At 37.5% G+C, this 280,760-nt stretch overlaps 5 protein-coding genes and 1 long non-coding RNA gene across 12 annotated transcripts; 4 read left to right on the forward strand and 2 right to left on the reverse strand.

The window, feature by feature from the left end:
- Nucleotides 1–34,941: 34,941 nt before the first annotated feature.
- TTLL7 (tubulin tyrosine ligase like 7) lies at nt 34,942–112,096 on the reverse strand. 4 transcript variants are annotated; one of them, XR_009959140.1, is made up of 23 exons: nt 112,047–112,096; nt 111,343–111,439; nt 92,361–92,519; nt 92,054–92,185; nt 90,291–90,412; nt 89,548–89,615; nt 82,917–83,075; nt 80,947–81,163; nt 77,917–78,081; nt 77,217–77,375; nt 66,029–66,123; nt 64,952–65,099; nt 64,792–64,865; nt 61,638–61,773; nt 60,727–60,813; nt 56,177–56,372; nt 54,886–55,166; nt 52,009–52,143; nt 50,130–50,210; nt 45,099–45,259; nt 40,316–40,489; nt 39,833–39,950; nt 36,754–36,838 (listed from the first exon to the last, which is right to left on the reverse strand). XR_009959140.1 is itself a non-coding variant. In XM_062581784.1 (22 exons), exons 3-22 carry the CDS (start codon nt 92,383–92,385, stop codon nt 36,718–36,720), a joined length of 2,736 nt encoding a protein of 911 aa, XP_062437768.1. In that variant the 5' UTR covers nt 92,386–92,519; nt 111,343–111,439; nt 112,047–112,096; the 3' UTR covers nt 34,942–36,717. The 4 variants fall into 4 exon arrangements, 3 of the variants coding, with proteins under 3 accessions (XP_062437768.1, XP_062437769.1, XP_062437770.1); XM_062581784.1 differs by lacking the exon at nt 39,833–39,950 and having other exon boundaries at nt 34,942–36,838; XM_062581785.1 differs by lacking the exons at nt 39,833–39,950; nt 111,343–111,439; nt 112,047–112,096 and adding an exon at nt 98,209–98,254 and having other exon boundaries at nt 34,942–36,838.
- Nucleotides 112,097–112,618: 522 nt separating this feature from the next.
- LOC134143467 (uncharacterized) lies at nt 112,619–129,970 on the forward strand. Of its 2 annotated transcripts, none has more exons than XR_009959120.1 (4): nt 112,619–112,676; nt 124,104–125,151; nt 126,982–127,115; nt 128,669–129,970. It is a non-coding gene; the product is annotated as an uncharacterized LOC134143467 (long non-coding RNA). The 2 variants fall into 2 exon arrangements; XR_009959119.1 differs by having other exon boundaries at nt 127,039–127,115.
- Nucleotides 129,971–133,522: 3,552 nt separating this feature from the next.
- Nucleotides 133,523–213,316, forward strand: PRKACB (protein kinase cAMP-activated catalytic subunit beta). Of its 2 annotated transcripts, none has more exons than XM_062580993.1 (10): nt 133,523–133,614; nt 186,226–186,287; nt 187,183–187,311; nt 191,690–191,788; nt 193,637–193,719; nt 194,277–194,403; nt 199,087–199,182; nt 200,736–200,858; nt 205,543–205,707; nt 209,952–213,316. In XM_062580993.1, the coding sequence occupies exons 1-10, from the start codon at nt 133,569–133,571 to the stop codon at nt 210,075–210,077; spliced, it is 1,056 nt and encodes a 351-aa protein (XP_062436977.1). In that variant the 5' UTR covers nt 133,523–133,568; the 3' UTR covers nt 210,078–213,316. The 2 variants fall into 2 exon arrangements, with proteins under 2 accessions (XP_062436977.1, XP_062436978.1); XM_062580994.1 differs by lacking the exon at nt 133,523–133,614 and adding an exon at nt 169,179–169,365.
- Nucleotides 213,317–228,320: 15,004 nt separating this feature from the next.
- SAMD13 (sterile alpha motif domain containing 13) lies at nt 228,321–241,480 on the forward strand. 2 transcript variants are annotated; one of them, XM_062581525.1, is made up of 4 exons: nt 228,321–228,453; nt 230,350–230,434; nt 234,619–234,730; nt 240,316–241,480. In XM_062581525.1, exons 1-4 carry the CDS (start codon nt 228,330–228,332, stop codon nt 240,457–240,459), a joined length of 465 nt encoding a protein of 154 aa, XP_062437509.1. In that variant the 5' UTR covers nt 228,321–228,329; the 3' UTR covers nt 240,460–241,480. The 2 variants fall into 2 exon arrangements, with proteins under 2 accessions (XP_062437509.1, XP_062437510.1); XM_062581526.1 differs by lacking the exon at nt 228,321–228,453 and adding an exon at nt 228,782–228,884.
- Nucleotides 241,481–250,415: 8,935 nt separating this feature from the next.
- Nucleotides 250,416–257,066, reverse strand: LOC134143514 (uricase-like). Its single transcript, XM_062581623.1, is given in 9 exon segments — nt 250,416–250,577; nt 251,638–251,721; nt 252,134–252,257; nt 252,773–252,959; nt 253,781–253,859; nt 253,987–254,103; nt 254,997–255,270; nt 255,697–255,979; nt 257,009–257,066. Coding segments are annotated over 9 exon segments (1,368 nt in total).
- Nucleotides 255,825–267,325, forward strand: DNASE2B (deoxyribonuclease 2 beta). Its single transcript, XM_062581421.1, has 7 exons — nt 255,825–255,919; nt 257,215–257,340; nt 261,396–261,573; nt 262,990–263,071; nt 264,052–264,213; nt 265,477–265,674; nt 266,242–267,325. The coding sequence occupies exons 2-7, from the start codon at nt 257,228–257,230 to the stop codon at nt 266,595–266,597; spliced, it is 1,089 nt and encodes a 362-aa protein (XP_062437405.1). The 5' UTR covers nt 255,825–255,919; nt 257,215–257,227; the 3' UTR covers nt 266,598–267,325.
- Nucleotides 267,326–280,760: the final 13,435 nt, after the last annotated feature.

The following is a 280,760-nucleotide window of genomic DNA, read 5'->3' on the forward strand; positions in this document are numbered from 1 at the left end:
AGGTTGCCACTGAGTATGTCAAAATCTCCATCATGGGTAGAGTTATGCAATGTAGCTTAGTTATGTTATAGAGATGCTGGTAGCATACTTTCTTTCGTTATCGAATTTATATGAAAATTTACAGGGATTACCTGAGGATTTGCTGACTGCCATTTAAACTATGGGAGGACCGCAATTTTTAATCTGCCGTAAGAGAGAGGCTGTTTGGATTGAGTTCTCCATAAAGCTTTTATGCCTTCCTTCTAACAAGAACCACCTTGAAATGTTTCTATATTGCATAATTTAAGGTCCCAAAAATACAAAATAGAAGACTCAACTAATTATTAATATTAAAGATGTAGTTTACTGATGACATCCAGTTCTGTTTTTATTTAAACAAACAGAATCTTTTAAGCTGACAAAAGATCTTTTTTCTTTTGTACAAAACTAGTCTAAATTCATTAATATAAGTGTGCTGCTCATGTTCACTATAGATTCTTCCACTATTATTTAATCTTGATATGCATTTATTAAATACCTATTCATATGTGAAAGCTAGCCACCAGAAGCAGCAGTGTAGATTTCAAAGGTTCATTTTTAAGTTGGGAAATTTAAGTTACGAAAAGGAAAATAGTAAGACTGCAAAACACAATCCTCTAACATCTACTCTAATTGTTATTTCAAAAGGGTATTTTTTAAAAGAAAAGGAAGAGACGATCACACAAGCAAGAGGCTAAGATAATGTGGGTCTGCGCCTATGCTGGATCCTCTGCTAGCAGTCCTGGACACAACAGGACTCTGATTCTCAGAGACCTTTTCTTTTACTTTCAGTTTACAGATCTATAGAGAATATATAATACATATATCTGTCTGTCCTTTGGGAATGACCCCTTTCATCATTAGAACATACTCTTTCCCTCATATAGAATCGGATTTTGTTTCCTAATACATAACAAAAAGTTTTCCCTCTCACAATGTAACAGACAAGAAAGTGTTATTTATGAAACTAAAGCAGTTAAGGAAACTCTACAGCCCTCTGATGCACACAGTTGCAGAAGTCCCCACAGAGCCAGCCATGATGCAGAACTTACAGATGCAAAAATTGTCTGTGGAGTATCTTGTAAATATGTGCACTCCACATCTGAGCACATCTGCTCATTCACTGCTGGCAAATGTTGAGCAAAGGGAGACTAAAAAGCTACATGTTTCTCACCAGTAGTTAAAATAACCAAGTCAGCATCAGAGAACACCAGAACATCCCCAAAGAATCCAGAATTATTGAAATGGTGCATTGCTGGCTAGGAAGCACCATGGTCAGTTTAGCATTTATCTACTCTAATAAATGTGGATCATATAGTTGAGTGTATCTCTGCTACATACATTTATTTAACCTGTTGAAAAGTCGTGTGGAGAGGAGAATGAGTTCTGAATGCTTTTACACATTTACAGTTGCTGGGGAAAACATTTCCTTGAAATCCACATGTTCAATATATCCATCTCACTTTGAGTCTGGCCTTCTGAAAGGAAAATTCACTACCTGGCATCAGGAATGAAAAAAAAAAAAAAAAAAGAAAAAAGAAAATCCCTATTGACACATTAAATTAGACATGTTTGCAGGACTGCCAGAGATACCAATTACTCTGCTGCAGCTTCTGCTGATGGATTATAGGGAAAAACACTGCTACCAGGTAATCTACCTGCTAATTACTTGGGAAAATTCTGGTACTAAACTGACCTGAATGTTTTCATGGGTTCTGGGACCTATTAAAGAACTTTAAAAAGCCACACAGTAATGCAGACAGAAGCTCTGGAGCTATTTAAAATATATCAAAAATAATCTTGCAACATAATGATTAGAGTTTCAGTCAGCCCCCGTCTGCCCAGACATTCAAACTTCCCAGCAGTCACACAAAAAGAAAGGTGCGTTAATGGGATGGTGAGGCTTTTTGCTTTTTTTTTTTTTTTTTTTTTTTTTTTTTTTTTTTTTTTTTAATTATGACTGTAAAAAGCCCCCACTGAGATGTTTTTGGTGTCTGCCAAGTGGCCAGTGCGCAGTGAGCTGCAGCTGAGATGTTAGACAGTCTCGGGATTCTTTTAGTTTGAAACAGGGTGTTTAATTTTGCCCTCTAAGCGAAACAGATAATCAAATAGAGAAAATTAAAAAAATAATAAATTAAAAAAAATAAATAAATTTAGGCAGTTTCGCAGCGCCACCTGCCGCTACCCGCCGCCGTGCCGCCGGCAGCCCACCCGGGGCTCCGGTGCCCGCCCGGGGCTCCGGTGCCCGCCCGGGGCTCCCGGTGCCCGCCCGGGGCTCCCGGTGCCCGCCTGGGGCTCCGGTGCCCGCCCGGGGCTCCCGGTGCCCGCCCGGGGCTCCGGTGCCCGCCTGGGGCTCCCGGTGCCCGCCCGGGGCTCCGGTGCCCGCCTGGGGCTCCCGGTGCCCGCCCGGGGCTCCGGTGCGCGCCCGGGGCTCCGGTGCCCGCCCGGGGCTCCCGGTGCCCACCCGGGGCTCCCGGTGCGCGCCCGGGGCTCCGGTGCCCGCCCGGGGCTCCGGTGCCCGCCCGGGGCTCCGGTGCGCGGTCCCGCGGTCCCGCGCCGCTGCCCGGGGCTCCCCCGCCGCGCTGCTCGGCCGCCCGCGGCCGCCGGCTCCACAGCCTCCACGGGAAGGCACGAACCGCGTTACTCGCCTCAAACTGTCGCGTTACTGTGAGTAGAGAGGCAAAAGCTAAAATCTGATGTTGAGACCTCGTTTCATGTCTAGGCTTCATTTCTACACACACAGTCCCTTAATGCAAATCAACTCAGTGTCTCAAATATGGAATAAAAAGAAAAGAAATAGCCCTCTCTATGGACGCAGGATAGCAGAACAGCCCCCCACTTTTTTTCCCCCTCACTGTGCAGGATGAGTCAATACCGTGATGAGATACGCTACATGGTAACATCTATAACGTGCAGTTTGAAAACTCTGCAGTAGGACTGCTCTGAGCTATCAAAACTTCTTTTTGTGGGTTGCTGCACAAAAAGACATGAGCTCTAACACTGCTGGAAATGGCTAGTTGTGAAGGATAAAGTAGATTATCATATCCAAACCACTTACCCTCTCAAGGGGTGACGCTGACTATTTGCCTTGCAATTTTTCTGTGCCATACTGAGAATGCACCAGCAAAGCTCAGAACTGGGCTCCCAAGTCAGAGAACCTTGTACTTCGGCTCTCTCTAACTCTCTGCCAAAGACGACTTTGGTCAGAAATCCTCCTTCCTTTGGCAGCTATTATTAAAAGGGACCCTAGGCTGAGGGGTCCAGACCAACGACACACAAAGATGCCTCCTTTATGGAGAAGGTTCTGCATGCATTTGTCACGACAGAGAAAGGAACGGAAGGAAGAAGGCAGCTTTCTGTAAACAAACATGCATCAAACAACATTTTCCACCCAGTACGCTCCCCCAGTGGAGGACAGCCGTTGTCCATTGCAAGAAAATAAATCAGGCTAAGGTGTCACAGTCAGGAGCATGTAACAAACATAAAATGTAATATTAAAAAAAAAAAAAGTCTCTTTGCAGCATTTCTTTTACTGTCTTCTACAGTATAAAAGGAGAATGGAAAAATCTGACAGAGCTGCAATGCACAGGCAAAGCCCAGATAATCCAGGACCCACATAATCTGCATTTCACATCTAAAAATTCAAATCTTCTACAATAGAGACAACCTGCCGTTTGTCATTCTGTAAGAATTTGGGTATAATTAAACACTGCTAGAGATGCAAGGAAGGCTGTGTTATTTCCTATGAGGAGAAAAGGTGACTTAGAGGTTTTTAATATTATAGTTATTGCTTTTCAGAAACTCTCCTCAGGAAATGTTGGAAAATCCCTTCTCTCCAAATAGACAAGCCTAAAATTACAAATTCATTAAATCAGTGTGTGGGTAAGAAGTTTCTTCATGTAGTATCACTAAATTTAAATCAGAGAGAAAACACAACCTCCTTTCATCTGTGAAGAGAAATCTATAACAAAGAGGGAATATATAAACAAAGCACACTGTTCCTTGGCACAGCCTTTGCTGTCAAAAATTCTTCCTGCTCAGGGTCCTTTTCCCCATCCTATCTACCTTTAAACTCTCACCATCCCAAACTGTTATTTTCAGGGTTGCATTAAGCACTTCAGGATTTACTTATTTACTGAGCAGTCATGTCACCAGCCTGAGCTTGACACCACCACCACCTGATCAAGGCTCTGTGCAAGAGAGTTTAATCCACTAGATAGCTGCCTAACGTGAGAAAATATTCTCTATACAATGCTTCTCATCACACACTTCTGAACAAAAAATATCCTCTTTATCATACCCAACAAAGAGTACACTAAACTTTTTCTGAGATCCTGGCATACATAACATTATTAGGAACAGTGCAGCAGAGATGGAAAATAATAAAGGCCTATGGGTCAAATCGGTTGAAAATTACTAGATATACTGCAGTTTAGGTTAATCTGGGCGTCTTCTAAAGAGTGCAACTAAACAAAGTGAGCAGGGAGTAAATACTTTCATAAGCTTAAATACTTAGAGCTGCACTAATTTATCTATTCCATCAGCCTAATCTAATTTGTCCGAATCAGTAAACAAGCTGAGCTATTCGCATTTTCTCACAAATAATATTCTACCAAGCTGACTGTGGCTGAGACAACTCTCAACTGCATTCCACCACTTTTTCCACAAACACTACCACTATGAACTATTTTTTCTCCTTCAGGCTTCACCTCTTCTGTAAAACTGGCAGCTATTACTGACATGCTAGTTCTCCAGCTAGAAAGGGAACCAGGTGGCCAAATCAGGGCTCCCTGGAAGACAGTAATTGTGTAAGTCTGCAGGTTCTCTAGTTTAGCGGATCTGTACCACCTCCTGAGCCAGTACAGACTCTTGATAATGAGGCACAGAGGTAGCAGCTGCCCTCTGGCTCAGTACCTGTGTAGAGGTGCAAATCTCTTTACAGCAGTTTTGTTAAAGCTGGATTTTTAGAATGTCTTGCCTATGACTATTGCTTGCTTCAAAAAGGTGCTTAGCTTTGTAAGCAATTTTAAACAGGGAAATAGTCCCACCAAAATCAAAGGTTGTGCGCTGAAGTTCAGTATGTTCTTCAGAAACTTGCTCAGCTGTTGCTTCTTTTCATAGCTCTCCAGACTGGTCTCCACTAGTCAGACTGGCCAGAGCCGAGAACCCAGACTACTTATAAAGTACAACGTGGTGCAGTATGGTGAACATATAATACGTTGGTGTCATGCTGCACAGATATTTTGAGAAATTAAAACTGGGAAAGTTCATCTTAACACATCTGTGAATGCAGGATAGGGAAGCAGGAACCCCTAAGAATCACTTCAAGTTTCAGCAGTGATTTTCTCCATAACTGTGAGCAAATCATTTTGTGTCTAGTCTCTTGCCCATATATAATGAGAGACTAATACTTACCTCACAGCATTTCACTAGCTCACAGAATATGTAAACATTAATGTCCATAAAGCACAATGAGCAAAAGACTGATAAGACTTACCATTCTCATTCCAAGATCACCTTCAGTCACTCATTAGCTGTTGACTTTACAGTTATACATGTAATTTTCCACATGGGTCACCTTCCAGGGAAAGCAGATGCGAGAAAGAAAATCCCTTCCCCTTATCACCAAAAGAAGTTATTTCTCCACTCTGACAGCTGTTTCCCTCCATTAATATTTAACTTCACAAAAAGAAAAAAGCGTTGAAGTAGTTCGAACAAATAAATACATATACTCAGGAGGGATCAACACGTTGAAAGTGAAAGGAGAAACTTCTGGGTTTGGCACATTATATGCTTGGCCTTGCTTCTTTTTTTCCTTCTGGGAAGTCTACCAACTGTTAGAGCCATATCTGGTCAGTGCTTTCATAGGACTACAGTATATTTATTACTGTACAGTAGACGAAATTATCTTTAATATAGAGTTGACAGATACGGTCCAGATTCTCCCCATTCTATTCTTAGACACACAAGAATATGAGGGAATAAAAACTCATATCTAGTTCCAACATTACCATTCTGACTCTTACATAATACTCAAATAAAACTGCACTATATAAGGAGGTAATGGAGAATTTCCTCTGTTATACCTCATGGCAATGGTCTTAATGTCAAGGAGGTCAAATAAAGCTTCGTGGTCTTTCTCTCTCTCCTCTCACAATGCAATAATAAGTATTAGGAGAAAATGCATTACAATCACTGGACTCTATTTGCTCCTGACATAGAGATGTTGATTTTGATAAAGCCAGAGAGACAAAGCTTCCTTCTTCAACATCAATGCAAAATATTCCAAAAGGATATTGAAGGGGAGAACTATCTACTTCTGAAAGGTGGAGAAGTTTTCCCCTAGTCACCCACATTTCATGTCTGTTGCTTTGCCTTGTGTAGTAGCTGATCTAAAGGTAGTTTAAAAATATGTAAGTGCAGGTATTTTATTTGCAAAATCTACTATGTTGCTTCTGAGAACTAACTGCTGATACCTTCTGAGTGGAAAAGGAGGCAAGGGGACCATCGTAGGTCTGACACTCTGAGAACTGTCTCACTCAGCAGCCCAGTAAACTGCATTCATATGCAGAAGCATATACACTAATGAACTGGCTAGCTCTTCAACAACAGCTGATTTATATAAACTACAATGGTTTCTACTGAGTTTAATGTATTTATAACACATTGCAACATATAAATATGCAGCAGGAGGGGACCCCATGCTTTGCATGTCTTTTGATCAGGCACTGTGTTTATTGTCACTCATTTTGAAATTAGATGCCAGAGTGGAAGAGACTTCAATCACAGTAACCCTATCTCATGGTGGTTTCAGAGAGCACCCTCCAGCAAAACCTAATTAGTAGCATTTTCTGCAGATCTGGGGCATCCAACTTGAGACAATCTGCATCTGATTTCCAGAAATGCTGAACATTCATAGCTCTCATTGACATCAGCAACAGGAGAAGGTAACACAGTCTGAAAAGCAGGTCAGAGGAGCTTCAGTAGATAAGGCATTACAAGACACATAATGGGTGCTCCCTTCAGTCTGCACATGTGCCCAGCAGCATCAGAAAACATTACACTTTAGCTGATTCCATCAACATAAAAGCAAGATTCTTGTTAAAAGACACATGAAATGAAAATGAAATCCCCGTTGCGTATTTGAACTGCTGTTTTGAAGATCACAGAATCTGTTGCTATGTACGTGCTGTAGAGCTAAGCAGGAGCAGCATCCCGTGCACATTCGTATTCATCTAGGTACTTCCTCTAAATTTCAAATTCCTTTTAATTTCTATCTTTTTCTAAAATTTCTTATGTATAGAATTGTAATTTTGCAGTCATAAGCACATCTATGCACTACTTTAAAGTATTCCATATAGCAAGGATGAAATTCAAGAAATTTAGATTGACTTACATAATGCCTTGATAAAGCCAGAACTAAAAGACTACAGAAACAAGAATCTCTTACTTCAAGGTGTTGCAGGCATTAAAAAAATACACATTCTTTCTTTTCTTTTTGGCCAGGCAAAGTGCAAACAAGGTGTCAAGACAACTAAAATGGCCAGAACAAAAAAGGTCACATTCCCCTTACTGATAAAGGTGCCACAGCATAGGCAGTAAAATCAAGATTTCTAGTACTGCTCTATTTAGGGAAGCGAGAAAAAAACATGCCTAGTCCGGACACCATGTTTTGTACGGGTGGGAGTGGGGAAGAGGGTTGTTTTGAAAGCCTAGTGAATATTATTTTTGCTTTATAGCTTTCTATACAGCTGCTAGTTGTGCAGCTGACCTGACTCTCCCTGTCCAGAAGACCTTGCACTGATTTTTATTGATTCAGAGTACAAGCATCCAAAGGCTGGCCCAGACAAAATGATGTAACATTCACATTTGAATTTTTAAATGCTTGTGGTTTCTCTATGCATATTTATTTTTTGGCTACAAGCTGATGTAGAAACAACGTTAAAATAGAGCCAGATTCAGAGCTTGGGGCGGGGGGAGCACCAGATCTTTTAACAGTGGTCTCCAGTTAACAACCATTTGAGCTATTCCAGACATTTACTGTGGGAAAATGAGATAAGCCTCAGATTTCACACAACTCTTACCGAAATGAGCTACAGTTTATCTAGGAGATTTATTGCCTTAAAGGCAAACATTTCCAAATCTAACTTTTCCTAACTCTGTGGAAGTAAACAAACACTAAGGAAACAGAAGTACAGTTCTCAATTGTCTTAATAAGCACAAAACTAAAGTCTGGTTCAAAATTTTGCACAAGCAAAGTTTTACCTCAAGTTCCATTGCTACAGTAAGTGATTGGCAGTAGGTTTATACCATCCACAAATAATCAACATCCCATGACACCATCATCAAAGGATGCTGTTAACAGGTAAAATCTTTTACTGTCTGTGAAAGTAAAGGAAGGATGAGAAACACTGTTTGCACTTGCTCTAGTAAATAAAAAGAAAGAAGCTGCCAGTGTCCATAGCTGTTAATCTCATCTTCTCAAGAACTATGAAGGGAAAAGTAACATAGACTGTGAAGTGATATAGACCCAGCCTGGGACGCTCACTTCAGCTGCACTCCATGTCCCTCGCGTGGCTGTGGTGGGATTTGTTAACAATCTTTATGGGACTCCTGGGCAGGGGTCAGGGTGGGGGGGGGCAAGTTCTCCAGGCAATTCACAATCCCGGAGCATCTGGCAGCTTTTCATTCTCTGTATTACATAGATACTTTATAAAAATACAGCCTCAGTCATAAGATTTCTCCTCACTGGTTGCCAAATGTTTGATAAAAGTTGATCCTTGTCTAGAGAGAAGGAGCACACGGAAGGCATTCATTCCACTGGGTTACCACAGTGCGGTCGTATTTTCAGTTGCGCAAGCGCAAAAATAAAGTGACAGTAAGGGTCATGTACAGAAGATAAGAAACTCCAACCGGGAACCTCCTTCCGACAGACAAAACTGAACAAGTGATTGCTACAAAGATCTAAAGCAGTCTGCGAGGTGCCCTAAAACGCATCTCTCTACTCACTGGCAAGGACATCTCCATACAGCTGCATTTTTCTTTGGATTAGCTCCCCAGCCAGTTCAAGCAGTCATATTGACTTCTTCCTGCCCAATTTTCCTCCTCCAATGTAGTTCTGCTTAAACAAGCTACACCTTGTTGGTCCACAAGGTAAGAGGACAAAAGCCTGTCCTAAAACAGGATTTCTAGGTTTGAGTTGGCAGAAATGCTGACTGGAAAAATGCTGCTGTTCTGGGGCTAGCGCTAGCCTTCGCTGGGAGAAACTACCCGAAGCTGTATGGCAGTTTGGTTACCTGGGAGGCCCAAATCAAAGCACGAACTTGATGCTTGCTGTTCAATCTCATAAGAATTAAAGAAGCAAGTCAACGTTCCCTGGGAAGCAGCAGCAGATCCTCTACATTACAGCTACAAAGAGTAGAATGAGAGTTTTGAATTCACATTAATGCCTATGATCTGAATTAAAAAACAAAGGATGCAAAAGATCACTCTCTATACTGCACATCCATGAACTGTGAGCAGAAGGGAAAATCCAGTCTGCATTGCTGGGGAAAGTTATGAAAAATTCAGAAGTAATTTACACAGTTGGACCACTGACCTTAAAAGTTGTGTTAAAAAATTAAGAGCCTCAAAGGAAAGTTATTCAAAAATACAGATTGTCCTCAAAATAGATTATTAGTTTCCCTGAATCATCAAATATGACTGAAGTTAATAACAAATGATGTATGATCTCAATTACACATGTAAGTATGTGTGACAAGATCTGCGAACTTCAGAGTGTAGTTATGCAGCATCAAGGTAGGCAGTCGAGCAGCTGTGACACTCGCTTAACCGCCGAGGCAGTAACAACGCTAATCTTCGCTCAGCTCGTGTCTGGCATAATACTGACAACATTTTCAGCTAGGCAAAATATTTATTAGGAAACTCATTTGAATTTAGATTTCATTATAAATTAGAAAACAATTCCTTTCTCCATCATATCTCATGTGTGAAAAATTCTCTAAATGCCACATTCTTGCCCTCCCTCTTATTACTCCCAAAGTATTCACCACTTGGGCCAAGATAAAACATCATTTGAACAAAAAAAGTATGAAATATGTGTACAATCTGAAGAAATCCAGGTATAAATGAAAATGAATGTGTTAATTTTCAATTATAGGGCATTCAGTGGAGTGTTAATATGCTAATCAAAAAAAATTCAAGGTTACATTGCTAGCCTAAAATTTGATATGTAATTACATATCAAATTATGAGGAGAATCAAATATCAAAAGTAGAGAAGATATTGTTCATATCTCATGAAGTGTATTACACAGATTGCTGGTACAGAGTGCCTGCATTTTGGATGGTTGGCCAGTGAGTAATTCCTAGATATACATGCTGTAAAGCACTTTATGATCCTCTGTGATGAAATGTGCTCTGCACTATTATTTTGTTGCACACACTGCAAAGATAACAAGTCCTTCACTTGAGAGAAACACCGTTTTGGGTTTCAGTAAAAAAAGAAAGTAGCGTTAACCTGCATGCATGAGAAGTGCATCTTTGATTGTCAAGTGCTGAAATATCTTGCTCAAATTGCCTTGACTCGGGAAGTGATCTCTGATCTCAGACTGTTGATGCTAAGAAAAAGAACATTGTCTTAAAAGAACAAAGCAGACAGGACCATAAAAATAATGAGCTGGGAAGATCCTTAAGCCTTTTACATAACAGAACCTCCTACTACCACTGAGGAAGATTCCCTCAAGGCCCAGTGAAGCTCTCTCCTTTTATTTCACCTTAAACAGGCAAACACCACAGCATCAATTAAAGAGGCTACTTATTTACTAAGTATTCAAAGTCTACAGCAGCTAAGAGGATTAATTGTCTTCATGCATATAAAATTTCAACATAAGAGATTAAAGACAAACCAACCTGGTCACACACAACTGACTTCAATTAACCTATCTGCACTTCCAAAACGTTTCTGTTGATAAGCAGAGACCACTGGTCCCTTTTCAGATCCTGATCCTGCAACGAGTTTTTTCTATGTGAATTGTGACAGATGGAGCACTGTCAGAAAAGAATTTCAGAAGAAGAGAAAATTAATGACTTTCTTAGGAATAAAGGAGCAGCTGCAATAGTATGCCAGCTGAACCACAGTGGAAGACATAAGTAGAGATACCGTTAGTGACCTTCAAAAAAATTTAACAGCATCTGAACATCCAAACGTTGGAAGTAGATTTACTTTAATCTGAAATATGAGATCAAACATGACTGAATGCTGATATTAAGAAAGGAAAACATCTGATTTTATAAGCCATAATTATTCCAGTCACTTCAACTGAACTATTATGCTGAAGTGATTTACATCTATTACATTAACTACCCCAAAATGGGAACTACTTTATCCTTATGTAATTAAATTAATGACAGTCTTGAGCCAGTTTATTCAGAATTCACTGCACAGGAGCCTGCCATTAGAGAGCTGCCTCAGTAGTCAGGCTTGCTTAGTACACACCTGTCAATATTGGTTTTCAATATTAAAACTCCAGTTCAGTTCTTCTTAGCGAGGCCTTTTCCATAACAAACTATTTTCTTCAAATCTTCCTGTGTTGTGCTACTTGCTATTATGGCTACTGACTAAGACGCTAGGAGTGTGTGGGAGCAAGGGAGGTTGTTTCAGACTGCCAGTGCTTTAACCATGATGTTAACTTACCCAGACTGAACAAGATTTGGGTATAACAAATAAAAGAAATTCCATTTAACCATAAGAAAGAAAACTTTTTTTGTTTTAAAGTGTAAGGACAATTGAACACTTGAACAAGTTGCCCAAAGGTTGTGGAGTCTCCCTTCTTGGAAATATTCAAAACCCAACCAAATGCAGCCCAATTTGCTCGAGCTGACCCTGCTTGGAGCAGGCAGATGGGATGAGACGATCTCCAGAGAAGCCTTCCAGCCTCAGCAGTTCTCTGATTCAATGACAGCAGTTAAATAATGTCACCCACTGCTTCTAGTCTCTGGGAACGTGCATCATCACAAAACAAGTGTAACATAAAGCCTGCTTTCCCCAAAGCCAAAAGCCTCTGCTAGCTGATTCTTGGGAAGACTCTGTACTGTGCAACTTCCAATATTTCTTATCCTTTCTGATTTCAAGCTACCATCATCAAACCCCCACAAAGTGTCACAGTCACACATTCAACACAAGATTTGGTATTTTTTCCTACAAACAGATACCACTGATAACTGTCATATTGTGTGGCTTCCTAATAAACAGCAGGCTAATTATATGGCAATTAGGTAACAAAGAAAAATCTAATATTTGTGGCTTTACTGATTAATATTTCACTATAAGTAGTCTTGAGAAAATATCAGTTTTAACCAATAGCTTAATTTGCAAAAGTGACTACAGAGGTAAAAGTTTTTCCTAGTCTTACTCCTATTAGCCCTGTGCAGATAATCAGTTCAGCCAGCTGTGAATGATTTGTAAATTTTATTCCTTCTTCTGAATCACTAGCAGAATTATTGACTATTTTACTAATTTCCAATCCATTACAGATGGTTCCTGTACAGATCCACAGACTCTTCATAGATGCATACAATATCAGAATTTGGCCTGATAAATTTTTAACACTGGTGATCATACATAAAGAATATCACAAAGAAAGTTTGCAGAATTGCCAGGTTAGAAGGAGATGCCCGGTTGTTGCACCTTGCCTCCTCTGGAGGCAGGCTTTTCCTGCTACATAGTTTTCATGCCACAGATCATCTCAGTTTTGATATCTGGAGGAATCCACAGCTCTAGATTGAGAATCTTTTTTTTTAATTATTTTTTTGGTCAGGGTAGATAGAATGTTTCTCAAATATATGGGGTTTTTTTTTTTTTTTTGTTTTGTTTTGTTTTTAAGAGGAGGAATGTAAGTCTTTCTCTTCTAAGTAGCTGCTCCAATGTCTGGTGTTGAGTCTCCTTTTTTGGCCCTAGGAACAATGAGTTCATTTGTTCAAAATCAAGGAGTTTCAACATAAAAAATGTGTACATATGTTCTCCCACAACAATTTACAGCCAGCCGGTTGATTCCATAATTTTCATGTATCTAGGTTTTGGATTTAGAAAGATAGCAAGGAATCTAATTGTGGACAGGTGGGCCATGGCACATTTCAACAGTTTCTCAGTGATTGTACCTCTGTAATGAATAAATAAATGCAGTAAATGAGGAAAGCTCTTTAAAGTTTTATATATCCAGTGGAATACAGACCTAAGACATTGGCACAGCCGACGTACATCTTTCTTTATTTAAATACTACCATAACCCTCAAAGTTTAGGTGGATACAATGTATTTTGTGTCCCATTTTCAGGGGAACAAGGCAACATGCTGTCCAAAGGCCCTGCCTCCTCATCCTCAGGTCCAGTTTTTATCTGTCCTAGAATTCTTTGTTTGCGTTTGCTTGCTGAAGGCCCCCTCATGATCCCAAGTCATGAGACACGAGGGTTAGCTCAGCTGGTTGTAAAACAGTACATGTGCTAACATCTGAAAGTACTTGTAACAGGATTCTAGGATCAAGGAATCTTATTTTATTTTTAAATGTGGTGCTCCAACAGGACTTTACTTCAACAATGTAGCAAACAGTCCACAAAAGCATAAATATAATATTCAATTACAATAACACATCTCTCTCATATTGTTCATACCTGCAAACTCAATATCTTTGATGTAAATATCACTAACAGACTGAAAAAATATAGGACCCACAGAGTCCACAGGACCCACAGACCAGTTCTTTTTCCCAGTTGAAATGCTTAATCATGGAGGTATGGTCTCGTATGTTATATAAACCACTTCATAAAATGTATGTCAAAACGAAGAGAAATAAAACAAATCAAAACTAAGTTGTGTGGAATTCTGCCAGTTTAATGCTGCTTTGCAGTTGGCTTTGGGAATCCGTTTCACCCTTAGCAGGAATGCCTGGATGGCATTACTACTAACACACCCTACTACTACTATTAATATATTACAGTATCTGAACACCTCAGTCTTTAATGTACAATGCTTACGTGACAAAGGTTGCTGCTATCATCTCTCTTTTACAAGTGGAGAAGAGAGGTGCAGATAAATGAGGGGCTAGATCCACAAGTAAAGCTTATATATCTAATGTTGAGTTATACTCCTCCCAGCCACTATGCATTGGCCACCAGTGGCAATGCTAACACTGATCAATAAGTTCTGAGTAGCAAAAAGTGAGACGCATGGTAAAGGGCCCAGTTTCGGGTGATGAAGCATGACAGGTCAGCAGAAATTACTTACCTAAGGCCCTGCAGACCAGACCATTCAGTTACCTGTTAACCACTTGCTAGAACTAGAGAGCTAAGCTCCATTTCTCCACCTGCAAAACCCCACCATAGCTTTACACAACAAACCCACTCCTTAGAAAAGGATGTGTCACAACAGCTGGTCAGGAGCCCAGAATGAGTGAGACAACCATTCAAACCATGGGGGTGAAGCGTGAATCAAAATCCTGCTCCTCCAACCTATCAGATATTCTGAGACAGGATTTTTTTTTCTTGTTGAAAATCATCTACTTGATCATATCCATAACAAGAAAGGAGATTCTAGGTACATCTCAGTATCCTAAGATATGTGAGACCCAAATTCAAGTTCCTACTCCAAAGCAAGAATCTGAATCCAGAATTTTTCTTAATTCTAGCTCTAATCAGAAACAAATTTCAGCCGGACATAGTACCTTTACTCTCAGCTTTAGCTGCTTTTTATGTGAGCAGCTTTTTGCTGTAGTGACTTCAGAACATACTTCTGAGATTCAGCTTTGCTGATCATCTTACAGAGCTCTGGCTTCAAGTTAAGGTTTCAAACAACTGTTTGGCTGTGAGGTATACATAATGTATTTATAACTGGTAGAGGTAGCAAGGATGGCATGATTTACCGAATGATATTGTCACCTAAAAAGGCAAAACAAATGCCTAAAGAGCTAGAGAGTTGCTCAAGCACATTTGAGAATTTGAGCTTAAGTTATCATTCAAAAGCCATGAAGAAAGCCTGAAACTCCAAAAACCAAAGCACCTTAATCACCTTTTCCTTTCCTTAGCATATCATACACGAGCAGAAGGCATAAATAACATTTTAGAATGACTGCAGAACTTGGCAGACCGCACACCCTGCTGTATACTGCAGGGTGGAACCCTACAGTGTTCCCTTACCTGGTAAAGAGTGCTCCCAGCTATGGAGAAAGTGCTAGGCTTCAGGGCACATCAAGGAAGTTAAATTGACCAAAATAGCTGCTGCAGAACATACAATAGATATTCTGCAACAATCCCCCATACGGGAACTCTACTGCAGAGTAACAGATATTTTGTTTCAGAATAATTAGGAAAAAGTAGTATCAAAAGCACAGGTATAACAAAATAAACTCACTAATTCTGGAATGAAATGGTTCCATGAGAAAATAACTCTTATTTTTTAAAATCTTTTTCCTTAGGAATTATTATTCAACAGACAAAAAAAAATAACATCAAAACAACCGATGTTTTCCTTCCTTTAACTGATCTGAAAGGAATAGAACATTTTTTTCTACTATGTTCTATATTACTCCTTCTTTAATGTACCTGAACAGTCTATTCAGTAAGGCTCCATGAAATTTACCTGGACTGCAACATTTATTCTGTATTTTCCTCTCAAATTATGTTTTAAGTGTTGACGATGAAATGAAATCCACTATTCATTCTCAGCAGTGTAGGAGAAATACAAACTGTAGGCTGCTGTAGTAGTAAGCCTAAATGTTAACTGCAGGCATCGACATTAAAAAAAGAGAGAGAGCGCATGCACAAGAGGGAAACACGGTGATTTGAAAATCAGTGCATTCTGCACAAAGACACAAAGTACAGATTAAGCCTGACTTCACAAGAAGGGATGCACAACACACAGATAGACCATCCTTAGATAATACTGTGACCTACACAAAGAAAAACTCTTGTCTATAATGCACAAGTGGTATTTAAATAACGAAGTCTTGCTTTACTTTTTTTAAACCTTATATTTCATATTTGCTAGACCAGTGGAATCGATTTAACTTAGAAGTCTTTCTGTATTATCTTCATTTCTTGTCTGTCCTCTTCTGGTTTTTTATCTTGCATTTTACGTATAGACAGCTGGAACCTTAGCCTAAAAGAACTGAAGATCACTGAGAAATCCTCAATGAGAAAGAAATCACTGCATTATAGGATTAGTCTGTTGAAAAATACTTTTTCTTAGAGCTGTGAAAAATTTAGCAACTGACCAAGTGTAAAGTCAAGGTCAGTTGCTGAATTCATGAGAAAAAGAAAGAATGCTTTGTGTCATCAGAGAAGAGATTATTAGTTTCTCAGTCTCAGAGTGTCATTTCACAGATCTTTGATAACCTACCTCATCAGGTGAGATATCTCAAGTCAGTTCTCATTTAATAGAACAAGCCCTAAATAATAGCCTTACCAAAAGCAATAAAGATAGTAAGAACTAGAAAGCTATAATATTATCAAAATAAACATTAGCAACATTTTTGAAAGAAATTACAGAACTAGATGCTCTTATATATTATAAACAGTCTTTTTCCATCTACGCGTTAACAAGATACTGTACTTTTGCAAATGTCATGAATCTCAGACAAATCAGATTTTTTCTAATCCTTTGTTTAAGTTTGGATACAAGTTCAGATTCAAGCCCCACATAGGAGTGCCTAGCATGATTTTTTAAATTATGCAGAAAAACAAATCTATGACAAATGAAGCAGCACCGTGATATTAATTATCCAAACCTCAGCTATCCAAAATTCCTACTAGCTGAAATAAGGTTGTGTTTTGTGGTATCTAACTATCAAGGGAATTTATTTAATATGATTAACTGAAACCCTGATCCTCTGAATTCCTGTTCCCTGTGACATTTGGATTATTAAAGCTAAAACTGTTCTGAAAAAGAAAAGGCTAAAATGAGCTAAGAGGCAAAGAATAGTCTGATGATGATGTTATTTTTAAAAGTACGCCAGGTGCTTACCTAGACAAGCATAAAACAGAGATTCCAGTTTTGAATGGCCTATAAGATACTCAGCTATGGTGCACTAAGGGAACAGAAAGGTGCAAGGTGAAAAAGTACAAGAGTTACAGTAATATGATTGCATGGTTGCACAGTTAAGGAATGTGAAAATCTTGATGATTCAGTTGTAAGTCTGCTGGTCATTTTGTGTGTTTAATTATTATTGATTTATATTTTGATAGAATCACAGAGGAAGCACAGAAGAAAGATTCAAATGAGAAGATCCAGATCTAAATGTTTTCACTTGACATTAACTCTTTTTAATGTTTTTTTTTTTTTATTCTCTGTTTAAGATGCAACTTTTTTTTTCCTCTTGCCTTCAAGTCATCATGTCCACTGCGTTAGCAAAATAAGGCGATCGAGTGTGGAATGGGAATTGAAGGCAAAGACTCAATAAAAGAGCAGCATGCTTTTCAATCTAGCCTTTTAAAACATCCACTATCAGAGAGCTTTGGAGGTTTAAGGGATTAGATACCATGACACATCTGTCAGATTATTATGTAAGAAAACTCTCCTGCTGTTTTCTGTTGGTAGAATGCCTGCTGTGGAATATTTAAAAATAGTTTAAAAAACAAAAACATACCAAACAGGCAATATTTCAGTTGCCTCAAGGCATGCTTTCATGAGGGAAAAAAAAAAAAAAAAAAAAAAAAAAAAAAAGTTACTTTTCCTAGCCTGAAAACAAGTTATGTTTAGTGCCTGACTGCAGGTTGCATCAGAACATGGATTAGCAGAATACATGTGCTCTTTCTGTTCAAAATAAGAGATTGTGCAAAAACAACAGGATTTGTAGGTTAGACTAATTCAGCTATAATTTACAGAGCTAGGAATCACTGACAGGATGTAAAGAATAGTAATGAAATATGAAGTAGTAATTCGTGTTATATTTCAATTATATGCTTAAAACATTTCACATGACTGCTAATCCTAGGAAGCCTTTATGTATAAAGCAGAAGCCAAAAATAATCTCGGAAAAAATATCTGATGTCCTTCTATGGCTCACGTGCTTTGTTTTGGTAACAGAGTAACATCTTTACACTTAGGGTAAAAGGCGTAGGTTAACTCAGCAGTGTGGCAGTGGCGAGCACGTCTTGCTGCAAGGGGCACTGCAGAGCCACGACCAGTCTCCAAATTCACATCAAACATGGCTGAAAAGCTGTAACTTCATTAAAATAACTATGAGAAGCAGAAGTGTGAAGCCATCATCTACCAGCAGTTGGATACTGCAGATTTAAGCAACTGCTGTAAATTCAGTGTTGGCCAATTCCGATCTTCAAGTTCTGTAATCTTCGAGCTCCCGCTGAGCTCTGTCAGACCTTACAGCTGGGGACCTGGTGATGCAGAGCTGCTTAGGTGGTAAGAGCTACAGCACGGCGTAACACAAACAACCCATGGAAGGACACTGCTGTTCCAGTAATTTCTCTGTCCTAGCAATCATGCTTTACCTCTTCCAGAGATTACACTAACAGTTACCCAAAGCATTTTAGCTTCCACTTTGCCTAGACCGATGAGGAGAAAATATTTGATGGAAATGAGAGAGGCAGGCAAAAAACAGCAAAGCCCTGGAACACCTCTACAGTTTTGGACCACTAATAAGTATGGTCAAGATATGGGAGAAGAGATGCCAGGACAGTCCTTTTTATGTAAAATTTGTGTCCTAGACCCGACCTTCACACGCACACAGTACAACCCAGAAAAGATGTTCCTTGCTTAAGGTTTCAATTCTAGTTATTTTTTATGCTGACTTACCACAGTTTGGAGCATCAGGGCTCTAGTGTAGAGCACTGGCCCATTACTCCCAGAGGACTTGATCCAAAGCAAGAAACCTCTGTACAGTCTATGAATATTAGGGTCCTTCTTGAGTTCCTGAGCACACAAAGCTGTCAGTGCAGTGTCAGTCGCTTAACACTTTGGAAATATCTCCCACATACACAGTAGCCCCGTTTTAAAAAGCCATTTCCCTTATTTTCAGCCAATGGGAACCTAAAGTATGTTCTTGCCAGCACAAAGTCATCTGACCAAAACCTCACAGAACTTTTGATCTGTGACCAGTAGCATCACTGTTACGTTCCTGCAATCCAGAGCATCATGACTGGAGCCTTTCTGCAGGAGAACAAGAACTGACGGGGCAGTAACAATCGCGGGAAAATTACAGACTTCGCCCTGAACGAGAAAGGTTTGGTAACATCATTGTGGATATTACACTGATCAATATATAACTTGCTAGTAAAAGATAAGCACCTTTTATTCACAGGAGTTTTACAAACTTTGACTAGTAACATTAAAAGCCACATTTTACCTCTGTGCATATGACTGAATTTCACATTGAAGTCAGTTTAACAACATTGATAAATTTACACAACTTAATAGTTAAAATACAGTTCCTGATTATACATATATATGCACAGACAACAATTACAGTGAGTCAGAAAAGCAGTATGTGATTCCTGACATTAACACATGCCATTAAAAACTATTTTTCTAGTAAAATCAATATTTTTTGTTAAATACTGTGTACAAAGATCCATTAAGGTATCACATTCAGATGCCAGTGTCCAAATTCTCCTCTCTTCATAGCCTGACTACACAAACCAAGACATATTTCAGTAACTCAGTAAGACAGAACACTGATAAATATTGAGTTGGTGTCTAAAAAAGGAGTTCCTTCTATGAGGTAACTTGAATAAGGCCCTATAGTATTCTTTCTGAATTAAACAGTTTTAACTGGCAACTTCTAGCCAAAAGTTTTAATTTTAAAATTTATAAAGGAAAGTGAAAAGTGGCTATGAAATATATATTTGTGTGTGTGCATGCATGTACTTGTGAAAACACCCCATCATTAATAACCTTGACGGAGATCGCAAAACTTACATTTTAGCAGACCAACTCCCTTTTGGATAGAATCACCATACCTCCCACTCCGCTGAAAACTAACCAAGATTCTTTTGCAAGGGCCCATACTTTTGAAATGGGAGTTTCAAGTAGTTCTACTTTAATTTCGGATGTGAAGCTTCCAGAGTCTTAAATCTTGAAAGCTTAGGCAGCTTCAAAATTACTACTCCATGCTCCTTTCAAATATTCACTTAGCCTTAAAATATTTGGAAAAGGGAGAGTGTCTTGGCTCACAGTCTGAAAATACATTTGCAATGAATATTCACATCTGTCAGAATTCTGGGTTTAAAGAATTCCAAGCAAAATTCATTGGGGGGGGGGGCATGGGTATGTGCATACATTTATAAATACACATTTCTTATATATATTTGTTTGCCTTTTCTTTGCATGCAGTCCTTACATTTTAAGCTTTGAGTTGCTTATACAGGCTTCTCTTCTAATAGGAGTAAAAAAGTAGGTTCAGTCTAATGCTTGTACACAGCTGTGGAAGGAGATGTGAGAGGGGCTCTTCTGGAGCGCTGTCCACCTAGCACACATAGGGTCATTCCCCATGTACGGAGGTGAAGAGCTGTTTTTTCTAACAGACATGCAGCAACAAACAAACATAAGCTCAAAGCCTCAGGCATAGCCAAATTTACTTGCTGTATCTTTCCTTAGCTCTCCAGAGTCCAAACCTACTCTCATTCCCACAATAAGCATCTAACAGAGCTACCCCTTTTGTTCTTTGCAAAGATCTTTCACAGAATACCAAACTCTGAAATCTGAATCAACTTTTTTTTTATTATTTTTAAATAAAAAGTAAATAGAGGCACAAACATTCAAAATTACAGAGTATTAAAGAACACAATTTTCTTTCCAGTAACCCACAAAACTAGCAATTCCTGAGTCCAGCAAGCCTTTAAAGTGAAGATTCTAACTGCTAAAAAAAACATTGTAATTTGCGTTGCTTCTGGCCATGTTTAGATTCAAACTCATTCCTATTTTATATACATCTCATATTTCATTTCTGTTACTGTGAATCATTCACATTAGGAAAAGTGACTAATAAACCTGATGGGATGATACTTTTGCTACTGAAATTCTTTAGAATTCCCATTTTCCCATCTTCCTACACTCTGCCGTAGGCTGGGCCCGACCGACAAAGGCCGACAGCACACAACCTCACACGAGCATGTGTTCTCCATCCTTCAGCAGGCTTCAACTTTTTGTTGAAGTCTCTTAAGTGAATCCTAGCAAAACCATTTAGACCACAGGAATCTTTTTAAGAGTTTTTCCAAAGTTCAGGACTTGCCTGAAGGCATCCATGCTGCTGAGCTGTGGACACTAGCACAGACTGTGGACTGGACCTTTGGCACTGTAGCAGCTTGAGGGCCCCTGTCCACAGTATGTCCTCTGAAACACAGATCTACAGGGATTCAATCACTGTTATTGAAGTGTCTCTTTAATGGGACATTGGAACTGAGCAACTGGAAAATTTACAGCACTTAGTTCTACTGGCCTGGCAGAAAAAGAACTGCAAAGAACCTGGATCTGCTCCGTCCCAACTTCTGGGCTAGACAAGAATTAGAACAAGAAGAGGAGTCAAAACCATTTCCCTTACTCAAAAGGGAGAGAAGAAAATTACTCTTCTCAGTCTGGCACAAGACAGATTTTGTCTTTCCTTTCCTCTTCTCCTTCCCTGTTGTAGTAAGGGCTTCGTTTCAATTTATGTAGCTCCTAGAACAGGACCTGCAGCTGCTTAAATTAGGCCACAAGACCATGACCCCCAACAGCTTTATGCCAGGGAAGGACTGCAGGGTGTAGTAATAAATTCCACAATGAAAACAATTAACTTGTTAATAAACGATTCCAAAATCAAGTTTTTAGAAATGTTTTAGAAATGTTTTGGATATTGTAGATAAATATTTGTTGTTTGAAAATGACCTTGTGCACTACAAGTCTTTACTTTTTTTGTTGTGAGGATCACTTATCTCAAGTTTTGTTTAAAAAATTAACATTTACTAACTTAAGCTGAATATAATACTTAAGCAAATAGACTTTAAGGAACTGCAACATGCTTAGCTAAATAAGTTTCTTTACATATCTGAGTGTGTTTATTATCTTGGGTCTAGTAGGATTATTCAACAGAATAAAATTGAATGTAAAATAAAATAAAACAAAACAGTCTCTACGTACTCAGGACAGCTACAATCATTAATACTAAAAAAAGTATACATATTTCTGGGCTTATGAGATTTTTTCCAAGTCAACCAAAAAAAAAGTAACTTATCATTCCAAAACATCTAAGAAAACTGAAATATTAAGTTCATTTTAATTACTTTAGCCAAAGAAAACTCACAAATGCAAGGACTACTGTTGAAAAAGTTTCTGATAGGAAGAACAGCAGCAATGCTTCAGCAAACATATAAACTTTATCCTAAATGAAATCATAATGAATGAGGAAAACTATTGTACATAAACATCTGATAGACAAAAATATGATTCATAAAACATATTGTCAATAGCCATAAATCTAACTAATAATTGCACCACATCCATCACATTCAGAGGCAGGTAAAATATAGATTCTAAAACAGAGGCCAACATGTTCCTGCTTACGGTTTAAAATGGCCACTTGCTTTAGGTTTGTACGGTGTGCCTATGTTGCTCTCTTTTGGTGAACATGCAGTACTGACAAAAATTTCCATGCTACAATTCCAGTCCTTAAAAAAATATGTATTTATTCAATGCTAATTCCAAAACTAATCTTTGTTACAAATAACCCTTAGCTTCTGAAAGGATGACTATTTTTACTATTTCATTAGACATACTTATTTACACATACATCTTAGCTAGAAATGGCTGGTAATGCAGCAAGCTAGCTGCTCTTGTCCCAAGATCCTTCATCAGACGTAAGTCTCGCAGATTACAGGGTATTTTATCAAAGTGACCAATGCACAAAAATCTTAATTAGAAAGTATGTATGTAGAAAGCAATGAATGACTTTTAGAAAGAGATTATGGTTAGCTGCTTTGGTTCTTTTATAAGGGCAATGGCAGTCATACTTTGCCGCTCAAGGTTAAGGCAGGAAAATCAAAAACCAGCGAACAGAAGTACTCAGTATAAATACAATTATTTATGTGTAGTGGTAGAATAATCAGGATATGACAATTGAAACAAACTGATCCATTTTCTTCATCCTATAGCTCATGGAGCGAACTCCATTTCTATTCATGCAGAAGAGATCAAACACGGCTTCTTAAGACAGTTCCACCCACTCTGTCGAATATCTCACATCTTATCCTCAGTGGTCCTTCCTGCTCTCCCAAACCCCCTAGTGTTAATTCTTCCTGACACTCTCACCAGTGTTATACCCTTGTTTTCCTCAATTGTTGTTCCATTTTGTGTCCTCTGTGTTAGACTATTTGCATGTACATCTGTTGTGCTATAAAAGTGTTTAATAATAATCCCTGTCCTTTCCACCTGGGCTGTGCAGAACTGCAGTAATAATGTTTATAAGCAAATCCATGTGGTAGTTATACAGGCCAGATAACCTTCAGGCTATTTTTCACTTGGGGCAAATAATCTAAATTAAAGAGATTAATCCTTAGGGTATACATGCACTTACAGGTACTAAAGGAGGGCAAACACTTTGTTTCCTTTAATTTTATGAGTCATCTTAACAGACAAAGGACAACCTTCTTAAAATAACCTCCTAAAATAAAGGCATCTAAAATAAACAATTTCAAACCTACAAATAGACTACGTGACTTATTTCTTGTTAGCACAGGAGAACAGTTACAGTTCTCTTGGACTTCAGTGGCACTTCCAAAATGCTTAGCACTTTTAAGAAATCCTTTCTTTTTTACTGAGATGTATTAACATGGATTTTGGCATATGCTTTTTGTCAACACTGTTTGACCTTCTTTTTCCCCTGAAAAACAAATAAATAACAACACAAATTTTGCATAACTATATAATAAGTAGCTATTGACTCAGCTTAAGACTTACTGATAATCTGCAAAATCATCATCTTTTAATATCTTCGAGGAAGCTGCTTATCTTTTATGATATTGAGGTACCTGCCCAATCTGTAACTCAATGGAAATCACATCAGTAGGCAAGGGAGTTAAATCAGATGAGAATTTCTGAACATCTCTAAAACTCCCCTAAAAATTCTATGAGGGATCTTGTACACCTAAATTGCTGTATCTATAGACAGTACGGAATATTAGGAAGAGAATTATTGTGACCATGTCATTTGATTAACATTCCCACTAGAGCTGGTGCCCCAGGACTAACCAGATGATGTTATATTCAGTGTAGCAGTCCTGATGAGTGGAATTTTAAAAGTAATTATTTCATATAAATAATGAAGGGAGAGATTAATGGAGCTTTACTTCAAATGATTCTGTCAAAGTCATAAATGGTATCAATACAAACTGAGTAACTTATAAGAGCACCAGAACTCTTAGGCAGAAATTTAGTTATTTTAGATAACTGCACCATGTATATCTTTACAATATGCAACAAAAAGAAAGCGTACTGCAGACAGAAGGATATCAGATAAACTGTAATAATGGAAACAGCTGTAGCTGGCTGTTCATTATCAAGAGTACCAGAATGAAAATCTGATGGTGTAAAAGATTAAGGTTATAAAATTACTGAAGAAAATAGGGAGGATAATCATATCAGCAACACAGAATAAGAAATTATCACACTAAAAAAAAAATCAATGGGAGTATAATCTCTATGTGATAAAAATGTCATAAGAACAGAAGACACATGAGAAGCAATTAATTTAAATATAAGAGCTAACTACTATGTATTTAAAAACATAACCTTCATTAAATAAAAACAAAATTAATTACTGATAATTCAAGTCCAAGTCAGATATCTAACAAGCATCTCTAACACGAAACTTTAAAGTGTCCCCAAAACAATAATCTTTATTAGAAACATGAGCTAAATAAAACCTTGAAAATACGTCTGTTGTGGCTCTTTTCACCTCTACTCTGTTTCTAAATTGTCTCTGTTGCAGAACATTTGTACTGGGGAATAAATCTGTCCACCATCTTGCAACTGTAGGACCTCATGTATCAGTTCACTAATACCTCACACTGAGTACTACAGGGCAGCAGGGCAAAACACAGGTACACAGCTACAACTCAGTGCAAGGACAAGCCCTGTGGATCACAACTTAAGTATTTATTTACACACACTATTCATTTGCTTTCACTAGGTATCCTGCAGTCCACTACAGAACCGTAACTCGCTGTGCTTCTCGCTTGAATACCGCCTGCCGACGGCTTGGTTGGGGTTATGCAAAGACTTTGTGAATCAGGCAGAAGACAGAGACTGCCGTAAAGTACATAAATTCCCACAAACTGATGGCAGAACAGACCTTTCGCCTTTCTGCTACCCTCAAATACTTAGACAAATCACTGTGTCACTTGTGAAATCAACTACAACACAAGCAAGCATCTTTTAAAAATGCACTGCAATATGTAAGACCTGGATCTTTCAAACACTTGCCATAAGTCTAATGCTTGCTAAGATGTGAAAAGTCATGATGGCATGTGCTCTGCTGCCCCACACTGAAGGTAGAAACTCACTACTTGCAATTCCTGGATACATTCAATATATCTGAGAGCAACTTTATACCACTAAGGTTTTATTAAAGGTTACAGAGACTATGTAGCCTTTTAATTTACAGCTTACAGAAAAAAATGCAAGGTTAAATACTAAATCCCAATAACCCACAGTAAGTGGGGGGGAAATCCTGAAATAGAGCTTAAAATTTTTAATTAAAAATATAAATAAATATATACCCAATCACTGTTCTTATAATTATTTTAACTCTGATCTTTAGCTGATTTCTATCATATTGTTAAAGAAATCAATTTTTTTTGTAGTTGATAAACACTCGATTTACTAGTAAATTAGATCCTTTCAGGATTTTTTCCGCTTTCAGTTTTAACAGAGAATAAATTTAATCTTTTAGTAGTAAAATGGTGCTGCATTAGATTTGTCTTTTACCTGATGTTCTTAGTTGCAATTACTGATTTAAACTAGAGTCCCCTTTGGGGAGAGCTTAAGAAGGATTTGGGTTTGTCACTATATATGGCACTGTATATCACAATAATTAGTAGTAGTAATTAGAAAATACCTTGGTTTTCTATACACCCGATAATCTGCCCTTGTCTCTTCCAAACAATTGCAAATTTCCCATATCTTTAGAATTATATGAATTATACATGCACATTCATCTCAGAATTATCTGATACATGTAGTTCATACAACCTTCTCCCACATTACTGACACTTCAGGCTTCAGTATAACACTGATATTTTATGTTGTCTTATAAAAAGACTCTGAAAGCATAATTTCCATGTGGTACCACACAGCTCAAAATATGCAGTAAAAGCAAACCACTGTTAAAAATAAGTAACTTGTGTTTCTGTCTTTGATTTTTATTTTCTATATATGACAATTTTAGGCTTGATCTTGAAAATATTTTCTACTAAGCGCAGTCCATTGCAGTTAATAAGAATGAACTAGTATTAGCAACTTCTCAGCCTCAGCAGCACTGCAATCCAGCAGAGCCTGACTAAACTTGGGTCAAAGCATACATTTTTTCCAGTAACCATCATGTCAGTTTTCATTGCATCCTGCCAGCCTAATACTGATGGCTTAAACCCATTCACACCTACTGCTGAAACCGGTCTTCTCCGCAGCTTCACGAAGCTGATGGGAAGCAACATTGTGACAGTGTAACAGCAGGGTTGGGGTTGTCTTTGTTTACCTGTGAGGGAAGAGAATATCAAACCAAAGGGTTTGTCAAATGCCTCCTTGTCTTCTGTTTCCTGTAGAAAAGTGCTTCTCAAACTACTGTCCCACAAAATCGAATTGAATAAACAGTTTTGTTGCTTATATTTCACCTACTAAAATGACATAAATAAAAATACAGATAATAATGTGATATTAATTTCTAGGAAAGAAAACAACTGTTATCTTAACAATTGCTACTCAGTTGTTAAGCGTGGTAGTTTGCACTATTTGCATAAAAGCAAAGAATGTCCATAGGCATTAAAGCTTCCAAAATAAATTCTTCCACTAACTGATAATTACCAGTACAGAGACACTGGGGTAATTGTTTCTATGCTGCTTTCTCACTTGACCTTGACCACAAGATGACAAAGTTAAGATGTGAAAAAGTCTCTTTTCCTCCCTCCCTCCCTCCAGCGATTTTGTAGAAAACAGTAGCAATAGTGCAGCACTACTGGTGATGATTTTTCTGAAATGATTCCTTTATGGCCATGGTACCACAAAAGTCTCAGTCCTTTAAAATGAAGGACTTGAGATTGGAAATTGATTATTTCACCTGTGTTTTGAACTAGTCATATCCTGAAGGTTGAGATATACCTCCCTTGTCACGCAGGAGAATCATTCGTGATAAGTCTGCCTATACAGATTTACAGAATACAAGCAGAATCAGAGGGGTCTTAGGAAGGAGACAGGGCTTACAGAAAATTGAACTCTGGTCTTCTAAAAGTTCATTGATTATAAGGAAGGAAAAAAAAAGAGCCTCAAATTTATGCTGTGGCTGGAAAGAAAGAGTAGTTACGCCTTCATCATGACTTTCACAGATTTTTCTGTTGGTGGATTTGTTTTGAGCAGAAGATTTTGGCTAGCCCTGCACCTGTCTGCTGGGTGGACCATGCTCCATTGAGAGGCACAGTGTCACTTTTTTTCTGAGAAAACTCAGATTTTGACTAAGCTGGTTTGAGGGAAACAGGATAGTACCTTAAAGACACAAATGTTACATTGCCTCCACCTTCCCAAATGGTGCTCTCTACTGGAAAGAGTCAAACAATCTTTTTCTATAAATCACAGTAAAAGAACATGACCTTCTTGGCTGATAACAGCTAGTAGTTACAGGGCCCAGAAGTGCTAGGCCTAAATTTTTATGAAAATTGTCCATATCTTTCCTAATAAGACTAGTTTATGACTTGTTTTACAAATCATTAGTATAAATTTTCCTCAAAATGGAAAAACGAGCAGGCAGAATCATCAGTGATGCTAATGGGGTAACGGTAAATCTGTATTAACCTCTCATAGGGAAGACAGTTGGGTAATTGCAGCATGGAAAGTCTGTACAGATTCCAAGTCACTACTGGTTTCAAAGACTGGTTAGAATAATTTGTTCTCATTTGTTTAACACCAAAAAGTTGAAATTTCTGTCTGACACAGATCTTGATACCAGTATTTGCTAGTGTAATGCTGAATGCATTCTCACCGGTGACATCACTTAAACCCGTCGAGAAACTGTGATGATCCAGAATCCTATGCATTAACAGGCTATCTCCAATATATTCATTCTCTGTCATCTGGCTCAGTTGCTGTCAGATTTCTAGGACTGAAACTATACTCAAACCTGAATAGTCTAAGATCAGCCCAACCTACCTGTAAAGTCACAGAATAACAAAACTGGATACCAAATTTTATGGTGGCATGGATGCAAGAAGGGAGCACAGCCGAACTCCAATTTCTAGACTATACTGAAGAGCGATGCCTTACCAGTAGACATACAATGAAATCAAAGTTGCTTTTGAATGACACACTATTTTCTAAAAGCAAAGAAAAAAAAACTAAAAAGGAAAAACAAAAACCCATTAAAATACAAACATACACACACACACACAAAAATCACAATGGCACAACACAGGAAACTACAGTTTATTGTTGTTTATGTTATTACAATACAGTGTTATGCTTCTTGCTGAGGCTCTGCAAGCTAAACTTCAACTCAGGTGAGATACAAACTCCTAAATAACAAAACTGTTGACACATCAATATGTATATTAGCAGTACTGGGTGTTATCATTGATACAAAATGAAAAACACAATTATCCTTCTAGAATTTTATAACAGGTTATACGGCAGTCAACTAAACCAAAAGTGTATACCTATTTCATTTACTTGACTTGACTTTAATAGCCAGTAAAGTTATCCCCATAGCATTGTTGCAGTCTATACAGAAAAAGAAAATTACCATGAAATGTACACCCTCATTCCAAAAGCTTAATTTGGAGCCTAGCTTCTTCCACATGTGGGTGTTTCTAAAATAAGAGTAACTATTTGATTACTTCAGCTCTGTAATGCTAAATAGGTTTTCCACTATCATTAGTAACACATGTATCTGTGCATTTGAAAGAAGATTTCTATGCATATATATCACGTGGTGATGTTACAAAGTATGTTAATTGCATATTTTTTGGACAATTCAAATGTATTTTCTGTAAAAACATTTGTATTCAAATACAAATAAGAAAACATACTGTGACAGTCTGAACACTGTTTCACATGAACTATTAATTTCCATTGCTATTAAATCTTTTCCTCAGAACAGATTTGTTAATATTTTGAAGCTATAAGACATACAACATCTACTGTTTCCAGCACCTGATCACTCGGCAGGTGGAACTGGCAGGAGAAAGTCCTCCGAACTGTTGCACCTCTAAGAGAACACTCAGCCTGGCTATTGTGAAAACTGTTACAATGTGAGCAAACAAGATGCCAACACTTAGCAAGCTGGTAAGTATAGAATACTGCACTACACTCTACTTTCTCAAAAAAAATCACTTATTATCTAGGTTTCTAATATTCAGGAATTAAGATCAAACTATCATTAAACTCAGTGGTCTATCTGTGGAGCAAAAGGCATGTCACAGGCAGGAGAAGTGAGTCATCTCTGGCTCATGTTATATGTTAAAAAAAAGGATACAGTGACAGGAGAGGAACACATTCTGAAACAACTGTGGGCAAAGGTATACACTGATGCCACATTTGGCACATGATATAGTGAAGTTTAGTTCACAGACACACTGGGTATAACACAACAACATAGTTTTAGGAAATTATGCTGATTTTTCTTACAAACGTTCCTGCAAATTAAATTTAAGTTAACACAATGATCGAAAAGATGCTGTCAGATCTAGCTTATCAATGCTGATAGAAATTAAGTGTCAGAAGATCTTATTTTCCAAATCTAAAAATATGCCAGTAAACTTTCTCAATTGTCCTGAGTTGCATAATGTATTAAACACTAAAATAAGTGACAGTAATGTGACTAAACTTAAACTGCCCTTATAGCATATCTGTCTAATACTATGTCATTTTAATGCAAGTACTTTATTCATCCTCTGAATCAGAAATTAAAAAAAAAAATGGCTTGAACCCTAAACAATTGTGCAAAAGAGGAGTTCACTCCCATTAACAACACAAACCCTACAAGAGGAAATAAAACACTGTATTCCCAATTATTTTAGTTAACAGAATGCCTCCAAACGCCTAACAAACAGAGTTGAATGGGAAAGGGTAACTGGTGCTGGAAGAAAGCCAGCTCTCACAAACACGACGTGTTTCTAAGATTGCTGACCATTTATCAGCATGGCCCGTTACTGAAAAGGAGTCTGCATCGCACACTGACAGCTACTAATTCAGGTACCAGAAAAAGCACAGCTCTCTGCACAGGACAATCTCTCCCACTTCTTATAAACTCTTAGTTGTTCGACCAGTTTGCTGCATTTGTAAGGAATACTGCATACTAGTTAGATAAATAAATAAATAAACGATGAAAAGCTTGTACTAACGAAACCTGTGGCTGTATGTGGCACACAAGAAATCTCTAACAGCAAGCAGCTTCAGAGGTGTAAGGAACTGACCTCAGTGAAAGCTGAGAACATCCAACACTCAGTAGAAATGGGTCTATGAGCAAAGGCTGCTTGGAGTGCAGGTGCATATCCCTGCAAACATGTACTGAATTTTCACCTCCATTTACTCCTGTGTCACATATGTTATTCAGTATACTACTGAGTACAGATGTGTACCACTCAGACTTGCATTTCTCTTAGCAAAACAAATTAATCTCATGGAGATCTCTTCTGCTATGACAGTCAGACCACTTCCAATTCCTGCAGTCAGATCAAGAATCTATGCAATACATAGCAGTTTGCAATACAGATATAACCTGACTTTTCTTCTTTTTTTTTCTTCTTCTTTTTTTTTCCCCCTCCTTCCCTCCACCCCCCTTCACATTGCTTAGGAAAGCTCAGATTTAGGATATACAGGCTCCTCTACACCCAGGTTAGAAACTTTTTCTAAGAGAGACAGCAACTTGTGGAGAATTGTGGCAGAAACAACTGAATAAGTATAATATTACAGACACCCAGATGACATAATGCTGTTCCATTAAAAGTCATATATAGCATTAAATGAAATAGTCTTTTGTTCTGCTATGACTGAGCAAATTATTTCCCCAAGAATGGGCCCAAGAAAAATCTATAATGCAGAAGGATGCATTTTCCCACCAGACATCCTGACTTCTCTCAGCTGTTTTGGACTTGACCTTACTTCATGACAAGCACCTCCTCAGCTTTCAGTGTCAGTCCTTCATGGCAACAGCACTGCGTACGGCATCAAGCCCCGCTGCAGCAAGGTGCCCAACAGAGCTCAGCAGAAACTGCACTGCACTAGCAGTGACCAGTCGCTTGATCAGAGCGCAGCAGGAAAGGCAGCTATGGGTCACTTCCTAACGCTCTCCCACCCTTCGTGATGTGTCTGCTAACTTTTGACAGGAGCAGCTGCAAAGGGTGACAGAGTGCTGTGCTGGAGCCAACACGGAATACAAAGTAGACGCCCAGGGATCAGCATCAGACACCATTTCAGTCAAGGCCAGGCTCCGTTTTGCTCTTTTCCACTAAGAACAGATGAAGCCATCCAGAGGGCATTTAAAGGCCACACACAGCACTTTTAACGGTACTATTTTACAAGTTTTACCATGTTTTGTGAAAGGAGGGGAATTTTAAGGTTAGTAAGTATAAGAGTTCTCCTCACTAAGTAAATGCTATTTGTTTTAAAGGAAAAAAACAATTTTTTATATATATATATATATAAAAATATATAAAAGAATGTATCAAGTCTTGGATCCTTACAAGCCAAATCTGCCCCGTCCACAGTGAGATCAACCATAAAATTACCACTGAATTCTCTATGAATTTCTTAAGTGTCCTAAGCGCAGTATTTACATCTCAGCAAAGGCTCTTCTGAGTTAACACAAGACTTGAGCGATACAGGAAACTGCACAGAGGTGGCTGATACAGAACAAAGAGCACTGAAGCCAAATAGCAACTAATGCATAGGAATTTTACCACATACAGAAAAAATTACAAATGTTCTTAGTAAATGCTGAAGTGTAATTTAGCAGCAAATTATCTTCTTCTGAAAATGGCAATAATTGCAACACCTTCAAGTTAACTGTTTTAACATCATATGCTTGCTCATATTTTTATTTTAACACCACTAGCATGCAAATATTCACATTCACTAACATCTAAATTAGACATTATGCAACTGTCAATATAATTCAATCCTTATCCTTAAAGATATGGAGCAAGTTGTAAACTGTGTTTTTTATATTTAAGAGTGAATTTATTCCAGGTCTCCTAGCCCAACGAAGAAATCACTCAAATGAACTTTTAGAGCCCCATGTACAAGTTTATTTTCCTATACAGTGGAGGAACAACTGAAGACTATAATTTTTCTATAATGAGGCAAGACATTCCCTGCTAGATGGACCGTTATTCCAAGGCTGACATCTACCAATGGGTGCCTTTATTACGTGCTTTAAGTGATGTTTCCTTTAATATTACTTAGGCAAAGCATTGCTTTCAAAAATGTATTTTCTGACTTTGTACTTCGACTCCCAAGTTTGTTACCAAGAATTGAAGCAGTTTTATATGCTCTTTCTTTCAACAGAAAACTAAATATTCCTGGGCACAGATCAGATACAGGGGTATTCACCACACCAAATAACACCAGTGGCTTTTCGTTACAGAGAGCAGCACCCCTTGGACGGGCCTGGAAGCCGTTCTGCAGCCCTCACAAGCAGAACCGCTGCGGACCTCCGCGGGGATTTGCCTCTGCTGAAGACCAACAGCGCAGATGCCACCAGGCCGCTCTCTCGCAGGGCAAGAACTGCTTCTCACCACAAACAAAGCGCGAATTCTTTTTAAGGTGTTGTAATTGGTATTTCTGAGTCCAACCCCACTGCTGTTCGTCCCGCTCTAAAGTGAAAATATCTTTCACACAGTGCGAGCGCCCATCGAACGAGGCCGTGAATCGGCTTCTTGGGGCAACGCTCGGGGCGGGCGGTAATTCGGGGGTGCCGAGGCGTGCACTGCGCCGCCGGCGACCGGCCAGAAGCCCGCGCGGCGCACCACTTCCGTGAGAAAAACGCAGTTGCTGGGATGTTATTTTACATCAGCCCAGTGAGTTTCTGGCTCCTTTTGGACACCCGCTCAACACGCTAGTTTGCTGTCACTGTCTTTGCCGTTATCATCCCGGGTTTTCTCTCCACATAGCCACCTCAGTGCTAACCAGGATTACCCGCTGTCCCGCTTCTTGTGTTTTGGCGGTACTTAAAGAGGTTTTGCAAGAAATTACCACAAAATCAATTCTGGGAAAGCCTGACTAAAAATTGTGAGGAAAAGTGACTAAATTACCTCTGGGAAGGTGACCCTGCCGTCTCGAAGCACCGCAGAGAGCAGGCCCCTCGGCAGGCCCCGCCACCGCCGCCGCTGCGCAGGGAGGCCCTGGAGGCCGCTTCCCCCGGCGCCTGCCCGGCCGGGCTACCCGGGCTCCCCCACCGCCCCCTGCCCACCACGATCAGCTCCCGCCACCGCCAGGCTGCGAGGCTCGCGGCCGGGGGCACGGCGTCGCCGCCGCCCTCCCGTAACGGGGCATTAACGTCGCGGAAGGGAAGACTCTCCAGTAAAGGTAATACTGTCGGCAGGATTCTGGAGATTTAGGTTATCAATCAATAAAGCCTCGCGAGGGAGCCTAGGGAGCGCCTGCCCCCCGCCGCGGGCCGGCGAGGCCCGCGCCCAGCGGCGCGCCGCGGGGACGCCGCTCCCCGGTGGCTGCGCGCCCCGTCCCCGGGGCCTCCCCGCGCCGGCACGCCTGAAAGCGCCCAGCTCCTGCGGCGCGGGCACTGCGCGCCCTACCTCCACGGTGGGGGGGCTCCCTCCTCAGTCCATCGTGTGCTGTCACAACACGCTAACCCTACTTCAGGCACCGCGTGCAGACTGATCTCCAGTACAATTTTATCTGTGTTCTTTTCCTTCTCATTACGATACCAGTTTAACTTAGAAACACAGACGAGACCCTGTTGTATCACGAAAGGCATTTAAGAGGTTGGCCTTACCTCCGGCTCTGACCAACTCGCTGCTTGCCAAGCCATGGCGTGATGGCAGGGCGAAGACGACTGGCCGGGGGACCAGCTGGGCATCAGGCAGAAGGGCTTCAGCCACCGAGGAGCTTGCGAGAGACCCAAGACCAGAGCTCATCAAGCGCAGTCAGCAGGCCCAGCTGATCTGTGCGATCTCTGAAGGACAGGACTAAAATGCAGCTGTTTGGTGGAGTGAGGGGGGTAAATGCCTGCACCGGCGGTACTGCAGAGAGCGAGCCTGCAGGGGCAGCCTGCAGTTCACCTGCAGAACATACCCAAGCGTTCAGGGGAGCGGGGCACAACGTAGGACTACACCTATTTTAAACAGTGATTTACACATTATTAGAGCATAGTACAGTGGTACTATAGCCAGGAAGAGCTATCAGAAGTATGAACATACTAATATCAGACATAAACTACCTGATTTTTGAAAACTCAAACCAACCACCTGGTAAACTTTTGTACATGCTAGATATATATGAGACTTTTTTCCTAGATCTAGCCATACTGTACAGCTATACTTAGCAGCACACTTTCTGCTGGCAAAATATTCTGTACAGCACTTGATTCTGAGAATACTGATGCAAACATAGTTAAAAAGGCATATGAACGTACTATCCTAAGGCTCCATTTTAGTTTGGCAGACTAAGCTGGAAGCTGTTTTTCTCCCTATGGCCAAAAGTAGTATACAGTGGAAGCCACTCCCAAGAAGATAGAATTTTTAGATTTTATTAGATCTTACAGATAATCACAATATGCTTTATCAGTAGTCAGTGTATGGGCCAAAAGAGACATACAAAGTGAATTGATGTGAACATACTATATTACAAAACTACTGTTACCTTGAAAATGGAAAAGACTTAACAGGAACAGAGGATTGCTGATACCTGATTAACCTCAGAGTTTTTTTAATTGTTTACAAATAGTCTTACTATGATGTATCCTGCAATTCAAGAGCTGGGGCACTACAACACAAGCATCAAAATCTCACCAAAATTCCCAGTTTGACGCATGCTCTGACTACGATTTAAAAAAATTAAATTCTGGACAACTTCAGTCTCAATTTGTCTTAAATCTCTGGATATCAAAAACCTAACGTACTCACTCCTGAGGACAATTATCTCCTAAATTATTATTTTTTAATTACCTGAAATACATTGACAACTTCCAAACAAAATTTCAAGGTTACATTATTGAAAAGTAAACAGGTCTTTGGTAAGTAATAACTACCCTCTTCTTTACTCTATTAGAGAATCTAATTCATTTTTAAATCTAAATTAACTTAATTTTTAATAGTTATATATATAATGAGTAATGCCCACATGGTACAATGCTGAACGGGATGAATGGGTGTATGTAGCAATACCTGAATGAGGTTTTGCAGTTACAAATCCTGTTAATACTGGGTTCCTGCTCTGGCTTTGATTTATGTCATTTTCTTATTGCACCCTTCAGCCAAGCCCAGTAAGCTGAATTTGAAAAAGAGCTTTCCAATGAATCATATTTCCAGCATTTAGAGGAGTCAGCAAGGCTAGAAAATATTGTCCTTTCCAGGACACATTCCACAGCACATACCGAATTGTATGCTAAAAATTACATCAAACCAATTAGTTTAAGGTTCAATAATGTATTATAACTGCAGTAATTTCTAAAAATATCTGCTTTACCATTTGTGCAGTAAAACAGAAAAACTATGCACTATGCATGCTTGTATGAGCTGCAGATGGCTGCTTGCTCCCAAAGGAAACTTAAAGGCACAAGACATAGGTAATGTGAATGAAAGTCTGGTAACAAACATTGGCTTCCGGTTTATTACAAGAATCCAATTAGAAACTGAATGCCAGAACTAATATTTTTAATATTTGCCTATTGGATTGGCTTGACTTTGACTAAAAGATACTATACCATCTCCTTAAAGAAAGATAACGTGAATAAATATCTATTGTAGTTTCAGAGGAGAAATAAGACAATTGTCTGCTTTGATTTAGCTTGTAGAGTTTGAGGGATTTTTGCGTGTCCTAGAAATGAGCAGACTACATTCAATGACTATTACTGTTCTACTGTTCTACTACAGTTTTTTAATCATCCATCTTGTTAAAGGATCAATTACATATGAGACAATAAATAGTGTATTTTACAATAGATATTTAAGTCAAAGTATTCTACTTATAAAATATTGTAATACTGTAATAAGATCTTAAGGTCAATTCCATTTTATATATTCTTCAGCAAAAATAACATTTCTAATAGGAAGGAATTCCTTATAAACCTACTAAGAGCTACACATTCACATATGTGTGTAAACAACTTAAAGTTTATCATGTTTCAGGAAAGGCTATGCTTTTGCAACAGGTTTTCAGCTAAATGTTATCATAATATGGTAGTAAATATAACAATACTTATGTTCCGCTCCATCACACATTTTAATTTGAAAAAAAAAAAAATGGAATGCCATTATTTACAAGGAACAGCAATTCTCCTTTTGTTTCACAAGTGGCTATATCTGTGTGTAAACAAAATGTTAGGACGAGGCATTCCAGACGAACTGCAGCTAAGGTTGGATGAAGATGATTTCACGAAGAATTGAGAAGATCCTGGCAATAAATACCTAGAAATGATATGAAAAATAGAGCAGAATTTATATGCAAAGTAACATTCAAGAGCAAAAGAATTAGTTGTTCATGTGTTATACCTTTTAATTGTTGTATGCAAGAAATTATGCACAATAAATATCATTTCTGTAACGTACAGGACATTAGGCATTAGCTAATTTAGGAAACAGATACTTAGCTCAGGCAAAATTACAGAATGCTGTAAGACAATCAAACATCTTCCCAGTCCTTTATTTTTAAAACAAGCCAGTAAACAAAACAGTAGTATCCTGGTAACACTGCAGTCAAAAGCTAGATTTCACTCACTGAATGAAAACACTATTAGAGTAATATTTGTTCAATTTAAACTGTGCAAAAACTGCAATTTATGTTAACTAGCTTATAAAAAATTAAATTGCAAAAAAAAAAAAAAGTCATTTAAGGGGAAGAAAAAAAAGAAAAAAAACCCTTCACTTTCCAGCTCTGATTCCCTAAAAAGAGACATCCCATCATCACCACTCTAGTTAAACAGGAAACAAGGATGCTACAACCTAGTAAGTCACATCAGTGACTATTTACTTTTCAAAATCAGGCAGCAATGTAGCCTATATTTTGTATAACACTACAAAAATTAATTTATTGTATGTCTAATATTCATTCTTAATTCTATTTTGTATTATCATTTCCTAACAGTTAATTACAGAAGTCATTAGATGAGCCCAGTAAGCGTGCAAAAATAACATCCGTACTAAATCAGAATTTCATAAGGAATGATGTGCAGTGTTAGAATGGAACACAACACATTGTATAAATTATTGCTTAAAAATTGTTGCATCATTCTATTAATAATGCAATTATAAATTAATCATGAATAAGTTAAAGGAGTAATTCTACTAAATACATGGATAGGAGCAATGTCACAACTCTTAATAGGAAACAATGTATACACTGAAAGTGTACATATTTGGTTTGTTTACCTCTCGAGAAAAGCATTTATTATCAAATGCTAGTCACCAATTCAACTTTATCTTTCTTTTTTTCAAATCAATTTATCAAAAAACTCTACCAAGAAAGTCTGGTGGAGAGCTGAGGCTTGACAATTCAGTACCCCACAAAACTGAGTCCTACATTTGCTTGACAATACAAGTAAAAAATTCTAATGCTTCTTAGAGAGTATGCTATGCATAACATTATTTAGCAAGCTGTAAGAATCTCAGAGTAGATGGCAGTTTCCATGTATCTTATATTTTGTAATACAGGTGAATTTATCATAATGTGAAAGCTCAATCTTGTTTTTTGCTATTATTTTTAAGAGATTTTGGTATAGTTTGGGAGTTCTCATTTTTTATTTACATCTTAATTTTTTTAAGAAAAGAATTAATCATGTACATTAACATTCCTATTCATTCTCTCCATCACATCCATTGGATTTACCATTAGGAGTTGAGATTGAGAATTTGAAAAGTAACAAAGAAAGAAGTTTGTGTCTCTATTTTCATTATACCTGTTTTTCTCTCTCCCTATACAAATAGATTTTCCCATCTAAAGAGCTATCAATTTGCAATTTTTGAAAATTTTAGTCATAAAAATAAAGCTTAAAAATAGTTTTCTGCTCAAAAAAATCTACAAAAGTTCTACAAATTAGATTTTTAGAAGTCTTGAAAAATCTTGTACATTTGTTAAATTATACTCTGCTCTCTTCTTGCGCTTTACACAATTTTACTTTCAGACAAGAAAACTATCAGTAGTAGTTGAGATCCTTATATAAAATTTCCTTGAAAAATTAAAAACAAACTTCCATGAAAAGCGAAATGGTACTGTAATTTGCCCATTTCTAGAAAAATAGTTCATTATCTTACATATTGTGGGGCATAATGGGCAACAGCATTTATTTCCACACACATATTCAGTTTTATAAATTCAGAGTGTCATGGTTAACTACCATAGTGCTGTATCCACAGGATAGCTGTAACATTCATGGAGATTAATATGAAGACTATAACTTTTAATCAATCATAGTTGTCATGACAACTGCATTGACAAAAAATACAGATATTTAGTGCATAGATCCTTCTAGCCTTTCAAATTTATGAATAAACTTCTGTTCGGCATCAGAACACAAACTGGAGATGAAAAAGTACCATTGGATCACCCATTTCACCACCTTGCAAATGCAACACTGCTAGCTGCAGGACATTAGAGTAATTTGATCAGTTTGAAGAGTTTGTGGTTGTCTGTGATGAAAAATTTTCTGCAGTATTAACAGTAGAAGCAATAAAGACTTCAAGCTTGAAGATTTTCTAGTCATAACCAAATGATTTTATCAAACTTTTGCTATAGTTCAATATAGATTAATATTGAATATGACTTGTCTTGTGGTTAAGATGCTTATACTTCTGCTGTGGCCAAAAACATTCAGTTTCTAGTTGGTTGTAAATCATGTTTGAGCACCTTAATATTCATATGATAGTAACAAATGAGTTTAGTATATCAAGTAACTAGTCTGAGATACAGCAAGTAAGCAATTAAGTCATGTACATTTAACGGATAATATATCAAAGGTTTGCTTCTCATATGATATTCTTAATTCAAAGTCCTTCTATGAAATGATGTTTGTAAGATGTTTCGTATAAACACGTGTAAGTTTATATATATAAATAATCCAAATTGCCATTATGAATAGAATCTGGAACCTAAGTGATTTGAAACTTATATTTAATTCTCCATCTAAGACTGTTAAATTGCAGACCACCAACTCCTGCATTTGGAGCACTTTCAGTAATCCCTGTACTGACAACATGATAATCCTTATTGCATTCAGTTGGAAAACTAAACCAGCCAATGGAGAATCGGGTAAGTGCCAAATAATTTTTTTTACTATATAATGCTGTTTTGCAAGGTTTAATATATTTTGTGCTCTGTAAGATGAAATAATAAAACCTTTTAAATCTGCAGGTTTTGGAAATCAACTTTGCAAAACTGTGCAATACAGTAAATCAGATGGCACTTACCTGACCCTTGCTGGAGCTGTACCCCTATAGGATCCAATTGCGAATGTGAAGCCCGAAGTATAATACACGTTAGGATACCTCTAGGAATGCAAATCAGGAATCAGTGACTTTGAGGGATCTGAGAAGGGGAAGAAAGGAAATTTTCAGTTCACTTAAATACCTTATGTCCTTTTTGCTGTGACTACTTGGGCAATTGCCAAGCAAGACTTTAATAAGCGTAGTTTTACACAAAATACGTATAACAAGTCTCCTGTTAGTAGTACTTCATGAATGAGCAAGAGATATTAGAATGGCAGAAACTGAGAATTAAGGGAAACATTGGGTGGGTTTTTTTTGTTTTGGGGAGAGTTTTTTTTGGAACATACAGTCAACTACTCCAATGGCTTTTCTCTGGGTTGTAGCAGTAGAGCCTGAAATCAGTCCCATTATTATCCTTTATAGCTATAATTTAAGGAAGGGAATAGAGAATGTTGAAATGTGTACCTTGTATCATCCCAGTTGGGGCTAATTCCAGTCAGGGAACCTCTTGAATCTGTTGAGTATTTGTACACCACTAGCAGGCAGTGTTTGCAAAGCTGTACTACTCGTTGGCAACACTGGAGTTGCTCAGGAGTCACCACCTCTGTGCTTTTACTGAATATGGTTTCCCAAGAGCTCCTGTTGACATGGAAACAGACATGACTTTATGCTTCTGTCACAGATGGCAATCTAAGAGCTTTACAGCTTTTATCAGATTTAACAATGGAGAAACAAGAGAAAAAGCACGACCTTGCCTGTTTACAGGAAAGGCCTATACTATTTAACACAAACACTGGCAGATGCTCAGGGTACAAAACACAAATTAAAAGGTTAATCTTCATATTTGAATGTCCACAAAGTATTTTTTTTCATTTGGTCTGTCCCCTAAAGCATTTATAGGGCCATTGTTTAGGTTTAACACAAAGATTTACCGTTAGAAATTTGGTTTTGGTGCCTTCCAACAGGAATAACAGAAAACACTGATTATTTTTAACATGCTACCTCCTGCATGTGAATATGGTGTGATACTAAAGAAATTAATAAAAGTAAAAAATTTCTAAGTGCCTGTACAGCATAATATTTTAATTTTAATGCAAGTCCATCATAATAATAAGAGAATACTAAATGCAAAGTATATGTTAAACAGTGTTCAAAATGACTGCTTAGTTTCATGCATTCAGCCAAAAGAGGAATAGAAACATATCACATTCCTGTTCTCCATATGAGCTATCAAACAGTGAAAAGAAGAGAGTTCTTCATTTTAGTCATTAAAATACTACTTAGTATTCCATCTGGTCTTATGGGGCTGATCATTTAGATGAAGAAATGGAGTTGGTCTTTTTCAAATAAATGCAAATTCCAAGGTGTATCTACAGAAGCTTTCCTTTTTGCAAAGTAGAAAAGCGTGCTTTGGCCTTCTAAAAAGCCATCTCCCTTTCCAAAAAATCCCTCCAAATCTTACCACATTGATGTAAAACTATGTTTTATTACAGAAGATGACAATAGCCCTTTGCATAGACCTTAACACTTGTTTTTGAACATTTATGTTATGTTTGGCACAATATTCTGATAAGATTACAGATCATTGCATGTGTTTCAAAGGCAGCATGGCCCCTGTGAAAACCTTTCTTGGTCAAAACATTACTGAGTACCACAGATGATTTGTAAGCATGAGTTTTCATTCTGTTTATGAAAGAATCACTTCACACAGTAAGGAAAATTCATTGTACCCATTGTCCGGGTTCAGCATGGCATTCAGGATATTTAGCCTTGTCCCACTGAGATCAATAGTAGATTTCATATCACTAGGGTTAGGATTTTATCCTTAAGTCAAAGAATTTTAGTACACAATAAAGAACTAGTATGTCTATTTCAGGCCAAGCGAGATTTAAGAAATCATGCTGCATTAGGATACAAATACGAACACCGATGAGTAAAATATGCTCATGCATACTTGAGCTACATGTATATCTAATTGATTTTTCAGCCTGCTTTCCAGTCTAGATAACGTGTTCCAGCTGAAACTGTTCAGTTCTACCTAATTTCCACTGCCCAAATAATTTTCAAGTGATAGAAGCATTCACTCATTACTTATTATCCATGTAATGAATTGTTTAAAATACAGACTATAATGCATCAAAACTGTTTTATCTAATAGTAGACTAATTCTACTACTTGAAGAACTATTTTCTTTAACGTATGTTTCCCATTAATTGTTGTATGGGAACCTCCAAATTTATTTTAACACCAAAATTAATCTCCTGTCTTCATTCTGTCCTCTATGACGTGATATCCAGAAGAAAGCAGCAGAATAAAGTTCAAAGTATTTCTTCACCAGGTTTACAGCGCTACACAATTATATTCTAATTCAACCTATAAATCACCAACATCCCTTGATAGAAACTTTCCTAATAAATTCCTTAAGTTTTGGGCTTTGAGGTCTGTGGTCATCTTCCCATAGTTATGAGGGATTTTATCACTGAAGAAGAGTATGTAGCTCACTATGCTTATGGCTGATTATGAGCACAGTGGTATATGATTACCCTGTTAGAATATACTACTAACACCACAATAATAAAGATTGAGATCTGGAAATATGCATGTGAATTTTAATGAGGTTTCATATAAATGTGCCTGTGCAATCTCCTCTCCATGCTACACAAATTCAATCCATACTCTATAATACTGCATTCAGCAGGAATCAAAGTACTGTTACCTAAGAAAACTTAGTTTGTTAGGCTATAACTTTATTTTCCATATGTTAATAAGAAATTTTTGAGTTCCCACAAGATTCAGAAGAGAGTATCATGCTTAACTACATAATATCATAAATTATGCACTATTCTTTTTTAAAATCTTTTGAAGTCAGCTGGGTTTACCCATTTCCCATTATTAATTGTTTACCATATAGTAAAACAAATGTAGCTTTATGTAAGCATATACATCAAGATTATTTCACTGATTTTGGGGGGTTTATTTCTTTGGGGTTTTTTTTTTGATAAAATAGCATACACCTAGCAGAACTCTGAAGTGGTAAGAGGAAACCTTAAGTCTGCTCTTCTCCCAAGGTATGTATCTAATTAACAGATGAAGTATGATACTCCTCAATATATTTTCATATGTTCATGTTGTTTCTTAATTAGCACATCAACACTCCTTCCCAACATGTCTCCCAAATTCTACAAATTCCCACTGTTTCTTCCAATCTGTTTTTAAAATGGCACAATTAGCACTAAAGAAGAGTGATGAGAGCTTTGCCTTTCTGCTGCAGAGGTGTTGTCATGAGTTCTCTGCTGTGGACATGAACAAGAATGGCAAGAATGACGTTTGTAACTGAACAAACAGAATACAGGATAGGTACAAAAAGGCCTTCTGTTTTCTTGCTTCTGCGTGTTCTGTATTAGGTATATTATGGATATTTTTATATTATTTTCACAGTATTTTTAGACTCTCTCACATAGCAACCCCCTCTTAGAAGGAACTGGCTCTTTGTCAGATAATTTAGCTCCACTCTGGAGTTAGCTGAGTCTTGTTCCGCATGAATGAAATTACTGCTACATGGGAAATCCTGCTCTTCATTAAGCTCTTCTGCTGGCTCAAGCTGTTCTCCTGAGCCAGCTGAACAGCAGAGTTGTTCAGAGATTTTGAGCAAACAACATTCTTTACAGAGGAAAAAAAAAAAAAAAAAAGAAAAAACAAAATCTGAAAGGAAAATTTTCATGCATATTGAAAGATTTGCAAAAAGGAGACACTAGAAGTAAGATTCAAAATAATTAGTGTTATTAAAAGAGAAGCTAATTATAGTATTTTACGACAAGAGAAATTCAAGTTTGACTCATTACTTCATATACCTCTACTTGCATGAAGACTCTTCGTGCCAGTAGAGGTATATGAATCTTGTCTGAATATTGCCACCCTGCAGCTGTTGAGGATTAGGCAAAGAAAATGCTTCAGATTGGAAGCACGGAGACCTTTTTCTCACCCTAGTTTTAACTTTTGGATAGTTAGGGATTGTGCTACACTCCCAATAGCTATCTCTAGCACACCTTAAGGCTGACACGATCTCCTAAGTGGGAACTTGCAAAGCCCATCTCTGCGAAAAAACATGAAGACTCTTAAGTGGCTTGAGTTAAAACAATAGTTAACAACAACAAACCTTCAGTAATGATAAGATAATCCTAAAATAAAGTAACTGACTACAATATAAGATACTCTCAGATCCGAGTCTCTTATTATTTTTAACATGTGAGTCTATTTTGTTGTGAAACAATTAGTTCTTTACATGCATTCTTTACATGTGACAAATGCATGAACAAGGGAATTGGCTCTCTATGTTCTTCACATACAATATCCATCATCATATCATGTGTTTTTGTTGTAGTTCGTTCTTAATAAATTTCCTAAATCACCTTATGGTAGCTAATCAAAAACCTTGCCATTATTTATTGGGTGAATAGGTCTACAGAGAAAATGAAACATATTGCACACAAAAAGATGTATTTTACATTTGTATTTTTGTTTTGTGAAGTAGTTTAAGGCAAGAGAAGATTTTATACCTATAACCTACTCCTCCAAACCTATTCTTACATAAATGCATTCCATTTCATGAATGTAGATTTTGTGGAGTAGGATACTGAACTTTTAAATATGACTTCTCTACCCCCCTTTAAAAAACTTTTATTTGCAACCCAAACCAAAACCTTTTTCTTGCTTCAGTGTGGACACTTCCTTCTTTGCATGTATCTTCCCCACTTCTGTGACAAACAGTGAATGTCTTCAAAGAAAAAAATTGAACTTAGTATTTGCAGAACACAGAACTGACATTGCATTTGGCATAAGATGTCAGCTGGACCTGTCCCTGAATTCTTCCCTTGTAAATCTTGGGATCAAATGGATATGGCAATGATGATTGTTGATGGTAAGTCCAAGTTAGACATTTACAGTGGCCTGGCTTCAAAACTGCAGAGCATCCAATTGAAGGAGTTGAACTAGAGCTCAGCTATTTTGAAAATTAGATTGTTTCCTTAGATTATTAGATTTGGAAACAGACTCCTAAATGTTTTTTTTTCCCATTACTGAAATGATTTGCCTAGATTATTAGATTTCTAATTATACTTTAGATTTTTTTAAACTAGTTCAATGTAATACAAAATTTTCTTGAATGAAAATGAGGAGTAAAGTATGCCAGCCCAGACTGTAACTGCGAAGTTATGAAGGCAGATTAAGATAATAAATGTAATAGGCTTACCCTGAATTACAGAAACAGTTCCACAGGCCTTGGCCATGGCTCCAAAGTAAGCGATTAAATACTCGGTTAAAAAGACGGTACAAATGTAAATTTTCAATGTCTGGAGCCTTCCAGACATGCTGCAGAACTGCACGAACACTTGTCTTGACTATATCTAAAACCTAGAATAGAATATTCCAAGCAAATCAAAGCAAAGGCAAAACCTAAAACCAACTGTTCTCTGATTCACTGCATATATACACACACAAATACATACACAGATGACTGCATAGTTATAAATTCCCACAGCTGTCTACATTTCACTTCTGTGCGTTCATCAGCAAACTTTCATGATATGCTTTTTCCATCAGTAACATTTTGCAAAACCAAATCAAAATATTTTATTACAGAAGAGTTAACTTCTATTTTTTCCCAATCTATTCAGTACTAGCTAGTTAAAATGATAGAAAGAGTTTAAAAAGAAACAATATTGATACCATTACAGGCAACCAGCAACATAATTATGGACCCAAATATTACATACCTTATGTCTTCTTTTTACCCTCCCTTAAAACAAAACCTTTTATAGAGAATTGAAATAGTCTCAAAAGCTATAAGCTGCTTTTCATTTAATGTTTGTTGAGCTCAACATTACCCTAGATCAGACTATTTTAGTTTATCGTTCTTGCAAGAAACAGTGCAGTGAAATAAAAACAAAATAAAATAAACAGTAACAAGAAATAGCAACTTGAAACAGCAACCTTTAGAGAAATGCAACAGATTTATTTTACGCAAATTGTATACAAATCGGTAAACATGTGGACAAGGAAAAGACAACAATTCTAAGTTGTATTCAGTACAGACTGTGAATTTCTATCCAGAAAGTCTTAACTATTCAGAGACTCATACATACACTCACAGATAGTAGCATATCCAGCTCCTCAGGAAGCAATGCTCACATTGCTCCTCTTTGACAAGCCTTTGCAAACCCCACTGAATTGGGATGTAGAAGGCGGAATTCATCTTGCCCAATTTTAAACATCCTAAATTTAAAATCTTCACATTGTTTATACGTTGCATATACTTACAGAGAAAAAGTAGCATTTTGCATGCAAAAGGACATATATGTGTACATTTGTGTTTTTACGTTATGAAGACGTTTAGGGCAAAGAATTATTTTATACCTATGATGTGATCCTCCAAACCTATCCTTACATGAATGCTTTCCATCTCAAAAACGCAGATTTCGTAGAGTAGGATACTGAACCTTTAAAATATAGCCTAATTTTTTTCCTCCTCAAGAAACTTTTATTTGCAACCCAAAACAAAAGTTTGCTTGTTTGTTTTTACTTCAGTTTGGACACTTTTTTTTGCATATACTTAAATGCCCATTGCTGTGGCAAACAGTGAATGCCTTCAATCAAAAATTTAAACTCATTATTTGCAAAACAGAACTGGCATTGCATTTGGCATAAGGTGTCAGCTGTAAGTTCTCTAAGGCAGTACTAGGCCTCTCACTGGCACTCTGAAGAGAGTAAATTCCATTCTAAAATAAGCCTGTGGTTCATGTAGCCTGCTAACAAAAAAGTCAGTCAATCAACATGATTTCCTGTAAAGGAGACACCTTTATGGCCTCTTTAGCAAAATGGTATCTTCAAAAGACACTGTCGTCAGACTTAAGTGGGTGGTGAATTGATGAACATATTCATTGTTTTTGTATGAGATGTTGAAATTTCAAAAATTCAGAAAATGCAATACTTTCCCAGGAAATTTTTACGTGTATAACAAACTGATTCTTATGGCTAAACATTTGGCTCTCAAAAGCTGGAAGAGATTTAGAAGTAACTAAAGTTACTAAAATATAGAAACATGGTGTAGAACTTCATTTTTTTGGTCCCACATAATAAATTGTTGTTCATAAATAGTCTGATTAGACCTAATGGATGTAACAAAGCAAAAATAAATAAAACGCTTGCAATAACAAAATGAAGCTTTGTAAAGAAAAATGCTTAGTAGGAAGAAAATCTGTAGATGCCTAACACTAACAGCCTGGATGAAATGTCATTTACATGTTACATAAGCTATTTTTTGAAGTCTTAGGACCTATGTGCATAGGTCTTGTGCTAACTCCACGCACGCTAAATCCACCTAACGTGAATATGCTGTCCTCTGTTGGGAATCTTTGTGAATTCAAGTGTACACTAAAAACATACATGTGATTAGTGAGATATAAACCATAGTAAATCATAAACTAACCATAATGGCCTGTTTAGTGACTGCAGGAGCTAATCCCAGGTTTTGAACTGCCCTACACCTGCAGGATGAATCCAAGCAGCATTAGCTTTGTGCCTTGATCCTGCTCAAGTAGCCTTTTCCTTGCCCCTTGCCTTCCCTACCTAAGGTTTTCCCACAAAAATGGCCACCACAGCAATCACTGCGTACACCCTTCTCAACCAGCTGAGACCCTAAATTACATAAAGGATCAACCATACATTTCTTTACAATGTTACACTAACTAGTAGCAATTTGTCTAAATACATAAAATAGAATAATTTTATCATGGACAGATTCTCATACTAATCCAAAAAGCACATACTAAGAATTGTGCTGCCAGTGTGCAATATTTGCTTTTCCTTTAGCACTTAGATTTGAAGAAACCTAAAGTCTGAACCTTGCATCTTAGAACAAGCCACAGACTGCTAGATACTCTGGAAAAAAAAATCTTACTGTTTTATTGTGTTGACATCACCAATATGACAGAGGAGAAAATGTCTGTATTAACAGATCTTAGTTTGCAAACATGACATCAATCTTTCCTTTAAGAAAAGAGACAAGGCATTGCACAAGGGCCCAGATCTTCATGAAACCTTCATCCGCTTTTTTTTTTTTAAAAAAATTAATTTCTCTAAATTGCCTTCATCTTTGTTTGCTTTACTTCTTCAACATAACCAATTATCTAGGTATATCAGAACAAAATGTTATATAAAGTATGTATTCAAAACAAGATGTATGGATCTTCTGGTAATCATCATAACAGATTTCAAAAAATTATGTAAAGTGAGATAATATAGCAATCACAGCTCCCCCCATATAACAGTCTCTTTTTCCCCTAAAAGTCTCAGGAGACTAAATCATATTTTAATTCCAATAGTTTATTCTTAACTTGTTCCTAAATACCTCCTGTAACTCTGCTGCAGTGCTGTAATGGTAGACATTATTAATATGAGCAAGAGTTTAATTTTTCTACAGTATGTTGAATAATTCTTCAGAAAACTTATCTGTCAGGGATGAACACTTGAAATCTAGTACACTGCTTAGCACACTGCCCAGGTATTTTCATCTCATATTTTAGAACTTCCTTGTAACTATGAAGTATAGCAAGGAGGACTAAGTTTCTGTTTTATATTTCACACAGTTGCAGAAGATACCTTTGGGATAGATTCTTTACTTGCAAAAATACTCTCCACCTTGAGCTGCTTCTGCTTTACCTCACCTCACTCTGCTATAATATAAAACACACTCCTTTCAGATCCACAAAAGCATACACGTTTGGCAGTCCCAATGTCATTGTCAAAATTAATCCCTTTGTATAAACTACCTTTCTAAGCATAACTAGCTGATTGCTTGAAGGGATTGAGGTTAAAAGCAGTAAGGGGAAAAGGAAAAAAAAATACAAATCATTTCTAGTGCAAGCAAAGATGATGTGCCCACTAGTGCTTCAGGAAGTGTTAGTCTGCTAAATTGTAAGAGGTGTCTTCACAAGAATAAGAAGAAATCTATATTTCTACTTACGCAGTTGGTATTAATAATGACCTGGTATATCAATCTGTATCATCCTGACTTAGAGAATATGCCCTTGGTTCTACACGACTGACAATTACAGAAAGTACAGACTCAACCTTTACTGTAGGCTTTCTAAAACAATTTTACAGGAGAAAATGACTGGGTTGAAAGAAAAAGAAAACAAAACAAAAAAAAAATAGAAAACAGACAAAGGTAAAATTATCCAGACAGCCAAAAGCACGACTCTCCAGTAGCAGAAGCTAAGGCAGGGCAATCTTCTATAACAATCTACCAACCTTTTCTAATTTATCATGTATGCAGCACTTTGATTAAGTTGCTTTCTTTTATGGTCTATAAAAATAGACTGTGAAGCTAAGACATACAGAGTTTAAGCATCTCAAACAGAAATGTTTGACATAATTAGTCAGTGGCTGGGGTAGAGAAAGATCCAAAATACTGCTTTCAGGCCACCAAAGTATTACCAAAAATCACAAATAAAACTTCTGGCACATAAAGGAAAATAAATGTTACATTGGAAAGGTGATTTTGACTGATATGACATATTGACTATATGCTGTGACACACAGATGACTGACATACTACAGTATGTCAGTTTTTAAACAGATTAAAAACTTTTTAGATGCTACGCACAAGAGTAGCTCCTAGATAGGAAGTGAACTGAAGACAGCATGATAATAAATCTAATTAGTCCTTTGTAAGACCAAACCATTCAGGTGAACAGTAAAACAATGCAACTAAACTTTGCTTTGCAGGTGTACTTTTTATTCAGTATGATCAGTGGCATTACTGTAGGTCATAGATTCAAATAAGCAAGTGTAACATCACTAACTACAATGGTGTTTAATATGTCTAATCTGAAATTGCTGACTGATTCATCCTAATGAATTAGGATTAACTAATTAACTATTAACTAATAATCCATATTAGTTAAATCTGTTGAATCAATACACTCAGAATGTTCGCTAAAAATAAAAGATCTGAGGGCTAATCATTTATTCATCTGATTTTCTTTTGGCAGCTTAATTTTTAAGAAACTGTTTTTGAAATTATATTCTATGAAAATTATGCTCAACTAAATATGGAGCATCATTTCCTTCAATAGAATTAACTCATACATATTGCTAGTATTACCAGCCAATATTCTAGCATCTAGTATTACCAGCCAATATTCAATATTAGCAACTACTAAACACAGCGCCATATGTCTATTTAAAAATATTTTCAGAGGATGAAATACATGTCACTTACTTTTCGTTGCTTTACAGAATCCAGTTTTACCAACCAATATGATGCCACTTTTGTTTTGTGGTGTTTCCAATTATCCATAATCTGTAGTAATTGCAGAACATAAGATAAATACATAATAAGCAACAGAAATCTGATCGTTCATTCACAGACATTCCTCATGTCAAACAGTGTGAGTATCAAAGCAAACCAGATCTCTACGAGAGCTTATTCTCAAAAAGAAATAGAAAAATATTTGAAAATGTATGTGTGGGAGCATTTGCAAAGAAGTACGCAGTCTTTCAGTCTAATCCTACCCTCTTTTCCACTTGATTCTGCAACTGTACACTACAAAGCAGGTAGAAACTTGTCTTGGCTGACATAGTCGAGATTCCTTCAACACAGCAATAGTTTGATAATGCAGAACTGTTAATCTATTTAAATAGTAAGCTTTTTGCTTCACAGAAGACACTAAATATACATTGAAAACATCCCTTCTATAAACAATCATGAGAACTGCAACATTTTCCTTCAGTGATGTCTAAATGCTCCCAAAACAGCTTGATGTCTGAACATAAATTTTTATTTTCGCTTTATCTTTCTATTCTATTCCAGTTCAGTACCTGCTGAAAGTTCTGCCTTACTGACAACTAATACACCATTTCTTATTTTCTTCCACAATGAAATACTATTTTCCAACAGAAATTGGTGTTCTGCAATACAGAAATGCATTTATAATCACAGTAATGCTGTATTAGAAAGCACCACTAGATGGAGTGCATACACACAGACATACATACGGACATATGCATACACAAATACACAGGCATATGTATATAAGCACATACATTTCTGAAGGAGAAAATCTAATGAGGCATTTTATTCTACTTCTAAGATGAGGAATTCAGTATGCTAGTTATGAACACTGTCTTCTAGAATCACTGAAATCAACCATCAGAATAAGGCAGCCACAAATAGCACAGACTACTAGAGACATAATCAACATGTTTCCAAAATTTTGAAAGCTCATGAGACAATGGATATTTTCAACTGGATAATATTCTCAGTTGAAGAATGAAGAGATAATGTCCTCATGCGAATGAATGCAGAATTTATCCATGAGAATGAAGCACCTGTTTCCACTCTCAAAACATTTGTTCAGCTCACTACAGGCTGTGCTTACTACATTAGAATACACGTGTTCATTTAAATGGCTTGTTCTACCAAGCTGAGAAGAAAACTTCTATTTTATTTTTTATTTTCCAAGCTGATGTTACTTTCTTAGCAGTTAGATATTTAAAAGGGATCTAGATACTGTGTATTTTCTGTTTATATATATGAATATTAGGGCTTGCTTTTTAATTCCTCTTTACATCAAGCATAGTTTCACATTTCTTTGATACCAAGTGATGAGGCTCACAACAATGTTGGATGTGAGGAAAAACTGGCAAACTAAAAAGCCAAAAAGAGTATGAGTAGTACTCTTTGACGCTAACAAACCTCCATTTTGCCTTACATACCATTCTGAATTTTCCCATATGCTTATTTCAGAGCAAATTAAACATCTCAAGATCAGTATTAACAATATCACATGAAACAAACTTAACTGTAACATTCTTCTTAGCTCACTCAGAAGTTTGAACTTCCTACACAAAAAAAACCTGAAGTTTCCTAACCTTCCTGATTGTTTCTCGTGTATTCAATGAGGACATGAGAATATTTTCACTATTGCTCCCTTAAGGCCAGCAAGTATATAGCTCTCCAAGATTTTGAAATCTTTTGCATTATCCTGAATTATGGAAGTTATGAGGCATAAACTGAACTTCCTACTTTCCTACATTTTAGTGGCCTAAGTAATGATTATCTAGCCTGTATGTAATTCTTCTTTCTTATTGATACTTACATCTTCTATAATTAATTCTGTCTCTTCATCTGTTTTTCCTGGGAACTTCATTCTCATGTCATTGAAAATGAGAAGAGCCTCTTTTGTCAAAGCATCTTCTTGCTCTTTTGTTTTCTGTTGCAGCAAAGATTCAGTCTAAAACCAATACGAAACAGATGTAAGATTTCAGCTGCGTTATTAGATTATCATTGCAAAGATGTTTCCTTGATAAAAATATTTTTTTCTAAACAGGGTGACATAAAATATTTTTAACAGGCATAGACATAATCATCTAAAACACATTTAAAATACACGTCTACATCTCACATACACCAATCTATCAGAAGTATTTATGGTTTTCAAGAAACACAAGAAAACAGAGTTTGAAAATAAGTTTGTTTGAAACAAATTAAGAAAAAAATATATTAGATATTTATGACGCCTGACATTTAAAATATAAACTTGAAATTTAAATAACACATTTTGAATTTAAACTCAATATAATAAAGCAAAAGGGAAATTAGTAGTCATGATAAACTTCATTTCCGTTCTGCAACAAACTCAAGTTAGAAGTTAATGGAAACTGTCTATCATACAACATTGTGTCTAGCTTTCACAGAAACACTAAAAAGTAAAGGATGCCCCTCTTCTCTGGTCAGTGGAGATCCTGCCATTGTCATCAAGAGTAAATATTTTGTTTATAGTTTCAGTGTTTTTTTTTTTTCTTTCTTTTGTTTTTTTTTTTTTTTTTTTTTTTTTTTTTTTTTTAATCAACAGCAATTTGAATCTCTACAATGTCTGGATAAGACTCTCTGAAAGGGGTGTTTTGGGTTTGTTTTTGCTTTTATTTATTTATTTTTTTTTTAATCTTAACCATTAGTTAAGGGTATTTCTGATCGTTTTTGTTTTTGCATGTCATTGTGTTTGGCTTAGTTTTATGTTTTTTTCAAAACTGGAAGGTTATTTCAGAATTATTAGACATTTCTATATTCATATTTTGCGAGAACTAAAACACTTACCTGAGGTCATTTTTGTCTTAAGATAGTGATAAATATTGTCAAGCGTACCAAAATATTTTGCTACATAATATATAATAATGTGGCTGAAATAATGAGGTAGCAGATATTTCTAAATTCATTGTTGCTTATTACTGCCATAATAATTGTATGTAATTTCCAAATGTAGATGCCACTTTTAAGCTTAGTTATCCATACCTTTAGTGCATTTGGCTTTTACCAACCTCAAAAATGGCAACATATTGCTTTCTCCTTGCCAAAAAGATTGATACACTATCATATATATACATATATATATATATATACACGATTTCTGAGTATAGTCATAGTTATACTTTAACAATTTTGATTTTATCCTAGCAGTAATATATATTACATTATTCTTAGTTACAAAAATAATTATGAACAGAATTCCATTCCCAATACAGTGCTGAATTATGGGCAGATTTTTTATTAATCTATTCTGTAAGTAATTTTACTCACATTATTTTAAGAAACATGACCTACTATCACCCAATATAACTGTTCTGTACATCAAGATCATTTCTGTTGCAAAGTATTCTCAATGCGAAAGTAAGTATAGTTTCTTACTAATGTTCATTTGAGTACCCCATTTTTAATGTCACATTGTGAGAGACTAGTTTTAATCTTTCAGTAATTTGTATTTGCTACAGACTTAATGTGAAGAGAAAAATTTATATTAGTCCTGTCTCATTAAACTCTCAGAATACATTTTGATAATAAAAGGATACCTTTTAATCTTGAGATAGTTAATGTGACAAAAAATACCTCAACACTCTGAAGCAAATTAATTAGGATTACAAAAGGATTTCTCATATTCAGATCTCACTGCAATACAGAAAGGGTGCAAATGTGGGTTAAAAGTGTCAATTCTCTTGCCCTTCCTCCCTGCTCCCATCTTCAGGAGAATTATTTGCATGATATAATATAAAGATCAGCCACACAAACATGAACTGAAACACACCACCACTAGCACTCAACACACACTGCCTAAGCAAACACATGCTCTGCCATAGAAACACAGGAGACATGGCTTAGTTGTTAAGATATCAAAAAGAATGACACTCTGGTCACAAAAGGAAAAAAAAAATGTATGGTTCAGAAACACACTGGGAACTTATAACTAACAAACAATTAAATCTTTAATCTCATCTACTTATTAATTCTTTAGTTAGGCTACTTGAGCTGTTACTCTCATCCACTCCAGGGACAAGCTTCAAAATGGAAGTTTTCAACCTTACTTAAAAAGCCTGCTCAGATACTTACTTATCTATAGTTTCTAAATTGTTGTTAACTATTTGAAAGTGGAGTCTTATTGCAGTGGTATAGGGTTTATTTGAAATAGCTTCACTAACCTGAAAATGTTCTACAACAAAGACCCAGACAAAGTCTTAACAGTGGCAGGTAGTGCTTTATTCTGGCACAATATACTGACCCAAGAAGAATATACTGATTTTGAAATATCAATACATTTTTGTTAGTGTAAAATTTTTGGAAGGTAGGCAAATCCTTAATTTAAGAATCAGATGTCTCCAGATAAGTCACACAACCTTTTCATGAAGGATAAAAACACTCTCTACCTTCAAGAAACTATTTTGGAGATTAAGTTTTTCAGTCAAAAAACTCTATTGTTTCCGTTTTCATAAAATGTGACATCTGTATGGCTGCACCAGAAAGACAGATCACAGCTAGCAGTAAATGTTTAGTGTAAAGGTCTGGACATCTTACAGTCTTGAGTATCTGTTGAAATAGATTTGACTATAGTACATCAGCATTTCTGACACTATAAAAATTGGTGATGTACGTATCTAGTTTTAGAGAAACGGAACAAATTTTGAATGCAACTGCTACGTTAACTCACCCCTGAAGAGTTCATAGTTCCCAAGCTGGGTGTCTGAGAGGCTCTGGCTGAACATGGGCTGCGATTTAAAGAATGGGACCTGCTCACAGAGGATGCACGCTGGATTTGCAGAGATGCCTTGGCTGAAAGGGGACGTTGCTCAGCTGCTTGCGACTGTGTAGTCAATATTGATATTGAACGAGGACAACTTACAGAACGTCTTATTGGACCTGAGGATGATGTGGAGGATGAATGTGATGGAGCTTTTATATTTTTAATTGAAGGTTTCCAGTTCATTCTACCTGCAGACAAATTAAATGGATGAAGCAACCATTTATTATTCTTTTAACACTCATTTTTCAGTCTTTGTGACTAACATACATAACATATGTATACATATGTGGTACCATAATGTATTTTGACTAATGACTGGATATGCAATAGTCAGTCATGTCAGTATCCCTAATATATATTTTATACACTCCATAAAACACCTATTTCTTCCTCAAAGTCAGCTTTAATCTAGTAGGTTCTATAATATACATCAGATTTATGATAGAGCACATATTCCTTATAGGTTAGAAAGACAGTGTGTGGCTGCTACGTGTGGCTTCTTAACTGGAAGAATATGGAGAGAAAATCTGTTGATGGATTCATTTGTATACCAGCCCCCAAGTCTGCTCCTGCACAACTGTACAGTTTTTTAATTCAATCTCCTGCTAAATAAAGGACACTGCTATGAAAACTAATTTTTTAGAAGTATTCTGTGTAAGCAGTTACATGATGAAATTCTTCTAGATAATACACTACTAAAACAAAAAAATAACGTACAGTATAAATCACGTTCAACAGATCGTGGTCACACTAATGATCTGCAACAAGCAACAAAACCATCAGCAACCTAATGAAAAAAAAAGTGTGCAGGGATTTCATCTGAAATATATTATCTTCTAATATATACTACTCCTCCTGATACATTTCTTTATCCTTACTATATTCCAGCAAACTCAGACTTAATAAAGAATTTCTTTTCTAGGGAAAGAACAGTCTTCTCAAAACAGCTAACAACAAAGAGGAATATTCACAATATTTCACAGTGTAGCCCATGTGTGCAAAAAAATCATTCACTTTTTCCTTTTTTTAAATTAGTTCTCATTAATTTAGAAAAGATTTTAAAGAAGATGAAACAAACCACACCACTGTTTAAATCTGAGTTACAAATGTTGATAGCAGCTACACTCTGAAATACTGAAGCTTTTTATATAATTCATTGTGTGCCAGTCTTAATTGGAATTACTGGAATTTAACTTACCTGATCGTTCCAAAGTTCTATATTTATTTTCTTCAACATCATATGATACTTTTTTCTCCTCTTTTTCATTGTGATCTTCCTTTTCAGTATCTTCCTCTGATTCTGACACACCACTACTGCTATCACAGCTACTGTCACTATCGTAGTTCCTAAGTTTTCTTAAGGTCTGTGCACTTTCTGGCATAGAAAACAAGGGCTAAAGAGGGAAAAAAAAAAAAAAAAAAAAAAAAAAAAAAACACATAATCCCAAAAGAACACTTTATTATCAGACTAGGTTCCTGATTCAGGGATGTTCATTGGTACATATTTAAGACCTCTCAAATTAAACTGGAAGTTTGTGCTTAATTTTCCAAGAAACGCTTAAGTATTTTATTAACCTGATGACATAATAATCCTAATCTTTCTCACCCTAGCTGAGAGCAAAGTACTTTATATAATGAGGGGAAAAAAATTGTGATTTTATTTCAAGTATGGCTTACGTTACCTGGCATTCTGCATCTTAGTTTGAAATCATAAACCAAGTGATATAGAATGCCATTTTCCATCAGTTTAAATCCCTAGTTGATAATTTAATAACTGAAGCTGTGGTTTAACAATGATCGGTTTGAAGTAAATAAGTACATTTGGGAACTTTGGCTGCTACACTTCTGAAAGAGAAAGTAATTAATTCACATCGCATGGAAAGCAAAAACTGGAAGAATATAGCAAGCTTTCCTAGGTGTCTTAGTGTTCTGTGTGCGCGTGGGATTCAGTGCCATTAGGTAATTAATCTTGTGCTATTATCAAGGGTACTGTGAGATAAAAAGCAAAAAGTAGGAGACAGAACACCACAAACACAAGAACAGAAAGTACAACTGAAAGTTCCTCTTCTTCTATCAACCATCAGCCATATAAGAAAAACGCAATGCTAATAATATCCTCCATTATATCTATTATCCTAAGTAGTCTTCTGTGGTCATTTCTTTTTTCTATGTTTCCTACCCAGTAACTCTCAGCTATAAGGAGCTATGTTGATGGCCTCATCTTCCTATTCCTCTAATGGATGCAACTAAAATTTGAACTACAAAAATTAATATTGTAATTCCTGAACATATTTTGGATTAGAGTGGAATGGAGACCTCTTAGAATGAATTTAAAGTGTCCTATTATTTTAGTGCAATGTAATTCACCAGGACTTATTCTGAAGGGTAGTAGAACAAAGCCCCAAAAGTACTATTCCTGCAAGATGCACTTTATAACTGAACATGTTCTACATAAACTTCTATTCTAGCCAAGGAGGGAAATGAGATTTCTGACACTAACATAGCAGTGACAGCACGTTTACGTGGCCCAATCTTTTAAATCAGGTAAGACAGAGTTAAAGAAGTATATGCCATTGTGAAGACCCCGGCAAATGTTCAGATTACACAAAGAATATTTCTATGTCTATCTACCCTCAAGGGGCAAATTAAGGTGCCCCAACACTTACTGCTTTCTCAAAAATAGCTGTCCTCATCATAAAATGCAGTGTAACATGGGAATATGTTGATTAGACGTTGCTAATGAGTTGTACAAGGATTAATACACATTTCTGATCAAAATTCAGAAGGGCTTTAAAGTAGATCCCGTTTCTGTAACCACTTACTTGTACATATATTCCTGACACTTTTCACCATAAACAGTAAGAACATCCTGACCAAGACTTCATGTCAACTAACCAACAAGAATAAAAAAGTCAAAAAATTACTAAAAGCAATGATGACAAATAAGTTTGATCTGAGTTTAAACTGACCTTTTAAAATAGGAAATGTTCAACTGCTTCTAATCAGCTTAATTTTCTCCTTACATTAACCTAGTTTTTCTTTAATTAAACCTATCTGGTTTTACATCAGAAGAATAAAACATAAAAATAATTGCTCATTTCCTTTAAAATATCTGTGCTATTTTATTTCCTTTGTTCTTTTTTTCCTGCACAAAGAACAGGTTCAACACAATAAACACGAGAGTAAACCTTACAGTGTGCAAGTATGAGCGGCCCTCTACAGGCTACAAATAAACCAGGCAGAATTCCAGAATGTATTTCTCAATCTAAATTGAATTCAGTAATATTTTAATTGCACATAAAAATGCCTTTATCTTGAAAAATTCTCAACTCATTTTCTAGCCTGAGATCCTAATTACATTAAAATAAAAACAAGGTTGAAATTCCTAGTAAACATAGTACAGTCATTATATGCAAAGCCTATTACAAACACACGCATATAGGTATAGGTATGGAGGAGAAAGAAAACACTTCTCTGTTAATTCTTCCAACTCATATATATAACATTTTCCAAGCATGCACTGTCATCAGGTTCCCTTATGAAGGCAGCGTGTCCAAGGCAGAGTGTCTAACTCCCTAGACAGTAGCTTTCGTCAGCAGACCAACTAATAAAGTTTAAGAGAGGACAGGACTTGATGACCTTCTGAAAAAAAACTTTCATGTAGCAAAACGCGAGGTGAGAAGTACTGTTCCTACAGCTTCAGATCTGTTTTGTCTGTCAGGCCTATTAGGCGTTGTATACGTTAACTTGTTGGATACCGTAGTGGATCTTTACTTTGCAGGACTTTTTGAATACCATAAAATGGGTTTTTACAGTTAGATTATTTTCATATCTGATAGACTGACTGGCAGTTCTACCCCCTACCACACTCACCAGATTCATATACGAGATCTCACAGTAGACCTTTTAAAAAGAAGTGTCCCATGAAACACACATCATTATCTACATGCACCTCACCCCATAACAGAAAGTGGTGATGTTCTTTCAGTACAAGGACCATCCACAATGACACCTCTGTTTTAAAGGTAACGCACAGGATGTTATGCAACCACGGAAGTCCCAGTACTCTGCTGTCACAGTAGGTACGCTTTAAAGGACTGAGAGGCATATCAGGACTCTAAAAGAATGCAGGAATAGAGATGTCGTAGAACATGGCATCTGAACACTTCAAGTAAAAGAACTGGGTAAACAATCTGCTTGGGTAAGCTAGTTTCATTGTCCTCTCTTCCAATCTCCCATTTTTATGGGCACAAAAGGAATTTTGGTCATATGTAATTTTTTATTTCTCTTACAAATGCAAATATTGTACTGGTAGAGCAGCTTATGAGCTGCAGTATTCATTTGTTTGCTATACGAGAAGACCATGTTACATGATCTCACCCATAAATTGATCAAACTTCATCTAAAGGCTAGTTAAGAGAAGTTGCTCAGTTTGCACTCACTACCCTATTAAATGTTTATGGCCTCCAGCTTAGAAATGGCTTGTGTGCAACCAGTAAAGAGCTAGTATAAATCAAGTCTGAGTGCATGCAGTCAACCAGATGATGCTCTTTGGGAGAAGAGAGGGTTCTGGAAAAAGGAAAAATGTAATTGAGATGTTAAACTTGAATTAAGTAATCTTATTTTAAAAAATTGAAAACAAAGCTTCAAGAAGACTCGCTAAAGAATGTGGGTTGTATGTGTTTCCAGAGTAGTCTGAATGGGTTCTTTGCTTTAAAGGAGTCCATTGCTGTTAAAGCACTGCCTCACAAAATCCCTTTATTTTTAATAACATTAGTGCAAAAATCTGTCTTAATAGATGTACAGATAGATGTTTGAATGTATAGCTCTAACTCCAAAATGCACAATTGTAAAAACATATAGCTCTGCGGATTCTTGCATATGTATAGAGCACCACTGCAAGCTCAGGACAATTGTCAGCATTCATTTGGTAAGGAAATTCACATGTTTCCAGGTTGTAGATCATGTTCTCAAACATAAAATGCTGATGAAACTTTTACTTGTTTTTTAAAATGAATTCATCAGGCCTCAGAAACCTAAATGTGGGCTTTTTCAAACAGATTTGACCTAAGAAGTTCGTAGAATGTAGAAACATACTACTGTTTCCTAAATTATTTACTAGCTTGTAGAGATACAGACTGTGTGTAAAGCAAAGGCCTGAGTGAACTACGTGTGTAACCATAAGGTATTAAGCTAGAAGCAATACACATTCAAATAAATTCTGATTCTGGATATGAAACAGGCTTCAAAAGATATTATGCAACCCTTTCAGCCACTAAATAAATTGCAGATACATCACAATCAGAATTAATTCTTTGAGCTTCCATAGTGCCTTTTATCCCAGGATCTCAACACTCTTTAAAGGCACTAATCAATTAAAATTCAAAGTACTCTTCTGAGATAGGCTATGAACATAAAAGATCATTTCACCCATTGAAATCAAGTAATCTCTTACACGACAGTTGCTACCATGCACAACAATGCTTCAAAGTAGTTTAGACTGGAAAAAGAATCCTACATCCAGTTGAAACTATAATGGTATTTAGTTGGACAAAAAGTAATTCCTGGGGCCTGAATTATCCTTCTTTTCAAATTTCAAAAAAAAAAAAAAAATGGCTAATGGAAGCCTGAAAAAGAAAGTTTCTTTCAGGACCAGCCAGCTAAACTCCCCAGAGTGATGAGTGGGTGTACAGACTGTACCTCTTTATAGAGTGGCATAAAAATGTGTTATTTAAAACAGTCAAATACCTTAGGTCCTCGCTGTCTTGTGGGTTTTCCCATTAGTTTGTCATCATCTATTTCACATTGCTCCAGAAGATCCAAAATATCCTCTTCCTAGAAATGCAAATGTCACTATGATTAATTCAAAGTAGGACATATTCTATCCCTCCAAAGGTGAAGGGGCAACTTGTAAGAATTGAAAATTATTCCCATTACTAACTCCTGAAATAAGACTATGAATGCCTCTACAGAAGAATGTAGAAGTATTTCCTCTGACGCATGTATCTCTGTTTGCAATCAACATGATATTGAAAGGTGAATTCAAGCTTTAAGATTACTAAAGATAAAAGTCTGAACAAAGGGCTAAAGATTCCTGTAAAACTGCTGGATGATGCCAACTAGAAAGATAGGAAATAATTTCTCAGATTTTAAATTAAATCACATTACTTGGTTATTTAAAGTACAGCTGGTTGTCCTACCATTTATTTTTGACTACTTAAGTAGGCAATAAAGTCTTCAGATAAAATCATCTTCACTAGTTTAAGGTAAGACATCTCTGAGGCTATACAGTTAAAATCTTCTAATCCATATAAGTGGATAAAAAACTGGAGGACATTACTGGGCGAAGGAGGAGGCAATTACCAGCCTATAAGCAGTTTCTGACTGCGTTCGATTTGGCCATGGATAAGGCTGAGGATCGGGGAAATGGAAAAGAAGCTTAAAGGCATCTAGCCTGTCTCCACCCTGGAGCCACTGTAATTTAACAAGATTCAAAATCTGGCCCACAAGCTGCACAAAGAGTAATAATAAAACGATGGAAATATTATCAAATACTATTTATTAGCCACCACACATGATTATGGTGAAACTAATCCACAAGGTTACATTAGAATTCCAAGATAACCAACTCCAAACCCAACACTTCTACGCTTCAGTACCTTCATTCTTTTTAAAGGGTTATTCATTTCCCGCTGAAGGGAAGCTGCTCTCCCGGCAAGGAATGTCTGGAAAGCAGTGGCTAACAAACTCTCATACTTTTCAAGTAAAGTCTTATCATCAGGAGGGTAAATTCGCCTACAATCGGGAAAAAAAAAATGAAACTGAGATTATACAAAGCATAGAAGCAGAACTACTTATCACACTGGGAACACAAAACTAATGCAGTTAATTCACAAAGTTTTCCATGATGCACCACAGACTTTTCCATGATGCATATTTACCCTGTCTGTAATTATTATAAAGCACATACTCTGAGCAATGCTCTTTAATCTAATTTTAACTCTGTGAACACATACTTACTTAAACTTGCAATTAGCTAGTCAAAAGAAAAAGAAAAGAAAAAAAAATAAAAACCCCATGCAGTTTATTCTACAAAAATATCAAAATTGAATTTTGCAATACTCCCTGAAATTTCAACAGCAGGTCTGAATGATGTAAGAAATACTAACAAAACAGTGTATTTCAAATTCAGTGGCATAAAACAATTTGGTTTAGTAATAAAATGACACAAAAATCTGAACAGTTGATTTGATTTAATGGGTAAGACATAAATTAAAGATTGAATATGCACTATACTTGAAGGCTACATCTTCCAATATAATGGACAGAAGGAAAGAGTCACTATAAGGAAATTTTTATGCGGTTCATGGATGCACAGACCAACACTTTTTTCATTACAGTAGCTATGCCATTATTCTCTAAAATTGCATGTAAAGAGATTATGACAATCTGAAAAACAGGACTTCATGATTTATTCATGCTCATCAATGAACAATACGCTTTGAAGAAAACCACTCCAATTCATTTGTCATGAATACTTAAAGCATGGCATAAAATGATGAAGGTGGAAGGAATTACTCCTCACTTACTGTAAGGAGTAATCCATAAGCTAATTCTGCCTGCACTGTGCAAGGCCTAGGAGTCAGCTTTATATCAACTGGCATAATGTGGCTTGTATGTTTTTGCTCACTTTTTGTGAACATTAACAAGGTTCTCTTCCTTTTCACTGTTTTCCTTCTCAAAAAACTTCTTTCGCAGTGCAAGGGAGAAAAGGTGGATGTGCTCCCATTAGACTATGGGCAAGTCCACAAAAAACTAAAAGATGACTCTACTTTGCACAGATTGTCCATACCAGCTTTAATCTAGTTGCATAGTTTTAATGGTGTTGATTCTACTGCTAGAAGAGAGACATAGAATAATTATTTTAAAGATAGAATATTCATTTTAACATATGTAGAAAAACACTGCAGCTAAATGCAATTGCAAAGTCATATACATTATTTTCAGTTTCTCAGAAATTCACAAATACTTAAACACATGGTTCCTACTTTGAATACTCAAGCAGTCCTACAGAATTCAACAGATTAGTTGTGCTTTAAGAGAAATACTTGGTTAAGCCACTTGCTGAACTGGTATTCATAGATATAATGTCTAAAGCAAAACCTATTGAGGTACAGAAAGAAGCTGTTCAAAGGACTGGTATTTAAAAAGTTAAATAAAAATAAAGTTTAAAAAGTATTTAAAGGTTGTGCAGACAGATGACTTTCTCTGGATTTTTATTCAGAAAACAGTATTAACCCATGAAGCAATAATAACGCCCAATATTTCCATGATTCTATGACAATGCCTGAGAGATGCCAGTCCTGCTTGCAGGAGGACAATTACACAGGGAAAATATTGCACAATGCTTACATAAAATTTCTCTGCCTCTCTAGCTAAGATTCCTTGACTTCTCAGGCCATGCTGATCCTTCAGCCTTTTTGCACATGCATAGTCACAAGAAAACACACAGTTGTTCTTCCCTTTTACATGTGCACATTTCTCATGAAAAAATATTTCACATTTTTTCCTGAGAAAAAAAATAAAAACGTTTTGTATTTGTCTCAATTTAGATTTACCAAAAATCAAAAAATAAAGGAAACTCTGGCTCAGTTTCAACCCAGAATAGAATTAGCAACTTCAAATGGAATCAGTTAAAAAGTTAGTTTTTCAATTACATTGAAGTCTAAGTGTATTAAAACATCATGACATTTCTCTTTCTTACAGCCTAAGTAATATGAAAACATCTGCTTCATTGTGCAGGTTTTTGATGTAATCCTTCAGCTTCATATAGATCAAGAAAGGATACAATTAAAACTGGGAATGTTACAAAGAAATAATTTTTGTAAACAAAATGTTAATTCATCAAAATCAAATTTTTTCTCAGATACACGTTTCAATGAAATTCTTACTGAGAACTTTATTGGGAAATACAGAACATCTGTTTAAAAAGCAGAGACAAAGAACAGCAGTAAAGGCGTTCTGACTAATTCAGAATAAAGTATGTAAACCCCAGACCTCCTACATCCTAGATGAATGCTATAATGATTGGGCATCAGTTCTTTCCAGCTGTTCCCCCCTCTGCTTTACCAAATGTTCATAGGCCTTGTTTTCACTTCTCATTGAAGCAAATGTCAATAAAAATAATTAGAAAAACATCATAAAACAAAATTCTTGTTTTCTGGCCAACATCAATTACAATCAACGAGTTAAAGCTTCCTTCTGAATGTATTTCACCACAGAATCTGGAGATGCTTAGGTTTAAGCCTGCTAAGATCCAAAATGAAAATGCAGAAATACGAACAAAGTATTTCAAATGTCACTCTTTCAGAAGTGATGGAGGAGCCAATAAGGTTTCTGAAGTTTTAGTCAAGATTAAACTTAACATTCAGATCTAATTTTTCATCTTCTGTAGATGAATGCAAGAATACTCCCACCCCAAAATGGTCCCCTATGGATATAAAAAACACCAACACCAAGACTGGTCCAAAATGACAGTCATGGTTCTGGGTACATTGAATGTGAAAAATCATGTCTTTCAAGTAAATACATTGCACAAATACAAGTGACTGATGCCATATAAGTATATACAGAAATTATGAATCAGAAAAAATTACCTGAAGAAAATTTTACTACCTGGTGTACATATTTGTATTTACTATAAATGCCTACACATTTCTGGCAGAAAATTACCATCTACCCACAAACACTTGCTTCCGTTTTTCCTAATGAAAGCCATGAATACTTCCTACTACTACAGTGAAATACAATTACCTGTAGTTCCCCATGTGTCTATTTTCATGCTCCTCTTTAGAAATCTGTTTACGCACTTGTGCAAGTCTTTCTTTCTAGAAATCAGGAAAATAAGCTAGTTATAACTAAGAGAGTAGAAACCACAGCAAGAAAAACACAGTACAGTAAATTTCCTTTATACCAGTTCTTCTTTTCTCCTTTCCAGTGTGTGGCGCTGTTTTTCCCAGTCTGAGGAACCTGGCAACAGTCTTTTCATAGAGCCTTGACCATACAGTCTTTTTTGAGCTTCGGCTTTCTGTTGGGCTAAGTTTCTCCTTTTATCGCTTGTTCTGAAACACAGAGGATATTAAGATGTAACACAATCCAAAGAAAAGTATTTTTTCCACTAGAGTTACAAAAAAGCTTTTACACACAGCAGAATATGTTACAGTTCAAGACCTTTTATAACTATATACATTGCAAAATATATCTAGAACATTCATTTCCATGGAACTCCATGCAAAGCAGGTTTTGCTAATATTGTAGCAGTAGGAATCCAGGAGTCATTTTTTGGAACTAAAGACTTATTGTATTAAATCTTTATGTTAAATCTTGCATGTTAAATTGTCACTTATAACACGACTGAGATAGCCTTTCACTTCAAGGAAACCATCTGCATTTTTCTATCATTCGTGTAGTTCAGGACATACAAATAAAATTCAAACACTCATTGAGAAAATCTATTTTAATGTTAAACTTTTATGGCTGTAAATCTTTACATTTTAAGATGTACTGTAACTACTCTGCACTATAATTTACATACATATACATATATGCACATATAGTGTACAAATATGACTGAATCTGTTTTCTCAAAGTTTGGATTTTCTCCAACATATCCCAACTCCATGTTTTCCTATAAAGGTCTATGGCTTTTGACTGTGCGTGCTACTATTGCCAAAGCAAATTTCCTGTGTGGCCACAAGCCAATGCCATTGCTCATATCCCCAGTTTGAGACCTGTTTAAAAACTCATTAAAACAAGTACTAAAATTACTTCTGTCACTTTGTTTTTGGCAGGCATGTGAACAAGTAATAAAATTAAATTTGGGTTAATTTCAATAGCAAAGCTGACAACAAGGGAAACATTAACATTCTGAAAATATGAAGGTAGAAAAAAGGTTGCCATTTTCTACTAGTCCAATTCAAATACAAAACCCTCCTCCCACATTCAAGCTAACAGAAAGAGAATCAGAGTGAGGATTAGAGGACTAGTTTACCGTATGTTGAGAAGCTTTAATGCATTTAGCAGAACACCTTTTTTTACATCATAGTCTATTTTTTGATCAGTTCCAAAGCTTGGGGCACGATTAATCTGAAAAAAATGAGATACAGAAGACTCAGGAATTTTAAATTCAATAGATATACCTATACTGTAACAGGCTTTGGAGAATTCATTCTATCAAATATAGCAGAGATTTGGAGAATATATGTTGAGAAGCTCATGTCATGTTTTTTATTTTCAAAAATTAGAGCATCAAAAAATCACAAGTATTAGGAGCCAGGAGCTCCTAATCTTTCCTTGATTTCTGCTACCAGGAAGTTTACCATGCAAAGTGCTGCTAAACACATTATAACAGACTATTTGTCATGCTACAGGAAAGAGTTAAAACTGTTCTCTAACTCTCTCCAGTCTGAAAGCAACTTTGAATATGGTTCTTCTCTGAAAAGTAGTAACTATGCAAGAACAGAAAGTTCTAATTCAAGGTCTTCTGAAGTATATTTAAATAACGATTCAGATATGCTTTACAGGAACACCCAGAGGTGTAAGTTGTTAGATCAGTACATAGTATAAAAACATAAAATAACTGACAAATCTCAGCAACAAAACCTTATGATCTAAGTAAAAGTCAACGTTATTCTTCGAAATAATGTTTCTAACATTTTGCATGCACTAAAAATAGCTGAGCAGACAAATATATTTATCAAAACTTTCACAAAAATAAATCTATTGAGTTAGATATGGCCATTTATTTGCACCTTTGTAAAATGTTATCTTGGTCCAATTTTTTAAAGGCATAGAACTCCTAGAAATACATGCATGCACGCGCGCACACACACACACACACACTTACAGAGCACTGAAGCATCCAACTTGGGGCCATACAAAACTACATACTGCTATATTTACATCTGTTTCAGGTGGTACTTAAATTTACAGTAAAATCTTGGTCATAAATTTTGCATTAATAAAGAATGTTATAAAATAATATATGCTACTTATGAGCAGTTGTGGGAATTAACTCTCTGAAAAGTACAAAATAATTTAAATAACTGTTTCTCTTCTATAATGTGAATTTTGGCAAGAAAACTATCTATTACACTTCTGAGGAAACAAATCCATGCTGACTGCACTTATTATGGAGAAAGTTCAAGTGGGGAAAGGAGAAAGAAAATTGTAAGGTGGCATGTGAAATGCTGTTATGAAACCAAGTGCTGTTATGAGACATCGTACAACCACTCCACTACGGCTTCTCTCACTGCCACTTTCATGCATTCATTTAAGAGACTGAAAAGCATTTACAGTTCAAAACGGAAGCCTGCTTTATCACTTGTGTTCTCTAATTTTTGGATGTCATTTATGACAGGAGTCTGAAATCCCAGTCCTACTGTAATCACAGTCCTGAAGAGTAACCAGAGAACCAGTAAAAATCATAGTCCACTTCTGGATAGCTATTGCAAATTCAGGGTGCTAGAATATATTTCTGGTAGCACTAGATGCAAGTCTAATAGAATACAATGAGTGACTGGGTACATTAGAAAGTTAATATATAGAACACAAGTGTGAACGATAAGGGCATTAGTTATTCCATAACAACTCTGTACGTGGATATTTAAATTGCTTCTCAATTTAGTGTAACTTTGTGCAAGGAAGCTTCACTATCAACCCACTCTCTTTAACCTTTCTCATCCCTCCCCCAAAACTCCTTCGTCACAACAGAAAATTTCAAAAGGCAGTCCTTACAGCCAAAATCAGCTAACTAAAGCTGCCATATCGTTTTACTATCCTTTAAATACCTTTTCAAAGTTCCATCCAGTTTTTCTCAGTGGTAACTAATGCCTTTTCCTTTGAGAGTGTCTTCATATTAGAGATTAACAGAGATTTTACTCAAGAGTAAAATAAGAGAAAGTTCAAATAAAATATATTGTTGATCAACACACATCTACGGAAAAAAGTACACTAGGGACTTTTCACTGAGTACAGTACCTGACTTCAGAAGGCCCTTTTGTCCACCTTGAGCAAGGTGTGTGAGTTAGAACTTTCACAATCTTTCACCTTCACCTCTTTCCCACATGCTTGATCTAGCTGGATATCGTCCTTGATTAGCACCTGACTGGTTGAATCTACTCATGATAGATTTTACAAAACAAACCGTAGAATTCTGGCAGTGTCACACATTAGGTTTCTTTGAGTAAACTATCTTCAAAATTTCCAAACAATGCACAGAAAAACTGCTTTATACATAAAAACAGCAAAGATAGGCTCTTGGACAAAAAAAAATCCATTCTTATATCTATTATTTTTAAAATGTCACAGTTTTACCTCCCAAATATCTGCTTTTGCTGGTGATGATTTTTTAGTTTCTTTGGTTTCTATGATTTTTTTCAGTAGCTACAGGATAGGATTGTTCACATAAAGCCTTCAATTTCCACAATTAAAATTTCTGAGTATAGCACAACTGAATTGCTTGTGAGCACTACAGTTGTGCAGCTCAATGTATTTCATAATTACATAGTTGGTAGTGAAAGACTCTTACTGTCATATCTGTGATACTTAAAGTAGTGTAAACTAAAGTAGCTAAGGCTCCCACCCACAGCTAGATTTGCAAAGGAATCTGGTTTTACAAAATGAAGCTCTCCAAATGCATAAAATATCCTCTAGAATGAAATTATAAAACTGTAACTCACATTTTCAATGACATACAGGATAAACTTCAGCCTAGCATTTCATTTCTTTACCACAACAGTCAGAGAATATATTCTCACCTCCCACTACTGCAGCCTATTAGCATGGTTTGGATAAGAAATATTTCACAATCACAATGCTGTAACACGTATCTACTGAAAAGAACTTTCAAATATAAAGAGAGATTACAGGAATGACTGTATAAAACTAAAATCAACCAAATAAAGTATCCTTTCAAAATCAGGGATTTAATCTCTGTTCAATCTGTAGGATAGCATGAATGTTTTGAAAGGAATCCGAAGCTGATGGAGCTTTCGGCTAACTATCATTTAAAAACCAAAAGAAAATGGTAAGCCATAAAAAACACTATTATGCAGGATGCTGTTAATGGCCGTTATCAAGTATATCTTTGACTAGAGACAATCATGAAATTCATTCTAATCATTCATTGCAATTTGTGAGAATTAAAAATGCTATCCACCTTCTTAGTGTAAGCAGGCGGTATTTCCATGGCATATCAAACTAATACAAATCCAAACTGTCCTACTGCACCTATTTTGTCTTGGGCACTGGCACTCAGGAGTTCACAAGGTCAAGAAGTTATCCCAGTGATGTAATTGATCCATATGGAAATTAATTATTTTTCACTGGAAAATGATGATTTTTCATCTCAGGAAAGAATCAGAAGAGTATCAGGGCCATCACAAGGAAGGGGACAAGGAAAACACATTCACATTGAAGAGAGGGTGAGCAAAGATCCTGTAGCCTGCACTTAGATCAGGTCAGGCAGCCACAGCACTGCATCCTACAGGTGCAGTTTCACATTTTACCTAACCTGGTTCACATTTTACCTAATCTAGTGTGGCTGCAGCCTGCCATGGAGGACTGGTGCTGCTCTTCTTTATCATGCATTCATGTCCCTTTCCCCTTCCTTGCACAAAACCAAGCGGTTGTGAAATCCAAGACTGAATAAGTTTAGCAGGTAGATTTAGTGGAAAATTATATTTCCTTTGGAAGGCGAATCAGATTTTCATTCAAAGAGCATCCTGAAACACTTCACCCAACAGACACATGACTGTCAAGTAGATGTAATTGGTTAGACCAGCTCTTTGGCCAAGAGTCCACAGTTAACACCATACTACATGTAGCAAACTGCACTTTTTCTCTCTTCATGCACTTTAAAAAGTTATTAAGACTAAGAGTTACCACTAAAGGCAAATCTTCAGCCAGCTGGAGCATATGGACTGAATGGATTCATTGGTAATGCCTGCAACAGCAAAGAGAACCAGCACGTAAGTATAAGGGACGAGAAAGCCAGCAGACAGCAAGGGAAACAGAGCTGAGAATACCCCTCCGTGGAAGCGAGGGAGAGGCTGCCTCTCCTCTGAGACCGCAGTCTCATTGGTTGCCCTTCGGAACGGAAACCAGGAAGGTTCTAAATATTGCTGATCTCTTCGGCCAAAGGGCAAGTGAGCTTTTAAAACTTTTTTTCTTTAAATATATATCCATCGTATACTTGAAATGTTGACCTTGCTGAGGACGTGAGGGCTGAGTTTATGGCTCTCCGTGCTCCCCTAACTGAACATTAATGCCTGTGCTCTGCTTCTTTGCTAGCATTGCCTCACCAACTGTTACGGAAGCACTTTGTGAAACATCTTCAGTACAGTTTTTACTGAAGAATGAGTAAAATTGGTGCTTTCTGCTGTAAAGCTACAAAAAAATCCAAATATTTCTTTTCAGACTAACTTGCAATAAGCTCCAGAAGAGATTTTAAGAAAATGATCAATGAATATTTGAAAAATTAGATGCTTTTATAAAGATGTATTTTCAGGTTTCATTCTGTTTTTACATATTTTTGAGAGCTGAAAAATAGAAGTTTCTCAAGCTTAATATTTATTTACACAGTTCAGGATTTCCTTTGTTAGAGTTATTAACATTGTCTGCAGAAACACATAGTTAATTATATTTTACACAATAATTATTTTAATATTATTTTTCATACTATACTTATTTGAACTTCATACAACGTAAGCAAGACACTGGTCTGCCCTTCTCAGCAGGGTAACAGTGCAGGCTGCTCGCCCCAAAATAACAGAAAGATTGCTGGCCTGTGCTTCTGTAAGAAACAAACTTTCTTGAACCCTGTTTATGTTTTTTAAATAAGTTGAAATATGGATTTGCAAAAGTTTTAATACACATAGTTTGAAATGCAGCAGAAAATTTAACATTGAGCTTCTGTTTGGAGCACAGGAAACATCATGGTTCCCAGTTAGATATTCATTTCATAAAGACACCTACTCTTACAAACGTAGTCCAAGAGCTGTTCCCAATTTTATGACGTGATGAGCACTTCCCTGAAATAGAATGCTTTTAAATCCTCTTAATTTTTGTGACTATTGAGAGCAATATGCATATTGCAGGAGATTGTCAGGACTCGCAAGATGTTCTCTGTCAATAATTAGAATATAACTCATGTGCTCTATGGAAAGCTGACACAATGGTTAGACCTGACAGTTTTTTTTTCCCCTTTAAGATTTCTAAATTACATTTGCAGCAATCAATATATTTCTAATTATATAGCAATATTAATCCTTCTTTACAAAATACAGTTCAGTTTGGACATTCAGCTCAGAATTTGAAAGCAACAGTCATGATTTCCCTTCAAAGTTGTGTGGGATTTTTTTTTTTTTTTAAACATAAAGATAGATATCTGAGGAAGAGTTAGCGCTCTTCCACACACAACCTTTTTCTGTTGCAAAAGTGTAATTAGTCAACTCAAAGGTTGATTTCTTCCTTTTTAAGGAGAAAAGTGTTAGGAGGAAGTTCACAAGTAGACATATTCTCAAGAATATTTATAGGGACCAGAGTGATGACAGCAATATTTGTGTTCAATTTCCTAAATCCTACACATTTAAACATCACTTGTAAAGTTTAGCACAGTAATTCTTATGACAGTCTGACTGTCTGCATCCAGTCTCACCAATTAATTTGATATTTGTCTATTTTCATGGACATGAATAAGACAATTATAAAGAATCAGTCAGATACTTTATCTACTAGAAAACGTACTTGACGGACTCAGAAAATTTGGATTCCAGCTCTACCACTGACTGCACAACCCTGTTTCCCTTTCATTTATCCACTACTTAACTTATGATCGGCCAGCTATAGTTACAGGAGTGCCTGATACAGTAAGACTTTTCAGGTTCATAAATACAATTTAATAATAAAACTAACTCATAATAACAACTGTGCCAAACACACTGTTATATAATATTGGTTCCATTTTTTTCATTTTGTATTTGCTGTCTTCTCAAAATTCACTCAGTCTCCTCTTGTTGTGAGGATATCTTGAAGATGAGGGGCATGCATCTGATTCCAATGTTCACATTGTGCAAAAACACAGGGGAGACGAACTGAGGGGCCTAGGCTCACCCACAGGTCAGTGCTGTCTTGACAACCCTTGCCATCAGAGCAATCCAAAAGTCACTGTGATGCAGTCATTTATGCTCCTGGCAGCACACAGAGGAAAATGTGATTCCTCTGGAAACAGAGAGCTGCAAAGCAGCCACCCATCACAAGGGAGAATTCATTTCAGGGCAACCAGGTATTAAACTGGCAAGATCACAACAAACTGATCGACCACAACAGTAAGTGCATAAATAACCTGCCTGACATTTCAAGCCCAAAGAACAATGGCCACATCTCATAGTAAAGCCCAAATACATTTACACTCTTATCGAAACCACAGAGGCATAACAAACTTGGACATCCACAATGCCAGTCTAGTCAGTTTTCAGAAAAGAATCTCACCTGAAGTTCTCTGTTTGAGGAAATATTAAAGCTTTTTACCCTTGCCAAGTAGCTTGCTGCATATTTACTTTGCATTGCCATCTATTTGCATTTTCCAGAGAAACAGCAAGGAAAGTATTTCCCTACTAACAGAAATCCCAACATGCCATGCAGAAAACATATACAGATATTTACTTTTCTTTTTCTTCTTTCAGGCAACCTTTCTACATCATGCCATACGCACTGTTCCTGAATTTTCTCAGACACTGGAATTTCCCCTGTTCCAACTTGTAATTGTTGCCTCTTGTCACTCCACTATGCATCTCTGAGGATAAACTGTCTTTGTCTTCTCTTCAAGTCCACTTTCAGGTTGCAGTTAGATTCTCCTCAAAGTCTTCTCACCTCCAAGCTAAGCAAACCCTTTTCTCTCAGCTTTTCATCATGCATCCTGTGCTCCAATCCCTTGAGCACATTAGTGGCTTTCTGCTGAATTCACTATAACTTGTCAATGTTTCTAAACATTGATAAAACTGGACACAGTATTCCAGAAGTGGCCTCACAGGTGTCAAGTAGATCACTGCCTTCAACCTCCAGATGAAGGCTAACATAGCCCAGCATGCACTTCATCACTGCAAGTGCATATTGACAACTCATTTTCAATTATTATGAGTACTCATACCTCAAGACACACATGAGTGGCTGAATGTGGTTTATTTTGCTGAAGGTTGTTCACTTTCCACAAAACATGTTGCTGATAGAGCTGAAAAACTTGATCCCAAACAAGATCACATTTATGCAACAGCTTTATGAACAACAGTATCACAGAAATACTTCAAATGCCAGTGAAATGCAGCAAGATACAGTTGAAAAGTATTTCCGCAAGGCTCTAGTCTAAGTAGACTAGTACGAGAGATGTAAATATAATAACCCATATGAATATCAGCATATATCTGTGCAGATATCTGCCTTTCGGTATCTGCACATCATTTTACCCATAAAATGGGTTAAATACTGGATATAGGGAACAAAGTGCCTTCTTTTGTGAAATGTGACCATGAGTGAGAAATCTCAATAATTCTCAGAGAAGACATTATGTTAAGAAAGTTGTTTTCCCTAAAATATCCTTTAAGAGAAGATGCTGTCCCTTTTTTTTTTTTTTTTTTTTTAATGTGGCTATCCCTTATTTGCAAACAAGAAATATGATTGCTCACTACTCTAAGACATGAGCACTGTAAAGCAATCTTGATAGCACAGCAGCAATACTGTCATAATAGATATTAATAACAATTAGTTACCAAAGCATTGTATCTGTTAGGAGACAGCTCCTAACCATTTTTTTTTTGTAAGAATTCAGTGACCTAAGAATAAGGATAAGACTTCAAGATCTAAACACAAATCACAGCGACCAACTACAGCTCAGTACAGGAGTAGGGTACTGGGTAAAACTAGTTTTAGGGATAAAAAAAGAAAACACAAACCAGAATGCTGCAAATGTAAAATATACCATCTATAGTAATACTTAAAGCCAATGTAGAATTGTTAGTAGGTAAAGAAAAAGCCAGTAGTGTCAGTGGAGCCAGTAAGCTTGTGTTAGTAAATATATAAAAATGATATTAAGCGGAAGCAAGAACAAAAAGGAAGAAAGCAGCAGCACAGTATCCTTCCCAGTGAAGATGACCACTTGCCATGAACTCTCACTTGTTTTCAACAAGAGGTAGCTCTCTGCTCCCCCTTGCTGGCCTTTGGATCCCAGGGACAGAAGATGGACAAGCAGGACACGAGAAAATGGGACAGGTACCAGAAAGCTTGTGCGTACAACTTTTAACGACTTTAGTAATAGGAATTAGCAGTAATTGCATACTTTGAACTATAGGTGTTATCATCACTGTAACTAGAATTAAAATAATTTTTTTGATTAGATTTTGCTAATACTTTAATTAGACTGAATCATAATAATTTTGTGGGTTTCTCTCACCCACATAAATCACAAGGGAAGCATGGTCTGGTACCCTACGCTTGCGGCTTTGTGAATCCAACTCCCAGAAACAGGCAGTGTGAGCTTAGTTTAGGAGGAGGAAGAACAACGGCTACATTATTAAAAGATGACCTTTTTCTCAAGGACTTTGTGATCTCAACTGGATACAATGAGGCTGAATAAGGCTGGAGTCAATCCAAGAATTTCAACTGAATGACTCCACTATTTATGTAAAATAGCCAGCTTGGAGGTTTGGGTCAAAAAATAAGAACTGGATTTCCTAGGAACAGAACAAAGATCTATGTACCAGTTGCTACTCAGAAAGGATCAAGGTTGCCGGGACAGCACAGACGCTTGCCGCCACATTTGGTGCCACAAGGTGGCAATCGCGCCTTTCCCAGAGCCAGTGCCTTGCTAGAAGGTTCGGGAAGTTTGGCAGCACCAAGGAGCAGGAGAGCTACATCACATAACAGGGAATATAAGGAAAAGGCATCTCAGGAAACAACAGTCATTATAACATGGCACAATTTATTTCCTATAATATTTGATCAAACTATTTTTATAACAGAAAAGCTCAGTGAGCTATGGAACTATAAAACTAAATTTACCACCCTAATCCAATTTTGGCAATATTCCCATAACACTGAGAACAGTCAGGGCCTCGTGATCAGTACTCATTACCTCTGCGAGGTGGGGCTTTGCCAAGAGGACATGGGGGAAGAGGTGACAGTGGGAAGCTGGGAAGGAGCCAGAACTGTTTCAGGAAAATGTATATACATGTACATATATATATATATATATATACACACACACACACACACACATAATCTTTTATTTTTAATATAAATACACACACATATATAAAGTGTGTGTATAGAGCATGTTTGTATGTTCGTTCTAAGAGTGCTGCAAAGAGATAAAAAAGCACAATAAACAGTTGTGGATAAGAGTAGGAAGTAAGTTTCAAAGTTGGAATTTTCTATTAATTGAGTCCAATGTATGACAAATTAAGTTCAAAAGTACCTCTATCACTGAAAGCAGAAGAGAAAATAATAAAAAATAAACTACACAGCTCTTCAAGGCCTAAAGTAATATTCTTCAACAACCCGAAGTACCACAGCAGCATTTACTATATTGTTACCAGATCCCTCCCACACAGACATGGAACCTGGGAAGAGTACAATTGTAGTCTGAGACCCTTTATCATAAACGGTAAACTAAAAATGCTAAAATTTCTGTATTACATGCAAACATCTGAGAAGGTAGATGAGTGTTCTTCATAAATAATTCACCACAGTTTTCCCTGATAATCCTGCACTGACACTCTAAACTGGATTTGACCGCACTCTTGCGAATGACAAACACCACCTTGATGTCATTTGCCACAAGACCAGATGAAATGTGCAGACAGACCAACCTCAGGCTACTTAAACTACAGACACCTACAAGCAAGCTAAAGATACCATAGGGTATCACAGAATGGTAAGGTTGGAAGGGGCCTCTGGAGATCATCTAGTCCAACCCTTAGCATAGCCCATACGGGGACTGAACCCATGACCTTGGCATTAGCAGCACCATGCTCTAAACATCTCAGCTAAACCTGCCCCCGATCCTATAAATCTTAATCTGAAAGCTAAATCAAAGAGATATTAGGCTTTGCTTGACAAAGGGAGGAAATGTAGATGTAGTTAAGTCCAGTGATGATAAACAGACGTTGCTTTTGTAAAGTGCAGATTAAGTTCATGCCACGTGTTGTTTTTGGCTTGTATATAAAAGCTAGCAAATACGCTTAAGTCTGCATGGCAGACAGTGAGGGAACTTAATAGCTTTCTAATTAAAATTATACTGAATCCCCGAGAGAAATAAGAGGGACAAAACGACTGTTGACAGTATAAACAGCCTGAGAACAAGGTTGTAATTCAGTAAATTAATTGTGTACATCTTGCTCATCAATAGCCAAATCATATTCATGATTTATTGTCAATAACTAGATTTTTAATATACTTTGCATTTTTTCTTCAGCTGTACAGTTAACAAAATGATAAGACCATCTAAAAGAGACAAGTGAGATCCACCTATATATTAATAGTGTAATTAAAGACACACAGTAAACAGACCTCAAACATCCCTCAGTGAAAAGCTGTACAAGTACCACTTAAGCTACTAGTCCATTAACATACCAGAAGAGAAACATTTCTTTAAATCCATTCATGCTGATTGTTTGACAGCACTTCACATATACCAAGTTAGTTTCCTGTTTATATGACTGTTTTTAAAAGCCACAGAACATATATTTAAAACACGAAATACGGACAATAAATTAACAAAAGTTGCCAGAGTCATACACAGAACCATACTGAAGGAGTAAAGTTAAATAATATCCAATTTCTGTAAAAAACGTCCTTCAGTGAGAATGCATTTGGAACACCCAGAATAACATCGTATTTCTCATTAAAAGTGTTGCTTTAAACTTAAATTGGACAAAACCTCAATTTCACAAAACGTGAAATGCAATGTCTCTCCAGGAAAATAACTACCTTTACCCCAATCTCAAAAGTCACTGCAAGGCCAAGTTTCCATATACTTAAGAAAAAGTGCCTTCTATCTAATTAACAGCAGTACTTCCTGCAAGGCAGATTTTCTTTAGCAGTTTTCTAATTTAGATACAGATTCAGCTAAGGCTTGTTTAACTTAACCATTAAAACTTAATCTACATTCTTTGAAAGCTGTTTACCTCCAAAAGCCATGGTTTTAGTTTTCTGTCCAGCAGAATATCAAATCCAAGGACTTCAAAGCAGACACTTTCACTTCCTGGTGCTTGCCCAGGCCTGCACATGCGATAAGCATGAAGAACATGTGGCTCTGCAACTATGAGAGTCTTCACTACTAACTCCTGTAGGGATTTTTCAGAAAATGTTATCAGGACAGACAATACCAGGATATATTAAAATAATTTTATTACTTTAATTAAATGCAAAAATAAATAAATAAATAGATGGTTTATAATAAACAAACTATTCCTATTGCATAACAGATAGATATATTTTATATATAGCTACAGTATATAGTTATACTCAGATACAAAATTCACTTTAAGCCCTAGAAAAGTCTCTACTAATTTAAATAGAACTGTTTCCTTGCATAATATTAAAGTGAATAACCGAAAGGCCTTTTGTGTCTCAGACAGAAATAGTTTAATAACTAGCTTTATAATCAAACTCAGAATCTATCCTTTTAAAAAATATAATCACCATTTGTATAATCATCATCCTCATCTTTTACATTACCCGCTTTGTGGTGCACATTGCTAAGAATTTTAGATTAATAAAGTTTCAAAAATTTTACTAGATTCCAAGCAAAATGGATGGCAGAAGCTCTTAGTTTCCTAAACATATACACACAATATAAAGAAATGTGTATTAGTTTTATCTTACTGAAATATCATTCCAGAATTTGGAGACATCAAGGTTATTTGTTTCAAGAAACTCAGTAAACCATTTTATGGATCGTTTACTTCCTTTGTCTTCTGTTTCATCCCGTTCAAAATGTTCGTTATGTTTATTGACAGAGTAGTTAGTCAGATGCATATACAACTGGCTCTAAAAACAGGCAGAAAAGACATTAAAAAAAAAAAAAACTTAAATACAGTTCAAGAATGGTCAGTTCAGGAAAAACACACACTAGATCATTGATTACTTAGTCAAACAGTCCACATTTTGCAAATAAATTATGCACAGACTTAGTACTTCTGCTTCTTTGAGATTTTATGCACTGAATATTCTGGCCTTGATAGAGCATAAGACTTGTGCTCATGTTTAAGCCAGTTGTAGTCAATGGATCTACTACTCAACATCTGTTTAAGCATTAGAATACATTTGCCATTTTTTACATGTCTATACACAAACAACAACAATGTGAAGAATAACTATCATAACCTACAGAACGGTTACATTTCACTAGAAGAAAACAATGAAGATGCTTGTAGAACTGTAGATTAAAGTGCTACTTTAAAAATACTTTAAAATCTCTGGCATCCATTTCAAAGAAAATCTCCAATTTCAGTTTTTCCTGTAGTTTACTTATGAGAAATGTTCTCCCAATAGTGAACTTTAAAATATCTTTTACTTACGAATTTTTCCACCATATTCATATCTGCCAGAATTGCACATTTTTGAATGGCTGATAGCCATACATCTTATTCATTACATAAATGAGTGCGTGCTATGGTTCCTTTACAAAACAAAACATAAGCAGCAATTGATTCATGTTATCAGCTGCATTTTAACTCATCTAGTATACTATGTACAACAGATTAAAATAAAGGGCCTTTCCAAGGCCAATGCATTTACAAATTTACATAGCTTCCAGTGCAGGTGTTAATCCAGCTTTCCATCTACACTGCCAAAATGATTCTCCTTATCATAGTGACAGTTATTTGCCATACTTCACTCCTTACTTCAGTGCTAGTTGATAAAACCACACATTTTCTATTCTAGTTCCTTTTTGATGAGATAGCCAATAGATAACACAAGCCTTCTGCTGCCACTGATCTCACTACACTTACTTTTGTTTAAAAAAAAAACTTATTGAAATTAACAGAACTGAACAACTTAATCACAGGCTAGTTAACAATATATTGTATTAGTGCTACAAGTAATGAATTTCTTCCATGGCTTCTGATTACTGCTTTTATAGTTTTGAGTAGTTATAAATATCATCTTTCCATGAAATTCAGGTTCTCAGATAAAGGTAATTATTTTTCAAACTACAAAAAACAAATGTGTTTTTGGACATTTGTTAAACATATGAACTAATCTTTTGTTCCAAGTTACTTGGAACAATGTCAGCATGGAACAATGTCATCAATGATAAACCAGATTATTTACTTCTACAGATTAATTACTACATGAACAGTTATGAGAACATAAAGAAAACTGCCAGGTCTGCTGTACTGTTTATCCACTCACAGCATATTTCAGTGCTGCTAATACTGTTAGTACTAACAATAAAAAATATTAATAGCAAACTATTCCAAATACAACTTTGATAATCATACTGAAAAGATAAGGCAGCTATACTTACTAATGAATACTAATCATAGCAAGGGCCAAATATCCTTATGCAATAGTAAATAAGGAAGCACGCAACCAATACCTAAATGTCTGAAAACAGTAACACGCAAGTGATAGTCTCAAGAGGGAATATCAGAAGATAAATAGCTAATATTGAAAACAAACATTTTCATTAAATCCCCAAGCAAAATTCTATACTCTGCAAGAGCTGTGGTTGATTGAATAGAGGATGCCTGTGGAAAGTCTTAAAGGCTGGAAACAAATATTGTAAATACAGTTGTGGCTTATGCTTGTCTCACTGCAATCCTATACTGCAAAGGACAATTTCCTCTGGCTTCAAAATTACACCTGCATTCTTCAAAAGAGCAGTAAGAGACACACACAATGTTAAATGATAAGTAGGGAAAAATGTCTCTGCATTGCCTATTGTACAATTATGCTGAAGTAGCTCTAAAAATATATGCAGTTGCATAAAGAAAGATACAGTAGCAACAGCGTACAAGAGTGAGATACAAGAAACTCAAATCTACTGGTGTTTGGATGCTTCACATTTACTTCTTTATTAATAACCATTCTTATTTTGTTCTGGGTCAGAACAAGAGTGATTACACTTCTCAGTCCAGAAGGATACTGTACAGTAAACAGAAGGATTAAAAAGTGCAAAAACATTAGCATGCCCCTTACCATTTGCTGGTTCTCTGCAAGTCCACAGGCTGCCTGCTTTATAAATGCTAAAATTTTAAATAGTTGAGAATACATCATGAATAGATGATGTAATTCCATACTCCTTTCCACACTGAAGCAGTCACTGACAAACACCACCTACAGTAGATTCCTTCACTTTCAAGGATTGTGGTGATCGCTCAGATACTAGCTCTTGTATCTTTGTTTTCTGCATAGGTTTCCAACACAATGGCAGACACACTGCAAGTCCCTCAGTAGAAGCCCTAAACTTCAGGGATGTTAAATAATGATCTTGCAGGAGAAAAGCTCACTTTTTTTCCTTCTCCAAAAAATTTCAGTCTTAAATAACTATGAAAGCAATATAATTGTTCTTGAAGCAATTCTCTTTTTCTTTGTTCAGGTTTTGAATATTAAAAATTGATTTCTTTTGCTTGCTTTTAGGGAATTTTTAAACTCTTTAGCATACATATATAAAAGTCATAAAATTTGAACACATAAATGAGGCTACAATTGCAATTTTGACAGGAAAAAAAGAGTGCAACATCTGTCATTTTGATTTTTTCCTCTTTAGTAACAATGAAAAAGTTCTGCCATACAAATATCAAATTAAATTTCATGTCACATACTTATCTTTTTTTTCCTCCTCCAAATACTACTCTGGTAAAATTCTACACACACAAGCATAAATCAGAACGAACATCAACTTACCAAATTTGAATCACTGGGTGGATGATACTTCTCTGTGCCCATTCTCACAAGTCCATCATGATATAAAAATATTTTTAATGGATCACAGGAGGTTACAAGAATATATATGCGTAAATCAAACTTGTAGCCTTCCATAAGAAAGGGCTTGTCAAGATATTCCTGGACAATCAAGTGATCCTGGGCTTGTAATTTTTCTCCATTTCTTATTAAAGAGATTCTGGTTAAAAACAAAGGTTAATTTAAAAACAGGAAACTTAGACATAACTCTGAAGTACATTTTCATGGTCACACAACCAGGTAGGCAAAAGTCTATGGCAAGAAAGAAACATGTATCTGATTTGCAGGGTTGAGAAAAAAGTACCATTCACTTATGTGGCTTTTATTTTCCTGTCCTTCATGATACTTCACTGGATGAGTGAAAGCAATGAGCCATTTGAAAATAACTTCCTACTTCCCCTGATTCAACAATTTGTAATAATGCATTCCTTCTGCAGTTAGAAGTCACTTGGCAGAATGATCAGTCTCTAGCTTCTGCCATTAGTCTTTCCCGGGCAGCTCTAAAAATAGGCTTCTGCTCCCTCTGTCATAACTTCTGCCTGAGGTACAGATTTCAAAGAATTTTAGGAGTAACCTGACATAGTGATACCATTTGCAGAGCAAGATATCAATTGGCATGAATATGGATGGTAGGATTAGGCTCAGTATTTCTGTATTCCAGTTTACCCACATCAGAATGAAAAATCATTTATATGGAGAGTGTAAACTGGCAGTCCTAAAATACAGAGGCTTTCAAATAATTGCAATAGCTAATATTTTTCAGTGTATCAATAGTAACTCAAATCTTGAATTCTCATAGCTTTGTTACCTTAATTCTATCTTTTACTCTTTTACAATACATTTTAATGTTCTGGTGCTGAATACCTGTATTCTGAAGTACTTCTGAGACATTTCTCTGAAATATACTGCTATCTTTTCAGCTTATCTATGTTTTTATCAACAGGACAATAAAATGAAGAAATACTTTTAGTGTAATTCTGGTATGTTTTTCATAACCAAGATAGAGCTTGACTATAATGTATAATCCAAATCGATGTGAAAAGCAATAAAAATAGCAAAACTTAAAAACCTAAGTCTAAGAGAATAGAGAGCTAAGAATGAAATTGCAATGCAATTCCCCATGTATCTCTGTCTTGGGCAAAATAGTCTCAATTCAGCTGCAGGATGCAGTTCCTAAGGGACCATCCCTGCTCCAGCATAGGTCACCTCCTTCCAAAAGCACATCTCCAGCCATGTCCCCAACAGCATCTCCTTGTCATTTGCCTCCTCTTTTTTTTTTTTTTTTACTCCATTTCACAGCCCTTGCTCTTTCTTAAATGTGTGATCTGCAGTTTTGGCATGCAATGGCATGTTTGGATTGGTTTCTGAGCTGGCTGGAACAAGCACAGGACAGTTCCTGAGCTCCTTCCCATGCAGGGCACCCCCACAGCCCATAGCTACCAAAACCCTGCCATTTATGCCTAAACAATCTCACCTCATAAGTCTAAGCACAACAGATTAATACATACATCGTTTAGATAGTTTTGAAATAAAAATAAACCTGATCTTAAAACTTATTTGAGTCTTGTAAGTAAAAGTGCCCTCTAATTATGCCACATTTAGAACACTAAATTACCACTTCTATTTAACTTTATATTTCAGCATTTGTCCAATACATAAGCTTTCTTATACTGATCATATAACTTTTAACTTCTACAGCTACAAACTTCTTACTAACACACTGTTCCCTTCCTCACAGTATTGTAAATAGCACTGGATTTAAAAAAAAAAAAAAAAAAAAAAAAAAAAAAAAAAAAAGGCTGTTTTAATCTCAAAATCTGTAATCATTTGTTTGGTTTTCTTTATTTCCTTTTGGGGGGTTTTAAGATTTCACCATTTGCAGGTAGGAAGACTGAAGTTAATATGCAACTTACCCATGCCCCATTGCACCATTAGCTGGTTTGACTATGAAAGTTTTCTGTCTACGTTTCTTCTTCAGTTCTTTTACATAGTTCTGAAACTGTGTATATTCTGCAGGGAAGATCCATGTTCGAGGAATAAAACTGTACTCCTGAGGCTGACATTTGATCATTCTGCAAGAAAGTGTAATAGAGTTGAAATCTTTAAGCTATTTTCACGTATTAGTCCTCAAGATTAAACAGCATTTATAAAATCTGACAAGGAGATTTTACTAGCAAAGTAGTGTAACAGGAAAGCAAACATCTATGATTAGTTAAGAATAGTTAGTTCTCTACAATGTACTCATATGCCTACTTGAAGAACAACAAAAGCTATTTAATGCATTATCACTTATTATCGTATCTTATTATCTTTCTATTTTATTCACATCCATCTCAATTCTGTTACAACTTTTGTTCAGTTAGTCAGATGATTTAATGATATTCCTATTCTTAGAAATAAGAAACAGACCATGTGTTTGCAAATCTTTCCCTTCCTAACAGAAGCTCGTTCTCTGTATTTTTTTTTTTTTAAGTAGTATTTTGGCACATGTTTTAATTTTTGTATTGGTATAGATTTTAGGAGTTGCACGTTTTTTTGGATCCTCAGCAGAGCTATTTTTGTTTGGAGGGAGATCCTGAATATAATGCCAGAATACTTCAAAAATTAAAGAAAAAAAAGCATCTCACTTCACGGGTCAAACTGAAGAGGAAGGGAGAAAGCTAATTTTGTTCCAGATCACAAAACGAATCTCTAATATTAGTTAAAAAAAAAAGAAAAAAACATGCCCCTTTTGGGTTGGAAAGGCCCAAAAGCCAAATTAAAGTCTCTGGCAAACAAAGATTAAATGTAAATAGGGACCAACCTAAAAAGAGGATGTAGGGTTTCTTCGTGGGTATAAAAAATACTAGTAACAAAGACTGATCTTAAAAGAAAGTGGAAGTAATTCAAGAAAGATTTTTTGTTCATTTCTGGTCTTTGAAGATATTTCAAAAGTACAGAAATGTTGCAAATTGACCTTGACATAGGCCAAGCAAATGCACAGGCACCTCTCCAAACTAGAGCAATGCATGCTAGTTTGGACTGATGCTTGGTACCAACATATTGTGACTAAGATTCCCTGAACACCTTATTCAGTCAAAAGAATGTAAAGAAATGCAAGACAATACAACAAAAAAAATAGAAATACTAACTGAAACAAAAATAAGGTTAAGACATCTTAAACTAAACTTCATTGAAGGAGTAATTTCTTCACTGTGAGAGTGATGGAGCACTGGCACAGGCTGCCCAGAGAGGTCGTGGAGTCTCCTTCTCTGGAGATATTCAAGGCCAGCCTGGATGCAACGCTGTCTAACATGCTCACCCTAGGTGACCCTGCTGAGCAGGGGGGCTGGACTAGATGATCTCCAGAGGTCCCTTCCAACCTGACTGATTCTAGGATTCTATGACACAACAAGGTCCTGATCTCCCAGCTTTAATAGGTGGGGGAGCTGAGGTGGCAAGCATACCAAGCAACAAGCTTGTGGCCTGAATACAGCAAAGAGGAATAAAAGAGGCAGAACACCACAGAATCCAATGACCACTGTTAGCAGAAGTTTCCATTACTCAAAGCAGCAGCAAGCTGTACCTCTGGCAGATAGCAAGCATTTCTGGCTGGGTACACTCAAGTTAGTTTTAAATAAGATAGCTTGAGTAAGAGCCAAGCTACAGAGGCAATGTTGATTTGCTGCTACAGTGTGGACTAGTATCCCATAGATCACAGCACAATAAATGACTCCTCATTAAATTCAACACTAATGCATTTAGCCTGATTCTCAGAGAACTCAGAGTAGCTTCTATAAAGTTAGTTTCAGTAACTTGATACTACTCTAACACACAGCATGGACACATCTAAAATACAAATATCCACAGGCCAACAGAACATGAACGAAAGTATTTTTCTTTTTTTTTTAAAAAAAAGAAAGGATCTGACATAGCAAGGTGCCCAAACTTTGATTTAAAAAAATACCACTCTGATGAATTTTAACAGCTTTTATTTCATTGCAGATTTAGGTACACTTCTAGTCTTCTAATGGAAACTAATAGTATCAGGGTAACTTAAATTCAAAAGAGACAATTTTATTTTAAATTTTATTTCTACTGTGAGCCTATACAAACTCCTCATGCAGCAATAAGCTAGTTTTTCTTTAAGTGGCTTAGATGCTAACAGAAATTACAGAACTGCCAACCACATCTGGTAGGACTAGGAATGTAGCCAAGATTAGTGGTATAATAGATATACTGTTACCAAACCGTTTAGCTAACTATCTAGCAAACACTCTGTCATAAACTACAATAGCTACAGTAGTTTTGAAGAACTGCATGAGGTTCAGCGCTTCTACAGCTTCACTGAGATATGGTTTGATGCAAACAATTAAATATTCACATAAGTTAAAAAAAAATAGGTATTATAATTCATCATTCATGCATATTTCTAAACCATCCTCTACCCACTATATATTACTACCTTGCTAATTGAATAGCGTATTTAGCCAGAACTTGCTCTATTTTTACACAATAAGAGATTGTGTTAGAGTTTACATCCCTATCCAAATTACTTGTATATACATCCTGAAGTGTGATACATGACAGCAACTTGACATTTACCTCATTTACAGATTTCAGTACTTATATTCCCTACTCAATGAATAATTTCATGGTATTATACATATATTAATGTTATTTTAAAATTCTAAATACATCAATACTATATGTTTTTTTGTATCTTACACATAACTGAATAAACTATGAACACTTAATAGTATGAAGCTGAACACTTCTTATCGTTTACAAATTCTGATACTCACTAAAACTTTTATTAAAAGAATTCAGTGTTGTTCTTTCCCTGTCTGGCCCTCTTCAGAAAATGGTTTAGGATCATCAAGCAGCTTGCTGAATCAAGACCTATTCCATTACAAAAACCTTATTTTCCAACACATCTGTTACCCACTACTATGTTTAACCACTTCTTTACTGTGCTGCTATATCCTGTTGCCTCTGCAGTCCTTACCAAGAGGTCTGAGAATTAAACAAGGAGTTATTGTTCCTTTGAGTGCTATTCTAACTCAAGAATGCAGTCAGACTGTGCTCTTGTCTCTGATAAGCACACTTGTCTGAGTACTTTCTGTGCAAAAGAATCAAATGTTTTGAACAAAACATGAATTACTGAAGACAAACTTGTCAATCTAATAACATGGGTTCACTGCCTATGTTTCAAGTTCTTCTGACTTTTCAGGTATGAAAGGAGGTTAGTGGGGAGGTGTAGAAGAGAACAATTCTTGAACCATGATCAGTCCACAAAGCTTTTAAATATAAGCAATAAAGGTCATGCATAAAAGACTATCCATGTTCATGTTCTCTTTCCCATTCATCCTGTATGCCTTCTCACCCACTAACTGCATCCACAACTTTCGCTCACATTAGGAGGATCTCTAAGAGACCACTCACTAGAAATCAAAATCCAGTTAACCCTACACTACCACTTAATTTTGTTTTTCTCAGTATGTTGACTATTCCCTTTCAGAAGTGATGCTCATGCCTCCTTTTGTTCCCAGCTACATTCCTGCTTCTCTCTGTTCAGTTACTCTGTGTCCCTACATTTTCTGTTTGGTTCTCTTCTCACATGCTATATGTTATACTGCTCCTTTCCACCCTTCTGCATGTAAGGGCCATAGAGTCCTCCAACTGGGAAAGGCCTGAATGTTGGCCTGTAACAGCACTTCCACTTTCTCCTGAAGAGCAGTTCCTCCTGAATAGCATTTACCTCTCAGATGCAGGGGGTTTCACTCTTCCACCCCATTCTCAACAGCTTGCACAAAATAAAAAAAGTGGGACCAGTATGATGACAGGGAAGAAGTAAAAGAAAATGAAGAATATACATTGGTCCACTCCATCAATTTTCAGTAGTTGTTTCATGAACATTTAAACTCTCAATGATCCACAAACCACAGCCTTCTGTAAGAGTCAATATCAGCAGTCTACTCTTATTATTTTCCTGTCATTAGAGCAATGATTTAATTTATACATGTTAAAAATAATTTTTAACTGAACGTACAGAACTATACTGTAGACTGCACTTATTTTAATCACAATCCTATAACTGTTGAAGTAAACTGATCACAGTTACTTGAATACAGTACGTGATTAAAATAACGCTTTGAAACTTGCCAATAAAGGTCAATAAGCTCTAGTTTTCTATTACAAAAGTCATTATTAAATTTTTTGTTTACTGAGAGGGCATTTTATCTCAGCACATCAAATCTTCCTGGGGCACTCGGCTAATAAGGCTCATTAATTAGATCTCATGATGACTGCTGTGTGGCGAATGTTATTTAGCACTATACTCTTTATTGACAGACAAACTGAAGGTATTAAGTGCTGATGTTCAGTTTCAAACTTTGAAATAGGAATTTACAGCAGATCCTGCACAGGAATATCTCCTCAGAATGGCCCAAGGAGTATAATTGTTCATACCTTTATCATCACATCTGTGAGACCTTTGTAAAGAAATCTCTTAACAAATTCCTTGTGCACCTCTGCATCTTGATTTCTAGTCATCTCCTTCTCTCTGTTTATAACCAATGCAACTGGCACAATATGCTACCGTGCACAACAGTGCTAAATATGCAAATGTCTCCTACATGCAGCTCTTTCAGTCTTAAATTATATATCATTCTATGAATAAAATTTTATTCTAAATCCTTTCCTTGCCACTTTATGTTGTTTGTCTACTTCTCCAAATGAATGAATGTAGAGATAAATAAGTAACTTCTGGACATTTGCAGCCTCTCTTTGAAAAAAATGAAGAACTCTGTTCTTGGTTGTCCTGATGTTTCATTGCTTCATCAAAACCCAAGAGCTGTACTTGATAATACTGAAAATGCAATCGTTTCTAAAGGAGCTAAGAGAAATAAAAAAGATTTTTTTTAAAAAAAAAGTCACAAACAATCCAGCACTCTCTCAAGGAAAACTAGCATAGTTCAAATGTGGGTTGATCCAAAAAGAGCAGTATACGCTGTAAATAAGGAAAAAAGTAAATAGAAAAGACTGTACGCAGCAAAGCAGGAGAACAGGATTAGTTTCTAAGCTATCCTGTTCAAATAAATATTAAGCCAGAACAGCAGCTATGCAGAACAAAATCCTCTAGTCCACGTCTTTCCAACTACATATAACTGACTTTTTACATACATATCTATTCCACAAGCTGTCTTGAAGTATATCACTTTTTTAAAAAATTACAAATATCAAGTATTGAATTGTGAGACCAATATTATGAAAAAACAGACTGATAAAACTTCAGTGTATTTACTGATAAAGTGAGCTCATAACACATATTTGACCCATAGTTATTGTATCAGAGAAATCATTCCAGTTTATGCATAATACGTGCAATTCCCATATTCAGTACCTTCAGAATGTGTCCCAAACTAAGAATTCAGCAGGTTGAAGGAGAGATATCAGACTATATTTGAATATAATGTGAGCATGATAACATTTCAAAAAAAGAAAATAGGCAAAAAGCTTAACCATTATAGAACTGTAGCAATATACAATGATACCATTGCTTACCATGCTGACCAATATTGTTCCATTGTTTCCAGGATATCTCCAAATAGCTGTTTGCATCCAGGTATTATCTCTATGTTTTTACTTAGTTTTGTTCTGGAAGGGGCAGTGAGAAGTGCCTGTATAGTATTTATTGATGCAATGGGGTTTTGGACCACAAGTAGGACATATGAGCAACATAGCAATGCAAATAATATTTGCATCAGAATATCTGTATACATTCTACATAGTATATTTAGCATTTACAAAAGGGAGAACGAGAGAGAGAAGAGATATCACACTAACTATATGAAAAAAAAATTGTTTTGGTAATGCTGTAGTATAAGTTAGATTTAGGCCAAAACATTAACTTATTTTTAATTGCTATTTGGAGCAACTTAGGTTGGAAGAATCAAAATATTCACATAGATTTCTCCCTAAACTCTTACTTATTACTAGGCAGGTGAATCACTATTTAGCATTGTTTTCTTACAGGTCTTACTCACAGATTGTTGGTAATATAGTTCCTCAGAACCCAGTTATTTCACTGGAGTCAGGAGAATTTACTGAGACAAATGAGTCTGACTCTTCTATAAACAGTAAGACATTTCACACTTTTGCATTTGATATATACAAAAATATACTCACTAATTACTTTAAACAGGTAATATCCACTCAGGTATTAGTCATTTCTCCTGTTCCATCATTACAGGATATATGCCTGGGTGTATAATGTATTATGTGTATTATCTAATAATTTAAGGTCCTATTTGGAATTACTGCAGTATGTAGAAAGAGAATTGAACTCAAATTATTTTCCACTGAAGTCAACAGAAGAGATACAATAGTCCATTCAAATGCTACAGATCCAAGACCAAAGCCAGTTATTAAGGAACCTTGGAAATTATCCTTGGTTTTATTACAGCCTCTCAGTAAAAATAAACAAACTGCACAAATGGTAAAGTAGTATTGCATTAAATAACATTCCTGAAGAACTTCTTAATAGTAAAAGAAAAAGATTACTTAGTCATGTTTCTTGCCAGGAAATCCTTTCTGCAGATCTCTCCCATTCCTGGAAAATGGTTGATTCTCTGAAGTAGGAGAGAAAAATGAAAGGAAGTTGAACTTTTTAGTATTCCTGTCACAGCTATTACAAGCAATCCCTTAAAACATTCAACTACATATACACACATAGTTAATACTATATATAAATCATCCAAGAGAATATCTTATGTTAAGCTGGGTATCCTCTAAAGATACTATAAATTGTGTTCTACAACAGATTTTCACCTGAATACCTCCACTGATTTCACTTTATATGAAAGGAGGATCTATCATTCTTTTATTCAAAAAGTTATTTAGGAACAAAGAATGCTGTCAAAAAGTAATGATAAAAAAGGAATTATTTATTCACAAAGACTAGGGAGAGAGGCTTTGCTTAACTCACTGCTTAAAAGTTTACGAGCAGCTTATAAAATGATATTTTGCATCTTCTTTCAAACTCTGAGCATTCACAACACCCAACTAGCAGACAAAAGCATGAGAGAACAGCCTCAAATATTTAAACACCAGATTCCAAATAGTATGAACAAATAACTCTGGAAAAGAAAATAGGATTTAAAAACACGTAGTTGGCTTTGTTGCAGTCAGGTTGTTTTTGCTTTGTTTTGTGCTTTCTTTCCACACAGATGTAACTGACCAAGACTGACATACGTTTCAGCATGAAACAGTTTACTGACTATTCAGAATGCTATCTCCCACTCTACCTGGTAGTTCCGAAGCTCAGCAATCTTTTCTTGTTGCACAGCACAATCACTCCAAATAAGATTTGCTGTTTCATCCTCATCAGCTGTTTTCACAAATCCCATTTCTCGTATTACTACACGTACTACAAAAAAATTATATAGTTTAGAAATATTCCAAATATTTAAAAGATATTTATTATTTTTTAAAAAATTGAATATATTTTGAACATTTTCAATATTCAAGCCTTTGTCAGAAAATAGCATTAGTAAAAAAGTTGTTATTCTTGTAGTATTTCCATCGGCTTATTGCAGATCTGTCACTATAGGACCTTTTACTGAGGCTGGAAGCACAGAGCAACCACTTATACGAACTGTAAAGAGAATCTAGGCATTCCACAATGATTTAGTCAAAGTCCACTTGCACCTCAATGGCTTTACAATTTAATCTTAGCTATCATAGAAGTTAATTTTAAAAATGTGGTGAATATAAGTTTCACTACAGACAGGAAACAAGAAGCCTTCTCAAGTTAAGGTACAGTAGTTGCAAGAGCAAGTGCACGCATTATGTGAACATCAAAAAGAGAAGAATCGGAAAAAGAAATAGAAAAGTTTGGAAAAAGTTGAGGCACTGCTCAAGGAGAAAAGACTTTTCTGAAGAACTCACAAAACTAGTATTTATTCTTCTACCTTAAACTATCCCTTCTGCTATTTGCATAGTGAATTTGTTTGATACCTTTCCCCAGAGAGGCCGTATCTCTGGCTTTTCACATATTCCCCACCTGGTAAAGTCAGTAAGGTCCATTTCAGTATACTATGTTTAGAGTTTGAAAATTTGTCACTACTTCTGGCTCAAAACTTGAGCCAGAGAGAAATCCTAGAACTGCTTCCCATCTAATCAATCCATACAGAACAGATGCCATTGCAAGTCTCAGAAATAATTCTTAGCTCTGACTTCTCTGAAAAAATCCTTGAACCATTTCCAGAGTTGGAAGGAGATAAGGCTGAAGGAGGTGTTATTCTTCAGGCATGAATAAGTATTCCAGTGAGAAGGAAAAGCATTAACACTGAGACAGTTGGCTGTGGTTTTTTTTTTTTTTTTTTTTTTTTTTTTTTTTTGGAGTTATCAGAACAAACTCATCATGCAAATTACAGGCTGAATAGAAACACAGAAACATATATTCAGTGTCATTGTGTACTGTTAAACAAGAGTCAGCAATGATCCCACCTCCCAAATTCTCTTCCCATATTCCACCAAAAGCTTGAATTATAATGTTGTTCCGACAAGCCTGCTATTTAAAACGCTGAAGCCAAATTATATTATTCTAGTTTTGTATGCTTTTTATTCTACAACAGAAAGACAAACTACAAATTTAGTGTGATAGTAGCCCTAAGCATCAACTTAAAAACACAAGCAGATTTTATCAAGAAAAATCTCTATAAGGGATCCCTATAGTTAACATTTAACTTAAATTTTTCATCTTCTAAATCTTTAGGTATACTCCTCAACATATGCAACCCTTAAGACTTTTTTTTTAAGCTTCTTTGATTCAGTTTTTGCATTTCATGGCCCTTTCTTGAGTAACAAATGGATAGTAATAGATGCACAGTGTGCAAAACTATCAACTAAATGTTACAAAAAAGAACAAAGGCTTCTTAGAAAAGAAAATCCTTTGGAAATGACTCATTGTCAGCTTGTTGCAGAATCCATTAATTCACCCCATTAATTAGTAATTCATTCACGTCAATGGCTATTATGATAAAAACCAAAATATGTAGTTTCCTACCAATTTCATATTTTGTGCCCGCAACATTTGCGGTGATGACTCCATTCTTCTTCTTCTTTCTGACTTTTCTTTTAATTGTGCTTTGATAAGGTTGTTCTGAACTCAAAGTCAGACGACTGGTTCCATGGTTATCTTTGAAATATAATGTTGTAAAAATCAACATGATTATACTTCAAATAATGTACAATAATGAACAAAAAGCACCACAATACAAAGCAACATCTGAGCTAATCTGTTAAAAACATTTAGAGGTACAAGTATACTAAAATAATTAATAGGATATATTAAAAATACATAACTCTCATACCTCCCTCATTAGGCAAGGATGGCATTATAATCTAGGAAGGTACGGAAGCAGAGTCCAAATTCCGTTCCAAGTTCTCAGAAAACGATGGGGCTATCGAAGCCAAATTATTTAAAGGTCTAGTCATACCATTTTAATCTCTGGTTGTAGCAAATATTAATTCTGAAATAGACAAATATCAGCATTAAAAATAAGAGAGAGACTGTTACAGAGAGATTATGAAGAAATTTAAACAGCAGAAAAGCAAATATGAAACTATTTTTATTAGCAAGTTAAAAGTCATGCTTCTTTTAAAGGATTAATCAAGTTATTGAAAATATGAAACTTTGTTTGTTACAATTCAATCATGTTGTTTCCAGGAAAAATCACTTTGCAGTACACATTTTCAGAATAAGAATATATTATCTCACTTTCTTATTTTAATTTGCATGTGGGAGATTTGGAGATGAAAAGATCTAACATTGAATTAGATCATTGTCTCAAACTTTCTCCAAAAATCTCATTGAATTTATGGTAACTTTAAATCATAAATAAAAATTTAAAATCATACATGCATGCATAGTATACATTCTAAGGTATCAAAAGGGAAACAATTGAAATTACCTTAATGATCATTTTTTCACTTTTTCATTTTTGGAGGGTTTTTTAATTGATTTTTCAAGAATCACTTCATGACACCACTGACATAATTTCAAAGATGTATTAGGCTGTCAAGTATCTAGAATTGTCAGCTTTTAAAGCAAGTATTCACATAAAATGTTATTTTTCATGCCCATATTACTGGTACAAAATTCCAACTTTTTTTCCTATATAGAAATATAATGCAAGATGCGAAATCCCACATGCTAAAATGTTTTTAAAATCCCACTTAACCCCGTAAGAACAACTGGCTAAAAGATTAAAGAAACCCTCAGGAGTAAAACACTGTTCTAAATATAACACTAGACTGGATTCAGACATGCAGCATTCTGTTATTAACAAGCTTGCAGGGAAAAAAAAAAGGGGGTAATTTTTGGCAGGCTGCCTCAAACTAACCTAGGATTTTCTTATGAAACTTATATGCAGTATAAGTCACTTAGATTTTAAAATGCTTTGACTTCTTTTCTGATATTGTAAGTGTGGCTAAAGTTCTTTACATCAGCTTTAGGTTAGTTTACATTATTGTTCATGGTGTTTCCAAAAATTATTTTAAATAACTTTATATACAGCACGATGAGGTGTTTTTTTTTTTTTTTTTTTTTTGCTGTAGTTGTCTTCAATCTACAATAAGCATGACGACAAAATACAGAGTTCTAAAGTTGAATTAGCATGTGGATTGTAAATCCTGAATATCAAATATACAAATACACCATTAAATTACTGTAAAATACACAATAAAGTACATTTAAACAATATAAAGCCTCTGATTTGTCATTTCAGTTTTTAGTCATATGTAACAGTTCTTTCCTCAAATCAAAGTAAATTGCATGTGATAGCATGACCTCTGATCTAAAATCAGCTTGTCACAAGATTGAACAAGATGCAAATTAGCAAAATTACCAAAACACTAGTTGTAAATCGTGTGTGCATATATATGTGAGTGCTTGTGAGAGAAAAAATTACAGTATATTTTACTCATATTCTGGACAAGGTCATACTTTTCCTTAAGTCAATTAATGCAAAAGGATAAAAATAACAGATTGTGATTCTTTTATGACTGTAGTTAATGTACAAATTCTGCTTTGAACTAAAACAAAGCAACTCCCCTCACATCCACTCAACGGAGTTACACAAATACACACTGAAACACAATCCCGTGTATTTATTTAGGGAGTAAGAATAGGAGATTTTTTCTATACATAGATAAAACATTTGACACAATAATAGTAACTCTCACCTTCACCTATTTAACCTATTTACAACATTTTGCTGTATCAGAACTCCCAGAGAATATCCCCCAAATCAAACTAAAACTGGGCGATCATTCTGAAGTTCGAATTCTCTGGATGTCACCCTTTGAGAAGGTGGCCTGAAAATCCTACTGTCCTCTGCACTACTAAAATTAGACACAAAGATATGAAAGTAAAGCATTCACCCTCCTAAAAAAAGCACTATTAAGGAAAAGCAATACTGGACACAATGTCTCAGTGAACAGTGTATCTTACCTGTTTCTCAAGCTAAGAGTATCACCCACATATAAGACATCTTTAGCTTCTGGAAATAATACTTAAATACTTCTGTTGGCCAATTAAGGATTCATGTGCACATATCCAAATTCCTAGCAGTTGTTCTTTAGCTGTGCTGGCTAAAAGCTTTTAACCAATCTGGAAAAATGTCAGGGAGATTAATGCTTCCTTATGAGAAATGCCAGTCTTTACTAATACATCATGATTTACATGCTACAAAATGGTAGTAAAACCAAGCAGCTCAGAGCTTTCATTCAGCTTGTAGAAAAATATCTGCCAGAAATTAGTCAATGCATTGTATTTTCGAGTTGGATCACACACCTCAAAACCACACTATGCTGCTGACTTGCAGTTTTTCCTCAATATATAAAATGTCCATGACTTTGGATCAGTTAATGATCCTTCAGATGGGCAGACTATCAGCAGTACAAATAATATATTACGATATTTGGATGGACTAGAGAGCTATGGAAATGCATGGGAAGACTTTACCAATGAAGATGTTTCATAGGATCAGTCCTTGCAGTAAATCTGCAACTGTTTCTCAGCCTAGAGCTTAGGTCAGCAGTTCTCTAACTGGGAGAGCAAATCCCCTGCGGGAGATAGGAGGGCATCTCTGCGGAGGGTAAAAGACGAGCTCTTGCGGGGGTGCAGAGGGAGATGCAGCTGGAAGGAGATGGCTGCATACAGACAGGGCACCGCGACACCACAGTGCAGTTCTATAAACCCTGGCAGCCATCAGCCTCCGTGTGTATTTCCTCTTTTCAACTTCTCTACAGCAGGAATCATCTCAGATTATTACCTCTATTAGCTGTGCTTGGCTACAACAGCATCGAGACTACTCTCTCTAGTAACCTACCCGGAAGACCTGTTTTTAAGGGAAGGCTTCAAATAGCACGGATGAAAATACTGTATTTCCAAACTGGGAGCGACAGAGCTTGCTTAACCTTGGCAAATCTGCTATCAGGAATCTCTGAACACACAGAGTCAAAAAAACGATTGTGATTTTTACTGTATACCATTTCCCTCCTGAAATCAGGATACACACAATTTAGTTCAGGTTTGTTGCTCATCTGTATTGAATCAAGGACAGTAGAAAGAAAATGGTTAATCTATAAATGAAGAGATGTTTATGAAGGAGAAAAGAGTGTGTCTATTTAGACTAACACAGTTTTATACAAATAAGCTCTTTGAGTAGAAGTGTTCTAGGGAGAATGAAAGACGAGATGTTATCATACAGTCACCTGGCAAAAGCGAGAGCGCAGCAGCAGGAGAGTTACACTGGACACAATGCCTCTTTTCATGCAGAAGAAAAAAAAATACAGGTAGGGTAGTCTTCCTGGAGAGGGAACATCATTGTACACAGACAGGTACAGAGGTAGATGCTTGTGTCCATCTAAAGGAATAAGCTGAGCAAGGTACAGCAAAAGCAAGCGGGCAAAAGTAGTACCAAAGCGTGCTGGAGGCTGCAAGGGCATCTGAGTTAAAGGCAGGGGATGGTGGCAAGAACAGCCGGATCTGATGTTAAGAAGAAATTTTCACCTATTGGTGCATATTTTGTACAATTCATGCTAAAAAGGAAACACTGAAGAGACACTCCTTCAAAACAGAAAACAGATCTTCGAAAAAAAAAAATAAATAAAGCAATTTATGATTTTGAACCAGTTCTTTGTCAACTATCTTACCAGTTCTAGGAAGTTCTGCTTAGAGCTGTTGCTACTTCTTGCTGCCACAGGAGACCTAAGTACACCTTTGTAGCACTACTCTGCCCGTCAGCTAATTATTACTTGCATCAGGTTGTGGCCTGTTATGACAGGTCACTTGTCCCAGTCATTAAACAATACAAAATACATATTCCCTCACATCCAGACTTCCCCAGAAAATAAGAACCAAACATAAATCAAAGGCAGTATTGCAATAAATTGTTACAATATCCATCAGCAGTGCCCAGAAACGTTCCACAGATAGCATGCTTATTCAGGTTCAATTTTTATTTCCCCTAGAGAAGCTAGTACTATGTATTGGAAGCACTTGAAGTGCAAGGTGATAATGAGGACTGGTATTACTGTCAGCTTTTCAGTGGCTACCTAATAAGCTGTATCGTCCATTCAGGCAAAAAAGACTGGGCACTTCTGCTACACTCTCTTCCACTTAGTCAACATCATTTCTGTGTGGTAAAGAAGTTACTGCGTAAACATGCAGGTACACTTTCTGCTTTCAGGTTTTTTGGGTCTAATATAATCTGCTACCTCTGCACATGCTAGTGTGTGGTTTTCTAATTTTATTAGTTTATGGCAGTCTGGAAGAGCCATTGCAAAACATACTAAGTAAGATTTTCACACAGATAGTTTTCCAAAGGAAAAAAAAAATAGTCATTTCTCCTGTTTAAATGTAGGAAAATGTTGCATCCAAAATGTCGATAGAATTTTTAACTGAATTCTACTTAGGAACTCAATGACTTAGAGGAGTAAAGAAAATCATTTGTGCTAAGCAGCTAGATCAGCTCTTGATCAAAATAATTCAATAATAAGTTCAAAGAATAGCTCAAAGAATAGTAAGTTCAAAATAACACAAAACTCTAACAAAGTAGGAGATCTCAGTCCAGTTTCCACTTTTCTTTTACTGTTCATAAAGGAAGAGTTATGGTATTTGGAGGAGCATCGAAGTATGCAAAATGTCTGTCAGTAAGAATACTGGAATTCGTAGAATTTACATTTTTGCTCTCCCCATTTTGCTGTCACTAATATATTATTCTATGGTCTTCTAAAGTAAAAAAAAGTGGTCATGTTCATAGAAAAAGAAGCTTCTATGCTAAGACACCAATTTCTAAACACATCCTATATACAAAACTATGATAAAAAATTGTAACATTATAGCAAAAAATGGTATTTTTTACTATCACAAAAATAAAGTGCATCATGAAGTTCTAAAACCACTTGAAAAAAATTCTCTGGTCTAAATTATATGAAAATATTTTTACACAAATCACCCTTCCATTTCTTTCTTACTTTATTCTATATTGCTTGCAACTGACTTCTGCCTTTCATGTTCCTTCACTATTAGGTCCTTATGCAGTGTGGAGCTGAAATTATTATTTTTATCTCTAAATAGAAACATACGTGCCATCAAGCCCTTCCCCTGCTACAAGGGTAAGCATCCCAGTAAAAGCATCAAAATAGAGAGGGTAGTCAAATTAAAACTTAAAATAAAACAATGCAACTTGTGAATATATTCCAAAGAATCAGGCCAATGAGATTCTTCAACAAAAGATGAATCAAACCATTAACTACAGAACTACAACTATGCACTCTAACAAAAAGAGACTAGTTCACATATGTATACTTAAAATAGATTTAGAAAATTAATAATGATAAAATTATCCTTTACCAAAACACTCCAAGGTCTAAAGCAGAGATAATACTCTATCAATCAAGGTCATGTTTTTAATGTGAACCCTTTCTTTTTAGATATCATTTGACAATACAGTACAGTTTGAAAAACTACACAGGCTATACATATATTGAAAACGACTTCAGAGTCGTGGCACATATGACAATACCTCTGAAAGACTATTAGCTTTTAAATTTCTTCCTATTTTAGACTGTTTCCATATCTACAGTGAAATTGGATTGTCAGTTGTATTTGAATTACCAGGATTCTTTGCATACAGACAAGTAATCACTCACCAACAGTGGAATATTTTAGTATAGATATTCAAGCTAGCAGACTGCTTTCATCCAAGTCCATTAGTGTAATTTACTCAGTCTGCCAAAGTGTCTGTAAACGCTCAGTAGCTAGGAAGGAATCCACACAGCTCCTGACATAAGAAGCTTTCACTCTGAAATGGAGACAGACTTTAGATATAGTTATATAACTTGGCACATGACCATAACGATGAAGGGCAACAGCACAGTGTTGCACCCCCAGCCTACAATTAGTTGGAAAATTTCACAGAAATAACAAAAAGCAACAAAGTGAAAATAGTCTTCAGAGCACAGACCCAGCAAAACATCTTTTTTACAGTCTGACCTAAATAATAAATTTTGCGCTTCCTTTAGATCTCAGGGGACAAGGTCCAGGATCCACTCTAGTGGTTTGCTATTTATTACAAAGATACCATATTTTCAACCAACAAGTAAGCACTAATCAGAACTTCTCAAAGTAATAAATAATAGTGATACATCTGAAATACATACAAAGTCTGTTCTTTGCATATTTAATTCTTGAGATAAAGAAAAATTCCCCCAAATAAGAAAAAAATCTAACTTATTTTTAAACATGCCACGTGAGATCTTGCTCAATTACACAAAACTATAATCTACTCTTGATCTGGAATTGAACTATAAAATGCAGATTCAAAATGAGATTATGACATTAACAAATGATAATAGAGAAAAATCTTTACTACTATCATCAAATAGCAAGGCAACAATTTGCAGGTACTGAACTACAGAATTAAAAGCATCATATCCTTTCATGATTTTAGTAAGTGTCTCGACAAAACGTATGCTGAACTTAAAGGTTCCTACTACATCCTAGCATAGCTTAGCAGTTTGGTTTTAACATGCTAAAAGAACAACTCAATGGCAAATTCTCATTCCTACATAGAATTCTGCATGCAAAAAGCAATTCTCATTTTAAGGCTCAATGTGTCATCAAAATGATAAATTTGTTTTTAAAAGGCTATCTGTCAAATAGCTTTAAATGAATAAACATTAGAGCTTGGTTCAAAACATTTTGAAGTTGAAGGAAATCTATTAACTTCAGCAGCATTTGTTTTCAATAAATGAAATGAGATGTTTATTCAGCAGCTCTTTCAGATAAAGTTAACGTACAGTTTTCAGATGTTTGAGTTGCTAAATAGACAGCTATAAGCTATACAAGAATAAAAACGGCATGACAACTTAAATTTTTTTGAATCACATGCAGTACTGTAAGACAATTCTCTCAATCTGATCCCTCTCAAATATTTTATCAAAGTGGTCAGCACTTTTAAAGTTTTACAAAATTTGTTTAAACTACTAAGCATTATAACTATGGTGACAGCACTCTACCTCTGAATCCACGCGTCACTGTTACATGAACAGGAGCATAACCTTACAACTGCCATTTCACTTTTGAGATCAGATTCATCAAGGGCTCTAAAATCAGTCTTAGCTTTTTTGCAGCATAGCTGGTATAACAAATACAACAGCACAGCACCTATTTCGTAATACTGAAAGCATAAGTTATACTGGATAGTCGAGGGTAGGCTAGACCCTTCCAGCCTACTTTCAAAACATTATATAAAACAGAGTTTGTGTCACAGTTACAAAATTATCTTTTGCTAGAAAAATAAAGATGCATTATCTTTAGAGAGAAGGTTACTTTCTACTGCCAGTTACATCATTCAGTTACCCATGTCACTACATTTGGTTATTACATCAGTTATACATGTCTATGCAGAACACCCAGATATGTACAGTGTGAGTTTCATGAAAGACTTGCCTTTGGTATTGCCCAACTTTGCACCTAATAGTTCTGCATTAGGTTTCTAAACTTGTTTAATATTTCATATTTTGTGACTCTAAGTATAGATCCTTGATCGGAAATATGGGAAATTTATTAGAAACTCTGACATGGCTGAAATCTCACAAGGTAGAGTTTCACACAAAATACTTGTTCCTTACTCACAATTTAAAGATCACAATTGGGCATAAAAGCATTTTGTTTCATCTTTTCAGTGCTGCAGTGGAGGAACGTTGCTTCTTTTTGCTCTCCTGTTCATTTTCCAAAAGGGATCTTCCAACTCTTATCCAAATTTAAATTAATTTCAAAGCTTTCAAAGTTGAGGAACTTTTTTTAAAAAAAAAAGGACCACCAAGACCTCCAAAGTGTGTTTCATAGCAGAGTACACAATGTGACTGTTAGTTTGTTCTCACCCTTCCAAAAGCCTTGAGGAAAGTGATAACATATTTCAGGCTGTTAGCAAAATTAGTATAGAGCTACATATTTATATTCTGAATATTGAAAGGAAAAGGTCAATTAAAAAAATCAAGCTAGAACTAGAACTGCAATAAAAATGTCAATGTTTGTACCTATTTCTTGTTCAGTAAGATACAGGAAACACACTTTCACTTGCCTTATCAGTTAGTGTATGATGATAACAAATCAATAATTTATAAGGAAAATGCAAGGAATTTTTGATAAAAACCAACTTCACTTAGCATTCATAATGGCAAGGAAAAACATTGGCAAAATAGCTCAAATATACCAAAGAGCAACCATGTTTTTACACTGTAAAATCTGAATTTTAGAAAATATAGCTCTGCATCATTTGCTACTAAAAAATAACACCTTTCATAATCACTTTCTTGAACTCTGTCAGCACAAAGCATGGACAATGCATAGTTGTCGTACTACTGCTCACCACTTCAGTAAGTGTTGGTAACACTAAAAAACTGCTAGCAGGTTAGGATTTTCCTAACTTTGAAATAGAGCATTTTACTAAATCTAAAACAATGTTCCTTAGCCCATGGTCACAATAAGGTCCACTGAACACTGCTGAATGAAATAACATCTCTATTGTAACTACCTACTTTGTAATATCACCAACTCTTCTACCTCTGTTTAGAATAGTATCAGAGTGCTATAAGCATTTTCAGCAATTCATATCCTAGACTAGAGCACATTGGCCACATCTGGTCTGCAAAGGACAGCTGACTGACACCTACCCTACCACTCTACATGAAATGTTCCCTTTAAAGGACATTAGGGACCATAAGTATGAGAAACTGTCAACTATTGGACTGCCAGCCATTAAGGGCTAATGCTCTTTGTGGCTAATGAAAGAAACAGAACTCTGTAATAATAATGTGCAAAAATAATTGTAATACTTGAGTAAAGTAACATTAACATCTGGCATTGAAAATGTGTTTTTGATGGGGGAAAGGGTAAAGAGAGAGTTAGAAGAGGAACAGAGCCATGGCACTTGTGCAAACATCTGTTTGGCTTTTATTTTTGCAGTGCACCACACCTGCTCTTCACTATAGCATGCCAAAATAGACCAATCTGTATTACTAGGTGCTTTTGATTATGTCCAACACACACTAATCATCACTGAAATTAACTATTTCTTACTGTTTCTATCCTTCTCAATAGATTAATTTCTCTAGCAACAGCATTACATAAGCATCTACAAGGTAAGATATCTTAACATTTTATATGAATCAGAATATTTGTCTTTACATAGTGTAATAGGAAAAAAAAAAACACTAAACCCTTTAATGATACTGCTACAATTGCAATGACTCCTTATATTATAAATTGCCCCTGTGGGGAGATGTACTAATGATCGTGAATAAAGAATGTCATTAGAAGGCTCCCCTTCAAGCATGTAACTCTCCCTTCTTGCTTTAACTTGATGGCATTAGCTCCATGTGAGAATGGCCTCAAGTTCCAAGCAACACAAATATGGTTAATGCCAGTTCTACAGACATTCACATGTTGTAAGAATCACACCCCAACTACATTATCTCTCCCCTTACATCTGGTATTTTCCTGGCCTACACTTGACAGATCTACTTCAGCATTACTGAATACAGACTGCAACCATCAAAAACCGCTCGCAACCATCAAACACTGCTCACAAAGACTCTAGCAGGGAATTACATCATCCAAATTCACATGCTGCCACAGTAGAACGTGTTCTAGTTTAGCAGAAAGGATGGTACAGCAGCCTGAAATCTATACTGACTGACATTAGCCTCCAGTTTCAGCACCTGATTTGAAAATGCTAAGCAAAACTCAGAACGTGGATAAGCTACCAGGTGTGCTCATGAGAAACATCCAAAGTTCTCTTGGCAGCAGAAGTACAAAGAAAAGGTGCTCTGTCGTCATCACTAAATTGTTTTATCGTATTATACTGACACTTTCTTTTATTATAATGATCTGCTCAGCCCCACTGGCAATATCTGCACATTTTTATAGGGTTGCTTACTGGCCTCCAGTATTTTGATTACTACGCCAAATAATTCTACTCTGTAAAGAATAAATGATAGCTAAAAAAATCTTTCAGTTGGCCTACTCTATCACTAAGGCCACTGCAACCACTCTCCATAGTTTACCTGATAAAGCTGCCCAGAAACATGACATCCGAGCAAAAGCAAGTTTTTCTCCCCAAAGTTTAATATTTCTGACTTAATGGGACCACTAATTTTGAAAATAGTTCTGCAAATAAAAACAGTAGAAAAATCAGCAATTTCAGAAGAATGCAATTCCAGAGAAGCCTCTCTAGATGGAATTGACCCAATTCATAAAAACTCCTTTTAAAGGCTGAATTACTTCCAATTCCCCTGCGTCATGCTATTTTTATCCATTGTAGGGGATCTAATGAAAGAGTAATGAGATGTGATTCCAGTATCCTGTTATAGGAATATTTTGTGCATGTGTCACCCATACAGAGAAATACAGCATGTATTTCCTGCCAGTCAAAAAGCCTAGAAATACACTGTGCCTTAAATATTGACCATAAACTAAATAGTGGAATATCTAAAGCAAGAAAGAAAAAGGAAGTACATTAGACTCTGCAAACACTAGTTTTACTTTTTGCTAAGAACAAAGCAGCATGTGAATATTCTACCAAAAAGTATTCCCAGATGATACTCAGAAGATCAGAGTAACATACCTCCTGAATCACAACAGCATTACTGCTGCAACCCTGTAGTACTGAACAGTTCTATTTAGTGACTAATCATACGCTGTCTCTGAGCTACAGAATATACTGACAATGACATTGGAGGTTTTACTGTAGTTTAAAATAATGGAAAAAAATCTGAGGCGATAACTGACCTAAGCATGCCTATTTCCCTTCAAGTCTTTAATCACAGCCGTAGCACAGTTCCATGTTTGGAAAAATATCAGAGCCAGTGCTGTCCTCATCCATCCCATGATCAGCTCCCCAAAAGAAAGACTTAAAAGCAATTGGCTCTGGAGTGTTTGTTTTCCCTGTTTAAAAAGTCTTTGTGGGTTCATCTAGAACCAGACTTCAGAAGTGCACTGAAATACAAATCCTCAGTCAGAAGGGGTATTTATTCCTCTTTATTGAGAAATAAAGAGAAATTTGATTTCTCTTTATTTTAAGATGTATGATGCAAGATACATTCTTCAGGTAATCTTTTAAGGGACATTCTTAACAAAACTGAAGGGCATGAACTTACCCAAGCAAATAAATACTGGCTGAAAAGTTACTCACTTTTTAATATTAAAGAGAATTACATTCATTTATTATGTTATAATAAACTCTCATAAAATAAAACATTGCTGAGAAATAGTCCACACACTTCTGTATTCATCATATTATTTGAGACTAAAAATTACAGTGTATATCCTTTTGTGTTTCTCACTCTCAAACATATCACACCTTTCATTTTACAGAATAATTTTGGTTGCCAGTGAGCAAATCCTTTATTCATTTACTTGATGATGAGAGATAGGAAAAAAGAACGTTTAGCTATAAATGCTCCAAACCCAGACAAATGCTCTTCTAAATACAAATGTATGGAACAGTTCAACACACCTATTAACCAGAAGAATAAATCTTTCAGTAAGTGCTTAATACAAAGTATTAATACATATGAGAGGGAAGGAGAGGACCTGTGAAAATCCAGACAAAACAAATGGAGAAGAAACTGAGATTCACAGTTGGCTATTGGCCCAGGACTTGACTACTATTTCACAAATATGAAACTCCTTCCCAATTTTTCTTCTGGCAATCAAAGGAGCATAAAAACAAGAACTTTTGGAAAACCTCTGGAAAATTTCCACAGTTCCTCTTTTGGAAGGAATAGATACATACACAAAGTACAGAAATGGTCTCAAGTTTGCAGTGTAAACGAGATCATAGGATCTCCTCCACAGCCCACTGAAGTAAATGTAGACATATCTATTGACTTTTGAGTACTTTAAATAATAGAGTGTAAGTTCCAGAATAGCCCTGGAGATGGCACAATTCAGGAATATAATTAAAACATGCACTAATAAAGCCAATCCATGTTTCATCCAGGTCAAAACTATACTCCATTTAAATCAAATCTTTGGCACAGTAGCAATTACAGCTAAAAACAGAGTTGCATCTGAATCTCTCTCCCCTTTTGACAAAGACTATAAGTATCAAGCATTGCTTTTAGGTCTACCGACAGTGCCTCATGTTCCATAGTTCAAATAGGATTCACTCCTCATTCAGAAACAGGGATTACTGTGCAGGCAATATACAGCTACTCAGAACAATGAAATGTCTTATGCTGCTGTGCAGACGCATCCTTTGACCAGCTAGTCCATCAAGTTTGACCACATTCATACAGATGTTCCTGAATCCAGTTTCTTTATCAAACAGAAAGATAAACTATGAACTCAACAACACATGAGAAAGAGCATAAAAACTGAGAAAAAGGGAGCAAGAACACTGGAAAAAGAACTCACTCCAAAATGTATGTGGTATACACAAATTAAGTCAAATTAAAGTTAATGTATTTCAGTTAACAGGCTACAATAGAGAGCAACAGCAAAAAATAAAGCTTTGGTAGATGCATGCAGCACTATGATCTATCAATTTCCTCATAAAAACTACTGATAAGAGTGCAAAATATTTATCTATCATGGATTTGACTGACAAGTTTACACACTGCAAAATAAACATTCATACCAGGACCATTCACTGATATGAAAAAGGGTTTAAAATAACTCTGTTGTAGAACTAGCTGAATGAAATCACTTACCTGTAAGCGTTGTACTGCTGAAACTACCTGGAGAGTCACCTCTGAAAACAAATTTTTCTATCCTTAGCATTTTTTACATCTCTTTCTTACCCTTTCTAAATATTTTATTTTTGTATTTTGAGTGAAAATGGAAATACATGATATATGCAATAAAAAAACAACAACATTTTCCCACTTTACTTAGAGTATGGCAAGAACAGTGGGAAGAAAGTCAGTGGGATTTAGTCATAATAATAAGCTAAAGTGAAATGAAATCTAAAAAGAGAAAATGACCCAGTGATTGCGAAGGAGTTACACCAAAGAGATGAGGTATTATAACCAGAACAACAATTTCTTCAAATGTAGAATTAAGAGGTCAAGACCACAATAACGTAAAATTGTAGCAGAGAACTAAGGTACATAAAATGAATACGGAAGATAGAGTTCATGCACTGATACGAAAAACTGGATTATGATTCTCTTCCGGCTTTGGACAGATGGGATTATTTTTTTGAAATCAAACCTGGTTGGCTTGATTGAGGCAATCAATGAGGCAAAAAATGAAACCATGGAGTGCAATTTTTAACCCAAACATGAAACGAACTTCAGTAAAGCAATGGAAAGAGAAATGTTACCTCATTTCCTGAAATAATCCTTTCTGGACAGATGACATTGCAAGTGCATTTATTCCTCAAATATAAAGACATAATGGTAGAATCATCTGAATAAATGAAGATTCCTACAGTGCAGCAGATTATATCTGAGCTGCCTTCACCATCAGCCTCTATACTGTCAGTGTAGACAGTTGTAGGTATCTGGACTGTAGACGTATAAGTATTGATGAGATGAATACCATCCAAGTTGTTCATCATGAAAATCTTGCTCTATTTGAAATAAACAACAATTAAGGCATCTAGAGGGGCCATAACTGGACAGATAGAACTTCCAAAACGACAAAGTGGTAAACTCAAGGACTTGAGTTTCCTCCTATAATTTCCCATCGTTTAAATGCAACCAACAGTGATACTGTTTCCTGTGGGGGCATGGAATTGACAGCAAAATCTAGACAGAGTAAATGCTGGAAAGAAAAAGATACTTTACAAATGACTTTACTTGACATCAGATACAACTGGCCTTCTCTTCCTGGATCAGTCTATTTTTTTTTCCTTTCCCCTCCACTGAGGGCCAAAGTGCTTATCTAATGTTGATGAATCTACAAATCCTTTTAATCATATTTTGATTGGTAGTAATTAATGTGTTTCCAGTTCTTTCCAGTTGACTAGATCAACTCATATTCCCCAAAAAAATGAATATAACTTTCAATTTTTCCTCAGTGGTTTAGTCAAGTACTTTAGTGCAGAACTCCTTCTTGGGTAAAGTGCTCTACATTCTGTTCAAAGCTTGATGCTTTGTACAAATACAATGTATTTTTAGTAACAGTCACACACATCATCATCTTCTGTGTTCCATAAGATATAAACTCTTTTTGCAGCCCACTAATTGTGAAGCTAACTGCAGCTACGTAAATTACTTTAAAGTTTTCAGTGTAGTTTAGGGCTTTGTTCAAGCCTTGTCTTTGCTTACTGCTTTTGCTCTTCACAGATTTGCGTGGTGCTAATATGAACCAACCTCCATCTCCCTTTCCACACATCTCTGATGAATATTCTCCATTTGGTAAGATCACTGCTACTCAGCTTTCCAGTTCTGTCTTTTGAGCAGTCTTTTGTCCTTGGGAATGCTCCCAATGACCTCAGACTTTACAAGCTCTTACTGGAAGTTGGCAGGGAACCCAGTCTCCAGGGATCTTGTACACTAAGATTCCTTACTTTTCCTCTCTCTGTCTTTAAAAACGTCTCTTGCTCATTTCAGGGAGGAACTATTCCCTTAATGAGGAGGAGCCGGGAGCCTAGCGCGACAACAAGGACAGCTCATGGTACCCAAGCAAGGCCAGCATGGCCAACCCAGGGATGGTAGCCTAGCTTAACCAAGAGTCCAAATTGTTAGGCAAGTTGGTAGTGATGAATTAGGTCCAAGGTCAAACCAAGAAGGCAATTCACATGTCAGGATCAGGTCCAGCAACAGTAACCAGGGTCACACACAGCCCAGTGACCACCAGGCAGGTCCACAGAGACAAGACAGGACTGAGGTCAAGCTGGGAAGTCAGTCTGTGGATCAGGGTCCAGATCAAGGGATCCACAGACATGGCTATGACTGAGCTGGAGACCAGTACTCCTACACTGTACTTCTCTACATCTCTCTCTGCAGTCTCTAATTTTTCTTCTATTTCTTCATTTGCAGGATATTGCCCTAAAGCAGCATCCACAAGAATCATGATTCTAGCAAAGACCTTGCAACAATACAAAATTGTATGGATTTCTCTCTCTTCATGCAATAACACTTTGCTTTACTTACTGAACATATCTTATACAGCAGAAACATTCTTTTCAGTGTGTGCTTCCAGTTTTAAAATAGTACAATATGAACCAAAATAAGTGACATTCTTACATCACTCTTTTTCACTGTACAAGGAGAAAAATATTATTCAAATTAATGCCTAATTGTTAAAGCTTCCCAGTATTTTTATAGTCAAAGACTTCAGATTTATATGAAGACAGAAAGTTAAAATAGTATTATATCCCAAAGAAAAAAAAAAAAGTAGGAAATAAAGTGTTATAAAAAGGTCTGGAATTTTTTTTCCTGGGTGGAAAAATTACACACTTTTCAGGTCTCTTCCACTAATAATTCTTATCGTGTTTTAGAACTGCCTCCCCACAACACACACACAAGATGTATTGTTTTTAGCTTTCCTTAATGTAACAAATTCACAGAAAATTCACATTCAGTGAGTATTAAATACATTACAATCACCCACAAAATTAAGGAAAATGCCAAAAGATAGCTCTACTGCATATTTTTCAAGAAAAGTCCATTGTGAGCAAGTATATAGCAGAAATTTCCCCATCAAGTCTCATAACCCTCTGCCCCATCAATCCACCTCTTTTTTGTTTACAATCAGTATCCAGATCTTTGTCTCTTCATCTGCACAAATTGAATATTAAGCATCTGATTTCATTTTCTTATGCTATACTCCAATGCTTTCTCTGCACCCTATAGGAATATTACTGTGCTGGTTTTCAAGGGCTAAAAATAAAACAAACACATGTCAACCCAAGGACAAAGCTGGAAGGAAACACGCTTTAATGTAACCAAAGAAGAATATATTTAGCATTTTGCTACTAAGAGAGGATGAAAATAAACTTGTCAACACATAGCTGCATCTAACTGTGGAGCACACCTCTCCTCTCAATTCTTTCTGTGACATTTATTGATATAAAAGATGGATTTAACTTTTCTTTCTTCTCAAAAGTGACAGTCAGTATCTCCTTCAGCTGACCAGAAGTGCCTTTTGAACTGCAAAGTAAAATGCTTCCATTCTTTCAGGCAGTTTTCCCCCCCACCTCCCTCCTTTTTTTTTTTTTTTAATCAATTAATGGTAATGTAACTTCAGTATTTTGGACATCCTATATTTCATTTAAAACTGATACTAAAGACAAGAACCATTACGTCTGCTTTAGCTAATCCTTTAAAACATAAAACCAAAAAATATTCTACAATGAATTAAAAGCAAAAGGAAAAACATTTCATAAATGTTAGAACTTGTCTAAATGAGTATAAGTTAGTCTGCTATCATTCTAAAACTATTTTGTATAGGTGTATAAACATCTAAGACAGAGAGCAACGGCAACAAGCTCATGTATCAAGCTGAGCACAGTTTCTGTGATTTGCTCTGTATTGCAAGGAAAATGTGGAACAAGCAAAAGGCTAAGACCTCAAAACCCCTGCAAAACCTGTGGGTTCCTACATCCACCACCACAAAGAACGGTGTCCAATAGAACTAGGCAGTATGAAGCCTCCTGGTCTGCAAATGTTTCCACATCTAAGAGGAATGCTGCTCTGGAACAAGACAACTTGCTCAAAATGTCCAATAGATTCAGCAGGCTGACCATTTCAATATATCACAGGTTTTTTTTTCCCCCTCCCATACTAGTTCTCAACTACACGTCATTCTTTTACCCACCAGTGCAGTCAAGGGGAATGTATTCAGTTCTAAATTTAAAATGTATTAACATTTTAAATATTAATGTAGAAAAGCGTTATGGGCTCCAGTAAACTTTTAAAGAGTCTCCTAATGTCTGCAGAGGAATATTTGGGAAGTTCCATCCTGGGCAAGGCATTAACAGAGTTTGAAGAGCTTCCTTGTGCTTAATAGCGCTCCTTTGAATCTCACTGCTTGAAGTTCAACAGTCCCAACTAACTTCCTAATGTGTAAAAAACAAAAGGCAACATGAGGCTCTATTCTAAAGTTGGCAGTGAAAGACCAAAAACCAGCCAATATCTTGTGATACTTTAGCTATGGTACTTGGAATGAGTTTCCTTTACTTTGACAGCTTGTATGTATTTTTCTACATGATATGAACTCCCACCATCTTCATACAGACTCTAGATACCTTTCAAGTTCTCTTCCTCCCGAGGCCATTACAGACTCATTGTGTCAACTCTGATGATGGAAATACCTCATCTAAAAAGTAAAATACTGACAAGCGCTCATTTTTTCCTTCATGGATACAAAGCCTATTTATACAATTTCATGACTCTATTGTTTAGAAAGTATAAATTAAAATAAATAAATCAATCAATAATTAAATAAAAAAACCAAAACGTTAGAAAGTGTGGAAGTGGAAGAGATGACTCACCTGCCAAATGCATCCTACAGACATTTGTTAATATATATTAAATATTCATGGACTGAGATTGAAATCAAGAAATCATGTTTCAGTATTAGATGACACTGACAATGTAGAGCAAACACATTCAGCAGTCAGCATTAGTCAACCACACTTCATCTTTAAAATATATTTATATATCTTTCATTGCAAAGACTACTATAAAAATCTTAGAAAAAATCCTAACAACATAACAGATTACAAGGCAGTTTATTGGTTAATTGCTTGTTGCCTAATTCATCTCCCACTACTTCAGACTTGTCCACAGCTTAATCTGCACTGCCAACTTAACACTAGCAGCTTTGCAAGAGAGGAGGAACAAACCATTAGCTGACTGCAAACTTCAGCCTAACATTATTAAAACTATTCACAGACCACTAGAATAATTGCCATGCAACTGTTCACAGGTCTGATTTCCTGGCCTCTTCTAACAGTCCCATACTGGTGGGTTGGTCTCTTTGGATGTGATATAGATACAAACTATAACAGAGGGTTTTCTTCTTAAAAAATGAACTATTGCTCCAGATTTGCTTTTATAACATGGATATCACTAATAATTACAGGCAAAAATACATTTCTTTAGAAAAAAATTTCGTATGAAGTAGTTCAGTATATTTATTGACTATATCGGAAATCCCATGGCATGGAGGTTTAACTGCTTCTGTCATTTTTTGTTCAGAGTGACATGGTGGTATATTGGATTTCTATGAAAACCTACATCCTAATAGTTAAACCAGAAGCACAAGCTTCTATTGATGCACAGCCACATTGTATATTTTTGAAAAACACTGTAGAATTTGGGGACAGAAGATTCCATATGGAAAAATGCTTCCAATCTTTAAGTTGTGAAAACAATCAGTAAAAGTGCTGTTTTTTCCAGATAGGTATTAATGTCTAGGTACATAAAATCAACAAAGATTTGGGCACAGAACACAGTATCAGGCTGTGGGGAGGGGGGTTGAGGGGGGAGGAGGAAGGTGTTGATAAGCAATCTAATTTTGGTACTCAAAATGCGAACATTTAAAAGAGTAAGAAAGGGAGGAATTAAATCAAAATTGAGACTTCACAGCAGTTTCACAGAGTTCAGCAGCATATTCAAATTCTAGCATCAAATGCTTTTGCCGTTTGCTTAATATAATGTGCTGTTTCAATAGTAAGAAAAAAAAAGTCCTGTGGATTATAGGCTTGGAACTATGAGCAGTAAGCAAAGATGCTTCTTTTAGATCTCCAGGGATTGAACTTGTTCTAGATCTTAGCCCCCAGCTGGATACCATTGCCAACAAGGATCCAGATTTAACCTTACCTGTCTTTGAAGGGACCTGCCCATACAATCGGTATGATGGGGACAAACAACGGGCTTTCTATGCTAACTTCGGAGAGGGGGAATAATATTCGAAATTCTGAGGAAAAGAAAAAACACGCACCTAAGTTTTTACGCAAGCCTGCCGCATTTCCGTTAGTGTCTACTTGTTCCTAATCCTTCAAACCACAACGCGCACTCGAAGAGCCCCTCCGTGCTCCACCGAGCACTCCCGGCTGCACCGAGGGAGCTTCCCGCCGCGCCGCCCCCCGCCCGCGGCTGCGGCCAGCCCCGCGCGCCCCGCCGGGGGCTCCGCGCCGCCAGCACCGCCCGGCGCCCGCCCGAGCCGCGCAGAGCCGGGCCAAGCGGGCGCGTCCCCGCGCTCCCACCGCAGCGTCCCCGCGAGCCGCCGCTCCGGCGGCCCCAGCCAGGCCCCGCGCCCCGCCGCGCGCCCTGCCGCCCCCCGGGGCCCGTCGCCGCCGGGATCGCCGCTCCTTCCGGCCCTCTCCGCGGGCGGCGATGCTGAATCACCACGGGCAGCGCTTCGCCGGCGGGACGGCGCCCGCCGCGCCGGGGAGAGCGGCCGCCGCCGCCGCCGGGCTCGGGCAGTGGCGGGCCGAGGGGCGGCGGTTTAACGGCCGCCGCGCCTGGAGCGGGGCGAAGCGCGGGCGGGGAGAGCGAGCGCCCCGCGGCTCCCCCGCCGTTACCTTGCTGGGAGGCCCCCGGGCGCCGCAGGGCTGGTGCGGGCCGCGCCGGGCGAGGCGGGGCGAGGCGGGGCGAGGCGGGGCGGGGCGGGGCCGTCTCGGGCAGCGCGGCGCAGCCCCGCCGGGCGGCAGCACCCGCTCCGCCGCCTGCCGCGCCGGGCACTACCGGCGGGGGCGGGGGCGGGGGCGGGCCGGGGGCGGCTAGGAAGCGGGAAGGAACCACTCCCCGAGAGGGGGGGGGCCGCCGGGCACCCGCGGGCGGGGCGAGGGGGCCGCGAGCCCCCCTACCCCACCCGCCCGCATGTGTGTGCGCGGAGGCCGCCTGCGGAAAGGCGGACGATGCCCGCGGAGCGGGGCCGGCGGCGCCGAGTGGTCGCGTCACCGCCCGCCGCGGTCGGTGCCCCCCTCCCGCTCGCAGTGGGAGCGGCCCGCGCTGCCCGTGCGCGGGGACGCAGAGCACCTAGCAACGGCCGCGGCGGCGCGGGCGGCGGGCGGCGGGCGGCGGCGGCGGCGGCGCGGCCTCCTCGTGCCGGGCTGTGGCAGCGCCGTCCCGCCCGCTGGGATACTCGCAGTGCTGGGAGCGCCCGGCAGCTAGCGCGGCCAGGAGCTGTTTCCGGACGCAGCGCCGCTTCGGTGGGTTTAGTCAACGTCTGTTGACACTGACGGGTCTATGTTGGTTTATACTGGTTTTCAAACCGAGGTTCTGTTGCTTTTGGTTGTTTTTTGTTCCTTCCTGCTTGGCCTTATCATCAAGATCTTTCGTTCTTTGTGCGTAATTGCTGTATGCCGCTTTGAAGGTGCTGTCACGGTCTTCTGAAGTATTTTGGAGCCTAGCGCAATGCACGTGGCCTGACCAGGTAACTCTTAATATCTTTTAAAAAATTAACAATGGAGCAAGAATTTTCAGACAAGGATTTAAAAATGCATATCTTTAAAAGAATAAACAACTTTCAAAAAACCCTCTTTTTTTTGAAAAAAGTAAATAAAACCAAAGGCCAGCTTAAATTGGGTCTATTACCCTCACAGACTGTGTAGTTTCCCATGTACTTATTTATGAGGCTGAGTCAGGTCCGCCAGCAGTGCAGATTGCCATGCCACTGGATTTACACTGATTTATACTTGCCATGGAACTAGCCTTGGTGTTCTGTTGAGTTACTCTTGTTGCTGGTATTTGGAGGGGTTTTCTCTGTTTTATCAATTAATCAAGCCTCTCCATATTATAACTTGACTTTCTTACGTGATACATTGCTCAGTACTTTATACTTTTAAAATCAGTTTGGTCTCACCTTTTTCTGAATAGTCTCTTGGCTAAAATAGGCATTTTATGACAATCTCTACAACTTTTCAAGGGTGGTTAGAAATAAATACATTCAGTGTGTTTAAAATTCAGTTATTCAGTAGGTTTAAAATCTCCCATCTTCAGGAAAAAAAATGAATGAAGAAGGATGACAGTAACTTGAAGTTTGTTAAATGACATGGAGCAAGTTAAGTTGGCTGAAATTTTGACCAAGAGTAGATCGGTATTGTATTGTTTCTTCTACTTTCTTGAACTTCTGCAGAGATAAGCTGCCATTTTAATAGGAACAGATTGTGGGCTTCTTTTACAAATACTACACTGATAAGGAAAGAAAACCAGATAAAAAATCTTTCAGAGCATCCTAAGGAGATGTGAAAGTGTTTTCTCACATGCAGTACAGAATGTGTAATTTGTAAAGCTGAAGAATTTCTTGACTGTTACAGACACAATATTTTTAATTTATTTTGATTATAGCTTATATTGTGGTTTTTACTGATATGCAGGAATTATTATTTTTTCACTGCTCAAAGCTTTGTTAGGCTTGTCAAAAAAAAATACAGGTATAATTTCTACCCACAAGTTTGATCTCATTGAAATTCATATGCTTATTTGTGTAGGTTAGCATTTGTAGGAACAGACCTAAATTTTAATGAAATAAATTATTCACTAAAACAAAGGCAATGTGATCGAAGCTTGTCACCAACCAAACATTTTTCATTCTTCTTACAGATGTGTTAGAGGATCCTTGCAGGGAAAAGTTTGATTTTGCTTCCATTAAAGTCACTTGGAATTTTGCCATTGACTGCAGGTGATATAATTGGAAAGGTGTATCTACATTGCATGTTATCTCTGGGTCAAAGCTTGATTTGTGCCTATGTCAGACCCTGTCTGCTTTGTTTTTGCTCTGTGGTCACCTTCTGGGTCCCTGGGCCTGGTCTCTGAAGCCCACAGTCCGAGGTGCGCCTTTGTGCAGTGCTGAACTCTGCTCTATAGCAGGAGAGTGGCAAATCACAAGAGTTTAGGACAAAGGCTTGTCCCCAGCTTTGGGGTTATTCTTTCCAGCCAAACCTGGTTCCTTGCAACATATCTGTGCCCACCCTGCTCTGCTTCTGGGAGACGCTGTCTGACAGCCTCACTTCTGAGGTGCAGCCGGTGCCTTCCCCTTCCCGGGGAGCACAGGTGCAAACGGATACTGGCCTTAACTGGGAAATCGCAATCTGTGGCCCGACCTCCCAGTGAGGGCTAGAATCTTAACAACACAAATGTTTTTACTCCATTCCTGGGAGGCAGCAGGCATTAATCTCTCCCAGAATGTGCGTTTAGTTGTTGTTTGCCAGAAGTAGATCACATTTACTTTTCTAATGTAATCTGCATTCTGAATCACTCTTAAAGTGAATTGAACTCACTACCTCTAAGTTGAAGTGTAAGCATTAACAAAATGTAGCAAGAAACTAACACAGGGTATTAAATACCCAGGTGCTTGATAAGGAGAATTAAATAGAGGAGTTTTAGTTTGAATATTGAGCTAGTTTAAATATTGAACATTGGTGCCTTTGAGACAACAGATGTGTCCAGATAATTGCTACTGTAAATAAAACTAGCAATAAAAGATACCTTTTATGGCATGAAGATCATCTTATGAATTTCACAAATAAAGAAACATAGGCAAAACAAAAATGTAGAGATCGGGAATGAATTACCATTTCACGTAAATCCACATTTTTCTATGAAAGTTCTGTGTTTTTTTTCTTACAATTATTCCATCAAGGTATCCTGTGTACTTTTATGACCTTAAGTAGTCATAGTACTACTATATACTACGTAGTACTATACAAAAGAATGGTGATGGCAATTGGATCAATCCTGTCCTTCAGAGAAAGGTTGATTATTTATTTGAGCATAATTTCTACTTTACCTTTCCTGTTGTTAATAATGTACGCCCTGAATAATTATGAACACTCTAATGCTGAATATATATAATCCAAATCAAAGTCAGTAACTATAATTTTTCCAAATTACAATTTTCAAATTAAATATTCAAAATATTCTATTGTTCAAAGTCGCAAAATAGGCTTTGAAGTGAAAACATATTTTTTCTGTCCCCTAATCCACTGCCGTTCAACTATCGGTTTACAAAGGTGCAATAGGATATATAATCTCCTACGGTCCAGAAAGCCTCAAGTTGCATTGCCTCTGCTGTTGAACTGGGTGGTAACTTCATGTAACTCTTAGTGCTGAGGGTGCCAAAAAGCCACAGTAAGGTTCAAAATGTTTAAAATAACAATCATGAGGTTCAAAAGCTTTGAAGCAGAATCAGCATGAAGCTCTATCGTATGAAACCTAGCTATTCCAAATATATTTTCTTCTGTTTGCACAACAGTCCATTTGCAATATATTTGCTAATTAGTTAATTATGCTTTTCTGACAGGTGCGTTTTTCAGCTTTCTATATAACTATGTCTAAACATAGTCTGTGCAGTCAAAAATCAGCCATTTCCTAGAGTCTGACTCTAAAAATAAAAGCATTGCCAATGAAATAACAAGGTTCAGTTCAAGTTCTCTCTCTACGCTTTATATTCCCCCAGGATTCTCTGTACAAGACTTCTCAGCCCATATATGTTTTTCGCTTCAAAGATCAACACTCATTTCTTTTATAATAAGCCATCTGCTCAGTGTGTTAGCAAAATCCATGCAACATTTTCCCAGCAGCACCAACACCTGCTAATAGAGACTATAGTGTTTCAGGCAGATACTGCCAGCCTGTCACAGCTTCTTATCTCCTATCTCTCTAATCTTCAGAGTACTGTCTGGGATTATCCCCTGAAAATCAAATGCCCAGCAAGATGGCTTGTTAGTTTTTGTATATCACCAAACATGTGCTATGTGCTTGATTTGAGTTCATTGCTGGTGTAAACATCTTTTATTATACAGAGCAATATGATTTTACAAGCTGTGACAGTATGATGTTGCCATAACATATACAATAATTTTTTATAATCCTCATCACTCCAAACACTCTCTGGGTGAAATTCAGTACCGATGTAAGCAGCTACCATAATTCTAAGGGTATCAATAGACTGCACTCAGTAGCACTGGAGCTCAGTGGGGCCCCTTTGGTTTAGGCATGTCTTTGAACAGCTTTAAGACAAGAGAATAATTCTATTTATAACCACACAAAATATCATTTCAGAGTGTCTTTATCTTTTCAGTAATCAAGGCTTGGGACGTTCTTTTCTCAAGTAATCCTGTCAAGTTCCCATCTGTTCTCTGCTCCTGATTAAGAGCAAAAAGGGAGTCCCAGAACTTCAGCAGTTTAGAGATGTATTTCCTTTGGATAAACAGCCATCAAACCAGTAATGTGCCATTTGTGGCATTTTCCCATTTTGTGAAGTTTGTAGGATCAAGTCAGATACAGGAAAGGGAAATTTATATCTGCTGATAAATTAAGTTTCTGGGGTCATCCAAAAAGGAAGAAACAGCTTTCTTACTGCACATAAGCATTCACCAATTGGAGTAAGATCGTAGTGTTATCAACAGCTGCTTGTGCTATTGCTGGCCTGCAGGCTCAAGTAGAGGTGTGTGTGTGTCTCATTCCTTGCAGATGTTGGACACAGGAAATAAAACAGAATTTAAGAATTCTGGTCAGGATTCACTGAGAAGAAAAATGGGAATGAAGAGAGCTTTCTGTCCTGGTAGCGTTGGGGTGTTTCTCATGTAGTTAATGTGTCCTTCTGCAAAATAATGGAAAAGTTCTCAACATCTGTTAGATCAGCATCTTATTAGGTAAAACTGAAAATTGTTTCATGTAGGTTCATGGACATGAATCTGAAGTTGTCAGTTCATTAGTTTGACATAGTGCAATGTGATAACTATTTTGTATGATATTGTACTACTGTCATCTTAACCATTTTAAGTGAAGATAACTAGTATCTAGGCTTTATACCCTAAAGAGAAGCTGTAGATCTTCTCTCACAGATTGTATTGGTTCAACTGACAAAGAAAACTGGGCACTTATTTTCATTATTAAAGTCTCTTGATGCATTGTTAGTTTGGGCTGAAAGAAAAATGGAATTAAACTCTTTTACATATAACGTTAAAATTTGTTTAAAATAATTATTCAAGAAATAACTGGTATACCTTCATCATAAGCACTAAACAATCTTGTATTGACCACTGTACAGGCATTACTCTCACAACATTCCTATCAGGTAAATATTACTTATCTCGTTTAAGAAAACGATACAGAGATTCAAATTTATCCCAGCTGTTGCTTCAATGTCACATCAGCAATGCGTTTGTGCCAAACAGGTGAGTACATTGTCAAAAGCCACACAGGAGATAATGGTCTGGAATATGTACAAGGTTGAGAAAATCTATTTTCAGCATTCGTCTAATTTACTTCACACTTTGCACACCACTTGGAACACGGCCTTTGGAGTCAGTGGCAGAACTAAGTGCTTGGGTCCTTCCATTCCTGTGCTCCCTAGATTAAATGTCATAGACTCGGTCTTAAAAAGCTTAACATACACTTAAAATTTATTGTTTGATTTATAACTTTGTCATGTTTCTTAATAAATATAGATTAAAAAGGAGATGATTTTACTTTCTATAATACTTTCAGAATTTATATTCTGCACAAAGTATTCCTGCAGTGGAGTTAACTAGCAAGTCTGTTTCTGGAAAAGCTCAATTCCAGATATAAATATTAACATTATCTGAACTACAAATAATTTAGTGAATTGCAGAAATACATGTATTATTTTTCTTGTAAAAAAGACAATTGAAAAGTCAGTATTTGCTTAAATGGAATAAAAATGTGTACTGAAATTTGGATTTCATTAATATGCGCTGTTAAAATGTTGAAATAAATGTTAGCTCCTCACTGTTTCTACACAAAAATTTTTACTTTAAAAATAATAGAGATTATGAAAATCCTAGATGCCGTAAGAAGTCCTTTACTCAGATCTGCCATTTCACCTCAAAGCAGTTTCTAGCTGCATGGATAACTTAGTCTTTGGTTTGTTGGGGAAAGCATTTTGCTTTTATAGAACTGTGCAGTGATTTTGTAATGGGGACAAATACCTTCAAAGACTGTAATGGGACTATAGAATCTCTGTAGATGTTTTTCTCATTGCACATCTCTTCTTCAGTTTCTTCACTTATAAAATAGAAATGACAATACCTACACCCTTCTTTACAAAAGTGTTCACTAGGTGTATCTCTACCATGTGGTACACTGAAGAAGGGATGGAACAGTTGCATAATAGCTGTAATGGGCTTATTCTTCACAATTTTATTTGAAAGACAATAAACCTGTTGTTTAATGTGTTAATGAGAAGGTTGAAATATATCACCAGCTCATAGTGATTATTTTTATGATAAAAATATATGTATACTATCTATGAGTATATGTACAAAAGCCAGCTAATAGAGTAAAACATGCCAATGAAAAATACAAATATGTAGGTCAAATTATAACCTCTGGAGGAGATTTGAAACAGTGGGACACATAGTAGTCTCTAACATTTACTGTAAAAATGCAAAAAATTGCAGAAGAGGTTCCCTGTATGTAGAAAATGAGCAGTAGCTGGCTTTATGTCACAACTTCCAGTGGCCCCACATTCAACTCAGTCAGATGTGCAGCATGAGGACCCTGGAACAGCACATTGTGAAATGATCTGCCTCGGTTTAATGTGCTTTTCCATGCAGAAAACAGTTAATGTGCCTTTATCATGAAAGGTTTTCTGTCCATCTTTAGGGTAAGGACTAGAGTGCAAATGTAGAAAGGATAGTATGATAATAACCTCATTTTCTTTAAATGACCATACTTACGTTAAAAAGAAAAGAAAGTTCTTCAGTTGATGATTCAGAGCAGATAGTGGCAGATTTTGAGTTTGCTACTCTTCAAGTCCCGTCCCACTCGCAAATTGGACTGACAATCTATTGCACCAAAATTGGTAGAAGAGAAATTTTGACCAAGTACATCAGGGAAACTTCAACTTTTATAAAAAATGGCCTAGAATTAGCAGGTCCATGAAGACTGGACAAGACTTCACCTTCCAAAGTTCCGTCTGCAGTTATGAAAGATTTAAATTCACTACCACCCTGCATTTTTTCCTTTTTGACTTGGTAGTACTTTTTGGTCACTTTGCTCTCATTTAAGAGACTACATACGGCTTAAGAGGATATGAATTTGGATTACATAATCAAGGAAATGTTTTAAATGCTTTTTTCTGTCTCAGGAAAATAAAAGGACAAATGATGTTTACAGGATTCAACCAAAAGTTCCAGATAACTTAGAATTTCATTCCTGAATCTTAATCAACATAATAAAGTTATTCTTTCAGACTGTTTTCATCATTTAATCACAAAACCACAAGTTTCATACATGGGATGACATAACATTACGTAATAACTTTTTCATAGCTTAAATTAAAGCAGTGTATTTTTATACTGAGTACAGCTTGAAAAAATTTAATGTTAACAAGAATTAAATTTTTTTTTCTTAAATAGTACAGGCAGAAAATGGAGTTCAAAGTTAACTTAATATTCCTGTATGACCAAGTTCACACTATATAGCCCCCAATAGCAATTATTTCGTAAAGATCAATGAAAGAGGTACACATATAGAAGGAGTATCATGTTTTAAATCTAGAGAAGTAGTTATGTACTAACGTGTATAGCAGTAATACTAATACTTTTCTGAAGCAACTCTTAGTAATGAAACACTACCAGGAGAGGATACAAACTAAATAAACTTTTAATCTAATTTCTGAAGCATAACCTGAAAAAAACTTTAGTCCTAAAATATCAGGGAAATGGTAAAACATTTTAGTACTTTAGCAGAATGACACAAGTGCAGGTTGCTGGTTTTATAACTCTGCATAATTGTGTATGAGAAAGAATCTGCTGTTTTGTTTCATTAAGAATAAGCTTTGAAATATTTATCAGCTAATACTTAACCCCTCTATTCATCATATCTGATTGACAACTAATATTGCAAAGAGTAACATTTTTACTCTTATTTGGATTCCCCCATTTTAACTTAGCTTTCCAATAGGCTTTTCAGCTTTTTAAAGCTACTGTCTCAAAAGGCACAATAAAAGCACATTGTCAAAATGAGAAGCAGAGTAGTCCTTTCTGTATAGCCAAAGTTTTCTTTCTCATAATTTTCTTTCATTATATATAAACACTTTATCAATAAATAAAAATATTTATGTCACAATAGGAAAGCAGTGTAAAAAACAAGAAAAAAGCCGTTGCCAGAAAGTGTTTATTTTTGCCATATATCACAAATTAAAACAATTATAGAGCATAAAAGCATAAAGCATTCCAGAAAAAATGTGCAAAATAGTCCCTGTGAAAGCATATATCTCTTCATACAGGTATAGGCAGGCTGAATCAGTCTGTTCAAGAGTGACCTCACTTTTCCCTGAAGGTTCCCAGCCTTGGGAAGACTGCATGTTGTCCCACTGATGTTTACTGGGGTTGTGCTAAGCAACCAAATAAACTAGAGAGATTTAAAGGGGCCTTACTGTGTAGTCTCCAAAATCACACACAAAAAAGATTAACTTTCCAGATTGCCCTACTTGTGGAGGAATGCATAGCATGATGTAGGAAAATCCTTGAAACTCTTTGCTACTGCTTTTGGTAACAAAGAAATAAATGACTGCTACAAATATGATGATTTGGAGTATTGGTTCAAACTACGGAGAACATTTTTGGTGAATACAATAGATAATGTTAATATAATTTAAATTTCCTTTTAATCTCATGGGGTTTTTATGTCTGAGAAGCAATAGTCGCTCCATTATTGAGTAGATTATGATTTATTATTTCAATTACGGCAGAAAACAGAGGCCTTATTCAAAATTAGGACCCCACTATGATGCAGCTGCCCAAACATATACTAAAAAGACCATCTTCAGACCAAAGATCTCCAAATGACTCCACTGAAAACTGTGGAGAAGTGACCAGAGATCTCACACACAGCGCAGAGACACAGGCACATGAACTCAGACTGCTCACACATTCCTGAGCGTGCAGCAAAATCACAGATTCTCCTAGTCATAGCACCCTTTTTGTCTCCAGGCTAAACAGGTTGCTTCCCACACTATTTTCTCTCTTAAAAGATCATGCCATATATTTCCCTGTAGAGTGAGGTCCCCTCCGAGGTGGAGAGATGAGACTCCAGGAGGGCAGGGCAGGTGAGGAGGATCCCTGCACATTCTTTCCCATAAGTTTATCTGTTCTCCTTTCTCTGACACTTTCTCCGCACAGATGCACTTCAGTTCTTCTGACTTCTTTGATCTGTCCCACTCCCATTCTCAAACCCTCTTCTCTTTGCACTATTTTATTCCTTTCTTGCAGTTCTCGTGCTGCCTATCTGTGGCAGGGAGACACTGCCCTCCACTATGTGTTCCGCTGCGCTCCTTGTACCTCCTCCTGCCGTTCTCCTCTTGCCTCTTCCTCTTCTTTCCTCCCTGCAGCCCCAGCAACCATGGACTGTCACAAATGCCAATGAAACTTTCAAAATCTTCTGCCTTCGGCTGTGTGTCTCACAGCGGGATGGATGAAAAATCACTACATAACTGATAAGTATTGGCATTGGTTGTATTATTAATATTTGCATATAAAGGATCATTATACAAAGCATTTAACTCCCCCTTCAAACTGATAGAGGACAGAGAAGAAATATCGCTCCGATATACTGCATAGATTAAGTGCTTCTAACTAAAGGAGAACAATGTAACCACATTTATCATTCCTAAGAAATTATAGGAATAAATTACTTTCCCAGGAGAACCATTACTGACATGTCTTTTGTGCCCATTCAGTATACTGTCCTATACTAACCTTCAGGGAATGGATATGGCTAATTATACTCCTTTCTCTGCAATAAATTGGTAGAATGCTATAGCAGAAAATAGAGAGTGTAAGCAAAGTATTTGCTTTAAGACAGGTTGTTTTTTTAAAGTTTGTAAGAAGTAATAGACTCAAAAACGGGAAAACAATCCAGGCCAGGTTTTGCAGATAAAATCCTGATGTCACTGATGGCAAAGCTTCTTTTCAGTATGAAGAAAGCAGGAATTTGTGAATTCACAAAAATACTTTTCTCCTTGGCAAGAATTTTTATGACCCTTGCCCATGAGGGTTGACTTGTGGTTTGCCTTTTCATTAATGACCCAGCTGAATAGACATGCCCACTACTCTATGCCCAACCTGATTAGGGAAAATAAAATCTAGTTCTCCAATTATTTGGATGAAGCAAGGGATGATAAACATCACCAAAGTGTGCTGCTGAATTTCATTAGCTTTGCTAACTCTTACAAAGTAATGATTCTGATAGTAAATCTGTAGTACAGTAAAGGAAAAGATCAAAAAAACATACTAGGGTGGGAGAAGAGATGGAGGGAGATGAGAGGAAATAAAAAAGGAGGAAAAGGAGAGCAATAAGGAATATTAAGTCTTTAGGGTTAAGAAAAGGGAATTTCTTGGAGAGGAATGGATTTTTTTTTATTTTAGTAATGTAAAATAATAGAGGGAGCAAAAGAAAGTTATGTTTAAATGAGCGGATATTTTTTATTGTGACAAAAAATATCAGAAAGGAAGATTTCTGAAGAGAGCTATCAGAGAAGGAAAAGAGCAACTGTCTTAAATGACCTACACATTAGATGCCACCACTCCAGATTTAAAATGTTGTACCTGGACATAACATGAATGAATAAGTGCAGACATTATCCCTAACATGGTCAGGCATCTGCATGATTATACATTCTCTATTACAGACCTTGGTTGATTGTCTTTAGCAACAAATTTTTGAAAGGAACTATAGTATTGGAAGCAGAAGAAATATGATGGAGGGTAATTCTTGTATGTAGACACTTACTGGTTCAGATACTACTTGGGACTAGAACTGCTCTTTGCACAAATGGACTGAATGGAGTTCTTTCATGTAAATTTGATGACTAAGAGGTAGTATCCTATGCCAATTTTAAAAATCTTCTTTCATATTCCTGTGGAAAAAAAACAGTATTTCACATAGTTACCATCTTTCAGTGTAAATAAAAAAAATAAAAGTTTCAAGAGAAGCAAGATATTTATTTCAAATATTGGAAAGTCAGTTCAACATTTCAGATATGAAACTGAGTTTAAAGAGAATCTGCCTTAGTCTAAACTCAGATAGAAGTCAAAGATCTCTGTTTCATGAGACAAAAAATGCTTGAGAACACTCAATTTCTCTCTCTGGTGGATCAATCGTGCATATATCAAATATGCAGAACATATAATAATACTACCATTAAGATACCGTAGCACAATCTCAGATTTTGGAGCTGAGAGAAAAAAGCTTTTACAGTGAAATTTGCATTACAACCACTTGAAATAGCCACTTCTTTATGTTGCTGGGGTTTAATACATTCTTATTGGCTAGTACCATAGACATTTCTCCTTCTAGCCTCTTCAAACACAAACCAAAAATAGATCTACAAAAATTAAACAAATTTTCAAGTCTGTTTATTAGCTGCATTTTTCAGATGCAAAGTGGCTTCTTACTGATTGTTGCTTTCAAGAATAAAATTTTATTCAACAGATGCACATCTATAAATATGATACTATAATTTTCTTTGCTTGCAATTTCTTACAATGGAAGGTTACTGGTGTAAATGTACCTTTAAGAGGTTTGACTTTCTGCCTTTAAAGTGTGAGGAAAAGGCACTGCAGACACATTATTAAAGAACATCTATCTTAATTTTCTGATCCTAGAATGATTCCTGATTCATGGTACTAGCAACAAAAAGAAATGAAAGAAACTCTGGGAGAAATCGGAGCATTTAAAGGCTGAAACACTGAAGTACCAGAAACTACTGGAAAGAAGGAAAGAACATTTGAATGTACATCTGGAAGCAGTAGCTGTTATTTAAAACCAGCTAACCAAAAGGAGGTTTTCTTTCTGAAAATAGCAAGTTCAGATGCATTTGGCATATTTAATAGAATTCAGCAATTCAAGCAGAGGATAGCCATGAAACTGTTACAAAAAAAATGAGAACTGCGCTCTAGATAAAAACAAAGCATATGAAAGTTATAAACAGTAAACATGAGGGTTCAAAAGTATTTTGCAGCTTATAAAGTTGGACAGTCAATTACAGCTCAGCATATTTCTACCCAAAATATATATTACAATAAATCATGGAATTTCCCTGTTCTAGGGCATGAGCTAGTTAATATTTTTAGATTTTAAAAAATCTTGCCATTTTGAAAGCTAACTTAGCTCCTGGTTTTCCCTGGAACAGAGAACAAATAATAAGAAATTGGACTCCTAGAAGTTCACTCCAGATGATGCAACATAGAATTTCCTTTAACAAGTACGTCAATAAAGTGTTGGATCAGAGGGGTCTGTGATACCTTAGATATGACCAAGAGCTGAAAATATCATATGGCAAAGATATTAGAGGCCGAAAAGCTTACAGAGCTTGAAATCAGAAACAAGCAATAACAACACAAATACTGCAGATGGGAAAAGCTGAGATTTAAGCAAAAGCTTATATTAATTTGAGAGACACTGCAAGCACAAGGAGTCTGAACGCGATGAACAAACTGCATATTGATAACACCTCTGGTTTAGATGAATGTTTTCGTAAGAACAAAGGATACTTGCAAAAGAAGATCATGTATGCAGAAAAAACAACAGTACGCTGTAACCACAAGAGCAAATGGGACTTGTATTACCTTCAGTGAGGCATATGTGCACGACTCCTGTCGTTCCCAGGAACTGTGCTCTGACCCTGAGAGAAAATCCACAAGTTATAGAAAGGTAAATGGGTAAAATTCATGACTTAGAAAAGTGATTTTGTTTCTGTTAACAGCTAGCTTCTAGACATAAATAATAAACCAGGGAAAACATCCTAGACTGTTTTTCTGTTTTTAGATGGCACTGCTAAAGATGCTACAGCTGAAGAGCTGATGGTGCATTAAAAAGCTTATTAGCTTCACTTCTTTAACAAATATAGTAATATGTGACGGGGCACAATTTACAGGACCTACATTTGAGCAAATTACAATGAAGATTAGATTTAGAGATGTCCCTATTAGTTGTCATCAGTCCTAATTGTTGTTTGAAGCAATGTCACAGTACTAAAACAGATCTGAGAAAACATCTGTAGAGTCTGTACATAAGAAATGGAGCTTTCTACTTCCAGTTGTCTCACTGAACAACAGTGATAAAAAACTCTTAACTAGAAAGCTGGTAACAATAGAAACTGAGAAAAACGTGGGTGTGAAAAACTTCCAAGTGCAGATATAGCTAACTCTTCCTTCCCCCTTTCCTTAATATGATTTGGATCCTAGAAGCTGTTGTCAGCTGGGAGCAAATGTGATACAGGGTGAAAATATGAGAATTGACACAAATTTTAGCGATGCTCTGAAGTCAGACTAACATTTGCTGAGGAGCAATACATTTTATGTATTTGCTTTTTCTAAAAATATTTGTGAGAATAAATTTTCCATTTTAAAATTCCAAAAGGGAGGAAGAGAGGGACAAGAGCTCTAGTGTTTTTCTTGAAAATTTTTCATTTAGAAGGAAGCATAAACATTAAAAAGATCAAACTTTGGGACATAACACTTTATGAAAAAGTGAATTTTTTGCCTCCCAGCAAGAGTATCACTGATGGTTCAAGCAGATCTGTGCATATATCTGAGAGTAATCAAACATTATTAATAATGTAGTTAATAATATGGCTATAAACATAAGAAATTCTGTGTTATATTCAAATCGTTTAAGTTTCACTATTAACCTGGTTGGAAAAAGTATCTGTGATACTGGGAATTGTTTTTTAAGAGGCCTGCTTTCCTAGTCTTAGAGAGAAGCTCTGCAGATGACATATGCTATGTTAAACAGATGCATCTGAAATTGTATCTTGAGGTAAAAAAGTAGCCTTTTAGAGAACAGGCCTCCAGAGTAATCACCGAACAACACAGAGGACATTATTTTGGGAGTTTCATTCTATTAATGCCACTGTGTACAGTGACTGCATTCAAATATCTACTTGCCTATATACTTTAAGGACTGTAAGTTGTATCTTAAAAAGCAACTATGAGGAGGGAGTGGTAGAATTCATAGGTATAACTTTGGAATAACACACAGACTAATGAATGCCATCCAGTAAAGAAATAAAACATATACATAAGGAAAGTAATATGCTAATTTTTATTCCCATCATAATCCATTTGGCTTCCATTTGGGTTTGTCATTGTGTAACAGATACCTGTCCTGCGGAGTCTGCCTTTCATTGCACTCCCAGGTGAGGCAGGCAGTGCACCGCACAGTGCAGCGTGTGAACCTCTACATTATAGGAGGGTTTGAGATTAAAAAAAAAAAAAAAAAAAAAAAAAAAAAAGGATGTAAAAGCATATCTTGAAAACCATGCTATATAATGTTTTTCATATCAATTAGCTGCCACTGTTTATGAGATGAGTACAGAGAAATTTTTAAGTGAGCTTTTGTGATACTGGTTCAAAGAGATTCTGAGTCTTTGCAGAACACGTAACTATGACCAGACTAAAGTCAAGGTCTTTGAAACAGTGCACAAAGATACCTGCAGCATAGACGTCTGTCTAGAATTTATTTCTTTTTTGTTCATTCTAGCAGTTAAAAGAGATCAATGTATGATAAGCTTAAACATTTGGTGCTTTTTCTCAAAAGTCTTCATGGCAAGAGGTGACACAGCATGACATCATGCGTGGAGACAGGAGATATCCAGGAAGAGGAAGGCAAATCAGGTAAAAGAGGTCTCTAAAAAGTTAATGTCTCTGAATAAAGATATTGTTTTCTTATGAAGTGTGTGGTTATAAATTACTGGAAGAGAATAATTCAGGGGGATTATCTGTGTAGTTTGCTACTAAACCATAAAACAGTTGAGAGAGTGGGAAGCTACACTTCTCTCATGGTGGAGGGGACAGATAAAGTGCTGAGTCCTCCAGTGCCACTGTCAGGGACAAATGTGGTTTTTGTTAAAGTACCTGCACCTGTTTCTATTTTTGAAATTCGGAAGAGGGATTTAGATAACAATAGCTTTCAAATTCTGAATGCTACTGTACAACATGAATCTGTGAAATGCCAAGGACTATCCTAGATGAAGCTAAGCAACAAAACCTAGCTCACAGACTGTTAGGCAATATTCTCCTCACTTTTTATGCCAAACTTTCCACATCTTTACTTCTCTTTTCTTAGTAGATGACTGTTTGAGGGTTTGCTGTAATATTTTCAAGCCACAAGTGTAACTCATATGTGAGATAATTACATTGTTATTTTTAAATTTCATATGAAGGATAAATGTGTTAAAGATATTAATTTAACAGTTTCCCCCATTTCCCTCATTCCACAACTCTCACTTAAACAAATTCACTTAGCTGTTTGGTGTCTCATTACTATTTGGTAATACATATAATACTGCTTTTTGTTACCATCTATTCTAATAGATCATGTTTCTAATTAATTTGTCCTTTTGTTATTAAAACAATCTAATAATAGTATCTTTTAAAAGCTTATAAACTAGAATAAGAAATTCTCTGCATGGTGATACTGTAAAATAATCTATGTTTATTTTTTCAAATGTAGTAATTAAGCCTGGTAAACTTATTGTATGGACTCCCTTAGTTAGCATTAAAGTGGCCTTCATATAACATAGTCTATTTCATTTCCAATGTGAGTTATACTAAATTGACTTAAGGTCATTTTTAATTCTGAATAAAAATATATAGAGAGGGATTTAATACAGTATAGTCTACTTTAAATTTAGAGCTGTAATTAACATGGAGATCTCTGTAGAAAAGCCCTAAAAAGAGAAACTAAAAAAGTCACTATTTTTTTGTAATCTTTATTCTGTAAGTGATCCAGAGTCTCAATATATACTTAGAGCAAGCATTAGTATAATATTAATAGCATCCAAATTACACTAAGCATGCAAACAATAAAGTTAGCTATCCTGAAAGTGTTCTAATATATATTTTTGTAAACAGGTATATATGAATAACTTTGACTAAACAAGTAGTATTTACATTCAAATCTGTGACTATGAGCAGGATTCAGAAAAGTATGTTTGCAGGATCAGAAGCTGATGTCAGACAGCTGTACCATCAATTTTGCTCTAACTTTCATTCTTTTTGTAGTTCATGTGCAACAATTCAGATATGATGCTGAACTGCTAACAATATGAGAATAAAAATGTGCAATTAAAAGTTGTGTGTTTTTCTCTACTTTTGATTTTTGTATGCCATCAGCTATTGTGAAGAAAAGCAAATCAATATAGTATAAAATACTTTGCTTTTCCTAGGCTGGGCAACCACAGGTAAAACAATTTTGGAAACCCTGAGTAGAAAAGGAAAGGACTTCTCTCAACCTGCATGAGGAAAATTTTAAGATGAGCTGGATGGCAGCATGATACCAGCAAATGGATTACAAAGTCAGTTACAGAGGCAGGTCAGTAAGAATTTTCCTTAATACTATTAGCTATTCCTTCTGAATCACAAATTTGCAGGCATTATCTTCTATGAGCATGGAAGAATTCAAAGAACAATAATGAGCAACTGAAGAAAGTGCGGTCTGACTGGTAGCCAGAGATCACAGCCCTTCTCCCATGATGAGATGGTCATATGAGACAAAGGACAAAAACTGAGCAGCCGGACTTTGCCATTAAAGCAGTCTGTAATTTATGTCTGCAAAAAATATGTCTACTCAGTGGGATATTGATCACAAGACAGAACCTATCACCTCCCAGGAGAATATAGCTACTATCCAAAGAACATTTGACAAATTACTATCTGTCAAGATAGCAGGCAAATGCATAGTCTAAAGAAACAGGTAAATTTGAACTATGTCTACAACATCAGAAAAAAATTGATTCTTGAGAGGTGTGGTGAAATACATAAAAAAAAAACCAATAAGGCAACATATAAACTCTTTGTTTCTGTGTTTTAATGTTTTTTCTGACCACTGGCTCTCTTGGGGAACACATAATGCCAGCGAGGGAGGGTGGCAATGGTGAAGTGGCAGCTGCTGGGGTAAACTTACTACAGAGCTTCTTCCTTGGAGTGCATCTAATCACACTGAAGAAACTTCACATTACACTTAACTGCAAATTTCTCCCCCTTTGGACCAAAAGGTCCCTCAAAACTGTAACAGTTTAGTGGGCAGCACTCTTTTTTCTGAGGCTCCAGAGCCCCTGGATTCACAGTCAGAGTAGAGCAGAGAATATTTTTCAGGAGAGCTTACAGTACAGGTAATGACCAGGTTGCTCTAGTTTCACTGTGGATCAAGGTGTTGTAATCTCCAACATTGCAGAAAACCTACGTAAGACCTTTATTTGCTGCTTTCTTAAGGAAGGGTCCTCAACAGGAATGAGTTGGGTCAGCAGATTTGATCTTATCTGCACAAAGATGCACTTCATTACTTTGTACAGCCAATGCATGGAGTGGGACATCGGCATACTCAGCTTTTCATCCCTTCCCTCAGCACATCTACCTGACATGCTCAGAATATTCTTGGCAGGTCTTAAATTATGCTGCATCGATGAATATTCCTATTTCTGGGTCAGAAGCTGAGGATTAGGAAGATTCCCTCTATAATCACCAAAAGACACCCAGGCTTCTTGACTGGTTAGCACCACATTGGAAAAACATGCCAGACCAGCAGAGCAGAGGTTAGCTGGCAGCACGAAATGCACTGGTAGTCTAGAACAAGCTGAAAGGAAAAACAAAGGGTTAAATGTCAAAAGAGACCACCTTATTTAGGAGTGGAGAAGGAAGCTGGTAGAGGCATAAAAAGATACAGGAGTGTGGGATTTAGGAAATGACCATCAAAGACAGCATGCTTGTCATTCACCCTGCAATTTAGAGGCTCTGCTGCAATCCTAAGGCAAACTGGCCATGTAAAGAGAACAGCAACAGATGCAGGTACATATCCATAACCTGAGCAGTACCAACATCCCCAGGATAAGAAATATCAATGTGAATTGTAATTCCATAAGGGCAAAATCATGAGTGTATATATACCAATCCCTTTCAGAGCAGGCATACCTTAAATGTGAGGAAAGAAAATTCAAATGCATAATGATTTAAATTTCATGACTTGTTTCAAATCTATATTGAAAACAACTGTTGTAGTTCCTAGAGAAATGTTGCTATCTCATCTAGAAATTGGCATGATTAGTGAATGAAAGGATATGTGGTTCCAGAAGTAATTACTACATTACACAGTGACTTCCATTAAAAGCACAGGTGAGAGCCTTTGATCTAACAGTTTCTCTCTCTTTCCTGTCCTGAACTGACCTTCTCATTTCTAGTTCTGGGTCTAGGTAGAGTGGAACACACCAGTTCCATCCAAGGGCTCCCAGAGAGCTCCAACTTTTATCACAGAACAATGGTCTTACTTGGATATCCCTAATTGATAGTACCCAACAAATATGTAGAAAAAATGAATTAAAACACACTATGCATCATTGAAATGACAAAATGCTCTAAAAATGCTGAACCGACTTTCTTAGAATACAGCTTTTTAAACAGAATTTTATAGAGAGCAGCAAAACAAATGAAATTTAAGTGTTTAAGTTGCACCATTACTGAGTTATTCTAACATATCCAAATAGAACATTTTTCATATTTGCATGATTTGATTGTTTAATCAGTTAAGCTGAAAGAAACTTAAAAGAAACAAAGTACTTTTGAATGAGCAGTGACATGAGGCATTTCAGTGCCAAAGAAATTTATATAAGAAAGTTCAGGCAGACTGATAAGTAAGTATTGGGCTAGAATAAAAGATGATGCTCTGAATGCTAATGAAATCAGTCTACTGTAATGCTGAAATGTTCTGCAACTGATTCATGAATATTAACTTGTCAATATGTCTTAAGCTGTATATTTAGTATGAAGATTATGAAGGTCCAGCTCTGGGTCCTTGCTTCTGTAATCTTCACTTAGATATGTAATATTAGGATCATGGAAGTTGTATATGTTTTGCAGCATTGTGAATTATCTTACTTTATAAATATGTTATGTGTATGATTATGAGAGTGTTTGGCTGATGTAAATGCATCAGCAGTCTACATATATACAGAGTATATACTTACTTCAGAACTAGTGTCATGCACTGCTGTGCATACATATGTGTATATGCTACATGTGTATGGAGTATGTGCAATGACCAGGCAACCCACATCTGGCAAACCCCCAAGCGTAGTAATAGCTATTAGCTTAGCTAATTGCTAAGTCCTCACTTATGAAGCCTATGCAGCATAATCTGCTAGTGGAGGAATGAGCTCTAATGCCAAGAATATGCTAAAGATGCTGCAGCATGTCTCACTTGTTAGCGATGCTGCTGCTGTCTTCTCAAGGATATCAAAGCGCCTGTCAGCACCTAGATGAAAATCAGCTGACTCAGATTCAATCTGACCAAAATGAAAATGATGATGACTGGAATAGGGAAATGTTTGAACCAGGGGTAATATCTTTACCTATCTTTGGTACCATCTTTGCACTTTTATCAAAATACTACACTGCCTTGAGTTTCTGTTTTTTCTCAATGTCAATGACAGTGATCAAGTGATGGTTGATGGCAAAAGTTCCTTCCTCTGTTGCTGGCTTAACTTGTCCTCCTGGGGCAGATCTGGCCGTTGCAGTCTACATGCTCTTTGCTGCCAGAGTGAATTACTGGTAACTCACCAAACCTCTAGTAAGCGTGTTAAGTGTGTAAAGATGCAGAGTCGTAAGCTTTGGCAAAATATATCAGCCGTCTTCAATAGTAACAGCTTCACTGCCCCAATGGTTTGCAGTTTATTTCCTCCCTAGATGCAAGTCTCATCTCTGCTCTCCAAAGCAGCAGAGACTTGCCTTCCCCAGTGACTGCTTATTTCAGAGGATTACCTTTGCTTTTATGAATAATGAAGCAATCTCCCTCAGCTGAGGCTAATACAAGTGAAAAGGTGAAAATCTGAAAGCTCCTTAAGCGTTTATAGGTAGGACTGCAACCTACACTCCAACTTGAAGATAATTCAGGCAAGTGTTTCCAAAGCTTTGCAGCTGAATAAGCCACGCAGTTTGGTCCAGCTTTTGTGAAAGCAGATTTGTACATTGGTGAGACGCGCTGTACGTTGGTACCGTACCCCGCTGGGCAGGCTCAGGAGCTGTGAACGGCCTGAGGTATCTAGTTTAGTGTGCGTAAGTGTACGTATGCAAGCCCCTGCCTTAAAAAGGGTAAGGTAATTCAGTGCGGGGCTGCGAGATCGTGCAGCGCGGCGGGCGCAGGGCACTTCGCCTGCCCCCGTGGAAGATGGTGGCCAGGGCTGCAGCCGCCAGCCTCGGGGACCGAGCGCTGCCAGAAGCGGCTGGGCACCGCACGCTTTCTTGGCAGGAGAGCTGGGGCTTGTCGTCCCCAAGATTAGCGCTTCTGCTCCCCCGCCTCACCACTTTAAAGCGCACAAAATAGAGCTTCTTTTTGATAAGCACTTCCTTCCACAGCGAAAACACTCCAGGCATCTCACATGGTAAATACATGTATTTAAAGAACCATCAACTCGAAAAAACCACAATGCCGCCTGCGAATGTGTAGCTGTAGCTATTTATAACACGACTGGCAGCAAAAGGGGGGCGGGGGGAACACAATAAAAATCTTTCCTGGCAGCCCGCTTCCTTTCTCAGTCTTTCCGCGCTGCGCGCAGCCGGGCAAACGCCGCGTCCCACAGGCGGGGCGGGCCGCGGCCCGGCGCGGGGGAGGCCGCGCGGCCGCCCCGGCTCCGGGGTCACCTTGGGCGCGGCGCGGCCGCTCGCCGCCCTCACGCCGGCGCTGCGCGAGGCGGGGGCCGCGCTCGGGGCGGCCCGGCCGTGAGCGGCGGCGGCGGCGGCGGCGGCCCGCGCAGCCCCGGCGCGGCTCGGCTCGGCTCGGCGCGGCGCGGCTCGGCGGGCGGGCGGGCGGCGTAGCACGGAGGAGGCGCCTCCGCGGCCGTCATTTCCGCCGGGTGTCGCGGTGGGGGAGGGGGGCAGAGGCAGAGCGCTCGCCTCCTCCTCCGCGGCGGCCGGAGACACAAGAGACCCAGCGCGGGGCGAGCGCAGCCAGCCCGCCGCGCCCGCGGGCCGCGCCGCTACACCGGCCCTGCCCGGCCCGGCCCGGCCCGGCCCTGCCCCGCCCGCCGCAGCGCCCCGCCGCCCGGCCCTGCCCCCGCCCCCCGCCGCCCCGGCCCGGCCATGGGGAACGCCGCCACCGCCAAGAAGGGCAACGAGATCGAGAGCGGTGAGTGAGCGCGAGCTGCCGCCGCCCCGCCGGCCCCGCGGCCTAGCGGGCGGCCCCGCGCAGCCGCCCGCCCCGCGCAGCCCCCGCCGCCCTGCTCCGCGCCGCGCCCCCCCCCGCCCCGCGGTTTAGCGCCGCAGGAAGTAAGCGGGTTAACGCCGGCCGCGGGCCAGGCTGCGGCCGCCCTGCGCCCGCGCCGCCGCCGCCGCCCCCCGCGGCAGGTGCCCGTCACCCGCCGACCTGCGGCCCGGCGGCGGCGGAGGAGGAGCCGCGGGGGCCGCGGGCAGGTGTCGGCGCCGCTGCCAGCCGCCCGCCTCGCACCCTCCCTCCCGGCCGCCCGCCGCTTCCCCACCCCTGAACACACCCTGCCCGGCGGGAGGCGGCGTCGCCGCCGCGGGGCGGGGGGCCCGGCGGCCCGGGGGGCCCCGCCGCCGCCGCCGCCGCCTCCCCCCGCCGCCCCCGCCGCGCCGCGGGGCCGCGTGGTGCCCGCGTGGAACGGGAGACAAAGGCCTCGGCCGAAACCCGGCGCCGCGGGCCGGGCCGGGCCGGGCTTGTTTTTCTCCTGTCTTTCACTGTCCCAGTGTTTCAGCATAATGATAATTATTTACCTAACGATACAGAGTTGATTCAGTTGTTGTTGGGGGGGGGCAGGCTTAATTTTTAGAAAGTTAACTTTCTTACCTCATTTTCAGTTGAGAACTTTAGGTATGTTTGTGGCAGATGAGAGGCAAGAAGGAGAGAGCAGCCAGCTGTGCAAGCTCAGTGTTCCTGCAACAATAGCCTTTGTTACTGAGAATCCCATGGGCGGCCGTAACACGGAAAGAAGTTTAAACATTTAGGTTGCTTTCTGTTATTTTTTGCAGTTTGTCTACTTTTGGTATGCTCACTACTCAGGGCTGGGGTAGGACCATGGAAGCAGATTTGCATAGGTCGGTTGCTGCCCGCGCGCGCCGCATTCCTGGCACTTACAGGATCTGTATGAGAGTATCCAGATGTGGGGTCTATATGGGAGTATTCTGGTGTGGGGCTAGGGACCGTGCTTGACCAGTCCAGTTTTACTGTGTGTTTTCTTTCCTTTCAGCTCTCATATATTATCTCATTATTATAGATTTCACAATTCAAATGTTTTATGAGTATTTGAGTATTATTTTTAATGTTTTCATTTTTGTTTTCAGCTGTGTAATTCAAATAGCGTATCTTAGATGAGAAGTATTTTAATCTGCCTATAAATATATGTGTATGTGTATATACACATACACACAGATAGAATAGATAGCCTGAAGTAATTCAGATGACAAAACATTACTTTTGGTACTTCATAGCATCTGTATTGCTATTACTTTAGGTGACTAAATAACATTAAATCAGGCATAATTTTTACTTCCATTTAATTTAATTCTTTTTTTCATGTTACCAAACACAGTGATATTTAAAGTTGCAGAAGTAGTTGGCTTCAGAACTCTTCTCTCTTCCTTTGTTAAAAAGCTTACATTTAAAACTGAAAATGCTGCTAGAGCAGCATTTAGAGCATGAGCTGCTTATGCTCAGATGTTTAATTACTCCGTGTATTTAGCAGTAAGAAACTCTAGTGATACAACTTTTGTAACTAGGCGGAGAAATTGATTCTCATTTGACACTCCACTGGGAGAGACCGGATTCATTTACTATGTAAGATCAATAGTATATGAATTCTATACACATAATAAAGTACTAGAAGCAATAGGTTTACTGGCAGTGAAAATTGATATGTAAGCTACTCATACAGTGCCTTGCACATAAAAGTTAAAGAAACATGAAACATGGCTGAGCTTTAATATTTCTGATGTATATTTGCATTGACTAGTGAATTTCCCTGCTGTTTTGTGTTAGTCGTGTGTCACTAATAGCATGTATTCCAAACTTCAGGATACTTAAGATTGGGTGAAATGGTAGCCGAAAAATACCCAGCTGTGGCTTGTAACAGTGATGTTGTGCCCTTGATGCAAGCGTGGAGCTTGGTGGTGTGTGGATCAAGGGCATGCTAAGGTCCCTGAAACGACAACGAAGGGTAACTCAGCTCCCACTGATAACTCCAGTTGTTCGTGGTGTGTAATTTGAGAGTTCTTTCACTGTCTGTGGTCAGCACGGTGGTAAAATGCTGTGCACCTAACTGGGGCTCTTGCATTCTTTTTGTTTATTTTAGCTTCTCACATTGTATCATATCTTCAGTTATTTGTTGCTTCAGTCAGGCTATCTAGAGGAATAAAAATAGTTGTATGTGAATGTCAGTAGTAGAACAAATCTTTTACAGTATTACTAGGTAGAAGGTGAAGGTGGATTAAAACTGGATGCTAATTTTCTAAGCATTTTAACAGTATAAGCTTTTAACAGCTAAGTTTTTTAAACTTAACTACCAAAAAGTGAGTCAGGCTTACATAGCAGAGAGGGCAAGATATGTGTATGTACATACAGAAGATGGAATATCCCGGTATAGTCTGTTAGTTTGTTTTCTTTCCGTGCTATTATTTTTTTCCAGGCTCTTCTAACATACAGGAGATTTAGACTGGAGGACCTATATATATATAAATAAATAAATATGTATATGTATGTATGCTTTTTAACTGAAGAGACACTTAAGCCTCTGACTATATACCTTGCTTTAAAACAGGCATTTTTAGATGGGTTCTTTGGCTTTCCTGGGTCTTCACAGGGAGCAGCAGCTGCAATTTTCAGGGTCTTTTAGAATAATAGTATACTAAGTATATTCATTTGCAGTCTGAGGAGATAACAGTTTTCTTAAAGTTTCTAAGTTCAGTCCTTCACCATAAAACTCATTTAATTACTCATTTTATTGGCTTTTTTTCCAGCTGCTCGGTTTACTTATCTGAGAAAATTTCTCTTGCTATCTATGAAGTTAACTTGGGTTAAAATGTCAACATATGGTAAATCACATTTAAAAAAAAAAAAGAGAGTGTCCTTGGGATATTCACCTTAACTTGTAGCAATTATTGTAGTAAAATATTAGCTTTATTAATATTCTTTTTCTTTTGTTAAAGTAGCACACAAAAGAAATGTGACTGTAACAGATCCCTGAGTTCAAAAAAGGCCATCTAGTTTTTCTTAATTCAATAAGAAGATCTGTTACTTTAAAGATCATTATTAATTTTACATGACTTTTACTAGGATTTTTTCTAAACAGGAATGAATGTCAGCCCTGCAAACTGTGAAGTTTTTAGAAAATACTTTTTTTTCTTCAGATAAGCAATGACACAAATTTTTGAAGTAATTACCATATATGGCTCTGAATTATTTGCCCTTTTAAATGTGTAGCGGGTCACTGAGACATGGTAGCAAGTGAACTTGTTTAGAAATTACTTTTACCATCCTGACCGGGGGGGGGGTGGGGGGGGGGGGAGTTTTTTAGATTCAATAATAATTGGCTTTGATATTGTCATTTTTTTTTCTGTGGTAATCACCAAGCTGGGTTGGAGACCAAGTGATTAGAATACACTCTTTGGTGACTGAAAGATTTATGTACTTTCTCTTCCTTCAAATAGATCTTGAAGGTATGTGGTTTTGGTGACGGAGCTGCGTTGGTCAGGATTCTGTTCATCTTTGCCATTATTGCTGCAGCAGTATGTGATAGTAAATTGCTTTTAAAATTAGTGTTTAAAAATAAACCATATATGATTTTCAAAATATATTTTTGTGTACATTCCTTTTATCTGATAGGTGTATCTTTAGCTTCCATTGCATAAAGAATTTATTAATCTAACATGTCTTTACTAGATTGAACTTCTGTGGTCTTTATATAGCCAAGTAGAGTATTTGATGTGTATTCTGTGTGTGAATTTTGTGTTCATTCAGTCCTCCTACTCCTCAAAGTGTTCCCACTACAATATCTTCTGTATGTCAGAGTTCCTATTATAGACAATTCTTCCCTTTTTTAACTCATAATTATTCTGTAAGTAGTGTTTCTTTAAAACGTGCTTGACAGGAAGATGCAGCCTTCTTAATGTTCCTTTCCCGGTAGATCTTAACCTCTTCAGGCAGCAAGGCAGTGTTTCTTTTGAGTTTTTTTTTTTTTTTCTTATTTTTCATGTCTATTCATTGTGTTCAGACCACAGGTTTCATCTAAGGACTAGATGAGACAAAGCTCTGTCACTGTTGACCTTGATTAGATTAAAATCAGTGGACTAGAGGTGAAAAGCTGTGTGTCCCATTACTATTCCAAGCCTGCCAGTTCCCTGTCACTTTTCCAGGGATCCTTATTTCAGTGTTTTTGACTTGACTGTAGCTTTGTTCAACAGCATTTTTCTTCTTTTGTATATTGTGTTTATGCTTTCTGATTTTGAAATGGATAGCTTTTGATGTCTTATTTACCCATTTTAAAGCATTAGCTATACTATGAATTTTATAAAGACTAAATAAAAAACATATATTCCATTGATGCTGACTGTGTGGATAACATCTCTAAAACAACGTTTTTAAAGCTTATTTCTTTGTATTTTAGGGCTTGTATTGTCTTACTTTTTGATCAAGAAAAAAATAGTTATAATTACTTGCTGAAGTAATGTACAAAAATTCCTTGGATGGAATCACCAAACTTGTGACTGTTCTAAACCACTGTAAGACTACCAGTATACACCATCAGAAGAGAAGTATGCTATTATTTTACAATTTTGCTATGGTTAAAACAGTTATTCACAGCTTGGACTAACAAAGAGAGAGGCTATCGTTCAAAAAAATGGTAACCACCTCATAGTTTAACAGAAGGTCAGAAGGACCCTCAGGTGATAAATTAGTTTGTGTATTTAGCTGTTGTAGTTAGCCTTTTGTTGCAGGCTTGGGCTATTTTAAAGACAGAATATTTTAAATTACTTGAAAGGCCTTGTTAATAGATTTCTTCAGTGCTCTTTCATTTACCCATATATCCACATTTACAGAAACATTAGAGTCTAAAAAAAATACTCAAAATCCTTAAATTTTTGGCAGCTATTACCTTTTTCCTTAGTATGACTAAGGCAATGTCTGGGCTGCCACCTTACCCATCTGAGTGGTATAGGGAACAAGGTGTAGACAGGGGTAAGTGAAAAACTGTAAGGGCGCAGCAATGCAGGTTGAAGTTTGTTGCAGGCTCCCCTGCCTGTGCGGAGGGGCGTCCTTCACAGCCAGCCGTGAGATTACCTAGGATTCTTTTCCGGTTGGTTAAGTTCTTCATCTCTGACACGTCTCTCCCTTGGAGAGAGCTGTGGAAAGGGCTTTGGAGGACTGTCAGATTTTGTGTGTTTTGCCTGCATCCTTATTGTAGACCTGATGAAGGGCTTGTTTGCCCCAAACTTTTTTTCTTTCTGAGCCCTTAACTACACTGGTTAGTTTAATAAAAGATATTAGCTCTGCAAGCCTTTTGACTGTGCTACAAAGTAGGTGAGTTCTAGATCAGCTAGAGTCCATTTTCTTAATCTGCACTTTTGGTCAGCTAAGCTTGCAAAGTTTTGCTTGATGGAAAACTTAAGTCAGCACTTTGTTTTGTATAAACTTGTGAAACTGTTAGGGCTCAAACTTGGAGAAGAATCTGCTCTGTAGCTGCTCTCAAGGATTGTCTTTGGTGCAGGTATAAGATGTTGTTTCATGCACTTCTTTCAGTTGCAGTTTTGCTTTTCTTTCCCCCGCCACTTTTTTCTGCTGCTCTGCTCTGTGCATGCTGGACTAACTATTCATGAGACAACAAGGTGGACTGAATTTAAGAGTTGAACTAGATTTAAACAAACAAACAAAAAAAACTTGCCTCACCCCCAAAAAAAGGGGGAGGCAGAAGAGACTTTGTTTAACCTGGATCAGCTTTCTGGCCCAGGTTGTTGCAGCTGTGCAAGCAGTTGTGCTCAGGCCACTGAGATGGCACTGAGGTGAGGTGGATAGCAGGCAGGGTACGGGGGCTGCGTAACTTACTACTGGTGCTGGAAGGAGGACTTTGCTGTTAGGCTCTCAGGCTTGCTGAAAGTCTTTTCCCTTGATAAACACTGTTTTTATGGTGTGAGGTAGAAATATTTCCAAGGAAATGAGGAACAGGACAAAGTAGCAGTGGAGCCATCAAGAGGTAACTGAGGTGAGAAATAGGTTGTCTCAGGAGCTGTGAAACTGAAGATAGTGACCCTCCATTTTTTTCCTGGTATGGTTGGGAAAGGATTATGCACACTGCTGTGTGTAATGTTATTTATTTGTGTTACTGTAGTGTTCAGGAGGGGGGAAGTGGTGAATCAAGATCCTGCTTTGTACAGACACGAAACAGACAATTTTGCTCCAGAACGCTTACAATCTGTGTTTTGGGCAATAAGGCGGATACAGACGAATAGAAAATACAAGATAAAAGTAATGCTATTAGTCTCTGTAACTGGAGAATCAGGACAAAGCAATCTGAGGGTGTGTTCATGTGAGTGTATTTTTGTACAGGGAGCTAAAGGGAAGATACCGAGGTAGTTCGGCCTATCACATCAGAGATCAGCACAGGCAGAGGACGGTCCATTCAGTGCCCTACTCAGTCTGTCTTCATTTGACATCCTGTTTGCTCTCTCTTCAGCCTAACAGCAGAATAATGTCCACCAAGAGTAAGGTTTCACAAAACAGCTGAGCCCATATGGTGGATTATACTGTTGAAAAGCACGTTTTTGTTCCTGGTCCTCTTGCTTGTCACAATTCTGGTGCTTCTGTAATCCATTGCTGAGTTGTTTTACATAGGCAGAAAGCTACACGTGTTTTTTTACCTTTTTGGGTTATCTTTTATCAGTTTTGCAAGCTGAATCAATTCACTGAGGTGTCAGTTGGCAGGAGACACATTTAAAGGAAGCAGTGAAAGCAGTGTTGGCAATGAAATGATGAGGTGGAAAGAAAAAGGACTCTCTTCTCTTAGCATTTAGCTCTTCAGTTAACTCTGTCTCCTAACACTTCATCCTGCTAACTTCTTGAAACAGTGATTACTCTAAACCACCCCCTTTTCCTTCTGCCTTTATTCATATAATGAATTACCTCAAGGCTTAGAGCTCAGTTTTTAGTGAGAGCTGTTAGCACCCTAGCTATCAGAGTTTGCTAAAAAATGCTTTATTCAAGCATTTATAGCTGTATGAAGATACAGAAGATACAGTAGAACATTGCTCGCTTCCATCTCTGTGCTTTTCTTATCCTGCAGACCTTTAAGACTAGTATTTTAGAGTTGTTTAATTTCCTTTTGTATTTAAATTCAGTTATCTTGCCAATTTGATACTCAAACCAAGAAATGTACCAAAGTTTTTATTTCATTCATTCCTTTATTCATTAAACTGTTTTCTACAATCCTCTACCCAGAGAAGTTCCTCTATAATCATAGGGAACTTGATAACTTGTGGCATAATGAGTTCTGGTGTACGTTCTCAGATTGTGTGGATATGGATTGTGTGGAACAGGAATAACAACCGTGCATATGTGGTCATAGGAAGGGTTAGCTTCTCGTGGGCTCGCTGAGTGGTTGCTTACCGTTTTAGTATGTAGTGAAGGTATAAAACACACTGTAAAGCCACTGCATTTCTTCCAGCTCAGGACTAAACAAAACTGCTATGTTGTGAATGTGTCTCTTTCCCTTGGGATGTCATCCATCTGTAGCTTTGAGGTTCTTAGAAAACCTTGCAGAGAATCGTGGCATTATATAAATATGCCCTGTATGCTAGAAGCAGTTGAGTCTCCAGACTCTGAGAAAACAAAAATCTTTTCTATGACCTGTACCAGAGAAACCTGCTGAGTATTTTGAGACAACTTCTCTGCATCAGAATGGTAGAGAACTAGTATTCTACCTTTCACTGCCTGATTCTTCTGAGACATGAAATCTACTTGATAGACTAAGAAGCCTAGAAAATCCTCCTTCAACACATTGTCAGTAACTGAGTATCTAGTCTGCTAGGTGATTTGTAAGGACAAGCATCAGTTTTGTTATCCATCTGCCTCTTGTTAACTTTTATCTCTTTGTTAAAATACTGAAATGTTTAAACAGAGGACATCAGGAACTTGTTTGTTTTATTTCATTCAATTTAAGCTGCTTCCAGTAAGTACACCCTTGTTAACCTACTGCACTTGCTGTTAGCACTCATCCGCAGAATTCCACTGCTGCAGTGTGGTTCAAGAAGTTAAAACCAAGGAAACTGTGTTTCTAGTATAAAGAAGGAAACTTTAAAGATGGAAAAGATAATTATTTTTTCTGTACCCAGAATCCATTTGCTCTTCCCTCTCATGAAATAAGATAATTAAGGGTGTATGTGCTCAGATAAATCAGCAGGTACACTGTAATAGTAATTAAGGTTACTTAATTCAGGTTAATTTTGATTCATGTAGTATTAGACAGTATGAAATTCTTTGTTTGTCTTATTGCAGGTAACAGTGATAAGTTTATTGTATATTTAAGTTCTAGTTGTTAAGTATATGATAATTTACCCTTCTTTGCACATGGAAAAATGACTTAACTGCATCAAAGTCTATCATTAAGATAAAGTTTCTAATGCAAATTACCTGTATTCAAGCACTTTATTATTAACTGATGCATGGATTATTATGGTGCTTGGAGGTTTTAATCAGGAAGTTCTCATTGAAAAACGGGGTAGGAGGTGAGAGAGAAAGTGCTATGTAGCTAAAAATCATGATATACCAATTTGAAAGATCAAAATGTTTTTTCTAGCATGTACCATTATGCCATTATGATGAGGAGAGATGTATTTTTGTTGATTTGTAGAGGACTGTTTTGTATTTTTTTTTTTTTTTTAATTCAAGGCTCCAGTCATACATTTAGATTTTATGAAGGGACTTTAGTGATGGGAATGTCACAAAATCAAGGACCGTGCACACACTAAAGGTCTCAGGACCAGTACTGTGCTTTGTGAATTCCAGATTAAATTGTTTCAAGCAAGAGACTGCCACAGTGCATCCTGTGGTCAAGCTGATTTCTCTGCATTGGCTTGAAGTGCATGTTTTAAGGGTTCTAGTTTATGTGAACTGAGCTTCAAAGTGAAATAAGCTGCTAAATCATAGTTTAATTTAATGGCCTATGTGAATATCGAATTGCAAAATGTTCTGCAACTTGTGCGAGTTTACAACAACTTCGTATCATGTGGGAGAGACTGAAAGGCTGAAAGTGTATAGTGCCTGTTCATGGTTCTTACAGTGTCTGGTGCTTGGTGACTCATTTACAAATTAAAAAGTTTTTCTCTGAATTTCTTGGGGGACTAACTGATAAACTGCAAAAGTGATAGGAAAACAAAATTAACTTCAGTTTTTCGTGTGAACTGCTCTAATTCCTGAGAAAGAAGTTTAACTTCTAATTTTCCATATTGTTACTGACATGTATTCTGCCAAATGATTGCTCTTTCCACTCTACTTACATTGTTATGCAATTATGCATTTAGTATTCAAATACAGAAGTTCATTTACATATTAACTTAGGATTTTTTTTTTGTATTGAACTCTACTGAGGTAGACAACCTTGCATTTTAAATGAATTTCTTTTCATTTTTCATTTCTTTCTTTTTTTTTTCCTCTTTCTGCTTTCATTGTTGATTGACACTTGTTACTATTTGTAGGCTTCCTTCTGGCATAAGGAATGTATTGAATTTTCAGTTGATCGTATTGAACACATTGCATCTAAGCTGAACTTGCAGGAAAAGGTTCAGAGAAAGGTGACAAGGATGATAAAAGGTGTTGAATGGCTTCCATGTGAGGCATGGCTATGTAAGTGAGAACTGTGCTATCTAGAAAAGGAACAAGTGAGAGAGAATATTACCTGTAAAGTTACATATGGCACAGGAAGGGAGAGAGGCCCTATGCTCATCCTGTTCCGGCTTTTCTTTAAGCAGCTACTTCTAGCCATTGGTCTTTTGTGTATTAATAGATATCAGGGAAGGCTCTAGTGTTTTAAGGGATAAATTGAGAAAGAGAAGGTAAAGAAAAGGAGAATGGAGAGAAAACATGATGCAACATGAGGGGCAACTGCTGCTAAAAGAAAGAGGAGTGAGGCTCAAGAAGTGTAAAAATAGAGAAACACTAAGCAGAGTGTGGTCTGGGCCTTGTCCATGTTCACCCTTCCCTGAAGGCGTGTGGAGAGCTGATGGATGCAGGCTGGAGGTGGGCTGCCTGGAGATGTGGCAGGATGAGGAAATGGAAATGGATGCCACAGCTACCAGGGGCATCCTGGCAAGCTTCTTCCTCCTAATTCCATGAATGGGCAGCTTGGTCAAGGTTAGCAGGAGCTGAAGAGGAGATCCTGCATCAGGTGGAGCTGTAGAGGAGAATGGTTTAAATAAAAAGGTGAGGGAGGAGAACCTTAATATGAGCTTCTGGAGAAGCTGGTTTGCTATTTTCAGGAGCTATACTGGTATTCTAAAGTTGTCTCTTTCTCAAGAATTGGAGCTTTTAGCAGATGCTTGAAACAATGCTATTTGTCAAAGAAAAGCATTTGCTAAGTAATTTAAAGAAAGAGTAGAGATTACAAATTGACCAAAAAAGTTAGGTTTTTCAACCTGAGGATGAGTTGTGAGATGATCTGGTTGAATTTTGAAATCAGTTATAGCCAGAATTACTTGTTGGTACACCGTATAATGTTTTCTCAGAAAGTCTTGTGGAGCATTGGCTTAGTTAGTTTCAGCTGGATAAGAGCTATGCTTTCAGAGCAGCTCCTGATTTTTTTGCTGGTATGATGATTTTCTTTAACAAAACATGGTTATATTGTCTTCAGCTTGAGGTTTGAGATTGTGATTGTGCAGTTTCCTTTACCTACTGCTTACGGTGTAGTTACGTGACCAGTTTGCTTTGGCAGCAAAGCTGACTTGAAGAATTTCTGCCCTGATCACTCTTGTTGTTCTTCCTTGCTCTCTGTGCTATGGTTTGCCGCTCCTCTTGTGTTGATATGGGTGTTTTGGGGACTGCTCTGAAGAGTTGCTGGAGTGATCTGGGTTAAATCCCTTGCTTCCTCCAGCTATCCTGTGCAACCCAGTCCTTTCATGGACTTGTTTCAAAATTTTGCCTTGGATTGACACAAACAGGGAATGTGGAAGAAGGGGAGGAACGTTGTCTTAAGTTGATTTTGCTACTAAAGAAAACACACTTAAGTTTTTCACAGAAGGGGAGGAGAAGGTGCAAGTGGCCACACTTTGTCAGCTCTGAAATAGTAACTCAAAAACTGGTGTTAATTTAGGGGACTCTATAGAGTGTTCCCTTCAAGCAGAAAGGTTGCTAACTGACTTTTTTAGTGTGCACCAACATGCCATTTTCAAATACTGTCAGCAAAGTTTTTGTTTTGTTTTGTTTGCTTACTACAGAGATTAAAATAGTATTTCTGACATTTTAGTTCAGTTAAGTGTGGTTGCCTTCATGATCATTACAGCAAAATTTATTTTGGCAAAGTTAGAGAAAGGATCACCAGTGTTCCTCCTTATTTTTAATTACTCCAGAATGTACTAAAATAGTTTTCAGTATAAATAAAACTGGAAGATGACTAATACATACACGCTCATTTTAGATACAGCGGGATCAGGAGTAGAGCAATGAGTAGGGAGTAACAGGAGAAAGAAATGAAACGTGCAGATCTGTGCTGTAGCTCAGTGAGAAATGTGAAAGAACCAGATGCAGCCTAGGCTAAGTGATGTAGTTAGGGTGTAAGGTATAACTACTGTAAATTTGGTATGATTTTTGACAAGAAAAATGAGGGCATCTCTTGGATTTACCTTTTCTGCAGTTGAAGTGAATTTTTCACTTACTGGTGAAGATACTGTTGCTCTAGATATCCTGCAGAAAATGTTGTATTTCTCATCTAAATAAAAAATGAGGTCTCCAGCCATACGGGGCTTTCTCGTCAGAAGATGACTTGATGTTTTTCTGCCTTTCCTCGTCTGAAAGTTATCCCAAATAGAAAATAGCCGTTGCTGGTTTTCTACAGTTACATTCAGAACACTGTATTAGTGGAAATGAATCTGTTAGTTTAGTTGGAGGAGAAAATCCTGAACCTGTTTGTTCCACTGACAATCTTTTAGTTAAGAGGACAAGCCCAAATAGAGAAACTGGGAAAGCACAGTAGTAGATGTTCAGTGTGGAAAGCATATGTGCACGAGCCTTTCCCACGCAGTCCCTTCACACGTGCTACCAAGAAAGCACAACTTATTCTCTGTGTTTGGCTTGCTGCTGGTAAAGCCAGTGTATTTGTCTCCGCTTTCCCATTCATTTCCCCTGTAAGATTAGAGTTTTTTAATCTTGCAGAGTAAGAGAGCCATGTTTCATCATAGGAGTGCTTTACTTTGTGAGAGACAAAATTCATGAACTTGTGTTTTCCTTCCCAGACCAGGTACATCTCTGACAGAGATTATCCGTTAGTTCACCACTGACGTTCGAGTTTAATTGGACTGTTGCTGTTATCAAGTGGAAAGAGGGAAGAATAAAAAGGATTTCCCCTCCCCCCTTTAATTGCATTAAGAATTCAGCAAGCAGTGACGACTGCATACGTGGTACTAATGCTCTGAAATGGTTGGAAATCTGTGAAGGGTGACACTGAAATACAAAATACAAAATATGAAATGCAGTTCATTAATGTGCACGTCTACTGCTTCCTGAGTGCAGTAGTAGCAAAATAAGTCTGTTGATTTTTGAGATTGCTTGTTTGTTACTTCTGCAGCACTGGAGAGAGATTTATAGAAGTTGACTACAAATTTTGAGATGAAAGAAGAGATTGGGTACATTTATAGGAAATATAGCAGTGCATAGAATATGGATTTCACTCAAATTGTCTATTATTTGAATAGCCTGCAGAGAAAAAAAAGTTATGTGAAAAACAGTTTTGATTTTCTGTTGAATGTACATTTAATCATGAAGAAACAACATATAGTGGGTTTTGGAAAATGTATGCAGTAGTTGTGAAAGAGGGAGTGCATTCAGTATTGTAGATGTAAGACACTTGACAGTTTTCAGAAAATTGTAGTAGTAAATACTGAAGAAGTAAGAAGCCTGCAAGAAGAAAAAGAAACAGGGATATTAGTCCATATTAAGCATTTACTGATGATATAGGAGATGGCACTAACATTATACCATGAAGATTTTTTTTTTCTTCTAAAATACAAAAATACTCTGGAGTTTTACAAAAATACAGAACCAACAGCATGCTTAGAAGTTCAGGTTTTCTTTATTGGTCAGAATGAACACTAACTTTTCACACTGGTGGAAAAAAGGTCTGTTACACAGATTTCCTGATGTCACTTGTCTTTGGGATACTGCATCCTCCCTGACAAGATGCCAGTGGGCTTCCTTAGGATCAAGGAGTATGAGCAAATAGGAAATCTCCCTTTGTGGCTGCATCAAGAACTGTTGAATAAAAGGTTGTGCTAACTTTTTTCCTGATCCTTCAGAAACGGCAGAACATCTCTCAAATGATTAAACTGCAGATGCTGCTGAGATCTGGCTCTGGGTGGTTCCTGTTGCTTTGTGTGTTGGGGGGAGGGTTGTTCCGAATCATCGTTAATAGTCTGCTGCAGCAGGAACTTTGCAGTGTCCTTTGATAGGAGACAGTCTGGAACCACGAACGAATACAATACTTCATTTTTATGGCCATCTCTTCTTGCTGGTGTGGTTTTGTGGTCTAAACACAGCTTTATTGTCACAGCATTGGATAATTTAGAGCTTAACTTAGAGGACTGCTATGTGAAGTACCAAAATACTGTGTTTAGAATTAGACATTGTTGCTGTTAAAAAGTACTTCTAGCTAATAGTTCTTCTCAAGTACTTCTTCAGTGGTGATTGTATTTAAGATGGGACAGCAATATTAAAACTGTTTTGAAAGATCTACAGGCAGATATAAATAGGATCCTTCAAGTTGCTACAACTTAGCAGATACGTAGTGATAACAGTATGCTAAATATTTATAGTTTCTTTATAGTCTGAATATGCGTATACCTTGTGTACGGATTGAACTCACTTAATTGATAGAAATTCTCTATGTGAACAAGTGGAAGAGCATTTTTTTTTCTTTAGGTTGGTGAAAGTGAGGATAAGGGTAACATAACCTTTATGCCAACAATTATAATATTATTGTAGTTATGCCCGAAGTAAGATAATTCTGTTCATAAATATTTTATTTGTATTTTGACAAATAATATTGTTAAGGAGTGATACATTTGAAGTTAGAAAAATGGTTGATATTTCAACAGTTACAGGTTGTAGCTTGCATTAGTAACCTAAAATTGTGTAATACAGATAAATATTCTGTAAAGTTATGCAAGATAGTACAAGAAATCAGAGATTTGGATTTTTTTTTTTCTTTTTGTAGTGTGTGTGCAAGAAATCAGAGATTGTTCCATCCTTACCTCAGAAGTTATCATTTTTGTCAAACCAACTAAAAAAATACTAAGGCTGCTTCAATGGGAGGTCTTTTAATATGCCTGTCTGTCAGGTATTGATGTTTTATTCATTTACATAAAAGGAAATAAAAAAATGTATTTGAAATAATTACATGCTTCTAGAGAAGTTCTGAGATAGAGATAATACCAATAATAATAATAAATATCAGTACCAAATATTGGTAATTTTGATCAGAAGATAATTTTATATATGTAAGCTTCCTGTAAACAGGCCATAAATCATTGGGGAGGTAGTTACACTCTCTAATTTGGGAGTCTGACTAAGAGTAGAAAAAAATTGCATATGTATGTACCAAGTCAACTTTTTGAAACTGATTAACTGGTAAGTGTTCTGCTTTCCTTGCTTTGGCATTCATTCATCCTAATATGGGACAATTAATTTTGTTCAGTTTTAATTTTTTTAGCCTTTTATAAAAGGCATTGTTTAAAAAGTACTGCTCACTGAAAAGCTCTTTCCCATTAAGTCAGATATTCTGGTGTTGTATTAAACTAAGTAAAAAAAACTTTCAGTATTTTAAGTTATAAGGTACAGTATTGGTTAATTGTTAACAAAGAGATAATAGGAACAAGCTAGTGCACTATTAGCGTTCTCACTAAAAGGAAGCCGTTGAATCGGAGACGTGTCCTTCCTGCCAACAGGTGTTTGCACACTGTAGCTGTCTCTTTCTGTGCTTTGTCTCTCATCTTCTAAAATCTGGTATAGAAATTACTACAGAATTAGCCAAGAATGTCATTCTTGCTGAACTTTGTCCCTCAAATACTCAACCTACTCAGATTAACAGGAAGACATCTCCGCTTTAAAATAAGATGTGCAAGTTGTTTCAGTATTTTAAGATAATTTTTATCTCCCTGTATTTCAGGAAGGTGTTTCTACTTCCTTGTTTTTCAGGATAATTATTAAAAAATAAACAAACTTTGTTGCCTATTTCGGATAAAATACCTGTTTGCATTTTTAGTACTTTTAATTGATGAATAATGTATATTAGGTGCAACCTTCTCTGTTTAGAATCAATATTACATTATTTCTGTGTAGTTTTCAGTACCTTATTTTGTCTGATAAGAATAAGTATTATTCAAACCTTTCAGAGATCAGTTTCTTTTGCTGCCCCTTCCTGCTATCATATTTGCATTTTAACAGGTTGGATAAATATGTTGTGAAAGCAAAGGATGGCAGCGCAGCCGTCCCCTTCTTGGTAGATAGTACAACCAAAACTCAAACCAATCAAATCAGTTCTCAAACCAAACCACAAGCACACAGGTGAAGTGTTTCAGGAAGGAGTGCACCTGGTTATCGTTGGGGAAAGCTGTGCGTGTTGGGGCAGGGAAGGCAGAGAGCCTGCAGAAGAGCAGGCAGGCAGTGGAATATGGCCCTTGCAAAACTTAGCAAGCTATTTTTTGGCCTAGCTCTGGCTGAGGAGGGCTTGTGCGTGGAAATTCCAGGTTCATTTCCTTTTTATAGAGGTAGGTAAGATTTTTGTATAGTCTTGGCAAGTCCACAAGACTGAATCACGATAGTCTGCAGGGCATAGCATCTCCCCTGGCACCTCAGCTGTTTCTGCTCCAGAGGTGGAGTGGATGACGGAAATGGGTAAACAGCTCAGGGCAAACAGGCAGCAGTGTGTGCTTGTATAAGCAGCTCAGTCTTTTCCTTTTTTGACTGACTAACAGCTGTAATAGTAGGTAGTGGCCTGAAGATTATTTTACTCTACCACCTAGTCATACTTTTCTGCTTTTAACTGAATGGTTTGTTATTTATGCCAGCAAGCTAACACGTGCGTTTTTGATTGATACATCAGTTTTCTTTGCAGGGGTAGTTCAATGCCAATATATGCTTTCTCTCTAGAAATGGCTTGTAAGGACTTGTTGTACCATCAGATACACACTGTGTCAGTTTATTTTCCAAAATTGGTACTTTCTTTCTTACTTTGATATAGTTTGCAGTTTTTATATAAATTGATAAGGATTTTTTTATAAAAAGCTTTTTGAAAAGTTTGTTTTTTTTTTGTTTTTTTTTTTTTTTGTTTTTTTTTTTTTTTTTTTTTTGTTTTTTTTTAAGCTCTGGTACAACTGTTTTGCTCTTCTTACTCTTTTTATTGTCCATAAGTAAAAAGATGGGTAAAAACGAATTTTGATGGCCTCAAGAGTTCTGATGCCCTTGGTAATACTAATGGGTTTCTTTGCTAGGGAAACTTAAATTAATCAGGGCCTTGAAAAAAGGAGGACTCTATTAAGGAATTGAACTTATTTCTTATTCCTTTGTGGTGGTGTTCTTGAACTTCTTTTGGCTGTGATTGTCATATACTCTTTTAGGCTACACCTTTTCCGTAAAGCCGCCTTTCATTCTGGTTGTTTTGATCACATGAAGTTTTAAGCTTGCTCAGATTTTAATTTATACGATAAAAATAAAGGATTTTATATTTTATATCTCAAACAATTTTCAATTTAAGTTCTATGTGAAAAGTATTCAAGTTTAGGAATAGTATGGATAGAGAATTTAAGTAGTTTTTTCCTCCATTTCTTATGGTTTTTATGGCTCTCATCATGTAGTAGAGTAAAAAATAATTTCTTAATGCATTATTGGGCCAACTTTCTCCATTGTATTATAAAGTGAAATGTTCAAGTAGTTAGTTATTTTGATATTACAGAGTTCTCAAGGTGGTATACTACAGCTTCATTTTATTCTCCTGCTTGTTTTGATTTAGGAAATCACAAGTACTGTATCTGTGGCTGTAGGTGTGTAAGGTAGCATTCAGAATCACAGGGCAAGCAAAATAAAAATAAGTACAGATTAGAAAGAAATCTGAAAGGTAGATAAAAGATGGATAGAATTGTTTGTGGTCACAAATATGAACTCAGTATTTTTGAAACTTGATATTCATGTTTAAAAAAACTTTATGAAATGTGTATGTCGCTTCCCTGTAGTGCTAGTGCACAGAGAGTGGGTTTGTTTCATAGCTGATGTGACAGAGCTTTATGGGAGGAATTTGCTGATGAAACACCTCTAAATCCAGATGGTGCCACAAGGTGAGACTTGTTTTTTTAGAATTTTTATTTAAAAGCCTTTAAGTTTCTATACTCAAAAGAGAACATTGTAAATGTTATGAAGGATATATGAAACCCTACAGATTATTCAGGATGCTGTTTGTATTAATTTCTGTGGAAGTTAGAAATGCTTTGTTGTTCCTTGTGAAATAAATAAATACTCAGTTACCATCTTATGGTCACCTTATGGGAGAAAAGGAAGAATAGTAGTATGTGCAGCTGAAAAAAAAAAAGATGATGTTGCTCCCAGAGCAGGGATAGTGCCTGCTTCTCAGGGATAGCGTTCGGTTGCCTTAAGCATTAGACTGTCCTGCTGCTTCCTAGACTTCAGGCCTCCTTCCACTTTGTACAGAGGAGTCCTGCAGATAACTTTCCTTCAGTGCGTAATTCCGAATGATTGCCAGCAGAGTTCAGTACAATATACTGCGTGAAGTATGGCTCTGTGCAAAAATGCATATGTAATCATATGGATTGTTAGATTGCTATGATGCATGTGTAAAAGAGGATCATATTGAGATTACAAAAAAAACTTTTTTTTTTTTTAAACTTTGGGGACTTACATTTGCAGTTTGGATAGTGCCCTTTACAGTTTTCCATTTGAAATACATAGACAAGTAGTAGTTTAGATAACTTTGTATATGTATATTCATATGAAAATTACAGTAACTTTTTTTACTTGCCTACTAATGTCTGTATTCATAAATATTGAATGTGTAAGTATGACAACTAACTTGATAGCCAATTAGTTCACTTTAAGCAGAAATTCTACAGACTTTGGATATTGTTTAGGAAAAGCACTGTGAAACTAAGAGATAGTAAGGTGTCTCTTGTGTTGGCAAAGTTTGTGGCTTGTGTTTTTATGCTAAAATTGAAGAAATTTATTAGACATTTTGAGAAGCTGACATTAATTTGTATAGCTACTACCACAAGTTAAAAAAGAAGGTTTAGATAATTAGGAAGTAGTAGACACTGGTGATAAGCCTTTGCATGCCAAGACTGTTAGAATGCACTTTTGTTAAACTCGGACGTATTTATTTTAAAAAGAAGGAAAAATCCCTTTCTGTGCTCTGTAAGAATAACAGAAATATGTCAGACTATGGTGTTGTAGTATCAAGATTGCCTGTAAATATGATTTGGCTCTTATCTGCAGTCAAACTACAGTATTTGCTGACCTTCTTCCCTAGGCTTGATGCACTGAAAATCGAGGCTGTAAAACTTGGGAGTCATGTGATTGCCTAAATCCTACTTCTCAATTGAGATCTTCCAGAAAAACAAGGCAGGGGCCATGCAATCAGGCTTAACAGTCCTACTGCTTTTAACTGTTTCTGAATTTCTGTTAGGAAAAAATATCTCTTTAGAAGTTTCTTAGCTTTTTAAAATTAGTTAGCAGTATCAAGCACCTTTCATCTGAAAACTGGCAGCTAAATGCAAATAAACAATTAACATGTTAGGAGACTGTATATAGAAATACAGTGAAGTGACTTATTAAAAGCACCAGAGGTTTGTAGTAAAACATCTGATAACTTTAAATAAAATGTATATTTTGGGTTTTTTTGCTAGTCATACTTTAAATTGGCAAATCTGTTACAGACAGAAAACTATAGCTTATTTTATGGCAATTAGCATATCAATTTACTTCACGTTCTCAAAGAGCTTATTAATTTTAGCTCAAAATAGATCAAATGTACCACATGTGACTGCTGTATCATAATACTACTTATCTATTTTTAAATCTAAATGGACTCTGGGAAAGTACTTTGCAAACTTTTGGCTTCTGTCATGGAACAGGTTTCCTATGTATTTCTGGGTAAAGTGCCTCCTAATAGGGTCATGTATTATCCGTTGGTTTTTCTGGCGAAGTCTCAAGGCTTTTATGTTATTAATTACAAAAAGCCGAAACAAGTGAAGTGAATAGTGTAAATCCTTCCCCCCCCCCCCCCCCCAAACAAGCAAACCGTGGAGACTCCCTTTTCTACATTCAGTTCTGAGAATGTTTTAATACTGCAAAGGAAAAGTGTATACTGTAAGTCATGAGCTCAGAATTGTATTTATGGTATTGGTTTTGTAAGCATTTTCTCTATGAACTTACTGAATACCAAAGAAATGATTATCATTTCCCTTTGTGTCTGTTACAAGCCTTTTCAAAATGTATTGAATGTTTCAGATGGTGCTCATTAAAAATATAAATTGACTGATGGAAAGAACATGGTCTGTAGCCTTCCTATTCTGTAATCAGGGAGTCAGGTTAAAAACAACTCGAAAGTTATATGAAAGTTAGTATTTATTTAGTTTTGTGATAGTCAGTTTTGATCTCTTTGTTTCCATATTCTGTGATCCAAGTTAAGTGTTAAGATTTTCGTAGCAGAATCTTACCTCACCAAATTATCATAGTCATGAAAGTGAATAAGTAAAAGAGAATCTCCAAGGCAGTCAAGAATTTGTAGTACTTGATAGGTTAAAGGCAGCTCTAAAATAAGAAGACAGATGAATCTAAGGAGAACAAATGAAATGTTACTGGAATGGCTGGTGCCATGGTTGCATCTAAGTATGCAGTTGTGTTGTACCCTAATTGTAGTTCGAGTGGCTTTCCAGGGTAAATCTGTGTAATTGCTATTTGTAGTAATTCAGTCTGAGAGTTGCAAAGACAAAAATACCCGTGACAAGTACTACCACAGAGGTGATATCAGCATCTTAACAAAACACAATAAAAGGAGCATTAATTACCTTAGCAGTCTGAACTGCACCGTAATTTGGGATCCAAGAGAGTGCCCTTAGCAGACAAACCAAACACAATGATGAACACAAACCAAAATAGAGTGCAGATATTTCATCACAGCCTGTGCGCCAGATAGCATTAATGCTCTCTGTGGGTTGTGTTTTTGGGGTTTATTTGGCTTTTTTTTTTTTCCCTGACTGAAGTCACTCCTCTTCATGCTGAGTTTTATAACTTAGAGTATCTTAACCAGTATTCTTAGCAACATCGGATACAAATTGAGGCAAGTAGCAAAATGGATTCAAGAAAGGGTAGTGTTTGACTCATTCTTTTTTCAGCATGTCCAAAGGGTATCTTTAGTTTGGTATCCATGTGCTGAGTCAGCTATATTAGAAGTTGCTAAAATACTGAAGAATCTTAAGGTTTCATCTTCCATTTATGCACAATCAGCAGTCAATAACGGAAGTCATTTCAGTTCTTGAACTGTAATGAGTTGAGATAATGAGATTAAATTGAACCAGTTTTGGGCTATAACCCTTTGAATGAATACAACAATAAGAGTGGAGTTATATGTAGATATGAAGTGTTGCCCTTGAAGTTTATATGACTGGAATTTTGGCATAGTGAGTAATCAGGCTGAAATACAAAATATTTGAATGTGTATGTTGGACAAAATTGCATCATAGAGCTATTTGATCGCCAAAGTTTTATGCAAAATACTGCTTTAAAAAAAAGGCAGAGAGACCCTCTGAGCTCGCCCCCATTGCATATAGTATAGGATATGATGCTTACTTATGTGGTCTCTTGATTTCCCATGTAGCTGTTTTCCCAGTTATGTGTCTGTATATTTATATCTCTAGATATGAATTTACTCCTTTAATAGAGTGAAACTTAAGTTATTTTAACAAAGCTGTTCAAATGATATTATCTACATTCCAGTTTTCAAAAATATTACATAAGATATATATTCATATAATGTTCACAATTTCATGTTCAGACTCTTGTACTTAAAATAATAATCAAGAAATATAAGTTATGTTGTCTGATAGCATTGAGAGGAGTTCATCTTTTAAAGAACATAAAATTTGGTGGTTTGTTCTGAATTTGTTGCCTTGATATTTTCATAAATTTAGGTGACTGTCAGCATTCTGCCACTAGTGCTATTAGTTATGGTTTTGCAATGATTTTGTTTGAGATCCTATTTAAAGTATACTTCCCTTATTTATGTTTGAGTTGGTTGCTTTAATTACAAGAAAATTTGTTCCTAGGATATCAGTTGTGCTTTTCATTTCCTTCAAAAGAATGTGCACACTTCCTATCCATTTTTCCATGGAGGAAGGAAAAAGAGAAAGTTTGTGTTTCAAGGTGAATGGCCATGAGGCTCCAAGTTTTCCACCAAAGTATAAAGTTGTAAACTTCTAGTCTAAGCTATTGTAATCAGAAAGTAAGATAACTTATTTTAGATTAAATTTATAAGCCTCTTGTGTAGGCTGAGTAGAGTGTTATGAAGGAGCTTAATAAGCTACATCTGGATAAATGCTAATGGAACAAGTGTAAGAGGAGGTGGAAACCAATTTTGAGGTCCTGTGTTCTGTCTTGAACGATTTGCCAAGTCTGCTTTGTTAGTTCTGGGAAATAACAGATCAGTGAACTATACACAGTTTTAAAAGCTACAGTTATAAAAGCTACAGTCTCTGGGAAAGATGGTTATGAAAATTATTGATGTCCTTTTAGTAAAGACTGCTCTTGAAACTGAAGCTACTGATATAACTTGTCAGTGATGTGAGTGAAATATGCTGCTCAGTTCCTGGAGTTCATAAGGTGGGTTATCCTACCCAAAGCTGGTAAGAAAGATCTTTGTTTGGAGCATGGAATCTGTGTGATATGTTTTTATTTTTGTTGAATGCCCTACCCTAAAGGGGCTGGTGCCACACACAAACTAGTCAAATTGCTGGTGTTGGACGTAATTTAGAGTCGCTGAAGTGGTCATGGTTTATGTAATACAGACTGCAGTTGTATTTAATCTGCTTTTAATCAACCCATGGATAGAGGTCTTAATGAATGTGTACCTGAAGACAAGGAGGGTGCAGAGATGTAGCTAATCCAGTAACTGTGACAAGTGAATCTCAAAAAAAAAAAAAAAAAGTGATCAGTTTATAAACTGTTTGCAGAATCCAGATGATTGTTCAGGTTTGTTTTGTTTCCTTTAGTTTTAACTAAGGAAAGAGCAACATAATTTGCGTTACTGCAAATCACTTCTCTGACTACCTCCTGTCCCATTTCATCCTTTTGTTTCTACTAGTCTTTTCATCCCTGCATTTTACTCTGCAACATCCTTAGTACCTCAACAGGTTCAGAACTGGATTGTTAAAGACTAAGGTAATATGTTTCCTTTTGATGTTATTTTTGCTGGTACCTCTCTATTGCCCTCTAAAAAGATCTGTATGAAACTTTATTCAGTATGCTGAAGTACTATTTTACTTCAGATTTAGTAGGGGATGCATATGTTGAAGACTTGCCCAAATCTGGATTTCAAACTGAGTAGCTCTTATAAGCTTATTCAGTTTAGAGTCCCAAAAGTCATTCCATCTTAAGAACTTGTCATGATTGACATCCTGAATGCCCAACGAACCCACCAGGAATTATCCACAGCTTCATTAGACAGCATGGTAGCATTGTTAATGTTTCACAACTTTCCTGAAAAAGTAGGTATCAGCAATAGTTTCCAAAGTTGCAGTAACACATAGTTTGCCTTATTTGGCTGATAAATCAGATGGTATCTGGTGTCTCCTTTACAGAAGCAAAAGAATAGAAATGTGAAAGTAGATTGGTTATGTTTTAATGCATAAGCAGCTCTATTCACTTGACAGAAGGTTTTCATTTATGTTTAATTAAGTATCAGTGTTGTTTTTTATCATGTAAGTAATGTGAAGAGAGTGCTGATAGATAATGTTCGTTGCAATTACTGCAAGTAACTTCTTGTTTTGATATTTCACTTGCAAAGGGTGCCATGTGCTTACTTGTATTTCCTCCCTTCCTCCCCCCCCCCCCAAAAGAAAAAGAGGGGGGACCTTATAGTGGTATGTTTGAAAATTTATACAATCAATTGCAGATGGTCCTTCCATTTTGGCAGTTTTTTAGGTAGGGCTTAACTTGAGTGGCACTGGAAGAAAACCAGAATCTTCCCACACTCCATGTGACTCCCATAAATAACAACTCTATTGAGGTTGCTAGCTTTAGTCTCAGATGCTCATAACTTTTTCTAAGTGAACCATTTTTGTTTTTCCAGGAGGAAGAAAAGAAGGCTCTGACTAGTTATACAATTTTACCCATTTTTCTCAAAATGTTTTGAGTAAATTAAGATAATAAATAAAAATACTGTGTCTTTAGCTCTGCCAAGTTAGAGAGATTTTTGCTTTTCAGAAATTAGAATAATCCACAGGATGTTATTGTAAGGCTTTTAACTACTGAAAATAGGAATGTCCAAAATCTTGCTCTATAATTATATTTATTAATATTTATTGGCACTTTATTGGTATTTATTCATTGATAGGCTGACCAGTTACTTAGTGGGAATTCCCTCTGAATGTAACAAGGCTCACTTAATCAGATTCTGTCTTCCCTGTGATCATATGCAGTCTGAGGGAAAGGTATGCAGTGAAGTTGTTGATTATTTTGCAGCCACGCATGCTTCTGTGATTCCATACTTTTTGGCAGAGATAAGAGTTAAGGAGGAAGATAAGTTCCTCTTCTGGCAAGAGGAACTTGATAGGTTCTAATCAAAAGTAGTAGTAGTGGTATCTCAAAAATCGTTCTTTCTCCAGTTACTTGTTTTTCTTGGTTTGCCTTCATACATAGAAACTTACTAGTAGATGATATGAGTTCTCATCAGTGATCTCTTAATAAGCCTAAGCAGGGTAAAAAAGAAAATTGTAATTAATCTGTAGAAGGTCAGACCAAGACTCTCAAAGCTCTCGTGCTTGCCACTGTTTGATTTGGAATCAGCTAGAGTGGTTTCTTACCAGGTCTTCTGGCTATTGAGACTAAGGGGGAATTGAAGTTCAAGGTATGTAAGTGTTGAGAAGGCTTCCATTGCTGTGAACCTTTTATCTCTAAAATACCAGAAATAAAGGTCAGTGGGAAGAAAATTTGTACTGGAGAGTCAATTTTGATGGTAATATTGTTCAGTACCAAATGCATTGTATTCTTTGGATCTATGCCACAAACATTTCTGTGCTTATGTTTTATGTGTTTATTAGTTACAGTAGGCAAAAGGGAAGAAAAACTGCAGGGTCAGATCTCCGTGAGTACAGCTTTGGGGAATTCTTTGAAGAACGGTGGCATAGAGAAGTCTAAACTATATATTTATTTAGGAGAGTGGGGGGTTAAATGTCAACACTCTAAGGTGACCTGTCATGACAAGCTGCTTTTAGTGGCGTTTCACAGCATGAAATACAGTGACTTGAAGCATTAATTTTTAATTGTTGTTTGCTATCCTTTAAAAGCAAATCAGAGATAAATACGTTTACAATTACTGGATGTTCTTGTCTCTAATAAAAGAAACAACCTTAAGTTGAGTTAAGGACATTTGCAATGGTCTGCCTGTCAGATGAAAGTGTTTGTTACACTTTGGGAATGAAATATTTTTAAAATATTGTTGGACTGTGGAAAATTTGGCCTTGGTGCAGTACAGTAGAGCTAGCATTCTAGCATTATTCTAGCTAGCATTATTAGAAAGGAAATATTTGACAATTCTGCATTTTATTTAAAATTCAAACTTCTCAGAATGAAGATATTTTCTATTTTCAAGCATCTACTTTATGTGAAAAAAAGCAAAATTTGTATCTTCAGCACAGTTTGTAACTTATTTTCTGTGCTGGTAAAGAACATCAGTATTTTCTTTTGATCTTGTGAAAAATCTTTGATCATTTCTCTTTGAGAATAAAAATACAATTGCAAGGTTATGGCCTTGTGTGGATACAGTATTAGGGAATTACACCACTTCTCCGTTGTCACTCACACTGTATGCGATACTGACATAGTGCAAGCTGCATGATTTTGTTCAGGTTTTTACAAGTAATGGTGTATTATATTCATGCTCACTTCTAAAGCTTTACTCCAAGTTCTGTGGTGTTTTCTTTATAGAATCAGGAGATTTTTATAGAACATTTGGAATCTTATTTTATAACTCTTAAATATTTTTCTTAAAATGATCTTTTGCTTCTGTGCTTGTATGGATAAATACCAAGTGAAACAACATCCAGAAGATGTACCTCATAAATAGCAGAATGGCAATGTTTCATTTTAATTGATTTTTAGAGAGAAAAGTAAATAATTTGTTGTCCAAATACAAATGCCAGTTAAACTACTAATAAATAAATTCACCTTACATTAAACAAACTGGATATAAATTATAATTTACAAATTAAAGCCTGTCAAAGAGGCAAATAAAAGACCTGAGCGCTTGGCTGCCAGTTCACTACCAATAGTGTCAAGCATATCACTTGGGCTTTAGTTAGGAGGTTTATGTGATGTGGCTTGTTTTCCCTCTGAAAAATCTGAGGTACTTAGCTGTGTTTGTACAACATACTAGAGATGAAAGATTTCGAGTACTTTTAAAAGTTATGGTTTTCTATCATAGTTTTGGAAACTTATAGTTTATTTGATCTTAAACCAGCAGAGGGCATTTGGTGTTCTATTTAAGTGCAGACTAATGTAAATTTTGTATATTCAATTTTTGTAATGATATAGAAATTCTGTCTGTGCTATGTTTGTGATGCCTGTATATTAATACATTTACCTGTATTTGGAGCAGGGCTTACTTAGCACAGTGACTTATTTGGAGCACGTAACAAACTTTTGAAATATCTTCTTACGCTTTTCACAACTTCTTATCTTGGGGCCTGTAGTAGCCCCTCTATTTTTAAGGAATTTAGTACCAGTTTTCCATTCTGGCTCATGTGGAGGACATAGATATTTACTGATTCCATCTTTCCCCTGTTCTTTAGACTATCTAAAACTGAGCGGTCGCTGGGAGCAGAGGGGTGAGAACAGCTGGTAGCCCGTAGCCGAGCGTTGCGGGAGAGGAACGCTGGTTCGGCTCGCGATACAGGCAGAGGAGCTTGCTTCTCTGCATCGCGTGACTAAATGTTTCGTACTTCAGCGCACACTCTGTGAGAGCTACTGCTCTCCTCAGATTTGCCCTCTGTCGTCTTTCATTTTATCCTTTATGAGAAAGCATTATCCCTTCCAAAAGAATAGCTTTGGTTGTGCCTTTGTGGCTATATTCCACAGTTGAACCTTAATGTCATTAATCAGGAACACTCCACTGTGGAGGAAAACAAAAGTATTAATTTAAAATATTTGGTTCAAAGTGTGAAGCAGGTGGCTTTTCTTTTTCCTCCAGAGAATAAGCCAGTGATTTAAAATGCTGACAAAGTTCCTGAAAGAGATGTTAGAGTAATTCTAGTTAGACTGGAACAGTATTTATCTTCCTGTTTTTGTCTCTTACTGCATAATATAGGATATGATAGTCAAGTGTAGCTAATATTTATAGTCAGGAATTTCTCTCTTATAGTTGGTAATTTCTCTCTTACAGACTTCAGTTTTGGTCTTGGGGCTCAGCTACCCCAGCCTTCTCTAGCTAAGACTGCCTCTGCAGCAGCTGCTTAGCTGCTGGGGCCTGTGCTGTTTCTTTGAGAGACAAATTTTTAACGTCATTGTTCTGATGTGAAATGATCCAAAATGAAACAAATTGTTTTGCCTTCAACCCATTCAGATATTTAGCAAATTTCTTCATAACCTCTCAGAGAAGCTGTGAAGAGATTTCCATTTCAGGTCTACTGTAACCATAGCCAACCATGTGCAACAATATGAGTCATTTCAGGAAAATTTGGAGACAGTAAGGGCACATCTTGAGGGCATATTTAGGACCTTGCCTGGTCTGTTGCTTGCTTTTGTTTTTGCCATATTGCTTCTGTTTTTCCTGTGTTGGTGCCTGAAGCCACAGCATAAGGATACAGGTTCCTGAAGAGTTTAATTCAAGTGGGCAAAAGGGTCTTTAACAGGTGAGTGCTCACAAGAGAGGATTTTCTCATACAGGCCGTGGTAACTGACACCTCAGTATTAGGAGGCTACCTGTGAGATCTTGCTGGTAGTGTATCCCAAAGCTCAAGCTAGTCAGTATTTTAATAGTGTATTGACCGAAGTGCGTGTGGGGCTATGTATTGTATTGTTATGCAGGGAAGCAATTACGCAGTGGTGCAGATGTACTTGATACCATACAGCAGTTCCTGTGGTGCATTTGCTAGACCTTCAGAAGAAATTGGGGAAGCCCTTTGAATTATGTATCCATTTATGTGAAATAAATATGTATAACTGAACAAAATAGTTTTAGTTAAGTAAAACCCCTCAGTGTCAGGTATTGCTTTGTTAGTTCCATGGCCTGATGGTGGGATTTGCGCTTGCCATCCCACTACGATCAGGCAAGGCACCCTTCTGGTTGCAGTGTTTTTGTCGTTTTATATGGGCCCAGGCAGTACCTGAAGACAGCACTTGGGTTCATCTAGACATGCTATTGCTGCAACTTAATCATCATAGTTAATAGGTCTGAAGGCAAAAAGTCTTCCACTTATATGTGAATCTTCAGAAAGAAAATAATCCAGTAGCTGTATGCATACTGGTAAATGGAAATATTTCCTAAGCCCAGTTGATAAATAGAGAGAATTGATTTCCCATATTTTTAAGGTCTTAAAACTTGTGAACAAATTTGATTATATGTCTGTTTAACAACTGTTTTGCATAACTGCTTACTCAAGTGCAAACTTTTTTTTCCTTGCTTTTTTGTTGAATATCCTTTATTGTAAGTGTGCATTTCTTCTACTTCAGGAACTTCCTAGTACTTATTGTGATGGATAACCCATTAATGCTCATTTTAGATCCAAGTTATTTTGTTGCACAAAGTAAGTGAACTAAAGCTTTGCTCTGCTGTGTTACAGATTGTCAGTTACTGAGGTCGTATTCTATGTTTCTCCAAAATTTAATCTTGGATTTTATTTTAAATAAGTCCATACATCTGCCTGTTTCTTCCAGACCTCATTTGCCCAAAAGCAAGAGCATCTTTGTTAAAACCTTGTAAGACAACTATTCTTATACATATATAGCAAAACACACACACATGAATCTTAGACTGCTTTTCTTCTGCTCAGAAGTAAGAGGATTTGTACAAAGTAATTTCTGATTTCGTTTCAAACTATATTAAACTTTGCTATAAAATAACTGTGTAGAATTAGCTTTTGATCTCAAAGAGTATGAGCTAAGCAGATTCTTCAGATTCTTTCTGAAGATTTCTTGTATTTGTTTATGCACAAAGCAGCTGTTTCAAAGTTATATCTTTGCTAAACTTTTGTTTTATTCTGGAGCTGTTGTGTAATCTTTATTCACATTCTGGAAATCTCTGCCTTGCAGTGTGGCCACTATTGCTTAGTCCAGAAGTGCAACATTTCCGTGCTTGCGGTTGAGGAATTATTTGAGGATCCAGGGCTACAGGAGAGAAAGTCATAAATGACTTAGATTTGAACAAGCTGTCAAGCACAAGGTGTGCTTTTGGTGGCAACTTACTTCTTTCTCTCTTGTCCTGTGGAGAAGATAGCTCGGGTGCCTAAGAACAATGTTGAGGATGGACTTTGAGCACCATCCTGAAGGAACCCAAAGAAAAGCAAGCGGGAGGCGCCCCATTAGAAAGGAGAGGAATACCTTTCTCTGGGTGCGAAGGGCTGTCTTCTAACAAGCAGTTGGTGGTGGAAGACCTCACTTGCGATGAAAGGGGTCTGTGTCCTCTTGCTTCTCAGGACTGGATTTGGAATTACACCTATAAGCTATTTGATCTCAAAACTGCACAGAGATGTGTTGATAGAAATGAAAACTTGATTGCTGCCATGGTACATGTGAATGCAAAATTAAATTGTCTTGGATGATGAATTTAGCAAATTTTGATAAGAGAACTGACAGGAAAAGTGAGCATTTTTAGCTTGCATATTAACAATGAGATGCTGAATGCAAGAAAGATTTGCTATTTCTTGGTTTTCTTTGTTTCTCTATACTCTGGTTTCTTTTTGCATATGTTCCCCTTTATGCAAGTGTTTATGCCTTTATGAACCGGTTTCGATGTCTGCTGCAGTTAAGCTTGTGTACAGTAGATGACAGTAGAGGTCTACTGAACCCAAATAGAAGCATGAGCAGTATTTCCATAGCAACAACTTCCTCTTGGCAGTACTATTTTTAGAAGTACTGCAGTCCCAGCTTTCACACTGCTCTCGGAGGCACTCGCTAATAAGGGTTAACCTTTTTAGAAAAACTGTATATGTAAAAGTACAGGAAAACTCTATGGTTTTACTCTCTCCCATTTTATTAAACAGTGAAATTATTTGTTGTCTTTATTTTCTTGTATACATTATGAAAAGAATCTATCTTTCAAAATTTCAGGACAGACATAAAATCTGTAAGATATTAACAAATACTGCTTTTCCTTTTGTGTGTTTAAGAAAAAAAATGCAAACTGGTGACCTAGTACTGTATGCAAAGCATATAAAAAATCAAAAGTACATCTGCTTTTTCAAGAAGTCTTTTTCTGCCTTATTTCTACCCATAGTTCCTTCTGAAATATGTATGTCTGGCAAAACCTAATAAGAATTATGTTTGGTCACATAATTTCTATTAAAATAATCGATTTTAGGTATTAAACAGATGCCTATATACTTTGTCTTTTTCTTTCAGCTTTCTATTACAGTTATTAAAAGAGTGTATATATTTGCTTGTGCTTATAGCACAGAAACTAGGTTCTTCGGTGTATATTTTTAACAAGTTGTAAAACTGTAAACTATTAAATGCTTATAAATTGTGGCATTTTTGAATTCAAAATATTGTCCAATGAAATTATTTTTTCCTCGTATTTGCAAATGCCGTATCTTTGTCCTATAACTCTCTGAAATGGTTTGACAGCGTCTTTCAACTTATAAATATTTTACTGGTCAATAGTAGATTTATTAAATTCAGTCAGATTCGCAAGGTTTTAAAAATGGAGGAACCTTCACTAACGTATTATTTTGTATCAAGTCATTCCTCACTCCTATTTTAATAAAGTTGGAATTTCATTGGTGAAATAACTGAAGCATAAAGGGAAGGATGTGGTTTATCAAGCTATATATTTTTAAAGCAAACAAATTTTTCCTTTGAATTCTAAAAAAGATTATTTTAGTATCCCCTTATCAGGCTTCTTTAAATTATTTTGTTCATAATCTATGGAAAAATAAATATGCAGAAGATATCTTGGTGTGTCTTTCTTGCTTTTGGCCAAAGGCCAGTGCTGAAAAATGGGACTTTTTTTTCTTTTTAAAGGCTACAAAAGATGAAGAATTCTTATTTAACTCTTGAAAAGCGTATGCTTAAAGAGGTAGGCTGAAATTTAGTTCTGTAAGTATGCAGGAAAATGCTGAATTTCAAGATCAGAATTAAGAACTGAATATTTGTTAGCTATAGGTGATCTGGAACTTATTTTACAGCATGGATCCATTTTTTTTTTCCCGAGATCCTGTCAAGGAATACAATGCATTGCCTTTAAAAACTCCTGCATATTTTTGACTGTAGGATATTCATGATTAACCTTTGCTCAGTGCACGGGAGGATGTGCCCGGTTCTGACATGGGTTCTGAGGGCTTTGTTTCTGTGTATGAAACTCAGAAGTATGGCATTAGCTCCTAGTAGTAAAATAAAAACATTTCAAGGGTATATAGGTGTACTGTCATATTTAGTATATATCTATTTTTGTACTTCATTCAAATTCAGGGATTTTTTTGTAACTTTATTTGAAGAAAATGTTAGATATCACATTAAAGTCATGATAATGTTTGCATTCTTTGATACAGGGTTGAAGCAGAAATGTACAAATCCTGCTGTTACTCATAGTTACGTGCATCCACATGGAGTCTGTATTTTAAAGAAATGTTTTAGAGAAATGCTGCTTTGTTGTCCTGACTGTCTATATTATTTGAGAGAAGTGTACTCCCTTTCTTAGAAGTTCATCTTACAGCTTGATTGGTGTGGTGGAGTTGCTTCCTAGAAATCAAGAAATGTTGTTACAGTAGAGATAACTGAAAAGGAATTGCCCACATAGCTATGTTGTTCCTGACCTTGTCTCAGCAAGAAGCTGATTTGCAAAATCCCTGCCGTGGTTGTAGAGCAGCGTTTTGTTACCTGCACCCAAGGTTGCGAGTTAACAGTCAGAAGAGTGTGAACAGTTTTGTCGCATTCTTCAGGTTAAAGGTGACCCAGTGTTAGCCTTTTTCTGTTGCTATCATATTATGTTACTGTTTTAAGTTACCTTGTTGTAGTTTTCTTATTAACTTTTATTGAAATATTATTCACTCAAACATAATCTTACACATGAAATGCATATTCAGAGCTTAATCTGTCTCCCACATCCCTGGTTTTTTAATGTGCTTTAAAATATTGCCAAGACTTAGGGTTTAGTGTTAAGTGAAAATAAAATTTGTCTGGAAAATGAAGTTGAATTTCATTGTCTCGGGTAGAACAGAAATCTTGGAAATCAGTTAGGAACATTGAAACAGTTCACTTTTGCAGTGCAAGCGAACAGCTCCTTAAGGCGACTGCCCGGCTAGTTTGGATCGGCCGCGCTTGGGAGCGGCTGGGAGAGGCGCAGCGCGCCCGCCGAACCGCTGCTTGGGCTTCGCGACGGGTGCTGCATCGCGCGCCGGCCTGGGGAGCTCCCCGGGCAGCTGGGGCCGCGCAGGGCACGCAGCGGGGCCGTTCTCGGCACTGCCCGGCTGCCGAGAGCCAGGGCGGACCTGGACTGCCCCTGTCTAAGGCAACTGGCTGGCTCTAGTGTCTTCAAGCACAAAGCGTTTTAGATAATACAATAGAGTTTTTCCTTTCCCTTAAAGCTGCTCTGAAATGAGGTATTTTCATGTGACAAAGTAAAGTTTCTTAGGTCACAGAGACTCTCTCTAGAGTTTAAAAAAAAGAAAATCTGTGAAAGTAAATGTATTCTGATCGGGCCTGATACGATGTCAGCCTGCCTGCATAGATATGCCCACATGTACCTGATCCAGCTTTTGTAGCACTGAGTTAGTAGGGCATGGACTGTTTCTGGTGTGGATGAAGTACAGCTGTGTTTTGCTCTTTTAGGAGAACATACTGGGTTAACTACAGTATTAAAATGGTCACACTATGCAGCTTTCCATCAAAGGTGGCTCAGTATCTTCTTTCAGCTTGGAGTATGAGTAAGATGAGCTCAAGTCTCCTTGTGTGAATCTATGTAAATGTTTAATTGTGGTTAAAGTTTTGCACACTGTTCTGAGGGGAAAGCGCTGCTGGCTGGCAAATGGAAATCCGAACACAAGCTGAGCCCCAGAACTTTGCCACTGATGGAGCGTGATCCGTTGTCGATCACTGAGCTTTTTTGGGTAACATACTGCCTATGTGGAGTTGTGTAGGACTACACAACTGTGTATATGGACATGTGTATAACAGAAAAATACTATGTCAATATATGAATGTTACACTGATTTGGAAGATTATTATCTCAGTAACATGAACAATCAGGTGAAAGCAAGCAGGAGGCTTTGCCTGTAAGTATCAGAGAAATAAGGGAGATGGATTACTTCACAGCAAATCAGTGTGGTAATATTTTGTGGTGATGTTGGGCAATACTGATCTGCTTGTCTAGGAAAGTGTGGTACTGTATATCGATACTTGAATAATAAACTATGGGTGTGACCAGTACTTACTTTCTGTGTTTTGCATGTGTGGAGGAGAACTTTTCCTGTAACAGTGTTCACTGGCAGTAATTTGTAAAACTTTGGCAATTAAAAATAAATTCGGGTTTTCTCTTTGCATATGTTTGATAATCCCCTTTTTGATGCAGATTTTCACCTGGACCAGTTCAATTCTTTGATCTCTGGGGATGGATATTTCTGCTTTCTGTTTTTGGCACCTAATTGAAGGGTCACAGTTAGGCACTTGGGTGCATTCACAACTCTTCAGAGTGCAGTCTTGCCCACCGAGGAGTACCCACATCCCTCTATTGACCATAGAGGGCATGTAGACTTCAACTTACACAACATGAGGTAACTTTTGTAAATTACATCGCTGAGAACAGGGAGATGAAATAGCTCAGTTGAAGCCTAGTGAAAGACAAGACTGCTGAACTGTAAAGGAAAGGCTCAGGATGGTGGGGCAGGAGAGAGCGAAGCTGAGCATACCTTCATGGCACGGGGCTTTGTTTACTGGGGGCAACAGCCAAGGTCAGAGAAGATGTTGAAGTCTCTTGGCAAGCTTCCCTGGATGCACAGCGACTTGCTGAGTGCTGCAGGGCCGGACCAGAGAATCCAGAGGGGCTCTTCTCACCCTGAGCGTTTCAGAAAGATGAGGCAACAGGCAGGGAAATAGGCATACTGTTTTTGTCTAGCTATTTCTTATGTTGCTATATATAGAGTGGCACAGCATTACACTAGCATAAAGTCTGTGGTTGTATGTGATGCATAATATATCCACGGGGCCTGTTTGTGCTCTTCATAAGGCAAGCTGATCCCCAGAGCATTCCCTAGTCCTGTATTTGTAGTAACAGGAGCACCCAGCTTGCTGAGGTTTCCTGGAAGTCCGCATTGATCCTGCGACAAAGTAGGTAAAAACGAGGGAGGCTGAAAGTAGAAAAAGAGCTGTAATGGGCTGAGACACAGGGAAGGCTGTGGCACCTTGAGCCTGCTTCTGCAGAGTAGCCCGGTCACCAAGTAGCAAGAGTGCTCAACCAGATTAGCAAAATGCAGTAAAAAAATGTAAGCGTTCAGTTGGTTGGTCCCAACCTTTTGGACAGGTGCTGGAGGAAGAATTGCATCTCCAGAGCACATCAAGAGCCAGAGGGCACAGGGCTCGCTCCGGGTTCTGGGGACTGCAGCTGTGCTGAGGCTGCTGGCAGCAGCTCTGCAAGCCGCTGTGGTCGGGAACCTGGTGCGGTCTGTGCAGCCTGGCCCTCAGCTTTTCTGTTGCTCTGTTGCAAGCGTAGGCATTTTTGTCATCCTTTTGGGGGGGTTCTGAAAATGCTGAGCTGTTACGAAATAGTTATGTAATGTCCAAGGAAGGCTATCAGATGACATTTGAAAACTACTCAGTGAGAAGTGTGATGGGGAAAAATAAGAGATATCTTTAATACATGTTGACTGTAAAATAAGAGATGGATTGGGACAAGTTATTTAAATATTAAAGATTTAGGATTATTCTTAAGTAAGAAACAACATCTTTATATATATAAAAGCTAGATATGTTAGGAAACTTGCCCAATGTGTATGTTTCCATTTTTACAGAAATTAATTTCTTGTACTGCCCATCTTAAGCTTGCACAATTGTATAATTTAAAAATAGAATTTAACGCTAAACACTGCTTTCAGTTTATTTCCACTATATTCTAAGCCATGAAGAATAATGCTTTCTAGATTCTTTTTGCAGTTTAGAAAGATCCAAACTTCTTGAGAAAAAAAAAATAAAAAAAAGGTTCGTACACAATTCCACAAATTTTGCAGTCAGAGCTTTTACGTAAGCTATGTCATGAGCTGGAGACCATGATTGTGACTCTCCTTCCAGCTGTCTTTGGAGCTGGGAGAATGAATATACTATTAGAGGAGGATCTGCCGATGCTGTTCATTCTGGTAGTTCATCACTGAAAAAACTGAATTCTTTTGGTGCATCGCTGGAGTTAGAAGTCAGTAAAATAAGTATAATGTAATCTTGTTTGTGTACATTAGAATTATTCAGCTGCTTTTAATCTTGTTTTTCTCAATGTAAAGGAGGAAAATAGAGTTTTTTTGTGATACTAATAGTTTCTTCAGTAGATTTTTGTGAGTAACTTCTTTGCTTGGAAAGTTGCTCTACTGAAAACACAAGGTTACTAATGATTATATTGCAGCTGGTTAAGTTTTTTTTTTTTTTTGTCATTATGGTAGTAGTCTATCTTAACAAGGAGAACTACAGAAAAGTTACTTTCCTTTTTTCATGTGCGGTTGTGGTAAACTAGAAAAGAATCTGGCTTCTGATCTTTATTTCTGACCAAGTTGCTTATTTTTTAATGTAAAATGTATTTTTAATTTAAAATGTGAAGTAAATGTTAAAAAGCTGTAAAAGCATGCACTAAAGCAAATTTTGCAGCTTTGTAAATAACTATTTTCAGTTGACATGGAGAGACTTTTGACAGTATAAAACAGTATATTATAGAGCTTTTCTTAACAGGAAGTAGAAGAGAGTAGTGGTTAGAAAACACTGCAGACAGGAAGTTTGACACATGCATCGCTTCTAGTGTCTCTGAGTTCAGCTCCTTTAGGATATCTTCTCTTTGCTTTTCCAAGTGGCTGTGTGTATAGATGGCAGCTCCGAAGGAGATCCCGTGCAACCAGTGCATAGGGACAGCTACGGCACTACAGAGACTGGAAGGTTTTGCTAATCGGCTTTTCCATAGGCATTCGAAGGGTGGTGCCCATGAACAGAGAGCGGCTCTAGAAAATGAGAGCCATCATTTCTCTGAACTTGCTGTCATATGGGACAAATCAAGTAAGTAGGTTTTTTTGTTTTCTAGATATTTTCTCTTCAGTTTGCATAGCAAGTGAAGATCTTGTATATTTATACTTGGATACAAATACTGAGCTGTGATACGTTCCAGAGGCAATTTTACAATTTAATACCTAAAGGTGTTAATTTGAAGAAAAACATACTGCATCATGTAGGGGGGAGAGTGGTGCTCTTGCAGAGGACTAGGTGGCTGGCAGGAGAATTTAGTCCTGGTCCCTTCTTTTCTGTTAAAGCACCGTTGGCTTGTTTAGACAAGGTTTCCCCTCACCCCCACATAATTTTTTCCTTATAAGTTATTTTCTTTCTTTTCAAATTAAATCTGCTCATTCAGCAGAAACAGAAAACGCTTTAAAAGTTGTAGTGTTTTAACTTTGAAATGAGCAGACATTGCTGCACGGATTAGACTTCCAATTATAGGACTCTTCATGGTTTGTCATTTTCTTTTGAGTGATACTTCAAAATGTGCTATATTGTGGTAAACTGCATAAAATTGTGTTCGATTTTAACTATTACGTATTAATTTAGGATGGGAATGCTGATTATCATTAGTTTTGATTTCTTAATTTGCCAACCATTTACGATATGTATGACTTAAAACCTTTCATGGTTGCATTTTGGGTAATAGAAGTGATAGGTTTCAAAAATACCACCACGTAAGTAAATTGTCGTTTGATCTTTTTCTTCTTTTTAAACGGTGCATTATTTTGCAAGTCAGTTATTGTCTCTGTGGTTAAATATTCATTTTAAAATGTTACAATATGATAATTGATGATAATTTTGTGCTGAATTTCAGATTCATTGATGGGCTTGGAATAACATAATTATTTCTGTTGGAAATAGGCCTGTAATGGTAACAGCAGTGTTACCATGAAGGAAGACAATGTTAATCTGTCTTGCTACTTTCAATTTAAAATATTATCTGAGTGGGAACTGAATCTGTTCTCAGAGGAGATGCCAGTAAACATGGAAGCAAAATGTTAATGCGTTGACCTAAAATAGATTAAATCTAGGTCTCCCAAATGAGGTGGAAAAGGATAGACTAGACTTGTTGGGGAGAGAAATAACGAAAGTGCATGAATTGTGAGCCTCCTCTTCTCCAAAATATTTTCGAGTCAGTAAAAACAGACATAGGCTTGTTTATTTAGAAGCTCTTTTTATGTAAGTAGCTATCTGAAAAAAACAGCAACACTGAAGCATTTTCATTTATTTAATACAAAGAAAAGATGGTGTTGACCTACTGACATGCACAAATTGTGACCTCTTTGTTTACAAGTCTCTATTTTTTTTCCCCTTTATTTAAAGCAAGCTTCCTTGTATGACGTGTTTTGGTGAGGAAATGGAATGTCATATCTTTTGTTGATAAACATGGTGAAAATGCTCGTTCTATGAATGCTATTTTAAGTAGTTACTAAGCACAGTGTTTGCATATAATATTTTTCTGAGCAAAAGTTAGTGAGATGATAGCTGAATTTTGGTTGATTGTGTGAGTTTGGGTTTAGGATGAAAATCTGAATACTTACCCTGAATCTTTGCTCACAATACTTTGCTCCTAGTCATCTCAATGATAATATTTATTCAAAGAAAAAGAAGTAATGTAGGTACCCGTGGACTAAGTCTACATTTCAAGATTCTCATTTCACTACCACTTGAGCTCAAGGAGTGGTAGAGAAGATAGGGAGTATAGCGATGGTAACATTTTTGTCTACTACTGACTCATATTTAGCAAAACACAGCATCCGTGGAAATTTTGTTTTCAGAAAGCAGAAATGAAAGAGAAATAGTTATTTTCTTACCTAACAGTTAAATGTTACGGAATTTGCATCAGGTCATAGAATTCAGGCCACAGATTAAATACATAGGAAGCTTAATGAATAAGCAGTGTTTTAAAAACATGCTGTTGTCTTGCAAGGATATCTGACTATATCACAGCTCTTCTGCCTATATAACTGCAACTTTTAAAATGTTCTTGTTAAGTTTTAGGTGAGGCTAAATAGCAGAAGTTTATCTGAAGCAAAAGTACTCTTTAATTCCCCAAAGAAGTTTGGGAAATGACTTCTCAGATTCTTTTTTTTTTTTTTTTTTTTTTTTTTTTTTTTTTTTTGAAGTGGAATTCATTTGGGAAGAAAGTCAATATATTAACACCTTTGACTATAATGAAATGTTGTAATAGGTCTGTGACTATGTATGTCCCATCCAGAGCAGTTACTGCTGAAGCCACAGCTTTGTTGAAGTGGAAGGAGCTGCTTCATGTTGGGTGGACTTTTTCTGGTTTGCTTTCAATGTTGTCTGTCATCTCGTGTTGTGGGTTAGCTTAGTTTGTTATGTGTTCCAAGGCTGTGGGGTTTTTCAGTGGTTGATTTTGAAATTTATTTCACATCTTTGCTTCCTTATTTTGATACATAAAACAGATCGTTTCTAACATGCAGTGGATTCCTGGTAATGTGTGAAACCAAATGAATTTATTCTGAAAAAATTTTACAATCTAATGGGTCAGAAGTGGCTCAGGATACCCCAGGCCTTTGAATTTATTCTAAAAAGTTGACTGAGTGCATATGTAATTGAACAGCTTAAACTGGTAATCAGGTCAATTGTGCTGCACAGCCAAAGGAAGAAAGGGATATATGGTGTTAGTCATCAGAACTGTACGTTTCCTTCTTAGTTTTGCATGTCTTGAATATGATCAGCTGCAAATATATGAAGCCTGTGTGGGTGGGATTTTTTTATTATTATTTTATTAGTTGCTTGTTATTTGGAGGATTGAGGAGGAAAAGGAAAGGGGAATGAGGCTGCTTGGTTTTCAATGGAGCGACAGTAAGATCAGCATGGATCTTCCTTTCCTTTATTCTTAAACTGATGCTTATGTTTTCCAAGTCTTTGGAAAATACAAAAACATGCTAACAACTTGGATAACCGAAATGATCGGGAGACCACTATTGCATTTATTTAAGTACTCGTAGTCTCTGAATTGCAAATCGATGGATGATGAATAGTCAGAGGAATGTTATTTGGTCTCTGAGTGATTGAACATAATACTAAATATACTTTCAAATATTGTGGAATGTCTTGTGGAGATTTAGCTGAATAATTACTAGATATATGTATGTATGGAGAAAAATATATCTGAAATATCAAATAATATACAGAATACGTTGTGTGAATTCATTAAAGCTTTAGAATAACTACTAGTTGGGTACAAGTCAACAGATAATTCTGGTCTAGGGTTGCCATGGAAACAACCAGTGCTTGATATAATTGAGAACATCTTAAAACCTCCTGGTGTTTGCATGCTTTTTTCCCCCTGCCATTTTGAGTTGCTTTAGACATGAATAGGTAATGTTGGTCAGAACAGAAGTAGTTAACGAGCAAAGCCAGATATCCGTGTCCTGAATATTGATTCTGGTTTACTACTCGTATCTTGTATTTCATAGTTTTTTTTGTGCCACAGTGAGTTCTTAAGGAAGAGAAGCTCTTTGGATTCTGTGTGCTCTCTGCTTCCAGTTAGGGTGTATAAGGGTATTTAAAGATAGAAGCACTGATTTTGTAGAGATGAATATACTTCATCAACTCTTGGATTAATATTAGAAACAATATGTTTCTGAAAATTAGCTTTTCAACATGAATGGTAAGTCTTTTCTATTACCTTTGACACTATTTTTTGTTTCGTCTTCAATCAGAAAAAATAAACCTAGTTTCCCCCTCTTCTCTGCATAGTAGACAAATGCATTTGTTGATAGCTGATCTCTTTGTTTTTGTAATTGACTTAGTATGGATTTCTATTAAAAATTACTAGTCTGAAAGATGCACAGTTTTGTATTAATCATTGTTTCCTTTGCATAATGGGTGTTTAGTATTTAAAATTGTATTTTAAAGCTTTATTTTGGAAATAACTCTTCCAAGTCATTAAATAAGGCACAAAATCTGAGACAGAAAAATTTTACAATTGAATACTGTATTACTGTACTGTATCAGTTTACTTTAAAAATTTCCTTTGGCACCCATTATAGGTATTTTTTGTGAATTGACACAAATCAAACAGGCCTTCTCGAATTATTTTAATAATTACCTACATATTCTGAGTTGGCTTTTATTATTATTCATCTGATTTGATTTCTTTTTCTATGCTTTTTTTTTTAATTCCTTCTAAATGGTGAGATAGCAGAATAATTGAGGTCATTCATGGAAGGGTGGTGGGAAATCTCTTTTAAAATGAGGTATTATAATAGAACCAGTAAACTTATCAGGCAGGTATTTGCTTTCCAAAAAACCATGTCCACTTTGAATCTAATGGAATAATGAAATAGTTTTTCTAATTTGGAATATCCTTGAAAGTCATATCTAAATATATAAACAATATACTTTTTTTTTTTTTTTTTTTTTTTTTTTTTTTTTTTTTAGTAACAGATGTCCTTTGAAAATCATTTGCCAAAAGCCCATATCAGTTTTGAAATGATGCCTTTTTGTTTCAAGCAGGTAGTCTGGAGCTTTGTAAAATGACAGAAGAGGATTTGAGGTTGCTTTAGATGAAGAAAAAAATACACAGTTAATTTATGCAGGGGGTTTTGTGTGTGTGTATGTTGGGTGTGTATATAAGATTTTGTTTTATCCTACAAGGACTATTTTTACTAACATTTCACTTCTGTGCATGACATAAGTGAGAGAAGTCATCCCACCACCTTATCTAATATCAGTTTATAATGTGCTTATCTAATAGAAGTGTTTTGAGGTCATGTTCACTGAAATGAAGTATGTTGCTGTCACTTCTTTGGTGATTGAAAGTACGATAACATACAAATATCGAAACTGGTCAATCGTATCAATCAAAAGACATGATTTCAGAACTTTGTGTGCAAATATGAAGGTTTATTTTACAGTGTCATGACTGCTTAAAACAAACCTAAACGCATGCAGTCCTTGGAAGCGCCGGTCCAGCTGTCCTCTTTGTGTATCGTCACCTTGGTCCCGCGTGGATGCCAAAGCTTAGGCAGCCGCACGGCGAGCTGGTCGGGGACCGGTCTGGCGTTGGTCTGGCATCGCGGGGGCTCCCAGGTGCCGGTCGGAGCGCGCAGAAGGGGAGAGGCGGGAGCTGGACCTCCCCTGCTCACAGCAGCCTCTGCCTTTAAAGTGAGCGTGACACTACAGCCTCGCTGTGCTTCCTCAGCATCACGTGCTCCCGCCGCTCTGCGCGTGACGAGGGCCAGAGTTCAGCCCCAAAGTCTCTCTGTTTCTCACCAGTCGCCCTCTTGGATTTTGCCTTGCCTTTCTCTCTGTTCTTTTATAGCTAGATTGCAGCTTCTGCAGAAATTGGATGGTGGGAGTTGGCTCTATCAGTTTCAAATTTTGCTGCCTGGATAGTTTATTTTTCTTGTATTCTGTTATGATTGAGTCATTTTAAGCAAATAAATTTCTCACAAAAACTAAGTGAAAAAAAATGCAGGTTGTTCTCCTTTCTTTTTCTCCCTGGGGCTTTATTCAACAATATGAGTGTAGTTTTTCTTTTCTTTTCTTTTCTTTTTTCTTTTTTTTTTTTTTTATCTTGACCTCCAGGCTTGCAGCTTCATTAAAATAAATAATAATAATAGTAGTAGTAGCTGCAGCTTCTGCCAAGTGTCCATTCCCAAGCAGAATAATTCACAAATCAAAAGAGTATTTTTTACAAAGGAAAGGTGAATCTCTACTGCTCTATTAATGAGAATTAGACTATCTTACCACCCTAAAAATTGAAAAGAACTTTTGCTTTTCAGTGCCTCTTTGTGGTTGTCTTCACAGCAGCGGTATTGTACCCTTTAGGGGACAAAGTCAGGTGCTGTCCTTGTGAAAGGTTGTCAAGGTGCAGGTGAAACCTTAGAAGTCATACATTGTTTTCAATTGGAAATACGATTGTTTTGCCAGCATTTTTTCAGGAAGGCTCCAGATGTGTAAGCGTTTCTTTAAAGACATAATAAAAAGCTGTTTGCTTCTCACAGACTCAGTTTTGGGGGTTTCCATGTGGTTTTAGTTGTGTTGTTTTGTTTTAAACAGAATATTCTTTAACAGATAAAACTGGAAGGCCACATAGCTTGCTAACATTCACAACTTTCAGTTTTAAATGGTTTGGTTCTGGTAGATCTTCTATTCACTAGTAATTCCTAGTAACATCAGATTATTATTTGGGCTAGTGCTTTCAAATCAAAAAAAAAAATTGTGGAGTAATCTGGAAGTTCCCACTCTGAGTACAAGGTAGCAGTTGCCAAATGCGTGTGGATAACTGGAGCTGCATGAGGAAAGCAAGGAGTAATGCTAATAGACTCAGCTGAATTATTGTGAGTAATAAAGTGAGTAATAAAGAGACATCATAGCAAAACTGAGGGGAGAGTCAAGCTTGCAGTTCTGCATAAGACATAACAGAGGAACGACAGGACTTAAATATGAAGGTGTCTCGAAGTTGAAGACCTAGTGTTTTTCTGAGTGAAGCTGGAAGATGAAAATGTAGAGAATGGAACAAGATTGCATGTCTCATGAGGAAAAAAAAATGATTTGCAGCATTTGAGGTAAATGATAAGTTGGACAAGAACTTTAGAAGTATTGCTTGTCAACACTGGTAGTAAGAGTGGTATTTATTTTCCTTGTGATATACTCAGTTGCTGTGAAGGACTTCAAGAAGCATCTTATTTCCACTGCTGAGAGGACTGTAGAAAGTGGAAGGATGGCATGGCATGTCCAGATGCCTCAACTAGACGTCTTCCTAAATAGTGCTCATGGGATTAAAGGCTTTTTCCTCTGAAAAATTCCCCGATAGCATTACCAGTTAGCTTCTGACAATGATTAAGATCATTTTTTAGGTGTTGAGCTGGGTCATCTTTTGTTCTGTTTCCTCATTTGAAATGTAACATTTGAAAAAAGTAAAGGCAGCAAGAGTTGGTCTGCTTTGATGTTCTACTTAAAATGCACATACATAGTGAAGAGCCATGAAGATGTACAGTTTGGAGTATAAGCAAAGAACAAGTTAAAGAGATTTGGGTTACTTCTGATGGAAAGGGCATCTATGTAGTGTGTTGTAATTGTTCACCTGTGTTCAACTGTGACATAGTCTAGTCTGCTGCATTTCAAAAGTGGCTTTTACCAGAAAGATTGATTTTTTTTTTTTTTTTTTTTAATGTGCCAAATTGTTTACGTAGTTATTTGTTGCTTAGTTCCTTTAAGAGTTAAAATCACTGCTAGTATTACTATTGCAGGCCAAAGTTCACAACATGGGTTTCACATCTTTAATTACGGATGTTCTTCAGGGCAATTTTGTAACCTGAATCCTGTTTTTGGAGTTCTTCTCTATCCTCATCTCTAACAGATGCAATAGCTCATTAAGAACTTGTGCTTGCTTTTTTGTTTTTGTTTGGTTTTTGTTTTTTAATTTCTTTTCAGGGTTTATAACTCAATTCTGTTCAAGTTCTGTGTCCACCTGTTACCAAAATAAGCACCGGCTTTAACCTGCCTTTCTCTAAAGGGCCATTTGTTATCAAAATGGATAGTAAATATTCTTACCTATTTTTTGCTTGCCCTAGGCCTGTGGCAAACCAAAGCTTTTTGTTCACTTGATGTATTGAATTGTGAAACACTTATTTACATCAGACTTCCTCCTTCAGGAAGTCAGTCTCTCTGCTATTTAAGGTTATAAATGAACTTCTACAACTTGGCTAGTTACTGTAGGCAACCCATTCCTGTAAATATTGATAGTGTGCTCTGTGTGAGATATTTCAGTGTTGTGACGTGTCAGATTCGACTCTTACAATGAGATGAGAAGCTGTGTTGCTGCCCTAGGCCAGCTGTGAGGAGGCAGCTTACTGGTTCCAGCACAAGCATGTGGGAATTGTGCAGTTGTGATAACGTCGGGGCTCGGGCCAAGGAGTTCTGTAGGAAGCCGTCTTAGAAATGGATGCAGTTAAAGCAAGATTGTTTTTACACGTTGTTTACTGTAAATAAAATCCAAGAAGGATATATACAGGGACTTACCTAGTATTATTCAGACTCCTTGTAGGAAATGCATGAAAAAAGAAAAAGCAACACGAGTTGCTCATTTCTAGTCTTCCTTAAATTGCATCCATGTGGTCAGCAATCCCTGAAGATGCTTAGTGTGGAGTATAGGAAGGAAAACAGTTTAATAAAACTTGGGTTGCTTCTCAAGAAAAGAGTATTTATGCATGAGTCTATGTAGTACTGTGAGAGCCATTGCATGCTTGCAGGAAATCTATTGGTGAATATGCAGATCAATGCCCTGCAGATTCTTGCTTACAGTTTCTAATAATCTAACCCTAAAACATACCCTCAGTGATAGTAGGCCAGTAATATGCTATCCTGTTTTGTCACCGAACTTTTAAGAGGCAAGGTGGGGGCAGTAATACAGGGGAGAAAGTTACTGCTGGCTTGTTAACCAGTGTCTCATAGCGCAGAGGGATGGACGGCCTCGCTAGAGGAAACCTTGTAGAAGGTTCGGTGAACGTTTTGCTTTTGCTATGTGCTATTGACTGTAAGAGAAAAAAAAAATCTGATTTGTTCTTATATTTAGCTGATAGAATTTGCTAACAGCCTTCACGCAGGAGTGTAGCTATAGTTACAAGGAATCTTATAGTAATGCCCTAGAAAATTTTGTTCTTGGAACTCATTCTTAAAATTTATTCCTTTTTTCACATGGTTGCCATGGAAATACATGCACTGCAGAAACAGAGGTGTTTAAAATTACAAAAGAAAATTTAAAACTGTGGGAGAATTGTGAAAACTAATACTTGTTATATTTCACACAGGAAGTCTTCAACATGAGAATCTGTGGCAGTTGAGACGTTTTAGATTACTTGCTGCGTGAAATTCAGCTAGAGCTGTGGAGGCTGTTACTGCACAGATGAAGCTTAATTCCTAATTACCCACAAAACCCATCAACATATGATAATTGAGAATTCTATATGTTAACATTTCTTCACATAACCTTTTATGTATGATGCAACTTTCTATATAGGGAGCATTAAGTATTACATTTGTAAGTAATTGTATTAAACTTACTGTATTAATTTTAAGCTGATAGAATGAACTGTTCTGAATTGAAGAATAATAACTTAAAATAAGAATTATCGTATAGCAGTATTTTCAGTAGCCCAGTGCAGTACTTTCATGGCCGTGTTATACAAGGCTAAGCTGGCACTGCTTCAGAAAAGGAGCAGTTCTGCCTGGCCCCATGCGTTTGCCTGTTTCCACCTCACGTTGTCCTCTCCCTCACCCCAGCAGCAGCATTCATGTGATGAAATGAACTGGGAATTGGTTTGGATTAAGACTAGTTTTCTTTTTCCTTTCTTGCTTCTCTGCATTAGGTTTTAATCTGGCTCAATTCCCTGACCTGCTTTGGCAATCAGCCACAAAGGCGCTTTTGCTCTTTCAAGGAAGGTCACGATACAGAGACAGGAACAGACGACTGGAAGGACAGGATTGCTTTTTTGGGGAGCAGTTATTTGTACTAGCCCATATTGAACATGGAACTGCAGCCTAACAAATCAAATTGCTACTTCGTGGACTTTTAAGCCTCAAAGCATGTTGACTGTTGCAAGAAAGGAAGCAGATTTATGAATGCGTAGTGTCTAGCAGTCCGGAGTAATTCCCTTCAAAGCACACTTCAAGGACAGGAGAAAGGTACTGCAGAGACCCCTTTCCTTAAGGCAAAGCTTAGTTAACATATTCCAGAACTAACTGGATGCCAGCTGTGTTACTAGAGAACTGGAAGAAAAAATATCTACGGTAACCACAGAGAGAGAGAGTGCTAATGATCCCCTCATTTGGAAGGGAGGTTTAGGCAGGAAAGAGAGACATGCCACCGTGAAGGACCGTGCGAACACGTGCAGCTATTCGCTTTGTCTGCAATAAAGTCTTGTATATTATCAGTAAATTAGGATTTGAATAATAAACCTCAATCGGTTCATACCTTTTTCTTTTTTTAGCAGAGAAGAAGAGAGTATATAACAGAAAAATGTAGCATTTATCTGTGTGTTTCTTGGGGGGAAGGGGTCACTTTTCTCTTTTTATGAAGTATATTCATCTGTAAATTTTGATGAGGCTTGATTCTAGATTCTTTTTTAAAATGAGAAGTTTGGGGGTTTTTTAAAATCTCACCTGTATATTCTTTTTATAATCATCTATTTTTAATTTGAATTCTTAATGGTGGATAATGGTTGAAGCATATATGCAAGTATGTGAGTATGAGCAGGTACCATTGAGCAGAGCTAGGAAGACTTGATTGTGTTTATGACTGAGTAATTATTAATGTACTACATTGAATATATTTTAGTGAGATTTCAGGGATTCACACTTTAAACACGCACAGTAAACAGATCCATGTTAAGAAATACTTCAGCTTTTCTTAATTTGCACCTTAGAAGTAATAGCCTGTAATGCTGAAAAATAAAAATAATAATAAAAAAGAATTCTCCACAGAGAATTCTTAACTGCTGCAAATATGCCCTTGTAGGATGGACAAAATACTGTCTAGCTCAAAAGTTCAAAATTGTGGACAAGATTAAAATAAAATTTTACCTACCTTCTAGATCTTGAGTTCTAAAATAGAAGTCTTCTCATCCATTATCATCGCACATTGAAAGTTAATTCCTAGGTTTTTTGATTTTTGCTTTTTTGTTTTATTTTTAAAGCTCAAGGAAGATTCTTACCCACTGCAGCTGGTTAGGAGTTTGCTCTACTACTACATCATCAGTTTTTGTAGTCATTAACATTTAAACAGAAATACAAGATCAAAACCTCGCTCTTAAAGTAAAAAAAAAATATAGTAATAATAGATCAGATTCTAGATTGCGGCAGAGTCTATCGATTTTGCCTATCTGACTCTCCTGCTGTTAGAACAGAAATAAGATAAAATTATCAGAGGTCAGTTTTTCACCGCAGAGCCAGTGTGTTTCACTGCCGTGTTAAAAAAAAAGCGTCACCTGGGCAGGAACCAGGCTTCAAACTGCATTAGCCTCCCCCGTCTCCTTGTTTGTTTTGTGGGAAACGCAGCAGTTCGCTCTTTTCGATGGTCTGCTGCAATGATACTATTTTTGTTTCGGTTTAAAAATGTTTTCTAGCTAACAATGTTAACTGGAACTCAAGCTACTTCCTTGAGTATACAGTAATGTTTCATTCTCAGCCCTCTTCATTTTTAAATGCTGAACCGGATTGAGAAATGTCAGTGTAAGTCACAAGATAAGAAACGTGCAAAAGAGAAACTTAAATACATTTAAGAGAACAGGTGAACAATATAAGAATGAGCCTTGGAGCTTAGAGCCACGTTCTCCCTCGCTTCTGACACACGGTGGAGTAACTGCAGTATTCACTGAGACAGCTAAATACACCTTAAGGCTGTAAATAGTACATGTTTTTATAAAAATGAAATACACAAATATATTTACCAGAATCTCTTTGTACATCCTCCTTTTTTTCCATTAAATTAAATTTGGAGATTTAATTAAATAGTCCATTTAATTCCAGATTTCAAGTGATTATATTACAGTTTTGGAACTGAAACTGAACTGTATTTTGATAAAGGGCATTTTAAATACCAAGCAGAGACTGGCATTTAGCAAGGCAGATGGGGGTTTGTAGTGGTGCCCAGTGTTTAGTCTTAATCAGTTTAGTTCTTGCTTTTTTGCCATGAGTGCTGTCCAAATACTTCCCCCCCCCCGCTCCAAAAAATACACACACACACACGCAAAAAACCTGGATTTCTGGCTCTTGTGGGAGATGTGCTTGGGAATAACAAATACAGTGTGCATGTGAGGTGGGAGAAAAGCAAAGTAATTCATGTTACCTGTGCAGGGCTGCTCCCTCTGCAAGACCTTTCCCATGTTAAGTGCGCCTCCACTGCAGCAAGGCCTGAACCCTGCAGCTATGCTGGGATTCACTCGCTCTGAAAGTGTGTTAGGCTGGAGTACTCTCTGTAATAATCACATACGCTATTTTTGTTAACTTGTTTTTATAATCTTGCTAACTTTTCGTGTAAATGCTAACCCATATAACAATAAAACAAAACTATTGTATGGTTATATTAATAACAAAGCTCTTGTTTGCCACACATCTCTTTTTCAGAGCAGAGCAACAGGTGTAATCAACAAGGATGTAATTTTTTTTTTTTTAATACCTCTTTGTATGCTAGCTTTACTGAGGAACCGCAGGATCTGGAGTTGAGATTTAAGCTGTGGGCTTCCACCTGTCAGAGAGGAAGTGAGGAGCAGTGATCCCTCCAACCTGGAAGTGCTAGCCTTGAGTTCCAGGGTTTTTTTGGCAGGGGGAGGGTTCACCCTTTCCCTCCCAGGGTGCTCTTTTGAGCTCATTTTCATTACACTGTGACTACATGGGTTTAGTTGCGTGCAAAATCAGGTTTGTCTGAACAGGAGCTTTTGGCCAGTAACAGTCAAGATAGGTAACAAATTCTGTGTAATGGAGTTGCAGTGGGTGTTTCCAGGACTGTCCTGACTTAGTGGGTGGGCTGAGTAATTCAAGTGGCAAGATTTTATTACATATTTTACATATTTCTATCCTGCTCTTTACTGCCCTTAAAAATCTCTGTTGGTATGCTTTCTTGCTTATCACCATTTTCCCCTTTGAGTGCAGCTCTCCTTAGGCCAAGTCTCGCATCGTCCGTGATACCCAAGGGAGCATCTCACATACTCCTTGCCCAGCTGCATGTGCACCTGTAGATTTCTTTTTACTAAACTTTTACCTGAAACAGGCAGTGGTATTAAAAAAAAAAAAAAAAGTTATTTTAAGACTTTCACTTTTAACTCCCAACCTGTTTTCTTAAGACCTTTTCCTGAATCTCCCCAGATTTCCCACTACGTGCTTTGGGTGTTTGCATTTCATAAACTTGCTTCTGCTGCTGGTGATTCTTCTTGCTGGCCATGAGAAGAGAGGTCAGTGGTGTGTGTTTGTGCGTTGCCAGTCCTGGCACCTTCATGCGGCCTCAGCTGCGGCAGCTGGGTGCTTGCTGACCCCTCCAGTGGCCCTCCTTGTGCCAGGGGTGCTATTGCTGCTCTGCCCTCCGCTGTCAACAGCTTGCTTTCTTGGGCAACAACTTTTCCTCCTTTAGTTTCAACCTTCTTCACTCCAACTCTACCGTATCGTGGAAACCAGGCTGGAGAGCTTCTGTTTGCTGATCTCCGCATGCACTCCTCGCATCATCATCATCTTCATGCTGCTCAGCCATACGAGTGATTCTTCGTTCTTCAGTGCTTATGGGAATCTGTATACCAAGATCTGTTTCCTGGGTTCTTTTTTTAAAGTCTCACTAAATTAAATCATTCGTTTACGACAAACATAAAGTTTTCAAGAATGTATTCCAGCTTGCATACAGTAACTTCGCTGGGGAGGGTTAGTCTTTCCCAAGGGACTTTGCTCTGTTGCCTAACGGGTCTAGAATTTGATTGTGAATTATTTTGAAGATTGCTTACCATTTCCGAGCTAGCCACCACATGCTATGCAATCTGTCACATGCTGTCTTTGGAACAAAGTGATAAGCAGTTGGAAAATCACCTGGTTACAGGTTTTATTGTGATCCAGCATGGTGCGATGAAGATAGCTATAGTTTTGTTAACAGCAATTCCACGGATATTTGTTCCTTGGAATAGACGCATTATTAAAGAGGACAGCTTAATCTCTCTTGAGGTTTTGTAAACTATGTTTATTTCTGTGATACATCATCCTTTTTCATACTGAATTTAGCTGCTTTTTTTTTTTTTTTTTTTTTTCCTTTTTTCATTTGGTACTTTCTGCTCAACTGTTCTGTGATTATTTAGCATGAGTCATTCTGTCTGTGTGGGAAAGGTCTGCTTTACTCTGGAGTTGGCTTCTGAGTGGGGAGGGGAAAGAGGGGGGAATATATTTGTGTTTTCTATGTGTTTGTTGTGGAAATGCATAAAACTTTTTTTTTTCTCTTTCTTTTCTTCTCTTCATCATCTCATCTGTGTGGGTGAATGTTCCTGCAAACCTTTGGGGAACCTATAGAGACCTTTGGTATGCTCATTCTTTCATTAGAGCCCAAAGTCACAGATACTAGCAACAGTTTAAAGACCAGAAGAGCCAACAGAAGTCACATCTTAACATAATGGCTAAAAAATGTGCACTTGCGGAAAACTTCTAAGTCATCATTTAATGCTTCTTTGGGTCATCACAGTGATGCTAGCAACCACTACCAACCAGTTAGCATAAATTTTTTATCTATACCCAAAAAGTAGGTATAAAATGTTATCTTGTAGCAAGAGCGGATGTTTGGAGATTCAGATGTAATTTTCAAAAGCATCTATCCTTTTTCAGATTCGAAGTCCCATTTTCAGAATGGGACTTCAGTGCACAGTTGCCTAAATTGGCTGGTACCAGGCTTTAGGAGCCAAGGGGACTTCTGAAAATGAGAGCTAGGCTTCCAGGACGCTTACAGGTTTCTTTAAAACTTTGAGCCCCTTTTCATTGAGGAGAGAATGTAATTACTCTAACATACATCACACAATGTGAAGTGTTTTTTAAGATGTAGATTTTAGCAATAAAAAAAATATGCCTTGAGGTAGATTTATTTTGAAAATACATGTTCAGAGCTGCTTTGGAAGAAAATGGACAAAAGTAGAGCAAGGTAGAAGATCTGTGTTCTTCTTGATGTTATAAAAGGTTTTTTTTCTCTTCAACAATTTGAGTATTTCCAGCTGGATTCCATATTTTTTTTCATAAACAGCATTCTTTATCCCTTAATCAGAACAGAGACGGAGATGATTACATGTAAATGGTGTAGTATATTTGCAATTAGATTTCAGTGTAAAAGATGTGGAAATTTAAAATATTTTTTTCATTTGAACAATGGAAGTTGCATGAGGGATATTTAAGACTGAAAATGTACTGGAATAACATGATTATTCTTTGTATACTCGGGGAAAAAAATGAAACAAAACTATTTCATGTTTTTGTTGTGTTTCTACAGTGTTAAAGCAAAGTTAATGCTCTTATCTAAGCTACAGCTGCTTAAGTTTGAAGGCTCAGCTTTTTGTGAGTCTTAATGATCATCTTAATTTTTATCATGTCATTTAGATAATGTTCATGTTACTTTGACAGAAACTAAATTTTAAAAAGCCATAGCAAAGTCATGATCTCTCTTGTCCTAGTGGAAGAGGGACCATCAGTCATTACTTTGGCCACTCTTAGGTTCTCTTTTTGTAGTAGGAAATTATTTCATGCCATAGGAAATCCTACTCTTTTCTAAAATGGGAATCGCTAAAAGTCATTAAATGAGTAACCTCTGCAATTTAAAAACAATATAAATATTTTTCCCACTTGGGATAAATGTATCAAACTTTATACTGATTATTGCCTAAATCCTGATAACTCTCAGTGCATTTTCATATCAATCCTGATAACTCTCAGTGCATTTTCATATCAATTTAAAATAATTCCTTTGATGTAAACTGTGTTTTCTTAGCCCATGTATCCCTAAGTTAGAGGTAATAAATATGTTCCTTATCTCTGATATTGCTTCTTTCTCTATAACTAAAATTGCTGATTGGGTATTATATTTTAAACATAAATAAATATATTTTAAACAATTCTACCATAACTTCTGACAGTTTTTCTGAAATTGCCCTTGTACTGATACTTCTCCATCAGAGCCCATGACAGTCGGAGCCATAAAACTCCCTTGAGTATTTTGCTACAGTTGAGTGCCTCGTCCCCTAGCACAGTCAGAAAAGCAAAGCAAAAAAATTCATGACTGGAGCCTGCTCCTGGGCTTCTGTTGTTTTCAGCGCTACTGAAGCTGTACCACTACTAAGGCAGTGACCCAGGAATTTTTCAGAAGTCTTCTCTGTAGACAGAAGTCTTCTCTGAGAAGAGAAGCACTAAAATACTCCAATTCATCAGATAATTGTTTACAACCAGTCATAAAGCTAAATTTCGTGAGCATCAGAAGCTAAAACGCAGTTACTAAAACATTTATTTCTAGACTTTGCCTGGAATAATCTTAGCACGTTTCTGAATATTTTTAGAAATTGCTTATGGTGAAATATAGTCCAGAAAATCCAACATTATTAATGTTATATTATGTGAAATGATTCAGAGAATGCACAACTGGTATGATGTTTTATTCTCAATTTTGTGACTCTTTCGAAATCACAGCAATGCCTGAAACCCTTTTGTTTATGACTGTGCATTAAGTAATCTACACTGACCTGCTTGATAATTGGTATTCAAAAAAAAAGAACTATTGAAAGATTATCTGAATAAAATATATTGTGCACATTTTAAACAGCCATTGCTATTATTTCATTGCTATAATCTCAATGCAAAATTAATATTAAAAGTATTTGTTCTTTGACTGTGGGCATATCTAATGTTCAGTGTTGTTGTAGCCCTTTGTTTTGTCTTTGCTTGCAGTAATGCTGTGCGTATGGTACCTGAGCTTGCAAACAGCCTTTAAATAAAGGTGATGGTTGGAAAAAGCAATGAGAACAACATAATGATCAATCTGTTATAAGAAAAAGTAACTCCTAATGAAAAAAAAAAGTCTCTCTTTGTGCCATGGTGATTTATAAATGTCATTTATCCTTTTAAGAAAGTTATATCACCTTAAAGCCTGCTTGCATGTACAGTTTTGTGAGTTATTAGAGTTGAAGTAGTTTAATTTGTGTAGAGTGACATAGTTAGTCCAAAAAGCTTAGACATTACCTTGAGACATTGTAGACGTTTTAGAGACATTGATGCTCACCTTCATGAAGAATGAAGTTGATGAAGTTTATATAATTTGTTAAAGAAGCAACTCCATCATATCCATGAAGTACATTAATAAGAATGTAATTTTTTGTGTATTTTCAGTGAAAGAGTTCCTAGCCAAAGCCAAAGAAGATTTTTTAAGAAAATGGGAGAGTCCCCCTCAGGTATAAAACATTTAAGCATTCAGTAATTTCCTCTGTTGCAATTTTTTTTAAAATAATGTATTATCAGTCTGTGATGAACAAGACAGAAAGCTGAGTTAAGTTTCATTCAATTTTCAAGAGAGTTTCCATTTTGAATGTCTGTGTTGTCACCGAAGTTATGATCAGCAAAGATTCATATTTCTTATCTTGATTTGAACCAGGAGCTGGTGAAATAGTCATACTGAACAACAACTTGCCTGTACCCAGAACGATGTTTACAGTCAGCCTGACAAGGCTCAAAATTTATTGATATGTTTCAGCTGAGTCTATAATACTAAGCTTTGGCAAATCTGTAATTTACCTTGCTAATAATTGCCTGATAGTATTAAGGAGGAGTCTACCACATGGGGTGCGAGGGCAGGTTAAGGAACTTGTGAGAGGGAAATATTTAAAAATCTGAACTTTTTTTTTAAATCAGTGCTTGAAATGCTATAGTAATGAGTAGTTGGGAAAATTTACTTAATGATGTGATGTGTAAACAACTTGTATGTATGTCTCTCTAGAACTTGGTTTAAGGATGTTGCAGGCTCTGAAATGCTTATTTGTGATTATTTATCTGTATGTTAAATTCTTGAGCTATTTACAGCTAAATTCTTATGAAGCATGTATCATCTTTGTTGATGAATTACAGTATTGCAGAATTACCTTTTCTGTTTTAATCAGTATAGTATCAAATCTCTTAATGTAATTTCATGCCTATAAAATTTTAGTAACATTGCAGTTGGCTCTAGGTTCTCATCTGTGATAAATGCAATTTTACCCAACCCTCTTTCATAAATGATAACATTGCATGTAGTTAAAATTGTCTTTGGGGTACTAGTTTATAAATAATATCATTATATCCTTCTACATATAGAACACTGCTGGCCTAGATGATTTTGAGAGGCAAAAAACTCTTGGAACAGGATCATTCGGGAGAGTTATGTTGGTGAAACATAAATCCACAGAACAGTATTATGCTATGAAGATACTGGACAAACAGAAGGTTGGTGTAATTTATAGCGTTTTTTCTGGTGCAAGTGGTAGTTTTAGAAGCAGAATGTGTAGAGTTTGCAAATGTGCATCTGATCTGACAAAAAATGTTATATCGTTCTTTTTTTCTGTGCTGCCACAGTGAACCTTTCCTGCTTTTGTGGTGCTTTTTGTTTGGCCTTTGAGTTTCTTTGATTTTGTAATGTGTTGTATTTTTTTTCCTCGCTGCTGGGAATTTTAATTCATTTTCTTTGTTTTTATTCAACAAATGAACTGACTGCTTCTGTGGGAGCTGATGAACTTAGGAAAAAGGCTTTATGGGTCCATGTATATGTGTTTACTGCTATTTTGGATTATTGAGGCCACAAGAAAGCACTATTAGAATTTGTTGAATGAGCTAGGATGAATTTTCCTGCCATTGTTACTTTGCTGCACTTGCAGCACAGTAGAATGGATACATATAGGAACATAAGACCAAAGCAAATAAAATAGAGAAAGCATTATCTTTTAAACAGTTGACTTTCTTTTTTAGCCAGCATATTCAGTAATTTGAGTTGTATACAATTTTTACCACAGCTAGTAGCATTAATGACAGGTAAGAGGCTATGGTGAGTAGTGTCCTAGGCATTAATAAAATATCAGTTAAATTCTTTGTTTAGGTTTTGTAAGCTGGCCTGCATATTCTTTAGCAGAAAGTGTTGGGTTTTTTTGTTTGTTTTGTTTTTTTTTTTTTACACTGTTAGCACATGACTCAAGAATTTTGGAAGACTCTTTGAATCTGGAGTTCTAAAAATTTTCATTTGTGAACTGTAATTTAACAAATACTGGTTGCTTGAATCATTGCTTTTCCATTCTCTATCCAATAGGGTATTAATTTTTTGTATGCACAAGTACTTAATATTCCTGTTGCATCTATAGTGATTGCTTAGATAGCAAAAGATCCTCAATTTCTTTTTAGAATTGTTCTTCTCTTTCCCTCAATGTGCATTAATGGCTGTTTAGAAAGAGAAAAGAATCACAGAATCATGTCACCACAGCAATGCACATATCTTGGGAGGCCTCAGAGCAAACAGCTATCACACGGTAGATATTAGCTATGTTGAAGATTGAAATGCTGCAGTCTGAATCTGTATTGTTACTCCACTCCATTTTTTTTCCTGAAAGTGTATTACTCTTTTAGTTAAGTAAGCAGTGTCATTAGAAGTTTAAATTTTAAATAGAATAGAATTTTGGAATAAGTACACAGTTAAGAAATTTATTTAGTTTTTAATAGTTTTGACAAGTTTTTCAGAAGTGCATTATTAACTCAGTTTCTTAGGTCCTCAACATAACTTTTCTTACTTTATAGGGCACTATATGCTTTTTCTTTTATATAACAAGTTAAGTTAAAAATCATATTACGAAAATACTGATCTGGCAAAGTGGGCTTTAATAATCAGAAAAGGTTAAAATGAAATTAACAGCACTGCATTGATTTGAACTCTTGCACTCATGCATTTTGACCTTCCTGAGTAATGTTATATAACGGAGCCGTGGCAGCAGCTTAATCAAAGCAGTTTCCCTGAGTGGCCGTTCCAGTATTCCTTAAATGTGATTCTTCAGCAGCTTTGTCTCACTTGCTGTCCTTCTGTACAAGGAGTGGTCTGGTGTCCTGGACCTGGAATAACGTGCTGTGTGATTACAGACTCCTTTAAAAGCGTAAGACAAAAAGCCAAAATAAATTTGTCTATTCAACATCTATTCTGGTGTTTTTTGACTTTGCAAATCTTATTTTTTGCAACTTTAGCTTTCTCCTGTGGCAATATTTTCTAACTCCTATTTTAAAAGGCAGAAAATACCAAATTAGCTTTAAAAGGAATGCCAGCATACTACAGCTGCAAGACTGACAGTCCAGGCCATTTAGGCCATGTCGCCTGCACTTTTCGCGGTGTGGCTGATCGAATCCTGACAGAAGCTGGGTCAAAAGCAAGGAGTGATGAACGTCCCACTGCTGCAGGGAGAGCTCACTGCCAAATTGCATTTTTAAACCTTTTTTCTTTGAACTGTTTTTCAGGAGTGGCTGAGTCTTTCAGTGGAACAATTTAGGAGATGGTGTTATTCTTCAGAAAACTGTCATAAAAATAGATTTAAAATATGGGCTATATGTTTTATGATGTTAATTAAACTCATTGCTCAGTCTAAAATAAATTGGAACGCTATAGCTATAATATCTGGTAAAAACAAAACTCACAGTCTTCTATTAGAAAATGAGATGCATTTTCATGCTGAGCAGATGTCTGAAGTGTTTGTTTAAATAATGCATTGCAAACACTTTTTCAACTCACTTTGGCTGACATATATTCATATCTATAGGTGTGTATATTATAAATGTATGCATGTATTAACTTCAGTTAATTTATTAGTAAATGGTTATCACAATTTCTACAATTTGGATATGACAGAAAATATGGAGATGTTTGAAATTAAGACAACGTGAGGAACTGCCTATAACTTTTTCATTCACATTCTACTAGAAACAAGAGACAGTGTGTCAAGCTTTAAAACCACGTAAACAGTAACATATTTGCCTGTCTGTTTAGTTTAGGGAAGATGTCCGTGCATGCCAGTTACGAGGCTGGCTTTGCTGCAGTGCTGGGGTTGGGACTCGGCTCTTAGGCGCCCGCAGGCCCTGTGCTGCGGCAGCCCTGGCCGCGGGCCCCGCGCTGCAGCGCGGCCGCAGGGACCAGCGCGGGGGGCCGAGGGCGCCTCCGTCCCCAAAGCCACGGCCGGCCCTCACGCAGCCGCTGAGGAAGCGGGACGTGCCCTTGCCAACGAGCCTCATCGCAGGGTTTGCCTGTCTGCTGGCTCTCAGTGAGGTTCAACTAAGAGCCTGGCATGGGGGAAAGAAATGTCTCTTTAGCCTAGCTAGCACATCCTTGGGATTCTTGGAAATAGCCCAGATTTGCTTGAGCATTCATTCTTCCCTTCCTCCCTGTTTTTGGAGTTGCTGTGTTGCTGTTCTAGTTTATCTTAGGAGACTATAGAGAAGGTCCAGCTGCTGTATTACAAACAGGAAAAAAATCTTAGTGCTGTTTTATTGGAGGAAAGTTTACTTTCTCTTTTTAATTGTGAGAACTGTTCTTTGGCCTTTATTTCCTGTCAGTCATTCCCTGAAAAAATACACGGCTATATTTCTCTTTCAAAAGAGTCCACCAGTTTCAGCAGCTACATTCTCTGGAGGATTCACTAGTTGGTGATCGTAAAGGAAGGGTCTGTCTAGAATCACATTAAAATAAGATGTTAAGCCTGAATGCAAAATGGATGGGCCAGTTCTGCGTCCCTTTCTTATCCGATCTTACCCTCGGTTCATCAGGATATAAAAAAATAAAAAGAAATGCAGCGTATGTCGATGTAGCCGGCAGCGCTGTGTGTAGGGTTGTTACTCCTTCCTTTGCCTGCCTTTGTTTAGCCTGTCTGTAAGGTAGTGCTGCTTAGTGAGTTTCGTTACGGAATTGCTTTTGGAAAGAAAACTTGGTTAACCAAAGCTCAGACATATATAGGTACTACCTTTTGTCCCTAAAAGAGAGTTAATTTTAAACACAGTTTCAGTCAGGGTTGGTATATCTTGCTAATCTGTCATTTATAGCTGTTAGATTTGATTTCCAGATACCAAAAACCAATGACTTGTTTTGATCAGCCTCGTAGATTTTCTTGTCTCTTCTATTCAAAGTATTTTTTTAAAAAAAAATAACAAAACCACCTTGGGTCTCCTGCCACTCTCAAAATAAGATATAGATAAAATGGGTGATAGAGATTAAGTAAAATGGAGGAAAAAAAAGAAATTACGCAACTGATTATGACAAGAAACTAAATTCTTAATTGCTGAGGAAGAGCAGTGATCAGAATTCTGCTACTTGCCCATGGTAGCTTAGCATTGTAATGAATACCTAGGAAAAAGTAGTATATCATTTCTTTCCTTTTTTTTTTCCTCCCACATAGAGAATTCCTAATTAAATGTCTGGCATGGTTTTCTGTGTTCTTAGCAAAAGGTCCAAAGATCAAATCAATTTTATTGCACTATCATCTTGCTGTAGAAGCATTTCCATAAGGAAAGCAAGTAGTTCTTAAGAGTACGTAAAGAAATATTTTCCTAACTGATTCTTTTACTCTGTATGGTGAAAAAGACTATTCCTAGAGTCACGTGCAAACCACATTCCAGGAGTACAACTCTTGAGAATGTTCTTAGACTTTTTAATATTTTCTTAGTGTTGTTATTAAAGTGATAAACCTAAAGTTTTTTAGCTCTCTGTAGAGTTAAGAGCTTACCTTCAAGTAATTGAATTACACTGAAAATTTAATAAAAAATTATAAAATGCCACGGTTAAAGTGAAGATTGTGTTTTCCTTTTCTAGGTTGTAAAACTGAAACAAATAGAACACACGCTGAATGAAAAGAGAATATTACAAGCAGTGAACTTTCCTTTCCTTGTAAGACTGGAGTATTCTTTTAAGGTAATCATTATTTTGAAAGTAGTTGTTTGAGTTTCAGGGAGATGCATGCTCAAACTTTGGCATAATACGTTAACTGGACGATACAACAATTTCACAGAAAATGAGCAAGAATTCAATCAATAATTTATTTAACATCCTTTAGAAATGGTTAATGCAAAATTAATTTTCCTATCCATTATAGGTTATATAAAAATACTTTATCCTTTGTGTCTCATCTGGAAAACATTATGACATGTCTCTAAAAATTCATGCTTTGGGATGCTGCTTCTTCAAACCCTCTCTTGAGCTTCTTCAAACCCTCTCTTGAAGAGCGCTGTGAATTTATAACTACTGAGGAAAATAACATCCTAATCTGCCATAACTAAATCTGGAGTTCATGAGTCAGTTATTCCTCATAGCTTTATGGAGGATTGCATCTGCTCTGGCTGCACTTCAGGAGGCCTCACCTGGAGCAGTGGTGGATGAGCCCTGACAAATCTTGTGCAGGAAGTTACCAATACCAGTTTTCTTTCTCTGTTGGAGGTTACAGTCTCCACACAAAAGCTGGCAGAGTGGAACACGTGTTCACACTCTCTCTGGTTTAATGAAAACTCGTGTGTTAGCTTAAGATACTGGTAAAGACAGTGTTAGATTAAGATACAGGAGTTTGTGCTGAAACAGCTGAGGGGCTGGCATGTATTCTCCTACACTGATTATGCTGGTAACTTCAGAGGGCTGAAATTCCGCTGGAGTTTGGTAACATTTTATATTGCCACAACATCTTATTTTGTCTTCAGAACTCGCAGGTCGCTGCCCCCGTGCAATTTAGGTTAGATGCCTTATTTTAGACAGCATACCCTTATGTGACTGCATGAATGTTGTCATCATTGGCTTTATCTGAGGGGAAAAAACAAAACCCAAAGTGCATTTCTGACACATACGGTTCAATTTTGAAATATACTGCAGAGATTTGAAAGACTAAAGGGAACATCTGAGAAATAAATTTTACTATCTTGATGATTTGATGATATCATAAATTATTTCTCTTCAAGTTATTTAACTACTGAGGCTTCTTAGCAGTTTAAATTGTATGCACTTGAGTGGATGTGCCTGCATGGATGTACATGCATATGTGTGGGTATGAGTATGCGCTCACATATTTGGATCAGTTATGGGTCAGAATCTCTGGAATAGCTGGCGTCTCTGCTGTATCCTAGAATGACTGCCAAGATCTGTGCGCCAAAACTTTTTGGGGAACTAGTTGAGATGCACCAATTGTCATGAATCTTTCAAAGTTCCTGCATGCACACCAGATGCACACACCATCTCACCAGATGCTAATCAGGATATCTTCAAAACAGAACCTAAACACTCAAAGATTTTCCATGTTTTGGAGGAAATTGGTTGTTGTACAGCAGAGAGCTTTTAGGCAGTATTCTAGCTTTGAGAGAAACTGAAGAATATACTTTATGGTTTGTGAGATAAATATCTCACATGACACATGAGACATTTGACAATCTTAATGACCATCTTAACCAGGAAGGAAAGAACTTTGAGATTAGCTTCTATTTTCAAGACAGTGTGCACTAATTAATCTGTAAAGAACTTGAGTATTTTGCCAATTAACAGTGATATGTGTCCTCCAAATTTACATAAAAATATGGATTTGTTAAGATTAGATTATTCCTTTTATCAAGTCAAGTGTGCCTACACTTTTTCAAGAATTTCTACCTGTGTTACTTTATATTTGTTAAGGTAGTTAAATGCCTAAAATCTTTCATTCTTTAATAAAACATACTGGGCTTCAACACTGTTTCAAAGAGATTATAGAATATCCAATATATCATATGTATTTACTTGCTTCCTTAGGATAATTCTAATTTATACATGGTAATGGAGTATGTCCCTGGTGGTGAAATGTTTTCACATCTAAGAAGAATCGGAAGGTTCAGGTAAGAGTCTTAATGATATTATTCCTTTAAAAAGGATTTACATTGCTAATTTCTGAGGGGAAAGAGGGTTTCATAAAACTGAAGTAATGAAACTGAAAAAAAATTTAAGGGGTAAGTGCTTTTAATTTTGCCCTTTCTGAATGGACTAAAATAATCAGGCAGTGGAAAACTTGTAATTACTTTTATTACTCTTCAGTTAGTTAATGGTGATCTTTCATGACCTATGCAAGATATAATCATGGAATTCATATTCATGGTCGCTGAAATTGATTACAGTTTCTAAAATTAAAAATTTGATTTGGTAAGTTTTATGTTGTGGAATACACTCACCTTGATTTGCACAAGGGATAAAAAAGAAAAACTTAAGAAACTAGATTTAGAAAATAAATATTTTAACTATAAAATGCTCACTATATGCTTTGTGTGTGTGTGTGTATGTTACACAGTAAAGGAAACGGTTAAAAAATACTTAGATATTCCGTCCCTGACAATTGTGTGGTTAACTCAGTACCTGAGTATAGTGTGGGGATACTTAATATTGTTTTACTTCTTTGCAGTGAACCACATGCACGATTTTATGCAGCTCAGATAGTGCTAACATTTGAGTACCTCCATTCATTAGACCTCATCTACAGAGATCTAAAGCCTGAGAATCTTTTAATTGATCAGCAAGGATACATCCAGGTATGATATTCTTCATATATTTAGAGAGAGAAGCCTTGTCTTTTGTTGTACACTAGGTAATTCTAGCAAATCTGTTTAAAATAAAGGTCTGTTGAAGCTGGTTGGCATGTTAGCTTATATTCAGGGAACATTAAAATGCCCCATGGCTTAATAACCGTTGAAATTCTTGGATTGAACTTTCTCTGACTAAAATGAAGCATGTTTGGTGAAGATGTCTACATTTGAGCAGGTTGTCAGGATTTCCCTCATGGTTTGTGGAGAGAAGCACGCATCTGTGTAGCTCTGTTCATCTGACCTATTTTACACATCAGCTTTGGAAAGAGGTGAAGAGTGTCCTGGGTAGCCTGGGATGACCAGCTTAGATGCTGACATCTACAGTGTAGTACCTAATTTCAGTCAAATGACTCTCATCCTCGGAAGGTCTTAACCTTCTCAGGAAGTCTGGAGTAAGAGCTGAGTTGAGCAGAAAAAGGAAATTTCCCTGTGCAAGGAGCCCGAGTATTACATGAGCAGAATCACTCCAGATGATAGTCACAAGTAGAGAAGCCAGGCAGCGAAAAGCACAGGCAAGCACTGCCACATGACTTTGAGAAAAAGCTAAGGAGGGAGGCTTTTGGAGCAAGGTACTGGATCTCTGAGCAAAGGGCTCTCTGCCTTCATATGATACTTTTTTTTTTAACTTAATAAATTAAAAATTTTAAAAATATTTTGTTTGGGGAAACAAAGGTTTGTATGCATTCTTAATAGATGCACAGGAGCATAATAAAGAAAAACCTGTTTCTGATCAATTTTCTTTGAAAGAAACAACCTGCAAATCCTCAAATATAGATAGATGTATTAACCTCATACAGTACAACTATCAGAATCAAATTGCAAGACATAATTTCAAGAAAACTCCCCTAAGGCATCATTTGCATATGCCTTTGGTATGTTAGCTCTGCAGTCCTTCAAACAATGGAAAGGAAAATTACTATTTCGGCAACTTTGAGACATCAGCCCTGTGACTGAAATTTTTAAAACAAAAAATCTCGATGCTTTTTATCCACTCATGACCTGAAAGTACAACTAGAACTACAAATGATTAAGGGTAGTTTTCTATTGGAATAAGAAAAAGGATTATTTGCAACTAGTATGCTTTCAGTGAGTTTTCCATGTGACAGATTTGCAAGAAGGTTATGTATTAATAATCTCATGCTGATGATCTTGAAATGGAAAAAATAGCTTCTAGATTAACGTGTGTGATCTTTTAACTGGCAACACATCCCATCTTGGGGGGATGGTGAGAACAGTTGAAGTTGTGGCATGTTTACTTACTTGAAATTCCCAGTCATCTTCCACATGACAAAATGCCTTTGTGGTACAGTTAAGCGTGTATCTTTCCTTTTGCAGCTTTTTGCTTTTTGAAATAGTTTTTACTGAGTAATGCTTGAGGAACTTGTATGTGTGGTGAGCAAGTGACTTCATGTGGAGCTCGGTTATGGAATAGTTAAAAGTAGGGGGGGTTGTTTGTTTTTTTGTTTGTTCACGTGATACATTCTCTGAATGTAGTAATTGGCAAGGTACTGCGTATTTTGTACTCATGCTGAAAACTAGAAAACTTGTTCTGAAAGACTTAGTAAATATTAATGTCTATGTAGACACCTATGTTCAGTAATGTTCTGATCGTTCTCTGGTTGCTGTTTTTACACTGATTTGCACTGTACCTGGTGCTAGTTTGTCTACACTGCTGTTCAAGACTCGGGAGATGAAATCTACCTGTCCAAATTCAGATGTCTTCAAAGTAGTGTCTGTATTACCTGTATTATAATTATTTATCTAAATTCTCTGTATTACTAGTGGAAAGAAACATGTAACTCCAGGGCATGATTCATTTTTCCTAGTATGAATAGCTAAGATCAGATGAATCACATTCTAGAAGCTTCTGATTCTTTCCGTTGACTAGGAGAGTCTGGATTATGATTAGAAATGTAGACATTCACAATATGGATATGTCAAATCAAGGGAAATCAATTCAACTCTTGGTGATAGGATGATTTTCCCCCTTTTAAATATTCTAGTTTGCAGCCTTGTTCACTCTCTTTGCATTTACTTGCACCTGAAGGCAGCAGGTAGCTTGTGTTGTGCACTGGGTACCATGCCTTATGTGCTCCATACCAGATGTGTGCAGTGGTCTCCTTTTCCTCGTCTTCTGGATAGAAGTGAAAGTAAGGAGACCTTAAAGGTGAAATGTTGCTGATGAAACACTTCTGTCATCATCACTAAACTGGCTGATCAAGTTGAATGTTTCCTAAGCTAAAATGAAATATATGGGAGTTGTTTACAAGAAAGCAGAGTACCAAGACTGGACTTTCAATAGTCACATGTGCACGAGACCTGCCCATATTATGAGATGCTGGACAGGATTCTGTCTCAGGATCGTGAAGGACATTTTGAAGGACTCAGAAGACAATGTAGAGGATTTAAGATTAACTGTAAATCCGAGAGTGAAAGTATGTCTGCAGATTAGGTGTCTTCATTACGCAAGACAACTCGGCAAGTAAGGGAGGACCAAGAACTCCTTACGATGGACCTGGAAACACAGTGCTCCTGCCTTATGATTGGACTTGCATCTTTTAAATCCTATATTCAGTCAGCTAGTAGCACTAGCTGAGTGCTATGGAGGATGTTGGTAAGCATCTTTTGGCATTTATGTATGTAGTTGATATTAACAGTATGATAAAGACTGGCTATTTATTTTTATTATTTTTCCCCCCCCCAGGTTCATACTGGATTCTGCTTGGTAGTCTATTTGAATCCTGCACCTCTCTGAATATGCTCAAAATCTCAATTATAAGAGAGAGCATCTCAAAATTGCAGTGCTATGAATGACTTCTGGTTTACAGCATCTTCACATGACACCTCCTGATCTTCCTTTTAGTTCCTATGTTCTCAAAATGACAAACAGAAAGGTGCTATACAACAACAAGCACTCTGAAATGTCTTGCGGTCTTTATACAGTGGAAGCCCTTCTTCCTTCATTGTGCCCTGCCTTTTTCCTTGCCAAAGTCAAACAGAATAATTCATAATAAACATTTTTATTGAGAGAAGTGGGAAGCATTAATTTTTTAATTCCTAACTGTAAAATAAAATTACATTCAGAACAAAATAAAAGTATAGGAGGAATAGAAATAATTTTGTTAATGCAGTTGGGGAGTACTGTGAATGTGTAGTTATTCATAACTTCCTGCAGGATTGCTGACTCTTCAGCATGCAGCGATACATCTTTGTGAGGATGGGCAAACTACTACTGACAATACATCCGACAGGTGGTCTTCCCACATGAGGTTAGCTATTTGCCACTACTGACCAAAGACGGGCTTTTGTATTCGTATATTGATACGGAAGCTCCAATTTGATTTTTGTAGAAGCTCCATATTTTTCTCTTTGAATTTTGAAGCCATTTCTGTCTATCCCATGTGTGCAGTGTGTTCTTCTCACATAGACATATGTGAGATAATCATAAACGCAGAAATGATTCAGTGTTGACTGAAGCAGGTCTATATTGTGAGCTTGTCACCCTCTCCATTTAGTCGCAGGCTTGATTGCTGCTGTTTCTGCAAAAACTTCAATGAAAGCCGGCTTGTTCTGAATTTGGCTTGTTTAACTGTGATTATGTGACATAAGTGTGTCAGAGACATCAGCCCAGGTTATTGCATAATTAGCAATGGTTGTTGTTGTGGTACAGTGCGTTTTCCTAGCGAATGGTTTGAAAATGATACCAAGAACAAAAGAAATGGATCCTGAAACAAGCATAGACTTTATAGCTTGAACTCAGTCCCAGATTTCACTTATATTCTGCTGGTTTTCATATGTATTATGCAGTATGGTACATGAAAAATTCTACAGAGGATGATGAGATAGTATGGAAAGTACTGAGAACTTTTTCCAGAAAACATCATGGTTGGAATGAAGAATTTATAATGGACAAGAACTTGCTACTTGTGAATACAATTACTTCTTAATTTGCCAGGAAGCATTACTTTACTTCATAACACTTCCCTGGAAGATATCCCCACTTTTCAGATAAACAAGCTGGACTCTGGCGATGCTGTCAAAGATACTCAGAACCAGAAGTTCCTGGAAGACCTCTATTCTGTTGTCTAATTCCCACAGTAATTTTCCATGTAAACTTTATACACTTACGCAATAAAATTTTCCAAATTTACAAGACGCACTGGTATCTTGACCCTCTTTATGATCCATTTGTTTGTCAGTTAAAGGAGAAGATAAATATCTTGTTCACATTCTTCAAGCTTTTAGCAATATAAACATTGAAAAGCATAAGAAAAAAAATTAATATAACTACAGTACATAGACAAATAAGACATAGTTCCCACTGATTTTTTTTTTTTTTTTTTTTTTTTTTTTTTTTTGAATTATAAATAGCAGCTTATGTGACCTAGGGAATACCTGGTTTGCATTATTTGTTTATTTGTTTTATCATGAGAAACCTTTAACAAATTTCATCTGAATTCAAATATCAGAAAATTGGCTACATAAGATGCATCTAACTGTATGATACCATACAATCTGAGAGACAGGTTATTTCTCTGTATAAATTTGCTTTCTGAATTATTATATTTCATTTTTTAGTTTCTCAGTAAAAACATAACTACAGTCATTTCCTTTTTTTTCTGATGCCAGGTCACAGACTTCGGCTTTGCAAAAAGAGTAAAAGGAAGAACTTGGACGTTATGTGGAACTCCAGAATACCTGGCACCTGAAATAATTCTCAGCAAGGTACTCCCTCAGTTTTGTGAGTGGTAATTGTCTTGTTCAGGCCATGCATTCTTATACAGCTGACAGTTATCAGCAAACTATTAAACTCTGAGGGATAAACAATTGCTGATACTTCTGAAAATCAAATCTTAACTAATCAGCTCTTACTGAAGTATACCAAATAGAATTGATGCAAGTATTTTCTAGTATACTAAAAATAACCCCACAGCAGGGGGTTTTATACAACAATACAGAACTCTGTATGCTTGCCAATAACTTGTGAAGGAAAACAGGCTTTAAAGAAACTGCAGTTAGATTATTTAATTAGCATCCTAATCATAACAACAGGTCAGAATGGTCATATTTTGAAGTTGTAACAGATAGAACAGAGCTCCAGAGATAACAAGAACTGCATATTGGATGAATCAGAAATAATTAGGTAATTAATTGCAAGTGTTTTAAAGCACTGTGCATGAAATTGAATATGAAAAAGTACGGTTTTGAGCATAAAGTACATGCAGTCTAAGCTTACATCTGTTTGTATATAATACTTGCACTAAGATGTTTGAACAAAAAAATCTTATTGTAATATAGCTCTTGAGTTGCAACTCTTCATGATTTGCAAAGGAGAAACATCTTTACAGATTATGGAATTACTTCTGATATTATGTTAATTTGTGCATTTAATATATGGTTGAATTAAATGCCCTTTGCAATTCCTTAGAAGTAAATAGAAAGTACTTTTACTTGAGGAGAAAATGTTGATTATTTGCAGCTTTTGGAGTTGAATTACCTTTGACCTTATTGAACTAAAGCAGAAGAAAAAACTGTAGTGTTCCTACTACCATTTTTCTGAAGTACATTCTTCAGAAAAGGCTGGGGGGGGGTTGTTTGTTTGTTGTTGTTTTTACGCTGAGTTTGATAAAAGATCTTAGGGAAGGAAGCTGTGCTTTCACATGTGTAATTGCTGGGGTTGGATTTTTTTGTTGTTGCTGTTGTTTTTTTCCCCTTTTTACTGTTAAATAGGATTTACTCAATGACTTTATGCTCAGGCTTTTTAAGATCAGGTCATAAATGGATCAACAACAGCTAATTAACTAGATTTTTAAGCTCACATAGATGACTAATTTACCAAAAATGAAAACTTCAGTGTACCGATACATGAATAATCAATTAAAAAGATGATAGTATGCAGTATAGGAAGTATTCTTATGTTTAATGATGTTTCTTTAAGCTTTGGAAAAAGTTTTAATAGTTCTGTAACAAGACTATTTGAAGAAAGAATTGTGCTCATCTCTGTGACATAGTGTGCCTTGTCACACCTGTGTGAAGACATTGCTGAAATTCAGCACAGCAATATGCACAAAATCTTTTAGGATTACTAGTGAGTTAAGTTTTAAGTATATAAGCTGCTGGCATTTGAGAGCTTCAATTTGTTTTGAGCTAGACGGTAAGTTCTGTATTAAACAGGCAAGAATATATTTACATTTCTTCTATTTTACAAATATATTGGAAATATTAAACTAAGTTAAAAATGATGATACTAATAGTAGTATTTCTCATTTTTATCCCAGGGTTACAACAAGGCAGTGGATTGGTGGGCATTAGGAGTGTTAATTTATGAAATGGCAGCTGGATATCCCCCGTTCTTTGCAGATCAGCCCATTCAGATTTATGAGAAGATTGTGTCTGGCAAGGTGAGTGAAGTCTCCATATGTTTCTGAAAATGCAATTATTTTATTTCTCATTGTCTTTGCAGAGCCTGGTTTATTTTGTTTTGTTTATATTTGTGCGTGGAGTTGATGCAGATGCATAATTCACTGGTTGCTAGGTACTGAGCAATTTGGACAAAGTTTGAGAAAAGTTACTAACATATATTATTTGAGTATAGACATTGTTACTGTAATAATAAACTTGATGTTCTAAAAATCTGGACGCTTACTGCTTTTACTGTTCCAACAACTATTTATGTACATATTTAATTTACCTGGCTATTTTCTTTATTGAAACATTTTTGCAACTTTTGAGAAGCTCTGAAAAATTTCTGTGATTCATAGCAGATTTCTGTAACTCTGCAAAAACAAAGTACTGTAGTTCAAGACATTTCTAATGTTCTATCCAACTTTTGCTGTTATATAAAATTGTTTAAAATGTTTTTTTTTTTTTTTGCAGTTTTTCCCTTTTATTCTTCAGACAATCTCTTAATGTGCTAAAGCATGGTAGTGTGGTGATTCTGTTGTGTCTCCTGCTAACCGCTGTCTCTTGTGTCTTTTTGCTCAGTTGATTTGTTGCAGTTCTCTTCCTTGCTCCTGCATAGGCCTGCGCCTCACCACAGTGCTTTTGTAGCCCTGATGGAGGGAAGTGTTGTAGTGGGCACTGTGGTAGAATGCAATGCGATTCCTTTATAAGACCTTATTTAAGTGAAGAAGGCCTTCGTGTGGATGCTCGTAAATCCCCTTTCATAGAGGAGGCATGGTTGCTTCAGTTCCTTGAACGAGCGAAGCTTTTTTCTATAAGCTTAAACCAGTAGTGATGTGGCAAAACAGAACTATGACAGGGAAAAAAAAAAAAAAAAAAGGAGGAGGGGAGGGGAATGTATGCATTTCTGATATGTGTTTTCTTAAGTGAGAGTTATTTTGAGATGTAAAAAGGAGGAAGCTAAAAATGGGTTAATTCATGAGGAACTTTTTTTTTTTTTTTTTTTGAAATTACACAGAATACCAGAAATGAACTTGTTATGCAAGCCTGATAAAATTAGAAGAAAAATTAGGCTTTAGCTACATAAGGAGTTACTATTCAGTTAGGTTGGAATGTGAGTTTACAACACACAAAGTGCTTTATGGGAATTCCTCTTGTCAAACACTCTTCTCAAAAGAGGTAGAATAGTTTCTCTTAGGAAGCTCATGGACACTTTATTCATATAGCTTCTGTGCTGTAAATACCTAATCAACTGTGCAGTATCTTCCTACATCAACAGCTTTGTGGGAGAAATGTGAAAAAAAGCAAGGAATGACATCAAGAAAAGGAAGGCTTGAACTGAAGCTCTAAGGTGTAGAGGGACAGCTTCGAGGGACAGGGTAGGAAGGCTACCTCTGGAATCGGTCAGAAAAAGGCTGGGAAAAGCAGGAAATAAGACCAGTCTGCTGTTCCTTGGCAAATGACACCTTGTTCGTGTCTTGTTGGTGTCAGTGGCTAAGACTATGCTAAATGTTAAACTTTTTTATTTTAGAGTAGCTATGAATACAATATCTAATGAAGTTACATTGAGTAAGGGCTCTGTGATTTGGCAGAACCTAACTGTCTTGCAGTTCGGTGTGATTGTTTCATTGAAATTCATCTAATGACTCATTGCTGTAAACACTAAATCAAAATAATTGGATTAGAATTATAAAACCGATGATCAAATTTAAACTGGAAAATAGATGTGCAAAAGCACATAAACTTTTTGTATAGTCCTTGACAGGTCAGGTAGTATTTTCTGTTTGTGGGAACTGTATAGCCAGCTAGTTATGTCCTTCAGTAAATTAGGAAAGTTATCATTAGTAGAGGGGAAGAAATAGCTGGAGTATTGATTTTAAAGAGGCCTGAAAGCATGTTTAGTTTTCTTTTCTCAGTCTACATAAAATTTTGCTAGGTCATTAAATACAAATTTATTTTCTTTGCCATCATTGTTTCTGCCCAAAAGCAACATATTTCATTCTAGTACATTCAGCTGTAACTGAAGTGTTCATGAAATGAGACTGTGCATCGTGTACAGTGCAGTGTTTGTATTCTTTTTTAATGAATTGAGGAGCAGAGTACTAGGAGATGTCGTATTTGCCTCCAGTTTGTTTCTGACTTGGGCTTTGTTGTTGCCGAGGCAAAATGATTCAATTAATGAAGTATCTGGTTGTACATTTAAGGAACATTAATGATCTTTTATATGGAATAAATAGGAAATTAATATGAAATTTGGAAGAAAGGTAGTTAATATATGTGATACTGTGTTGATTGTATGATCACATGAACAGCTGACCTATATTAACATTTTCCATTTGCTTATCTGTGCTGTAAATAAACTACTTACAACTATCTAGTCACAGCAATCTAAATGTTTCTTGCAGAATGCAATGAAATAATGCTGAAAGGAAAACAGGAACAATGTAAAAATAATAATAATCTTTAAAAAGTTGTAAATGTATCTTTGGAGAGTTACATTTCAGTATTCAGTTAGTGTACATCAATATACCTTATTAACAGTTTTTCTTCTGGTCTATCTGTAGCAAAAAAGTAAAAGCAGTGCAATAATTATAAGAGATTTAGATAATTTTACTTTACAGCCTACTTCCTTAGTCAGGGAGAAAGAAACAACGGATATTCTCAGGAAAATGCAAGAAGCAGCAAAATATGAGCAGTAACAGAACAGAAATAGATAAGAGGAGAAAAAAAGAAGTGGTAAATACAGTATTAAACTATGAATAGGTTTCACTCAGTGATCTTATCTGTTAAGCTAAGCCAGTTCCTAGCCAACTGTGTCCAGTTCATTCATCTCATAATGAAACTGGAAGACAAGTATATTTCGGAAGTGGTGGAGTTTCAAGCCATGCTCTTGTTATTGAGCATGGAATGACTGTCCCAGGGTTGGTTGTTAGGGGCTGCGGGGGAGCATGAGGGAGGTTAAGTTGCTTTAGATGTTTTTAGAAGGAACTTGTAAGACTATGATCCTTCATCTGTCTCCATGAATGTATGGTAATTCATTTGCTGAGATGCATTTTTAACTAAAGTAACAATTTGTTTTTTAAATGAACTCAAATTTTATCTTCTAAAAAATTATTTCTCATCTAAAGAAAAAAAAAGTTGACTTTTTTTGCAGTGGTATCTAATTTGATTTGTGTTCTTACTATTGATCATCTAATCTTTTTTCACCAAGTCCGAAGATGGAGGGTTGTAGAAACAGCATTAAACTCAATTTCTGGAAAATCTTACATTCGGTTCTCAGCTAGCAGTTTATTTCCTTTATAACCTAAGTCAGTCATTTAATCTACTTCATGCACTTAGTTTCCTACTTAAAAAACATAATTACTGTTTCCTTACCACTCAGCTGTCTAGGTATAATATTCACTGAACACTGTTTCTCATGTATTACAACAACTATAAAGGCATATATAACCTTGACAGATAAATTTAAGCAGTGTCCTTGATTATCAGTTTTTTTGTTTATTTCACATTATATTTTTATTTTAAATAATTTTATATTCTGCTTTTATTTCACAACTGACCAGCTGAACATAGCAAGTATCAAATACTGAGAACTATGCACATGTCAAATAAAACTTTTGGGCTGCTTTCTTCCCCTTTCTGCATTCTCCATTTTCAAATGCTGTCGGCAGATCTTTTGCTAAGTAATTATATCACATGGATCATCTTCAACTATTTCTTAGACAGTTTAGAATGAATTCTGTTGGCAAATAAAATTTGTTTGCATGCTGTGTTCAAAGTGTTGTGTTATTTATCTAAAGAGTCTTGACATTGGTGTATTCATTTATCAGAAACAGATTACAGTATAGCATAAAGTTCCAGATTGAATTTTCATGTATGATTGCAGAATGTAGACTTACTTCAGTGTGTGCATGTGTGTATACGCACTATACTGCTCTGTGTGTGTGTGTACATATATGCGTATAAATACACATGTACATATGTATGCATACATATATACAAAATCTTAAAATTTGATCTTAGTTGAGAATGACTTGAGATTTGTTGGTGAGATACAATTTTGTCAAAATTAAATTTGTCCTTTACATCATTAAAGTACCTGAAGTGAGGGTGTCGGGGGACAGAGACAAACTCTTTTCAGATGTCCCATGTGACCGGACAAGAGGCAATGGGCAGAAGTTGAAGCACAGGAAGTTCTGCCTGAATGTGAGGAGGAATTTCTTCACTGTGAGAGTGACAGAGCACTGGCACAGGTTGCCCAGAGAGGTTGTGGAGTCTCCTTCTCTGGAGATCTTCAAGGCCTGCCTGGGTGCAGTCCTGTCTAACATGCTCTAGGTGACCCTGCTGAGCAGGGGGGCTGGACTAGATGATCTCTAGAGGTCCCTTCCAACCTTACTGATTCTATGATTACATTATAGTAATACTTTTCCCACTATTCAATCAGATTTAGAAACTTTCACTTCAAGAAATGAAAGACAGACAAGGTGGTAGCATTGATTAAAGGATGTGTGGAACAGAAATGCCTATGCGTTATAATCATATCTCTTTTTCTGCATTCCTACCTGATGTGTACTTAGAAGAAGAACAGAAGATGGCCCCAATGTTTCCTGTGGGATGAACGTTCTACCTCACAGAAGAATCAGATTTATATATTGTTTTAATGTTGTGGATATGTGTTTTCAGGTACGGTTCCCATCACACTTCAGTTCAGACCTGAAGGATCTTCTAAGAAATTTACTCCAGGTAGATTTGACCAAACGATACGGAAATCTCAAGAATGGTGTAAATGATATAAAGAACCACAAGTGGTTTGCAACTACAGATTGGATTGCCATTTATCAGAGAAAGGTAAGACATCTTTGTATCAAAACTGTTACAGATTTCTGGAGAAGAAGTCAAACCTGTTTTTCTAATTATTTTGCTTATTTTTCCTTTCCTAAATCTGTCACCTTAATTAAACTAATAAACTTAATTTTAAACTAATAAGCACCTTAACTAAATACATGAAAGTACCTTAAATTGGAGACTCTGAAGAATATATATTGATTGACTTAATACCAACAACAAACTTATTCAACATTTGTGTACTTTCCTGTTCAGTTAACACATGTTCTGCTGTGGTCTGTTTCCCAACTATCTCAGAATGAGCCATCTTTTGCCTCCTTGCTTTCTGTTTAATCCCTGCTATAATGGGATCATGAATACTCCTCCGCAGCAGAGAGGAATCTGTTTACCCTTCCAGCTAGAGTCAGACTGCTTCAGTGAGGAGACCTTCTAGCCAAAGCTAGAGCTTTTCCTTTTCTGCTGGAGAGGTGTGCACTTTCACTGTTGCTCTTGCTTTGTCTGGGACTGGGACAGCACTCTAGATGTAGAGGTCCTCAACTACGCTTTGAGTGCAGCTCCATAAGCTGTGGAAACACCAAGAGCCCTGCTGAATGCTGGTTTTGGAGAATGATTTTCTAGACCTGCTTGACCAGCCCGAATTGTAGTGGATTTTTTTTGTTTGTTTTGTTTTTAAAAAAAGAAGTCTGTGCCTGCTCTCTGCATTGAACTTTAGACGTGCGTAGGAATGAAAGCAACAGGGAGAATTGGGAGTATTCTGAGAGCATGAGCAGCCACTAAGAAATTAGAGAGAAGCACATTAGCATCTGCCAGGACAAGTGAAGCAGAGATGAGAGGAGAGGCTAGGGGAAGAGATGAGGATGATTACAATTCTGTCTAGGTCTGTCCTCCAGCAGCTCTTGAGCTTCCTCTCCCTCTGAAGGTAGAGCCATAGTTAAATAACTGTAGATTATGAGTTGCCAGAGATGGATACTAAGGAAATTATTTGTTCTCTTAAGTGCAACCTCTAAACATTGGTTTTGTTTTTAAATAGACAGCAATAAAAGACTAAAATAACTTTAGTGGTGCTATCCCAGAAAGTTCAGGTGGATAAATATTTTTTTTTTACCTAGGTATTGGTAAAGATGTTAGTCAAGTGATAATATTTTAAGGAACTGATTTACATTGTTGAAATGCTAGCAGTCTTGACTATAGAGGCATGAACTTGCTGCTGTAATGGAAGCATTTTAAAGGCCAAACCTAAACACTAACAATAGTTTATAAAAAGAAACTGGTTGTTTGGCTACACAAATTCACAGTACAGTTGCAGTATTCACTAATGTATTAATTACTAGAAGACAGGGTACTATTAACACATCTTGTATTCTTTGTAATAAGTACAGACATGTTAAGAAAAGATTCTCCATTGCAGAAGTGTAATTATCTGTTCTTTCTTAATGCCTGTTTACAAGACATTTTTCTGTGCAATGAGTTTTATTCCCTAGTATGCCTTTTTGTGGTAACCTGGCCCCATAATATCAAATCATATGTTTTAATTCTGCATTAAGTATTTTCTACAGCAATGCACTAGCAGTGCTAAGAATTATTTTTATAGAAAGAAGAAATATTTTAAAATGTAAACCAGTAGTACAGTCAGAATAGCTATTACTAGTTTTAAAGGATTATGAGAGCTAATGCCGAGTTATTTTTAAACTATTAATTAAAAGGAACAAATACTGTCTTACAAGGGATCTAAAACAACAGTGTCTATTATAATATAAGAGATTGTAGAAAGACAGCAATAAGCTTATGTTTTATTCCAGCTTTTACTATGACATTTTCTTATTTTCCTGAAAAAGTCTAGTTTGTAAAGTAAAAGCAGTTCCTTGGCAGGTAACATGAATAGTACTGTTACGCTACAGTCATAAGTGATAGTCAGTTACTTCATATTTCAGATAAGAAAAATTCAGATGATTATTTTCTTTGTGTGTTTGTGGTAGCTCTTTATTTAAATATGGCCTGATAATGTGGTTGTACTTCAGGCCAGGCAGATACTTCCCTTAGAAACCAGTATTATCTCCTATCATCACCTTTAGTGATTTCCTCAGTGAAGATAACAGGAAAAAGTTTGTGAAATGTCGAAAAAAATAACTGTCGAGGTGCCTCATTTGAACTGGTTTTAAAATTTGGGCTCTGAATAAGCTATTTCCTGTGCTCTGAGCTTTGTTGATAGAGAGTAATTGAAAATTAATTTCAGAAAACATAAAAATAGAATTTAGATAATTGTAAATAAAAATGTTTGGTTTTGTATGCTAGATTTGTACATAGTCTGTGTATACAGTAAATATAGTTCACCTAAATGCAAATTTTATTTCTGGATCAAAAGAATATACAATTGTAACACAGTCTGTAAATACAGAAAGTTAATGTTTCTTGTGCCTGTATAATGTTACCGCCCAGATTCAGCAGAGTTTGAGCCATGTTAGTGTGTGCTGTACCTGTTTTATTTTACTGATTCTATTTATTTATTTTTTTCCCCCACAACCTCCACTCAGTAGTGTACCGGGAGCACCGTGCCATTGCGCGGTGGGACGGGGGCCCCGGGCGCCGGCCGGCCGGGGCCCCAGCAGCCCCGCTTCTGTCTGCCCCACGGGCGCCTGGCGCAGACGCTCCTCGGGGAGTCCCACAGAAAGATTGCTGTGTGATTACTTCACATTTCCCAGTTTTTGCAGGGTTAAATTTGCATTGCCTCAAAGGATCTTGAATTTTGCATGCCCTAAAGGCAGGTAATGGGGCTCTGGGAGGGAAGAACACGGGATGCGCGTCCTGCCTTGGTCCGCAGCGCAGCATCTCCCCATCTCGTGCGCTCCAGGCTCTCGGTCCCTTCCTCGCCATCCGTGTGGCGTATCCCCTCCCATCGGCCCGAGCCTGCTCAGCCCCTCTTCCAGCAAGCCCCTTGGAGCTTTATGCGGTGCTGGTGGATTGGATGGGTTAAAATTTTATTTGATATTAGCTGAAAGTGAAATTTAATAGTCACAACCTGTTTTCTAGGATGGCTTTCCGGTGTTCACATGTTGATAGGGTGTTTTTTTGGAGGTTTTTTCCTGACTGTATAGCGACGCCATAAGCTGTCAACCTGTAAACGTTTAGGTATGCTTCTATGCAGACCTGTAACTTCATGTCATCTTCAGTTGAACTTCCAAAATGAATAGAAGTGGGCATGCACTAATTGGGTCAGAAGGATTGAAACTTAAGTCACAGCTAGATCTATGGATTTTATTTTATTTTTTTTTTTAAGGTCAGCAAGTTCCATCACCTTTAAGAAGCAGCACTAAACAGAATCTTGGAAAATTCCTGGCTCTGATACCTAAATGGGCATTTCCTACAACCGTACAGTTCACAAAAATGGACTGAATCTCAAGGCTAATTGAGTAGATTTGTGGATTTTAAAGGATATGCAGTCAGCTCTTACCAGGAGGGGTTTGAAGGGTTTCCCCACCATTAATTATAGCTGCCCTGGTTTTCCATGGCAGTCATTTAGCCACCCCCTTCAAGTCATCTCTCCCCCTTTGTGGACTGGTTTCGAGGAGTCTTTTCTCTCTCACTTAAACAGTTAAGTCCTAGGAGGAGCTTTGTAGGAGATGCAGAACAAATTATGTTTTTAATTTGTGTTAGATCAGTTAATATTTGCAAATAGAGGAGAATCGTTACATATGAGGAGGGGGGATGTGGGTTCCAAAGTGCCCTGAGATTTTGGTTAGTGTTGGTCATAACAAATCCACTTCTCTGCATACATGATGGCTCCTGTGCGATCGATTCTGTTACAGGCAGGCCTCAGCACACAGCTGATGAGCTGAGAGAGGAGGATCTTTTCATGGAGTCATTTGGTTTTTTTTCTTTTTGGTTTTTTTTTTTTCAGTCTGAAAGGATTTTTATCATCCAGTGAGAGAACAGGATTAAATTACAGGTGCTGGGAACTAGGAACTGGGAGGGAGAGAACTCAGCTGTGTTCCAAAGTGCAAGTAATTTTTTATTTCTTATTCATTAGTGAGATATTAGTCTTTTTTAACTTATATGCACACACTTAGGCCTGCATCTTCTAGGCTGGTTTTAATTATGTGCCAAAACTGTAAGCCAATTTACTTTAATTTCAAGAGTAAGCTTTTTTGGTGGGATTTGAGACATAGTAGGGATTTTGTTATGCTCATTTTCACACTAAATCTGAAGGTATTAGACTGATAACATTTCATTGCTTCTTCTTCCAAATACAGGTAGAAGCTCCATTCATACCAAAGTGCAGAGGCCCTGGAGATACCAGCAACTTTGATGACTATGAAGAAGAAGATATTCGTGTGTCTCTAACAGAAAAATGTGCAAAAGAATTTGCTGATTTTTAGTAAGGAGTAAGAGGACAAGATGACATCAGGGCTCACATTGGGATCTTTGCACTCTGTTAACAGATGAGGTGGAGCTGAGACCGTCATATGTCAAAACAGTTACCTAGTTACTTCATTCCACAAAGCTGACTGAGGTCTTTATTGCCATCTTCCATGTGTGCGGTTTGCACCAACCCTTCTAACTAGGCACAATTAAGCAAGCACTGTTTGTGCAGTAACACAGAATGCTAGACCACTTTCCTACTTAACTTTGGTTTCTGTCGTTCCTTTGTTTCTGTGTATTGTTCATTTTCCCCCTTTAAAATGAAGTAGTTTTTTACCCAAGAATGCTCCATTTTATTTTGAATAATGTATTTTTTGTGCGAGTGAAATGGAAGGTGTTGCGGCTAGTGTGATTTAGACTGAAGTGAAAGATAATTGTTGCTTCTAGTCTGTGCCAGCCAATAATTCTTGTCTGTCTTGTGTCTGATGCTACAATTTATAATAATTTTTTTAGTAGCTCAGACTAAATCTAGCCAACATTTTTAGCATTTTTGAAGGTAGTATTTATCGCCATATAAATGTCTGCTAAATTAACTTTAAAACATTTCTTCCTGGAGACTGACCAAAATCAGTAGAATCAATTGGACGGCTTAAGTAGGGGACAGTAGCTAGACCCCGTGCCTTGGTTTTCTAAATCCCTGCAGTTTTTGTCACTGCCTCCTTCCTTTGTATTCCCCACCTAGGCAGTAGGTAAATTACCGTAGCCAGACTGTACCATGGAGAGCTTACAGTCTCATGAGAGGGAATAATTCCACCTGGTCTGGACTTTGGACCACGTTTAACCAAGTCAACTTACCAGCATCTCAGTTGGCAGGTATTAAATGGCTTTTTTAAAAACGAGAACCTTAAACTCTTAAAGGAAGTTTTGGTCAGTATTGTAGAGAATTAATCATTTTGATTCGCTTTTTTTTTTTTTTAATGCCAATGTTGGGGCTCCCAAAGTATTCCTTGTTTCAAGCCTTTTTAATAATAAATAAAAATAATAAATAAAAAGGCATCTGTTTCAAAAAAATAAAAATCAAAATGTGCTCTGCCATTAGCGATGAAAAAACAAACGGTTTAGCAAATGCAAACTCATGTTATGGATGCATTGCTGGATGAACACAGTTATTTTTTGTTAGCTGTTTAAAAGAGGTTATTGCCAAGTTTTTATTCTGGTATACTATATTAGTAAACCGAAGATGGAGTACTGCTACAATCATTTTCTGTTTAATTACAGCACTTCATTCACAAGGAAAAGAGACAAAGTTTAAAAACTGCCACAGCTGGGTTTATTTTAGTTGCATTGTGTCTTTATTTCTAACCTACTTTTTTCAGTCGAACAGAATGTATTGGTCACGCAGGTATAAGTATTTGGGCTTAATTAACATTTTGTATACTCTCACCAACTGACTTAAAAGATACTGCTACCATGTGCTAGCTTTGGGCACTTTTACACATTTATTTCAACGTTAATAATCAGTGGCTCAGCACTTTTTTGGGAGTTGCTTTTAAACTTACTCATAGTAGTTTTATTTGTACACTTGATTCTGGCTATCTCAGTGACCTGTCTTAAAACAGCACATCTAAACAGTTTAAACTCGACTCGTATTTTATGATCAACTTACATGCATACAAGGATGAATTGTTTTTAATAAAACTGAGCTATATTGATACATAGCCACTGTATCTGTTTGAATGTCAGTGAAAATAAACTGCTGACATTACTTCCTTTTAGTCTGTATGACACTCCTTTAAGAAAAGCCTTTGTAGACATTTTACAAAACAATATGAAGTGTAACATCCAACATTCTGTATGTTTAGGTTGTTGAGCATTTTTGCACAACGTCATTAGGAGGCTGACACTGAATGCAGTCTTTGTCCACCCATATTTACATATGTGCGAGAAAAGTATAAGATACTTTGCTGTAGCAAATTTTATGTAACAAAGATATATCGTCACATTAATAAATTTAAAGAAATCCTTTGTATGAAAATGTTAAAATCTTTTGTATTTCATTTAGACCAAGGACATGCTGTTGTATGCTAGCTGTATGCGATAAATTCTACAGTAACTTTGTTGTCGTTTATGAACTTTAAAAGATTTTAATAAATGCTGGAGATCACAATTTGATTCTGTTATGATTTTAATTTTCAATCATTACATTTATAATATTCAGAGATTTTCTGTTTTGTAAAATACTGTAATCATTCATCTTGTGTGTACAATAAGACAAAAGTCTAGGAAATTGGTTCTGATGTGTGTGTCTGTTATCCAGATTAAATTTTACATGGGCATAAGTGGAAAAGTCATCTTAATTCCATGATATTATGCAATTTTTTAATTTTATGAAATCCTGTTAGAAAGTAAAATTCTTTTCCAATATGGCATAATAGACTTCAGTATGGAAATGAGATTGTATTTTGGAAAAGGAGAGGAAGTGTGCAGTTTCCAAGGCATTAGTGAGTACATTTGATAATGTGAGTATTATTCAACCCTCTCATTTAAACACAATCATAAAAATATAACTACAGAATATTATGTTACTTGTATTTAATTTCAAAAATCCTTTTCACAATATGGAAAATTGTATATCTATGACAGTAGAGGCTTGTTAATTTTACACATTTGAGGAATTCAGTGTTGAACTATATGGTATATTTTAATTGTACTCTAGTTGTATGTAACTTTCATTTCCAACATAAAGGATTGTATCTCATTAAGTAAATTGCTTTTTTATTATCTTGTCAGTTGCATTAAAACCCTTATTTTTAAATCCTTTAAAGTATTTTACTAATTTTTGCAAATAATTAGATGTTTTTAAGTGCTGCAATAGTGTGCAATATAGTAAACATTTATATACAGAAGTGCAAATTAAATTATGTACAACACTGCATGAAATATTGTGCTGCTTCTTTGTGAATCAGAATGTTGTATGATAATTTGTTGCATTCCACCATACACTGCAAATAGAGTTTGAAAGCAAGATGAAAAGATGAAATCTGTACTGCACATAATAGTTGGGACCCATTAAGCTTCACACTAACTAGGGTGTTTGAAGAACGTGGTATAGATTAAAGGCACTGTGAGAAGTCTGTAAGTTGGACTTAGACAATCAAGAGAAAATAAGATGATCATTATCTGCAATAACATTTGTCTTCATATTTTCACATTCAGACTTACTGTTTTTTATTAAAGATAATTGCCTGTTTTTAAATTGTCTGCAGATCCCTGCTGTACAAACCTTGTGCTGTGTCTCATTGTGCTGTGAAACAACTGATAGAAGTAAAGACTGTTAATAGTCTTGGCATTGTCTGTCTTGAGGCTTTTTCTGCAAGTGGTGTTCGGAGAGGCTTTGATATCTGCTGTCTGTAACGCAGCTCCTCCTTTTCCTGCCATGCGATCAGGGCTTCAGCCTCTTTGCTTACGCTGTTGTATGCCTACTGACTGTCGTTTTGTGTTTTACTTGGTTTCATAGTATAAATGCTATATTATATTTAAAGACTTTTGTACTTTTTCTAAAGATGATCTAAGCAACTGCAAAGAATTTTTCTCCAGTTTTGACCACAATTCCTGTGCAAACACAGCATGTCAAGCAGCAGATATGAAGCTGTCATTCAGATCTGTTGTTCTTATGTCTTGCCACACTTACAGAGGAGAAACTGGTAAAATGATGATTCCATTCTCAAACTGGGATGTGGATAGCTGATCTGGATGTTTGATCAAAGGGAAAAGGGGAAAAAAAAATCAATTGCCAGCATTGCTATACAAGGGAGTCTTGCATGACATTCTAAAAATGTTTTGATTTGACAGCTTGAGCAATCAGCTGATTTAAGGTTTCTGACATAAGGGGTAAAATATAAGGGTCCAATGTCAGGCTGGGCAATGGTTGCTTCCAGCAGGAGGGCTGGCAGTTCCACAAGGATGTGTAAATGCCTGTAGATAGTAAACACTTCTTTTCATATATGAGAGTTAGGTGAAAGGTGAGGGGGGGGGGGTTTGGTTTTAATGAGGACAAGATAGCCATCTCAGGGTGAGATAACGCTCTCTGAAGATCGCTTCCCTTTCCCATTTTAGAGGTTGAGAGTGAATGAATAAAGGGCTGAATTAAACTTGAGGGCTGTTAACATTTCTACCCTTTGCTGGGGTTTTTTCTTTCTTCTTTTCTGGACTCCAAAAAAGGTACGTCTGCCTGAAAGAAACTTGCGTATCTTCAAAATGCAGTATATTCTTATGATTTACTGCTCCAGAAAGCTCCTACCGAAGTGGCCTTAACAGGAACCTAAGGATGCTGTGAAATCATTTGGATGAGTTCCCAAAACATTATTTCTAAGCTAGTAAAATTATTTTTAAAAACTTACAATCTGGATGTCCTGTTCCCTCTGTCAGAGTCAAATACAAATTATTTGCAAAAATAATTTCTAAAAATTGTGTTCACTTGGCTCTTTAAATTTCAAAGGCAACGTATTTGTGATGTACATTTGCATTAGCTCGTGGTTGGTGAAGCATGTCAGAAAAAACTTGCACATCCCTTATTAGTGCACAGCAGTAAGATTTTGATAGATAACACAGTAACTAGGTACTAGCAATCAAGCATCTAATTTCAAATTCTGCTCTTTGCGTTGAGAAACAGCCTGAGAATGTCTAAGGACAAAACAGAGAAAACGGTCTAACACACGGACACGGTTGCTGCACAAAAGCTTTCTTTAGGACGTAACGTTCTGTTTGGAAGAAGCCGAGAGGCCAGCGATCTGCTCCCAAACATAAACGGCCACAGTAGCAGATGTTCTCCTTTGCTGGGAGACAAAGGTCAGATGCTTTTCCTCCTTTGCCTTCGCTTCCAAGATTCTGTGGAAGATTCAACAGGACACAGTCTCAGGTACGTTTACTCCAATGGAACAAAATTTTAACGCTTGGTGTGTGGTGCAATATGACTTTCTATGACAGTGTCCAGTCAATTTAAAAAAAAAATTAAGAATACTGTTGATTATAGCAATAAAGAGAAAACAGGAACGATGGAAAAGCTTGGTGTATTCCTTCTCCTCACCCCCCACCCTTCCCAACATTTGATGCAGGAGGTAAAGAAGTTTTACTGCATCAGCAGTAACTCAGCAGGTCATTTAATGCTCGTTCCAGCTGACACACGTAACATAAGCCTGTTGATTGAAGAGTCAGCAATGCAACGTAGGAGCATGTTGGATACTTTCACAGACTTGAGTGTCTGCAATAGGTCACTTAAAATCAAGAATTTTTAAGTAAAGGTGAGGTTGAGGACTGATGCTGTACTGTTTTTTTGCCATACTGGTTTCCAGTGAGGCCATTTAGCTTTGCCAAGTCAGTACTTTTTCATTTAATGGAAATCATTCCCACTTAATGCTACATGTAGAGAAATGTTTAGGTGAAAGGAGCAGCAGGTTTTTAGGTGAGTGGCGAGCAGGATACCTGTGATTTCTCCATGCTTTCTTCAAGACCCTCCTGCCTATGCCAGTGTGGTGGCTATCGAAATGTTGGTGATAAGAATTTAAAATAAAGCAATTTACCTTACTAAAAACTTGGGCTCAGATAGTATCCTTTAAAATATTGATGGATTCAGAGACAGAGCTATTTCCACCACCTTTGTACCTTGTCAGAAACACGGAGAGCCTTCTGTAAAATCTACTTGTGGTAGCCTGGTTTGAATCACGGGTCTTTGATTTTTAGATGTCTTTTGTTCATGTACACAAAAAGCACCTGAGAGGCTGGATCTTTCTCCTTTCTCAGAAAAAGTTAACTTTATATCCAAAACTAGAGGCTTTTTTCAATTGCTTTCTTTGCTGTAAGATTTTAAATATTAAAAAGTGGTGAAATTAAAGCATTTGTATTATGTAAACATCTTGTAAATAGAGAATATTTTAAATGACTTACAAAGTAACTGCATCCTATAGTGTATATATCCTTTCTAAATATGTTGATAAACCTTTGTGGAAAGGAATCTTGTATAACTTAAATGCATTCAATAATCCTACTCCTATCTTAACCACCTCTTTAGAAAGATGCTATCACGATTTTGTGTGTGCTTTTCACTTTCCTTGTGTCACTCTAGAAATTTATTCCTTTTCTTTACCACTGCTCTCTGGTTATCATTAACCTTTTGAAATTCTTCTGCCATCGTGATAATATAATTAAAAAAAATAACTTTTCTTTTACAGTTAGCAGTGTATCAGGTTTGCAGAGCTGTATTGCAAGAACTATTTTCTATTGAATTTTCCTTGTTGTGTATCTATATTGATACCTAGGATCTGTATATAGTTATGTAGGTAATTGTCAGTTCAGCAAAATGAATGCTTGATTAGAAAATCCTTTCAGTTTCTTTCTTTACAGTTTCTACTTGATGTGTTGTGTAAAGCAGCAATCTGAGAGTCAGGACTCTAATGACAGGAGGAGATGCTTTACTTAGCCAAGGGGTTACCTATCTGACAGGCACATTAACTGATGATATTAAATATGTTAAAGTTGTCAGTTCATAGGAATTAGTTGTGCAAGATGTGACACTGTAATCAATATTCAGTCATTTCTCAAATGTAAAATATCTCCCCTCTTTTTTTTTTTCCTGTCACCATAGTTTAGCATGTGTCCCCAGTAAGTATGTTCCCTTCATTCCCCATCTATCTCAGGATGTATTAAGAAGTTTACATCTGGCAGTGTTGCTTACTGGTGGGTAAAAAACTAAGGGGCGAGCTGAATGGTCACCTTAATAAAAATATTATGTTGCATCAGATACTGATGGAAGAATCAGTGTCTATATGATATAAGGGGAACATGTGTATATCGTAAGAATATGGTTGGTTAATGTCAGTACGTTAGTTCGCATCAGGAGTGCACTTCTGAGGTAAAATTCGCAGTCATTACCAGTTACTGTGAATGTAACTGACTGGTCTTGGAATTTATGAACCAGATTTCTTTTGGATGAAATTAAACTGGAGGTTGTGCTCCAGAAGGGCATCTAAGGTACTTCAAATGCTACCGGGCAGTCTGTCCATTGGGTCAGACTAGGGCTAATGCACGATAAACACCCTGAAAGATGTAATGTATGTGGATATTGGGTCAGTGATACTGTTTTGCTTTATAATTCCACTCCTGTGAGGCTATACTGCTTGCTAATGGAGACATAGCTGCACAGCTCTGCTTGCCCCAGCAAGCTTTTCTTTAAGAAAAGAGAGAGGGAGAGGGGAAGAGAGAGAGAAGGAGAGGGAGAGGGGGAGAGAGAGAGAGGAGGAGAGGGAGAGGGGGAGAGAGAGAGAGAGAGGGAGGAGCAGTTACACCCTCTTATATTTAATGGGGCCATAACCCAAATATATTTTGCTGCTTTTTATCCTGGTAACTGAAGAAATGAAATCCTATCGTGCTGTCATTGGTACATTTGATGTACCCACCACAAAGGCAATTTACACAAGATATGAATGCTCTTCCTGCTTCCAAGATCAGGATGACACTGTGGAAAGGTTTCTCACAGCCTTTAATGCCTTAGAATACCTCAGTGCTGTGTCGCAGAGCTCTGTAACACCCCAGGTACACCTAGCCAGAAAATGCATGGTGCATTTGAGACTGCTGCCTGCCAGATTCTGCAGTCCAGCACACGTAAGGTGCCTGAGGAGGCAGCTATAGATGGCACAGTGGTGAATATGTCGGGGTGGCAGCAGCCATGGGGAGGTCTGCCAGCTCCATAGGCAAGGCCATGTTCAGTGCCATAGGACCTCGCTGTTCATAGTTGGAAGAGCCTGTCTGTTATCACGAAATACTCTGTAAGAATGAGCTCTTATTGGATTAGCCAAGTTTGAAGAACTGGAGCTTTCCTAAATGCAGCTAGTGATTACATGAAATCCATCTTCAGGTAATACAACAACAACAACAAAAAAAACCTATCTTAGTAACAGTGTGTGGCTCAGCCCTTCTTTATGGGATTGTTCACCACAGTGTGACGGAGAGGAACACTATTTCATTTGTGCCACTTTCAGTCCTTACAGCCCAAAGGAGAGTTGTCTCATTGATTTACAGTGAAGATCGTGAAGTCCTATTTACAGATGATGAATATCTCAAGCAAGACATCGCTCATTTACAATACAGTGTGAACCATTTCAGATGAGATGGAATATAATACAGTCAGATGCCTTCACCTTTCTGCTCTGGTAAGTCCATCATTGCACATTCCTCCCTAACTTTTTGAATCAACAGAAGTAAACTTGCAGTTGCCATCATAAGAGGTAGGAATTTGTTGAACTTAAGTGAACAAGTCAGTTCAGTTTTTCTGATTACGTGCTCTCACACATTGGTCAAGGAAATGCATTTCCTTCTTGAGGTCTTGAGTGAAAATTCAAGTATGTTCACTCCTTGCTATCAACAGAAAAACGGGTTTATGGAGACTTTACCAGAGAGTGTGTATTTCCATCAGGCCAGATTGCAGACATCAAAACTGTGCAGATGGCTTTTATTTAAACAAATGAAAATGTCACACAGGAAGAAATTTGAGCATGAAAGAAATGATTTGGTTCTGTAACAGGAGACTATACGGAAGTGAACAGCTAACATTTGCTGTGGGCTAATGGATAGAGCGTTGGGGAACAGACAGTATGAATGTAGAAATGGAAATCTGGACAACAATTTCAGTTTATATATACATATATACACACACACACATATCTACATACACACACACACACACATAGCACGTATGTAGTATAATATATACCATATATAGTACGTATTATATATATAGTATATACTATATATAATAATATTTTGTATATATAATATGTCTCAGGAAAGCCCCTCATTTCCTTCCTTATTTATTCTGTTGTATCTATTCTGAGCAAATGAAATCTTAAGTTTAAGAAGCTGCTTTTAGCAGGAAGCTATCAAGTGTGACTAGTTAATTATTCATATATGTGAAATGTAAAATAGGCAAGGAATGTTATATCACCATTTAGTAACTAAGGGCTGGAATTCTCTTCTCTGTGCACAGCATATAGTTTTGAACTCTTTGGGAAAACTTTATTTGCATCAAGCAGTCTACTCGCTGTCCTGCCCGGGCTTTGGCAGAGGGCAATTCCAGATCAATCTCTGTCTGTTTCAAACTGTTTGAGCGTTGTTTCCTGTGTCTTATATTTCTGGACTGGGACTTTTTTGAAGCTGTCATAGTGCTAACTCTGTTAGCAGGAGCAGAGAGGTACTCCATAAGGCCAAATCCACCCATACCTTCTTCATTTGAGAAAGGTATTTCATAGCCTGGCTGTCAGGTGCAAAGTACATTACCTGCTAAGAGAATTGTAGAAAATACTGGGGGGAAAAATAACTCCTAGTGGTAATATAAATTAGTTAGTCTTTTTTTTTCGTATAAACCACACAAGGAAACATCATTTGAAATATCAAAACGAATGCCTTTCTACTCTTTCTACACCAAACAAGTTCAGTAGCTCTTCTTGAGCAAGTACTGCTACCCAAATTTATGTTTTGGGGCTTTGGTAGTATTATGTCCAAAGTTATTAAACTGGTCTTACTTCTGCCACTGCTTATTAACTAGCAAAACTCAACTCTGACTTCTCTTGAGCTTTGTTATTATGCTCTAAATTACTTCAAAAACCTGTAAACTAAAATGAATCATGGGTCCACCTTACACTGGTCTCTCTGTAACAAAATGCCGCAATTGCACTCGTTTGCCAGTAGATGGCATATTTGTATGGTGTGGATCAGTATACACAAGAAACAGCTACAGTACTGTAGAGCTTGTATGCTGTGTAGTACTCTGTAGCTTTTGCCTTTAAATACTTTTATAATTAACTGTTAATTAATTCTTGTAGTTCTTTTTTTTACTGTTTTTGTATCAGTTTTTAATACAACTATAAAAGAAATGCTTGACACTAATTTGAACAGAAGTATTTTTCATACTATGTACAGAAGTTGCACTAAAAAGTCCCTAACTGATAAATCCTGTTTTAATTAGAGGCTAGGATCAATTTTCTTCTGTTTTAATAACACACTATCCATTTCTGTACTATGTGTACTTGAAAGTTCAGAAAACTAGGGAGTTTAACCAAAACCAAAGACTTCTTGTGAAAAATTCATTGAAAAGTGCCTCTAAGGTGGACGATTAAATAGATAGTATTTATAATTGAGAGGATATATATCTTCTAGAGAGTTGGATGCTGATCAAATTTAGGTGCAGCTCTATCTGGTTATATAACTATAGCAATAGTGTTTACAGGCAAAATTTGTTGTCCAGTATTTTTCTGAATGATGTGACCACAAGAGCAACTGTAAAGAAGGTAAAATGTTAGAGTAAATGTGTTATTGAGAGCATCTCTGATCAAAGCCATATCAGCCAATTCACAGCTGAGCATTTTTCATTTTTGATTTCCTTTTCACATTAGGACAGGACGAATGTATACATTTTTAAAAGTTCATGACATTTATAAACTTACTGCATAACTTTTGAATGTCACGTCTGATCATGCTCACGTTTGAACATGTGTTTGGTTTTTTGTTTTATATCAAAGGACAGACAAGAGAGGAAACAAGGTTGCCTTCTAATGTGTAACTGGAACATTTACCCAGCTGTGAGAATGGTTCCTTTCTTGAAATCAAGGTGCTGCTTTTTTGCAATCACTGTTTGCCAAGCCACACATGCATCCTTTGATCTTCCGTATCTCCACCTAACGTGTAGGGTTGTCATGTTTTCTTTTTGTTTCCTCATAGTCCAATGTCTATGGAGCTAGGTGAGAGAGAAGAGAGAGTCCATAGACGTCCCTGACACCAGTGTCTCAGAATTGCAGAAAATACCTTTCAACGTTGCTTTCTATGCGCTGAGGAGTAGCATCCTCTCTAGCTGATCAATAGGATAAACACATTATTCTGGTCTTCCACACTCAGTATTGGCTCTGGCTGTATCAGGTTATATCAAAACTGTAATCTATTAAGAAGATGCCAGGGGGTACTAGGACATGCTTTACAAATCTTGCAAATCAGGATGTTTCTGAAGCAGGCTAATGCTGCCTGCAGTGTACTGGACATTTGGTGGAAAAACTTAATCACCCTAGGAAATCACTGAATGATCCACCTGAATATCAATGAAATATGATTGCTTTAGCTGTTCACCCTCATATATGGCAAAAGCTAACAAAGCTGCAGATCTTTTAAGGGCTTGCATCTGTCCAAGTGTTGTGCAAAGCTCTGTGCATACTCAGAATATTTCTTTAGAAGAAAACCATAAAGGGATTGACTGTTTCAGATGGACTTCTGCTACCAGGATGAGCCTCAGTGCCTCTTTTCCTTACTGAAACTACACAAGGTCCTGTATCTTACTGATTTCGACTTCTAAGTCAAAGCATCTTGATGGGAAAGTGATACAAGAATGTTTCAATAATGCTTTTAAGGGAAAATCTACAGCACTTGGAAAGCCTGTGTTAGGATCCAAGAGAAATTTTAGCAAGCACATAAGGAAAAGGCTCTTAATGAATGTCTCCAGGTTGAAAAAAAAGAAGAGCTAAACCCAAATGGTCTGGAGCATTTTGCTGCTGAAAGATGGCTACTGAGGAAAATAAATGTCTGTCCTACCTATGGCAAAAATTGGGTATAAATTAGAATCTTTAGGAATAAGACCTCTTTCTATCATGAATTATTTTGGGTTGTCCCTACAGGAAGTATTTTCCAGCTTGTGAATCGAGTACCTGTGGCAGGTGTTCTCTCTACCCAAGTGGGGTCTCTTCTGCTTCGTGGAAAGATGCTCCATGACTACTGTGCAGACTTGTAGGTGTATGTGCTTTCACAGGGTATTTTACTGGCTCAGTTCTGAAGTACAGTGTCCAGGGAAGTAAAAGCTCATATGCAAGACTGGCCAGATACCTGCAGTAAATTTTGCAGTCAGGCTTGTCTTGTTATTAAAGGGATGACAGCCTTGCCACTGCAAACATTATCTTGAGAATGAGAAGGATCAACAGAAGTGCGTGGAGCTGACTAAGACCACTGCAGGGGAAAACTGTCCAGTAGGAATCTTATGTTTCTGCTTCCGTTGCAGCTAATGGATTTGTAACTTACATTGTCAGTACTAGTCACCAAGTGAATTATTCGGTCTCCTTTGTTTCAGAATTAGGATTTTAATGGCTTTCCGGTGATTATTCATTATTGATTATGGTGTTGCTGCTCAAAAAGCCACCAAAGCATTGTTGATAGCCAGAAGGAGGAGTCTGTAAGATCAGTCTCGGCTGGGATCATTCCTCTTAGAACACACAACTTACCAGCAAAGTGAAGGAAAAACCTAGCACCAATATGTTGATGGAGTCTTTAAAATACAGATGAAATTTCTGATTGCTTTTATTGACTGTTTCTCCTCCTGCCTATCACTAGTTTTGTGGTTTTGTGTGTACAAGCATGTTGAACATTTTCATTCGCTTCATTTCATATAGTCAAGCTGCTACCTTTTCAGATTTCCCACAAATTTAACAGCTATTTCACTGGGTTATCTCTGACCTATATTTATATAAAAGATTTTATTAAGCTGTATTCTGTTTTACACTGTTGGTCTCTCATACGAATATTTTAAAAAACTTCTTGCTACATTATCACTAGCTAGGCAAATAGCAGTTCTTACTGGTAGTATGGGCAGAATAAATTGTACAATTTATGAATTGTACAAATACAATTTTTTGAAATATAAGTTTAAGATAACTAGGGTTTAAATCTGGACAGTAGCTTTATTAAATATGGGACAAATTACCATAATAACAACGAGCAGAGCAAAATAAGTAGGGCAGGAAATTCTAAGTGAAGTGGATATAATTCAAATGCAAGGAAGATTTGCTTAAGTAGTTCAGTCTGGGAAACCACAGGAAAAAAGAGCAGAAACCTATCGCTGCCCTTGCATTGTAGTAAGTTTCTGTACACATTCATTTTTAGCCTGATATGAAGAAGGTGCAATTCTGGTCATTTTATTGGAGATTCATATGTTCTCAAAGAGACTAAATATTGCTTGTTGTTTGAAAAGGATCTTAACATACTAAAGACAGGCATTTGAAGAATGGGCTCATAAACTGCGAGGACAGAGTTAAAAAGCTCTAACTCAGTGAAAGGACAAGCCTTTTATAATGCTGCATCACACAGCAGCCAGCGGGAGCACAGTTTCCGAAAGAGAAGCCAGTTGTAAATCCCCCAAGGCGCAGCTAGTGGAAGTGCGAGACCTTTATTAGAAAGCACCCAAAAGCCAATACTCCTTGTCCATCTCTAAGAATGCTCCAGTTCAATATAGTAACAAAACCAGTACAAAACAGGAAAAGCAGACTATGTAACTTAACACAATTGTCTATTTCAACCTCCTCCTACCCATTATTTTTCTTTTACAATTTAAAGACCTGTAAAAAGGAGGTTCTTACTGATGCCTGCTCAACTTTGTTTCCATTGAAATTCATGCGATGTGAATAAAAACAATCAACAAGTTCTGAGGGACCCTCCACCAAGCCAAAACGGGGGCTGTGCCCTCCTGTCAATTACTGTCCTGTCAGTCAGCCCCAGTGATGCTCCTCCCCACCAGCCTTGCAGCAAGGGGAGCTGTGTTGCTGATTCAGCACTCTGCACCTGCAGAGCTTTTAACCCTCTGATTCTAAACGACAGAGCTCTTGCAAGACTTCCTGCACCCCTATGGGATCTTTTTATTATTATTATTATCAAAAAAAAAAAAAAAAAAAAAAAAAAAAAAAAAACACACATTGTAAGAATCTACCCAATTCACTGCATGGAATATAAATTGAGGCTGACTGGCCCTTGTGCTATGACTTAGTACTTAAACATGCATTTAATTAAGTGCTTTAGAAATGAAACAAGTCACTCTACTGTTTTCTTGCACAGGTTTTCTGCCTACCTTCCCCCCACACCTCCTTTACACCATTGCTGGCTTTGGCCTTTTGGCTAGGCTTTATGCAGAATTTCAGAGCAATGTCACAGTGCTCAGTCATGCAGAAAACCCTGGCAGGTTAGAAAGGGACCGTGAAGAAGATGCAGCACAGCTTTCAGGTGATCTTTCTTGCCAACAGAGGAATCTGAGTGATAAGCTTTGTTGCTGGATTCAGTCAGAGGACTGGAGTATCTTGCTGGGAACACCCTCCAAGAAAGCCCAGGGAGGGAAGAAAGAGCAACAGGACAATCAATATTTAGCTGTTGATGCTACAGATCAAGGTAAGTGGCAAAATTCCTTTCAAACGAACTGGAAAGAAAGTAGGAACTGGAGCTTTGTCCCTAGCTGAGGAAGGAGAGTTTGCCGGGAACAGAGAAGGGTGTTGGAAAGGCATGATCGGGGCCAGTAGCAGGGATTTCTCATCTTTCTGGGTGTTCAGAAGTTGGCAGTGACTGTGAAAGAAGATGACCCTGGGCTATTCACTGATCTCAGGATGACTAAATGCTTCCAGTGCAATATGGGTGTGATAAAAGACAAGGGCAGTCTGGACCCAAGGGGTATTTAGAGCTGAGAGTGCAGGAGGGCACGTGGTACTTGTAAGACCCTAGGGTGCAGCTCCAAACATCTGCTCCTGAAAGGTCAATTTACAGGAAAGAGGAATGGGGAATGAGTTCAGGGAGTGGAGAGCTTATATCACAAAGAGAATGTAAAAGGGCTAAGATCATTCAAATAACTCAGTCTATAAAAGCATGTAAATACTAGACAAATGGAGAGGAAACAATTATTACAATATTACTACAAGAACAAACAGGTATAAACAGTCTTTATATTTTCCAGTTGTAAAGTAGAAGTTCTTGACCACCAGTAAAGGGGACTTGATTTGGCCTTTCTGACTGGAGAAGTGGGGTAAGAATTCTTGCAGGCTCAAGATCAGCTCTAGATAACGATTCAACAGCAACTGCATGACACGTTTGTCTGTGACAGCAGGAGATCAAACTCCGTAGCCCGGAAGGTCCCTTTTTAGTCCTGTACTCATAGGAAGGAAATGATGCGAAGAACTTTTTAGGTAAATGTTGTTACTAATAGTTTGGAAATAGCTATAAATTAATTCAATTTGGGTGGCAAACTCTCATCATGAACCAGTGTCAGCGTCAAGCTCCAGTCAACATCCTGTGATAGGAGTGACTTAAAAAGACATAATCCTCCCTCCCCAAACCACTGAATCCCCAGTGATTTCTTCAGCGCCCAGTGGCTCTGACTCCCCTGTGGTGCTGCACTTGAAGAGGAGCTGGGAATTTTTGTCTTCTAATGGCGCTCAGGTGAAATCTTTCCGCCCTCTTTGGCTACCAGTCCTCAGGAGTGAACGGGGCCCATGAGGAGAACCAGCGCGAGCAGCTGAAATGTCTCCCTGGACAGACACCTCAGCACAATCCCGCGCTCCTAGAGCCAAAGCGCCTCCCAGCGTTTATTCCACGCTCCTAACTATTTCAGTGGGCAGGAGCGACTAGCTCGTTTTAAAAGTCCCGTCGGGGGCTCCTCACAACCAGCGCCCTTGAGACGAGGCGAGCTGCCCTGGGCACGGCCCTGCCGCCCCCGCACTACAGCTCCCAGCACGCCCCGCGGCTGCCACGCCGGCTGCCATTGGCGGGGCCGCGCGCGGGCGGGGCGCCCCGCCCCCTGCGGCCGGCCGTTACCGCCGCCGCCCGCGCAGAGCGGCGCCCCGCGGGCGCGCGACCTCTTCTCAGCGGCGTCCTCTTCTCAGCGGCGTCCTCTCAGCCTCCGGCGCCCGCCATGTGAGGATCTAGGACTTGCTTTTGCCTCCAGCATGACTCTAAAACATTTGTTCGTTACTGACAAAAAAATAGAATATATTTTTATAAATCAATATAACCCGTTCTACTATATAAAGCTTGTTTCTTTAGGCAGAGGAGCTTAGGTAGGAAAACAAAATTACAGAGGAAAAAGTGCTATATTGTGCTGTTGCTTGACTTTCCATGTCAAAGTGTATTTATCCATGTTTTTACCCAGGACGTGGGAAGAAGAAAGGTGTTTGCCTTTATCTTGCTCACAGAGAGCTGAATTCTAGTGTCTTGCTGTTCAGCTGGCAGGATGCTACGCCTCCCTTTGCCTTGTGCAGTGTGTTTCATCTTCACATACTGCTGTTACTTTAGGGACAAAGAAAACTTGTCAGTAGAAAATTGGCATTTTCTAATACTCAGAAATGATCCATTAGTGTCCAGAATCTGCACTGATTTCTACATGTTTCATCTTTAGTAATAGAAGAAATTTAGGAACATCCGGGGTTGATCCCTCAAACTGGATTTCCGAGCTTGGGTTTCAGTTTGTTCCTTGCACAACCTGAGAAATCCTTTTTGCCAGAAGCAGGATGCAAATAGTCAGAAGTCTATGTCACTTTCCTGCTTTATCTCTCTGCAGACATAATCTCATTCTAATTGAATGACCTTATTGCAAAACTGAATGAAAATACAAGCCATAGATCATACTCCACATTGAAGTTTTCCACAGCTCATTTTCTTAAAATTTCTATCTCTACTGTTCCAAGATCTTTTAGAAAGAATGCACATACTGTGTGAGCCTTATTTTAAATACTCTAAGGATTAATTGGAGAACATGATGGAAGGAATGAGCGAGTGTGAGTAAAATAGCTGGCTTATATTTGTATCCTCAAATGTCAGTTCATTACCAAAGTTAGAAACCAGCTGATGCAGAAAATTCAGTATGTCCTCATTTAGGCTATTTATTTCTGGAGAAACAAAAAAGAATTTCCTTGTGCAGCTTATTTTACAGCACGTTTTGGGATGTTAAGAGGATTTTCTTTAGTGTGCATCTGCATTTGTTTATCTGCATTTATTTAAAATCCAAAGCAGTGAAGACTCCCACTGCCATCAGTTATCAGCACTCATATTTAATGCATGTTCAAATTGTATTATTTGCATTTTTCTGTGAGCTTTGGTTATTCATTTACCAGCATGTAAGTTAGGCAAAATGAAATTATCAGTGAAGCCTTGTCAACAGTCCCCTTTGCACAAAACTACACTTTTTCCTGCAATTTTAGTGTTTGTAACTTAAGAGTTTGAGTTAGGAGCTTGGTCACTTCAACCTCTGTTCTCAAGACAGGTAGCAGTCCTGTAAATGTTTCTATCATTGTGCAGCCAGGATGTGTAAGCTGCTTGTAGTGTGAGACAGCTATGCAGTGCCTGGGACAGCCCTGCACCGCATACTCCTCCTGCCAGTGCCAGCTGTGGGAGCTGTTTCCTGAAGTCATGACTTTTCTGCAGAAATGAGGCTGAGGTCACTAGCTCATTTGGTATGAATCCCCAAGTAGGTAGTTATGCCTCCCTGAGATGGCTAACCTGGTCTCACATTGAACTAGAAGGGTGTAATTTTGAGTGGTTTGTCTTAGAAATACTTCTGTAAGTTACACATTCCACCAATCTGTACTAATTCAGGCTATTAAGGATGCCTAAAAGGAGCATTACAGTCCCTCTGAACTGTGACTAAGACACAGAAGGGAAGTTTGCAAAGCATTTGTGCAGAGAGAACAGGATGTGTTATTTGTTACTGTTTAATTTTCCTACTGCTAATGGCATATTACCTACATAATGGTTTTGTACAATTAGAAAATGTCTTAAATCAATGTAAAATTGGAAGTAGTAATTTAAAAAAGTTTAATACAGAAAGGGGGGAGGAGAGAGGAGAAATTGCTGGAGAAAACTGCCAAAATTTGTTTTAATCCGCAATGACTACATTTTTTTTCTGGGTGGGCCAGACTTCACGGGTGCTGTGAGTTGTACCTCAGTGTAAAAGACAACCCATGGATATCTGGGAGTCTATTTGTGAAATAAGATATGACGCTTACGTGAATAAGAGCCATAATCCGTCCCAGGGAATTGCTGTCTCCATCTCCTCTTTGTGTGGTCCCTGCAGTGGCACAGCTGTGGTGCCCTTACTCAATCCTCCTTTCTGCCATCCTGAACCCAAAAGGGTCATTTCGAAGAAAGCCAAGTGTCACTTGTAAGTTGATGAGCTCATTTCAGAAATTAATTTTATGTGACTTTTATACTTTTATCAGTTCTTCCAGATCTGGTTGTTTCTATTTCTCACTTTGCTTTAAAGATTTCCTGCTATAAGTTACTTTATACTTTGAAAGTGGTTGCCTTTTTTTTTTTTTTTTTGCCCTTAAAAAAAAAAAAAAAAAAAAAAAAAAAAAAAAAAAAACTCACTCTTACTAAATACATCCCATTTGGTAGGAGGAGTAGAAATGTTTACAAGGAGGTCCCAAGAAACTCAGGTCATGAATCTTGCATTGAGCGCTACTCTCTTGCAGCGCGGTACAGGAGGATTTGCAGCTCTCCTGGCGGGCAGCCTTTCCAACAAAGAAACGGCGAAAACTGTGCCCTCGGGAGCTCTTCCCACAGGTAAATACTGCCGCAAGGAGCCCGATCCTCCGCAGCTGTTCGAGCCCGCTCCCCCGCCGCCATGCCCAGCCCGAGCAAACTTGCCCGGTGCCCTTCCTAACGGCTGCTGCTGTAGGGGCATGGGGGGACCCCCCGCGCCGGGCCCTGTCAGCGGGCCGGTGGCAAATGGCTCCCGCGCGGCAGGCGCGGGCACCCGGCGGCGGCGAGGCGGCGCCGCGCTGCGCCTTTAAAACGGCCGCCATGACGCGGGCGGCGGTTGGTGCGGGCCGTGTGTGGCGCCCGCGTCACGCGGGCCGGGAGCCAGGCGGGGCTGCTGCCCGGTGTCAAACTGAGCCGCCTCGGAGCGCCCCGCTGCCGGCGGGGGGGCGGGGGCCGGGGGCTCCGCCGCTCCGGAGCCGCGGGTAGCAATGCTTTGGTTTAGTTGCTCGTAGGTAGGTTTTTCTGTCTTACTTTCCCCCCACCCCCAGCCAAAAAAATGACAGTGTGGTGTAATGCTGCCTGGCGAATGGTTTCTGAGATGCTTGTAAAATGGTGAACGTGTGTCACACAGTCCCCGAGGGAGCCGTTTCCTCGCCCGCTGGGGGAGAGGGGGAGCGCTGGGCGCCGGCGCTGCCCCCCAAGTTGGGGTGGCGGTGTGGGGCTGCGGGCTTCGCCGACAATACCCCGCACGAGAGCTCGGTGTCGCCTTTGCGTTTGGTTTCGCGGTATCGAGGAGAACGCTTTGCAAATAGGTTGTGGCAGTTGTCATTTTGCAGCCACCTCAGGTGAACTAAGAAGTGGTTTGGAAGAATGCATTGAGTTATTTGGTGAACAGTACTGAAGAAATGCCCTTTTGATTAGTTTGTAGCTGTTGGTTTTGGTGTTTTACATGCTGATAACTGTATAATGAATGGTCCCCTTAAAAAAAAAAAAAACAGCAGTATTATATATTATTATTGTCATCATCTATTTCTGCAAACTTTAGCTGAAGAGCATGATTTCCCTATTCTGGACTTCCCAGAGCTGTATGACATTTCTGGCATCCATTAATGCTACAGCAAAAACATCCTGAGTCCTTGGTCAGTTGCTTAGTGTTCTGTGAAGTAGGAATGACTTATTTAAGAGCAACAGCAACAAAAAGGCCTGGATCATTTCTGCATATTCCATGAAGCGGTAGAAAAAACTGTGTAGTAGAAATAGTCCAGCACACTACGAGTAGGGAAACAAATTGGATTTTTTTTCCCCCATGCTCATTGATGCCTTTCCTCTGCTGAATTCAGTATACCTATAGAAGAGGTATAGTGCAGGAAGGATGACCTTATGGATAAAGTACTGATTTAGGCCTCAGGAGTTTGGGGCTCAATTTGTAACTCTGCTTACCGGCTTTTTGTGACTTGTGTATAAATCATTTTGCTCATCTGTACCTCAGCTTCCCAATTTATAAAACAGGAATACAGTTTTCAGAATCTCACCAGGGATAAGATCGTACATCTATTTGGGATCCTTAGTATAATAGGGTGACTGGAGGTACAATGAGCCCACTTGGTATGTGACTATATATGTATAGTATGTCAGTCTTTCTTTCCTTTTCTCTCCCTGTGTGAGTGTGAATATACAGTTTAGGTTAAAGTTTTTAGTTTACCAAAGGATCAAAATTAACTTTACCATCCTTGATTTTCAGGCATGAAGCATTTCTTGTGTTTGAAACGCAGTTCAGCTTTTCCTGTTTTATTAGCTATTATCAGCTATTATCAGCCTTGCCAGGCTTCTGAATAAATCAGTCCGTAATTGCACTTTTGCTCTCAGGTGGAAATATGCTTGTGTCTCTGTAGAATGCCTGTTTCTATTGTATTATGTTGCTGTTTTCATACTGCTGATAATTAAACGCAGCTTTTTTTTTTCCTCCTTATTGATTAGTTGTTGAAGTAAAAGAAACCTCTGTCCTCCCCATGCTAACTGTTGACATGGAAAACAAGGAAAATGGCTCTCTGGATGTCAAAAAGTAAGTGAATCCATAGTGTTTAGTTTTTGTGAACGGAACATGGAATTGGATTTTAGTTTTTCTTTGACTGACTTTATGTAGCTGGCAAGGGTTGGTGCCTCCATCTTGGCTTGTTTCAAAGTTTCTCTCTTCTCAATTCCCTTTATTATATTTCAGCTTCAAAATAGAAGAGTCTTGGGCACCGAATTGATTAAAGAGGGGTATGTGGGAGGGCTGTATAGTAATTGAGAGATGCAGAAGCTTGAAGCCTAAGTTGGAGTGTCTCCTTTGACTTAGCCTTTCAACCGGAGAGTAAAGTAAGTAGTATTGTAAGCAATAGTCCACCTCCACTCAGCTGCCTGCTGATGTGAGGGAAGTTCCTTTCACCATTCAGTTGGACTGAAGAGATGAAACTCCTCAGGAAGGGCTTGCAAAGTGGAAGCAAGAAAGCAAGTGGTGCTTGAGGAGTTTAAGGGTCTTTGTACTTCCAGCTAGTGCTTTTTGCAGAAGCAGTTCCAAGTGGGAGGAAATGTCCTGTGTCGAAGTCTCCCCTCTCTCTGTCTTTTTTTAAAGAAAGACAGGTATCTTTCCCTGGTGACTGCCCTGCCATCCAGAGCTAAGAAGTAGTAGCAGCAGTGTACGTCTTTCGTGACAGTTCTTCTCTGAAACAGGTATTCTAAACTGTTTGCTGAAGAAGCCCTAAACTGCTGGAGTGGAAATAAGACAAAGCTCCACATGGTATGCATTGCCCTACGATACTCCTCAGTGTGATGAACTGCTTGCTAAGGGGGAGAAACTGTTTTTGGAGAAGTTTCTGTATCCCTGAAGATCAGCAGTGCTTAGATTAGGAGCAGCAATCCTAAGTAATCCTGAGACCCAAGAAGCAGGGCTCTGATGTGAAAAAAATGAGCATTACATCTCTAAGGGTTATAGATGCTGTGCTGATATATAACACAAAGAGAGGAGCTGGAGAGTTCCTAGTATCTCCTCTTGGACTGCAACGCTTCTGCAAAACTGCATCTTGTGCTTCTCCTTCAGATTTCTTTGCCATGAGCTTTACAAGAAAACTTGGTAATGCCTAGAACCCTGGGTGGTAGAGTAATATAAACAATAATAAAAATTATAGTTGCTTTAGGATGGTGATGAAGCACCTGATTATGACACAGGATCAAAAGATCTGATGACAGCCATTAAAATCAGTATGTTCCCCCTCCACTTGAGTCATTGGTTACACCACACTAATATAAAACGCATTTGCCTAGTCAGTGAATACACATAAATTATACCATATATGTCCCTCAGAAGCCACCCTCAATTAGCAGTCTTTCTTCTACAATGGAGACTCCATGGGAGGGAAACAGGGAAAAACTCGCAGCTTATATTTAATTATTTTCCCCTGAGGCTTAGGTGATAAAGGCTCAACTACTAATTGTGAAGGTGGCCTTTTAAGGCTGATGGGGACTGTAATTAAACTGAACTGAAGCTGTGGTTTCAAAATGAATGCATGCAATATGTAAGCGTACATGTCTGCAAAGCAAGTATTTGGCACTTTCTTGAAGTGGTTATAAATAGCTTGGATAAGATCTGTTTGTTCACAGCTATATCCTACCACATGATGGCAATAAAGGCACAGGGACAGTGGTGAAAAGTAGACAAGCCAAATCTGTTCATAATCAGGGCATCTGGTATCCGGTTGTACAGCCTAAGATGCCAGCCCTCTTAAGGTTTTACAACATTCAGGATGTCTGGTGCATGGTTAAGCCATGGCTCTTCTAAATTCAGTTTCCTTGTCTGAAGAGTAGCTGTATGCAGCAGCAAGGCAAGGAGACTGTCAAAGTCTAGAAGTCCAAACACCATCTGTGTGCATAGATGGGTTAAAATCCAGCCAGTTTCCGAAAGTCTGTCACATGTCCTTGAGTCTGCCCTTGCAGCTGTAGCTGTGGAAATTGACTCCACTTGAGGTTGAGCATGATGCTATTGCTTGAGGCAGGAACTTTTAGTTATTTCCTGGGATTAATCTATAGCAGAACCTGTGAAGTCATTGCAGTTGGGCCTGGGATGGGGCTGGACCAGTCATTGTATTTCCTTGTACTACAAGAGCTACGTGAAGAACCAATAAACTTGAAGTAAAATACAAAATTGTGAAAGGGCGGGTTTGGGACCATAATTAGCTTGAGATTAAAACGCTTTGGAAAGTAAGCAAAAAAAAAATATATATATATATATATATATTATATATATATATATATATATTTACAGATTGAATCTTTTATTTGCTGTTTAGGATAAATTAAATAAAGTTCAACATCTTTAAGATTTATTGTGTTTTTTTTAATGCTGAGTTGTTGGGTTTTTTGTTTTTAAGTAGGAGATGAGACATTCAAAATGATAGTGTATGTCTTAGGAATGCATATCTTATGCAAAGATTTAAACGTGATTCTTCAAACGCTACTTCAATAAGTATGTATAGGTTTTTTGTGGTTCATAGCACATTTTACTTTTTAAGCCTCAGAATATACGCAACACCAAAAATTGAAAGGCATATTTTTGATTTAAAAAATAAGTGCAGTTCTGATAAGGCGAGAGAGTCAGATATTCAGTTCTGTAGAGTGTTACCTATTTCTGTAATTGCAGTCAGTGAAGCAGTTCATAAAGTAAGGTATTACTTGATGAGTAAGAAACTCTAGTCCCTAGCTCATTGCTCTCGAATATGTTTATATTTTAGAGATAAATGAAAATAACAGCTTTTAGAAGGGTAATTGCAGCATAAAGTGTGAAATCTGGGTTGCCATATGAGTCTGTAGAGCAATAATTTTCTTGCCATATTCAAAGGTACATCCTAAGAGTCAGGGGAGAAGTGAAAATCACTGTGTTCGTGAGTCCTCCATCACAGGATCAGCTTACTCATAGTAGTTGGGATGTTGTTGAAATGAAGTGACTTGAGGTACTATCTGTGATTCTGCCCCCTTCTCATCATGGGCTGGTTAAAAGTGGTGGGCCCTTGATTCACTCAGATGTTTTGCTGAAGACATACTTAATAACGTTTTTCTGAATCCTAGTGACCTGCCATTGTTGCTTTAGGGCAGCCATTTACTAAGCCAAGCCAACACATGTTAAGGTGATGGTAGTTAGAAAAGAAAAATTTGAAGAGCAGGAAGAAAGATGCTGTCAGGAGAATATTACGTGTGTTTGTTCTCCAGCTATTGCTACTGAAAATCAAGATCATATGTTTAAACTTCAGGGCCTGAAATGGGTAGGACTCTGGCATCTGCCCTGCTATGTACACATTTGTTATTTCATCATTAGTGTTACAGTTAAGCATGCATGACAGTGGAAAATATTCAGGATGAACTTGAAGGTGAAATGAGACCTCTAGTTGGAGAAGCATGTTCTAAAAGTTGTATATTTTGAAATGTATCTTGCTCTTCATGCCTCTAAATTGCTGCAGGAAAGGCAGTCAAGTTTCACTGTATGTATTTTTCACCAAGAATTTGCAGATACGCAAAGGTTATCTGAGATAGCAAAATGGAAGGTTGAGCATAAGGATACCAATATGGATGTTTAGTTGTTTCTGTTACTGTGGAAAGCAATTGCCTGAGGTCAATCAGAAGGAATTTATTCTGATTGTGTTTAACAGCTGCTTTCCAGGATTAATAGCTTTTTAAAAAGTCCATAGATTTGTCCAAAGATGAGTCCAAAAGCAATTTTGGAATAGGTTTTATTTAGAGCTATTGGTGCAGTCAATGGTGGTTTTGTTTTTCTGTTTTACAAGGTAAAAGTGGTTTCCAATAGTTCCTACCAATGTTACAAAGAAGTATTATGTCATCTTGGAAAAGACTAAGCCACACACTGCTATTCTTTATAAGTATTTGGTGGTTGAAAACAGAGGTCTCAAGTCTGGGTTTTGGTATCTCAGACATGGCAAAGGCAGCCACTCCACAGGTGAAGGTCGTGACTGATTACATTTGACTGATGTGAAGATTCCTATATTTTCCTCTTTTCTGAAGAGAGGTATCTCAGTGGTCCCCATGTCAGGTCTTTGAAATGGAAGAAACAGGAGTGACTGTTCTGTCTTGGAGATCTCGAAGGATACTTTCCCTGGAGAAATGGAAAGGGAAAGGATGTACGTGGGTTGTGCACAAAGAAGCAACTGCACATAGTCTGCACATACTTAGTGATTATTCATCTGTATTTGCATTTTGCAGTTCAGTAGAGAACGGGAGACCTCCAGACCCTGCTGACTGGGCTGTTATTGATGTTGTGAATTACTTCAGAACAGCGGGATTTGAAGAACAAGCCAATGCTTTTCAAGAACAGGTAAATCTGTTAGGAAACATGCATTCACCCTTTGACTGCCACCACCTTCTCACACTGCACATTTTTGCAATGGATCTGATTATTCAGTTAGTAGGTAGTAAAGTGTTGTGAAGGATCCTTGAAAATTACTGTTAGGGGGGTGAAAATCCATGAGACTGTTTTGATCTTTTAGTAACAACCTTGCTCCACAAGATGTGGATAGTGGGATGAAAATGGAGTATGTGTTTAAAGCACTCATCTGAAAGCTGAGGAGTCTAAACAGATTTTCTGGCTTAGTCTCAGACTATACAAGCCATTCAGTTCCACTGTTTTGTTGTTTAAGATGAGGATGGTAGTTCTCTTCTTAAGTGCACTATGCAAATACGCTCATGAGTTTATAAAATCCTGGGATCCTAAGAAGCAATTTACTTTCGAAGACCTAGGATGAAAAAAGGCTGCTGTGTCCCATTGGCTTGACAGTGCAAGCAAACAGGAAGAGGGGAAGTTGATGATAAGGGGGAAAATATCTTTTCTTGCACAGGAGCAACGTGTTTGCAGGACTCTGAGAAGAAAGGTCAGGCGTTCCTTTTTGGGTCTTGTGGGAGGAAGGCAAAAGATTGTGTTGGTGCTTTTAAGCCTGAATAAGATCTGGAGAGTCTGTTTCCTGCAGCATATCTGTGAGCTGAGGAGAAATCGTGAACTGGAGAAAGCAGCCCTGTTTTCTGTGAAAAATTTCTCCTATCTGCCTTTGCTTGACAAAGTAATGTTACCAGAGAAAAGTCAATTAAAGGGGCTGCTATAAATTGCCTTCCAGAGAAAATGATGGCTGAAACACACCTTTTTTCACAAGTTGCTGCTTCAAATGTAGCCTTTGTGGTGCAGACATCAGGGATAGTTTTAACAGCCCATGTGCACGAGTGCGGTCTCTGTTTATCTCAGTGTAACAAGTGTGGTTTCCATTATATCTGATGCTAATGGATAGATTTTTCTGGCAGTTTCAGTCAGCAAGGAGCTTTAACAATTGTATGGCTCCTTGTGACTGGATTACCAGCCCATGGGTGAAGTGTGTTAGTGGGACAGGATAGGGTGGTTTTGCTTACTTGGCCTACCGTGCTCTTCCACAGAGAAGGAGCTTATGTCTCCAGATCTTTCACTCCAGCATCTTCTCTGATAAGTCCATAAGTTTGCATGTGAGAACAAGGAAATTCGTTACCAACACTTGTATTTTGTAACCAAAATAGGTGACCTGACCTTTCAAGGTGCTGAGTCAGTGCAAGTTATTGGCAGCTCTGCAGGAAAACAGTGCATCTAAAGTGAAATAAAGTCAGCCTCTTGGTCAGGTTAATCTTGCTGACCCTCAGCACCTGGACAGTGAAACTAGATCTAATTGTAACTGATGAGTGTAAGACAGTATCTAAATTTAGCTCTTTGTCCTAGTGGATAAAAAGCCTGTTATGGGTAATTCTCTGGATGGGTGCAGGGAGAAGCTCTTCCTGCAGCTGCTGCTAATTTTTCAGAATTTGAATACACTCTAGACTGTTTTTTGTTGTTTACTCATCTTCATTCCTTAATATCAGCATTCATGTCTCTTCAACAACACCGGAAGAGTGTCTTAAGAAAAACACAGGCCAAAAAAAATTGAGGATTCTGGGCTTTTTTTTCTATACGCTGATAGATACCTCTGACTTTCATCAAATATCTTAATCTCTGCACCTCAGCTGGCTTGTCAATAATACTGCAATAATTACTACTGATACTGTAGCAGAAAGGTGAGGCTAATACATGAGTTTTGACAAAGCAATTTGCAGCAGCCTAATGGAAGACAGCATAGAAGTGGAGTGTACAGATTTTATTAGTATTTTGCAATGAGGGCTAGTGGCTTTGGGGGGAAGCTGAAGTAAGGTTCTTTTCAGCAATCTACTGCCTGGTCTCTGCTAGGAGGGTAGGCAGTAAGCTGCCATGGGCAGAAATGTGGCTGAGCTTTCACTGCCAATGTCACTTGATACGCGATCTTTAATGAGAGAGAGGCTGACAATTGCCGCCAAGATATGGCCAGGAGACATGGGGCAGACACTCCTTACAGCGGAAGTTATTGCCACTTTTTTCCCCCTCAATTCCCTCAGTAGCATTGAGAGCAGCTACTGTTTGGTTCTCCATCCTAACTCTGCCCAAAGTCTGCACCAGGAAAGAGCCCAAACTGAAACCCTGTCCTGACCTCTTACCAGTCATTTTCTCCATTTCCTCTACGCTGCTTAGAAGCCACTAGTTTTAACTCTGTACTTCAGATAAATATTACCAGGATCTCAGAAAGTCTCTGGATGTGGCAATGCTGCCTGGTTCACTTTGAACTGTTAGCCACCCCCTGTGTGTGGAGTCACAGAGCACACAACTGAAGCTGTGGCTGTCTGTGAATTTCCCTACTCTTTCTTCAGCAGCTTGCTCAGGCATCAGAAACTTAAATTCGTTTGGTTTGCTGCTCCCCCAAAGCGGACTGGAAGGTGAATGGGTTTGTAAATACCAAGGGAAAGTATCCCATTTCATCTACAATGTTGTGGGAAATTGTTTTCCACTGAACAGCTTCAGCAGAGGTAGCAGAATGGTTTCCCTGTCGTCCAGAATGCAGTCATGAGATCTATTGTTACATTTACGTAACAGTAACTCAATCCACGCATTCTTTAAATAAATTCTGAATAAATGGATACTCTTTTTCCCAAAGCAAATAGCTCAATAATCTTGTAAGACTTGAATATTTCTTACTTAGAGGAAACATTTTAAGGACTATAGAATGTTTTTTAAAACTGTATTATAAATGCTGGTAGGTGATGATGATGATTGTATTTCCTTCTTGGAGTTCCAATGATGTCAGCAAGACCAAAGATCTTTCTGATGAAAGCAGATTCAACTAAAAGAAGGTATCGCCCAATTATGAAAACCAAAATTTCATCAAGCAACTCTTTCCAGCTGATCCAAGGAGTTGAGGATACAGGACAACTGAAGAGAGAGGCAGAACAGATGAGAGATGAGGGTGTGAGCGTCTTCAAAGAACTGTTGTCTGCCAAGTACATTGCTGAGGTTTTTGTACTAGCCTTGGTAGCATGCAAGGTCACGGCTCACTCTAAGACTGAAGCCATTTGCTTTGCCTCAAGACATGCTAGCATTACTACTGGCACAGCTTCTTAACCAGTAGTGTTGCAGTACCTCAGTGAGTCAAAGGAACCTGTTAGTGGTTCAGTGGCCTCACTGTTGTGTCACAAAAGCTCCCTGCAAATGGTTGTCCTCAGTGAGCAGGAAAGCTGGGGTTGGACACCAGCTGGTGTCTGCTGCCACCTTCTAGCAGAGCTGCAGCATAGTGGAGTGCAGGCACTGAGACCCTTCTGGGACTATGAGGAATTAGTGTAAGGCTCTAGGAGTGCCTTTGCAGATGATACAAAACAGGCATACTGAAAGCTGTCATTGAAGTTCCATCCTCACAAATAATCCAGAAAACAAGTAGCAGAGAAGAAATTCACAGAAGTCACTAAAGCATATGAAGCCTTGTCTGATGCCAGAAATATGAAATGACTGACAAATCTATGGAAGCAGGTTTACATGGAAAAGCAAAAAGATCTAGAAGTAAAGGTGGAAAAAAGAGATAGAGCTTATGATAGACACAAAGATGTAACACACTTGAATTCTGAATTCATATTCAGTCATCTGCACCCATACGTGTTTAGAGAGAATCTCTATTCATTGAAAGCCTTATATCACCTAGTTCCTAACTCTTCTAGAATACATGGGGAATCCTGTGGAGGAAGGAGAAAGGAAAGGAATAGATACTCTTTTCCTGGTTTTGGAGTTTCTCCCATTCCAGGCACTGGATTTACTTTGGTTCCCACCAAGTTGAAGCTGTTCTTCATCCTTCATTCCATCACTGAACAGCATTGGAAAAGGCAACTTTAGATCAGTCATAAGAATGAGCAAAATAGTCAATGGTGTCAGAATTCCCACAAAAAGAATTGTGACAAGTGGAAGAGAGAGAATATAAACTGTTTCTAATTATTAACATTCTCAACAGTAACTGGAAGGAGGCATCTGCTATAACCGGGTAAAACATTACTGAAAATATTTTTTTTAGAAATGCTAAGTTATGTTCTGCTTCATGTGAGAGATTAACAGTCATATCTGATAAGACTTTAAAGCAATTCAACTCTCAGTTGATCTTTGATGATATTATGTTTTTTTCATACAGTTTGTATTTATAAATCATATCAAATGATAGAACTCACTTTGGGCAAATTAATGCTAAACTGTAATAAGTCTCCCTTGTATTAGGGTGATCTGGGACATTTGCAAGACAACATTTAATAGTTGTAAAGAAGATACTGCAGTGGAATAAATTGATGTGGGATGTTTATATATAATGCTTTAAAAAATATATTTATAATAATATTATAATGCTTATAAAAATACAAATTACAGTTTGATAGTTAACTATATTGTGATGGACAACAACCATATATGCAAGCAGCTGAATCAGTTGTTGGCTATTGCTACCAAACTCAAAATTGTGTTTGCATGTTTTATTAAAAAACTTTAAAAAAAAAAATTAAAGAAAAAGGAACAAGATGAAGCCCAGTGCAGGAGAATACCATAAGACCATGTACTTTCTTGGGGTGTGGTGACCTTGGGAGCTGTGACACACTAGTGATGCACTGTTCTGTAGGTGTAGCTCATGTTTTTGTGATAGTATAGTATGATTGAGCTGCAGAGCTGTGTAAAGACAAGGACAGTCCCATGTCTTAAAATTAGGTAGAAGCTGAGAAATGCATATTTTTTCTCTTGCTTTTTGACCTTGAAAAAATCACTTACAGTTGATTTGCAACAGTATGACAAGGTTTTAAGGTGGAAAACTCCCCAAAGCTGACAGGATTTCTAATCTAAGTAGATCAGAAAGCCAGAGTCTGAGAGAAAAAGTGTATTATCAATGATTTAAAGGTGGAATTTTAAGCACAAACAGGTAGGGGGTGTTGAGAATCGCACTGGAAAGTCGCTCCTCTTAGCCTCTTTCATTGTCAGTGGAGGAGGAAAAGTTCCTCCAGAGGGTTAAGTTCCAGTCAGATTTCTTTTAAAATTTCTGATTGTAGAAATCCTTTTTTTTTTTTTTTTCCCACAGAGACATGTGAAGGGTAGCCTTTTAAAGTAAGGCACCTGAAGTTGTTAGCAAATCATGACAAGACTAGTCCAAACTTGCACATTGCTGTCAATAGTACTTCTGATATGCAGTTCACTGCCTTCTTCCCATGAACATCTTTCCTTTTATGATGGAAAAGTAGACAATCTGCACACATGTACCTATTAATTTGTAACAGATTTAAAAGGAAAGAATTTTGAAGTGAGGTAGCTTCGGGTTTTGTGCTTGACTAAGTAGTATTTGTGCCTTAGCACAGATAAGCACTTGAAAATCAGACTACTAGAAGAATTTAACAATTAAAACATAGTTTCAGAAAAATAAATGCTACTATTTATTTTTTCATTGATCCTCTGTAATAATCTTCCATTTGTTGCATTACTGTTCTCACCTGTTAATTTCTGCATTGTCTTCATCAATTCTTTAATTCTTCTTATAGGAGATTGATGGCAAATCATTGCTGTTGATGACAAGAAATGATGTACTGACTGGACTTTCATTAAAACTGGGGCCTGCGCTGAAAATCTATGAATATCACGTAAAACCTCTACAGACACAACATCTAAAGAACAACTCTTTATAGCGAATTGTCTAATTGGGGTCATGTTGTGCCTCAAACAATAAATAAGCAATTTGGTTTCATGTAATGGAACTTTGTAAAGAGAGAATATATCTATTAAGAATTTAAACCAAATTACAATGATATATATCCTATTGGATAGAGCTGGCAATATAATATATACTAAGTCTGAACTGAGAGAGGTGGTGTGTATTTTTTCATGGTGCATAACAATTTTCTCTTTTAGGATTTGTCAGTAAGTGTATTGAGATAGCTACATCACTGTATCCAGAACAAAAGGGAAGTATGGTCATTCTCATTTTTGAGCCAGATATATTCTTTTTTCATGAGTTAAAATACCAAAAAGAGAACAAAGATAAAGTTTACATGCATCTTTGGGAGAAAGAAATAAATAAAAGTATGTTCTGGTGTACATCAAAGACCTACCGAAATTATTACTGCTTATAATTTTGGGATGAGACTGAGACTTGCCAACTCACCCTTTTTTGCAGAGGGTCCTATTTTTGACCTTATTAAGGTTTACTTGTGGTATGCTGCAATGTTTAAAGCTGTACATAAACTAACATAACCCCTTCGATAGCAGAAGGCGTTGCTGACAGGTGAAACTGGATTGTGTATTTTTTGCTGTCCCTTAAATTTTCAGCTTGTTTCCACCTGTTTTTAATAGTAGTTCTATGTAAAGTATAGTTGGTTTTTAAAAGTTTGTGTTGCTTAGCAAAACAAAAAACTTCATTTTATTCTTTTTTTAATTTATAATAACTGTTTTCTAACATGCAGAAATTTGTAAAAAGAGTAAAATTCTGCACATTTTTAATATTATTGTCTGTCATAGTGTTGTAACAACTGATCTTTTTTTTGATGCTTTACTTACAATTTGAATACTTGTTTTAAAAAACTGAAAGAAGCTGTCTTGTCATCATACATCTCTGTTAAAAGAGAGTCTTGTTCAGTCTGTTTGTACCAGTTCCCTATTTGATAGGTTGCTTGCTATATCCCAATAAAACATTGCTTATGTTTGGATTCAGTTTACTTTACAGCTTTTTTTTTTACTTTCTCTGTTTCTTTATTGCAGAGTATCAGAGGCTCCCCCTCTTTCTTTTCTTTTCTTTTTCTCCTCCATTTTCCTATTAAAAAGGTACCAAAACTTACTTAATATCCTATGTTCTTGTGGTTACTTCTAACACCCTTTGCCAAGAATTTAAAGATTCAATTGTTTTTTCCTTTTGCTTTTGCTTAGGCAGTGCTGAAGGTGAGAATCTGAAGCTCTGGTCACAGTTCGCCAGTAACACCTGTGCTTCTCTTACCCCCTCTAGAGCTCCCAGTGGTGGAGAGGTCCTGTGCTGGCCCTGGTATAGCAGGGTGAATTACCCCAAAGCGGCTGGGAAGTATCCCACAGATAGTGCTAAGCACTCTCCAGACTCACCATCATCTCTGACCCAGGGAGCTTTGTGATGACCCCTGAAACTGCAGCATGGGGTTACGTCAGTGAAGCTGAGCAGAGGAACTGGGAAGTAGCAAACAAGCAGAAGTGTGGTGAATGTGGAAATGGGATGGGAGGAGATGGTGAGGGGATTTAGCTAAGAAGGGAGAAGAGAGTGCAGCACTGTCAGCCGGATGGGGGCAAAGCGATAGGATTCAGTGAGAAGAAGCAGAAGCTTCTGTGATCCTGTCTGGATGGTGCCTTCACTGCTGGCTTGGCCAAGTGCAAGGAGGCTGTGGATGCTACAATGCTAGGGGAATTGCTTATTTCTTGTGTTGAGATTTGAGAGGAGGTGAAACCACATTAATAGCATAGCTGGACTGTGGGTAAAGCTCACAGTGAGCTGCATAATACGTAAACTGTACATCAGTGTGCTTTCTTGTATAATTGCTAAACTTTACACTGTACTATATGCTGTTTTCTCGTGTAGATTCTAAACTTTACACTGTATTGTACACTATTTGGAATTTGAGACACATGGTAGAAGGCAGGGATGTATTCACTGCTTTTTTCACTGTGCCTTGTACTGTATTCATTTTTAGGTATCAATCTATTAGCAGCAGGTTTGTATTTCATAGTCTATTCTTCTTACAGCTTTTTTATTTATAGCTTTGTAGCATCCAGGGATACCTGCTGGGAGCAGGGATCTTCTGGAAAGCTTGATTCAAACAGAGACTGTCATCTTTGTCTGGAGAGTTTTCAGGTACAATCTGTATCTGACTAGTTACAGGCTGCAATTGAAAAATTGTACATTAAACTACTAAATATTTTAATATAGAACTAGTTCTGTTTATGAAAAGGATTATGTGAAGCAGCTGCCTGCAGTAGTCAGTAGCTCCCTACCAGCCCTGTATTCCTGGCATTGCTGGAGTAGATTGCTTAGGACTGCATTACTGAAAGATGAATTGAATAGTCTCTTTTTCTCCATTTGCGTTTGGAGTGATAGAGACACATTTTGTAAATCTATGAATGATACAAAAGTATAAGTAAAATATTCCATCAGAAGTAAAAACCTCCACTGTATAGCTGTAAGGACTCATCTGGTAATTACTGAGCACTGCACTTTCTTTTTACCATGTTTTAGTAAGCAAATGAATTGAATTTAAAAACATCCAGATTGTATTCCTCTTTTGATCAACACCACTAAGTAGTTCATACAAGTAGAGGCATAACAGAAAGCTCAGTGTAAGCCTGAAAGGGAATTTGGAGGATGTTATACAGACAGAAGTAATTTTTTTTTCTGCTGTCTCTGATCTTCTTTGTGGTTTCCTACTGTTACATGAGCTTTCTAATGCTGCCATTCTCTTTGTGCAGGTGACCAGCCTGGTTTTGTCTGTTACAGTCTCCTTGCTGCTTCTGGGAAGAAAAAAAAAAAAAAAAGAGTCTTTTAAAAACAGATTGAATGTTTTGAAAGAGGAAGTCAAAACCAGGTTATTTTTAGCTACCATTCCTCTTGCAGAAAACACAGCTGCTGTTGAGATGAGGAAGCATGAGGAAGCTAGTGGGCATTACTGGATACTGTGTCAATGCTGCAGTTCTGATATGCGCAGAGCCATTCAGGACTCCAATTTAAAATGTGTCCTTAACACTGCAGTTGGGAGATTGCCTTTTCCTTAAAAGCCATCCCTGTGCTTTAGGTGATGTTTAAGCTGCCAGCTGTCCAACTGCCCAGCATATTTGGGGTATGAGAGTGAGGACAGTCTCAGTACTGTTGGCCTCCTTGTTTTTACTCTGAATGAGCACTTCAGAGAGGGGCCTCCCCTCTCCTGGAGCAATATTTGGAGGCAGCTTTATGGAGCAAAGCAGCAGTCAGCTTCCCTGACCTGCTGTAGGTCAGCACAAGAGCAGAGATGCAGCCAAGTTCCTGTTCCCTCTTCCTGCCTTGCCCCTCTCCTAATACTGCTAGTGCTTGTCTATCCGAATCTGTATAATGTTTTTCAAAATGATTCAAAAGCACTACAGTATTTCTTTTTTGGTACAATAGATGTGAAATATGTATTGGTATGCATTAGTTTTGATGTAAGGAAGTAGTTCACTGTCCTCTCCAATTGTGAATGCATAAGGCATAGCATGTTCTCTTTGTGTCCAAATATAGTGCTAAGTACCATAAATTAAGCATTTATAAGGCAACTAGCAGCAAGGTATGAAGGCTGTGGTTGTGCCAGCAAGGTCACTCTCTCAACCCAGAAAAAATTGTTCTCTGCTTGTTGATCTTTCTCATGCCTGTATTTATAGTTGTTCTCTTTAGAACAGTTTACCTTAATGTGCTGCACATTGTTAATAACAGGACAAGACTCGGCAGCTGTAGTGAAGGGAGTATCACCCACCTGGTTAGGAAGGGCCCAGGAAAATGTCACATTAGGCCCTCACTGCCAGCAATTGCTTGCTGAATTAACTCTTCTTTTGCTGCTTTTTTCAATATTTTCAGCTTCTACCAAGTCCCTCACCTCCTCCTCCTCTTAAAAATCAGCATTTAACTGGGTTTTCAACACTCTTTCCCTTTCTCCTGACACACTGAAATTACAGTTGTAGTTAAATAACTGCAATTAGCAGAAAAAGCAGAGGGCCCTTTTTTATATGAGCACGGGAGAAGCTACAAAGCTGGTTAATGTTTTCCATTTTTATGACAATATTGTCTTACATAGCCCTAAGTGATCAAAAATGTGAAAGCAGCGATTGAGCAGGAACAGAAAAACATTTCATTTTGTGTCCGTTCTGGCTCTTGGCTTCCAAGTCAGAGCAGTAGTTCCTTCCCTTCCAGTAATGGGGTTTGGGCCCAAAAGATGTGTGGAAAGTACAGTGACTCTCACCATGTAAGTGAAAATTGTAGCTGTCACGGGCTCAATAGGAAGAGTCTGCTCTGCCCTCTCTCGTCCAGCTCAGAGGCAATTATCTGGGCAATGGATTGGCATTGCTTCATCTAGCAGAGAACTAATGGACTCAGACTTGGAGATGTCAGCCAGGAGAGTCTGTCTATTTCTTACTCCATTGCACTGAAGGCCTCCACACAATTTCCCATCTGTGTCCAGCCTGCAGTTGTTGAGTTGCAAGAGCAGCTTCCCTCAAGGGTTTCAGAGAGCAACGGCTGATTTAACCCACTGGTAGCCCGCAAGAGCAGTCACCATTGGAACAACTGGCAGACTGCTTTAGTAAGTAGTTTTTCTTTCTGTTGGGAAAAGCTGTGTTTTGTTTAATATGCTAATATGAAAAGATCTTTTTTTTTTTTTTTTTTTTTTTTTGCTTATCCTCTGTAATTAGGAAAATGCTGGACCTAGTGATGTTCCTTTGGATCCCAGCTGTGTGTTCAACTTAGCCCCACAATAACATTAGCTGGTAGATGCTGTAAACTTGAGGAACACGACCATAACATCAAATACCTGGAGAGCCCAATGAGGGCATCATGAAGACTGTAAATGGCCTCTCACCTCTCTCTGTGTGAGGGTTTCGTCACTACTGAAGGCTGCTGGTGAGTGTGGGGACTGAGGTTGTATTTACATCCTGCTGCACTGAGAGTAATTGCTAAAGGAAAAATCAGCAGTTATAACTGCTTTATCATCAGGTCAGCTGATTTCTTGGTCGTGGCAGACTTGCACTGACCTGAAGGCATTTTCTTCCCCCTTACAGATGATTACTATAAACCAGCTTCCTCTCTACAAACCCTCTACAATACTTTGTATGTTGAAGGCACCCCTGACTTTGCGATGGTTAAAGTATATCAGAAGAGTCAGGGAAAACTGATGAATCAAGTGCAGTGCTGTATCATCTTCTGCTAGTGGACTGCAGCAGGAGGAAGGAAGTAAAGGTGAGGGAATGTGTAGCTGAATTTGCATCCCAACTGGTGGGTGGCCAAACAACAGGGAGAAATGTGGAAGGAGGTGTGTACCTAGGTGTAGCAATGCAATGCTGTTTTGTAAGGATACATCTCTTCAGCTCCCTCCTCCCTTGTGCATAAATGCTATGTGTCAGCTTGCCTAGGCTTCTCTATGCTGGAAATGTCTGTAATCTAGAAGATTTCGAAATTTGCAAGAGCACAAGCTCATTAAAAGTTGAGTTCTTGTCTTTTTCCAATTGGACATGATCCTAAGCGTGGGAATTCATGCCTAATGCCACTGTTACGTTAGGTGGCAGAAGCCCTCGGTACTTTGTCACCCTGGGCTCTGCTGTTCAGTTTCTCTCTGCACCAAAAATTTGTGTATCACCCTCTTTTTCTAGTTTTGAGTCCCTCAAGTACTGTTTTGAGTTTGTGTTTTCAGTTCTGAAGTGCCTAGATACTTGTATTCACTGATTTGTAGTTTTCTGTTCTTTCCCTTACTTGATTTGCCTGATATTTTTTTTCTATCGCTGTATTTCTTCCACTCCCTACCAGTTACCTTGTTTCCTCCTTATCGTCTAGTCTCTCTTGTCTCTCATCTTATGTTCCCATTCTAGGCTGGCAGCACCGTGTGCCTCCATCCACCAAGGCCTGGGCTGTAAATGCTTGTCCCTCAGACAAGCATTTACTTGCAGGAAAACTGCTGTCTTGATCTGTAGTTTGGGCTAGAGCTACATGGAGACATGTCAGGCTGCAGCTCAGAGAAAGCAAGCAAATGTTAACTGGAAGATCCAGAAAAACTTATTCTTATCCTAGCAGAGGGAATGCGGTGGGCAACACCAGTGCTCGGAGCTGAGATATGCTTTTACCTTGAGAGCAGTTTGCAGGGTAGGCAAAGCCAGTAACAGAATTGTTATTGCTCCTTGCTGAGATGCATATAAGCTTTTAGATTTTTTTTCTGTCCCCCTAAAAACATGCGTAGTGCTCTTGTGGGATATGTGGTGAATTCGTTACAAAACTGGGCTGCCTCCCCTGCCTGTGCACTATGAGATAATGCCCATTTCTGCTTCAGCCTATGCCTTCGAGGTACGCAGGAGTAAACATCTTACCCTCCACCCACCTGCAGCGTCACAGTGAGAAGTGATCATGCTGTCCTTGCTGTGATCCCAGAGATGGCAGTCACCCAGCAGGGAGGTGAAAGAAACCTGTGCTTTTTAGCTGCAACAAAAAGCAACCACAGTAAAGCAAACCACAGTCTCGTCAGATTCAAATTCAGCCTGTCTTAGCAATGTAGCGCAGCTACAAACTACAGGCTTAACCTTTTGCTTTGATAACTGGTGTTAAAGAGCAATGGAGTCCTAGCTTGCCAGTCAAAAAAGGGTAAATGAAAAGTGGGTAACTTGAAAAAAAAAATTTTGCAAGTCTGCAGTAAATCTAGATCACAGCTAACCCCTCCATCACAATCAACATTCTGATTCTTACCTGATTGCTGTAGTTCAGTCATGGGACAGCCAACTCAGTCAGTGCCATGCATATATGTGTACATATATGTCATACATATGTGTGCATACATATGTATGTATGCATATACATATGGGAGCAGGTGTATATGCACACTCATGAACATGCATGTGTCCTTTCTAGGCCATCTTTGATGAATGGTTATGTTCTATCTTGAACTCTCAGAACAGTTTATATTCTGATTACAGCTGAGACATGAGTGACATTTTTGAGCTAGAAATAGTTAATAGTTTTCCTTTCAGGATACAGCTTTCTAGGGAAAAGATGGTCAGCTGTTATATGTGCTAAAATAGCAAAATTCTAAATTCAAAAGCATTTATGTTGAGATATGTAGCCACTAAGTGTTTTTTTTTTTCTCACCTTAGGTCAGGTCAGTTAAGCTTAGAATCAGGATTCTGCACTCCTGATAAATGCAAGATTTTAAAAAGGGCCTTTAAATAAGAAGAAAACAAAGTAGCTGAAATAGCTATTAAAAGCTAACAGGTCTAAATGTGTGTTAGGAAGCAGGTAAACTGAATATATGTAGAATAATGTGGCCAGTGAAAACAAATCACTTGTACTGACTCTGACAGTGACTTTTTATTTCTGTGTTAGATATTGGCTAATGAATTTGGCTAGCGCATTTTGTCTTTACATGATGTTGGTTACACATGGAACGTGATCAGCAGCAGAGGAGGAGTCTGGCTGCATTGTCCTGGGAAGCTATCAGAACTGAATGGAAACAGGATATGAAAGAATCAGACACTAAAAGGGTCATAAGATGTTTGTGCACATTAAATATTTGTTTCTTTTTCTCTGAAGGAGGTTCCAGGCATCCTAGAAAAAATTGCTAGGATATAGTCCAAGATTAGCAAGGTCCATGTTATCATCAGGAAAATCTATTTTGAAGAGCAATTTTACAAACAATCTAGTAGCTGCTGTTTGTTTTCCTTATGTGTGACTTCAGCAAAGCATTACAGCCACCTCTGAGTGAAACACAGTAGGCAACTTCAGTAGCCCCTTAGGGCAGGAATTAAAAAAAAATTCTCCCAATTAAAACAGTGCAAAGTCTATTGTGGAGGCAGAATCTAACGAAGCCAATGTGAATTTGGTCAGGGCTGAGGCCAAGTAAATTATGTGGCTAAGTCCTATTTTCAAGAATGATTTATGCCGTCCCTGTCTGCATCTAATCGCCTTTTGAGAGATGTAGGCTTATTCCAAGTGCCTTAGTCCTTTTCTTGGAGGGAATCTGCTCATGTTAGTAGTAACTCAGGCCTTGCGGTGCTAGGTAGAGCTATGCTGAGATGCCTTTAAAGAGCTGCCAAAAGTCCACACGCCTGTGGAGATCTAGAGAAACCACATTGCATGAGTGTACATGTGTGCTTGTAGCCACAGGAAGCTCTGAATTTCTCCTCATTCTACCATGAACGTTAATCCATTACTACTTTGCAAGCCCACAAATGACACACAAATAGTAATGATAAGAAACCTTCCGTCCACGGTAGTGCATTTTTTCATAAGATAGGAAGAGCAGAACAAATGATCTACTTTGTTTAGAAATATTGAAATGTTTAATAATATCTTTCTTGCTCCTTTTTTTAATAACTGGTAGAGATCCATCTTTTGGAACAAGATCGGTTACCTTTTAAGGTAAAATTTTCGGAACTAAAATTTACTTACAATGTTTGCATTCACATATAAAAAGTAAATGGTTTCATTTCTTATTTGGCAAGTAGTCATAAACTAGTCTGTTTGTTTTTTGATATTGCTCTTTATTTGCCATAAAAGATACGTTAATAAATTACAAGCCACTAGAAATAGCAGAAATAGTAAGACACAAAGCCACGCATACAATACAACACAATTCTAACAAGGTAAGAAACAGTGTTCCCAGACAAAGCGGAAAGTGCTATAAATCAAGCTTTTTGAATCAACAGGTAACCAAGGAACAATATATCTGGGACATTTGTCCTGTTGTTTTTAGGGAGATGCTTCAGGCTCATGAACAAAAACATCCTGTCTTCATGGTTTTTTATGTCCTGCTGACCAAGGCAAGAAGAATTCCTGTCCTGCCAAGTACAAGACATGTTGCTCTTTTTCAGTGCCTGTGAATTTAATGATCATACCCAGAGGAGTTTTGTAGGCCTGCCTAGACTGAGAAGTTGCAAAGGAAACTGAATTGTTGATTTCAGAAGTAACTTTGAGCACTTCCCATTGGATTTACACTCTTGTGTCACACAAAGTTCTCTGAAAATGACATGCTGGGAAACTGAAAGTAGCAGTCAGAAGTTGAGCAGGATTTCTGTGGCAAATGTAGTAGTTGCAGTTTGTGAGACAAGAGAATTGCTTGTTGTATAATTTGATATCTCTGCTGAAAGCTCTCACCTGGGGTAACTAAACTCACTGAAAATAAGATAGACATCAACTGTCTATCTTCTTGCCCCTCCCAAAAGTAGTAGGATTACTTAGGCTGATTCGTGCCTGTGCAGAAGTCATGACTATTAGACTAAAGAAAACTATTTCATTAAGCTAGAGAGATAGCCCAAAACCTCAAACACCTCAGTGGTTAATATAAGAATAGTTTTATAGTAACTGTATAGTCTGATGAACCACAGCAGCAGACATATAATCAGAACTCTTGCAGAAAAATTAGTCAACAGCAGTGTCTATTCACGCTGCAAAGGAAATACAGTACGTACTTTTTATTCGTATACTTCACAAAGCAATAAATGTCTGAGTCTCCATTCAGCTCTGTAGAACTTGGCATCAAGGTGTCACTACAGCTTGCATTAATGAAATGTCTGGTCTTATGCCTGTATATTAATTTTAGTGGAGGAAGATTAATAAATAGAATATTCAGAATTGATCATTTTGCATATCAAAAGCATGCTATAGATGTTATGAAATTAATTGACTGTTTCATTAATAGGGGAATAACTGGCTTAAAAATTCACTAGAATGTTTCCAGCTGGGATTTTCAAGAAAGCCTAAGGAAATTCAATCTGCAAATCACACTGACATTCAGGGAGATACTTTGATATTCGAATTTCTGAGACTTCTTTGGAAATCCTAGACTCAAGAATTCACAGAGGCAAAAGCAGTCAGGAATGGAAGGGGCCAATAATCGGTATACATTGATAGGAAAACTACATTAAGTTTTTCAGGAATTTATAAGTGGAGCAAAGAGGTGTAGTTTGTTTTCTGGGCAGCTGCCAATCCAAAATGACTTTACTTCTCATCTTTTAACACTTGGCCTTGTGCTTCCAAGAACTTCTTTCTGCCAAGTGTGCAAGTGCAGGAACCATAGGGCGTTTCCACTGGAACGAGAACCTGAGAAGAACAAGCAGAATCATGGAGGTCATTCCTGAGGCAAGGATGTGCCAGCGCCATCAGAGGAGCATGGTACTACAGTAGCTGGCCAGCAGAAACTGCAGCTATTCACTTCCTCTGAAAATCATTCCCCTTTCCTTTCCTTATGAATATTAATGGTAGGTTTTGCTTTTATCTCAAGTGAAAGCACATTTGAAGTGTTCACCCAAAAGAGAACAAGGAACATTGCAGGAGAATCACAAGCATTAGGGAGGGAGACTAGAGAATGAACAGACCATAGACTATTGATCAATCAAAATCACTGTTGCAAAAATGAGTAACCCAGTTACTCTGAGATATTCACATGAGGATAACATTTAGACAGATTTTCAGCTGAACTTAGCCATCAGCTGGAACAGCTGTGGAGGAGGGAGTAAATCTTCATGTCCCCTAATCTTCAATCCAAGGCTAATTCCTTGTCCACTGCTGGGCCAGTCTGCCTTGGCTCCTATCAGCTACAGGAACAGTCTGTCCCTTCAGCACTCTAGGACCATGCTGATCTTCTGTCCACCTAGAGATTTAAGCCCATGGATTTAGTTAACCTAACTGTTACACTGCTGCAGCAAGGGGAAATGACCATCACTGGCCTCGATGCTACTGCCAAAGAAGAATTATGTTAGGAAAGATAGCCATATTGGGCTAGCATTTCAGACTGGCTATGTGAATGGACAATCTGATGTGTTCTGCTGATTGCAAGTGCAGAGGTTGACGTTATCACTAAAAGTCAAATTCGGCAGAGAAAACAGGAACGATTTCTCAGATGGCTTCTGTGAGTGTAGTTACAGACTCTTTCAACCTCCCAAGAATTCTACCCTGCTCCTTGAGCTTTTATCAATAACACAAGAAAGCCATTTGCTTTCTCTTGTAATCAGTGTAAATTTCGTATAAAGTTAGTATTCTCTTTGGTCAGGGTGGGAAGATTGCTCCTTTAACTCTGCTCTATGTAGAACTGCTGCCGTGGTTGAAAGGCGAGTATTTTTTTCTAGAGTCCTAGCAAGTTGTGTTTTGAGCATTTACTTACTTCTTTGTCATTGGTCAAGCCTAGATTCTTCATGTCTACAACATTGTAAAAAATGTTGTTCAAGATGACTTCAATGATCTGTACCTGAAACCATGCAAATAGGTAGGACAATGAATTAGTGCACCTTCTTAGCCAATGCCCTGGCAATATTTGCACATGTTGGAAAGAAAAACAATTGAAATCCTCAAAGAAAATCTGTGACGTTGATAAAATCCAATCTATTGAACATGTGAATAATTTTTTTATACCACCTCTTTCACTTTTAGCCTGGCCCTGCCAAGCATTGACTTTTTTCCCATTTTTTTTCACAGCTAGTGTTAACAGCTCTCAGGTCTGAACTTCTGGGTGCATTCACATTTGTTCAGACCATCTAGTTGTACCACCAAAAGGTTTCCAATCTGAGAACTGCCGTCAAAATAGGCTTGTTCTGGTCTTCTGAGTCCGATTAGTATTCAATATCATTTAAGTAAAGTGTTGACAGGAGGAATGAAGATACCTGTGACACTTTAGAAAGGATGAGCATCTGGATACAGTTGACAGTCTTCTGGTAAGAGGGCGAATACTGCCCAGAGTCAGGTGGCCCAGAGAATGCCTCAAGGATGCACTCGCGGACTTTGTTCCTAGAGGTAACATAGGCCATTACAAAATCTTGTATTAGGTGTCTGTGTCTATACTCATAATATTTTACTGTGTTTTTTTATTTTAAAAAATTTTCTGTGTCTTTTCTTACCAACACATAGCATACGAGATTTCATGAAAGAATAATTTCTTTGTTCTGTCAAGTGACCCCAACTTACCAACCAACTCTATAATTTGCAAATAAGTGTTTTGCTTAAAGTATTTAACAAAGTAGGTGTAAGCGCATTCTCCTAAAGTATTGTGTATTGAACTACAAGCTACCCATTTAAATATTGTCCATTGGTGCACCATCAGAGAGAGAAGCTAATGTATCCCTAGAGGTTTACTTTGAGCAGAAGATTGCCTTACACCCACGGGTATCAAGTAGGTAGAACTTCTTCTGAGATTCATGAGAGTGGTTGGTGGTCAGCAGATCTGGTCCTTATGCCTGCTGTGTTGTTTAGAGGAACTTTGGGTTCATAAATTAGGTGATAAATATATTCAATTTGACATATACCATATGCAATCAAAGTCAAAATCTCTGCATTCGCCGTATGACCATTTGCAGAAGAGCTCTCCGCATAAAATCCTGTCCTTCCTTTCAGGAAGTGTGGTATGTTCGTTCTTATAGAAGCCTTCAAATCCAGACTGTGTTGTCTTCATAACTTTCAGATCTTTAATTCCAGCAAAAACAATCAGAGGACCTGCGATTCAAAAATACGAGACAGTATGAGCTCCTTTTTAGTCAAAGTGAAGGGAACTGTCTGGATGTGTACGTTTGCAACAGCAGCTCCAGAACCGTTAAGGATTCTCTCTGAGATACGGTTGTGCTTCTGGTGCAAGCCTCGTTACTTTTAAAAATTATTTTCTGGACTAATGTTAGTAGGAAGGTGAGAAATGAGACAGGAATTTTAGCTTTAAAGTCTGTCTCTTCAGGATCATGAAACTCTTAGTGAAGTCAAATGGAACTTTGTTTATGCATGGCGTGCAAAAATAGTAAGCATGTTCTGAAATACTTATATGTGAAAAATGATTTGCATATAGACTTCAGTGCTTGTGTTCAAGTTAGCTTGATTTGCAGCAATGAAATTACATCTTTCTTAAAAATAAAACCAAGGCATGATGACAGGTAACTGCAAACTAAGCAACTGGCCTATAGCAGTAAGGTTTTGTGGTATATTCTGGTAGGGTAATGTTAATAGTGAAAATGTAGGCTATAGCGTAATGCAAAAATGTAAGCAAACTGCTTACAGCAGGCTATTAAATCCTGTGACAATATATAAGAGTTTTGTTGTATGTATAATTATAACTAGTATGTGTTTCAGCTACATGTATAAACATAAGACTAGATTTCTTCTTCAGCTATGTCTAAGGGATCAAGGACTATAAAATTCAATCATAAATGTTTTCTGTGTTTTAGACCTCTGGAGAAGCCCTTTAACACCTTTAACTATCTCTAAAGCCATCTTCATCTATCATCAGTGGAAATATTTATAGAAAAGTAGGGAAAAATAAAAATTCTCACCATTTCGACACTGCTCAGCTTCACAAAAGCGAATCCCATCAGGAACATATATAAATGAATGGATATGAGGAACGCCATTCTACAAATATGGAGCAGACATGTAAGTAAAAGTGCAGTGAATTGTATCCAAACTTGAAAAGAGGAACTAAAAAAAGCAACAAATGGCTCGAGCATAAACAAAATCAGCATATTAGCATTTTAGATACCTCATGTAGACGTTGCCATGGTACTTCTTGAACGTAGGCTTTGACATACATCACTTGGCCAAATGTTGTCATGAAGTGTTTGCAGATATCAACAGCAAATTGTTCTAAAGTTTGGATCTAAGGCAACAAAATACAGTTAGAACTCAGCAATTACTTCGTCTGCAGGAGTAGATTGTTCTAATTGTTCTAAATGTTTGGGAAGGATCAGTTTGGTTCAAATACTTTTTTTTTTTTTCTTTCAATTCTGGTTTTGCACACTGTATGCCTAGTCATTTGATCAGCTAGCAGCTACAGATTCACATCAAAAATCTCCTATTCCGTGCTGTAGTGAGCTGAAGTTTTTGGACTGAGAGAAACTGCTATGCAAGCCTGATCCTTTGAGGATATAATGTTAAAAAATCATAGTGATACTCTGGTTCAGCTGTACAGGCTAAAGATGGGATTCCATTAATGAGACTGAGGATTTGATCCACAAGTTGTCATTATGATAGATGGAACTGGGGGAGTTAACACCGTGCATAGAACTAAGAGAAGTCTTATAATGCAGTATTATGTGCTATTACATTAAAAAAAGAAAAAGTATATATACTAGAAAGCTACCCCAAAATACTTCTAGTTTTGTGAGAAAAAAGGCTGTGGAAAACTAAGGAGGTGTCCATGTTTCTGTGGTCAAATGCAGAGATGGGCACATAACGTTTTCAAATTTGAGGTTACTCAGGTTTGAAAGGTTTGTCTGTTCAGTGAAAAATAAATTATGAGAGGGCAAGTTAACCAACATTCAAATTGTCAGAACAGGTCAGAGTGCTTCAGTTATCCTCTGTACTGAGGATAATTACTGGGGGAAGAAAAATCTCTTCTAAATCTTTGAAGGTGACAGTGCCAATCTAGCATATGTGGAGAAGAGAAGATTCTTTTGATGCATTTTGGAAAAAAAAATATATATATATAACAAATACTTCCAAATAAAGTCATAAGTAACAGCGAGGCTATTTTAAAAAAATTTAAAATACCCCATTTTTTTTGGCCAACACAAGGACAATATTCTTTATGGTGTCTGTGGGTATCACAGCAGAATTATCTCCCTCCAGGTACTCCTGGGCAGAAGTCAGCCGGATATGCGTGCACACTTCCACTTCTTTAATGAAGTGCTTCTTCCCTTCTCTTTTAACACGAAGGAACTTAATGGTGTTCTTGCCATATTCACAGTTGAGGACTTCTATATCTTTAATCTGCAATGAAAGCACATGATGGTGATGGATGAACTGGATGGAAGGATGAGCTATCCTGAATCAATCAAACATAATTGATGTTTAGCGTTTTATTTCTATGGTTACCTGTGATAATGGGAATATTTCCATTATAAATTGCAAAGTCCTGATGGGAAGAAAAAATGCTTTAAGAAGATGTTATTACTTTGGTAACAGCTGTGATAGAATTTAGAACTTGAGTAGTAGTGAACAGCCATCTCTGATTTATCTTCTTTGGATTAATCCTGACTGTATATACCTTTAAGTCTTCCTCTACCATTTCTTTTTGAAGGCGGAGGGTCCCAGCCCAGGCAGTCACCCCAGTTACAGCCTTGCAGAGGGTGGCCGGTACTTATCCCAGCGCGCCCTGCAGTCGTTGCACCCGCGCTAACTGTGCCTGGCTGGGCCGGGCTTCTCTCGGTGCAATTTCTGATTTTCCTTTGCAACAAGAACAGAGTTTCACCACTTCCTACTCTCCTGGCTCTTGGCTTCCACCACTGCTGTAAAGTTTTGCACATGCACGGCGCCGAGCGCTCTCCGTGCCCCCTCCGAAGCTGGCAAAGAGCGCGTGCGTCTTGGGGGAGAGGAGCGGCAGCGCGCGGAGCGGAGCGGGGCGAGCCGCGGGCCCCGGGCTGCCTCTCCGTGCGCGGCGCGGACCCGCTGCGCGGAGTCGGCGAGCGCGAGCCGTGAGTATCGAAGCGGTGCTTCGGAAAGGGGCGGGAAGGTTGCTTTGTAAGTGGGCAGAGCTTTCCAACAGAAAATGAAAATGGCTGGGGGGTTCTTCGCAGATTTGGTATTTTATTACCCCGCTTATGCGTGTTGTGTTTCCCAGGAGAGGGGAGAAATTAAAAGACCAAGCTGGACTGCTTGAAAATGTTTTGTCACAATTTTTTTATAGTGCTGATCTCTCTCAAAGGGAATCAAAGGTGGGTTTGAGCAGAAAAAAAATCAGATCAGGATCTACATCTCCAAAATTCTGTTTTTTCTGGGATCGCTGGTCTGGTTTATGTTAAACTCTGTTCAGTTCTATCCTGCTTTAGTCAAACACAGCCCCGTTTATACATCTCTTACAGCACTGGCAAAGGAGATAAAAATACCATGAAAGTTGTGAGGATTTGTAATATACTAAAACATTCAGAGCCTATCGCAGTAAACTTTCCCTGAAGTTGAAACAGCCCATACTTGATAGCAACGTCTTTTAATTTAAGCATAATGGAGAGGAAGAAAGAATTTTTCAGCACTAAAAAATAAATTGAAGCTTTTTATTCGTATGCTGCTGAAACCATTAGATGTAAAATTGCTCAATTCAGATGTGTTCATTCTGAAGAGAAATGCTTCTGCCTTTAAAAGAGAATTTTTAGAAATAATTAACTAACTGTAAGTAAATTACTGTATTCAGAGAGTTTTCTCTTACTGTCTGTAGGTTCGGTTCCTACAGGCAAATTAAGGATTGCCTCACTGACAAAGTCAGGATCTGGGAGAGTTCAACATTTTGCAAGAAATCCTGTTCTCTTTACAGAAATGGCGCAAACACTGTACTCACGACAAGGCCTGGATGGAAAAGCAATGAGATCAAAACAAACTGATTTTCTTTTGCTTGTCTGAAAACTAAAGCTTCTGAAAACTAAAGTTTTTCACATAGTTGTAAAAAATTCATGCTTCATTCACGTGGCAGTAAAAAGAAAAATGGGAATTTCAGTATCTACAGCTTCTTTGAAAATGGAATGCATTAAGTATTTTAAGTATTCAAAATAACTTCTAAAATATAAAAGTACATGCGACATTTCCAGCCCTTCTGCAGAGTACCTCAGCCCCTTCGCTGGGTGATGTCATGCTAACAAGAGTGTGTTTTCTCAGATGTGTTCTGCAGTCTCAGGCAGCTGACTGTGGTATGTTTACTACATTGTGGCCAGAGCTGACGGTAAATGAAACACGAATCAACTTCTCCTTTTACGATCTGCCCTTTTCTCTCTCTGTGCAGCTGTCAAACCAAAATGACTGCGGAATCTGTGTGGTGTCGCTTTGTATTGCTATTACTTCTTTCCACCACATCCCTGTGGGCAGCTGAAATTTCCTGCAGAAATGAAGATGGAGAGCCAGTTGACTGGTAAGTAAATAAAAGATATATTGGAAGATTAAAAAATGCGTAAGATTAAACTGTGTGAAGTTGGTGGATCACTGAGAAGTAACGCGTAATAATCACTGTTTTAATCCTGTCTGCCTGAAGTGTGGTATTTGAATTTTGCATTTGGAAAATCTAGGATAAATTATTGAAAGCTGAACAACTAACCACACTACTGCATCATGATTAGCTGCAAAATAATCACTGGTTTACAAAGTGTTCATTTTTCATGATCAAATGAGTGTGACATGCACATGCCTAAGCTCCAGATCTCCTGTAGTAGTTCTCTCTGCACCCAAGTTATGGTAAAGACAACAGCATGTGGCTTGTCTGGCTAAACAAACTGATCTGAGGAAAATTGTCACTGTCTTGGCAATAACTTCATTCTCATATCCAAGCAGCAGCTTGTCCGTGATTTGTCTCCTTCCTGCAGTTGTTGCAGAGGCCAAGAGCTGTTGGAAAAATGAAGCTGAACCATCTCCAGGATGGATCAGGGTGAGGCACAAGGAATGCAGACAGACCTGGCAGCGTGGGAAAACACTCTTTGTGGGTTGTGACTAAGGAGATGTCATTCTCCAGCCTCCAGAGCAACCAGCACTTTAGAACTGCTAGCAGTCACACCGGCAGCAGTGAGCATGAATTTGGGCATTAAATGATTAATTAGATTACTGCACTTTGAAGATGACAGATGCAAAGTATAATTACTATTCATAATATCCAACCCAGGTTTGAAAAGTGCGATGAGTGCTCTTAAAAAACAAGTGCAGCCTCCCAAAGATAAGCATCGACTAATTTAAAATGGAAAGAGTTTCTCTCACAGAACAATGATTCATTTGGATACAAGAGATAAAGAAGTAGACACTGTTCCAGTAATACTTAAACGTTCCCTTTCTTTATATATAGACCTAATCCCAAGGAAGACAAAGAGCTAGCACACTGTAGGTAGCATGGTAGATCAAACATAATGATGCTAACTGGCTTAACATCAAATGTTATGAGGGTCTGGTCCATCCCTGTGACTTGTCACCCATGCCCAGGCACATTTGGATAATGAAATTTTCAGGATCAGACTCTTGGGTACTTAGCCAGCCAAGAACTTAAGGTAAGACTAAGTTCCTTTCCCTACAAACTGCAATTGTTATTACTTATTGCAGAATGAATCTGTGTGCGCTTTAGGCTCAAGCCAAAAGAAAATACCATCCGTTTCTTAAAACACAGTTTTTATATCCAAATTCTCTGAGAAATTATTTGAAAGCTGTAGCTAGGAGTGATTGACCTTTTGCCTCTGTGTGAACAGCACTGATGTCAGGCCAGTTCCGGATGGGAAATAGGGTTCTTGTGCACAGGGCTGTGTGTGTGAAACAGTGCTCCCATCTAACAAGTGTGAGGGGAAAGGGAGAAATTGTCTTTTAAATGTGCCATGAGCAAATGAAAGAGAAACTTATCTATTTCAAAGCCAATTATTATGAAATAGTAAACTTTTGCTGGATCCTGGATTCAGTTGTTCGAAGCTGATACAAGAAGCAGAAGTGAAACTGCAGAGAAAGCTTCCTCTTACCCAGATGCTGATGCCCTTTCAAACAAATATAGCATTGCAGTTATTACATTCAATTAGCAGGAGATTTACATGAGTCCTTGCGATATTCCATAATTGCTCATTATTAGTATTCACGCGCTCTTGCATTTGGCACTGAACTGAAGGAATCACTTGCCTTATGATAACATCTGTGTTCCCCAGATTTGTTTGAAATTTCTACCTAATGAAGTGTAAGGGCTATCAAAATCATCCTGGTGTTTTCATGTCATTTAGGAGCTCGTCTCACAACTCATACAGGTATTGTCAGTGCAAATGCTCATAGAATCAGCTCTGTCAAAGGAGGACAGAATGTATTTATTTATCCAAAAGTCACTGTGTTCAATAGAAATCTTATCACACAAGTATAAGCTTAAAATCTGCTTTCTGAGAAGTGCTGAGTCCATGAATAAAACCGGGGATACATTTTAATTCAATTTAGGGCAAATGAAGTTGTGTCCTTAATGCACAGCATTTTGCGGTCTGGGAGCAAAATTAGATAACTACATGATAATTTCGCAATTGAGCCACTGTCTGCATTTCATCTTCACTTCATGAGTTATTGTTTTTTAGTGAAAAAAAGCAAAGAGGTGATTAGTTCTAGCAACTTAGTGTTCAGTCACAAGCAATACATGTGACAAGTCTAATCAGGCATAAGCAGATTCCTTGCCATTTATGCCTTTGCTTTTCCTTAGTTCTCAGGATAACTGCTACTCTGCTCCTGCAAATACTTAAGCTCTTGAGAAACTTCCTGGGCACAAATAGCAGTGAAGATATTTATGCAACTTAAATTTTTCATGCACTCAACTGACTTTCTGTAAAGGGCCAAAACATGTATCACCTGGGAATTGGCAAGCAACTTTTTGATAGCTCACTATTGACATTTCCAGAAGCCTGTGTACAAACATTGCCATGCTTGCTTGGTGCAAGGCTGTAAATACCAGAACATAAACCCTCCAATATATTCCAAAGCAACTTGGAAGGGCTTCATATACTAATTAATGGATTAACTCTTACTATTATAAGTATTACTACTCATCACCTTTCCAAATCTTAATTTCAAATAAAGAGATTTTCTTGACTCCTCATGCATCTAATGCTCTCATCAAGCTTATTATACAAATCACTTCCTTGTTCTTCCTTGTTATCTGTCATCATCAACAATTTCTCCTGAGATATATAAAGAACATCACTCAGTGGCAACACAGGTGGATTATCAAGATCACTGACACGGTTTTTATTTTTCTTCTGCCTGTACATATACCCTTCCCATGTATTAAATGTTCCTCAAAGAAATATTTTCCCATCACTTTTTCATCTGCTTTTCTGTTTCTCTAAGATGTATTTTATTCCAACTTTAGACTGTATATTAACTGGGCAAGGCTTACTCCTCCTGATATACTTAAGCATCAAGCACAGCGAGGATGAATTTTTGTTAGGTACTCTAATTCTTATATTGACATAAGTAAGTCATAAATAGGTGCTTAAATGAACGCTCAAAGAAAGTGACTCAGTTAGTTATGGTGCAATTAATCCCATGGACTTGTGTACTGGCAAAACCTGTTTACTTCATCACATACATGTGAAACAAACCATTAACTGACAATACTGAATACTCTAAAATTTTGAAAAAAAATACCTGTTTCTGGCTAATGGCTTGTAAATATGAAGCTTACAAGAGTTCAGCAGAGTGTAAGTTTGTTATGAAGAATGTAATAACATCATGTAGCTTCATTGTTACTTATACACACACATATATATGTATGTATACATATACATATATAAATTTATTGGTAAAAGATGTCCTTGTTGACAGTAAGAATCTCAAACTTAGTTTGGGACCTCAGGTTCAGGCTCAATCTTTCATTCTCTTCCAGAAGCAGGAGCAATAGTGATTTGGTAATTAAATGTGATTCCAAAGGTCTTCCCTGCAATCTCTGTCCCTGGGCAGGTTTCTATGGGTGTAACTCTCTGAAGCTTAGCTGGCAATTAGAGTGCTGCAGTACAAAGCAGAATAGATTGAACCTTGTTCTTTCAGCAATATTGGTTTCAAAGGTTTGAAAAACATAATCATGCAGCATAAAGGTCTATGGGAAAAAGGCACTTATCCACATTTTAACCTCAGCAAGGGTTTCAATACAGTGCGACAAACCAGGACTAGTTCAAAACAAGCTCTTTTTAGGTACTGACAGCAGCCTGGCTGCCGCAACAGGAGTTTGGTGCAGGATCAGCCTCCCTTGCCTGCTGATAAGCAGAACAAATTTGGCTGCAGCAAGTATCATGCCACTAAACTGCTGGGTCATCTGCTCAAAGGTGCATGATGCCACATGGTGCTGACACTGGTACTCCTCCAACACAGATGTCCTTGGAGTCATCTTTGTCTTTAAATTCTCAAGTGGGAAAGACGTACTGATTCATGCATTGAAACAGGATGGCTTGTAAAAAAAAATACCTTTTGCCTTTCCAGGTTTCTTCTTTATAAGTTACCAAAACATACAGAAGGAGAGAGTGCTGGTTTGGGACTGGAATATGTGTACATGGATTCCCTGACTCACGCGTGGCAACTCAGTAAATACCTAGTCAATATGACACAAGGTGCCCTGGGCCAAACACTGAAACAACTTTATGAAACTTATGAATCCAAGGCAAGTGACAATTAATTATCATTTTGTTAGTATCTTTACTTGATGCTACATGCAAAAGAGATGAAATCAGCCAAAATTAGCATGTGGAAGCATAGCCAGACCTGACTAACTAGATCTGCTAAAATGTGCCAAGGGGAATGTATTGACAAATGGGCAGATTATTCATTTTGTTTTATTATTTATTTACAATTGTATTTATTATTGATAATAATATTGTGGGGTTTTTATTATTTATTTTCATTTTGGCTTGAATTAGAAATTATCCTAAAACTTCTGATTTCTAGTCAAGCTCTTTGCACACTTAAGGTGTTGCCCATTAAAAGAATTAACATCAATACATAGTCCCTATGGCTCCTTTCCTGTCATTAATGCTGAGCAACATTTGTAGCTATGAACTGACTAGGCCCTCGGACCAGTAATAGTGACCATGGGCACTATTACAGAAATTTGTCCCAATTCCTCTCATGTGCATGTGTTTCAAGCACCATATCACATCAACTTTGGATTTCACTGTTCCCCTTGAAATCACCGACTTTTCGGCAATAATGCACTGCTTGTTAGGCCTATTTTCCTCCCATCCCCCAACTATCCGGCACCTAATTTATATTTGTGCAAAGTGATTATAAAATACCACAAGATCTGCCTATAGTTTTGTTTTGTTTTGTTTTTTTACCATCTACATAATATTCTTAGGAGTCTGGGTGTGCCTTTGCATTTTTGCCATAGGTTAGTGGTAGGTTGTCATTAAGTTTATATGTGGGAAAGATTTTCAAAAGTCAGTCAAATGCTGGCAATCCAGTCAACTCTCCTATTCCCTGGCACACTGTAATTGTAATAAGGAGTTTACAAACTCATATTGTTGAGCCCACCATGGTGCCAGTCTTCTTACATTGCTAGCATTTGCAAACTCTGTATCTGGAGAGGAAATATGTCCCAACTCTTTTGAAGAGATTAAGATTCTCAGGGAGAATAAGATGTGACTGTATGCAAATATTTTGCAAAAAAGTATTAATTGCTCATCCTTCATAATGTCTACATTTTCTGAACAAACATTTTCACAGGATCTGGTCACTAAATCAGAAGCAGGCACCAAAAAACACAAATTTCTTTGCAAGTGATTGTTCAAAAAAACAGTCTTAGTAAGCGTATTTGACCACGTTAGGGAAGGACTCTTGAAATGCTCGAGAGAAGTTCCACTTTATATTAACTGGGATCTTTGTGCTAAGTTCTATTCAGGTTTATTTTACTGTAACTTTCACAGAGATTGTGTCAGATGATGTGGGAGAAGTATTAGGCTCGTGATAGTCATATGCTTAAGTTCTGAATTCTTTCTTCTGCTCTCAATAAAAGAGGATTTTTTAAATGCTCTTCTCTTATTGAATGTAATGTCTCATAATTATGTGTTTTCTTGTGCAGAACCACAGCATTGCCTATGCAATATATAATGATGAGGTCCCTCATTCAACGTTCTACAACTGGAAAAAAGGACATACCAAAGGTATAGGGAGAGTCCTGAGTTATTGTTTTCTCCCTTTTAAATTTGTAGATAACATCTATATGTCTGTTTGTCAGTCTGTCTATCTAAAATTCCCGCCCAAAGCTAAACTGGAGGATGGTTTGCATGATATAAGTTTTGATATAGTTATGCATGCTGTAGCTTCTGTTTTGGTTTTATTATGCCTGTATTGTGTTAAGAACTGTAAGAGTTTATGGACTTGTATCAGCTGGAACTCACACATCCTTTTGCAAGTACAGACCACACTGTCCTGAGCTTAATGGCAACAGCAGTATCAAATGAGGAAGGAAAGGCGTTCTAAATGACAGAATTAAGCATTAATCTCCAAACTCTCTCTGTCTCTCTCTGGTAAGAAACTGCTGCCAAGATCACATGCCCTTGAGGAAGCGAGTTCGGTTTGCCCAGCCTGACTCAGGAATCTACATATTTTGGAGGCCTGTATTTTCAGGCTGCGGAAATGGGCACAGCTCAGGAGCTGTGCTCCTTCCAGGAGCACTTAGCTGCAGTGGGAGGCATATTCTGTCTCTCTGCTGCTTTCTCCTGGAGAAGAATTTTCTCTGGGAAAAAAGACACAATGTTGGCAGAGCCCATTTCCTCTTATGCAGTTAATCTAGGAGGAAGAAGGAAAAAGAGCAGCAGAGAGAGGGTTACAACCATTAAATCATCAGATTTTTCAAAGACATTTGAGTGCAGGAAAAAAGAAAAAAAGAAAGCTTTGGAAAGGAATTTTTTAAAAGAATAGAGTTGACAGTTTTAGTTACGTTATGCAGGACAATTAATGCAATTTGAATAAAATATTACTGTTTAATATAATCCATTAACATGGTCTAGAGCCAGTTTACTGTAGAAATTAATGCATTGAAGTGTGGCATCTGCAGTATTAAAAACAAAGTGAAACACTGCTGTATTGTCTCATAGCTTTTTTCCTCCTTAATTCATCTACAGTAACTTTCCTTTGACAGGATTTCTGCTCTTGGACAAATCACAAGGTTTCTGGGGAATTCACAGTGTGCCTCTGTTCCCTCCCTTTCTTGAGGACGGTTATGCATATCCACCTACTGGGAAGCCATATGGACAGACAGCCATCTGCATAACCTTCAAGTATGACCAGTTTATAGAAATAGGTATGAAAATCTTTTTCCTAAGAAAGTCTTTGAAATGACTTGTCCTTGTCCTTAAGTTTCATTGTCAGATTAGTAAACCAAATGGGGCCTGGAAACAGCATTCTTGGCTTTCAGTTATGTTTATACAATGATTTCCTCTGTGAATATGGGAAACTCACTCTCCCACTCTGTCTCCCTCTCCCCATGAGGTCTATTGAGATAATAAGAGTCACAAGTGAATTTTGAGGGTAGAGTCAGTCCATGCATAGAGAGACCTTTGGAAATATAAAGTAGGATGATTAATCATTTTTAACAGTAATAGCTCATTCAGCTGCAGTAGTCTACAGCTCTAAAAATGTAATGCAATCACTGCTTGATCTGATACATCAAAACTGTGAAATACGGAATAAGTATTCTCCAGAATTTTCCCAGCTACTTTTTGCCTCATAAAATAGCTATACTAAAAATTAAAAAAAGTAAAACTGTAGTCATAAGATTCAACTGTCTGATATAGTAATCCTGGAAAGGGACTGTCAAAAGGCATTGTAACAAGTCATACTGATAAATTTGTTTAAAATTTTCATGCTGTATTTGCTCAGTTACAAGCCCATAATTATACTAATGAACTATGTAAGACTATGAAAATGGCCATGTTAATCATACCACAAAGCTATCTAAACAAGTTTCTTGTTTATGGAAATACATCCTAGCAGATGCTTGGGGAAAGAGGACAAAAAAATGAGAAGCATACAGTAATACTTCGTGCTCTCTCCTCCCAGCTTCTGGTAATCTGTGGTTTAGGGATTTCCTCAGCTGGAAAGACTGGAAAGTTCCTGATAGACTCGTCTTTCATGAATTCGTTTAATCACTTTTGGAACCCATTTATTGACAAGTGTAACCAGCTGGTTATGGACAGGCTTGAATTTATATATGATACCTGAGTGACATGTGGTTGTTCAGAGGCTTGAAGATGAGCATGGATGTAAATGACAGTGGACGGAGACCATGGATTAACAGTTCTGCTAATAATAATAAGGCATAAATCTAGCATACTCTCCCAGCTAGTCTATATGATGCAGGGCCAATCAAAATACAAAGCAATTAAACATATTTTTGGTTGCTAAAATAAGCTACTTTGACACTGAACCCCTACAGGAGACAAAATGTGAAGATTAAAAAAAGATTCAGATTTCCTTTCCAAGACAGAACTATGCTTAATCCTCTTAATTGCCTTACTTAATTCATTTTAATTTTGCATGTGTTTATTTCTTTGATTTTGTTCAGACCAACAGTTGCTGAGTTATAATCCAAGCATCTACAACTGTTCCATCCCTAACATCTTCCAAGGTGACCTCCCAAATCTGCAAAAGCTCTGTGCAGGGTCTAAGCTGCCCTCAGTCCCCCAGCGTCACCTCTCCAAACTCCAGTCAGCTCATGGGGAAATCTTTCTTCACTTTGCTAAGTCACACTTGTTTGTGGATGGTAAGAAAAACTGTTGTTACCTATCAACAAGCAATTAATAGGCATGTAATATATTATTAAGCAATGAATATTTTCTTTGCTAGAAAGAAAATAGAAAATAGAAATAGAAAATAGAAAGTTCAGCCCTAGAAAAAAAAAATAACAGGGCATGGAATGGTATTCCATTATAACACTCTCTCAGCTCACATGTCTGATCCTTCAGATGTCCTAAGCTGTATGGTAATGAGGTTTTCAGGCAATTTCTTTCCTGTTATTCAAAAATGACAACATGGAATGATGAAGAAGCCTTTTTTTTATGAAGCCTTTTGTTATGAAGAAGCCTTGAATTATTTTTCTTTCCTTTTTTTTCCTACTGATTATTTGTAACAGGCTTTTCAGGAAGATAAGGAAAAGTAGAAATGCACTTCCAAAATAAAAGTCAAAATAAGGAGAGAAATCCCCTTTTCAAACAGTTCTGGCCTCTCTGATGCATTGAGGTGAAGCAAACCTGGTTTATGTAATGCTTTTCAGTCCTCTCTTAAATGAAGTAAAATAAGAGATTAATTCTCACATCTTGTTGTTCCATAGATATCTATGTGGCATGGGTAGCTCAAGAACTGAAAACAGATTTGTTGGCTGAATCCTGGCAGCATTCTGGTCACAGACTTCCCTCAAACTGCTCTCTCCAGTACCATGTCTACAACATACACCTAATAGGGACACCATTTAATTCAACATTTTATTCCAGTAATGATCATTCCAAATGGTGTGTTTCAAGGACCTATGAAGATCAGTGGACCTGCATTGGAGACCTTAATCGCGCTGCAGAACAAGCTTGGAGAAGTGGTGGGTTCATTTGTACGCAGAACCAATACATTTACAAAGCTTTCAGACACTTGGTAATCCACTATGAAAGTTGTAATGATTTTCCTACAGAGACATGAATGAACCATTCCTCCCAAAATGCATAGCCCTCCATTACATAAAGAGTGCAGAAATGTCTGCTTTAAACTAAATTTTCACTCTGAAAAATGGCCCAGTGGGTTACCAGATGAATTAGGCCTTTACCTTCTTAGCTACAAAAACAGATGCTTTACAGGTAAAATATTGTTTTTCCCTCATTGCCAGATCAGCAAACCCTGCCTGAGCTCTAAGTCATACTCTGTTCTTTCCTTGTCTCCTCTCACCCTCAGTAACTGAGATTGTGCTGCACAGATTGGGTCCTTAGTGACACTGTGACAAAGCACGTTGCTTTGATTGTGCACAGATGTCCTCAAGTGGAACTTGGTAAATGATGCTGGACATGAGATGTGAGGACGAACAAAAATCTATCTTGTTAAGATAGGTTGTTTGGAGCATGCTGTTAACAGGAGAAAAATACCTTCAAAATTGCTACATGGCCCAGGTGCTACTGAGATCAGTCATTGCATTTCTACTGAGTTTGGGGAAAATTGGACTGAATTTCTTAAAGAACAGAAGTAACTGAATATTGACAGGAAGACGAGCAGGTCTGTGGACAGAAAGGCTTAATTTTTACATGATTTTTTAGGAAAGAAGTGAGATTTAAATCATGTGTAACCGATAGCTTGGTGTATTTCTAGTGCTTTTATTCATGGATACTAATCATATCAATAAATAAGTATGTTCAAAATATGAATGTTCAAAATAAATTAAGAGGGAAATGGTCTGTTTACAGTCTCTCTTTTCTATCTATAATTATTTATGGTTGGTTAAAATATCTTATAGTTGCCAAAGGGAAAAAAGGAGAAAATTAGAAAAAAAAATAAAAATTAAAAAGAACAAAATATTTTAAGGAAGATGTTATTTCACCTACAATTTCATAGTAAAAGAAATAGACTATTAATTTTCAGTACTTCCACTCTCAGGCTTTTTTGGATCTCAGGATTTTTGGATGGACTTTCTATAAAGATAAAGCTGCAAAATGCTGATATACTTTTGAGTTCAGATTTCAAAAATGTATATATGCTTAAATATGTCCCTATATATTTTTTTTCCTATGTTGCTATTGTAAAGTCCTATCTGAATGGTCTGCTGCTTCTGCTAATATTTCTGTTTTGCTATGTTTGTACTCCATACAATTGATTCTCTACCAGAATGTCTGAAAAGGAAGTTACATACAAAGAAATGCCCCCCTCCAACCACAGGAAGTTGTCAAAGATTTCCTTCCCTTTTCCTCCTCAAAAATCAACCAAACAACAAAGCGTGTGAAGTATCAAACAAATCAATTTCAGAAAAAACATTTGTGCGTACTTGTTCTTGAAGAAATAAAACTAATGTACCTAGCCTGCTTAATGAGGGGAATTGTGAAGGAATTGGTTTTCTATTTAGTAAATTCATCTGGATCATAGGTAAACCTTAGGCAAAACTAACTCCGTGCAAATAATATAGATAGTTTAGATATTCTGCATGAAATAGACCCTTTTTTGGCCCTACACATGACTGAATAACACTTGACAAATAATTTGGTTGATAATGCTTTTCCTCTGATGCGTGTCAAATTATTTTACATATATACTTTCTGTTGTCTTACTAGCATGGTCAAGCAACTACTATTTGTGATAGTGAAAACTGCCAGCTGTACAGACTGATGAGTAGTGGGATGGTATGACATGGCTCAGATAAGCCAAAATAAAATTCATTTCTCTTGTCCAACTTTGCAAGGCAGACAGCAGCCTAACCTGTCTAGATTCTATGTCTTGCCCACAACTTCACACATGCACGACTTTACTGTATAGGAAATCCGTTCTCAGAGACAGCCTTGCTGAAGGTCCTGTTGGTATATCACAGCTCCGGGCTTGTGGACCTACCTGCACAACCTGTATTCTGTGCTTTAGATGCTCATACATGGCATTTGGGTCACAGAATTCAATAGCAAAGAAAGTCTCTATCCGCAGTTCATCACAGCAGTGTTGTCAGGCAGTCCTGCGCCCCAAGCTAAAAGTCAGTTGTCTGTCACTTGACTTTCAAGTGCTAACTGTTATTCTTAATTATTCGATCATTAGACAGTTGTCATAAATCTTCATAAGAAAATTTACAACATTCCTCTTCCATTAAATCGAAGATAGGTAGCCTCCATTTTAGCTGTGACTGGAGAGGCATAAACAGTACTGAGAAGATGGAGAGACGCAGCTGCATTTGCAGCAGTACAGTCACCTAAAGAGTCAAGTTGTGCACACGCTCATTTCAGTGATGTAGCAATAAAAAGGCTGCAGTTCTGGTTTTCTCCTTTTTTTTTCGTTTTTGACTGTAAACAGTTTTAATTCAGTTTTGCTTTCATTGTGTAACCTCCATATTTGCATATCCCAATATTTCTGTTATGAACACTATGACACATGGGCAGTCTCTGTTTCCCAAAGGAGACTGAAGATCAGCAAGATAAGCTTCTGGATTTTTAAACAGTTTGTAACTGTCAGGCTATCTGTGTAATGTCAAGACCATACATCACTTACTCACTTGGACGTATGCCTTCATACCATGCACTGTGATCAGTCGTCAGTGTGAAATATTAATTTTTACACATACATACTCACAGAATTTTAATTTTTACAATGTGCTGTTCTTTTGTCAAAATGTCAGGCACTTAGCAGAATGTACCAGTGACTCTCTGCGCTCTCTTTGCTGCCCACTGCAACCCTTTTGACCAGACAGAGTTTCTCTTGCTGAAATGGACGTCCAGTAGCCGCCCCTCTCTGCGATCCGGGGGCGAACAAAACCGATACTGCGAAAGGACAGGAGTCTTGAACCATGCATGGCAAGGGGAAAAAACTGTTCTCTTTTGGGAAACTCGAGAGTCTTTGCTCCTCAGCGTGCAGGTACGGCTATTCTGACCCTTGGGCCCTGTTCCAGTTAAATAAAATGAGAACATTATAATAAATGAAAATTGTTTGCTGAGGGAGCAGGAGAGGCCAAAAGTACACAGTATTAATCCACTAAACATTATTGTAATGCAGCCAAGTTTGCAGCAAACACAACAGGAGAGGTTGCTGTTTGGTATAAATTACCTTGTGATAATTCCACAAGATGACAATGTGTCCCAGCATGTCTAACAAACTTACAAATGACGGGAAATGCAAATGTGAGCCTCTCAGAGCAGCTACTCGCCACTCGTTCACCCATCAGAACAGCTCCTAATGCCATCCCAGAGCAAGCAGCCTAACTCCATCTCCTTTTGACCTGTCAAAGAGAAACTTCATTCCTGATGGTTTTTCCGTAACACTGGTAATTGTGGATGTTTGGAGTAGTGGTGTACTATGTTCAAAGAGGCCGTTTTACACACACTTACATGCAAGAGGCCATTTAAAGGATTAGACATTACCATCCTTAGGAGAAAAATTGCAAAATATTTGAAGACATGAAAATTTAAACTGTGAGATTTCACTCCAGTTAATCATCTGCTATTATGGAGAACACGCACACACATTCCAGTCTGAGTCCATTTTATAATGTAGCCTTTATGGTGGGATTGCTTGAGGTGTCTCCACAGTGACTGAAAATATACTGACATTTAAGTATGAAAGTGATGAGCAATGTATTGGAGAATTTCTCAAGGACACCTGAGACTCCATGCTAGCAGTCTGCTAACAAGTGAAGGGGAGCTTTGGGAGAAATTTCTTTGCTTTAGCTGGGAAGCTTCCCTTCTTCAAGATATGCTAACTTAGCCTGCCACTTAGACTTGTCACTGAGGTTCATAGAAGTATTTTTGAGGCACAGAAAAGTGAGTTTTAAAGTGTGCTATATTGCACAAAAATCCTGAGAAACCTGGGAGATCTTGATGTTTAGCTGTCAGTGATGCCCATTCTTCCAACCGTCCTTGCAAACCTTTGCTCCTCTTTCTCTTCCCCTACTCAATTCACATAAGCTGCTCTACTATCAGCACTCTTCGTGTAGTTTTCAGCCACCAAAATGAGAAATTACCAGTAAGTACATCTAATGTAAGTTTGTCTGTCAAACAGTACTTCCTCAGCTTGCCTGCGGTGTGAAGAGAGAGGGTTATTTTTGAGAAGACATATGGGCCTCTTTTGTCTCTCTCCTCTATTTAAATGTATACACCCTGGCTCCTGACAGTAATGAAAAGCTAAAGAACAACTTTGTAAAAGACTTTTTTTTAATGCAGCAAGGCATCCTTTGAGTTATTAGCATAGGCACATAATTATCTCCAGAGACACTTACACCCATAGGTTAACACCCATAAATTATTGTGTGGCTCTCTCTTAAACCTTTATTTTCAGCTTCTGGGAAAGATACATCACTGGGTACTTAGTATAGTAATTGTCTTAAAACACGTAAGCTGCCTATGCCCTGGGTAAAATGTCCAGGAGAGAGTATTGCTGGCAGCCTCTTTGAAAAGCTCAGTGTAAGCCAAAGCCTAACTGTGCTCAGAATATGATGCAAGAATATGATGCACCTCTTATTTCCCAAGAGATTTCTGAAAAAGACACGGATATTCAATTTGATAGACAGAAAAGGAAAAAAGGGGGGGGGAATGAAGAGAAAAAGAAATAACAAATGTTAGGCAAAAGATGGAAAAAAATAGCAGCAGGTAGCAGGGAATAAATTCTTCATGGTACAAAGCACTAACAGCTGATCCATTATTTCAAGCTAGGATATCAATATTAGTGTTTTATAGATACTCTGATACCCTGAGTAAATTAGCTATAGCTGACACTTCTCTGTTTAGATTGGTGATACCAGATTAAAGGCCTATTCTGCTGAATTTTCTCAGAATCCTTCAGAAATTGGCATGAATACGTTATTAGAACATGCTACGTATCAACTCAGAAATCAGCTGTAGCTATTTCAGATTTTGGTTTCAGACAGGAGCTACCTTGTGTATATACTTCTTTATATAACTTTTTTTTTTTAAGGGAGGTTCATCATATTCTTATCTTTGTGTTTTTAATTGATTTATCTCAATATAAAGTGTATGCTATCTTATAACTAATTTTTATGTGTATTTGATATTAGTAATTTACTCCAACTATTAAATACAAAGCATAAGGATTAGAAATATGCATTTTGCCTCTTAAGACAGCTATGTTAAATTTTTACTCAAGTGATGTTAGTAAATCCTCTTGATTTTATTTTTTTTTTTCAGTTGAGTTCATTTTAGATTTCTACAGAAGGTGTCTGGTGAGTGTTCTGAGTCTGCTTTAAGGTGGCTAAAAGCAGAGACTGCTCTTCCATTCTATTAATCACTTTGCAGCTTGGGAACTGCAAACTAGTATTCAAGTATTCAAAACGGTCAGCTTTACCAGAGCAGAGCACAGTATTTAACATTGCCTGCTAGAGTCCTGGCTGTCGCTGCAAGTGGTTCACTGCAGTACACTGGTACTAGCATTGCTCAATTTATTAACCATAGAAATTGGGCATGCAAATTAGTCATACAATTCTGCATCATAATACATTAACCCCAAATTTGTCTTTACATGTAGTAATGCTCTCAAATAAGCATGTCATATTACAGCAATACAGGTTTTACCCATTACATTCGAAAAACTGCCAAAAGCTCACTAAAAGCCTTATGATCAAGTTATAAAATTAGTTCTTATATTCCTGAATCTTCAAAGTTTGAGATGTTTTGTGTCTATCTCTTTTTAGGATTCCTTTTTGGACTAAGGTTCTGTCAGCCAGAAATCAGTGTTAGAAATGTGTTTTTGCACTGTTCTGGTTGTGCTTAGCATCACTGATCTCTACTTCATGTTGACGATTAAAAATGTCTAGCTTAGTACATATTTCAAGAACTGCTTCCTTTCTCTCTCTGGAACCTGTTTCATTTGTCATACTAACCTTGTGAATCTCAGGTGACTCTCTCACTCTCTAACTACTCCAAATATTTGTCTTGTGAAAATAAGATTTGCAAGGTAAAAACGAGGGAACCAACAATTTTGCAGAGAACAAAGATGGAAGAAACGCTGCACAGCAAGCAGAGACAATCACTGCAGTTGTGCTCCTAGCTGCCACCAGCCTGCCTTCCTCTTCCCTGTCAAAAGAAATGAAGGACCTGAGAAACAGGAGCAAAGAGGGCTGGTAGGAGAAACAAGGAAGAAAACCCAGAAAAGGGAAAAAGAGAACTAGAGATGAGCAGAAGAGAAAAAGCAAAGGAAAAGCAGAATGAACGCGAGGATGGAAGACAGTAGGTGAGGTCAATGACCGTGAACCGTTCCAAGTTAACTGTGCAGAAAATCAGTTAATAGGCTGTTTCATTGACTATGATGGTTAATTAACGTTTATCCATTTTACAGATATAGAGGCTATGCCACAGAGAAATAAAAATGGGAGGCATAAGCTGAAGTGATTTAGACAACCTCTCCCTCCTCCCCAGAAAGTCCCTACCTGTCACCAAATCTACAAGAGGTGGGGCAAACCAAAATCAAAAGTATTAAATATGGAAAAGTTAGAAGAGAGAAATTTTAAAATAAGGGAGAAATTTCTAAAGTAAACTAAACGGTTTGTACCATATATATTTGAACTTAAACTTACAAGCTAAATTTCTATCAAAAAAGGAAAAAAAAAAAAAAAAAAAAAAAAAAAGAAACTACTATTAAGACTAAAAGCCAGTACAAAAATACAATGAAAAGACATCTGAAATAAACTTTTACAAGAGTAACTGCAGATGATTCCAATATGGATCGTTACACTAAAACTAGCTTCATTCATTTTTGTGGCATTAAGAGAACTGAAAAAAAGAGAAATATAAATTACAAATATAAAAGTATGCAAATAGTATTAAGCAAAATGCCTTTGCTGTCTTGCTCTTGGCATTATTATTAAAGATATCTCTACAATATACAGACTCTTATTCTTGAAAAAAATCAAAGTTAGTTCAGAAAACTTGTCAATTTTCTTTACTTTTATCTCCTTCTATATTCCACTTTACTCTCAGGGACTAAATAAATCACCATTAGTCTGATACAGTTGTTTCTCACTTCACTGAATCAAAATCTACAAGCATTCCTGGATGTTACTTACTGTCTCTTGGCTCATGGTGGCCTGTGGTTTTGTAACCTCCCAGTCTTGGATCCCACAGAGGAATAGTGGCAGTGTAGAAACTGTGGCTCTATAAAAAGTGTCACCTTAATTTCAGAGGAGGAGCTAAGCATAAGTGGTTGGCTTCACAAATGTAAATATTTCACAATTTATACAATAGCATTGCCTTTTTTTTTTTTTTTCTTTTTTTGCCTTAGGCTTTCGCTTTAATAAAGGAATAGCTCTACTGCAACAAAGGAAACAGCAGCAAAAATCGAAAGAAGGACACATCATAACCCTATTAATGTCAGTGGGAGTTTACCTTCATCTTCAGTGGAAAGAGAACTTCAAAGACACAGGAATCACTCATAAAATCTCAAGGATAAAATCTGGACCTTCCGTGGTCTATGACACAAACTGTGGTCAGTGAATGGTAGTACAGTCCCAACATGGTGGAAGTGACCCCATGAGTAGTTTCCCATCATGGCTTGACCACAGCCTTGTCCTCAGCGCTGCTAAGGTGGCTGCTAGGAATGACATCAGAGGGGCCACATGCACGGGCAGTTTCTTGGGCAGAGAAATCAGTGGGCCACGCAGGAGCTTGGCGGTGATGCAGCTCCTGTCGGTGGAGTGTATATCTTGGTACTTATCTGTGACGGATCGAACTGCAGTTCCCCAACCTGGAAGGGGTAATACCTCATTTTTAGAGATACTCTTTTTAATTTAAGGACCTCATTCAAAGTCTGTGTGGCAGAATGAGGACCCAAGCCTCAATCCTATTCTGTTGTTAGCACTGAGGAAGAGGAGCATATGGATAAAGAGAAGATATCTTTTCTTCTCCAGGGTGATTGAAAATCTCCCCCAAAGACCTAAGAATGTCTTGGATGCACTCTGCATGCTACGTATGGTGAAAACCACCATGCTGCCCCCAAGATGAGGGAATGCGTGTTCCTAAGCATCTCTGTAGGTACTGTTGTGCTACTGGCATTAAACAGTAATGTAGATATCAAAAAATAGAGGTCTCATTCTTCTGCTAAAAGCAGAATTAAAGTTTCCACCTCCTCCCTTTGGACTACTCCTTATTCTTCTTTTCCCTGTATTGCGTAAGAAGACACAGCCTCACTTCATTGTATGACAATGTGCAAAACGTACAGCCTTGAGAGGTTGTTGCACTCTTGATGGGTGAGTTTCTCCCCACCTCACAAACACACAGCCCCATCTAGTCCAATTTTAACTCGAAGAAAAGTCCTGCTCTGTCCTTCACTGCTGGGCAGTGAAATATGCCTGACAACATAGCCATATCCCTTTCAAATAAATCAAACCCCACAGAATGGCAGATACTTCAGAGAAATGTTCCAGAAGAGTATATATGTACCCTAAGTAAGTCCTCATCACTATGTTCAAATTGTGTTTCATACATTATCTTCACTAGCAGTCCATTGCCAGGCACATCAAAGCAAAGTTACATTTTCAGAAAAGACCCCTTTAAAAGAGATAAGGTTATTAAATGCCAAACCTCTGGATATCATCTATATGGCCAGGATTTTCAGCCCATAGGGGCAGAGAAGTCTATGGACCTTAAAATCCACAAATATGACTACAAATTGCAAGATTATGCCTATTTTCTAGATATGAAATATCTAAAGGAATTCTGTACATCTACTGGAAAATTATAGGGAGCTGTGAATTTCAAAACCTGTGCTTGCTGCAAGTTAGACCTATATTCTATGTCAAAATATCCATTGCTTTTTTTTCCTCTGAGAGAGAGCACTGCTAAAAATCCAGAAGGAACAGAGATCTTGTTCAAGTATTTGTTTCCAAGAGAGTATAGTATTTCTTTAACGTTAAATGCTGTTGGTTTCCAGTGCCCTCATTTTCAATGATTAGAATGTATAAAATCATTCTAAATGAAGAAGAAAGCATGTGGCTTTGGCTGCTCTGAACGGCATATAATAATGCTGTTTGAGTTTGTGGGATTAGTTTGATATTCCAACTAAAATGGCTGTCATCTAGATAGAAACCGTAGTAAAGGCGAAACACACAGTGGCGCTGATAGGAGACTAATCTTTATTTCATGGTCCTAGTCTTGTCTGGGTTACAGATATATGAGCCCAGCACTTTGCAGAATCAAGTGACACTCAAACATAATGCAACTGAGCACAACCAATTTGAGCAGATTCGTTAAACCAATGTGGTGAAGGCAAAGTGAAACCGATCTGCTTCATGGCCCTTACCAGATATAACATAAGCACTTAATCTTCCCTAAGGAGAATTTCAAGTGTGTTAGGACTAACAGCATTTGAAGTAAATCCAGTGTTGCTTAAATGTACCATTTAATGAAACTTAACAAAGATCATCTGAGTAAAAAACTAAAAGAAAGAGCTAACTCTTCACAAATTTACAAATGCACTGCATAAATCAGCATGCATTTGTGCAATTCATTCACAGGAAGAGAAAAATGTTTCTTGTAAGAGAATATAGGTGTGGCTACTTCTATATACTAAAGAAATTAGGAAAAAAAAACTGTTGATGCTGTTCAGTTGTTGTGTTTGAAGTAATAATTAGTCTGGTGTCAAGTTCGAATAATAACTATTACTTTCTTCACACAGATTTTCTGTCTTGAGAGACCAGTTTTCAAAACCTTTCCAGCAAATCTATTATATTACAAGTATTATTCCAGCAGAAGAAACTGTTAAAGGATAATCAGAAATACTGAGGCGAGTTCACTAGAAGAACCAGAAGATACTGGTTTTCCAGTATCTTCTCAGGACTGGGCTTCAAAAATGACAGTCAGCCTTTCTCTTATTGTAAAGGCTAGAATTTTGCCAACTCAGATGTTCCTAATTGCATTTGAAAATGATGCAATTGGCAAATGCTCAACAGCCTTGGAAATTGGACCCAGTGCATTCAAAGTGAAAATACAGGCATAAGCCTTTTACACATTCCCCATACAGACATTTCTTGCTGATACCCTCTATTAGAGCTCTTTTTTGTTTTTAAAAAACCCACGAGGTTTCTTTCATCATTAACAGCAGTAGCAGTTTTGTATCTGCTACTGTTTTGAATTTTCTGTTTTGAATATTCTCAGAAGCTGGCTGGTCACTTCACAGAGCCTGCACATGCCCCAGACTCTGCCAAAGGATTAACTTCCTATACAGTTCAGCCATTTGCCTCCACTGCATGTTAGATGCCTCTGCTTACCTTATTTGAACTCCAATGTTTTTGGTTTTGTTTTTTTTTTTTTTTTTTTTCCTCTTTAGGCTTACTAAAAACAGCTTTTGGACTAGAAGAAAAGCACTTATATTGGAACAGATAATTGGATTCCTTTCACTCTGAACACCCATAGTACCACATCCCAGACGTCTCAATACTGAAGAGCATTCTAAGTCCTAAATATGGATGTAAGAACATATCATATATAAAAAAGAACCTTACATCTGAAGAGCTTTAATACTGTAAAATAAGGCACTCAAAAGTTAGGTAATGAAGAATTAAATTTGCCTGTGCAACTTTGATTTGGCCTAGATATGACTATCTTTCACAAAAATCTTTAATCCCGCCAGACCCTGTTTCATTTAGTGCACAAAAATCTACAGCCTGCTCAAAGAATGGGTAGCTTTTTATTTGTTTTTAATATCTTCTTTATTAAGTGTACAGTCTCCTGGTGTTATTTATTGCCCATTAGCCAGTTCCTTCCCAGAACGTAACTTTGTCATGGAGTTTTACAAGTTTAGCTCCCTAAAGTATTGTGGTGCTCACATTTGCTCTATGATACGCAGTAGTGCTACAAGTAAGATGTACACCTATGGGTGGAGGGATAAGAAGTATTTACTATTAACAAACTCCAGCTTTTCATTTCCTTCCTTTCGTGGGTTCACATCTGGTATACCAATTCACATTCTGTTTCTAAACAGTTTTTCTTAGCTTAATATATTATTATTCACAGAATTATCCTGGCATTGTGATAAATCTTCATCTACTAACACAGCTTTGCTTAAACCTTGCTGAGATGCTTTTCACCCTATGTACATAGTTTGGTTTCTCCCATATAGTACTGAGCTAGTGCATATATTTATGCAATGTCTTTTCCAAACCAGAATAGGTGTAAGCTTTGTTTGAGAACATGCTGGGACATCTTGTAGCATTTAAGCATTAGGTAGCAACTGTTAAAGAAATTTGGAAAAGTGAATATAAAAAGCATTTGAAGGTCAGATGGTCAGGAAGCTAACAGGAGATTGACAGGCACCACAATGTAGGACAACAAAAAGAGCAAAGGGAGAGGTTGCCTGCTGCAGCTTGCTTTTTGAAGATGGAGACAAATGGAAATGATTAATGAATGCAGACATGAAGGACATAGCAGGTTCTGCAGAGTTTTGAACTGCAGTGTTGTGGAGTGCCTACCTCTTCCTAAGGCAGGATCATACCTAGAGAAACAGCTAGTGGGGAAGGGGAAGGGTAGCAGAATGACATTTCACCCAGAACAACACAATTATCTTGTTTGACCTCTGCCAACAGGTAGAGTGGAACGTAAGCTCCTGGGCCCAAAGTGGAGTAAATCATTGTCTCTAAAAAAAGATGGACTGCTTCCTCATGAGGTGGTGTATGGACTGGCTGCTCTCCATATGGACCTGGAGGAGTGCTCAAGAAACAACAGAATGGCCAGTGGATGCAGTAACATTCGTCCTTGTCAGGTGGAAGTCTGCTCCCAGGAGTACCAAGCAAACAAAGAAGAGAGAACAGAACTGTAAAAATCAGCCTCAGCCTGGGTAAAAGCGCAGACTGGAAAATTATGTATTAAATTGTAAAAGCTTCTAGGAGAATGATGTGATAAAAATCCTCAAGAGAGATCTGCAAAGAGACTACAATCAACTGAGTGGTATACTCTAGGTAATTAAAAAAAAAGGGGGGGGGGAAACAGAATCTGGTCTTGATGAATGACTTGCATGCAGGATCAAAAGCTGCTTTGTTAGGACCTCCGGCAACATCATCACTCCATCTTTCAACACCTCTTTGGTTGGCATCATATCAGCAATATCAGCCCTGAGTATCAGCCCTGAGGTTGTGTAACAACGTAACGATGCAACCCTTAGGGTTGAAGGTGGAGGTACTGGTAGGATGACAAAGTCCCACCACCCACATACAGGTAAGAAATAATTAGGAATAGGTGAGGCTGTACTCAAGCACAGAAAATTAAAAATACTGTTTATTAACAATCAACAGAATCAATTAAACTAAATCTACATAAACTATTTAATTAACAGATTAGGAGGCCTAACATGACCTCTGTGATCTTCCAGTCTGATTTTGTGTATAATGGAGAGCAGATTTCCTTGAATTAGTTCCTGTTTGACCTAGATTGTATCATTTTAAGGGGGAAACATCTCATCTTGAGATATATATCTTCATCAGAAAGCTACCATAATTCTCGGTAACACTCTTAATCCTTAGTTAGGGTTAACTATGAATTTATCTGTCTTAAGATTTCAGCTCTTGGATCTTAGCCTGATGATAGAATTAAGTCATCTGTTTTTAAATGGATGTTCCCTGCATAGAAAGATACTTAAAAGTTGCTCATTATCTTTCTCTTTGATAAGCTAAATAGATTGAACTCCTAGAACTCCATATTAGAAGAAGAATATCCTAATCCTTTAATCCTCTCATGACTCTTCTATTAAACCACTATAATTTTCATCATTCCTTCTGAATTTAGAAGACAACACCCGCGTACAACATTTCAGTTTGCCATCAGTGCCAGATACAGAAGAAATATAAGCCTCTCTATTCCATCTCAGTATTTTCCTGCTTGGGCAAACAAGGGTTACACTAAAAAGGGGTAATAAAATTCCCTTATTTTAGTGGCTGTGTCAGACAAGTAGCTTCTGTGATCCATTACAGTGCCCAACTCCTTTTCAGTGACTGCTTTCCAGAAGAGCACTCTCCATCAGATTTGGTGGACACATGTTCCTCTTTCTAGAACATGTGTTATGCTTATTAATCTCTATGAGGCATTCACACTCATTTTGTAGAAGAATAAGGCAAAACGGGGTGTATCAGAGGTAACTCATGAAGTATTTATGAGGAAGGAACTGAGGGCAGGACAGAACTCCTGAATCCTGTTCTGACACTGGTAATGCACGTACACATTTGAAGTCAAACAGCAGAAGCCATGCCCTGACGCATTACTAGTTGATGGATATAACCTTGGTATCAGACTGAATGCTGTCATTTCTTTTCAGATGCATTTAAAATTAATATCATTCTGTTAGTGAAGTAAAAGAATAAGGATGAACCATTTAGCCTAACCTTCTCCTGTCAAAGGAAACTACATCATATCTTCTCTTTCTTAAATAATCACACATTAACTTAGGAAATAAAACTACAGGCTTCCAATTTCTCCAAGCAAGAGTTGAGGAAAATACAATAAAATTGGAAATACAGACAAAGGAAAATACTATCTTGGCTAATTCCTGTCATTTTATACAATGATTTTTATTGAAATAGTGCTTTTGAGTCTCTCCTCTGTCTCTTACTGTAGGGAATAGCCATGTTCTTCTGAATCACTCTGCGAGTGTTGGGTTGAGTGCCCCACTTGCTGAACCAAGCAAAAGAACAATTGTAATAGAAGATCTAACCTAAGACTATATAACATGGTAAGATTCATTTCTTCATTCAGTGCATCCAGTTAATCCAGTGCATCAGATAGCACTAGCTCTGACAGGCTTCTACTGTAAAATACTAACAGGCTGAAATCTAGGCCAGAGCTAGGGATAGTTCTTGGGGAGCTATCTGGATTTCCTGGAGGGCAAGGTGTGGTTCTGTACATGGGAAGTAAACACCAGTGATTTTCTGTTAGTAGTAATTAGATGCAGCTTAAATTTCATTAATAAGAACTGCTTATGCATACTGGAAAAAAGAGAGTTTATCTGACACTGGGATTATTACACGTTGCCAGCTTAATGTCTTACAGTGTTTATTACCTTTACTATTTTGAGATTAGCACCTGTAAATGTCCAAAAGCATGTTCACATTTTATATTCATTATTTACCAACACGTATGAAAAAAAGTTCCTGCCGCTGAGAGTTTACAATCCAAAAGAGAAAGAAATCTCATGGTAAATCTG

Source organism: Rhea pennata, chromosome 8, assembly GCF_028389875.1.
Source record: "Rhea pennata isolate bPtePen1 chromosome 8, bPtePen1.pri, whole genome shotgun sequence".
Classification (NCBI taxonomy): domain Eukaryota; kingdom Metazoa; phylum Chordata; class Aves; order Rheiformes; family Rheidae; genus Rhea; species Rhea pennata.

What these genes read in the sequence shown, in the direction of transcription:
- TTLL7 (XM_062581784.1), bottom strand. Translation starts at nt 92,385, where the DNA reads ATGCCATCCTTGCCTAATGAGGGAG. An exon ending in TTAAAGCTTCTCAACATACG is followed by an intron (nt 65,100 to 66,028) that starts GTAAACTAGTCC and finishes TCTGTGTTTCAG; the next exon opens with AACAAGCGATAAAAGGAGAA. An exon ending in TAGAACTTTGGAACGATCAG is followed by an intron (nt 55,167 to 56,176) that starts GTAAGTTAAATT and finishes ATTTGTCTGCAG; the next exon opens with GTAGAATGAACTGGAAACCT.
- PRKACB (XM_062580994.1), top strand. Translation starts at nt 169,179, where the DNA reads ATGGCAGCTCCGAAGGAGATCCCGTGCAACCAGTGCATAGGGACAGCT. An exon ending in TGTCATATGGGACAAATCAA is followed by an intron (nt 169,366 to 186,225) that starts GTAAGTAGGTTT and finishes GTGTATTTTCAG; the next exon opens with TGAAAGAGTTCCTAGCCAAA. An exon ending in CTGAAATAATTCTCAGCAAG is followed by an intron (nt 199,183 to 200,735) that starts GTACTCCCTCAG and finishes TTTTTATCCCAG; the next exon opens with GGTTACAACAAGGCAGTGGA.
- SAMD13 (XM_062581525.1), top strand. Translation starts at nt 228,330, where the DNA reads ATGAATCTTGCATTGAGCGCTACTCTCTTGCAGCGCGGTACAGGAGGA. An exon ending in GGCTCTCTGGATGTCAAAAA is followed by an intron (nt 230,435 to 234,618) that starts GTAAGTGAATCC and finishes TGCATTTTGCAG; the next exon opens with TTCAGTAGAGAACGGGAGAC. An exon ending in CCAATGCTTTTCAAGAACAG is followed by an intron (nt 234,731 to 240,315) that starts GTAAATCTGTTA and finishes TTCTTCTTATAG; the next exon opens with GAGATTGATGGCAAATCATT.
- DNASE2B (XM_062581421.1), top strand. Translation starts at nt 257,228, where the DNA reads ATGACTGCGGAATCTGTGTGGTGTCGCTTTGTATTGCTATTACTTCTT. An exon ending in ATGAAACTTATGAATCCAAG is followed by an intron (nt 261,574 to 262,989) that starts GCAAGTGACAAT and finishes TTTCTTGTGCAG; the next exon opens with AACCACAGCATTGCCTATGC. An exon ending in TGACCAGTTTATAGAAATAG is followed by an intron (nt 264,214 to 265,476) that starts GTATGAAAATCT and finishes GATTTTGTTCAG; the next exon opens with ACCAACAGTTGCTGAGTTAT.